The following is a 243,320-nucleotide window of genomic DNA, read 5'->3' as shown; positions in this document are numbered from 1 at the left end:
TAATTTTTTCATAGACTGATGAAATCTCCCACTTTCAATATTTTTTTAAAAATAAAATATTGGTTCGTGAGATTTGCATATAATTGTGTTCAGTCTTTATTTGCATTTTACTCAGCATCAATTGTATATTCTCATGTTTTTCCATTGCCTAAAGAAAACACAGATATCCAAAGCGAACATCTCTATAGTTGAACTACTTTGAACGTTGTTTTAAATGTATGATTCAATTCATTCTGTTGTTAGAGCCCTACCTGACAGAATAGTAATCAAGTAATTCACTATATACATCCAGATCATGTACAGACAAAAGGGAACATGTAAACTTCACAAAGAAAGGTTTGCGCTGACCAGCAAGTTTATACCTGAAGTCTCGTTGCTGTCAGCAGCATTGACAACCACTGCACTACCCTGCAGCCTTGAATCTCATTATCAAAGGAGGCGAATTTTGCTGCCTTTCTATATTAACCCTTGGATGCATGAACGACCGATACCTACACTCTTCCATGAGTGGGGTCAAAAATTACCCCAATTAGAATCAATGTGTTTTTGCAATGAATTTAAAAAATGTCTTTCATTTTGGTTAAAGGTGATTATATTTATTATATTTGAGTCAACAAAAAACTGATTTTACATTTAACAAGTTTATTTATAACTTTTTTTTTTACAAGAAATAACATAAAAAATCTTAAAAAATTATTAGAAATAAGCCAATGACATAACAAGAAATGAATAGAAATGAAACTGACATGATGGAATACCTGATGACAGCTTTACAGTCATCTTTGGTCAATTAATAACACAAATATGAGCTCTTGAAAGAGTTTTATGTAACATTGTTTGTGTATTTGTAGGTCATTTGATTTGATATTTCAATTGCATTTTATCATATTCACCTTTTTTCCACAGACTGTTTTCCCCTTCTACCAAACACGTTTTAGTACTGAATTATCAGTGTTTCCATCCAACAGTATTTTATATTCAAAGATAAATGACTGAAGAAAAAAAGAAAAGAAAAGAAAGTTCAGCCAATAAATGTTAATGAGCAGCGTGTGTAATTGTTTCGGAGGTATATTTCATTTCCTCTTTGACCTCTTCTAGGTTCCCAAAGCAAACCCTTGAGATTCTATAGGAAAGGCTTGGGGTCATTTTTGACCCCGCTTATGAAAAACTTGGGTAGTGACACAAAAACTGAAATTTCTTAAAATTTTTGACCCCACTTATGCATCTCAGGGTTAAAAAAAAAAGCTGAATAGTTTAGTTTTAGTTATGGATATTGAGTCACTTAAAGCACTGGATTTGTAGACACGAGTAGAGCTCTGGAAAAGTGTGTGGGATGTTACTTCTGTATGACTTTTTTAATTAATCAAAACAGCTCATATTTATTTAAACAAAGCAATTCTGTGCCAATAAAAGTAATTTCACTTCAAGCCTTTTTCTTTAAAGCGAAGTGATGGAAAGACCTCACATTCCATTATTTGCTCATCAGACTGATTCATTTAACAGGATTCTGGAGTTAAGTGCATTGAATCTGTCTTGGTATGCCTCTTGTACACCGTTTTTTTTTTTTAAGACTAATTGTTAAGTGGTTTTTTTTTGTAAAACTTTAAAAGAAATGTATACATCTATGATCAAAAGTACAGATAGCAATCAGTACAAAAGCCGGAATCCAGGACGATGGCCAAATGTATAATTCTCGCCACATGTTGAGGTCTTTTTTTTTTGCTTTGGCCATGAGTTAGTTCAGTGATTGTTTATAGAGTTAGACATACTTATAAGTGGCAACAGGACTTCTGTAACATAATAATGATGTTCCTTGGTGATATCAGTTTGTCAAGTTAAAGCTGGGATGTATAAAAACCTTTCTTTACAACATCTCCATTTTCTAAATTAGTAAATAGACAAATTCTGTTTTTGTTGTCAATACATTCATCGTCCAGTGCTCTGGTATTGTTGGGATGGGACAGAAGATTTCAATTAGACAATAAGCGTATTTTAATAGGAACTAAGAGACAAATATGAACTGAGAGAGGGCTGGAGGTGAACCAGTTTACCACTTTTCCTCAGTTAGCTTTTGAGAAACAAGTTATATTTTAAATGGCACAATCATGTAATTAACCTGCAGACTCTTAGACAGTTCTGATGAAGTAATTATTACACAGTAATGGAAACCTGTCAGTCAGAACTGGATTATTTTTAGCCACTGGCATGGCATGTTTTTTTACTTGTTTGACAGGAAACAACTAACCTTCTGCTGCTGGCTCAGTTGCAAAAGACACAGCACAAGGAGTATCATTTTTAGATATTTACGTGTGTAGCAGTGGAGACCACACAGAGGCTTTTGAAGAGGTGCAGAGCTATAAATTCCAGACTACAATCCTGTGTGCCAGAGCACAGAAGCACATGTTATTTTTCATTCAGCTCACTTCAAATCTTGTGCTCAGACTTCCTGGTGAACCACTGGGGATTACATTCCCCCTGCTTCATATAAAATAGTCTTAGAGCATATCCAGTTTTGATATTCTCACCTTTGCATGCCTCTGTCCTGCTGGTGGAACTGATGCAGGAGAAGTGGAACCATTTAACAACATAGCCATCTTGTCAGTGTTGTTTTGCCTTGGAGAACAGAATTAAGAGTAAGTGAGAAGTGTTTTCAGCATAGAGCTGTGAGGCTGTTTCCCCCAATCAATATTAATTTCCATGCAAATAACTGATTAAAGCTGATTAGACAGGCACAAGGCCCCATTGATGTTCTGGTCACAGATCAAACAAAGATAATTGGTTTAACTCTAAAGATTCACCCTGTGCATATATTATATCAGCTGTATGATAACATCAATCACCTTCAGATTTAACTGTGGGAGAAATTAACATGTTTCTGAGAGGTAAACATACTAAAGACTGGTCTGCTCTCTGAACCAACAGATACCCCCAGCAGATTGGCAAACAGTAGGGATTTCATTCAAATTTAAGGCCAGCATGAGGAGCCAAAAATGTATTTTATTTTATTTAGGACACAAGAACTTTATAAAGAGCATAGGGCCATAAACACCATCCATCCATCTATTTGCTATACACGCTTAATCCGTAGGTCGGATCGCGGGGAGCCTATCCCAGCAGTCATCAGGCAAGAGGCGAGGTACACCCTGGACAGGTTGCCAGTCCACCACAGGGCCACACGCACCTAGGGACAATTTAGAGACACCAATCAACCCAACATGCTTGTTTTTGGAAAACAAACTCCACACAGAAAGGCCCCAGCTGGGAGTTGAACCTGGAACCCTGACGCTGTGCGGCGATAGTGCTAACCACCACACAACACAATGACAGGAAATGTAATGTGAAGATTGAGCATTGAAGATAAATGTCATAAGAGTATTAGATGTACTGATAAAACATAGCAAGCAAACATTTGTCTAAATGTTAAGTAAAGTTGCTCAGCATTCTGCAAAGCAGGTTGTTCACAAATAGACGTTAGCAGTAACTGGTAACCTTAACTATCTTCTACTTTGTCTTTTGTTAAAACTAATCTAATAAATATGTGAAGATTTTTGTCACAAATACTGACACACACTGAAAATCAATATCTTAGATACTGTAAATATATATTATATATTTGATCTTTTCTAAAAAAAAAAAAAATTCCTTGAACAGAGTTTGGGTTTTTTTCTGTTTGAAAAAAAAATGTCACAACTGACATTGTGGGCCGCACTACAAAATTAAATGTGACTCAAGTTACTACTTAACGAGTCTGCTAGGACTGAAAAATAAGCAACCAAGTTCATCTCTAATTGATGCAATGAAATATACACGTGACCCTATACTTCATGCTGCAAGCTTTACAAAGCAACCCTTTTATCTACACTTTACTGAATCAGCCAATTGAAACAAGATGTGAATACAGAGAACCATTACAAATGGTAAACTTAATGTAAGTAAAACTGAATATGTTTTGTCCACTACTTTATATACTTTAGAAACTTTGTTTTAAGTTATCATGAATGATTATAAACACTTGTGGTTTTAGAAAGATTCCGGCTTCCTCCCACTGCTCAAAAACATGCATGTTAGGTTAATTGGTGTCTCTAAAATTGTCCTTAGGAGTGAGTGTGAGCGTGTGTGTGGTTGTTTGTCTCGTTTGTCTCTGTGTGGCCCTGTGATGGACTGGCGGCCTGTCCAGGGTGTACCCCACCTCTCACCCGATGACCGCTGGGATAGGCTCCAGCCCCCGGCGACTCGAGCGACGGATGAAGTGGGTATAGAAAATGGATGGATGAATGGGTTTGAGAAAGCCTTAGAAAAGCAGTTTAAAAACAATTCTTACAATGCATTTCAATGAAAAAACAGTTTTTTTCAGGCACTGAAATGCAAAATTATGTTGCATTTCTGAATGAATGCATTTCTATGAATCTATTAAATAATTGTTTATTCAACTTATATATATAAACAAACTTTATTGTTCATATGCAGCATTTGAATCAAACATGCAGAAACAAATGAAAAGTGGCTTGGGTCAGACCATGCATGCATTCAAGGAGACATCCACTGTAACTTTAGATTATGAGCAGGCAGAACATTATTCACACAGCCAAAATCAACCCCTGTGCAATAGATTATTTGATCAAATTACAGTAGAAATATATCCTGCTAAGACTTAAGTTATGGGGCCTGTCAAATGTCAAACCATTTTGGATGTATGTTTATGTTTCTGTAGGAATGGAAAAGGGGGATTTTGTATGACTGGGCTCCTCACGTCTGGTCTGGAGTTGAATTTCAGGTGAGTAAATCTGCCCTGAAGTAGCGGCTGAGTCAGAATGGCTGTGAGGCTGATGGTGCTGGAGATTAATTGAATGGCTGGTATCCAGGGTGCTGCTGTCTGCCTGGCAGAAACACTACCTGTCCAGGTTCCCAAACTGCAATCTGTCAGTCACAAATAGTGAGACAGCTGCTTCATCCAGGTGCCAACCTGTGTTCCTCTGCCAGTAGGGTGACTTCACATCCTACATTAACAGAGAGTCCTTTTCACTCACAACTCGTGGAATATTGGAGGATAGGAGAAGGTTTAGGAGGATCAGAGTAAACTAAGAGGCTAAGGAAATAGGGACTGGTAATTAATCAAATAGAACAGGTAATTCAAATACTGCACTCATTAGCAAAGTTGACAATACTGCTTAACACTATTCAATATTCTATGGAATTAAATAGTTTATGGCTGTAGCTAATGATTATTTTTGTCAATGAATCATCTGTAGACATTTTTGCCATTAAGAAAGTGAGGTAACTCTTTCTGTTTATATACTGAATATGACAAGAGGACAAGGTGGTTTCCTAGACCGAGCACAACCACACCAACAACTCTCCTGCTACTATGGCTAACATCACAAAAGCATATGCATATTCACATTGTATGTTTAATGCATATGGAGTTCTATTGAGGATTGAGAGGTTTTTTTCAGACCCTGGTTTTCTGACGTTTTTATTGCAGTGAGGAGGTATATTTACAGCCACCAAAAACGCCTTTAAATTCCATTGAAAGATGGAAAGGCCAGCCATAAAACGGACAGTCATAAACTGTAATAGTGCATTTACCGGATGCATATTGTGCCTTTGGACAATGCAGATTAAGGCAGGCTAAAAAACAAAAGTTTTGCAGATCTTTTTAACACATTTCCACACTCATTCAACACAATTTCTTTGTCTACATTTCTTATGCAGAGATCTATATTACAGATACAACAGCAAAGTGTTGCAAAACACACATTTTCTTTAAATCATTTTAAGATTTCTTTCAGTTGTGGGGTGTTAAGGTTTTTCCCCAAGATCATTGGTGGGTGAAATTTGGACTGCACAACAACACAAGCATTAGCATTTTATGCATCATAAATTGCATGAATAGGTAACGATAAATAGGCTATGTGCTGCAACCAAAAATCCAGAACATTGTAATGGAACCAGTTGTTAATATGGTTGACATGTCAGCATTTGATTGTGATCAAATAGTTGGTGAAATAATGTTCTCTGACTAGCTTTGGCCTTCTTTTAACAAGAAAACATTTTTTTGAAAGTTTTTTCAACCTCTTTTTCACAAAAAAAAGTGTCCTTTTGAAATGTAACAGTATGTTTTACATGTAACTATACACAAACTGCTTAAACTTTTTTCTTTTATACTGAGAAGCAAGCATGGATTAACACAATTTTTTGTTTGTTGATTAGACATGATGATTCAAACAATTTTACAACATAATAATCCATTATTCAAATGACATTGTTTGTAGTATACCTCAAATGTTCTGATGTGCAGTGTTTGTGTTGAATATTTATACATAATTGCATTTTTAAAGATATCTAAAAAAAAAAAAGTGATCTGAAACCACTCAGTACAAAGACAAAAAAAAAAAATCGTAGGCCATGTATATTTAGAGGGTTAGCCAAGGTATCAAGCTAACCGCTAGCCTACCCTCATATCTCCATGATCCTCATTTTGTTTCCTTATGACATTTTGGTGTCTGTAAGTATGCAGTTGTGATCAAAGATATGTTAGGCCAGTAGAGAAATCCAAGGCTCTAAAATTCCATTGCTTATAAAGATATCAGGTTGCGTTCTTTTCTCATATCAATGTCTATCAGAAACTGACGGCTATACTTTTATCTTAATGAAGACAACACGGAGATGAAGACAACTAGACACTTACTTTGATGAGAAATACATTTCATCACAGTGTTCTCATCATAGTTTGCAGCACTGTTGTATCTTTTTTTGTGCAGACAACCAGCTGCTGCATCTGTGGAGGAAAAGGAAAACACACAAGGTCTACGAACAGGACCAGAGTGAGCATTTGAATGAATTACTGGGCGTGTATGCATGTGAGTGTGTTTGTGTTTGTGTGTGTGCGTGCGTGCAAAATATATGGCAAAGGTTTTACATAAATTGTGGTTAATAGTGGGGGAAGGGGGCCGCAACCACCCTCACTCCAGAGATCAGGAGCAGACAGGAAGGGCCCCCAGACCTATTCAACCAGCAGCCCCTACAAAGAGAGAAACCAGGCAGCCCATCACAGGAAAGAGCCCCCAATGCCATGGAGCAAAGGAGCCAGGGACACACCTCACTGATTGACTAGAATAGTTTTGTGAGGACCAGCCTGAATCACTTCGATTGCAATTTATTGTAACCATATTTTCTTTTGTGCAGATTGTGCAGCTAATGGACCAAAAAGTGCACAGCAGATCAATCAGGATTAATGTTTGAGTAAAACAAATTCAGAGATTTGCATGTTTGCGTGTAAGAATTTATGGCTTAACTTTTAGGGCAGGTTTAAAATCAACAGTTCATGAGGTAGTTGGATTGTGTATATGGGCAAACAAAGGAACGTTATGCATACTATAATGCCTATGTGCCTTAGACTAGGACAAACAACGAGCTGTCTGAATGATGAGCTTTCATCACAGAAGTGTGTTTTCTGTCAGATTTGCAGAACCTAGACCATCTACCAAAACCGCAGAGAAATAATCAGAGCAATGAGTGAAGCTGAATTGTGGCATCACCACAGATGTAGCAACACGCCAGCTCGGAATCCAACTTCAGCATCATCCAACTCAGAGAATCAGATTCATGCTTGGTGGAGTGAGGGGCCTGTGATGGACTGGCGACCTGTTCATGGTGTACCGTGCCTCTCTGAAGAGCCAACACTGCCCTGTGGAGGTTTCAGCGATGTGCACCCACTCATACAGCCTGTTTGAGGTGTAACAACTGCCAGTGGATGTTCAGTGGATTCATTTTGATTAGAGCTACGTTGATGGAAAGTTCAGGATCAGCACCAACACCCACCTCTTTTTTCACCTGTTTTTTTTTACAAGCTTCGACCAGAGAGTGAACAAATACACGGATACACTGATACACTGCTGTGACTGCCAGACTGAGTCTCTGTCTGCCCCGGCTGACTGCTCACCAATATATATGTGCTGCATCCTTTGCAGCTACAGGATATACATGCCATGAAAATGTAAATACATTTCCAAACTGAACAATTTTGACAACTTAGTCCACAACTCAAAGATGACAAAAATATTTAATTCTAAGAGTCCATTTGAGATTTCACATTCAAGCAGTGTACCGTAGTTAAATTGAACTTTGCTCTGTTTGGCTGATACATTTCATTTGAAAGGATCCGACATCAGTTAATAAGGGAGTCTTCAGAGGACACACACCTCAGAGCAGTTAGCACTGCACATTTTCTCATGATTTTGAGAACTAATTTCATTTACTTGTTGATTGTTTAAGTCATTCGTGTTTGGCTGAATGACTATCACGTTTGTCTGTGATATAACAAACTCTACCTGCAGAGCCTACATTTATTTCTTTTCTCCTCGTACTTTAAGCAGATTATTTACGCTTACCCTTATTTCAGCGCTGTATATCAGAACCAGAATAATCAAAGCAAAGAAAAGGTTTCACTCTTGTACACCTTCTCATGGCTTAGGTCCAAGACATTGACCGCTCAGACAGATGTGACTCACCTGGGAATCTTAATTAAACCCAGCTCAAATTCAAAACCCGCCACAGGGGGTTATTTCTCATCGTCACAAATGATTTGCCTTGTTTCGTTATAAAGTGTCAGCTCACTTCGACTTAGAGTGCGTGCAATGATGAGATTTAATTCCCTTGTATTTGTGAATTGGCTGTAACCTTCAATGGTCCTATAGGCTCACTCTCACACACACACACACACACACTCTCCCTTGAGCATTATCGTGATGGCTTGCTGTTTCACACTCATTCAGGTGTTGCAGCAGCAGCCCTCCCAGCAGCAGCACACGATCTGCTGACTGAAACAGACATATGCACATGTTCAAGGTCATTATTCACCTCCAAGCTGCTGCTTCCAAAAAAAAGGGATCTAGCACACATCTTGTGTTGAACACTTTTCTGTTGTCGCTCCGCTTTAATAAAAGTGTATTGTGCTCATAGTAATGTTCAATATACAGTTAACTTTTGCAATGTTTTGTCAAAGTATATGCCAATTTTAATCAGAAAACATAGAATCAAGCATAAGAATAACACTTGCGGACAGTTACTGACAAAGATGAAGCTCAAATGTTCAAACTTGCGTCCTAATAATCCAAAAATACACTCAAACATCTTCACAGAAAAAGATTTCTTGGTAAGATTAACGTTTTCAGGTTGCAGTTGATTTGTTAAAGAGTTAGAGTTAGATTAAAACAGTTTTTCTCTTGCTTGTGAACGACAGTTTTATATTAACTGTGCTGACACATTCTTGCACCATTTGTTATGGTGTGACAAATATAGAATTCAAAGCAAGCAACACACATTTAGCTATGGATTTAGTGTACAAATGTCAAAGAGGAATTAATCTCTCAGAATAAAGAGTAGAGCAAAAGTTCTTCTAATATCTTTGGTAAACTTTTGTGTAGCATATAAATAAACCTTTCTACAGAAAAATATCTATTTACTCTCTTCTTTATGTTCTCCACCCACATTTCCATCCCTCTGTTATCTTTCAGACTCCTGCGGGCAAAGCCAATCAGAATCTTCAAGTCATTTTTTTTCCACAGCCCCAAGCGGGGAAAGTCCTTTCAGCAAATTAGCTCATACAGCAACATGAGCTGAGAGGGGGGCATGTTAAAAAGATTTGCAGCATTGAGAGCCAAATCCACCCTCATGTCTTATCTCGTCCCCTGGGGCTTTGGCCACCATACAGTAGAACCACAGGCTCTATTGCCAGATAATGGCCGGTCCGAGTTGCTTTTCACAGACAACCATTGGGATGATGTCTGCTGTTTCCTACAGATAGAAACTGGGGCATTAAGTTCAAAGTGGGCTCTGCTCTGTGTCCCTCAGTGTGTATACAGTGGACTCAAACAGCCCACAACTCACATTTTCCGTGCAAGAAATATTGTATGAATACAAATTAATGCTGTTTGTCAGCACTTCAGTGGCTTTCGGTGAGTTAGTTTCTTTCTTCCACCAATATTGCTTTAATTAAATCTGATGTACTGTGCTTTAAATTGACATCTGGTACTTATCCCACCTCTGTGCTTTTATCCTCTTTGTTTTCAGAGAGGGAGAGTGTGTGTTTAGATTTAATTTCCGCTGCTTTGCAGTTTATCTATCTAAGATCCTCATTCTGGCACACATAACAGCTGTTGTGCAATAATTCTATTTTGTTTACAAGAAGACAGGAGACACTGTTAATTAACCTGCAACCATAACTGCAGTCTCCAAACAAGCACAGAGAGTCGGTCACATTTGATAGACAACAGTGGTGATATGATATATTATAAGTTGGAAAATAGCAGCTTATAGTAAAGTCTGAATCATGCATATCCTTTGAAACCCAGAAAACTACATTGAAACTAACAAGTTTCCTATTTCAGATTACATTTATGAGTTAAGCTCAATTAGAATGTTATCTTGTTTGTTTTAACTTAAATGAGGGTGAAAAGACCATGTGACAAACGCAAATGCAGGTGGGCTTTTAAAACCTTTTAAAAACTTTTTGTCTTGTACATTTAGATACTGAGACTTAGGATTGAACACATTAACTGACACTAGTGCTGTACATCTCTTTTGTCTGGCTGCGACCACAATGAGACAGTATCAAAATATTTGTGAAAAATATAGGTTCAGGTGGTTGTTGGTCCTTTCGCTTTGCTGCAACAAGACAGAGATTATGTGGAGAAAGAGGTCAGTTGTTTTTTTTTCATAACTGTTCCTCAAATCTGTATTGTAGTCATTCTTAAAGATACAATGTAATACATTTTCCAGTAAGAACAGGAAAGCTTAACTGAACTCAAGGCTTCAACTGTTTATCATCCCAAAGATGAAAAATACATTTTCAGAAATAGCTTCCATAAGTTATCATTCGTCACATTAAGAAGAAACTATATTAAAAAAAAAACAACAATTTCTTAAAAGTTAAAAGACAGTAAGAGAGGTCTCTTTCATTTTTGTAATTGCATAGCCATTTGTGAAACTACAAGCACTGCACATAATATTTCGCATTACAATAGGCACACCCCTTCTCTTCCCTTTAACAGAGGACATCAGAGTCTGGGATCGGAGAGAGTTTTTAACTGGGCAGCGTGGTGTTTTAATTGAAATACATATTGGCCACTTGAGCACACAAACAAACCCGTGAGGGGCTCTGTTGCCTGTCATTGCAATTTTGACTTTGAGGAGATGTATTGCTGAATATTCTCTCTGATCATGTTTCTCTAATGTGGAAAGTATGAAAGCCACATTAGACTGGAAACTGCCTTCTGGTCAGTGCTGCTTTCAAGTTTTTGAGCAGTCGGTACGGAGCGTCTCACAACATCGACACAGAGTTTCCTCCTCATTTATCCAAGAAAAGGTCAGTGTTGTGTGTTGCAGCTGTGATGGCAGCTGCACCCTTAAGGACTCAAAAACACACAAAGTGGCTGGATGTGACAAGAGAAGCTGTATGAGGAGGAGACGAAGCTGCAGGATCAATGCACTTGCTTGTTTATGATTGAAATTAGCGTGATTGTCTCTTACTCTTCATTTTGCTGGTCAGAAACATGAACCCTTCTTCTTTTACTAACAATCGTAGTTAAACTGTGTGGCGACACGCTTAGACAAGACTGTCACACACCGGATGTCAGAGCAAGATTAGATGGAAGGTGATATTGATCTCTTTCTGCTGATAGGTTTTGTTGCTCACACATCTGCAACCATAAAAAAAAAAATTAAAAAAGCACTGAGGCTTACAAACATGTTTGTTAACTTGAGACAAATCCCTTCAACATTTATATGAAATAATCTGCAGTAAGAATCTGTCAGACTTCAAATTTAAGGAAAGATAAACTAATTACAGAGGATCTCTGTGAGGCCCCTGCAGGTATCTGCATAGAGCTGATTAAGAGCCAGATCATGTTACACTTCCAGCCCCTGCTTGTGCATATTCATGAATTATGGTGCAGCCCTAATTGTGGATAATCTCTTGTGTTTTGATATTCCACTTATAGCCAAATATCACTCATGGGATTGCAGATCTCTGGCCCTTTTTAAGCTATCATCCATCAGCCACAGATTGCTAACATGAAGTCTTTAATCACACCAATTTATCTGATTAATGATGCAGCCTAACTTAACTTGTAGTGTTTTAATACGCTTCCTGTTAAAACTCTCATTACAATTCAAGTTTTCCTTTTCCGTGGTTGAAGCTCTGAATCTCTGAGGTGAACCACACTCAAAGATGTTTATTTCTTAATTTTTTAACGATTGTCCTAATAATTATAACAATGATAATAAAAAAAGAGTCTTCTCTCTCTGATTGTGCAATGTTGAATGCAGCTTCATACTGCGGTGTGAGCCTTCCTTCCCCTTCCTTTTCTGAATTCCTCTTCTGTCGGCAGCATCACAAACCACCATGAGTTTCCTAGTTGCATGACACTTTGTTTTTATCATTACTTATTATAAAACATCACAGAGCACTAAATGCACATTCATTTGGATTCTTGGTACTTGTCACCTAAAAATGAACATCCAAATTTCTCTCTAAGAACAATAACTGTCAGCGGAGACTAACATGTACCTTTCTACAATGAAAAATGAATCTTTGGCTTTACTATTACTGAAAAAAAATGTTTTTCTTGTTTTATGTTGCAAACAGTCCTCATGCACTCATCTCTCTGCCAGCTGCACATAGAGAACAAAGAAACACATGTTGTCTACTTTACAACCGCTGAAAAGAGGCACTGTTTTTCTGTTGCATCTTTGCACTTTTGATTAATTGATCTGGGAATTTTGAATACGTGAACAGGTGCAGTGCACTTCATGCAAGGCAACTCTGCTACAGTGCAGTTATCTATCTATATGATCTATATCTAAACATCTTGGTGTGTTTATGTGCAGCTGTGGCAGTTCTGTCTCTGTTCCTGTGATATGAAGCAGCATCATGCAGCGCAAGCATTAAAAATGAACTGGAAAAAAAAATGACATATCTGACACTAATTGCCCTTCCACCTCACATGTCCACTCAAGATTAAAAACCCAGCTGAGTCTGATCATCGATCTTCTATTTTTAGGGCTTTATTTAAAGGATCCCCATCAACTGAACTAATCTCCTTTGGATCCTCACCTAATTTTTACATTACATAACACATTACACAATTAACAGAAATTGCATATATATATATGTATGTGTATATGCACATATATATATATATATATATATATATATATATATATATATATATAGATATATATATATATATATGCATATGTGCTTATGTGGCTTTTAGAGGAAATTGATGGAAACACCCATGAAACATTGCTTCACAGTTTATTTTTATTTTTTATATATTTTTTTGCATTGACAATTAGTGAAACATTTCGACATGTAACAGAGCAGTTTTATCTTTGCTGCTTTCATCTGGAACATTTTTCAGCACATTTTCTTTTTTGTTATTACTATTGTGAGGTGAACCGCTGTAAGCCTTCCTGTCTTTTTCATCCCCCACAGACTATAACTCTGCCTGCGGTTCAATTTGAGCCCCTCAGCCTTATTGGTTCAGGACTGACAAAACAAGCTCATATAAAGCCCTCCGACATAGCTGTACATCACTACCGGTCAGAGGCAGGCCCTATTACTGGAAGCAGATGTTTGGGGACCGCCAGCTCAGACGTGATTGTTTTTCAGCCTGGGAGGTTAGATCGAGGCATTAGGGCCTGAATCCTTTTGGAGAACACCTCTGAGCTTTCCTGCTGTTACCTTTTCTTTCAACCTTGGAAATTAAATTGATATTTTTCAAAACTAACCTAATGGCATATCTGTGGCTTTATAACACAAAGTAAAACTGGCACTGCTTCACCCACTACACATTTGAACCATTTGATTGAAATAGTGAAACTAAGAGACCATAACAAATTGCTTTCTAGGATACATTGCAGTGACATTAACAGATCTGAAAAGAGAGGCAGCACTGGTTTGCAAATTTTAGTGGAAATCCTTTAAGACATCATTTGTTCTCTCTTTGTAACATCTACCAAACAGAAACATGATTACCCCAGTAGCTCAATGAGGTCATTCACGAGGTAGCCAAAGCTCATCATAATTCAGGGCTTAAACAACGATGAAAGTTTTTTTTATTTATTATACACATCGGCACTCAACAGCTACTCATTTCATGCATTCATTGTAAAAAGATGCATATTGAGCATGACGGTTTGGGGGGGTCTTTTCAAAATGGATGTCAAAAAGATTCATTCACACATCGAAATGCCGTTATTTTGCTGCTCGGCATAAAGCTGCAAAAGAATACAACTAATCCGTTCTGGGTTTAGATGGTGCAGATTGTCTCATTTTGCATTCTCCTGTTTGCCTTCTTCTGCGGCAGTGGGGAATGTGAGAAGCCATATCAACCCTGTGCCAGTGAGGCTATCAACATCACAGAGGATCTAAAATGTCGGGGTTCTGGTCCAAAGTTTACATGGGGTCATCTATTTATTACAGGTCTACAGGTCTACAGGTCTACAGGTCTACAGGTCTCACGTTCAGCCACATGCAATTTGCAAACGGCAACAAAATCCATGTTCCATCCACTGTCATTAACCCTCTGAGGTCTATGATCATACCAGCGTGATCAGATCGCATGACGTCATTAATGGGCTCAGACCCCAGAGGGTTAACATCAATCAGTGTCCCGTACAGGCAGCTCTGGGTGGATTTTAGTTGTGACAACAGTCAACTATGGCAGCTCCAAACAAGGTTATTGTAGACACAACTGGCATCAGTTACATCAGAATTCCATGTATAAGCATGACCTTGCTTACTAAAGTCGCTGAAATTATTTGAACTCATCTATTAGACTGATCTAGTGTCTATCTATTATGCTACTGATCTATTATTAACTATTATAAAACTAGACTACTAGATATGAAGTCATATGAACATATTACCATTCTGCTTTCATCTTTCAGTTGATTCCACAACGCCGGCTTGATGTATGTAAGGACGTAGGGATGCAGGACTGAGTCACCTCTGTTTGGCATGTGTGAATTACGAGGAGGAACAGAGACTGATTAACGAGGACGCTTATTCTTTACCTATCAGGCGCAACTGATTTGTGAAAGAGACTAATGTCCTATCTACACACATGCTCACACACTGGAGAAGCAGGCAGGAATTCTGCCATGGAAACTATGCTGACAGCTACTCAGAACAAGGCCACTGGAAATGGAATTTTTCAGCATCTTAAAAAACTCAAACCTCAAAAATTCGAACAATATACCAAATTGTTGTTTACTTTGTCACTACTCGGAGAACATGGAACGTGGAGTTCACACGTGGTCTGTGACCTAGTCCATATTGCAATACTGTCATTCAACATGTAGTGCATTACGCAAACCCAGTCTGTGTAACCGTTATAAAGAATTTAAGGTTTGAATTGCTTCAAATAGTGAGAAAGTCACTCGTCTGTTGGCCCCTTTCTGAATAGTTGTTAGCTTGGGTCCCTCGTCAGAATTTCTCTCCACTTCGCCAACCTGTGAATGCTGTGACTTCTGTCTATTGTAGGTAAGACTATTGTAGGTAAGTCAATGACTGCATTTATATTTAATCACTTATTCTTACAATATCTTTATGTGTTTAAAGACTCCTTCTTTCCCTTTGTTATCACAGTGACCATGGAAGGGGTTATTTTCTATGTACGTATTCATGTTCACGATCTTTCCTGTGACACTCATGACAGTGCCTTCCATTATTTTCAGTTACTACAGAGATCACCCTGTCTGCTGTCGCTGGTACTGCCTCTTCTGACATGTGGGCTGTTGAGTATTCCAGGAGCACCAGCCCATATGCTACTCAACAATGTGCAAACATGCAAAGGCACATCAGGGTAATTGGTGCCTTTCCAGCACACTTTGCTGTGCATAATCACCATCTTGGTGCTTCACTGGAGGAGTTATTCAGGTCCAAAGACTGGAGGGGGGGAGGGGGGAGGGGGGGCGGCAATCAGGGCAATGGCTTTGCTGTCAACAGCAGATTGAACAAGAGCCCAGAACTCCAGAACTTGTTCCAGCTTGACAAATATTAGGTGCTGTCAGAAACGTCTAACACCATCACACTAAAGTGTCACCAACCTAGACTACCATAATACTCTTAGCCCAATGTGCTTTCAAAAACCTTTTTTGTTTAACTCTAGCCTCCAGCTTTCAATGTATTTGGACACATACATTTCCCCCCTCTTTGATACAAGTGAAAAAAATATTTTTGGTCTGAAATTTCATGGTATTGGTTGTAGTTTTGCAGTCTGCATGTGGTTCTAGCTGAGGGTCTAAACCTGTATGTTGCAGCCCTGGATCTGCTCTGAGGTTATTGCAAAGCTTTGACTGGGAGAAACTTTTTATTTAGGCGTGAATCGGTGAACTGAGGTGGATCGTTACGAAATTGCAAGCACATGAATCGATTGGTTACATTTTTCTGTCCACCAGTGGAAAAATCCAGCTGTCGAATATATCCATTATATCAACAAAGAAACTGCATAAACCAAACAAGCTCAGTGGAATTCAATCTAAATATAGTGTTGATTCGCACTTGTGTTTACAATAGTTGGAATGCCAGTTATTGGCTCATCTTGCAGTTTATCTGCTGATGCCACATGATTATGTCTGCTTCCAAAAATCTTCTCTTTCCTCCAATGTTCAAATAGCAGTTGCTGGCTGATCTGGGTTTTATCACTCGCACACTTGCACAGTGCCAGTTCCTTTGGATTTTGTTTGTGCAGTGTGCATTATGCTTCACTGGATGGATCACTGCATCACGGGCCATAAAAATATACCAAGAATCACTCTGGAAAGTGATGGAGATATGTGTCATTTCATTTTGTAAAGTTTCAAAAGAAGATTGATAGGGTTAGTTGTCAAACTTGTTGTACATCAGACAGTTAAAAATGCATCAGTTTTGTGGATTGTCAAAGGTGGAGCCCACGTGTGTTTTATGATATTAAAATTCTCTTTGAGCCTTTGACTGTGCAGGCTTTTTAAAGCCTCATGTAAAATGAAGAAAGATGGTTGACACTCACTGAAGCTGTCAGTCTTTGTTCTTGCATAATGGTGTGTGTTTGCGGGTGAATTTTAGGTCATATACTCTAGAGATTTAATGTTCCTCTCCATGTGTCTCTGAAAGTTTTGCATCAAGAGGTTTAACCTTTGATGGTGAAGCCTGCCAGCCATTGTTTCCCATAGCTCTTCTATAAAAATTTTTTTTTTTTTTGAAGCGCTACTGGTGGAGGTGTCCATCTGTCCACTAATTAAACAGAAAAATATTAATCTGTCAGTCTCCAAAAAAATAAATAATCAATTCAATTCTAAAAGACTTTTCAGTTTGGTTTAAGGTTGTCCTCACAGTTGCCTCAGATAAACATGTAAACAGTCACGACCATTTTCCAGGGCCCAGATTCATAGTACAACGAGACCGGTGTTAATGCAGTTTTGATATTCTTAAGTCTGATGGACCCCTGAGCAGCAGCATTATAGAAGTGTCTCCCCCATAACTATTTTAAGCACTTTCCAACAACCCATAAACACGACTAAATATAGGTATGTCTGTTTCTATGGACATGGCAGGAGCTATGAACAGTCAGAGCACTGTGCACCAAACCCTCAGGAATGTCTGATGTTGTAATATGAAAACCTGGGGCCTCTCATGGATGTAAACTCTGGTTTGGCTTGTCACCAAGGTGAAGGTGAGCTGAGTGGAACAGCAAACCTCTCAAAGATTTCACAGAGCTGCAGGAAAATTGCAGATAGAATCATAGCTCTTTCATGGAACTATACAATAAGAAGAGGGTTCCTAAAGGTCACAAATAAGCTATTTCCTCACGCAAATGCAATATCTAATGATCCTTTCCATTCAATATGGGCTTATATAACAGTAAGGTTTCCATTTAGGGAAATGCCATTTGTTTTTTTCCACTTAGTACTCCTTATCCTTGTTTAAAACATTGTGCCTGAAAGGTTGGATTTTAACTGATGTTATTTTGTGGGATGTTAATCTTAAAAAAGGGAGGCTTGCTCATCTTAGACTTATGACAGAAGAACAGACAAATATATATATATTTATATATATATATATATATATATATATATATATATATATATATATATATATATATATATATATATATATATATATATATATAGGAAATCTCCCACGACGAATTACCTCCTGTGGTTTCATATAATCTCATCTTTTATATTAAAAATCTTATTAAAAGAATAGATTTGCAGGGCCTTAGAGGAAAATTGTCCAATAACATCCACAGGACACTATGCTAATACGATGGCACAGTCGTATTATCCTGCATTATTCCATATTCAGAGTCAAATCTCCATCCACTGTCTAACTGCAGCCGTGAGCCTTCATTTATAGCAGAATACTTGCTGTGCAAAATGAGCTGCTCATAAAGTCTTCCGCTGCATTATCACCTACTGCTCAGAAGAGTTTTTCAGCACAGAGGAGACACGGTGCAAAAGCTTCCGCTAATATTTTATTCATACTTTAGATTATCAGGGCCTGATTGTGTGTCCTGCACTCTCTTTCCCTTCAGCACATTGTTTGTTTGAACAGAGAAAAAAAATATATATTTCAACGTTTGCCATCAAACACATACTGCAGAGCTGGCAGTGGTGCAGATGCTCATTAGGAAAGGCCTTCAACCCCGGTGGGCTATTTACAGTGAAAGCTCGTGTGGCACCTTAATGACCTAAAGTCAATACGAAAGGTTTGACCCAAATACCTTAATGCTGTCAGTGTGTTTGTTGCTTTGAAGTTGAGGAAATTAACTTGAATCTGTCATTACATCCCGAAGGTGATAGCACACAAATATTTTTCCATTTTATTTGCAGGCTGCAGTGACTTGATTATTCCAAGGATGCACCGTGAGGGCTCTGCTCATCTTCATGGAGTACCTCCCTCATTGTTGACACAGGAGGGTTGTTTTCCTACCTCACCGCCCATGATGACTCACGCTGAGCTGAAGTGTCCTCTATCCATCATTCCACTCCGACCATCCTCTCCAGTTCCACTCTTCATTTCTCCTGACCTACACGTTTCCTTTGTTTTTTACGCTGTGATCTAGAATATTGGATTAGAGATAAAACAGTGATCTCAACTGGCCAGCATTCTGATGCTTGCAGATTCAGTTGCATATTTCATATGGCTTATTTTAAGGGCCAATAGCAACATGTAAACAAAACTTTTTCACAGCACATTAGATATGTATTTATTGAGCATTCTACAGTAATTAAACTTAGCAGTGTTCTATTAAATGGCAATTCAGTTTCTAAATGATCTCTTTAGTGTTTCTGTGCAGCTATTTGTGTTTGCACTGATACACTGAATGCGAGTCTTCCTCCATCTCATTGCCCCAGGTAGACATAATTTTTCTTGAAGCCATAGTTATCGTGAGTTCCAGCTTAGGCAACAAAACAAGTGAGGTTTTCGGGTCTGGCTATCAGTCTGCCTTTTGAATGTTTCATTCTTTCGAAAACCTGAAAAGATCAGAAATGGTAAACAGGAATATTTTCTGTTTGCTTCGTCATTAAAGTTGTCAATGCTATAATTTTAAATCAAAAAGGGGCCAATAGAGCTGTGAATATGCTATGAATATCTATTCATACTGCAGTACAGTAGGCTTTAGTACGGTATAGTACTATACCATACTATTTAGGAGAAATACTATCATATTTACAACAAAAAGGTCGTGAAACAGACAGACAAAGCAAGAGCTAATTCCTTCCTGACCCTTTAGCCTGATGGGCAGATTTAATTCTGTCTTGATAAATCTGCAATTATTACTTGAAAAAGTAACATGAGTTAGTCTATCTCACAAATGAGAAATCCATACAGATCACAAATCAGCCAAATCATGTTACAATTCTAGATGATATCTTTACTGTATCTGTCCTCTAATCAATAGCATTTGACTCATGATCAATATACTGGTAGACATCAAAGATTCAAGATCCATTAAGTTTACTGTCACATACACAGTAAAAACACATGTTAAAACCATGCAATGAAATTGTTACTTTGCTTGATTCTCTTTACCTAAGCAAAGACGGTACTGGGATAGATAAATAGCTTTGAATTAAAAATAGATAAGGTGCAAAAATGTAAAATGTGATGACATTTGCAAGATGAAAAGCACAGTGCCCGATGACATACACAGGCAGTCAGTATGTGTGTAAGGCTTCACACTCCTGTAGCACCTCCCTGAAATATTTAAAAAGACAATCAAAACAAATATCAACCTTCAGTGATGGGTGTCTTACCAGACTTACCAAAAAAAAAACGTTTTTGGACTTTATGGTCATTTTTAAATGCACGTTTAAAAAAGGGGGCATTTTCATTGCACAGACTATGGCTGAGAGTTGCTGCCGTGATATTTATCCTTGTTTCTACAAATGTAAAGTATGAACACTTTCACCAGTTATTGTGCTCCTTCACTGCTTCTGCATTCTCTTCTTCTTCATCATCTCTCATCACATTACTCTTCTTTATTTTGTTCTAATTACTATCGTGGAACAATATTAGATTCCAGCTCAAGCTAGCATTTCCATATACTTTTTTTCTTAATCTAATTTTTTTTATATTTTTCTGGTAAAAAATAATATGCAATATATTTTATTATTATTATTATTCACCAAATTTCTGAAGCAAGTTTATGAATGTGAAACTTTATAATGTTGTACTATTTTCTTGCTTACGGAAACATTCTGAATTTACATATTAAAGGGGAACTCCGGGGCATTTGAAGCGCGTTTCCATTGCTAGAGGTTGTCAAATACTGATAGTAGGACACAGAGAGGTGCAAATCTGCGCTCCCTGTGTGGAGATCGCGCTGTTCGCACAGCGTGTCATGCGAGGCTAATACGTGGTGGCTAAGGGGCAACTGCTAACCCTTCCACGTAAAACAACAACTTGCACACAGCAGAAACGTCACATCACTTTATAAACCATCCGACAATAAAGTCACAAGCCTTACCATCAAAACCAAATGCATGGTTCTCACATTACTGGCATGGGGACGTTACAAAACAACTTTATAAACAGCATGTAACTCACCGGCTGGTTGTAGGCTCGCGCATGTGAAAGCCCAAAAGAGTCGATGGACGACAATCCCATATACAAAACAATTATATTCTCTAGAAAAACTGCGTTCAAGTATTTAAAACATTACAACAATATTACTGGGCATGTATTGTTGTAATGTTTTAAATACTTGAACGCATTTTTTCTAGAGAAAATAATTGTTTTGTAGATGGGATTATCGTCCATCGACTCTTTTGGGCTTTCACATGCGCGAGCCTACAACCAGCCGGTGAGTTACATGCTGTTTATAAAGTTGTTTTGTAACGTCCCCATGCCAGTAATGTGAGAACCATGCATTTGGTTTTGATGGTAAGGCTTGTGACTTTATTGTCGGATGGTTTATAAAGTGGTGTGACGTTTCTGCTGTGTGCAAGTTGTTGTTTTACGTGGAAGGGTTAGCAGTTGCCCCTTAGCCACCACGTATTAGCCTCGCATGACACGCTGTGCGAACAGCGCGATCTCCACACAGGGAGCGCAGATTTGCACCTCTCTGTGTCCTACTATCAGTATTTGACAACCTCTAGCAATGGAAACGCTCTTCAAATGCCCCGGAGTTCCCCTTTAATTCATCTAGAAAAAAAGATCAAATGGTTAAGCTTAAAAATAGTTTAAAAATAGTTTCACTTAAAGCAGTATAGGCTGACTACTGTACACTGTTCATCCAATATAAATAGTCAGACGAGAAAAAAAAAAGATGACCCTCAAAATCCAATATCCCACAGTTCAGAGCTAACACAGCAAAAAGAAGTGCGAATGTCCAAATACTTAGGGAATGCGTTTAAAGAGATTGTGAATAATTTAGCTGGAGCTGAGGCCAAGAGAACATTCTCCACGGTAATTTTAGGGGTGCAGCTGAAGGTGAGCACCTGAGATTTATACAGATTTACAGATATGAGTCTCACACACACACACAGAGACATTCCTGACTTCACCAACAACTGCAGGTGAGAATGAGGCACGTCATTGCCCTTGTCTCATCTCATCACTTGGCCAGACGCTGTCTCTTTGACAGCCTCATCAGCCACACAATGAAGATACAGAGATGGTGCAGGGGTGAATGATAAAGTGAGATCCTCGACACACTGCTAGGAGAGGAAATGGCACAGAAAGAAGGACATAATAAAGACGACGCACTTTGTTTAGCACCAGAGAAGGGGCATTTGCATTCATTGACGGGTTGTAGCTGATATAAAGATACCAATATGTTGACTGATTTGCTGCATCATTAATCCATAAAGAGCATTAAGTTTAAACACAAAGCAGGTTGTTGGATGCTTAGCTCAGGGTTCACTTCAGTGGTGATGATGATTGCCTTTATAAACAATCTCTGCATTTGGGGTCAAGCTAAATGCAATATTCATGTCCTGAGGCATGTGAAGGGCAACACAAATTCCCCTCGCATGGCAGAGAAAAAAAACAAAAATTGCACACGCTTGCTTTTTGAACAGCAGTCTTACATGACACAGTTGTAACGCTCGGCTCTCAGTAATCTCACTGTAAATGAGGGGTGCACTAATAAAGGACGTTAAACAATAAATGTTCTGTTTTGGTGCCCAATCTCTTGTTAATTTCTAGCTTTAGTCCCTTTCATGAAAACAAAATGTTTGCCTGGAGCTTTGTTCAGAGAGAGCTGAGCCACAACAAAGCAGATTCTCAAAGACAGCGACTTCATTCCCTGTTTAAATCTGCTTTTTCTTTGAGGCCATTTTTGCCAGTTTTCTCAAAAACATTTCATTTGAAATAACAGCCAATCAATTTGAGTACAGCAGTAAAAAAAAAAAATCAATATCCTGCAAATTGCAATGGGATTTGTTTAACACACTCAATCAAACATGCCTTGTTTTCAGACTGCAACACAGAGATTTAGAGCTCATTAGTCTCTGTGTGTTCATTATGCGCTTTGCTCTCTTCCCTCCACACCCTCAAACAGTAGAACTATATTGTTCAAACCCGCTAATACACACACATATACCTTTCTAAAATCCAACATCCAACAATTCCTCTTTTCGAGAAAGCCATCACATTTTATAGAGTGCTGAATATGAGGCTCAAGGGTTGCTCCCTAAAGTATCTTGAAGTAAAACGTAGCCGTAGCTCGGTCTCCTCTGCGGATGCCCTAGCTTTGTTCAATAAAAAATGCCCTCTCACTTTAAAGGCTGTTATATTCCACAGATTGCTGCTTCTACATTTATGTGAAGCATCTTATGCATGCTTTTTTTCATTAGCACTTCAAGTGCATCTGACAGCCCAGGCAACACAGCCTCATTTTATACGCTGTACATGCTGTTTCAGTGCCTCTCTCGCTCTTAGTCTCAGACGCTGTTGCTTTGTGTGGAGTAAATACATCCATTAAGTACACTGTGGCTCAGAGCTGTTTTAAAAGAATGGTGTGACTTCTTTGAAGTTGGATGGTACTGTTTGAGGTATTTATCCATACCTGCAGTAGATTGTATTGGAACACCTCCAATTTATAAAAGCAGATAGGGTTGCCAGCGCAGATGCTCAGCTATATTCTGATTCGGACAGCCAAACATATATCAGCCACTTCAGAAAAGGAGTACAAAAAAAATCAATATCATTTAAGTGTGTGATATTTTTCGAATATGTCACCACTTTACCTGCCAGTCAGCTGAAGCTGCTGAATTTGTTTACTTTAAATTCAGCAGACTTCTTTTAAGAAAAGCAGTTGTACCTTACAGAACAAAGGAATTGCTGGCCTAACATATTCACACGTCTCCAAGGGCTTGTCCAAAATCAACCCTGAAGACACGTCCATGCTAAATCCAAGTCATTTGTTACAACCTTTGTCAAGTGCGCAGTCAGATCCAAGAGGAGATTATTCTAAAATTCAGATCCACCTTCCAATTCTCACATATATCATATTTTTTACATTATTCGGTACGCTTTGGTGTCACACATCAACACAAAAGGATGCCTTAACATCAACTAGCGACATGCCAGGTAAAAGTTGTAAAATGACTCATTTTAAACCAAACCATGTACTGGGTTTGTCCTGAACTTCAACCAACAGCTAGTGTTGTCAAAGAAACTTTGAAAAGAATTTGGAGATGACTGTCCCAAACTGGTCTCAAATGTGGGTTCCCAACCTCCCCAGCAACCCACTTTTGTGGCCCTTGTCACTTGCTTTCATTTACCCAGACTGACATTTGCTGTTTTTGTAGTCTGAATCTAATATTTCAGCAACTGGTGTATGACCGCACCAACTCCAAAGAACATCTTGTGTGTATCTCCAAAAGTAACAGGCAATTACAAATATACAATATTTATACAGTACAAGATGTTCTCGGTATGAGATTGGGTTGGATCTGCAGCTCTTCTAATTTCAAAGATACACACAGTATTATTTATTTTTGTTTATGTTTATTTTAGTAGGAATGAGTAGTTCAATGTGAAATTAACCATATCCATTTGTAATGTTCAGCCCCAGATTGTGGATGAACAAAACACAGGCCTTTCACCCAAGAATTTGGGGTTCATGTCCTATACAGGACTGTTATTGTTAGCTTTATTGTCTTTTCTATTTTAGGGGTTAATTTTAGGTTACAAAACATTTTTGTTGGGTTCAAGAAAACAATAGAATATAAAATAAAAGCAATAGCTTTTCTTTCTTCTTTTTTTTGTTACTGTGGCATCAAGTGCTGCAATAGTCTACTGTTTCTACTTGAGTTGTTGACATTGAGTTGTTCATTTTGAGCTCACAAGCTGAAAAATACTCCAAGGATAAGCCATAAGGGGTTTGGATTTAGAGCAGGTTTAATCCATGAATCAAAAATACTAAATTTGAAATTCAACATATCACTACAGACTGAGCAGTTAAAGACGCAAGACACAAACTATATTACAATAAAAGCACAATAAAACAAACATTTAGAACAATATTGGCATTTACTGTGGGATGATTGGATTGTTTGCAGATGTCCTGAGTGGTTAGTGCAGGGCCCCGGTTTGGAACGGTGTGAAATGAAGAAGAGGTGCTAAGAGAAAAAAAACACAATGAAAGGTAAGTAAAGAGGATGGAAAGAAAATCTAGAAAAGAGAAAAATGAGGAAAGCTGGGAACGATCGTAGAGAAAGAAAGAACTCAACAAAAGAAAGGCATAATTGTGACAAAGTTTGGCACTCTTTTGGAACCAGTCGCAGCGTGGCTCCTGCTCTCAGCACACAGTAGCTGCATTGTCCATCTTTCAGATACCGACAAAGAGCCAGGGTCCTTCAGGGTCCACCCCTCTACCCCCTCTCCACTAGGGATGGATGTTGGACTAATGCTGCTCACACAAGCTTGGCAGAATTCTCTCTCCCTTCAAGGACCTTGACAAGTTCTTTGTCATTGCATTTCTTCTAATCGCATTCCGTTTTGGGTTAAAAAAGAAAGTGATAAGAATCAGTCCAAAAAGACTTTGTCATAGCTTGCACAATGAACATGCCAACATTTGCTCTGAGTGGTACAACTCTTGTTATTTATAAGGGTTTATACAAAAGATTTTGCTCACCTTTCTTCAGTGAGGGGTTTTTTGAAAAATATTGAATGGCAAGAACTCTTGCCATGGTTGTCTGTCCATTTCTATACTGGATCAGAGCAGACAGTGACATTCATTCAGCCATTGACCCCATCTATTCTCTGCCACTCAACCTCTCCTTCACTAGTGGAACAACAAAAATATGCAGTTTAGAGCTGAGGTGGAAAGCCACAGTAAATACATCCTATTTATGTTCTCTCGCCAAAAATCCTTATCTAACACGGTGAAAGCATGTTTTAGAAAGCCATTCGCCCTTCTCTGTCCCAGCTTTTACTGCTACTGTTAATCGATACAAAAGAGGAGAAAAACAGTGGAGTGTGTGTCTCTGAAGAAATGTAGCTTGAATTCCAGAGATTGCGTTTTAGTGGGAAAATGTCAAGGTGGATAGCATTACCTGCTATCTATCAAGGCTTCAGTCCCAAACTTGGCAACTCATGAATTCACTTTTAATGGATGGACAAGAACAAAGGTGAAAATAGGCCTTCCAGTGCAGGACCACTTTTGTGCTGTGTTTCCTTGAGCTCTTTGAATGCGTTCCAGTTCAGCGTACCAACGTGGAAGAAAGCTTCATGAGGAGCAATAGTTAGTTTGTCCCTTAACTTTTGTACATGCACCACAATATTAACAACCATAAACACAGTTAAGATGTTATGTAACTTTGTAAGCTTTGCAAAATACATTTTTGGCTTTTTCTATAAACTTCGTGTTCTTTTTTTTTACTACAGTAATTAGGATTTTTTTCATGTGAGGAAATCTGCAACTTTATGAGCTGGGGCGTCCACAGCTGCTAATGAAAAATGAGCTTTTATAAAAGGGATTTTGTGAGCATGATCTAAATCCTAATATGTAATATTTCAGCAGTATTCAGTCACGTTAATGATAGTAACATAAGCTATGTAATGTTTAATATCTTCCCACTGTCATGGATGTAAATGTGGCTGAAGTAACATTTATCAAGAGAAGCAAAATGGTCCTAAAATTGTGACATCCTCGGGTGTCTTATTTCTGAGAGCAGATTTAAGTGCAAATTCAGCCACAAAACATTTGGGACGAAGACTAGATTTTTTTGGTTACTGGTCCTCCTTTGGAAAGACTTTATAATTCAATCGTCAGGCACTAAATTACTGGAGTCAAGCTGGAAAAGGAATGTAACTGTTAAGTGTTTTGGTTTTTTTACTGTCAATGGAAGCACTTATATTAATTCGAATATTAAAGTAAATGTTGTTGTGTATGTTAAATTGTGTAGTCCCGAACTTACATTTTGAAGTGCATTCATGCTCAGAAAACTGGCTGCATGCAGCACTCCATGAGGGCACTTTGCCCTCTTTGCAATAGAGCACATAACAATTTGTAACCTATGAGCATGAGTTCTGCATTTGAAAAAAAGGAGATGCTGCACAGATGAGTATGCAAGTAGATGTATCTCTATAAGCATCTGAATGAACCATCAAAACCAAATAAAGTTATTGTAAATGTTACAAAAACATCAAAAACTGCTTTAAAGTAAAGCAGATAAGTTGAAACTGTGTAGTTGCTCTTCTGTATTAATGATGTACTCACTGTATGAGTGTAATTCTTTCAGTAGAGACATCCACTGTTTAAGAAGAAGACTGCAGCAAGTCCAGCTTGCCTCAAGTACTGTAATAAAGGTTATAGCATTGTGCTGACATCACTTCAATTGTGGAGTAACCAATACATTGAGCATTATCGTCCAATTAGTGGTCAGAGTTCTGACATGACATATATTTGTAAAATCTGGCAGCTGCTAAGGCCACAAGTGCAGCTAAATGTTGGAAGTGTTATTTATCATAAGAGCGAAAACAGGCAAAGCTACCCTGTTGAAATGAAAGTTCGACACAAATGAGCACATAGTCCACACAACATATTACATGTAAGCACAAGTAATAAATCATTCAAAATAGGACACAGAGATGGTTTGTAATGTAAGAATCAAAGGTGAAATGCACTTAACTGCATCAAATGGTACGATTATCAATTTTTTATTTAATTTTTTTTATTAATAAACAAGCTCAAATATCAACCATTAATTGAATATAGAGAGAATTTACTTATTCAAACAATAAAACATGACAACACAGGAGAAAAATCAATTCGGTCAAAGGTCAAATTTGTTAGTTATTAGGCTGACCAAGGTCTACTTAAACCATAAGACATGACTAATAACTTCTGTATGAATAAAGCTGTAATTGTGGTTCTAAACATCTTTTAAATTAACTGGAAGACCTGCTCTTCAGCTTCAATGGACACCTGTCACTTAATTGGAAATTCCTGAGTTGAATTGAATTCCTGAGTTAGAGTCTGCATTTGGAGGAAAGATTCAAACCGCGGATAAAGTTCAATCATAAGGTCACTTGTAAAAAAAAAAAAAAAAAACGATCAATGTCGAGCCATTTCCTGTTGAGTGAGATTGCCTGCCTGAGCCCGAGGTATGTCTTTGATTTCTGTTCCCTGTTGGTATCAAGATAAGTTAATGATTCCCTCCAAAAGAACTACAAACAGAAAGGAGATGTGTAGGTGATACAAAGCTGTGTCAGCAGTTGGCAGTCATCTTTATCACGGATTGCAGCATCTGTCATGGTGGGGGGTGGGGGGCTTTCCAGGTACAACAGCCTGAATGTCCAACCTGATTTTATCACAGCTTTCAGACTGCAGTGAGGCCGCACAGCAGCAGCTCTACCTGCTTTTACAGACTCACTAACAGAGGATTTGAAATTCTAACAGATTTTTTTAGTTGAAATCTCTGTCCATCTATGGTCAACATGAGGTCCAATTTTATGTTTGACTTCTTTCAAATCACATAATGTACCTACAAACTGTCTGGCTGAGTACTTCCCAGCTTAGACTGTTGTGCACTTTGTCTATCAGGTATCTCAAAAACAGTAAAAGCTACAAAGCCAATCTACATTTGCTGGAGACCAGTGTGGCACATTTCATTCCACCCTCTGTCAAATAAAATTCTCCATGTGACACCAGGGAGTGAGAGGGAGCGACAGGGAGAGAGGGAGCTTCAGCTATTGTCACTGAGCCACACCAGGGGCATACTAATATCTCCCAGTCCAGCGTCTCTGCACGCTTGGATGGGTAAGCTTGATTATGAAACATTACAGAGCCTCGCTGTCTGCCGACAAATGGCTGAACTGTGTGTCACAAAGGTGATTGGCCACAGTTCAGGAAGCAACTGGCCAGTAAGACACTGCGGGAGTCTCTATTTAGTGTTTGATTACTTATTACTCTGTGGACTAAAGTGCCCTTAGACGGAATTTATGCTTCTTTCATTTTATTATTTGAATGCCAGATTGTGCTTCATTTGCTTAGCTGTTGTGTGTAAAATGGATATATCTGTGTATGTCTGAAAAGTAAGATTGCTCTGAAGAATAGAATAGATTATTTTCCTTTTTTCCCTTTAGACTATCTCCTTGTATTGGTTCTCCCAATGCATTGATAAAGCTGAGCTAACAGGATAATAATATTTGTTTTTACTGAAATTGAAATCCTCAACAGATGGCTTCTGGCTTAATTTATGCAGCTTCTTGTATCATGTCTTCCCACTGACTTGGCCAGCAATTTTACTTGGCACATAATATGGTATAAACACTATAAATCAAGAAAATCGTCAGTATTTGTAAACGTGGTCCATATTTTCCTATCTTTTATGGCCTTGAAGATTGATTAGGGCAATAATGATTGGAATTGATCTCATATTGACACTAAGAGCTAACTGATGTAAGATTAAGATTAATTTCATGTTAAGATGCAATACTTTCAAACTAATGCCAGGTTAACAAACAACTTCTACTTGTGAAATAATTGTCCTCCTGTAACAAGACTTGAGCGAGAATTATATTACTAATACTATATTTATAAACTACAACAGGACACAAAACTCTCCAACACTCACACATATCTGGCTTAATTTTTCATTGAAAGAGGGTGTTAATCTTAAATAGAAATTTAAAAAAAAGACAACTCTACACTGATGCAGGTATTTATCAACTTTATCCCCTATTATCAGTGACGAGAAAAAGTTTTTGCCAATTGTTCTGCAACAAACACTGCAAAATTGATTATCAGTAATGCATACATTGCACATATATTGCTTGCTGTCAAATATTCAGCTTCACTTTTTCTTGATTCAGTCTTAACTTATTGACAGTCATGTGAAAAATATTTTTATTCCTATTTACCTATCAGGACATGTTAAAAGAATCTTTTTTTAAACATCTATATCTTACCAGGTCTCAGGTAAACAAATGTTTTTTTGACACCGTTGCTGATGTACATGTCCACACCCATACATCTTTCCCCCACCCACACGATAAATCTAAACCATGTTTGCAACAATCTAAACCTATCAGTGCAAAGAAATAACACATCTATTTCACTTTGACAAGGCCAGCTGCCATTTAGATTACACTGGAGCTGTTCACAATTGCTGGTTATGGCCACTTAGACCATAAAAGATGGAATAGTAGTGTTCACGTTCAGAAAATACAGTAATTGTTTTGTGATAACCATCAATTTTTCATCTCTGCTAGCAAAATAGCTAATTTGTCAGTACACTGCTCAGTGATTTAGTTCATTATGGTAGTTCCCAAAGGACTAAAACTTCTTGAATAAACCAATATTGCATTGGCCTGCTTTTTTAAAAGTAATAATCCCAGTACTATATCACCAAATCAGAAAATCTGATTAGTGTAGCTGAAGAGATCTTTGACTTAACGTGTGTACCTTCAATCAATTCTTGAAATAGAAACAATTGATTTGTGGTGTTTTAAGTGTTTGCACAAATTCTGAGAGTCATCTGGGAGGGCCAGTCTCCAAACATTCTGAGTGATTACCTCAGAGTGACACCACCCCTTGTACAGCTACAACCTGCCGTATGTTTTCATCTGGCCTCCAGACAAATCTGTCACAGCTCTCATTACGGACACCAGGTACGGCAAATGTATAAACAGGATTTACAGATTTCATAAAGTGGTGCGAAAATGTCACGGGTGTACTGTAGCCTTTCAGTGAGCAGTAGGACATTGTGAGCAGCCTGCTGAAAGACAGGGTCATTGCAGTGTCAACTCTTTTAGGAAGATGAATGTATTCTTTAAAAGTAGAGTGAAAGTGGGCCTAATCATCCCATTAAATTGCTGCCAACAAAAAGGTCAGTTATTTTAAGCTAGAAATGTCCTTATCAGTTCCAGTGGAGAAAGATTAAGAGAAGGAGAAAAGGTCATGTTGGTGCATGTTTAGAAACCCAGTGAGAGCTGTGAGATATGTTTGAAGTTTATCAAAACATTTTGTTTTAAAAAAACAATTTAAAGTATTTCAGATGTGATTAGGATCAGTTCAACTTTGACTAAATTGAGCTAATTGCTCATCAAAGGACATCTAAACTACAGAATACTCTCTTCAAATTCTACCTCAGAGAGACATTTTGATTAAAACATGGGGTCTTTTACTAAACTAGTAAAATCAAGATGCTCAAAATTGTCATTCCTCTCGCAAAAAAAAAGAAGGTTGCTGCATGCGGATTACATAGGTTAAACTGCAGGGCTACAAAAACGTTTGACCTGATAAAGATCCAACTTTGATTGAAACATTTTTGATTAATTTCTGAAACGAGGGGTAAGTATGCAGGCAATCCTCCTGCAAATGCAGGCGGACATTGTTTCCATTAAGTAGAATCACCAGGTCTAGTGCTGGGCTGTCAGAGCAGGGGTGCCGATAGCCCCAGGCACTGGACAGGGCTGTTTTCAAATTTCCTTGTGGGAGTCTACAGTAGTGTGTTGCTCACATATCATGAGTTCTTAATGTGCAGTCTCAGCAGGACTGTGGAGGCCACGAACGGATCAAAGCTCTGCAGTCTGTCTTTGAATTCTTGAGATGCATGAGCCAGAATGTAAAGTTAAAAGTGAGAGGATGCTGTAATGACACAATTTCAGCACTGCCTGTATGACTCTATTCATCAGCATTTCCCTGTGAGGGATTTGATTTACATAGAGAAAGGAAGAGAGAATAAGAAATTATGAGAACGTGCTCCAGTTGAACAATACCTGGCAACATCCTCTGTGCCTGCTGCATTCAGATGGAGTCCCACACATTCGCTCACATGTGTAAGGAATTTCACATACTTGCCTTGTTCCGGCAAACTGAGGGGGAGAATCTGCTGTCATGTCAACTACTTTTGTAATCATTCTCCAGTGTGTGCTTCTGTGAGCTCCCTCCTACCTTCCATGAGTCAAGAGGGAGTGCTTTTGAGAGAACAGCATCTAATTTTTAATTAAAACATCACCCTGTGGTTGTGCTTCTGTCAGGCACAGATATCACTGTCTTCTTCACATCCCACACAGCGAGAAAACCCTGACAAATGTAGTCGGTTGGTAGAAACAGTGTTACATCTAACATGGTTGATGAATGGTATCATCAGAAATGTCATTATGCTCGGTTATAGGAATACATGCACAAAATAGTTCACTGTTGTAATATTGTGATTGGAGCTACAGCACTGAAAAACATAGTAGAAGACTATGTATTGTAATAAAGACGCCAGAGTATACACTCGCAAACGTGTCTAAAGTGTTTTTCAAAAGTCACACTTATGTGATCACTGCTGTGGTAGACTTCCTCTTTTTCCCCTCAATCTCGCGTAAAGGTGCACCATTTAAAAAAAAAGCATAGAAACATCAAAAATTGAACAACAGCTATACACATAATTGATAGTTCATCATTCAAGATTAACAAAAATTTTCTCAAATAGCAGTAAAATTGGTTTTATGTTTTTATTAGAGTGTGAATGTTATGTGACGGTCTATTTGATGGCCTTTTGTTTTCCTGGCCACTTAGGCTGCGGCTACACGAAAACGTTTTTCACTGTAAACGATACTTTTCCTTATCGTTTCGCTGTCGCGGCCACACGGAGCCGGCGTTCCCACTACCCCAAAACGATAGTTTTTGAAAACGGGTTCCAGAGTGGGAAAGTTTGAAAACGGCCTCGTTTCGTTTCCATTGTTACAGCTAAAACGTTTTTGCGTCAGTCACACGTTGACGCTGTGAGCCAATTTTAACACTTCTCTATTGTCTCACAGCGTGGCGTGACACAGTGGCGTGTGTACTGCATCGTTTCATCGTTTTCGTCTGGACCAGCAGCGCGTTTCCGTGTGGTCGCAAGAATTTTCGTACCCGTTTTCAAAAAAAACCTCGTTTCGTTTTCGTGTAGCCGTAGCCTCAGTTTAGATCACAATTCTCTAAAAGGCCTGTGATGTAGAAATGATTGAGTAGCCTGCCTCAGTTTATGTACTGACCAAAACACAGTCATTAAATCCACTGCAGTTACTGTAGATGACTGGGTTTATAAAATGAAATCTGACATCCCTCATTAGTAGTTAATTAGCTGAGACAATGAACAGGAACAACATTGTTGATTAATTTCACCTCAGGCTGATAATGAGTGGAGAGTTCTTTCACCCTTAAACCAAGGGCAGCTTTTTATACGCAGCGTTGCAGCATGTTAGCTTTCATAACAGTTACACTGGGAATTATCACACCACTTTAATGCACCTTTGATGACTTCCATCATGAAAGACATTGACAGAAACTTCTAGAGTTAAAAGAGGACATTCTATATTTGCAGAGCTCAGCTGTTCATTGAGAAGTGGTACTACATCAGACACAGGGTGCCACGCTGATGCTTTAAGTCATGATGTATCCTTTATGACACTGAAAGCTTCAGTGGCAGCTTGCCCAACCCAGGCTTGCAATGCCCTTGTCACTGCTGGTCTCTGTGTGATACTTAAGGTTGCCAGTCTTTCTTGAAACAGTCTTCCTGCCTCTGCCACCCTACTCACCAACACATTTTTCTTTTAACTCTGAGCTAAACACGGCCCACTGCATCCCATCGCAGTGCCGAATAAAACAAGCACCAGATGCACGCAGCTAATTTATCCTTCACCTCTGCCCACCTCTTTTTTTTTTCCCCACAGTGTGTCTTCTTAATGAAAGTCTGCCTGAATCCTTTCATAGGTCATACACGGTGACCTTTCCATTTTTGTAAGCCCGAGATTTGAATTCCTGTGGGCACCATTACAGTCCCCATTTCCCCATGTCATTTTTTTTCCTACAACAGTGGAAGCTGAGACCTACATCACCCCACACTCCTCCTCCTCCTCCCCAGCCCTGCTTCCTGCTGTCTCCGCCTCTTCCCTCACCTCAGCTCCAAAACTCTGTAAACAGACTGAGGCTTTGTCTGCAGCTGTTGTGGTCGGTCTGCAGTCTTTCTGAAGCATCAGTTTGTGTATGGCCTCGACTGAGTCAGTTGACAGCTTCGGTTGATCTTACAAGACAAATGGATGGCAGGGATTGATACTGTCTGCGGCTTTTGTATCCTTCACATAATCACACTCATATTTTATAGACACAATTGAAGGCGTGTGCACATTTTAGTGTGGTATCGATGTCTTGGTTCTTGCTTGTGAACCATGAATAGTTGAGGCTACTTGTATTTAAGGGAAATCAGTGGGAGATCAGACGTGATCCTGCATCCCTTTTGAAGATTTTAGATGTTTGATAGGTGTTGCAACATTTGTGAAAAAGGACCTGATTCAGTTCTTGGTCTAATATATTCCAGAGCTGATAATGTTTTAATGTAATGTCAACCGTCTTCTCCATCATATAGCGCCACCATGCTAATATTAACTGTGTATTACAAAAAAAAACAACATTTTGATTCATCCTGGCTTTTCAAAAAATGTTATTCCAGTCAATCAAGCAGATGTTACAATATCTCTGTTTATACCATAGATGTAAATTTTAAAACCCAACCCCAAAGTTGAGAATCTCTGCTCTTCAGAACAGAAATGTCTGTAAAATCTAAATTCATTCACATAGCAGCAGCAAACTTACATCCTCCTTGAAACATAACCATGTGGCATTTCTTCATGCGTGCTGATACGACCAATAATTATTACTTTTTAAAAATATGCGACCCCAGGTGGCCATGATAGAAACTGCGTGTGAGAGATAAAAAAAAAAAAAAGTGTTCAATTTGGCATGATTGTGTTGTAAAAAGGATGCTTTTTAAACTCAAACATTGTAATTTTTCAAACCTAACCAAAGCCATTTTCATACATTAACATCAGAGGGGTCCAGAAAACATTCTGTGTGTCTGATATTTCTTCATATAGTCATCTGCTTCAGGGACAGTTGGACAGCTTTTAACTCTGGACTGGGTCTGCACGGTGGTGTGGTGATTAGTGTTGCCTCACAACAAGAGGGTTACAGGTTAAATACTCAGGGCCTTTCTGTGTGGAGATTGTTCTCCATGTGTATGTGTGGATTTTTTCTGGGTACTCCGGCTTCCTCCTTATTTTTTGTTCACTTTTCACTTACTGTATTTGTATTGTGACAATTACTGTATATCCCCATAATATTAAATAGTTTAACACAAAATAGCCATTGGTAAACATCTTGGAATTATGGGGACTGGGTAGCTCTCTAAAACTCAACTTACCTTCAGGGTCTTTTTCTCTGTTTGCATTTGCAAAGCTGATGGGACTGCTCAAAGCCAATCAGTGTATTGTCCGTTACATACATGCTAAATAAACTACTCAATATACTTCCCTGCTGATACTTTCTACTATGTTTTGCTTGATAACATGATGAAAGGCTGTCTCGACCTGCTTTACCTTTATTTGCAAGTCTTTTTGTTCACAAGTACAAAACGCTCCCTTCGTTCTCGGTGAGTTCTGGGTGATTGTCTGCTGTTCTTATGGAGTAGACACAAACACAAGAAGAATTTCCTACAATAGCTTCAAGGACTATGAAAAAGTGTGTATGTTCTTACTGATGGCTTACTGACGTAGCTGTTAGCATTTTGTTCCATTACTTTCTGCATAAATTCTTACGAAAGATAAATTCTAGTTTTGCTGGACTCATTTTGTATAGATTGTTGGTCATGTGACACTTTTTTGCTCTTATTTGATGTAGTGATTGAGAATTTTTTTTTAGAAAAGTCTGATATATTGTAAAACCTAGAGGGTGCATACATGTTTATGGTCCAGAAACAAATCAGGTGAAATTGTGACAACCAAAACGATTGCTCTGGCAGTCACACTTGCCAGCTTTACCTCAGGATTGCAGAGACTTGTGGTCTGGGAGAAAGATTTTTGGTGCATTTCTCTGCTTAGGGTCATGTGTCTTTTGCTATTTTATGCATATTTTAATAACGCACTCAGGTGTCATAAACTTAATGCAAAAGGCCCATCAATATGAGAACTGGCAGGCGAGCCCGACATTTTGCTGTGATTTATCTATGGTGGTACAGGGAAAAAAAATGAATAGCTTATCCTATTCCAGCACTGTATCAGTCATAATTCTAAAGCTGGCACCCTGCTCTCAACACATTTAATGTGATACACGGTGGCCTTAACTGCAACGTTACCTTAATTAAACTTGAGGCGCACAGAACAATGAACAAAGCTAAGTTCCACAATCTGATTTCTGCTCTTTTAAAAAGAAATGAGTACAAATGGGTTTGCTAAGTAGGAGGCAAGGGGACAAGAAGTCCCAGGGAGAAATATCCATCCATCCATTTTCTGTACTCGCCTAATCCAAATCAAGGTTGCAGGAGGGCTGCAGCCTATCACAGCTGCCATGGGGCAGCTGCGTACACCCTAGGCGGGTTGCCAGTCCATCCCATAGCCACACAGAGACTAACACACCACGCTCACACATACTCCTAAGGGTAGTTTAGAATCACCAATTAAACTGACACACATGTTTTTGGACAGTGAGAGGAAGCCAGAGTACCCAGGAATCAAACCAGGAACCGTCTTGCTGTGAGGCAACAGCGCTAACCACCACAGCAACAAGCAGCCCCAGGATGAAACAACAAATAAAAAAATCAATCAGATGGAGAAATAGAAAAAAAGACAAGCGATAAAGAGGTAACAAAGCAGAGCAAGAGCAGCCATTTAGTCTGGATGAGTCGCTTTTGATCCTCTTGGTTTGAGGAACTGTGATGCAACACACAGCGGGCTTTGACCCCAGACTTGCACCACATGTTCAAATGGACCGGGCTGACTGTTGGCTCTGAATGTGTCAAAGGGACAAGAAGCAAGAAGCTTTACAGGAGCATCTTTAGGTCTGGCTGAGGCATTCAAAGCCTTGCTGGAGCCTGGACCTCTGTGTTCCCAAATGCTCAAAGAGCCTGCGGCCTGTCACTCCCTTGCCAAAACTGGAGCTCATTTGTGGAATACTACTACTGTCTTCCTACAGTGGAGGAGTAGAACTCAGGTCTCAACAGAATGCAGGATCAAAGTCTGTTCATTTCTCAGTGTCACCTGGTGATAACCCTCATTTCTCTTGCCAAACTGGATTCCACTCATATTTCACAAGCAAACTCTGGACATTGCTCATTTCTCAGCCTTGCTTCATATGAAATAATGACCTGTCCTAGTTTGTTGTGCTAGGTTCACTTTTGCCCCGAGCTTCAGTCTAACAGCTGCTCTGTGAGTACGAATGATGAAAAACAAAACATTCGTCTTTTGGATGGAACCCTGAAAGTCAGAGAGCTTCCAACCAAAAGTGGAGGGTATCATTATTTGTTTAAATATTTGTTGGTTACCGGGCAAAATAAAGGTTGCTCAAAGCCACAACCTACAGATAAAGATAGATGTTGTTATGGATTTGAAACCCAGATAGGCAGGGTAACAGCTGACATGGTTGCCCAGCATTAAACAGGTGATGTAGTGTGAACTATGGACAGTTTCCAGTTACGAACATAAGGTGCAGATGCATGTCAAGCATTACGTCCCTGCAACAGATAATTCCAGCATTTCCCAGATTAATAATTGTTCCCAAAAATGCAATCGATACAAAGCATTTAAACAGCAGTCCTACATTAAATGTGAAAAGCTTTAAACTAATTAGAGCACATCTTATTGATCTGTGATGGCATCAATTATGCTTTCTCATACAGCACATTAAAAAAGCAAAGAACCTTTACCTTTATGCATTTTGCTATGTTGCAGCCTCAAAATTTGCAACTTGCAGCTTAAACAAAAAGGAAGTAAAACATCACATTCACCTATCAAGAGCCCCCGTTTTGACACATAAATTATTGTTCAGCTGCCTCCGACAGCTGACAATGCAAAAAAAGTAAGCAATGAGCTCTATGGAACTGCCTGCACGGCTAAGAGACAGGATCTTGTCAAGGCAAAGATGTCAGGAAGGCTTTTCTAATGCACTGAAGGTTTCCAAAAGGGGCCTTCATAGTTCCTGAATGGAAGAAATTTGGAGCAACCAGGACTCATCCTAAAACTGAGTAACTGGCAAACTTGAGATACTGAGTAAGAAGAGCTTAGGAGCTGAGAGAGCTCCACAGATTCTGTGTGGGTATGAACCATCACTTCAGCACTCCATTGATCAGGACTTCATAGTTGACTGGTCAGAAAAAAGGCCTTACTCAATGAAAAGCACACGAGAGTCCATTTGGAAGTCTCAAAATAGCATCCAAACCACTCTCTGACTGTGAGAAACCATTTGCCGTTTGCTTGCTGAGAACAAAATCTCCAGATTAAAGGCATTACCATTAATCACAAGCCCATTGCTATCCTAATGGTAAAGCGTAGGGGTGGTTGCATCATGCTTTGGCGTTGTTTCCAATAAGACTGGTCAAGGTTTACAGAGAGCTGAATGAGGTGAAGTACAGCGATATCCTTAAAGACAGTTTGCTCCTGAATACTTGGGACCTTGGACTTTTCTCAAGAACAACATATGTCTGCATACTGTGAACAGGGAACAGCTATAAAACAAAAATTGGCATCTGTTGCGGCTTTAAACAACTGTCTGCTTTCTAATAAGCAATAAGTTAAAAATGAGAGTTCATGGGAGCGATTGCTGTTGTACTTATTCATTCAGCAAGTGCTTGCCCTGAAGTTATTGATATAAATTTTTCAAGCGTTTATTTTTTTCATACCTTTTTCATCCCAGCTGCCAACACACAGGCAAAAAAATCTGAAATCAGTCTATTTCTTTTTCTTTTGACTCATAACTACATAAAATAAACAGGTGTTGTACGCACCAGCTAATATCAGTTTTCGTGATAAAATCTCCCACTGATATCGCATGTATTAATAATGTCGCTATTGCTGTTTATTGTGTAGAAAACTTTTAAATTGCAATCTTTACAGCAGAGTTTGTACCATGTGGAGGGAAGCACTCGGGGAGCAAAGTCTGACTCAGACAAACTTAGGGATGTTGGCACACGAATCCGCAATGGTTTGTCTTTTGAGTAAAACAAATATATCAGATCTCTCGCAGTCCCATAGTACAGCTAGCCTGTGGAGGTTTGTGAGACTGCCCTTCAGATGGATCACCCAGCTTGCAGCAAGTATGTCAGACTATAATATCCCACAATTCTCTCATCTGTACACTTTGCATGCTCCACCTTTTTCATACCCACGTATTTGTTCATTTCAGTGAGGACACAGCACCATCTAGTGTTTTATCTTCGAGGTCAAGTCAGTACAGTATAAAAACACTCATTTTCTATGGTCTTGCTAAGTGCAGATGTACCAAGTTGGTCCAAAGAGAGAGAAACCCTGAAAAATGTAGCTTTCTGAAAAAAATAAAAAATAAAAAAGTTGTTTAAATAATTCTAAAAATAATCAAATTAAAAAAAACAAAATCACATGCTGAATATGCTGATCCTGATCTCTGAGACTTTTGCTTACTTTAGTTTCTGGCTTAAATAAACAGACAGATAAGAGGTGGGGCTGGAATAATTTATTTGAGGGACAACGGTTTTTGTAACAACTCGAGGCTTCTTTGAAAGACAATCTTTACATACATAATATGCATATATACTTACAACCAGCCAGCCTAAGATAGCATCATTCATTAATCCTCACAAAGTAAGCACTTTTTCAAAATAAATATAGCAAATTAAACAGTTTACAGCCGAAAGGACTATTCAGCTTCATTTAAATGATAAGAATTCAGCTGTCTTTCAGAAACACATTCTTCTTGTAGAATTATGTAGCCTGGGTGCCAGTCGAACTTAGCCCCGCCCATAAAAGTTTTGGTCGGGAAGTTCGGTCTGGCTCTGCTCAGTTGGGAAATCATTATGCCCGACCAAGAATTGGTCGGACCAATCAGATTGCCAGGGCGGGCTTTATACGATGATGGACAGATGATCAACAGGGACATTATCGACTACGTCACTAAAGAGCTGAACACGGCTGCCGCTGGAGAGCTAGGGTGTGTAGATTCTGCCATCGAGTCTGTTCTACAGGATCTCCACATTGCATTCATTTTGAAAGACGAACAGAGGAACGTGATAAAGGCTTTTATCGATAGAAAAGATGTTTTTGCCGTCCTTCCTACAACAAGTGTGTGTTGCTTAATCTACGTCACATACTACGTTGCTCTGATTGGTTGTAGGTCTGTCCAATTGAGCGAAGAGGCATTTTTTCTCCTGGTTCGGTTGAAACACGCCCCATACCCAAATCTCTATTGAGCGGTATCAGACTCACATTCTGACTAGAATCGTGAGTATGACGTAGTCAGGCTAAGAATTATGGGAGATTTCATCAAATTTGTGTGACAATTTGGATTATAAGTCATAATAACTTGAACTCTTGAAATTTTTTTAGTGCAATCGTGTCATTTTTTAAAAAACAACTTAAGGACATGGCACAACTCAAACTCTAATGACTTAGAAAACCAGACTTTTCTGGCCTTTCGTGTAACAAGATTGGTTTCACAACATGTCAGCAGAAAGCAACAGTTCAGGTGACTAACTACGGCCAACTAGACGCGTCAATCATAAACCATATAATAGTAGTAACTTGTGGTAACTGGAAATAAGATCTTTTGTACAAAAGATGCTCTTCCTTCAGTCACATTGAGGATTTTTCCCTTCTTCTGTTAAAAGTTAAAAAAGGCAAAAGCGTTCCTGACTACACCGCTTCATTAGTAAAACGACCTTCCTTTTACTTAAAATCGAAGATTCCTTTAAAGACAACATTCTGATTATTTACATAAAACATTACTAGCAAAAAAAAATAAAAATAAGATGCATCACTCCAAAAATCTCTAACCATTGTAGTCTTTCCTCAGGCTGCCTATAAGCTCTCCTTCCTTGATGGGGACTTCCTGTCGGCGTCATCCTCAGAAGCACATTCCATACATATCTGTATTCTTACAATAACTCTCCTCACAAAACTGCCTTTCCGATACAAAAATAAAGAAAACAAATGCAACTAGAAAGGTTTAAAGTGACTGAGTCACAAATGTTGCTTTTGTTGGTGTCATTTCGTCATCATTTAGAAGGACATGATGGTTCTCTTGATGATATCGACGCATTCGTGCAGCTGATGTTCATTGATGACAAGAGGAGGGGCCAGTCGGATGATGTCACCGTGGGTGGGCTTGGCCAGCAGTCCACTGTCACGAAGGCGCAGACACACTTTCCATGCGTCATAGTCTGAGGAGGGATTGAGGTCAGTTAAGTGAGCTCCAAGTGAAATCTCACTGATCAAGCTTTTTTCTTCTTCTTTTTAAATTTTAAAGCAGACTGAATGGAGACATCTTACAAGACCATAATTACTCTCACTTTCAATTTCTTAATTAAACCGCACGTTCTCAATGCGATGAGAAAAATGCATGAATTTATGATTCTACTGGTTAAATTCTTCACGTCCTGATCGTCTACTTTCTTTGCACCAGCTGATTTAACTGTAAACTCATTACAGTATAATACATATGTAAAGCTATTATTCTTTTGAATTGTTGGATATAGATAGAATACTATTTGTGTGCTTGTTTCAGAAACAGTATGGTACTCTACCTTTGGTCTCTTTGATGACGATCGCATTGAGGAGGCCTTTCCCTCTGACTGTTGTTACGATATCTTTCGGCAGTTTTCTCAGCTCAGTCCGCAGCACCTCTCCCATCCTCTGAGCATTATCCGAGAGCTTCTCTTCCTCCATCACCTGCAAATAAGATTAAATAGATTATGTCTTTTTATCTTTTTCTTTGTAAATCCAAGAGATTAAAACTTGATAAGGAACAATGCTATCAGAACAAGAAGATATCACTTGTAGTGTTGGAGAGAAGCATAAATGTTGCATAGTTTAATTATAACTTTAGTATAACAGATATAAATCCTTTATGTGCAAAACATTATTATTATTATTTTTTTAATTATTATTATAATACAATCTTGACTATTAGCATTACCAGTTGAAGCCACATGGTCTAATGAAATTGTAACTAAAAGCAGGCTATGGCACCACTCTGGGAACTCAGTCTATGGGGCGCTTGCTGCTCAGACCAAAAGCCGGTGATATCCAACAATGATCCGTTTCTTTTTTTTTATAAATTCATAGCACTAGACAAAGACAGGAAGTGCCAATGTGTGATTGACCGATTTCACAGCTGTGGTCTCAACTTTAGCCATGAACACTTTTTCATACCTGAATGACTGCTACATGAATTTATGTAAAGTGATCTTTTTTTTTCGGAATGCTGCACGTAATTATTGTTTGGAAATGTGCAACAAATTGTTAGTTTTTTGTCCCCTGATCATTCCTCCCAACTGCTGTGATTATTTTCTAAAATACAAACATTAGTTTAGGTACTTGTCCAGTACCAATAGGAGCAAAGTTGTGAAAATGGAATTGCAAAGTTAGACTAATGTGAAAAGCAATTGCAAGGGGGGCACGCGGGGGAAATGCACGAATGAATCAATCAATAAATGACACTGCTAGCATAACATGGACAAGTTTTTGATGGAGCTCCCACGCATACGCAAAGCAGAGGATGAAGCATTGCCAAATGTGCTTCCAAAGCAATTTCCTTCCATGGCAAAGAAAAGAAGATATGACACATTTCTTAACTTTGGCTTCACCTGTACAACGGTGGGTAATGAGGAGAGACCGCAATGTGTTGTCCGTCTTAAAGCGCTAGCTTGTGACTGCTTGAAGCCGAACAAGCTTAGAGACAAAACATCCAGAGCACGAGTCAGTTTAGTTTTAGACAAAAACTCGTAAACTGCCGTGTTCAACAGTCATTTCTTTACTGAAGCTGCATCCGTGCCAGCAAATGCTCAACTCGCCTCATATAAAGTTGCCTACCAAGTGGCGCAGTGTAAAAAGCCGCACACAATAGCGGAGGAATCAATACTTCCCTGTGCTTTCAACTATGCTTGATGGATCTGCAGCAATCACTTTAAATAATTAATGATTAATGGCAGTTTACTTTATTTTTTTAAAAGTTTGAGGTTTTATTAATTACAATGTGTGAAATAAACTGAAATGGAGTCTGAAAACAAAATATGTGTATGTATGTCCTGTTTTTTTTTGTTTTGAAGGTGCAAAAATAAGAGTGAAGTGCAATTTAACACTGACTTCCAGTGCTGCAATAGCAACGCGACAGGCCACAGGGTTTCCTCCATATGTAGACCCGTGTTCCCCGGGCTTGATTGTCAGCATGATCTCGTCATCGCACAGCACCGCAGACACCTGGAGTAGAAAAAACAAAAACAAAACACAGATCAGCTCAAGCAAAGGAAGGCATGTTTCGCTATTATCCATAATGTCCAGGACAGCTCATCAACTTTGCCTCCGTCTGAACGACAGTGAAAATGCTCACCGGGTAGACTCCTCCAGACAGAGCTTTGCCCAGAATCACCATATCTGGACGAACCCCCTCGTGGTCCACAGCCAGCCGGCGGCCAGTACGTGCCAAGCCTGTCTGCACCTCATCAGCAATCCACAACACCTGCAGAAACAGACATATCATCAGTGTTGCTGAACTTATTTCTCCAATTCAGTTTTACTGGATAGTGCCAGTCATTTCAGGGCAGAGAGGCAGAGAGAGAGAGAGAGAGAGAGAGAGAGAGAGAGAGAGAGAGAGAGAGAGAGAGAGAGAGAGAGAGAGAGAGAGAGAGAGAGAGAGAGAGAGAGAGAGAGAGAGAGACAGAGAGACAGAGAGACAGAGAGACAGAGAGACAGAGAGAGAGAGAGAGAGAGAGAGAGACAACAATTCCCGGTGAGCATGCGCTTCGCAACAGCATGGTAACAACTTTAATAAAGTTTTCATGGTTTTTTTCATTGACTTAAAGAGTTCAAATTAAGTTTATACATCTGATATTCCTTTAATAATTCCCAAGCCATTGCTACTCATTTTGGCACACCCAGGGATTCTACCATGCTGTGGTGGGTAAAGCTGTTTGGATTCAAACTAGTGCTTTTCCCCACATACATTTTTTTCAACATCTGTGTGCTTGCACAACCACAGCTTTATTTCTTGACGCAATGAACAGTAAAAGCATCCTGCTCACGTTACGAGATGTCATTTTGTCAGTTTGGTTTTCATAAATGCTGTAGCACCTTTACAAAATATCCAGCTGTCAGACTTCTCACTAAGAACGCCAACATTTCAGAGTAGGAAAAGAACATTGTGCAACAAATGAAACTAAACTCGCTCGGCTCGAGGTACTGGCTGTGTTTGATCTTCCTGTGCAAGGTCGAGGTTTTATTGACTTTTTGCTGAAATGCCCAGCGACTGTTTGAGTACGTGATTTTTATCATCACATGTTTGTGATAACTTACAGTACTATGAGAAAGGTCTTGAGCCACTTCTCAGGAAAAGGGAAAATTGGTGCAGCGATTTATTGAAATATTTCTTGAGGACATCACTTTCAGATACTGTACATCTGCTGTTTTTCTTAAAAAATAGGCCTGGTGCTTGTTCTTTTGTTGTTCACTCATCCATCATTCCTCGAGGTTTTTGAGGACACAGAGAAAACCATGCAGAGACTCTTTGCGAATCACCGTACTGGCACAAAAAAAAAAATTCTATTTCATGCCTGTCAAACTGTTATCTTTGGCAATTTTTCCATCGCTGCAACTGAAGACACAGGCTACTGGTGACAAAGTGCCGAAAGGTGCAATTTAAAATTGGTTCTTTGCCAAGTTGTCAGTTGTGACTCATTCATGTATGCCTTCCTGTGCATTCTTCAAGACTTACATTGTGCTTTGTGCAGAGTTCTCTGACTTTAGTCAGGTAGCCCTGATCAGGCACCACCACACCAGCTTCCCCCTGGATGGGCTCCACCATGAAGGCTGCTACATTTGGGTCTTGAAGGGCTTTCTGCAGACAAGGAGAAAAAAAAAAAAAATGTATTAAAGAATGTCTATTTGCCTTTTCAAACAATTATACCGTTAATATTCAAACAAGAACGCCAAAAACACCATTCCACTGTACCAGCTTTCATCTATTGATAGAATAGAAAAATACTTTATTTATCCCCCATTGGGGGAAATTCAAATTAGTCAAGTAGCTCAAAAAAAAATTGGAAATATTTACAATGATTGTATATTAGCAAAAACAATAATAATAATACCAATTCTAATAAAAATACTACTTCTAATAATAATTTAAAAAAATGACAAAATAAAATAAAAAATAATAATAATAAAAAAAAATTTAAAATCCAATCAATCAATTTGAGAAGAATTCAGCAGTCACTCTTAAAAGCCTTATGGCTGTGGGAACAAAGGACCTCCTGAACCTCTCAGTCCTGCAGTGCAGAGAGATGAGCCTCTCACTGATATAGTACTGTCCCGGGGCAAAACTTCTACCTCTAGCGCAGGAATGTCGTTGAATGGGATGAGTTCGAAGCCGGGCATGAAGGGACCAAAACCCTCATAACTGCTGGGGTCAGTGGAGCTGGAGATGGCTGCCATGGTGCGGCCCCAGAAGTTCCCATCTAAACAAGAGACAGAAGAAGAAATGACCATCACGTAGTCTATTAATTCCTTACCAAGCGTATTAGTCACGGAGAGAAAGGAGCTTGCTTAGTCAGCATATCTGATATAACTTAGCTAATTTTATGCAAACGTTACAACTGCCTTTTTTGAAACATTATAGAAATGCGTCCCCCCTTTCCTAAATCAGCAGCTCGACTTTGTTATATTTCAACAAGTCGGTCAACAAGTGTGATGTAGTTTTGATGTTTGATGTAGTTCAACGAAACACTTACCCGCAAAGATGATTTTGGCCTTATTTTTGGGAACCCCCTTGACATTGTAGGCCCACTTTCGTGCGAGCTTGCAGGCAGTCTCACCGCCTTCAACCCCTAATTTTTTCAAATAAGAAAAAATTAAATTAAATAAAAAAAAAAAAAATCTCAACATATCTACCCATGATAACCTCTGAAGCCGTTTCCTACAGTCGTCATCAGGCGTTACCTGTATTCATGGGTAAAACTTTGTCATAGCCAAACATGCTGGTGATGAACTCCTCGTAGGCTCCCAGCACATCATTGTAGAAAGCTCTTGAAGTCAGGGTGAGTTTAGACGCCTGTGCATTGAGTGCAGCTAGGATCTTGGGGTGGCAGTGTCCCTGGTTTACTGCGCTGTAAGCACTGAGGAAGTCATAATAGCGGTTGCCCTCCACGTCCCACACATTGATGCCTGGAGTTAGCAGGAAAACCAAGTTCTTGTGAAAAACAGTTTAAGCAGTAATGCAATAATCGTATTAATATCAACATCTGGAAACTCACCCTCTCCTCGCTCTAAGGCCACAGGCAGGGGATGGTAGTTGTGAGCTCCATACTTGTCTTCGCGGGTGTAGATTTCCTCTGAGGTGAGAGGACGCTCCACGCTGAGCTTGGAGGCAGCTGTGGAGGCGGGACGCGTACCAGAATGGACGCTCCGATGGAGAACGGGTGCAGCACGGCTCAGGCTGCGGCTCAGTTGAACAATCATTCCCTTCATGTCGTACGTTGTACGCCTGATAAACCAAACAGAGGAAAAAAACAACAACACATTTATAACATGAAGAAGTCTGTTGTTTTCGATAGCAGAGGATTAATAAAATTGTTATGATGAAGGTTAAGAAGTCCAATTTTCAGTAAATTTAAGAACCGCAATGAAAGTGCCTATTCGAATTTAGAACTTATATAGTGTTTTAAACTCAAACATTTTAACTGTATGTCATCATACCAACGAACCCACCTCAAACCAAGCGTGAACATTTTTAATTTGAAACCACACGACAACCACATGTCGTAAAAAGTTAGGGCGAAAGCTTTAAAGGGATAGTTCGCCTCTTTTGACATGAAGCTGTATGACATCCCATATTAGCAATGTCGTTTATGAACATTGACTTACCCCCCGCTGCGTCCTGTGAGCCGAGTTCCAGCCGAGTTTTGGCGTTGACAAAGCTAGTCCGGCTAGTTGGCTGGGGCTTAAAAAATAAAGTGTCTTGCTTCTCAAAACAATATGCGTTCAAAAACGTAATACATTTGCATCACAAAATCGTTCATCCAGAAAAAGTCAGACCTCACAATCGCTTGGCGCCATTTCTCTCTACCCTTGTATCACTACGGGCTGAGTAAACTGTGCAGACCGAAGTGCAGACCGAGCAAACCCCTGCTTCCGAGCAGCAAACGCCATAACAGGTGCGGCTATCGGCAGGTGGCTGAACGCAGTGATATGAAGGGAGGCAAAAATAGCGCCAAGCGATTGTGAGGTCTGACTTTTTCTGGATGAATGATTTTGTGATGCAAATGTATTACGTTTTTGAACGCATATTGTTTTGAGAAGCAAGACGCTTTATTTTTTAAGCCCCAGCCAACTAGCCAACTAGCCGGACTAGCTTCGTCAACGCCAAAACGAGTCTGGAACTCGGCTCACAGGACGCAGCAGGGGGTAAGAAAATGTTCATAAATGATGTTGCTAATATGGGATGTCATACAGAAAAGTGTGTCTTATGACTATGTATGTAGAGGGGTGAAAAACAAGTCAATAGTAAATTAAAGCAATAATTAAGAAAATAGACACCCCAACATAATTTTTCATTTTGTATCTTTAACTTCTCATTGCAATAAGTTCTTTAGTGTCATTTTAGTTAGGCCTATGCAATTCCACACACAACCGCTAGAGGCGCTGTCGCATTGGTTGCATAGAGAAGATTGAGCACACAAGAAGAATAAATCTTCTGGTTGAATGTGAAAGAAGCTCAACGTGTGTGTCTCGTCTTTCTCATACCACAGGTCAGTGAAACGGTGTTTTATGCATACATATTAGTTTCTTGAAAGAGTTAAAAAGGTTCTTAAATCGAATCTCAACTAATGAGTCGCAAAGTTCGTTTTGTAATTGTATTGTGTACAAAAACGGGACTTGTTCATGAAGGCTAATCGGAGCTAATGCTAGCGGGCTTCTACACGTGTGAGCCAACTGAGGAACTAGCTGAAGGACATTGTTCTGGTCTTTATTTTATTTTATATGATGTTTTTCATGGGTTGTTGAAAAACCTGATATGCCATATCGTTATGTGAAGCTGTGTAAAGAGGCACAGTATTAAGGAAGCATTGCACCTTTTTCAGTTTATATTGAGAGAATAGTTGTTTATGTAAGATGTAAAATATTGTTTTCTTTTATGGAAAAATGGATATTGTTAAAAGCTAAGATGCTTAAATGTTAAAATATATGTTATATATTTTTATTTGATAGTTAAATACAAAAGGTCTCAGGAAATAGGACAAGGTATTGAGTTTAAAGCACTAACTACAAAATTAATATGGTTTAGAGAAGTAAAAGCTATTTTTGGAATTAATTTTGTATTTTGACAGAATTCATAATGCTAAATAGAGCATGTTTGGTTTAAAGGTATATTACAGTCAATTCTGATGTAATGAAGTTAATGGTTCTCTACTGAAGTATGTGATATCTGAAGTATGCTGCATATGAAGTGTGTTTATAACACAAGAAGAATAAATCTTCTGGTTGAATGTGAAAGAAGCTCAACGTGTGTGTCTCGTCTTTCTCATACCACAGTATCACACGTTGAGAGAAGATCATCTAACACATTACCCTCAGCCATCCAAGGTTGCCGGGTAACAAATTTGGGGGCTCGTCCGGGATAGCGCCTCCTGCTGGCTTGGTGCTATCCAACAAAGAACCGTGGGATCCTGACTTCCGTTCTATGAGCTGATGACCTAAGGGCAAGACTTCAGGTATCCAGAGATGACGACGCTACATGAGCTTCAGTGGGAGATCCAGCAGCTGCTTCACCAACTGATTAATGACGCTAGAGGAGACCTGCTTCACCAGCTAGCAGTATCATGCCAAGATGAGGTGGGAGAAGACGTGCCAGGGGAAGAGTCGTCCGAGGTGGAACTCTTTGACTTCATTGTTGACTTTTTAAGAAGTAAACAATTGAGGAGTCTGGAGGACCAAGGGATGTCGCGCCTGCTGATGTTTCGTGACCTCATCGATGAACTGCAGTCAACCCAAGAAGCAAAGAACCTGCATCATTCAGTGGATGAAGAGGAAGTTGCACCGGTGTACGAGACTGAGCAGACTGTAGCAGCTACAGTGAGGAGTAAGACAGTGTCAACACCAGTTGTTGCTGATCAGGTAACTGGGTTAGTAAAGCTGACAGATGTTGCGGCACTACTCCCACGAAGAGAATTTCGGATTCATGCTGGTCAGATCTCAGATTTTGACTCAGACGTGAGCTTTAACTGTTTGTGTAAGCAAATTGATGATGGACTGAGTGAAGGTTTTATTGAGGCTGAGATCATTAGAACAGTTCTCAGAATAATTAAACCGGGTACATTCAAAGAAATGCTTATGACAAAAGATAGTCTGACTGTAACTGAACTGAAGCGTTTTCTCAGAGCACATCTTAAAGATAAGAGCAGTACTGAGTTATTTCAGGAACTGAGCAACGCAAGACAACATGATAAAGAAGGTCCACAACAATTTATGTATAGACTGATGGGGTTAAAACAGCGTGTACTTTTTGCTTCCAAAGTAAGTACAGGTTTCCAGTATGACAAGAAGCTAGTTCAGGGAGTGTTCCTACATTCACTCTACCAGGGGATACATGAAAAATATTCATATGTCCGACGAGATCTTAAACCCCACCTTTCAGACGAGAACATTACTGATGACTTTATTCTAGAAGTGATAACAAAGGCAGTAGGTGAAGACACAGAGAGACAGAATCGACTAGGTCAGGCTCTGAAAGCAAAAGTAGTCGGTGTCAGTACAGTGCAGATGGATAAGAAAAGTCAGAATGCAGTTCAGATGCAGGCAGAAGTCCAAGCTAATCGCACTGCCATACAAGAGTTAACAGCACAGGTTTCATCACTGACCAAGAGTTTAGAGAAAGCTTTAACACCTATGCTTAGTTCTGGGACTGAAAACATTCACACACCTTCTCCCCACCAAAAACAGCCAGTAAAGTCAGAAGCTAGACGAAGATGTCAGCAATGTGCCTCCAAAGGAAATGAGAGCTGCAGCCACTGTTTCAAGTGCGGGAAAGAGGGACACAGAGCGGTTGGCTGTCTGATGAAGAACAACCAGTCGGGAAACTGGGGGAGGTCGCTGGGGTGGGACCACCAGTGATCAGAGAGAATGTAGAGTCCCACACCACTGCAAAGCTGCATCCTCAAGTGGGCACACCATCCTCCACCAGGCCCATCAAACAAAACAACTTCACTGAGAAGAAACCTGTTGCACAGCTGATTGGTGGTAGATGCACGGTGACATGTCAACTAAATGGTGTCGAATTGCCGATGCTACTGGACAGTGGGGCACAAGTGAGCATAGTGGAGAAGTCATGGGTGCAGAAAGCTCTACCAAATGTAACGATCCAAACACTTGGGAGTCTACTACCAGAATACCCTCTCAAAGTCATAGCAGCTAATGGAACAGAGGTACCATTTGATGGGTGGATAGAAGTCCTGCTCGAGATCAAAAGCATCAAATATGGTTCAGTTGCCCTCTATGTTCCGTTGCTTGTAAGTCAAGAGAGTGTGAGCAGCCCTTTGCTAGGCTTTAATGTGATACAAGAAATCATAATGGGAAACACTGACCAGACGAACAACATCAACTTAGTGGACTTATTGTCAGAGGCTTTGAGAATCCAAAAGAGTAGTGTTGAAACTCTAGTCTCTGTGGTTTGCACTATGCCATCTCAAAAAGAATCAAAGAGTTCTACAGTGAGAGTTGGAAAGAAGGGTTTTAATGTTCAAAGTGGCCAAATCTGTGAGGTGAAATGTCGCATTAGAACTTTTCCAGGAGGAGGAGAAATGCTGTTTGAACCAGACCTACAGAGCGTCGTGCCAGAGGGGTTGGAGTTATTTCCTGCTCTGGTTGACGTACCTGTTGGAGTTTCAAAAATGGTGGGAATTCCAGTCCAGAATTCAACCAATCACGACATTTTCTTACCTCCAAGAACGGTTTTAGGATTCATCGAGGAAATTGATGGAACCAAACCTGTAAACATCTCTTCATTATCTCACAAACGAGTCAATGGACAGGATGACCCACTCTTGTGCACCACCAAGGTGAACTCACTAAATGATGGAGACTGCGCCAAAATGAGAAACCATACACCTGTTCATTCACAAGAGAAATGGCATCCAAATATCAATCTGGATCATCTCTCTGAGCATGAACAGGATGTGGTACGCCAAATGTTGTATGAAGAGTCAGATGTATTTGCATCTGAAGAAGGAGACATTGGATGCATTCCTGGTTTACAGCTCCAGATTACCACAACAGATAACACCCCTGTCCAAAAAAATTATAACTCCATTCCTCGGCCATTGTATAAAGAGGTCAAGGATTATATTTCCAACCTTTTGGGTAGAGGGTGGATCAGAAAATCAGTTTCAGCCTACTCCTCACCTGTCGTCTGTGCACGAAAGAAAGACCAAAGTCTGCGTCTTTGTGTTGACTTCCGTGGACTCAACCGTAAAACCACTCCAGACCGCCATCCACTACCACGCATTCAGGATCTATTGGACAGTCTTGGAGGAAATTCATGGTTCTCCATTTTGGATCAAGGAAGTGCATATCATCAAGGGTTTGTGAGTGAGGAGTCAAGGCATCTGACAGCATTTAGCACGCCTTGGGGTCTTTACGAATGGGTAAGAATTCCATTCGGATTGACCAATGCGCCAGCTGCATTCCAGAGATGTATGGAAGGTGTATTAGAAGGCATCAGGGATGAGTGCTGCGTACCTTATTTAGATGATGTCCTCTGTTACTCAAAAACATTTGAGGAACACGTGGACCATCTGAGGCAAGTTTTCTGCAGAATGAGACAACATGGCATTAAACTTCGACCAGCCAAATGCGAGCTTTTCAAGAGACAAATTCGTTATCTGGGACGAATGGTTTCAGGAGAAGGCGTCCAGATTGACCCAAAAGATCTGGAAGCTGTAATAGCTCTGAAGGAGAAGAAACCTCACACAGTTGGAGAAGTTCGGACATTGCTAGGTTTCCTTAGTTATTACCGATCCTTCATCCAAGATTTCTCAAGACTGGCAAGACCTCTGTTCGAACTCCTTCAAAGCTCAGCCGACACAAGTAAGACCAACAAGCTCCAGACTTCTAAGGGTCGCGGTTGTAAAATGAAAGAAAACACAGGTCAGCTTCCCTCTCGCACGCCTGTGACATGGAGAACTGAACATCAGAATGTGCTATCCAAACTTGTGGAGATGCTGATAAATCCGCCCATTTTAGCCTATCCCGACTTTGATCGTCCGTTTGTTTTGCATACAGATGCGTCAAATGAAGGGCTCGGAGCGGTTTTGTATCAGTCCCAAAACAACAAACTGCGTGTTATTGGCTACGGATCTAGGACCTTAACAGCCGCAGAACGAAATTATCACCTTCATTCTAGTAAACTTGAGTTCCTCGCACTCAAGTGGGCCATTTGTGATAAGTTTCGAGACTATCTGTATTACGCACCAACTTTCACGGTCTATACAGATAACAATCCCCTGACTTATGTTTTGATTTCTGCCAGGTTAAATGCTGTGGGTCATAGGTGGGTTGGGGAATTGGCCGACTTTCACTTTGATATCAAGTATAGACCAGGAAAGAGTAATGCTGATGCAGATATGTTGTCCAGATACCCAGTAGGCTTTGAACAGTACATGAAAGATCACACTGAGACAGTGTCACCTGAAGTAGTGTCTGCAGTGTGGCAAGGCAACAAAGCAACACAAAGCAATGATGTTCCCTGGATTGCTGCATTGCAACTTGCTGATGAAAATGATGAGGCTAACCTACCTGATGGTCTCATGACCATTATGCCTGAAGACATCAGAGCAGCACAACAAGAAGATACAGCTATTAAAGAGATTGTGTCATTGAAACAACAAAACTGGAGTCCAAATGAAAAAGATAAAAGAACCATGTGTAAAGAAACAAGGAGACTGTTGTACGAGTGGAACAAGCTAGTCGTAGAAAACGGACTACTTTTCCGGAAAACAGAACTAAACAAACAGCTAGTTCTCCCAGAAAAACTCAAACCACTAGTGTTGAAGAGCTTGCATGACGACATGGGCCATGTCGGTCCTGACAAAGTGATCCATCTTGCTCGAGAACGCTTTTACTGGCCGAACATGCAACAAGACATTGAGGATTATGTGACGAAGAAATGTCCATGTATTAAACAAAAACGTCCCAATGTCCCACAGAGAGCTCCAATGGGATCCATCACAACTAGTGCGCCATTTGAGTTGGTCTCTATTGATTATTTGCATTTGGAGCCAAGCAAAGGAGGATATGAATATATCCTGGTTGTCGCTGACCATTTCACTCGCTTTGCACAAGCGTACCCAACGAGAAACAAATCCGGAAAGACAGCAGCTGAGAAGATATTCCAAGATTTTATTCCTCGCTTTGGGTACCCCGAGAAACTACATCATGATCAGGGACGTGAGTTCGAGAATAACTTATTCCAAAGATTACAACAACTCTCAGGGATTTCTCACTCACGTACCACTCCCTATCATCCTCAGTGCAATCCAGTGGAGCGACTGAACCGCACGCTTCTCCAGATGTTGCGCACCTTACAAGAGGAGAAAAAGAGTGACTGGAAAGATCATCTGTCACAAATCGTGCATGCATATAATTGCACAAGGCACGAAGCAACAGGATACTCGCCTTTCTTCCTATTGTATGGCAGGGCTCCACGTCTACCTGTCGATTTGCTCTTTGGCACCAGGAGAGAGACTGAAAACTGCAACCATCAAACCTTTGTTAAAAAGTGGGCTGAAAGGATGCGTGTGGCGTACCAAATAGCTGCCAACAACAGTCAAAAGTCTTCAGCTAAAGGCAAAAAGCAATATGATAGACGCGTCAGAGGTGTCGTTCTCGAGGCAGGTGATAGAGTCCTGGTTAAAAACCTCTCAGAAAGGGGAGGTCCAGGTAAACTCCGCTCATACTGGGAGCAGGCGGTGTACCGTGTGATTGAAAGAGTGGGGGATGGACCTGTCTACAAAGTACAGCCAGAGAGGGGTAACAAAACCATACGTGTGCTTCACAGAAACCTGCTGCTGCCTGTCAACGACTTACCTCTGGAGGACGAACTTCCTGTGAGAGAACAAACAACACAGAAAAGAAAGCGACAAACTGAAAGACGTGACAATGAACCTGAAATGCATGACTCTGAAGAAGAAGAAGAGTTTACTTACCACCATAACCTCCGGAGCAGAATCCCGTGTTATGGATTTGTAAACCCACAACAACTACGGCCTAACCAAACCCAAAATCCTGAACAAGAACATGTTGCGACAAGACAGAACCAAGAAAATCAAAATAATCTGCGTGCAACAGCTGAAGAGTTCTGTCCTTCTGCAAGAGAAGCCACTGTCAGTGAAAGACATACTGCGGAAACTGAAGACAGATCTGAAATGTGTGAAAGAGATCAGGATCAGATGGAGATGGAGATGGATGAAACCGTAGGAGAAAGCAATGTACGGAGATCAGAGAGAAGAGGGAGACCAACAGGAAGACTAACATATGAGACACTTGGTCAGCCATCATATAGCTGTTGGAGTGCAGGTGTTAGTCCGTTGCTATTCAACCAACCCTTCACAATGACACCTGGTCTACTGCCATTTCCTTATGTTCCATATCCACATCTGTATCAGCAGTACCCTCCCATACAGTGAGACTTACACAAGAAATTGGTAATGTCAGGAGACATTTTTTTTTAGGTGAGGGAGAGTGTAGAGGGGTGAAAAACAAGTCAATAGTAAATTAAAGCAATAATTAAGAAAATAGACACCCCAACATAATTTTTCATTTTGTATCTTTAACTTCTCATTGCAATAAGTTCTTTAGTGTCATTTTAGTTAGGCCTATGCAATTCCACACACAACCGCTAGAGGCGCTGTCGCATTGGTTGCATAGAGAAGATTGAGCACACAAGAAGAATAAATCTTCTGGTTGAATGTGAAAGAAGCTCAACGTGTGTGTCTCGTCTTTCTCATACCACAGGTCAGTGAAACGGTGTTTTATGCATACATATTAGTTTCTTGAAAGAGTTAAAAAGGTTCTTAAATCGAATCTCAACTAATGAGTCGCAAAGTTCGTTTTGTAATTGTATTGTGTACAAAAACGGGACTTGTTCATGAAGGCTAATCGGAGCTAATGCTAGCGGGCTTCTACACGTGTGAGCCAACTGAGGAACTAGCTGAAGGACATTGTTCTGGTCTTTATTTTATTTTATATGATGTTTTTCATGGGTTGTTGAAAAACCTGATATGCCATATCGTTATGTGAAGCTGTGTAAAGAGGCACAGTATTAAGGAAGCATTGCACCTTTTTCAGTTTATATTGAGAGAATAGTTGTTTATGTAAGATGTAAAATATTGTTTTCTTTTATGGAAAAATGGATATTGTTAAAAGCTAAGATGCTTAAATGTTAAAATATATGTTATATATTTTTATTTGATAGTTAAATACAAAAGGTCTCAGGAAATAGGACAAGGTATTGAGTTTAAAGCACTAACTACAAAATTAATATGGTTTAGAGAAGTAAAAGCTATTTTTGGAATTAATTTTGTATTTTGACAGAATTCATAATGCTAAATAGAGCATGTTTGGTTTAAAGGTATATTACAGTCAATTCTGATGTAATGAAGTTAATGGTTCTCTACTGAAGTATGTGATATCTGAAGTATGCTGCATATGAAGTGTGTTTATAACACAAGAAGAATAAATCTTCTGGTTGAATGTGAAAGAAGCTCAACGTGTGTGTCTCGTCTTTCTCATACCACAGTATCACACGTTGAGAGAAGATCATCTAACACATTACCCTCAGCCATCCAAGGTTGCCGGGTAACATGTACACACCGAAATTACCAAAGAAAGAGTAGACTCTCTTCTTTGATCAGGAAAAAAAAAGTTTGTTTCTACCATTTTCAGTCTTTTAGTAATAGACAGTAGAACATAGGTTGGTTTCACCAAAAACAGCTGTTTGACCCAAAAAAAAAAAAAGGAGAAAACGAGCTCTTTTTTTTTTTTGTGCAAAGTGGCACTGCTGCCACCTAGCGGGTAATTTTGCCAGTATATTCTCTGTTTAGTGTTTACATGCCTAAGATTTAGTGACGAACTCCGCTAGATTGTCCCCCAGCCCGCTCCGTTAAAAAACGCAATTGACGTCTATAGACGTCTTTGGCAGTGAACGTTTTTTTTTTTTTTTTTTAAATTGACGTCTATAGACGTCAATGGCACCGAAAGAGTTAAGTCTGCGAATCAAGTCTCCTCAAAGTGAATTGTTGAGTGAATGTAAACTGTCCTGAAATTGCCTTGCAAATGATGATTCCACCAATTTGATTCATGAAACTTCAAGTTCACACTTTCCACTTCAGAGTCCATCATATAGGCTAACGCTAGTCGTCCATTGTTCCGTCAACGCAAGCCGTATCCAACGCATTCAGTTCATTTTCAATGAAATCCGGCCGATCGTTGTCGCCGTGCTCGCAAAGCATGCTGGGATTCCGGCACGGCGAGCGGGGGACCTGCGGCACGTCAAAAAGTTGGGCTCGCTCTAAGTTTATGCAAATTTGCCACGGCAGCCGTAGTGCGTTACCCAATGACAGTAGATCATGTGTTCTCCTGTGTCGCAGCAGCAGCAACTCTCCTCGCTCGCAGATCCACATCCATGGTGCAATATGAAATAATGTTCCATTCCTGACGATTTATACACATTAATTTCCCTCCAAAACTCAAATTTTTAGAGGGAGAAACTTCGGTTGGTTAAAATCACAAGTTATTTACTTTCCCCCGGAGCCATTCTACCGTATGTTCTATCTACAACTTCGTATACTCGCCCCTCTGTACACGCCCACTGTGCAGGCAACACGGCAACACTAGGCATCCAATCCGGCGAAGTTTTCAGTCTTCTTCCTTTTGTAAAGAAATCTCTGAATGTTTTAATATACTACAATAAATGTTGAAATCCAAAGAATCTTTACAGATTTGCTTTGGAGAACTTTACTGACAGATGAATTGAACCATTTGCCATAAAGTCTGGTGGTGAGCTCCCCCCCCCCCCCCCCCACTTGAAAACTGATAGACCTGTCTGGGATGCCCTTTTTTTTTTCTTTTTTTTTTTTTAAATAAATAATGTCCGTTTACAATTTTTTGGAGACATGCAGCTGGAATCAAAATATAAATAATCATTCCTGTTTCGCAGATAAACAACACTGTACCATTTGATACCTTTTCTTTGCACCACGTTCAATTAATTATAGCGTTTAAATAATTTGCAAGGCTGCGCTCACACACACTCGGGTGTCGTGTTCAAATATGCTGATAAGAACAAGAATCGTTAAATGTCTGCAACTACTGCGGAGTCATTTGAAGTGGAAGTTAAGGCAGAGTATACCTTTTCGGAATGAAGTGGGATTCTGTGTGCTGTGTGAAAGGGAAACTGTATTGTTGGAGCCCAGTTAGGTACACAGTACCTGCAGGGAAGTGGCTCCGTCTCCGGTAAAGTTTGAAACAGGACTCGAGTTTTGCAGCTTTCGTTGGAAGCAAGTTGTAAGATTGTGAAAATGAGACTGCGATTACAACACATCAGTTAACAATGAATGAATAAAGCAATGCGGAAACTCTAAATGATGTGCCATACATCACAACATAGCTGAGTTGTAAAGACTTTTTTGTGCAGCACAAGAAACAAAATTCTTTGTCTCAGAGGTTGAACACTGGGGCAAATGTTAACCTTGTAACTCCACACAGCACATAGGCTTCAGAGGTATGCTGAACCGTGTTTCTCTTTCACACGGAACACAATGGAGGACCTGACCTTCACTGGATACGAGTTAACAAAAGATAATCCCACAGCAGTGCGGCAACTCAACTGTGATGTTCCAGACTTTTCCATTTGGACGCAACCCGAAATAAATGTAAACACTTCTCAAGACCTGTAACATCGACTATCCTTTTTGTTGCTGGCCATCAAATTCACTGTTACTAGTAAAAGTGGGGGTGAGACCCACTTTACTCTCTTTTAAAACGTTTTAAAGTGTTTTTTTTTTTTTGGAGTGGATCTGTCACTCGTCTGTTTGGCACTTGGATCATTTGAAAAGCTGTCCAAGATAACGCAGGTGAGATTCTTAGGACCGTCTGTCAATTGTTGCAGATCCTGATTATTACAGGAGTCATTTGATCTCATTGTGACATACTTTTTACTTCCTGGAAAAAACCCAGTGAGCTCACGAGATACCCCAAGTATGGTAATCAATAACGTGTGACAGTGAATGAACACATAAAGCAAACAGGCAACACCATAACAGGAGAATGAACCTGCTTCAGTGACTCGTCCCTCAGTTCTTGAGAGATGATAGGTTGCTGGGGATCAGCCTCCACAGTACACCCACCTAAATGACAGCCAGGAGCTAAATAAAGGCCTGCAGTCTGAGTTCCAGTTAGAGGATAGTGAGAACTCTGCTGCTTCCTCAGAACATCTGCTATTATGTCATAAGCATCTAACCAAGTAACTTGAAACTTGTCTAAAGTAAAAAAAAAACAAACACAGGAAGTGAATGGTCAAACATGAAACTCGGCAAGCCATAAATAAATGCACGATAATTATCACCCAAACACTTTAGGATGAATGCTAACCGCATTCATTCTAGAACGTCACATTCCTGTAATACAGGAATGCTAGCAAACATCGACTAGCTAACACCGTGTCGTCAGTTTTCCCATTAACCTGGTTAATTGATCAATTCACACATTTTCAAAGAGAAGACCAAACAAAAAAAAAATAAACATTTACCAGAAATATGTAGCGCAGAGGAGATTCAGTTGGTGATGCCGCTTAGGTCTGTGATGCGTGCTGTTCCGGTGTGGATTATATGACTGTCTGCGACGTTCGCCGGGACCTTTTCATGCGTGCTTGCGTCACAGGACACGCCTTCATGTTGCAACTTTTTCTAATGATTGCAGAGAAAAGAGTCATTTCAAAGCCTACATTTCTCTAAGGAGATAGCAAATAATATAATAAGTGAACCAAAACATGTGGAAATAGAGTACAGTACAAAGTACGAAAGGAAAAAGAAAATGTGAAGAGGTATATTTTAAAAATAAACAACCTGATTACGAAATAGAGGTACATTTTTTGAAAAACGCGTCCAGATATTTTTGTTGTTCCTAAAAATAAAAAAATAAATCCTTTTTTAAAATATATTTTATCATTTTAAAAGATGTTTTATTGATTCACTCATGCATTTATCCTTTATAATTCTGTTTTCCTTATTTTTTTCCATTAAACAGGAAATATTTAGTCATTTATTATTATTTAGTTAGTAGTAGTATTATTATTGTTGTTTTATTGTTGTTAATTCAATCATTGTAAATATTTAAAAAAAATGTTGAGCTACTTGACGAATTTGAATTTCCCCCATTGGGGGGTAAATAAAGTATTTTTCTATTCTTCTATTCTAATAGACACTGCAATCTGCTTTAGCACTGGGTTGTACACTGGGTTTTCTTACCTGAGGAATGTTATTAACTGACAAAAAATATTTAGAGGTAGGTTATCAAGCAGGAGACATTATTACAACTGTTCAAATGTTCTAAATGCTCAGGAAAGGTGTTTCAATGTTTCCCAACTCATTCCCTTTGAAACTGGATAAGATCCTTTACCAAAGAAAAAAAAATACTATGCTTGCCCACATTATCATGCTGGCAAGAACCCGTAGTCAGCTGGTTGCAAGGCTGGTTTCAGCCAGTTATGTCATGGTGACCTGGCTGTAATAATACTTGGCCAACTTGGGAAGGCGGGATAGCCCATAGTTAACAGTATGCTGTTAATGCTGGCAGTCCAAATTTAGATGCTGCTCATTTCATCGCTCAATTTTTTTAATTCGAAAAGCTAAAGTAGTTGGGAAAACACGTAAAGAAATGGGAGCAAGGGTAATGGGTGGGGGTGTTAAGTTCTACGAATGAAAATGCAGATCTAAATGATGGAATACATGTACAAATGTTTTTCTGTGCATGCGCTCCTGTGGCTCCACTCTTACAGGCGGCCTTGCAGTTTAACGCATGCGCACTAAGCACTTCGTCATGGCCGACACAAGCTGGCCAGGGTGTGCGAACAGTTTGAAAGGTGTCATTTTAGACTTGTGTGGAGTTCTGTATGACAGCGGTGAGGGCGACGGGGTTGCTATTCCGGGATCGATCGAAGCGGTGAAAAAGTGAGTGAATATCCGCGACGTTTAAGACATTTTATGATAATTCCATATTCAGTTTGCAGGACTCTTAAATCTGTAGCAATGCACAAGGATTCTGTACACATTCATTCATGAATAACAGCAGCCTGTATGCGCTCAGTAGTCTTTACTGTGTATGTGACCATTACAACAATCTTTTCACCTGTGTTTGTTGCCGGAGTGTGTGTGAGACTCACGTCAGTCTGACTTCCTAACTCACTGTCAGGCTCAAAGCATCTGACCTAAAGCTGCGCTTCTGCACCAATGAAACGCAGGCGACCAGAGAGAAGTTTGTAGGCAAACTCCAAAGACTGGGCTTTGACATTTCCGTAAACGAAGTCTTCCCTCCCGCTCCCGCAGCCATAGCGGTTCTCAGAGAGAGGGGTTTACGGCCCCACCTGCTGGTATATGACGGTAATGCGTTTATCTTGCGCCTTCCCACATCTGAGTTGGTTTCAAAGCTCTTGTTAGCAATGCAACCAAAGTATCTGCTCATTGTAAGTCAATTTGACTGTTCAAAAATATTTCTCTCCTGCAGGACTTCTCCCAGAGTTTGACGGTGTTGACCAGGCCAACCCAAACTGTGTGATCATTGGAGATGCAGCTGAAAGATTTTCCTATCAGAACTTAAATGAAGCGTTCAGCGTCCTCATAGGGCTAGAGAAGCCGGTGCTGTTATCTCTGGGCCAAGGGTAAAAAGATTGTTACTATACTTTTCATGCCAAGTAGGACATCAGAATTATTTTTTACAGAAATTAAAAAAGTTTTTCAATGTTGTCCTTTCTTCTCAGGAGGTACTATAAGGAAACGGATGGTTTGAAGTTAGATGTTGGTGTTTACATGAAGGCTCTTGAGGTATTTTAGGTGCATAATTTCCACTGATATATTTATTGAAAACCACAAACACTGGTTCTGTACAAACTTATGAAGATTGAATGATTGTTCCCTCTAGTATGCTTGTGATGTAAAGGCTGAAGTTATTGGAAAGCCATCCCCTACATTCTTCCAGAGTGTTCTCAATGACATGGGACTTCAACCACACGAGGTATGTGGCAAAAAATGTATCCAGAGCACAAGATAGGCCAGGCAGATTTAATATCTTGTTGTGTAACAGTAGCTTCTTCCTTTGGTGCAGGTTAAAATACATAATATGCATCTGTATTGTGTGCTTGAAGTGTGCACTGACCTTTGGCTGGCCTAGGAAGTAAAGAATGGAACTTACCAAACTCACTAGATCATTAAATGGTATTTCTGCTCTCCTCGTTTATAGCAGCCAGCTGTTAGTGGGTTTAGCCACCATAACCCAACTGTAAAGCCATCAGAATTGGCCTCGCAATTGAGTTTTCTTACACAGAGTAGTTTGGTGCTTTAGAGTGACAATAAACAGAATAAAAGAAAATAAAAACCGGAAGAACAAGAACTGCATTTACATAGATAAACGGCAAAAAACTGTTATTGGTATTTGTAAAAAGGTCTCATTTTGTGCAGGGATGTGCAAAATGTGAACCATGAGACATGCAGATGTTTTGTGAAATCAAGTTTAAGAATGTGTGCACTCAGAGAGGCTATGCTTTTTCTTCTTTCTTAACACCTTCAACATTCGACTGAGTGGAATAATAGATTTGAAAAAAACTCTTTAGGTGGATGCAGAAATATTTCTGTGCATCTAATCACTTGTGCTGTAGATCCAACCTTACATCTTGCACTACCCACCCATCAGATAGGTCTGGTACATTAGATACACACCTAAAAACAATACTCACACACATGTTGTTTATCACATCCAAACAACATGACGTGGGCGGTGGTTGGCCTGTTCATGGCCAATTATACTGGGTCGCATGTAAGTAATAAATAAAAATGTGAAGAAGATAAATATGAAATATTTCCGGGAATCGGGGCTCGGTCTGACCACTAATAAACAATAAAAAAAACTTTGTTTGCTTTAAGATCTCTCCGGTTTGTTCTTGGGCTTCCAATGGAAGAATCGGGCTAACAGATCATTTTTTATAGTGGTGCATCTTCGGGTCTATCGTACACCCTCGTAAGCAACTAATTCGTAATTTATTGCTTCATATCTTCGTGTAAGTGTAGTGTAAAAAGAGTGTGGATTATTATGAATTGTCTTTCACATTCTCCCTCGACTACATGAGTATATCCATCAAGGTCCAGGGAAAGTGTTTTGGAATATAATATATTCATTTGACTATATGGGACTACTGGGAGGAGGCCCCAGGGAAGACCCAAGACACGTTGGAGAGACTATGTTTCTCGGCTGGCCTGGGAACGCCTCGGGGTCCCCCCAGAAGAGCTGGAGGAAGTGGCCGGGGACAGGGACGTCTGGGTTTCTCTGCTCAGGCTGCTGCCCCCGCGACCCGACCCCCGGACAAGTGGAAGATAATGGATGGATGGATGGCATTTGACTGTTTGACTGTTTTTGTGATGTTTCTGAGGCATGGTGACATGGTCTGTGATGGGGAGGATAGTGGAAGTGATGAAGCCTTCCGGCATAGTGTACACTGCAGAGTATGGTCTGAGACATACCTGTTGCCGTTTCAGAAGTTGTCAGCTTCTTATTTGGAAGTAAGAGGCTTAAAATAGTCTACGTGCTGAAACCTATCGCGGAGGAAAGCTAAGACTTTGCCTGATTGGTTGGTCTGAACATGAGTTTGTCTCGGTCTATCCTAAATCTAGAAATAAGCACAAACCCTATAGTAACTCTAAGCCTGTCTATTTTTGAATGCAGCAGCTTGCAGCTTTCGAAGAAAGTCAATTTTATCTCAGTCTAAGCCTAACCCTGTTCTTTAGATTTCCTTTCTGTCACTGAGATATGACTAAATATGTTGCCCTCTCCAGAGCACTCAGTTACTCTCTTAGGTTTTGTTTTTTTTCTGAGTGCAAATTGCTAGTTTGTTGAATGACTCACTCAAAACTCTTTTCTGTACACTACTATTATTTGTTTCGCTTACTGTTCTTGCTACTGCTCACCTCCAGCTTGATCTCCCTGATTTATGTGCCTGCTGCATGGTTTTAAAAAAAAAAGAACAAAAAAACAACAACATTGAGATCCAGTTGTTCCTCCTCACAAAGCCCACAGAACAGATTTTAGCTCTGATGGTTAATAAGCCAATGTTGTCTTTCTTGTACATCAATTTTAGGCACTGATGATCGGTGATGATCTTGTAAATGATGTCGGAGGGGCCCAACACTGTGGAATGAAGGGTGTGCAAGTCAGGACGGGCAAATACAGGTCAGTGACTCCCTGAATCCACAACAAAAACACTCAAGCTCCTTACTAGGCATAAATGTTGGACACACTCGCTTTAAACTGTGTCAGCAGTTATTAGTCTTATTGTCTTGCTTTATTTGTGCTTCTAAGATTGCTTTACAGAAAAATAATAGAAAAATGACATAATTCATATATTTCTAAATTAAATCTTTCTTTTTTAGAAACTTTGGCTGTTTTAAAGATCAAAATGTAGCAGAAGAATTTGCTCACGCTGAGAAGCTGAGTCTTCTCTGTGAATTTGTTCATGTTTGCCAGAAGAGGGCGTCCTTACATCTCATATGAAGATCAAAGTTTCCTCTGTGAGCCATTCCTAATTCTTGTAGGTTTGTGTATTTGATTGGGAAATCTGCTAAAAAAAAAATAGCTTCAGCCGCTGCACATTAAGACCTAACAGTCATCAACATAGGATTTATGATGTCAAATTTGGAGATTACTGAGGCGCCCTTTTTTACGGTGTAATTACAGAAACATATGGTTGATTATTTTTGAAGATAAATGTGGTACTTTTGGTTTGAGGAAAGCAGAAATGTGACTGCGGTAAGGGGACATGCTGTTATGGAACTACAAATTATGTCATGCGCTGTACAATATGATATGTTTTCAAAATAATACATCAGCCTGTTTTGAATTTGTTTTTCCTGTATGTTATACTGCCTTTCCCTTAAACTGACGAAAGGGGATCCTAAACCTTTCCTTATTTTGTACTTGTGGTGCTGGTCAGGAAAACCTCATCATGGCACAGATGTCTGTGAAGCTGCAGGGGAACTTTATATTTAAATCTCCTACATTAGGAGGAACAATGTAATGACAATGTAAATGCAAGTCAATTCTAATCGAAAACATAGAATCCAAGTTCAAGGCTTTATCAATAAAATAGACTCGTGCAAAACAGCCCTTTACAAGGCCATGTAAATTACCCTTGTAGACTTATATGTAGCATTGTAAATGCTCTAGCTTACCCTAATCGTGTCAATTTCTACCAATCTAATACACACTGCCATAGTAACATTGATTTATTTACTGATTTTGTACCAGTATGTAAGATATTAATAACAGCTCTAGCAATCAAATACATGCAGTATATGCATAAAGAATCTAAGATTTTGTGGAACAGAAGTTTTTAAGGGGCATCTTACCTCTGCACAATGGTGGGGTAGAACCAAGGGGAGGATTTGGGATGGGGCCAAAACTACTCAGAGTGGAAATACTCCAAGAACCTGAAATTATATGTATTGTGAAGCAGTACAAACATTCTCTGTTGCTCTTTTTGTGGGCTCCAGGTTATACTGGTACCATTACCGGGGAAGCGAAATGGTTTGAGGCCAGAAGACGTAAGCCACTAGAATCTGACAAAGTACTTCGAGCCTAAGCTGACCTAAATCCACACACCTACAACCTAACCAAATCTGGCAACCGTTATCGGGCCAACAGTGGCTCACTTTAGGAGCTAGAACACAACTGAGTGGGCTTTTTTAGACTGTGGTCATGGCCACAGCTCTGCATGACCTGCTGCTGTTGCTACAAACTGTTGTGCCAGTTTTGGTCATGTGACCTCGACAACTCCGAGTAATCTGCTTGAGCATCAGTCATCTTTAATCCTGCACACAAAGTGCAGCTACTCAATACTAAACCTTTCCTATGTGTATGCAGTTATTCTTGTGTGTGACAGGAATATGTGGGTGTGTGTTTGCTCTTCCTTGTGCTTTTGTATACCTGGGTAACATGTATCTGCATGTGTGGGTAATCAATTTGTGCTTGTTCCAGTGTGTTTGTTAGTTTGAGAGCCAGTATTATGCAGTGCTTCAGCACAAGTGTAGCAGACTTTCTTTTTCTTACGCAAATTTTCAGTGGAGCTGGTTCAGTCCGTGAGCTGACGCTCTGTACAATGTCTGATATGCTCAAAGAAACCGAGGATAAAGCAGATTAAACGATGACTGCTCAACCATATTTTTTTATTTTTGAGGAGAGAGCAGCTGGTTAGAATAGAGCAGAGGAAGAACATCTGTGTAATCAGTGTTAAATTACATGGCATATTGATATAATTATCAAACCCTGTCCTTTTGAGTGCTGTGATCAAAGTGTTGAATGAGAGAAAAATGCTTGATAAAGCAACTGTTTGTGTTTTGGACTTACTTTTGCATCACCTCCTTTGTGTTGCTGATTCATCATGTTTGCGTGGGAGTGGTAACAGAAGACACTTGTTATATTTGCTTTTTTTTTTCCTTTCTTTTAAGTGTGTCGACAACACAACCGAGAACATGAAAACAAAGGCTTGCATCAGTTTAACCAAAATCAAATCAAGTGTTATTTATATAGCACATTTAAAACTACCACAGTTATGGTTGTGCTGTAATCTTCAATAGCAATAGAAAACTAAATCAAATAAGCAGGGACAGGTTAAAATAAAAAAGAGAAAATGCTTGATAAAAACCAAATAACAGTGGCTTTCTTAAAGAGTAAGAGATAAAACAATGTAAAAGCTGCTTAGAGCGCTAAATGCAGTTAAAGGCCAAGGAGAACAAAAATGCCTTGAGCTGTGATTTAGAAATAGAGAGGGCACATTTAATTCACTGTGGAAGGCTGTTCCACAGCATTGGAGTTGAGAATGAATTATGACATCTAAAGTGAACTGTCATTTATGTTATTAGATAGAACTAGCTCATGATATTCCAAATCCCTCACAAGACTATACTCAATGTCTGAGAATAAGAAAAGAAACTGTATCATTGATAGTGTTTCAGTGGGACCTTAAATTGCGAGGGGGAACACGTGAGATTTAACATTGTTTTGCTGAACAGGCCCAGTGAACCCAGGCCTGCTTTGAGCTGCTATAAACCCACAGTCAGAGCTGTGAAAACACAGCTGTTTCCAAGTCAACCAGATGCTACACAGGCCTCCATTTCCCATCAGGATTGTAAAAAGCTTTAAATACCTCCAACCCAGTGACAAGACAGGAAGGGAGAAGGATACAAATCACTGACAAATCAAATCATATCAGCTTTACACCTGATGAGCTGTTGCGTAGCAGAGGCTTTATAAAACCTGGACTGTCAGTATTATGAATCCTTGAATGCTCTCTGATGATATTCACAGTGAACACTTCTAAACACAGATGATTAAAGGGAAATCTTTACAGTGAATCCACAAGCATGTGTTCCATCTTTCTGTGGCTTGGTCTGGATAGGAGGAGTCAGAAATGAGTCTCAGATATGATTATAGGAGTGTTTATTATGTGCAGTGGTGCTTGAATGCGGACAAGATATTCATAAAAGCCTGTTGATAAACAGAGCCACATTTATAAAGGAAGAAAAGTAGCATTGTTGGTCATTCTTCAGTCATGTTTAAGGTGTTTTTATTCAAAATTTTTTAAACTCAAGAGCAGGTCAAGCAAAGTAATATTACAGGCGCTAGAAGTAACAGATGTTAAACTATAGGAAATGTATAGGGGTAATTGTAACAGAGCAGTTCTGCTAGCACTCAGCTTTCCCTTGTTCTTAAATAATGAGCCAAAGTTAGTGCAGTTCGGGGGAGCCAGAGAGCCCTTTATTCTTTAATGTAGAGCAGGTTTTCAATGTGGGCCCTACGAGTTAAAATTGGCTGGACATTAAGCTACTAATGTTAATCAGCTGCATGGGAACAACATGCCAACACAGCTCTGTTCTAACTCTGGTTAAACCTTGAAGTGCTGTAGTTGTGTGTTAAGGTGCTGTCAGGACATTAGAGCTGCATACAATTATATGCACTCTATAACTGTCATGTATAGACAATAACTAGGAAAAACTCATGGACTGCTGTTGGTCTTAACATTAAATATAACTGTCTTGTCACTGAATTATAGATACATTTTTTAAGAATAAAAGTTTTCACAGGGGACAGTGTCCAAAGTTTGGTATTAAGTTACATTTTTTTAACTGAACTAAAAGATCCTTTACTAACCCAAAAGGGGAAACGGCGGTGTTACCATATAAATTATTGAAGAGAAATAACTAAATATAAATCAATAAATGAATGAAGAAAGTAATGGAAGGAAATCAGAAACTGTTGGGAAAATGGAAGTGGCATGGTTTAATCCTCTAGAGATCTTCATGAGTGCATTGAGGAGTTATTTGTAAACCTGGCAACAACCGAGCTGATGATGTCATATGCATCGTTGGCTGGTAACACAGGTGAACTCTCTCAGTAAACAACATGGATGGAAACTCGCAGCTAACAGTTAAATAATCTAGTGCAAAGATGCTTCTTCACAATAACATGTCCAGTATTACACCTTGTGTTGTTAAGAAGCCATGCAAACATTCCCCCTTTACTTCTACCACTCTGTCTGCAGTCTCTGTCTGCCTCCATTGTGGTAAAGTTGGGGAGACGGGCATTGGAGTCCCTGGAGCCATCTCTCAGTGGAACCTATAACACTGCATTCCCAGTACTGCCGCTGCTTATTCATTTTAGTTGCCAGTTTTCTGGTATTAATTATGGCAATCAATGGAAGAAACACATTAAACATCCACCCCATTTCTCTCCATTTTGCTCCTTGCTCCATATCCAGTATTTCTCCTCTTCAGGGCATCTGAATTTGGGGTCTTATTCATGACTAAAACCACATGTCACTGACTTTCCCGTTAGCATGGTTACTAATCATAACAGATATTTGAAAGATGAATAAATAAAAGTCCCAGAATTACCAGAGGAATTCTTTCCAGCAGCACGGCACTCAAACCGGTGTAGAAAATGTTTTTTGTTTTTTTTAAAAATCAGTTTTGCCACAAAAAAAATTAATTCTTCATAAGTTTTGACTAAAATCTATAGAAGAACCTAGACCCAACCAACTGAGGCAACACCAGATCATCCACTTAGTTAAATTCAGGTGTTTTTGGCCAAGCAGCGTCTACATATCTGGGCTGCAAAATGTTCCACTCACCACCTTGTTGTTCTTATAGTTTGTCCTTCGGTCCTGTCAAGGTTGCAAACAATGATTTATCTGCTGTGAGTGCAACCAAGTTTTATACAAACAATGAGACCGAACCAAAACAATCACACTGCAGGCACGAAACTGAAGCAGTCAGTGAAAACTGGAAACACCACAGGAACTGCAGAGAGGACGTGCAAAGTTGGGAGATTGATGTTTGCGGGATTGTTGCTACAAATTACCCTTTTCATGTTACTCGTTTAATCCTTTGTTGATATGAACATGGATCTGCGCAGCTTTAAAATGGTGAATTAGTGTTTGGGGTTACTTTTCTTTGTTTTTTTATGGCAGCACGGAAAATCCCTGAAAAGGTTTCAACTTGGCAACATTATTGAACGGTGGAGAACGAGCCGAAAAGCCTTGTATGTTTCTGTCTTAGTGGTCAAACTGTTACCAGTGTGTTACACTGCCGGAGCACTCAGAGTTTTAGTATGCTGTCCTTGTTCTCTCTGTCCTGTGGCTTCATGTAAGCTGTCTGTTTTGAATAGGGGTCTCCCACTGTCTGTGACCTCAGTTGGCCCTGTGTTCTTTGTTTCTGTTGTCTTATCTTCAAGGAACTGCATCAGCACAGAGCTGAGTAGCTTTGAAGCTTAATAAAAGCAGCTTCACATCACGCTGCGTCTTGATGAACCGTTTGTTTTAGCAGTCTCATTGCTACTGCTGCTTCTCTGGGGGCTTTGTCTGTTGCAAACAAAGATGGCACATCTCAAATTTAGACATGCACGTTCAGTATCGGTGCAGAAAACCGTGTAGCGATGAGTCGGATCAGAAAAGAGGCTTGATAGGTATTTTGACTGAGGGCCTGTGAGTTAGAGGAGGGCCACGCTTGATTCCCCTTGGAATCTGGCAGGGAGTGCACCGCAAACATTTTCACACAGCAGCAACCGTCTTCAAAATGGTTTACACTGTAAACCTTTCCCTGTGGCTGATGCTTGACTGCTAATGTGAATGTTGGGAAACAAGCAGTCTTAGCCAGATTAAAGCTCTTGGGAGAAAGAGCAAGTCCCTGATGATAGGAACCATGAACTAGTTTACCGAAACCGCACCCTGGTTCGTGGCCTCGCTGTCGGCGGTCGTCACTGAGGGACACAACAGGAAACAAGCTCTGCTGTGGGGGTCAGTGGTCATGTGATTACAATGCAGATTAGTTTTCCTTCAGTAATTTTACTGTGCTGGAGCTGGGTTGCACATGCACTGCTGCTTCCAGCTTGTACTTTCCTGTGTTGATAAAAACAAACATGCTCATGTTGCTAAAAAAAAAAGGAATACATTAGTTTAATACCGTTAGCACCCTGCTTCAGGAAATTATCGTTTTTGTCAAAAATGTCTGGTGACTTTGACGAGAGCAAAATAACTGCCTCAGCTCTCATTGGGAAAGTTGTCCAACTGAAAAGTAAAGCCTTCAACACTTCCATGTCACACACACTGACCAAAACTAAGCACCTCACATAATCCTACTTCAGAAAAAACTGAACAAACTCTTCAGTGAGAACAATAACTATCGTATTATGTGTAACATACTAACAATACGCTGTCTTTTTTTCCATCTCATATATGAACTGTGTTGTGTAAAGTACAGAGGTCAACACACCTTATCAATGAAACTGTTATACCTATGCAAAAACACACATGTGCACAAACTGCAGTTTTGTGGAATGAATAACATCAGTTAGAACACACACTTCCCACCAGATGGTCGGTATGCAAATATTCAAAGCTATCACCGTAACTGCTTCTCCTATAATCTGTGTCATCAGAACCAGCATGTCTGAGACGGATGTGGAATGAGAGAGCTAAGGATGTGGCTCAATGCCACTGTGGATTCCTGTAACATGACCTATTCTGTATTTTTATAGCCATTGTGACGGAGAACATCAAAAGTTTTGAACAGCTTAAAACAAACTTGCAATAAACTTTTTGCGGGCCCCACCTGACTAGTTCTGCTCAAATGTGCAGTAAGTATATTTGCCAATATACATGCATGTGACAAATCCCTTCTTACAAGTCATTTTGAGTGGTCCGTAACCCAAAATAAGAAGAGGCATGCAGGGAAGATTTCCACTGGCTTTCATGCAAATTAAGCAAAGACTACTCATTAGGAAAGCAAATTGCATATAGTATGAAAAAGAGACTGTAGAGACAGCTCTCAGAATGGAAGGATATCTGCTGTCAGCTGATCAAAATGGATTTTTACAGCAGTTTATTTATGTTGCTACTTCAGTGGCAGACAGAATTGTCTAATCTTACCTGCATTTGAATGCCAAACTGACAAACATCTTTTTTATTTTTATATATATATATATATATATATATATATATACACATGACAGCAATATGTTTCACAGGATCCAAACTGTAAACATATTCTGTTACTGTCTTTTGTTGTGCTGTACATGTTTTGCAGTTTCTTATCCTGTAATTTGAAGTGTGTCATTTCTAGTTTATTTGCATGCATACAGACTGAATAGAAGACTTAGAGTTATGTGTGAGCACAGAAAGCTGATGCTCTTCCCTCCTGACATAAACAACCTATCAGGTCCCCATTCAAGTGAATCAAATAGACACTAGAGAGAACACAAGACAGTAGTGATTGTGGATGGGCTTTGTCCTTTGCAGATCTGTGACACTGAACCTCGACAGGGTGGCGATTGCCTCTGTGCAAGGCTGTGGTTGCAGCTTAATCTCCTTTACAAGCTTAGATCTGCCCCTGGGTTGGCTCTCAGGCACATACTGTATTTCACTCTAGCTTATCTTTCACTCCTCCTCTGGTGTCCTATAGCATCAATGGCTATGATAATGTACATGGTTTCAGGTATGTACCCATCAGTCGGGGAGTGAGCGCCTGCAAGACACAGTATGCTACCAGCAGTATTTCAACACCTTGTTTATATGTTTCACCTTGACAATTCTAAAATCTCTTTCCCATCACAGTGACCTTTCATTCTGTTGCATTTGCACAGGGCTGGACCTAATGTTCAATCATGTCTTAGCAGGTTAGCTCTGAGTCACTTTCCTGCACTTTTGATCAGTCTTGATCACTGTAAAGCCTTTTCCTCTGTAGGTAAGAGTGCAAGCATTTTACAGTGTCTAACATAACAGCACAGTCCCCCACCCTGTTCTCTTAACCATTGTTGACACATTAGTTTTGTCTGTGTAGGAAGGAAGTGAAGTTATCTCAGTGCATTCGTCTCCACTGAGTCTGTGAACTTGTCAGAAGCTTGTCAGCTCAACAACTATAGTGTTTCTAAATGTATAATTTAGGTCTGTTTGGCTCTGCACTGTAACAGTGACGCTAATCCAGGAATCCAGGGAATACTAAGCACACAATATGGCCTTTTGAACTGAAGCAGAACCCAGAGGGACCCTCTTTTGTGTTCTAAACCCAGTTGAAGATGAGAACTAAAGTCAAGAGCAGTCAGAAGTCATTCAATAATGGACTGTTGGTGTGCAGACAATATTACAATAACTTTCAATTAAAAAACGAATTATACATCATAATAAATGTGGATATATATATGAGCACAGTGGTGTTTGCTAGTCCCTAACAGTTCTCTGCATCTCGTTTGTCTGTCAGCTGCTGGGTCCAGGATATTTTCATGGTAAATAGAAAAAATGCATATTGCATAAGGTTTCAGTTTCCACTGCTGGATTTCCCTTTTTATTTTTTGAATAGATAACACTTGAAAGCCTGTTTTTGTTGTTTGGATTTCTTTCCTGGCTAAATGCTCCAACCATATCTTTTTGTTTCCAGAGAAGGGTTGGGTTTTGCGTTTCACACCCTTTTCATTGCCACAGGATTACACAAGTTGAAATGTTTGCAAATGAGTAAACCATCTAAGTGTAAAGGAGTTTTAAAAAAATTGAAATGACCGTTTTCCGAAATTTTCTTTGTTGGAAACCTATAGGCATCATCACATCAGCGTTGTGGTCAAGGGCAGCATTTACCACAATTACATTCAATCTCTCGAACTGAGTTTAATCCATGTTTTCATCCTATTCCTGCAGGTTGAAATTGACAGCTTTAAAGAGAATGTAAACACAATCAATTCTCGAAAGTTATTTTTGTGATCAAGCCAGAGCTCTCTTCCCTGCACATGACCCCCTCTTACACTCTTGCACTACTTTGCTATTTGCATTTACGGTACATTTTATGCTTATAGGTAAACATCTGTGTAAAACACGAGTTTTAACTCCTCCTTTCTTGCACACATAGGAAATAAGATGAAACTCATAGCTAAAAAGTCCAACTCTGTGCTCAGTATAACTGATGTATGCAAGCATTCCTGGCAGCAGTCAGCGTGACAGGCTGGCCTTTTGTGTTAAAATTTGGATCTCACCTTCTGTGATTTTTTTTATTTTTTTTTCATTTTTTATTTTTATTGCGTTAGCTGTCAATTTGGTGGTTTAAAACATACATCTATTTGGTTTGGGCTTGTACTTGCAACATAGGTCCTTGTTACAAGGCTATTGACAGGTGGAATATAAAAGACATAAAACATAAAAGCCTAATTTCTGAAATGCGATCAAAATCAATGTAAATGTATCTTCCAGTATGTTCTAAGCCATATTTATTTTACACTTCGTCTCAGCAATAGTCAACACTTGGGTTTATTGTTAAGTAAAAAAAAAAAAGAAAAGATAATGTTATTCTCTAGGCAAAGAAAGAATTTGTAAGATACCTACCACTGATGATGATGAAAGCATGTGTGATAAACTACCTCACCAAACACAGGTACGAACACATCTGTATTTATTCCTGCTGTTCTTCATTAGCTTGGTTAACTGTTAATCAACATAACATATTGTGAAATAAACATGTTTATTTATCTTTGTTTATTTAAATGCATGTATATTTGCACATATAAACATAGTTATTTATACAGTATATTTGACCACATATCAGCTATAACTGTATTTGAAGTGCCTAGCAAAATAATGCCTATAGATAGCCATGCAGCTTTATATTTCATGCCAAAATTTGTCTAAGCATATCCATATGTAGTCAGTTTTAGCCAAATATTTGCAATACAGGTCATTCAAGTGGTCACTATGATTTTGTATTGGACAAATGTGAGACTAAAACACAACATGTCACACACTGAATCCACACCATAGATGGTTGTGGCGTTAGCTGCTCAAGGAGATTAAAAAGCTTGGTGAGACGCTACTGGGTGCCCGTGCCTGGCCTTCCATCCCTCACCACCCCAGTTTCCCCTGCCTGCAGGATCCTCTAAAACCTGCTGTGTGTTAGAAGTCAATGGGATATTAATAATTAAGCTGAGTTTATTTCATGGTGAGACTAGACTCCCACGGCAAGACAAAGGAGCTGACTGGGCTTCAGCCGCTGCGCCTCTCAACAGTACTTTTCCACCCACAAGAAAGGAAATGAGTGAGAGTGGGAGAGAATCGGGGAGCTAAAGCCCGCAGATGGCAGACTGAAACATGGCACTGCCACTTAAATACATGAACACAGATTGTTAGCAGTTTCAGTGGGGAAGCAGTCACACTAGCAATTACCAGATGACAAGCTGGTTGGCTGGAGAGACTTGGGCTTTTGCCTGGTTTGTGCGAGAGCCATGTTTTCTCCTAAAAGCTTGTGTGCTCATGTTTGTGTGCGTGCGTGGTTGCACATATGAGTACGTTTTTATGTATCAGAAGCAGGTGACTCAGCAGGGCTGTACTGCTCTCATTGCACTCATACCCATGGAGACACGAATACACAAACTGAGGCTTAGCAAGTCAGCAGCAGTGTTGACATGATGATGAAAAAGACTGTGGTTAGATCTGGGTCACACGGAGCTCTGCATACTGAGCACAAAACTTAAAGCTGTGATGTTGTTGAACTTTTTCAAGAATCTCATTTAATAAATAAAAAGACTTTCTATGAAGTGTAAATCTCTGTTCCAGAGTTAAAAACATGCAACTCCCAGAGACTGAAAGTTAAGCTTGATTGTTCACGTCCTATTTGTTTTGCCTCGGATATGTTTGTGGTTGGGAAGAGCAAAAAGTTTCCAGTGGGTGGTTTCATCGGTGTCTCTTTCTCACACACAGACAAATACCAATTGCACTTACAAAAGGTTTGCACAAAGCTACAGGATGGGGGAAAAAGCAAATGGCTCTTCATTCTGCTACCAGGGAATCCCCTTTGTGTCCAGCTTGACTGAAAAGAACGGTTAATCTGTGTGAAGTGTGAAAACCATACTGCAGCTGTTTGCTGATTGAGTCAACATTACACAGCCTTTGCACTTTAAAGTGATAAAAGTTGCTGTGTGGCCACAAACTCAGCAGTGGATGTGAGGGTTCTAAGTTAATATCTGTCATTTCTGTTGCCATAACATGCACGTAACATGGTGGTTTTCCTATGTTCAGTTGGGTTGTTTTTTCTAAAAAGGCTGCAGCTGTGTTATTTCATGGTTCTTATCTGTGTCTTGTTAATATCGGGTAATAGTAAAGAGATGTGAAAAGTGAATTCCAAGTTGATTAGGATAAAACCACACTGTATCCCAGCTGGCAGGAGTTGTTACTCTCTTTGACTCTTTTTGGGGCTCTTGATGCACACTTCGTCACTCTTGGGACCTTTATATTTTTAATAGAGACAGTCAAACTGCGATCACATTCTCACCCTCAAGGCCAAGACTCCTGCAGCGTCACTGAGTGGAAGAAAACACATGCAGCTACACACCTCCCCCCCACAGGCCCAGGGTGAGGGCAGAAAGCTTTGTCTTGTGTTAGCATCCCATGTCACCCACAAGGCTTGGCTGAACATAAAGGCTATAGATATCATCAAGTTGTGTTCCCCTTCAGGTTATTGTTGTATAGCTTGCTTTTTTTAGGCGGTGTGTAGGGCTGATGGTGTATTGACTAGTCTTGTATGAAAAACTACACAAAGAACTGGATTGAGTGACTCTTCTCCTGTCAATGTTGTCGTAGCTCTCATACATGTGGTTCCTCGCTACGTTGCCAGGTGGCAGCTCAAATTACAAAATACTTATGATGTATTATTTGCTTATGTGGGGCAGAGGAAATAGCAGTGGTAATGATAACTCAAATGTCCATGTATTTGTCAGCGTCATGTCCGTGTTGGTAAACTTCTGCCATCTTAATCCCTGTTTCTCTATTTTGATCCAGTTTCCATTTGCTTTTGTGTATGCTGTGGCTGGTTGAAACATACTTTGCCCCTTAATGCGAGGTGCCCCTGCTTTAATTCAAGCACTTGCAATTTAGCCACAAATGAGCTGTCCTCTATAGAGTTTATTCCCCTTTGACTCACAACTTTTAGGTCAGAGATGATTCCCTGACCTCTTTCGTTGTTAGCCAATGTTAATTTTAGGTTGATAGGAACCATCTTTGTTGCTATGTAAAGTCATTTCAAGAAGAGTTTACAGTATTACGTCCACACTCAGTCTTTATAGAGGTATGTCTCATCAATCTGCAGCAATCTTGCAACCCTCAGGCAGGTATTTTGGGTATGTACCTTAAGACCAGGTGCTCATATAGATAAATAGTAATAGAGAATCATAACTGCAGTTTCAGTGGTAAAACAGTCATAAAAACTAAATTTATTGAATCACAACACAAATCTGCTGAAAACCATCAAAGTAGATTGATGACTTTGGCCTGAAATAGGGTTTGCTTAGTTTTGTGAGTCATTTTGTGCCATTACAACCTGTAGTTCACCTGTAATGACCTCCTCAAGTACTAGCCGCCATGTGGGGAAAAATTTCATGCAACAATTTAGATGGACTCATGACACAGGCAACCCTAGAAAATTTGGCTTTCTACCCTGCAGTTAACCTGCAGCGAAAGGGTGAAGTCTAACCTCTACGTGCAGCGCTTGTGTGTTTAAGACTGACACATGACAACTGGTTTTTGACTTCCGAATTACGTTCAATTAGACAGAACAATTTTGTCACTTCCTGGATAGGTTTAGACAATAAAATGATTAACTAAATGGGAATTACATCATTACTTGGTTAGTTTGAACTTGATAGTTAGTTCCTTTTCACTTGCAGTTGCTCTCATGACCACTAGAGCTCACATTGTCTTTCAACCTAATTATCAGTCATTTTGGTCTGCTTGAATAAATATGCTTATATTACACATGCCTACACAACTACTACTGTAGTAGTAGTACGGTTTTAGTTGAGTAGGTGCTTATTTCCATGTGTTGAATTGAAGCAGGAGGAAAAAAAAGACCATTTCCAGGCTGGCATTCCAAAGTTTACTCTGAAGGCATAATATCCTTCACACCAAAACACCACACTGAGTCATGCACTGTTGGCTCACTTTTGAACTTTTCATCTCCACCCTTATGCATGCCTTATCTGCTCCACTGGCACTCCGTCAAGCAAAAGGCTTACCCAGCAAAAAGGTGAAGAGGTTAAGGGAGAAGTATAAATCGAAACTGGATATACGATATGTGACACATTTGCTTCCCTCTGTGAGCACTAGTGTCTGTGTTTATGTTCCTCTGTGTTAAGCATTAACTGATGGGAAGGTGCGTATGCCTGTCACCCTGCAATCAGTTGCCTTGACAATATAAATGATCGAAGCAAAGAGGAAGCTGTTTTCACATTATATTAAACAACCTCATTTCCTTCTGTATCATCTGTTTGTGACCTTTTGCTGTCCGTTTGTCTCTGATGCACAGCTGACTTCCGCACTCAAGTGTGCTGCTGAGTCATCCAGATCTACTTTCGTTTCATGGGGGAACAGTGTGTACTCACAACGTTATGCCCATGTTTTATAGAGGCAAGTGCTGTGTTATATATCTGTGTATATGGCATCCTGAGTTATACTGTACTCTTAAATTGTTGTATCTGGAGTATCTGCTTGATACCCAACTTGTGTTCGGCTTGCAACTGTGTAATGCACTATCATGCAATAGATGCTGTAAGATTAGAGGTTAATACACCTGTTTTAAAGCAAGTTAAGTAATGATTCAGATTACTCATTGACACATTTTCTAAGTTGATTGTTGTTTGGCAAGAGTCAAACATTTGTTCGAAATACAGATTCATCACTCAGAACTTTGAAAATCCCGTCCGCTCAAAAATGTGTTTTCTTACATTTATGTATGGCCCCTAAATGCTATAAATAATTAAAGCATTGTCTCTTATAAAGGAAGAGAATTCGGTCCACTTCCTTTAAATCTAAGTTTCAGAAATACGCCGGACAAGCTGGATTCGGTATGTCACAATTTCAGATGCCAGTCGCTGTCTCATTTGTCAAATTTTGGCAAAAGAAAAGTGAAGCCATTGGTTCTGAGTGGCCTTAATGGTACAAAAAGCGAGAGTTTGTGTAAAGTTGGTCATACTCCTCTGCAATTTTGTCTGTCTGAGGCAGAAACATGTATTGCTGAATTTCTGCAATGTTTCCTCCTCAGAAGAATCATGGTGTCACTTTATAATCGCCAATCAACAAAGAACAGGCAGCCTAAAGTAGCTATATTTCTTTGGTATGTAGGTTTTTGTTTTTTTTAAGTGGCACCAGTTTTTTCGTTGTATCTGGGCACATAGAGGGGAGGAGCTGATGTAACATGAGTGCATGTGGGTCATTCAGCAATGACAGAGAGCGAAGGGCTGAGTAGATGCATGCAGCTCTACAGTAAAAGAAGATGCATGATAAATAATTACCCCAATGATTTGGGAGGATAATAAAGTTCAGTCTCGGTCTTGCCCCTGCTTTTATGCCAATCGTCGAGTTGATTCATTATCCTCCACCTTTCGTTGAGACTATTCCCCTGGCAGCTGGCAGCTCAAAAAATGTCATGCTCTAATAAATGGGTGCATATTTTGATGTGATGGCCAATACTGTAGACACATTGGCTGTTGTTGCAATTGTTTGTGCTGAGGGTGTTGCCTCCTATATATGGATCGACTGAAAATGTCTAATGCTTGTCACTGTGATCGGCATCAATTTATTTTCAATCTAACTTTGAGAGGATATTACTGCCCACCCCTACAATCTAAGCTACTGTAATGGCATCACAACATGACACACTTACTGAAAAGAGCCTATGACATCTTTCAACAATAACTGCCTGTTGTACATGGCTGTCCCTGTTTTTGAGTGATACTGAGCTCATGAAAACACCTGTATATCCCCCTAAATGCTACACACTGGAATTGTAAAGTGCCTTTCACGACTTCCCAGATGTTCTCAATAGTTTATAATTGATAGATAATAAGTTTTCAATGTGACAAAGTTCTCATGTTGGAGAATCTGCAACCAGTTGATGTTTGGCATCTTGTCTATTGATTACCTCAACGTTAATCTTTTTCTTTTTTAGTTATTGTTGATGATCTATATGTGTCTAACCAGCTACTGTTCTCATTCACCACTAGCCAAGTGCATCAAAAATTCCTACTGCAGCTTCAGTCCTTTGCCCACTGACAACCCAAACCTTGTATTTACTAGTTTTCTGGTGAAGTGTTTTTCTGACCTCATCCACTCATGAAGGCTGTGCAGCATCAGTCAGGCTTTGGGACCAAATCTATCTCTTCACGTGTATTGATATTGCATTGACCTGTCAGACACGCAGCAAGACCCAGATTACCTCACTGGTAACACTAGATGCATTGTGCTGAATTTTGCATGGTCACATTGACCTGGTTACTCCTTCATTATTTATGGCAATGGTAGGAAAGCAGCAAAATGAATTCACACACACACATGCATGCATGCATATCTAAAGGACGGAGGTAAAGGGAGATTTAAAAGAGCATCAGGTAAGAGACACATTGTGGTTGATGCTATTGGCTTAACTGCTTGAAACATAAGAGCCATGTGACTAACTTGCTTGTGTGTTCATGCCACCCTGTGCGTGTGTGAACTCAATCAGTCCTTGGGCAAGGAAGGGTGCGGGAGTAATTCAGCACAGGAGACATAACACCCCAACCATTAGTGGACCAGCTCACATAACCCAAGCGCTAGCAGCTGACAGACATGCATAAACACATGGCACTGCTTCCCCATATTCAACATGGCCTCAGTATTCAGCACCTCTCTCCTTGGTCACCCCCAGGCCTCTTCTTTCTGTCGCTACACTTTGGCGGCTCACAAATATTTGCCATGGTCCTCTTTAAGCTCTCAGAAGGCAGGATTAATGGTGGTGTGTGCTGCACACCCAGGGCAAGACAAAGGGTCCCCATCTGGAGCTTCAACCCGTGACTGGGGAACAGAGGCAGCACACAGAGCCTGGTCTAGGCAGCCTGGGGAGGGGGATATATGGGCTCCACTTCATAAATGAACAGGACTCCCAGGCAGTCCTGTGGATGAATGAATCGGGCGTCCATTTCTTTTGATGTGATTGGGAGGAAAAGGGTCCTGCATGCTGGCCTGGGCCTGATGCCACACCAAATGGATTACATATCCCCTACCAGCTGATTAAACAGCCATATCTGCATACCTTGGGCCCAGAGCCAAACAAAGGCAGCAGTCAGTGGGGAGATGGGCAAGGTTGGCCCTCACCTTGTACAGCTTTTCCACAATGTAGGAACCCATGTAGAACACGAATATGATTGTAGCCTTGTAACCACTAGATTTTATGGCTGGGGCTTTTTTTTTTCTTTTTTTTTTTTCTTACTATTATTCACTATTCACTTTTACCAAATACTTTATTCTTTATGAATTAACAGATATGTTTATTAATCATTTATATCATACACTGATATTAGATGGAATATCTTTATAAATACATGCATAAATAACCTAACAAACCACATAACCTCCTTTCTGTGAATAAAAACAACAATTCCAAAGTCTACATGTCAGTCCCCAAAGTCCTTGAAACACCCGTTTGACATTCCTTGTCATAAAACTGTAAGATGATCCTTTCAGGATGTGGTGCTGAAAATAAACTTTCTGATAGCAATTTATAAAGTTTGGTGCCAATTGTAGGGGAAAAAAGTCATGGAAGGCACCTGGGAGCTGGGAGTTAGTGGTCATTCACCCATCCGAAGGTTGTTGGTTTGATCCCGTACCCTCAGTGAGCTGACATAGAGATTGTATGACTGTGAAAAGAAGTTCAGTGGGAATGTTTGTGTTGATGGATGTAGAACCATGCCATGGCTAAAATGGTACCTTACCAATGTATGTAACGAAAGTGTAACAGGTAAGACCTGTCCTGGAGTACTCTGAGGTGTTGGTTAAAGCCTTTACACCATACCTTGCACTGAACCAAATGGTGTCAAGATAATTGTTTGCAAAAACGTATAGTTTCTCTAGGATAATGTTCTGTAGGTAAGGGATACCAAACTGCGTTTTAGCAACACAGTACTTGAAATTGGTTATAGGCAACAAATTGAAGCCCATAAGGAAAAGAGCACCCCCACCCCACCTCGAGTTAAACATAGTGATGGCTCTATGATCCAGTAAAACGTCTTTGCTACCTCTGGTAGAAGTATTTGTGCATCAATGGAATGACGAGTCTAGATTATCAGCATGTTCATCATCTGATAGCCTCCACTATTCTGAATTTTAATGGCAATTCTTCCTATAGTAGTTGATGTTAAGACTGATATAGAATCATCTTATTTCATGGCTAAAAAATCCCATTTGGACAAATCAGTCAGTAACAAATTGGTGGCAGAAATGTTGTTTTATTGTTTTTGTGTTTTATGTTACAACCTCCAGCTGGGTCCCAGTACCTTGTTAAAACTACTGCAAAATAATTGTATTGCTTTTATTTTTAGAATCGGGTATTTTTGGAATGAACTGTTCTCATGAGACTCCCCAGTTGGTCTGTTCTAGTTGCCTGCAGATATAATAGTGAAGCCTGGAACACAGTGTGACAGCTGGTGATGAAGATGGGAAACATGCACTACCCTGCATGGGCTTCTGGCAAGCAGCAGCACAGATACCTTTAATTGGCTAGATAGCAACTCAGCAAAAAATTTCCTGGAAAACCTGCAAATTTGTAATTGCCATTCATTCTGAGAGAATATCAACCCTATTTAATGCCAAAACCTTAACAAATGAGCCTGTATTGTAGCTCTGATCGGGTTCTGTTCAGGCTTTGCCCTTCTAGACTTTATTTTAGCCATCATATCCTGCTTCCCTCCCAGTTTATCCTGTCAGTCTTGTTTAATGTGGCTGATATCATCAAATTGCTTTTCTGTTTTGTATACTAACCCTTGTTTAGAAGCTGTCTATTCCTGTTTCTAATGCTTTTGCTTATTTTCCTGAAGGCCCAGCGATGAGAGGCACCCAACCGTGACAGCTGATGGCACTGTGGACAACCTAGCCCAGGCTGTGGATATGATCCTCAGCCAGAGGAGGCACTGAATACAAGACAGTAGACATCCCTGAGTACTCTCCACTCGCAGTGGCCGAGTGATGTAGGCTCTGTGTCACCCAGTACTACTAACATATAACTTATAAAAGTGTTGTTTCTGATGGGAAAGGTGCTCTGTGTTCAACAAAAATGTCATAACAGTCCAAGAATTAACAATACTATCCATATACTGTATATCCTGTGTAAACTATCACAACTCTGTGTGCTGTCAAACACAGGAAAGACTCAGCCATCTGCTGCTCTACTAACTCCACTAAAATTCAACAACTATTATTCGTCTCCCTAAGAGACAGTTGAGAATGCTTCAGAGCTGCACTGTGCATTAGTTGGTACATGATTGGCATAGATAAGATACCTCAAACTGACATGAATGCGCCTGTAACCAGCTGCCGATTGACAGTTAGAAGGGGAAAGTAATGCTGTGTGTGTTAAGACTCTCTGCTGGTGTTACACACGCAGATTCTTTGACAAGCTGCTGTACACGCAGTTTCAGGCTGCATGTGCACAGTTGTGCACAAAAGTAGTTGTGCTGTAGTTTAGCATATATTCATAAGGACTGTAAGTTAGCGGTTTTACGTGTATGAAATGCAAAGAAAGCACAACCTTTAAACAGTGGCACGAATTACTCATTCACACAGATACTGGACTTTTATTATAAATAAAGCTACTTTAATACTGTAGTCTGCGTGAAGATGTTTATTTTCCTGAATTTGTCTTAGTCATTGTCACAGAAGGGCTCAACATCTTAAAGCACTGGCGAAAGTTTAGCCAATGGGTCTGGTTTAAACTGGAATTCATATCGGAGCAGCTTTTGTTTTACAATAACAGATCTCTGGAAATGGGAAGTGAGCTGCTCTGAGAGACGATGAATGCAGAACTGTGCTGAAGGTGATGAATAATGCTGGCGCTTGAGCTCATGTTTCCTCCTCTGTAAACAAAAATGAAGGGAACTCTTCTATCATCAGAGTGAAGAATCACAAATCTACAACTGCTTATCTTTATTTACTTGACTTTAAGCCATCTCTACTGGGGATTGCCCATAGTTACATTGTGAAAGGCCACAGAAATTGGCCATCAAACTTGATCTGTATGGTGAGGTTGGATAAAATGATGAGGGAAGAAAATTGGTTATTGGGCTTCAGTGTGCCAGCTGGATCATCGAGGCCTTTGGAAGTGGGGCGTAAAACGAATGATTCTCAATTGCTGCCCCAAGGTTTCAGCGTACCAAATACATTCAACAAGAACAAAAGCCCACTGCCAAGTGATTCATTGAGGTCTTTCTGGTTCATTTCACCATGAGCTGACACACAAGTCTGACTGTTATTGGGCAATTAGAGGTAATGAAATGCTATAGTATTATGAAACACTGTCTTAGCTGGTTGTACCACTTCTATATCTGATTCGGAAATAAATATTAATGTACACAGCAAAGTACTAGCAGCTGGTTCTCAGTTTTCTAACAGCCTACACATTGTTTGACTTTGTGTTTTATCCATTATGTTACTGCCTGTTGGCCTAGTATGGAGCTATTAAACATGTATTTGACTGCTCTCAAATGAATTCACTTGGCTTTAACTGGGTTCTCCCCCCCAGTTTATGAAAGTGCAGTATCTGTGGGATCTAGGACACGGTTTTTAAACACCTCCTCTTGGCAAGCTTATCATCAATTGGCTTTAAATGCAAACAAACGCATGACCCAAAGCTTGTTGTTAACCACACCTCTCGGGCCTGCCTGAGGTCATGTCCTGATCTCACAAAAGTTACAAATTAGCAACATTTTACCAGTGCAGGCTGCCACTGGAGGTAGACGGTGTGTTCCTCCTTGAGTGAAGCACATTGATTCTTTCACTTTCACCCCAGGCTGTGGAGCAAGATTACCTTTCAGATAATTGATGACCTCATTTTCGCGAGACGTGTCTCGACATGTATGATCTCACTGCCACGGGACATATTGACAGACTGAAATCCTTGAGCAACTGAAGCTGTGGTTGAAGGTGATTTGTGCAAGTACATCAGCATGTCACCTTTGTACTTTTCTGGTCTAAGTTGTGTTCGCTCAGTTATGTTGCATGATTTGACTGGAGTTAACCTTATTCTTGTGCACTGCAGTGGAGTTTGCATGCTTGTTTTCAGGTTGTTGCTTCTCTCCAGTGAAGATACATGTAAACTGTAGCACACAAAAAACACAAAATATCTCAGCCGCAGGCTCTGCTTCAGTCACAGAGTACAACAAAGCTGGTTTGTGTACTTGTACTTACTTCTATTAGATTTTTTTTTTTTTTTTACACAAGAAGAAAAAAAAAAAACATCTGCAAAACTAACATTCACACACTGGCACATTGGGCTCTTGGATTGTCTCTGGCATTCACCTCCTTTTTCCAGATGTTTTAAAGGTGTAGAAATGCAGAAAAGTAAAGATGTGAACTCCCCATCATTTCACAAGCTTTTTCTGTTTGTTACTCGCAAATGTTCTACATAATATTTCCACTTGATTCACATACATAGTTTAGTTAGATGTGCATCTGCTTCTGTAGTCATTCTTAAGTATGATTATGACTGTCCACAAGAGTATCCCCACCCTACTTTCCCTCTTCTCCTTCTACAACCATTAAGCTGATGATGTCATCTGGTCTTAAGTCGATCAACACCTCAAGGAGGCAAAGCCTTAAAGTTTTAAGTCTGCTGGGACCAAAATAAAAAGTTGGCTCTGTTCTTAAAGCTCAGTCACCAGCGCTGAGTGGCTAACATTTCCCAGAGGAATCGTCAGCCCTAAGTTTGGATTTATAAGCAGTATTTATGAGAAAGTTCAGATTTGTTTTTATTAATTAAACTGACAACATTTTTAAGTTTAATTCATTTGAATGATTATGAAATTACATTTTTTTTTTCAATTTTCAGATTTTTCAGAAATGAGGCCTCTGAGATCATATCAGGGAAACATCTTTGCAGTGTTCTCTGCACTCACTGCTGCAGCACGTCTCTGGGCCAACATTCATACATGTTTGTATGTCATGTGTTTGGGTTAGGCTCTTCTTTCACAGCATGCACACTGCTGCTCTTGTAACACACCTGCATTTACCCACCTTAACAACTGCCAGCTGTGTGCAACCTTGAACTTTCATCTCCTCTCATTTGGGTCTTCCTGTTTGACAGGAAACGGCGGGTCAGCTGACCAGACAACGCCACACACCTGCAGCACTCAATGCACCATTATCCATGGAAACATGCACTTGTTTTTACAGCAGCCAGTTATTTGTCCCCTCCCTTCTGTGTGTGGGGCGCTGGTCCATACGAAGAGGCCTCTTGCTCGCCAAGCCACATGGTTTCCCCACATTTCATCACTTTCCTTCCCTCGTGGGCTCTCTGTGGTGTGGGACGGCTTTAAAACTTCAAAAGTCATTGGACTTGGAGCCAGAGCCCAAATTTCCTCCCTCTCCTTGCTTCTCCAAACTTCACCCCTTCCCCCTCCTGACAGTCTATAAGCAATCTGAGAAGTGTTTCAGTTCAAACACAGAGCAGTCTGTACTCTGCTAATGTGGCCACAGTCGTCATAGGCCCCTCCAGGGACACGACCCCTTCACAACTGCCCACTAAGGCCTCGCTGTGGCTTGGCCCTGCAGACACAAAGCATGTTCCCATGATGCCATTACAGAGAGTGTGCGTATGTATTATCTCGGCAAAATGGTGGTCGTATGTTACCATATAGTGTAAACTAAATGTCCTGGTGTTCAAAAGGTCTGAAGGCTTACAGCTGACTTCGATTTTATAACAGTCTGTCTGCTGGGGCTCCTTTTTGTGAGGGTGTCCAGTTGCTTTTTCTTATGTTGTTCAGATACAACATTGATTGAACCTGTGACAAACCAGACACAATCCATGGTCTTGAATGAATTGGAAAAAAAACAAAAACAAAACAAAAAAAAAAAAAAAACTTGACAAGTTCATATACACAAGAAAAAAACCATGTGGTTCAGAGGTTTGAGTTGTCAGACATAAGTTTGTGCTTCCTAATTACGTTGGAAAAGAAAATAAGTTTCACTTGCTCAACTGGTAATGTTTAGATGCTTGGTGGCACTGCTAAATTGCCTTTCACAGAGACCACATTCTGGCTGCCAAGCCGGGGTATGCACAGAACCCAAGAACTGCTGCCTACAGTTAAGATTTTCCAGCTCCTTAAATACGGATTTTTTTGTGCACATTTGGAGCAAAAACCATAATGGTAATCTCATCATCACAGGAAAGTAAACAGTGAGCACCAAATACACCTGTCACAGAATTGTGGGACATTTGTAGCCGAAAGGGCTTAAGCATGTGCTACGATGTGAATCATTGTTAGAGCAGACCGTGAAAAACCTCCGATGACACTTCAAAAGTGACCAGCACCCTGTTGTGTCAGTGCTTGTGGGGGTTGTGAGCGAGTGTAATGCTCAGCATTGGCATGGCGCACCCCTCCTGTTGTATGTCCATCTTCTTTCAGAACACAGGCTCCTTTCTCTTCTGTCACTTTGCTGATTAAAGGCCGGGGGCTCTCGGTGTGTCAGTCTGCTGCACGGCACATTTACCAAGGGCTTTGTTTACCCATTTCCTTCGTGACTCAGTGCACGCACAGGTCTTAACCAGCGAGCGGCTTGCACATACCACATGCAGGCGGCTGACGGCGTGAATATGACCTCACTGTGTGAACATAAAGATTCTCATGGGACAGCATGATAATCCATTACTGGAGTATGCTCTGGACTTGCAGGCGACTTAAGTCCCCACAGATCTGCTCTGTGTGGTATACGAGCCTGGAGAATAGCATGTCAAGCAATCTACAAATTTCTCAGCTGGTCTTTAGTGAGTGACTCTCAGTTGCACCTTACACTTTCAAAGAATGTCAAGCATCTCCTAGTGTGAACATGCAGAGAGGGAATGCAATCACAATGGAGCCATGAATCAAAGAAAGTTGACAACAGTATAAACTCTCGAGGTCTGCACAAGCACAGGAGCAGGGGACGGCAAGCAGACAAACGGAGCAGCACCAGCAGCAGCAGCAGCAGCAGCAGCAGCCCTGACACATGGCCCACATTCACAGCCGCCTCCCACGTCACCGTGCTCCTCAGAGAAAAAGCCCCTTTTGTTTCTGAAAGCGGGGAGGGAGGTCTCTGGGGTGAACCGTCGCTCAGCTCCACCACTCCACCACCCAGCATAGAAAAAAAAAAAACATAAAGAAAAGGGACCGGACTTCCCACCCCTGCCCAGCGTCCTCCCCTCGCTTCAGCACACAAACATAGGCCCATCAGTAGTACCACTACTACTGCTAGGATTAGCTTTTTCCGCATCCTAATTGGGTCAGCCCTCACTGTTGCATTAAAGACATCGCCGACAATGTCATTGCTGTTAATGATTGTGCTCTGTTAGTCTTTCATATTCGGTAAAAGTACATTCAATGCGAAAGTTTCATAGGCAATAAAATAAAATTGATCAAATCAATTTACGCCAAATTGTCGGACCGATTATAGATTGTTTTTTTTGTTTTTTTTTAGATAAAGTTGCATGAAATACAAATTCAAAACAGACACTTTAAAACTAAACCTGTAAGTCTCAGTATGCCAAATCACATTCAACCACAACTCTTCGCACCAAAATTCTTTCCCTATAAATTGTGTTCAAACAGCATTTCAAACCTTATGCTAGTCATGGGAATTTAGGCCAGCTGGAGAATTTATTCTCTCCCACTCGCATCTTTTATTAGTCTTACTAACCAATTCAGCTGCGTTCAAAATTTGCTCTGCTCTGCTTGAATGCACATGACATAGACCAGAGCTGACATCCGTGATTTTATCATTGAGGAGATTTAAATAATGTGATCACAAATGGCACCTTTAAAAACTGTTTATTTGTATAGAAATTATGCACGTTTTACATAACTTTGTTGTTACAAATAGTAAAAAGAAAGAATATTAACGCTATTAGCATTTCAAAGCTTCTTTCAGACATTCAGGAGCACTTATCTCCGAGTTAAGCCTGAATTACCGAGTGAAATGTTAAGCTCTTCAGTACACTTTATAGGTGTTGTGCGTGCAGCTTGTTGCTGTGTTAGAGTGAACAGGGACTTACTAACAGTAGCTTTTGAAGTGGTGTCCATTTCTCTCCATCATGTACCTATGTGCTAGTGAAGAACGTCAGAGAAAAAGACACTTTTTCTAGTGTAGAGAATTTATACAAACCTGCTGTGAATTCTCTCCAAACAAAGCACAATTAGGCTAATCAGGGTTAAAAAGAAATGTTAGAAAAGAAAAAAAAAACACAGCTCTGACTCAACAATAACATAGAATTTTTTTAAAACTTAAGCTGTATTTTCACTCCGATCTGTCTTCCCTGACTTCCTTTTTCTCCTGAGACACAGTTGAAAAACCAAACAGTGTGTTGGGGGGGGCGGGGGTTCACTTCTGACTACACAGAGTCCCCAAACATGGGCATTTAACACACAAAGCTTCTGTTCAGTCTCTCCTCCGGGAAAAAAAAACAAAAACACAAGTGCTGGGACGCTCGCTGCATTAGCGTTCCATTTTGTCCGTCCTTAAGACTATCGGTACTGTTTATTGTACCACCTGGTGATAAACTTCCAGTCCTCTGAATGAGCCTCCCCTCTCAGGAGGAGAGCACCTCAGATCAGTTTCTCTCTATTTGCTCAATGTCGAGCTCACCTCCAAGCTGATACACGTCCCTCCTCATGCTACACAGCCCCACCCACAGAGGCTCGCTGTCCTTCCCGTTGGTCATTCCTGGCGTCACGTCGCCACAGTCTGTGGAGTTCCAGTCCGCCTCCTCCGTGGTGGCGTTTGAAGACTCGTTCCTGGTGAGGTCGTCCTCTTTGGGCCGAGGCTGAACGTCCTCCAAACTGTGTTCGTTTGCAGACGAGTCGTCAGTGTCGAAGTAAGTGGTGCACCTGAGAGTGGTGAGGGCCTGGCTCGACACGCAGATGTCTTCGCCTGTGATTCCAGGGCAGCTGAGGCTGTGGAAATTCCGAAGTTTCTGTGAAGACAGCAGATCAGCGCTTTATTGTCTTTAAAAAAAAAAAGGTACAAAATTCATGCCGTTAAGAAAACACTTAAACGGCCACGTAAAAGCTTAAGTTCAGAGTCTCCATGGTGAGAGCATATTTGATAAAGAAATCAAAAATATTTCCTTCAGCTTTGACTGCTACCCAGACATAACTAAAGTCATACAGCCATCATAGGAAAACAATCCCTGTTCTGTACTCATACAGTAAGTGGGTGAGCGAAGTCAGTACTGGACACTGGGCATAATATTAGAAAAATGCAACAGACGTATAAATTAAGGATGCATTCATTCTGGAGGAGGAGGAGTGAGGCTGCAAGACTCTGATCTGAGGTCCAACGGGAACCCAGGCAGCAAGTGGCCACATACCCAGAGGGCACACATCACTCATGTTGGCCTTTTCACTCTGCTGGCCTTTCTCTGGCCCTCAACAATGCACACATACATCTGGGAAACCCAGAAACGTCTTTAGGCAAACACACATGTGCCAATGCTGCTGCAGGCAAGTCCTGTGACAGCTGTGCGAGCTGGAATGAGGAGCTTTACGACTGAGGCTTATCCAATCTGTGGAGCTAATGTAGAGAAGGCAGGACAGCTGCCTCATGCCTCACAGAGTTGGGCCGGAGGGACGCGAGAGAATAGGGCCTCTGTGAAACCTCCCGTCATTTGTGAGCTTATGCAATACTTAACAGGCATGGGACTGTTAGAGATGCAGCTCACAGCCAAGTTTAAGAACTGTGTCTGCAACTAATCAATAGATTAAAGTGGATTTTACAAGACTGTAGAAAATACGAACAACTTAAAGTACATCTCAGGTTTCAAGATCACAAGTGCCCAAAAGCACTTATGACCGGTTTATGACCAGTTTATAGTCATGAGGTACTGACAAGGTTAGGGAATCCTCACCTTGGAGAAGATGGAACCAACAGATGTTTGTCATTTCTGCACGACAGATTTATAACAACAATTAGTAGTTAGTCGCCATAAAAAATTTGGTCTATAGACAAATTAAATGTCAGCTCTGTTTAAAAGACCCCCCCCCCCCATGAATGATTCAAGGGTGAGCAGCAGCAACCAGGTGAGCAAGTTAGACAGGCAGTGGGGGGTGCACAGCAATAAATATCTGAAATGGGGAAAAGGTGTAGTTTGGCATTTAAGGCAATATCAATAAAGACTTTCTTAAGTAGAAAGAAAATGTTACATTTGTCATTTTGATGAGCAGAAGTTAGGATACCTACAAAATGTGTGCACATCTGTTTCAGTTCTGCAGGGATGTTTGGGTGCTTTTCCCTTTCGTGCATGATGTGCACTTAATACAACTGTTTTCAAGGCACAGGGTGTTAAGTCTTATTGGGCTAAATTTAGGTCTATGCTCGCTGTTCTTCCCCTAGAAAACAGCTGCGCATACCAAAATTGGTGTCTCCATGGCTGGCGCTCATGGCACTTTGGTGTAATTTCAGCCAGTCGTGCAACTCTGCGTTTGAAGAACTACATATACTACCAGGTCTGTCTCTGCAGGCATCTGCGCGACCCAAGAAAGTACAATTATTGGAAATATAACAAAAATGTCATAAACAGCTGAAAAGTGAGAGAGAGAGAAGTTGAAACTGTGTAGTTATGTCAGCGGCTCATTATTTCTTTTTAAAAGACGCTGAAGGAAAATAAGGGCAAAAGCAATTTACAATGAAAGTTAAAGGTTTAAGCTCCTCTTCAGACTCGGAATTGAGTTATTAAGAGAAATGTGACAATTCTGTCAAGTTTTTTCAGAAATCCCTGTGGTATTAGAAGAATGTGTTCAAACAACTTAGGGTCTTAACGGGCTGATAAATGCTGAGTCAGGGAGTGTAAAAATGTAAAGAAACAGCCCTTCAACACTGCTGAACTGCCAGCATGACTAAGAAGCTGCAGGAATTCAGCCTTCATCTACGAGACAGAGACTCTAAATCGGCGCTTTCGATTGATTCTTTGTTTGGTTCACTAAAGATTTTAACTACTATTCGAAGCTAAATTCATCGATCTATAGAAGAGCGACAACAGAGACCAAAGTGGTCAGAACTATGTCAATGGGTGGAGTAGAAGGAAGGTAAAACTAGGAAGTTACGATCCATGTCTCGCGGAACAGCGGTGGGAACAGTCTTTGCACTGGGTAGCTATAGATCAAAGGGAGCCCTACTGTTTTTCTTGGCTCTGGTCAAGCGGGGACATTTGTCAGCAGCAGGCAAGTGTCACAATGCTGCCTTCAGCATTAGCACTTCGGTCTCCGCAGTTAGACTTCTGCCCCCCCCCCCCCCGACCATGGGACCAAACTGATAAGGGCATTAGTGGTCTGGGCTATAGCAGAGCAGCGGCATCAGTATTAACTAAACAAAGTGCAGCTCTAACTCACAAGAGAGGAGTTGGTTGACAGAGAAAGACTTACGGGCTGAGAAAAGCCTCTTTGACAGCGTGTCTGACACAAATTACTGCCCAACATTACAATGATGGTCATAAATACAGTCGGTGCCGCCTGCCATGTCTGCGACCGAGCAGAAGGACTCCTCATCCATACTGACCTTGACACTCCATCTATAAAATCTGATCAATAGCTCACAAGGCCCGGTTGTGGCAGCAATCCACCCACTGAGCTGAATCTACAAAAATCAATATCTCTTTATCCAACACCCCCCACCTTCCCTCCTTTGCGACAATCTATAAGCTCTGCTACAACTGCTCCACTTCCTGACATTCACAGCACCACAGTGAGCCGTGCACGGGATAGCGGTTTCTCCGAGTAAATTACACCGATATGGCGCGCGGATGAGAGGACACTTCAGAGACCCACTCAGCACTGTAACCAATCTGTGAATAGTAAGGTGACTTTCAATCTTGAAAAAAGGGGGCAACTCAGTGGAAAGCAAGTTTACCCTATCATCTCAAGAGAACAGCTTTTATATCATAAAGCTAGCCATCTCATACTTCTGACAATTAGTCTCCCGGCCCCCCAAATTATTATCAATAATATATTTCGTTCAATGGTTTTATATTCATGTTCATAATTGACGTTATTATTAGGGAAGTCTGAAAAAAAAGGAAGAGAAGAAGAATTAAAACAGGCTTTATTCTTTCTACCTCTGCTGAAAGCCAATGTCCTTCCTAATAGAAAAACATTGAACAATACATGCACAGCAGGAAAGACCCACTGCTAACACACTCGGCACCCTGACACTGCGCTGTGAAAATATTGTTGGTTGCCTTGCCTAAGGCTGTTTTCTCCACCCTGACCTCGTCTCTGTTTGAAGCCTGTGTGGCGTCTGCTTGTCCTGTCACAGCAGCGCTGTTGTTAAGACACTGCTGAACTCTGAGTGACTTTCTCAGAGGGACCAAGTCCAGCTCTGTGTTTATGATCCAGGCAGCGCATGTGTGTCTGTGGGACTGTGGGGCAAAGTGGCAAACGCCTGCCAGGATGTGCAGATAAAAAACGATTGTCTGCCGAAACATGGTCAACTTCAGATCATTTATATCATGAATGCACTCTCATTTGAAACACTGACCACTTTCTGAGGTTCTGCTTTAATCAAACAATCTTTCCCAGGCAACGCATTTAAAAAGAACATACTTTTCTTCCTTCTCTCCGAGTGCAAACACACACCCACATAATGGAATGTGACCCTGAGCAGGCTTGCACGAATGAACGATTGCTTTTAATGACAATGCCTGCAGAAACCCTCTGAGGTGTGCTGAAGGGAGAATGGACACAATGACGTGACCTTTACTGGAAGTGTTTGTTTACCCAACATGAAAGGCGAAAATTGCCCCAACAACAGAGTGAAACAAGCAAATGTTACAGCGACTGATGGACCTAGCAGAGCCTCCAGCTGTAATGGCCATTTCCTGGACAGCAATCATGTGAAGCACAAAAGGCAGCTGTGGTGAGTTCAACCAAGAGATAAATGCCCCACATTATGTCACTGGAAAAAGCTTTTGATAAAAGAATACGAAGACTCAGGTGTATATTTAACCATACTGTATTAACAGACTGTATTTTGAACGTCAAACTATGTAAAATGGGAAATACTTTCTTACTTTGTGATCTGTTTTACAAAGTGACACATTAAACACCAACCTGGGTCATCTTTGCCAGATCCAGTGAAGGCCTCTGTTTGTGCGTGTCAGCTGGTCTCCTTCGCTTCACACCAATCTTCTTGTCATTAAGGACGCACGGCTGTGAGCGACAACGGGCGAGACCACCCTGTCCGCCACGGCGCTCCAGTTCTGGAGTGGAGTCTGGGGAGCTGGGTGGCGAGGGTGCTCGAGGCTCGGGGAGGCAAATTTGTTCGTGAGAGAGGTAGAGGGGCTGGGCTGAAGGCTTGGTGGACAAGGGCATCGAGGAGGAGGACGTCAGGCCGGTAAAGGCTGAGGGCCATGGCAGGCGCTGGGTGAAGCAGGGTGGCTCCAGGGTGTTGGAGCGGGCCGGTAGGCTGAAGCTGGAGCTGCGCTGCATGGCCGGGAAGCCGAGCTGTGTGTTTCCAACACTGCTGCGCTGGACGCTGCCTCCGCTGTGGCACCTCCTCTTCTCCACGGCTGTCCACACACGAGAGCCCTGAGGGCGCCAGGTGGAGCGGCAACTGCCGAGCTCGTCTGAGCAAGACAGAGACCGACACTGTCGCTTGCTGGGGGGAGCGGTGGAGTGTGAGGCAGCAGCTTCGGTCAGGCTGAGGTCCTGCAACAAGGTGGTGATTGTGTTCGAAGTGGAGCCGACATCCCAGTCCCAGTGGGCAGAACTTCTGTGCACCTCAGGCAGGACATCCCACAGGCTCTCCAGGCTGGTCCCAACTGGCCTCTGCTGCATGGCACAGCTGTGACCCACCTCGCGCCATCGGCTCGTCTCTGCATCAAAGAGGCCAGAATTGAAATAAAATAAGTTTGAAAGTTTGAAAATAAGATTTAAGATCCAAACCCAAAATATGGGACATCATAAACGGGGCTATTTATACAGTTCTGTAATTTATTAATGTGTCAAATTCTGCTGCCAACATCAGAGGGTAGATTTTGAAGTTCCAGCAGCTCCAGTTCTAGCTTGTTATGTTCTATGTCCAACCATGGCTGAACTTCACTCCATAAAGTCAAATTTACGATTTCGGATTTCCAACAAAATAAAAATGTATTACGCTGTTTTAGTGAGCAAATCCCCTCAGAGGAACAGTACACAACATGAGAATCATTTCTGGCATGAAGCTCTGAGCAGCAACTGGACACAACGAGAGCAACATTTGGCAATCACGAGTTTGGCTGCATCAACGGGGACATCCATGACACTGCTCCAGAGTGGGTCCATGCATTGCTCCCAGGATGTGTACTCTGTGCCGATGCTACTCATTGCTTTGTGTAAATGGCACTAAAAATAAATCCTGTCCTTCAGGCATTGCTTCAGTGTCTGTGTGCACAGCGTACTGGAAAAGGAAGGGAGCTCAATGTCCAACTGACTCAATTAGCTGGAGCAAACATCAATAACCGTCATAAACATTCTGACGAAAGCTAATCATAGTTTCTTATCGTTGGAGTTCTGCGTCTGACCAGCAGGTGCTTCTGGTTCCTGCATTCACTCATCAACTCCCCTCCGGTAGCTCAGCTACCTCATAAGTTACTGTCGTAACGAAAATCCTCAAGTTTAAGAACATGTTTGTCAACTGAACTGGCCAATCGACTCTGAGTCAGTAGCTAAACATTGAGGCAACTGCCCACTCCTGGTATGCAGAAGGTCTATTCTTCTCTCGAGATAAAATCCCCAAAATACCATCTACGATACACAGGCAGGACAAAGAACAAAAGGCCTGCTGGCACGGCTGTGCTCTCTGACTTTGCCTGCATTTTACACACCCAACGCCAACTTACTGCAAGGAAGTAACACATTTAATCTTATAATTATAATTTAAAATAATATTAAAAAGACTTTTACTGCGAGGAAAAACTTGGGGATACAGGCCCTGGTAATCATAACCGGACTGGTAATGTGGAGGCAGCATGTCCACAGCCTTTAGGTGTGGAGGAGTGCTATGAGATTCCTGCTGATGATAAGCCGCCAACGTACAGTCACTTGAATACGTTTATGGAGGCAAAACCACCTGTCAGACATGTTTCACGAAAGTAGCCAAACAAATGCAGGAGAGTCAGCTCAAAGCCATTCTGAAAATCATTCTGCTGTGATATTACATCACAATGGCCCCTTGAAAATCAGCCACAACATCTAACACTTCCTACAAGCTGCAGAGAATCATTCTTGGTATATAATTACAATTCATGTTGAGTTTGTGATGGGACGCCACGGCCATTGTGAGAAGAGGGAGGTAAAGGTTTTTATCCATATCCCAGTTAAATGTGTTTTGATAATGCAAGATGGCAAATGCTTACCCATGAGTCCACAAGAGAAAAGTGCCGCCCCCTGGCTCATGGTCTGTGCCTGGAACTGTGGTGATACAGAAGAAGGTCCACAGTAAGTTAATCAAAACGCCACAGAAATAAATGAAGTGCAAGTCTCTGGTGGTGGCAGTTCATAAATCCACAAGTAAAAGTAAAAAATAAAACAAGATATTGAAAAGGGAGACTTCGTGAATGTGTGATTGGTCCTAGTGCAACTCATCGAGGTAGCTCCACCAGAAAAAGCCTCTGACTGACTCTCAACTCCTGATTTTGATGACTTCATTTCACAAGACTGAGAGGGCAAACTCTGTTCACATCGGAGGGGGAATTTTCTCACATAGTGCTGGCAGAAAGAGAGTTCATACTACACGAATGCAGATTAGCATACGAGTCAGACTTGGTCAGCATAGTGAAACCGGAAAATGCTCCATTGTCATTCTGGGGGAAGTTAGAAAATAAATAAATAAATACGGGAATGTAAACCCTTGTGAATGTTGGAAGCTACTATGAAACAATTATAACAAGTAACATGCAAATAGCCTCCTTTCATGATCATAAACATCCGCATTTTTCCTCTGACCTTACTTGTCGCGGGTCAATAAAGCCCTACATATTCAGTTTGACAGAGTAAAAATAAGTTGACAAAATAAGAAAAAAAAAAAACTGATGAGTGGCCAGCAACGGTTTCCAAATTCAGAGCAGCACCTTGTCCTCTCCCTTGTCAAGCACAGTTGAAGCCTCTTGGCAAGGCTAAATAAACATGAAATTACACATTTCACACACAAAAAGTCTTACACAAGTGGGAAAAAACCTCTCACCGGGCTCAAGTCCGTACGTGTGGATGTTACATCGTCGGCACCCTTCTTTTCCAGTGTTTTCTTGTAAATGATCACCATGGCAACACACATCTGTGTCCCAAGCCGTTCCAATAATGGCAATTTAAGCTGCAGGCCATTTTGACAGACATGGTGTGAGCAGGCTAGTTTCTCATGTGCTTAAGATGGACTCTGTCAACTCCTCCAGGAATGTTCTTCACTCCTCGGCCCAATCCTGAGTGGACACACAAAGATGAGCGCAGGATTAGAATTCAGTGCATTTCTGACATTCTGTGGACCACATAAGCAGATGACAGAGGAGAACAGCTCCCTCGAATGGAAAAGAAAGGAATCCTTACCTGAAAACTGTTTGAGTATCTAATACCGACTCCCTGACGACTTAAAAAGTTATTCTAAGAAGCCTGTAGCTCATCTGGAGAATAGCCAATGATTTTGCAGTCTGCGGCCACATTAGCAGCAGTACATAGGCACTGCAAGGCTCTGAGCTAAATGCTAATTGCAGCATGCTAATAATAACAATTCCAATAGGTCTTCATTTAGTTCACATAACATTCACCACGTTTACTGTTACTGTTATGTACATTATATTATCACAAGTACCTTTCAACTGGCATCTAATCGCTTTGCTGAATGAATTGTGTTTTTATAACCTCAGAATGACACGTTTACATCTATTTGCACAGCGGGTCGTCCCACATGAGAAAACTATTAGCACGATAAAAGTCATGCAGGAGAACGGCAGTGGTCACGAAGGACAAGAAAGCAGAGAAATTAGTGGTTGTAGAATAATGTTTTGCAAGACGTTTCACGGTACAGAATTGAGAGTCATGCCTTCAACAAAACATTAAGAGGTAAAGTGTATTTTCTGGACAGCTGAAAAAAAAGATTGTGTGTAGCTGACCGGACTGAGCAACATTTTGCGCCAACATTTCCAGCTTGACTATTAGAGGTCAGTAACTTTTTTCTTAGGTACAAAATGGGATTAGAACTAAAATATCCCAATGTGAATACTTGTAAAATCAATTCTGAATGGAACAGTTGCAATAACTAGCCCCATGTGTCAGTACGTAAAGTACGACTCAGATTAGAATGTTATTAGTGCTGTAATACTTCGAACTGAACTACGACAAACTGAACACATTAATTCAAGAATGTTAAAAAAAATAATATGGACTGTGTTGAACATATAACCAGCACTGTATTCTATGTCTGCATCTGGCAAGAGTAGCAGAGACAAAACACCAATACACACCAAAAAAAAAGAAGGTACCAGCATCTCAATGTGCCAGTGGACCACAATGATAAGAGCAGGCACAGTAATTTGTACACAGACTGGAACCCCTTTGAATTAAGGCTTGCACAGACCTGATTATCTCTCACATTTCCAAACTACCATGGCAAATAAACATTCTGAAACTCATCAAAGCACCACCCATGATCCTGCTATGTTCAAACTCACTGGGTTGTTGAGGCTTACTGCTGCCATTACTATTGGCTCGATGGGCTGCAAATTCAAGCTGACCTTCCTTTATAAAGAATCTCCTAACCTTACAGAGCTTCCTCTCATGCATACGGATGAATATTTGATACCAAAAAAACAACTAAGCTCTCACACATGTACACCCAGACTCCGTTCCAAAGCCTCTGCACACGCATCCTGTTCAACATCTGCAGACCGGAAAGATGAGTAAAATTCAAGGGAGGCCAGTGGCTTGACCAAGTTCTTTTTTCAATTCAGCCGAGTGAGGAAACATTCCCAGCACTCACTCACATTGACATGGCGCCGTCATGTGCCGGTCTATAAGTTAACGTGACACAGTGTTTTCACTTTCACATGGCCTCTTTCAGCGAGTCAACAAAAGTGGAACTATATACCTTATTTTATTCTTGCCTGCTCATGTGGAAGGGAGCGTGAGTTTCCTCAAAAGTGTTCCACTCTGGAGCACATAGAGGAATAGAGCAAAGTCAAAGTTGTGTAATTGACTCCTCAGGGGCTGGCTGGGAATAGCTGACCTTGCGGTTATCAAAACAACCCTCTTCAAATTAATGCTGCACCACCATTACAGTAAAACTGCTGATTAGCCACAGATTTAAATCTATATAATCATCACAGAGGACTTTACTACCAATAGATCAGCTACACTCAAGGCCAGGCCAGGCAGAGGAATGGAACGAAGTGGACACAAGGTGGTCGTATGATGCCTGCAAGGTCAGAGGGGGCCTGTTTAAATGACACAACAACTGCAGGCAGAGAAGAAGGGACACAGAAAGAGACAGCGTAACAAAAGAGCGCTCTGTGCAGAAGATAAGACACAGTGGGAAACAAAAGACGCGAAATCAGAGGTTGCAAGTGGTGAGTGTGTGTGTGTGTGTGTGTGTGTGTGTGGTGAGGGGGGGGGGGCGGCATCACAAGACCCCGCGGGAGCTGACATGCTGGAGGTGGTGTTTGCATTCAGCATATGATTTCCATTACGAACACTTAACACATCAAAAAAACAACTAGAACACGAGGGTGTTTTTGGCAGAGTTCTTCAAAGGCATCAACACTGTGCATGGACGTCTGCAGCTTCCACTTGGACACTGTGCAAGCAGAAATTAACAGAGCTTGAGGCTGGACCAGGTTAAGCCAGATTATAATGTGCATGGCCATCAAGCAAAGAGATCTGTAAGATTCCTATGGATATGCTGCGGTAAAGGAAACCATTGTTTATTTATTACACTTAATGGCCTGGAGATGGATGCAAATGGCATTAGCACAGAAGGGAAAAAAAAACAAAAAACAACCTCCTTCTAACGTTAAGTTTACTCGCACAAAGAGGACACTAAATGATGCTTTCTTTCCCTAGAAAGATTGGAAAAGGCTAATTGTCATCTAACATTCTTGATTGTCAAACTGTAAACGACGGTCATTACACTGAGTCAAAGAAAATTGCAACAATTCAGTCATCCTTCACATGCTCTGGCTTTTTATCCCATAAATCTTAACTGAGCTCTTTAAACGGGTAAGGTTTATAACATAATTATAAACATTCCTCGGCTAAATGACACAACTTGAACACACAATAATATAAGCCCAACCTAGCCCCACAGCCTTGGAAAACCAATCAAACTTGCGTCAGTTTGTGAATAAAATTTTTTTTTTAAAAAAACATGGTGACTGCTGGTAAAGGGAAGCCTTCTTTTTCTTTTACAGACAAATCTGGAAAGCAAATGTAGAAGCCATAACAAGGCAGGATTTCTAAAGTTTAATGAATACACCCAACCCACTCACCTCCTATTGCAAGCACTGCTGTGCTCAAAGAAGCAGCTATAATTTGCCAAATGAGGTATGAGCTAGAATTTCAGCTCAAGGGGTGCCGCTCCCCTTCTGATGTCAAAACCCAAATCACCTTCATAACCACGCTGCCAGTATCTGGAATCAGAGGGGAGTCTATGCTTCTGCAGTCTGATAGCACTTTATCTGGGGTTAGACAGCAACCACCATGACAACTGAGAAGTCTAATCTCTGAGAAGGGAAAGAACATCGCAGGACATTTCTCTCAGACGTGACTTTCCATCACACGCAAAGCGGCTGCTGACTGACTGCTGCAACGTCTCCGGTGCCGGCAGCCCTTCGAAAAGACAACAATAATGCTGCCTTGGATGAGCTGATGACACAACACGCTTCCTTTGTGGTCATCTAAAGGCTTTCAAACATCACCACTGTGGGTTGTCACAAACATCAAGCTATTGCACAGCATAAATGAGATAGGACAAGTGAGGAAACCACAGAGCCTATTTGGTCAAGTTGAAGCGGGGGCTTGGTTTCATGTCAACTCAGCTTTCAAAAACCTGCACAGACCCAACTTTATTTTCTTTGCCAGATTAGGAACAGCAGCGCAATTTTATGAATCACATTTTAATAAACACGTCCAGTGAGAGGACAGACCATCAGTTCAGCCATGGCAATAGACGTCGAAACTGCCATCACAGCTCCAAGAGCGGTTTCCCCATTTTGAGCGGCTTTTCCATACGTTGCTCAGACTGTAATCCCACGGGTTAGGCCACCATTATATAAGGATTTGGCAGCTTTGTGTCTGACTGACAATTAGAGCTAATACTAATCCGTTTTATAGCACTTGGACAGCGGGTGGAAACAATACCGTTTGATATGATTGCTTTGTCATGCATATGCTACTAAATAAAGTCCAAATTAACTACTTATAAGGCAATTATCTTTTCTTTTCTTAAAGTCTCACACTGCTTTTTTTTTTCTTCTTAATCTTTGATAAAAAGCTTCAATCTGGGCAAACTAATGCAAAACTAAACATAAAACAGATCAGATGTTATGCTAAATTACCAAACATCCTCCTTTGAGAATCCTGAAAGGATGGCAGACGGCCCTGTGTCCTGCTCCGAACAATCCAAGGATTGTGGCAGTCTCGGTAATAAGAGCATCTGCTGAGCACCTGAGATGGCCAGACTTGGAAACTAGGATTTTTCTGGTCGTCTCAGGATTTGCACCACTCTTATTCCCCGCACTGCTTGTTATAGGAATGTTGGGTAAAAGCTTGCTTGTCCTCTTCTGAGAAAAGAATCCCTGGAAGGAAAAAATGCGTGTCCCTAAAAAGTTGCATACTGGTGCCACTGGTGCTCAGTTGCAAGCAAATTCCATATCTCAACTCACACTTGGGCAGTCTCTCTTCGTCGTGAGGTGGGTATATTCATAGAGCACGTCACGGGCCATCTTTTAAAAAGCAAACCAGTTCTGCTTTCACTGCAGCTCTTTGCAGTAAAAATTCCAGGTTTTGAAATCTAACACTTTCTTTGTTGGTGTTGTCATTACACAGGTCCCACAAAGGGCAGGTGGTACTAAGTACTGTCAAGGCTGACTGCTTGAAAAGAAATTTATGAAACTCATTGCAGGGTGCTGGCTAGCTCGCAGCTGTCCCCATGTTCACAGAAATTAGAGTAAGTCAAACAGGAGGCATCACTCTACATTTTAAGCCGTGAGTGAATAGTCAAAAATGAGCATGGCTGGAAGGCTTCAATAGTAGTTATCAGGCTCAGTTGAGGGCCTGGGGTACAGCCAAGGTCTCCCAGGCATGCAGCTGCCCACTTACCATAAACACAAAGGCTCAGCATGGCTATGCATGGCAGCCAGGGAGGCCTGCGTTTTAAAGCAAGCCTGCTGTTTAATTATCTCATACATAATCGCTTGCACTGTATACATTTGTCCAGAACAAGAGCTTTGTTGAGCTCTCTAATCAAGGCTTTCAACAAACCTGTCCAAGTTGGAGAGAAATGTTGTCCACTTGAATGCTAAATCTAACAGAGTCTCTTAATTACACCGGGCTGAAGACACAACAGCCGCAGAAGAATAGCACTGCATGCTAATGGTCAAAATAAGAGTAGGTCAGATCTAGTGGAAATGGCTCCATTTCAGTCAAAAACTTAAGAAAATTTAGACGAGAGAGAGCACCCGTGGGTTACACATGCACAAATCTGTCCATCCTTCACAGGTCATCACTCAGACTGCACACAAAAAGACGAGAAAGCAATTACCATTTTTTTCCAGGTAGAGTGAACAAAGTCGTAACAGGGGCATTACAATATACAAACTTTTTTTTTTCTCAGTGGTATGGAAAAGGGAACGAGGAATCATCTGCACGCCCTGATAGGCAGGCTCTCCTGTGCTTGAGCTAAAAAGAGTCAACAGTTTTTCATATGGGCTTGCCAGCCCTCCAGGTGGATGCCTCTCAGTTTCAGAAGAAAGGGGCCTGAAAACTGAGCTTGTCCAAGTAACCAGCACAAACAGTCCCTTAAACCCCTTTTCCAAAATCCCTCATGAAAGGGAAATGAGTTTGGCAACGGAGTTGGTGTGACGGGAGCTCACAGTATGTTACACACACAGACCACAGAGCAAACAGGATTTTGAACTTGACAGAGGAGGGCACAAACTGCCCATTATAAAATATCAATTCCACATTCAAAAAAAGCTAAAATGATAAATCTGCCCATTTAACACCAAGTCCATATGACAGTTCAAGCCACATCTAAACTTTAATGGACAAAATCACGGACACGGGACGCTTTGAGGAGCTCAGACTGAACAGGCCGCTGCGTTTATGATCCCAATTTGCACTTAAAACTGCTGAATCTGTAGGACTGTGTGTCAGCCAGCCCTGACTTCATACCAAAGGGGAAGGTTGGCTTGATAAAGATAAGACATCGACATTCCACTGCAACGAGAAAGGCATAAACATGGCATTGCCACAAAATATTGCAGATATTAAAACCTATTAAAATAGCTCACACATGTGCCACTAAACATCTTGCCATGCATGCCTCGAATGAGAGAGAAACCAGACTTGGATCAGAGTATGTGCCCTTCAGTGTCAGGCAATTCAAATAAAAATGCATTTGATCCAACACTTCTGATTTCATTTGCTGTTATTGTCAATTGCCAAACCAGCCAAGCACACTTTTATGGCTGGAAAAACTTTTTATATGAAGTAGTATTACAACTTCTGTACAATATTTGACTATATTGTGCCCCTTGACCATTTGAAGTACCTAAAACATAAGGGATAAAAATGAGGGAGAATCAGACAAAAATTAGTTCCAGAGGCATTAGTGTGACAATTAACCCAGACAAAACAAAAGGGGCACAGCTAAGGCACTTCACATGAGGAAAAGTTGCTAAGCTAACTGACTACAGCCTTCACCGAGATGACTCCTTCGCCACTGGCCACTTCTGGTCGTGTTTGTCATAATAAATGTCATCCCTGGTGTGTATCACACACTTTTAAAACAAAAGCAAAAGCCCTGACTATGCCTGAAGTGACAACAGATGCTACTACTGTAAGTTAGCTGAATAAGAAACTTGTGATTTTGAGCAAAAACTTCCACTCACAAACATCACGGTGAGCGCCACTGATCTTCGAGAACACCGGGCATCTGGTTAGTTTCGGCCGGCCATGCTGAGTTTTGTTTCAGTTGAAAGACAATACGAAGCAGGAAGCAAGGAGAGCTTCTCACTTCAAGTCCTCTTGCAAACTACAACATTGCCCCAGTGCACTACTGTCCGACAAGACTACACGCTAATGAGTCTGTGACAACATAAACGAGCCACACCACGTTTGACAGGGGACAGGGGTGCCCGATGTGTTATTCGTACCATTACAGCTCTCTTTTAACGACATATTCTAGACTTATTTGGCTTACTTAAACTATAAACCCAATTTAGCGGTGTAATAAGGTGGAAAAAAAGAGAATATTCATCTTTAATAGAGTTTTGTAAAACAGACCACCCCTATGCATATAACTATTGGTCTAATCCACCCTGAAGCAATGAAAAGTAATCACAGTTTTGAGCTGTGCATACGGACGAGGGACTTTCACAATATATAACGGTGTTTTATGACAACATACCAAATGCATGTTACATTCAGGCATACTGAGAGAGTAAAATAGGTATGTGTGTAAGGTAGACACAGTGAGTTCCCATCACAAGATTAACTCTCGTCTGACAAAAGCTGCTCTGACATGCATTCACTGCAGATGCTTTCCTAAGAACTGAAGTCTTTGTCATTATTTATATCGGCATACAATAAGCAAGTCTTCCACTTTACAGGTTTAGTGGTTCATAAATACACACACAACAAAAAATACTGTGTAGTCTTGCCTACACTAGTCTTGACTTTTGTCCCCGGTGAATCCAAACTTTCTTACCTTTTGACCTTCTCTTGTCTTTTTAAGCAATGTATACAGCAATAACTGTGTTTTCTTGGCTTTTTGTATGTTTAAGCACTGTGGGTATATTAAGGGCCTGCATGGAAAAGCTTATACCACAATTCTTGGACGTATTTTAATTAGAAAGCAACTGGGTTTTATTCAAGTTTTTATGGGAATGTGCAATACCAAAACTCCTTTTTCTGATAACATCATATACAGTTAGTTAATATATTTAGTGAGGACTGAAGTTGCCACTCTGGGCCTCACAAGGGTGGGGAGCTTGAGGCTCACCCCTGGCAGACACTATTGTTAATCAAGGAGTAACATCTGCTGTGTGCTTCTAATCTGCTCCAGACTGTCCTCCTCGGTTTTAGACTGTCTGCCTTTTGTGTTTAAGGGCACCCAGGATTTGTCTCTCCTACACTGTTCAGGCTACAGAGTCAGAGTAACAAGTTGTTTTTATTTTTTTTACCAAAATCCCTGTCAGCTGTAGAAAGTAAAAGATTTGTAAAGACATCAAAAAATTGTACACGATTAAATGGATCAAAATAGTTGGTACTGTAGTACAGTGGGTGGGAGTTTCACAGGCTCAACAAGTTCGGCAGTGTGTGTTGTGACTTTCAAAACCATAGGGGGCAGTATCCACCAATCATATTGTAGAGGTAACCAAAAATGCGATGGATTTTAGATGTTACAGACAGATAAATGTGCAAGAAATCATAAGCCTTGATTTGGATGTTTTCGGCCTTTGACTTTGTGCATGTAACTGAAGCTTGCATGTGGTTGACAGTAAATAGGAAGTGATCTTCCAGAGTCCCCATGCAGAATGCTGTGTGCCATCTGTGGTTCACACTGGCTGGAGACAGATGGCTGAAGGACTCCTGTTACAGGAGCCATCCCTTCTCGACTTTAATGAACAGTTAATCCTCTCTCTCACTAATGTGTCCTGTTATATTGCATGCAGAAGTTTGTTTCCATTCATGCAGTGGAAACGTCTATTTCTGGTCAAACTGCGATACAAATTAGCTCCAAAGCTGGACAAACAAAAGCAAGTTTAGCAGCTTATATATGCCATTTGAGTTTGTTAGTCAATCTATCTATGAGCACAAATTCCAAATACATATTCAGCTGGTTATAAATTCAGTATGGCCAAAGGGGTGACAGGAGGAAAAACAGGGAAGGAAAAACACTGACACCATTTGTCAAAATGCAGAAGTACATGAAACCACCGTTTCTGTGCTTGTTGCTGAAATTGTCCTCTGGTGTTACTCAGTGGGATACTGTAACTCCAGTCAGCACATAAAAAGAGCATATGGCTTTCATGGAACTCCCATCTAAATTTCATTGCCTCTCATCTATCCCACTAATCCTCGCTTATAATGTTTATGGCCAAGTTAATTGAACTGGCACAACTCTGTGGGTTTGAAGATCCCCTCTGAGAAGCTCTAAAGCCAAGTCTTTGCCAAAGCGTGCACATTGCTAAAACCTCCACAGCATCTGAAAGGGCAGCAGCTGTTCGGCCAGTAACGGTTCAAGGGTGACTTATCTGGAAAAGCAGGGCCTCCGAGCTCAGTGTCAATGTTTCTAATGATAACCCGATAAAGTCCAAGTAATCACTCATAATTTGAATTTACAAATTCAATGTTGCGGCAAGCTGTAGGGTCTGAGTAAAGAGATATATCCAATATAGACCTTTTCAAATACAACTGTAGGCATGAACAGCCTTTAAATATTTTTTTTAGAAGTGTTCTCATGTTTATTCTATTTGCTTGTTTTTCCTTTAATTGTTAAATCTTTTATACTGTACGCTGTTGCAACACAATAATTTCCCAAATTGGGATGAAGTATTTATCTATCTATCTATCAATATATTTAAATAGCTGTCAAAACATAAAAGAACTCTAATTTATAACCAATCACAGTTATGCAAAAACTATAATATTTCCATCAGCATATAGCCAAATATTGCGGTTTAACATGAAACTGAGACGACACTATAAACATGCAAGGTCTGTCCAAATGCATTTATTATTCATTTTCAACACTTGGGAAGTAGGAGAAATGTGTGTATGTCGAAACTTTCTATAAATTAGGACTATTCTGTATCATTTACCTTTGACTAAAGTAAAGTTTAATGAAAGTTTTTCAGAATTTCTCCTTTTTTATTTCCCAGAGTCACCCCTGTAGCATTTAGGAGCCCGCATGTGGAAGTCTGCCTTCCACAGCCGCGTCTAATCATCATCTTAAGAAACTTTATTGGTTACGTATAGTGACACAGTACAAATAGAACATATGGACAACGCTTGCTTTTAACAACCTGAGTGATTTGAATTTCATTCAAAAGTCTGGCTCACACACATTGTAAGAAACATTGAGTACTTGATTTATTGAGTAATTGGTCCTCATGGTCTGTTGTAAGAGATTTATTGAGCAACAGTTGCTCTGGAGTCGTTTGGTTTGCTTTGATACAGTGGGAACAAAGACCTGCTTTAACAGTTACAGCAAGAGTATTTTTGTTATAACATTTCAAGGATACTATGCAACATCTGTTTTTCAGTACTTTTAAGTTTTTCATCTGTCATGGTTCAGGAGAGATGTTAATACAACATATGATTGTGTGTTGGTAGTGCAACAAATAACTTCAGATATATTTGATATCTTTCTGGTAAATAAGAGCTATGAAGTTGATGTATAAAACACATCCAGAATAAATTACACTAAAAAAAGAAAAAAAAAAAGGGAGTGACTAGTACTGAGCAGTTTGCACAGTTTTTGGGGGTCCTTCTCCTTGAGAATCCCCTCTCTCATTCTCCATGTACGCCTGCACCGACCTCCACAGCGCCCGGATGTTCCCCTCACCAAAACCCGTCGCCCCTCTTCGCTCTATCAGCTCAAGGAAGAAGGTGTCTTCAGCAAATATGGGCTTGGTGAACACCTGGAGAAGGTATCTGCAAACATCACAGCAAGGACAGGAGGATAGTTGGTCTTTCATCATAAGCCATCTGGCTGCCAGTATCCGCTTCCCCAAGCATTCACACTTAAGAATAATTTGTCACATGTATCCAGGGGGGTTTCTTCACATAATGCAACATACATGGATCCTCTTTAGCAGTAAAAGAACATTTATTACGTCGAAGCCAATGTAAAACTGTTGCTTTCCACGTTCAAGCGCTTCAGAAAGACGAATGACAAAGCCCTCCGTCAGAAAACTGACTGTCCGGATGGGAAGCATTACCGCTCTTGTTTGTGTGTCACCTTCTGTTTTCGCTGGATACTCTCAGAGCTGAGAGATCCTGGTGCAGGTCTGTATCCAGGAGAATGCCATGCTGCGCCAGCATCTGGGGGTTGTGTCCTGCTTCCTCTATTTCCCGCTGTTTTCCCACCTGTCACAGCACACAAAGGCAGTAAAACAATTACTAAACATGATGGTTTGCAAATTTGTCCCCGGTCAGAGTCATTGACACCCCAGAATTGAAAGGAAAGAGTTAAGAGCATCTTCAGAAACAAATGCAAATTGGACAGTTTTGTATAGTCTGATCAAATATCCATGATTAGCAAATAGCAACAATGGAAGTCAAATCATTTACTCACATAATATACAAAGAAATCAATCAATAATTAACTTTTTGCATGCTTGTTAATTCAAGTAATTATTGCATCATGCTCTTTCTGCATAAAATGGTGCTTAAGTTATTTCCTTTTTCTTTGGGGTCTGCAAAGGTTGTTGCTGACTGTTGAAAAAACACAGCACACGATGGCTGAAGGGCATCAGGTTGACTTAGAGCAGTCTGGAGAGGTTGATTCAAACTTTACAATAAGCAGCACCCTGAACCAAAGAGGTCTTGGTGGGTGAGGACTAAGGAAGACACCGCTACTGAAAGAGAGTCATAAAAAGGAAAGCAAATTAAAAGATAACCTAGTCTTTCTAGGTTAGTATTCCATGGATAGAAGAAACTAAAGTAGAGCTTTTTGGAAGTGCAATGCCTCAGTTGGTTTAATAGGCAATGACATTAACACCTATAAGGCAAACAACACTATACCTACAGTAAAACCCAACTGAGTTCCCATCATGCTGTTGCTACTGGAGGCATTTAATATTTCAGCGGTGTGATGAAATCATAAGATTACAGAGGCATTTTGGAATGAAATGTGTCACCAGAGTCTGAAAATGGAGTTTAAAGGCAAAGGGCATGGATCTTTTGGCAAGACAACGCCCCAAAGCTTACAACCAATAGCACAAAAGAATGCTTGTCAGGGGAAAAAAATGGCCAGCAAAGAGACGTGACCGAAATCCCACTGAAAACCCTATGGAGAGAGCTGAGATTTACCAAAGCAAAGAGGGACTCCAGCCAACTTATTGGAGCTTGAACGTATAGCAGCAGATGAGTGACAGAAACTATCAGCCGGTCAGGCGCAAGAAGCTTGTAAGTCGATGGCTAAGAGTGAGGTTTCAAGGTTGTGACTGCTGCCACAGATTGTGCAAATATATCGTTGAAGGAGGCCAATTATGGTGTCTGGGGTAAAGTTTATGCCTGTGTTATTTCACAACGGGAATGGCTTTTCTGTTGTTGTTGCAAGGTTATTTTTAACATGATTGATTTTACATCATTTATTTTTATATATATATATATATATACACATATACAGTACATGTACTTTAAAAAGCCAGGGACTTATTTGGATAACAATTTTACCATGACCCAGTTTAGAAGTTGGGTCTTAATGGTACTATCAGCATGGGTCCAGTATATTTCATTGAGCCTTGGTGGTGGTATGTTTGCCTGGTGTTGTTACAGTTTGCTTCACTGTTTATCGGTACAAAGCAGGCCCTGTATTCCTTGTGCCTGGTGATGTCACAACCTCTAAAAGACTGATTGTGAACTGGGGTGTGAGCAGATGTACACCGAGAAACTAGAAATTCAAAATTCAGTCCAGCTCTGATTCTGTTTTCACGTGATTAAAATCTTTTGCATACGTTATCGTTTATGACTTGTTGGAAGACAAAAAGAAGCAAATGTGCAATTCTGAGTAAGTCAAACCTCTGTGTAGTAGGCAGGAGGAGGGGAGAAAAACTGCACACCGGCTTCAGCCATTACATGTGCAGTAGAGACTATGTTTTTGGTGTACAGGCCAATGTGCTGGATCCCCGGTGCTCTATGCTGCTCCAAGAAGGTGTCGACCTGGTTACGGCCTGAAATAAGAGAAAGAACGCAATGAGGCGCGCAAAGTTTGTAATATCATAAAATAAGAAGGAAATTAAATGGTCTGGAAGATGGGGCGGTTTTTATTACCTTGATGAGGTAGTGATTCTGCAATAACAAACTTGCAATCGGGCTCTTTCTCGTCAGCAAAGGGAAGAGCGATACCAGCTTTGCTGCATTTCCAGTACTGCATGGCAGTGAGTCGCAGTCCAACGCCCTCCTGGTTCACTACGAAGCCTTCATCCACATCTTCGTTACTACACAGAGGAACAAGAATTTGTTATTAATGACTACTTGTTGAAAACAAAACAAAAAGAGAGATTATTTACCATACTGTGAAAAAGTCTCGAGCCACCTCTCATTTCTTTGGTCAGGAAAAAGGGAAACAAGTGCTGCCGTTTATTACAGAATGAATTACAGAATAAGGGGAAAAGTTTGTACGATTCTAAGAAACTCAAAAGGTCATATTTGGTCTGAGCACCTTTATTCTTCAACAAAGCCTGAACCCTCTAAGACAAGCTTCCATGTAATTTATTCAAGTCGTCTTCAGGAATAGTTCTCCGGGCATCTTGAAGGACATTTAAAATCTCTTCTTTGGATGTTGGCTGCCTTTTTTTCCCCGTTTTCGGTCAAGATGATCCCACACTGCTTCAATGACGTGGAGGTCCAAGCTCTGGGGAGGATTCATGAAGGTTCAGATGCATCTCTAAGATCCTGAGTCAGTTGCTGGATTATCTCCTATTTCTTAAAAACATAGCTTTCAGAAACCGTTCGCCTCCGCTTGTCCAATTTCTTTAGACTTTTTAGGGACACACTGCACACCGTGCTGAGACATGCCAAGTTTTAGGCAAATATCTCTTTGGGAATCGCCTTGTTGGTGCAAAAACAGCATTTTATGCCTGTCAGTCTGATTTGTTTGTGGCATTTTGAGTAGAGGCAACTAAAGAAATGGAGGTGTCTCTGTGGCAGGCTGCTAGTTACATAGTAGACATAACAGTGGTTCATCCCTTGAGTTAGGTGCCTTTTCATGCTTTCATGATGTTAAGTTGATTAAAAAACAAACAAAAAAATGTTCTCCTTTGAAAATGATCAAGTACAAGGACTGGCCTGCAAACATGTAAAAAAAAAAAGGATCCAATGTCACAAGAAAGAAAAACTTTGAAAGACCTTCTGTAAGCTTGGAGAGCTAATGATTAAGACCACTTTAAAAGATTGCAAGAAAGTCTGTCTCCCTGGAAGAACAACAAAAAGACATGTGGTGTAGCTCAAGACTTTTACATAATGATGTATTTATGGAATATTAATAGTTTCTCACCTGTCAATGAAAAACCTCTGGAAACCAAACAGCTTCTCATACCACTTCATGACTTGGTGTGTTGATTTCCTGGGACAGGCATAGGTTATGTGATCCAAATGTGTAAGTGGGCACGACAAGTCTTCCTCTTCCAAGCTCCAGCCCTTTTCTGTGACATCAAACCCGGGTAAAAAGATCCCCCCGTATTTTGACCTGTCAATGAGTGTGTGGCACACGTTTCCAACAACCGATTTAACCACCGAGTAGGTGACCAGACCACTCTCGTCCTCGACAGTCGTGGGAGGCACCAGGAAATTGCAGCCCAGATGGCGGAGAACCTTGAACGACCTTTCCACATCCTCTACCTCGAAACACACGTTGCTGACTGAGTCCACGGGGTGATGTGGGCTGACATCGTAAAGACATGCTGAGGAATGATCCTGCTTGTATTTCTTAACGTCGAGTGGGTCAACAGAGTATTTGTGCGCTACACCAAGCAGCCCTTCATTCAATCCCACACTGCTCTGAGTTTGTCCCTCATTTACAACGAAAACTGCCGCCCCCTTCCTAAACGCCACCTGCCTGGACTTAGCAGTTAGCCTGGTAGCGAACAAATTAAATTTGTACTTGGAAACAAGGTCGTAAGCTAATTTCTGTCCGTTAGAAACGTGGAGCGAAACGTGGTGTAACCGGCGCAAGGTAACTGCCATGTTTTTTTTTTTTGTTTTTTTTTACGAGTGACGTTGAACAGGAGGTGTGTCCAAAAACCAAGCACTCCGTTACATCTGATTGCATTTTAAATGACCAGTGATGTAACCTGGAGGTCAATAAACCTGATTCGTAATGGGCAGTGTGTTTTGCTGTTTTAAAACAGCATGTTATAATGTTCCTATGTTAGAAAAATGCAGAAAATGTATTTATTTGCTGTCTACAGCACACCGACTATCTTATTTATGTAATATACTTTTTGCATGATTAGATATTTAGGAGTTTCAAGGTGTTTAGTGTTGAGTATAAAACTCGGATATGTCTAAAATATTCTTGAAATCTTCCGCATTTGAATGTTTTTTCTTTTTCACCTTGATGAATTTTAGAATTTTTTAATCGCAGCACATATTAGCCCACTTGGCTCAAACATAAGCAACTCAAGTGGTTGAGTAACACGGTTAAAACAATTTTGTTTATTATTATGAAATCTCCAGGAATATTCATAGATTTTAACAGTCTATAAGAATATTCCGGTAGTTCATGAAGGCACCACAGAACTTTCCCTTTATCCAATCGCATTGAGAGCTCAGCCAGATGATTGGTGACGAAGGCAGGCTAGCGTTTATTTTGGCTTTGCTTCTCATTTGTCTAGCTGTCGCCGCCATTAAACAAGACGGAGGCAGTGTAAACCATGGAGAGTCGCGGATTTATACCATGATTGGAGGAGTTCAGAGACCTTGTCAATGTGAGCTTTTGTCTGCAAGAGGTTAATGTGTCCATGAAGGTAAACATGTGAGAGACCGAAGGAGTCGTAACAATTCGGATTGGGAAAGGTTTGATTGAGCAGGAGGAAGGAGGTGGGGGGCGGGAGGGATCGGGGGACTGGACAAGAAAGGTTTGTTGTGGTTTCAGCAGCAGTTGAAAGACGAACGAAGTCACGAAACGGTAAGAGTTTACACATTCTTCTGCAAATATTCAGAATAAGTATATTTTCTGTGTTATTTCGTCGCATTAAATGGTTGTTGACAGTGTAATTTAATTTTAGCTAACGTTTTAAAATGCTACGAGGTTAGCTTGCCAGCTAGCGAGCTTAGGCTACAGACTGAAACATCACTACACAGCAACGCTGTGCTGCCAGTAGTCATGTGAATTAAATCGAGACTGTTATCTACGCTCACTACTGTTACTAATAATGACCTGCCGGTAGACAATTTAATTTGCATTCAAGTCTTATTTTGTCATTGAAGATGCCCGTTAAAATGCGAGATGGATGATAAACTATTGGAGTACACACTTTATCAGTGTATCAAAAACAAAGTATTTTTAAGAATTTGTCTGCTATAATTTTCACAAGTATTTTGTTTCTGTCTCACATCTAACTGTATTTCACACAACAGAACAAAGTGACCCACAATGACGGAACAGAGGGTAAAGTGGGCCTGTGACTACTGCACTTATGAGAACTGGGCCACTGCAATCAAGTGTACAATGTGCCGTGCACCGAGGCTGAGGGGTCCCATTATCACAGAGGAACCTTACAAAAACAGTCCTGATTTGGATCCCAGTCTGGAATGGGATCTTCCTAGAACTGAGAGTGGAAGCAGCCTCCTCATCTGCCCTGACTCCAGTGCTAGGCCCAGAGTCAGATCTTCCAGTATGGCTGAGCTTGCCAGTAAGTGGTCCTGCCAGATGTGCACCTATCTGAACTGGCCTCGAGCTATTCGTTGCACACAGTGTCTGTGTCAGCGCCCGAGGACCAGCAGCCCCACTGAGTCCCCCCAGACATCAGGCTCAAACGCAGGCTGCCGTCCTGCTGTCCACTCTCCAGTGGACACCTGTGAGGAGTATAATGACAGGAACAGACTCAACACCCACAAGCAGCATTGGACATGTACATCTTGCACTTACCAGAACTGGCCCAGAACCGCAAAGTGTGTGGTGTGTGACCTCCCTAAACCCAACAACCAGGAAGCCATAGATTTGCCTGAGTGTTCAGAACCCTCACCCTTGATAAATGAACAGGACATGGCGCGATGGAGGGGCAGTTGCAGCGGAAGCCAGGGCCAAAGGAGATCCCCTCCTATGGCAAAGAAGGACGACCATGTCAAAATGGATTTCCAGAGGATAGAGCTTGCAGCTGGAGCCATGAGTAGAGAGGAGCAGGAGATCGACTTTAAGAAGCTGAAGCAGATTAGAAACCGTATGAAGAAAACGGACTGGCTGTTTCTCAGTGCTTGTGCTGGTGAGTTTTTGCACTTTTTGCCATGTCCCTCCTGCTGGGGCTGAAACAATTACACGAGTTGATCCATAGAAAATTGTATCTACCACAGTTAAGGTTGAGACTTGTGGACATGTGATACAATCTTTCACATTTCAGAGGACCCACTAAATTTTTTTTTTGTCAGTGAATGACAATATTTTGCATTGCTTAAACTCCAAATATTAGAGTATTTAAGGAATTTAACAAAATATGGGCTTTACGAGCTCTGCAGGTTTTCTCTCCTAAGGTCCTAGTAACTGAAGAGCTATCAGCTGCAGGGAGGCTACACTTATCATCAACAAAGTGTAAATGACGTTAAATGGCAGCACAATAAAAGTCGTGCAAGTCAAAAAGCTAATAGGAATTTGATCCAACTCATCGCTCAGGCCCTGGCTGCCTCTTGATGTGCGATTGAGAGCATCTTTGTAAAACGAAGAGGTTGTAAGTGCTTCCCAGCTGGTAGGGATGAATGGGCCGTCTGGGCTGCGCAGTGAGAGTGGAGCCTGTGGACCGGGGTCTATCTTGGCCTGCAGTCAACACGCCCTGTAAACAGTGGCGCTTATGTGCTGAGCAGGAGCCTCCAGGAGGCAAAAATAGCCTTGACAAAACAGGAGAAGCTGTCAACAAAAAAAAAAAAAGTGAAAAAATAAAAAGCCTGAAAGCAGCATGTGATCAGCAGTACTCTCTTGACCTTTACACTGATTGCACTACCCAGGTTTCTGTTGAAAACATTACTCTTGGGTTATGGCAATATATTGCATTTATTTTCTTTCTTAAACCTGTCTGAATATTACCCATTGACGTCAGCATGCATTTTGATTACATTGCTCATAATGCTTTGCCATTTTATTCACAGCATGTCACCTGACTTGGCTGACTTGTTTGAGTTATCTAGCTTTTTCTCCTCATAGTGTTTGTCAGTGGAGGAAGTGCCTGAGTCAGGCAGCACAGTTTGACCAAGACGCCAAGCACTTCCTCAGGTCTCAGAACTCGGTCTCACTTCACTCTGTTGTTTCCCCACATTTTTGTTGTTGTAAAGCTCTGAACTAGCGCCAGAATCGTATAATCCCATTGATTCTCCTTGCCCTCAAAGGGCAGCGAACTCTGTTTTTGTAATATTGTTCTTTTGTTTCACAGTCGGGGTAGAGTTGCTAGCAAATCTAGCCATTGCAGCTTGTGTAAGCCATAAAGAGATATTACTTAAGTTCTTATCGTCGGGTGCTTATCACAATGATCTTTTGTTTTAGAGGTGAGGTGGGATGGGTGGACCTAATCCTGCAGTTTAGCTGAATTTTTCCACTGACCAGTCAAAAAGTGTCTTTCATGACAATAAAATTCTACCCAAAATTTTTCATCAGTTTGCAATTGTGGTTAAAGATACCCTTACTTTATTTTGGGCTGTAAGATTGTTTGTCACACTACATTAATAGTAAAGCAGAAGTCAACCGAGTCACATACGGAAGCTTGTTAGAGTCCTGCAGTGACTTGATTGGAAAGACTTGTCTGACTCTGTCCGATTAAATTTGTAAAGATTAAAGACTGACTTCAAAGAGTTCTGATTGAGCTGCCAGTCCAACAAATCAGGAGCACTAGATGCAAGTATTGCTATCGTGAGAATGTAAGTTAAAAAAAGGATAAGTTGTAAAATGGCTTCATATGCATTAAATCCAGGAAACCTCAACTTTGAGGAACTGGGAACCGTGTTTATTGTTTGCTTTTTTTTAAAGAGCAAAATTTCTCTTATTCATCCATTTCTAAAACACGTCACCTTATTGTGAGTGTTTTTTTTTTTTTTTTTTTTTTAACCAGGAACCTCTTGTATTGCTGCTGTTACAGAGTACCCCAACCAAAATAATTTGATACCTATTTACGAACCTGTGTTTGCAAAATGCGCCCCTGCCAGCGTAAAGTGAGATCTCAGTCCCACTTCTCTCAAGGTAAACATCCTATTCCCTGCTAGAAAGAACATCCTCACAAATGGATGTCTGTCTAAACATGCCAGTGCTTCAGTTCTCTTTGTGCCACCTAGCTGTTGCGCATTTCACACATAACAGATGTTGAGACTACAACGTCCAAAAAGAGGGGTGGAGGTGAGGGGGTGGGGGTGGGGTTTACGCTAATCTGCACAGTCTATCCTCTCTGACATATCTCTCTGATTGCACTGCATTATAAGTCACACTGCTCTGTCTGTTCAGCTTAGTAGTAGCCTGACAGTGTGGTAGCTGTTCTCACTCCGGGTTAGCTAGTGGCTACGTCTAGAGGTCATCAGGACTTTCAATTGACGTCAAGACCTAGAAATCTACATTCTCTTTGCGTTAAGCTCCGTCCTTCTGTTTCAAGTTGTCTTGAAAAGTTAGCCCAGATTTGAGAGTAGATCGTTTGAGACTACAAACAGCATGACGTACTGGCACAGTTTGATGGATATTACTTTACTGCTCTCATGGAACATGACAGGCTGTCTCTGTTACATCTTGCTTCTATTATAAGCAGGGACATGCAGTTGAAGCTGCTCCAAAAGCCAATCAGATTCCTTCTCTTTGTGTATCCCTCTTTAAATGAATTACTGTTGTTTTCCAAATGTATTTAATTTCTTTTTAGGGGTGATATTTTGAATTATAGATTCACATTGACCCAGTTTCAGTAGAAGCTAAAACTAATCCAGCATAAAACAACAATACTGCAATGAAAATCCTAATTGCATAAAACGTTTACAGAGGTTTCTTTAATTTTACAGTTAATTCTGAGGTTACGTTGCAGTCGTGCTGAATGTGTTATGTTACGCTGTTTGTTCCTGAACACAAGTAACCTGTTACCCGTTTCTTCCTGCCATTGCTGCAGGAGTTGTAGAGGGAGATCTGGCAGCGGTAGAAGCTTACAAGTCATCTGGCGGTGACATCGCCCGACAGCTCACCGCTGATGAGGTGCAGCTCCTTAACCGATCCTCAGCGTTTGACGTAGGATTCACCCTGGTACATCTGGCTATTCGCTTCCAGAGGCAAGACATGCTAGCCATCTTGCTGACGGAGGTAAGCGTGACTCGACTTTGGTTTCATCACACCACTGGAATTAAAGCTACCTTCTTCTTTAATAGTTTGTCTCTTGATTAAACACCATTTACACACATTTCAGCACTTGAATGCACCACAAATCTGAATGAATAAGTTAATAAGAGTGTACTGTCCTGTTAAAACCATTGTAAGAATAGTGCATTCTTACAGATACTCTTGTGATGTACTTTTGTGCAAATTAATTATTTCTACAAGATGAAGTCAAAAGTGTTGCACGTCACGCCATCGATTTGTTGACGATATATAGCAGATGCTCTGTAATTACAGAGGAAGTGCACTTTGAGGATTAGGTGGAGGATTAGCCTGGCTGCAGTCACTGGTTCCTAATGGACATGATAATGTAGAGCTGATGTGGTTTGCAAGGAGAGCAAGTAATGATTAGGGAAGTCAGAGTGAAACATGCTACTGTGTGCGTTTGATCCTCAGTATAACAAATGCATATACGTTGGTCACATTTATCGTCTGTGAATAAATGGAAACAGGTACCATAGGTTTGATGAGTTTCTCTTTTTGTAATATTTGAAATGGTTGAGTTTGATTTAAGTGAATTTCCAAAATCACAATGACCTCATTATGAATAAAAGCTCAAACTAAATGCGTGTTTATTTAACTTTAACATCCCGCTAATGTGTGTGTCCTGTTTGTCCGTCAGGTGAACCAACAGGCAGCCAAGTGTATTCCCTCCATGGTCTGCCCGGAGCTGACGGAGCAGATCCGCAGAGAGATTGCAGCTTCACTACATCAACGCAAAGGGGACTTCGCCTGTTACTTCCTCACTGACTTGGTCACCTTCACTCTGCCTGCAGGTGCTCATGAAATCCTGATGATTACATCATAGGCCCTTCTTTCATACGTGTAATCTGATTTACCAGCTCCACTCTTTATCCCCACGTAAATATACTTTATCGGTCTGTGCTGGGAGATTATTTTTTTGTCTTGTTAGAATAAACACTGCAGATGTGTCCACTGCCCTCTGCCAGCAAAGAATATGAAACTGATTCATTTTGAGATCACTGGGGATTGTACTCCCGTTCATATGTAGAATTTTCCATATTGGTGTTAGCTTAAATGAATTCCTTCACTGGAGAACTGGTTCCCTGCCTTTGTGGTGGCGCACTGCTAAGAGAAACAGCAGCTCGGTATGTCTCATCCCTGCGGCAGAATGTCATCAGTGAAATGACATGCACCCTGCTTTTAAGAACTACCAGTATTCTAATTCAGTCCTGCCAGTGCTGCTAGGATGAAAGATTATGCAGGCTTCAGTGATGGATTTGAATTTTTTTTTTTTTTTTTTTTTTTGTGAGTATGCAATGCCAAGTATTTTTCTGCAGACTGACTTTGGTCTGTGGCCAGCTGCAGGGCTTGCTCCCTCTCTCTCGCTCTCCGATAAAGCCAAAGCCATTCACTATTGAACCAGAGAATAGCCACCAGTGTTCTGGCTTTATGTCTGTCCAGTTCGATACACACAGAAACGCACTGCACAGAGCTCATGTTTCCAGTGTGCCATTGACAAAATGTCATGTCGTAAGTGGAATTGCAAAGAATATCTCCACTGTGGGTCATTACTTGAGCGTTTGAGTTTCCCTCCTCCGAGTGCACTATTAGTTATTACTAAGCATTAAAAACACATCTTCCCCGTGTGTCTTCCCAGATATTGAGGACTTGCCGCCTGCTGTCCAGGAGAAGCTGTTTGATGAGGTGCTGGATCGAGATGTGCAGAAAGGTACCCAAGAATTATTTACCTTCTTTTAAGTGTGATATCTGCACACATTTACAGGAAAATTCTTTCACACACAGTGGTTTCTAGATCCTTTAGTAAGGATCAGACCATAATGTGGCAGGGGGGGAGAACCCAAAAAAACAGTGTTTTCTCTCCATCTAGCTCACCACCTCCTGCTTCATCTTCCCTGTTTTCTCTAATTAGGTTAATTGAGCTCATTAACTTCCCTCCTAAACACTTAACCGGTGGCATACTCCCTCTGAAGCTGTGTGTGTGTGTGTGTGGATGCCGGCGAACATTTGTGTACGTTTTGTGTGTTACACTGAAGTTATCAAAGGAGTCTCATGGCCTAGTTAAGCCATCATAAACTGGGCTGCTGGGGAGATAAGTGTTATGTTTTTGCATAGAAATGAGTTGGAAGGAACAGAAAGCCATGTTTGTTAGCACAACAGCATGATGGGAAAAATGCAGAGGTGCAAAATATACAACTTGCAGTTTGTCCTCCGTAAATCAAATCAAATGTATTTGTATAGCACATTTCATGTACAAACAGTTCAAAGTGCTTTACATAAAATAAAAGCATTGCAGCAGGGAGTGCAAGAAGCATTAAAAATACATAAAAGAATATAAAGAGAAACAAATAAAATAATTTAAATGAATTCAAAAACAGGCAACAGTCTTGATAAGTTAAAAGATATTTCATGCATAGACACATGAGAAAAGAAATGTTTTTAACCTGGATTTAAAAATGTCTCCATTTGGTGAAAGTTTAATCTCCACTGGCAGTTTGTTCCACTTGTTGGCAGCATAACAGCTAAATGCTGCTTCTCCATGTTTTGTCTGGACTCTGGACTGGACCAGCTGACCTGAGTCCTTGGATCTAAGAGCTCTGCTTGGTTTACATTCTCTGAACATATCACAGATGTATTTTGGGCCTAAACCGTTCTGGGATTTGTAAACCATCAGCAGGCTTTTAAAATCTATTCTGTGACTGACTGGAAGCCAGTGTAAAGATTTTAAAACTGGTGTGATGTGTTCAGATCTCTTAGTCCGGGTTAAAACTCCAGCAGCAGCGTTCTGGATGAGCTGCAGATGTTTAATGCTCTTTTTGGGAAGTCCAGTTAAAAGAGAATTACAGTAATCGAGTCTACTGGAGATGAATGCATGGATGAGTTGCTCCTGGTCTTTTTGGGAGAGGAAACCTTTCATTCTGTTGATGTTTCTGAGGTGGTAAAAAGCTGCCTTGGTAATGACTAACTACAGCATTTGCATATCCAAAACACTCAACACATAATTTATGCAACTTTAGTTTAGAAGTGTCTTTCATCTGCACTAAGTTTTGCTTTTACCCCTGCCCTGAAGCTATAGCCTCAACAATCATCCTCCTGTCTGAGAGGTTCTCTTGTTTGCTTTAAAGTTCAGCACTATTTATGGCTTGATGGAGGCTATTGTCTTCCTCGTGCTTATACTCCAAACTCGCTCCTCGTGTCTGTACACAGAATTAGAGGAGGAATCTCCCGTTATCAACTGGTCCCTGGAGCTGGGCACACGCCTGGACAGTCGTCTTTACGCCTTGTGGAATCGCACAGCTGGAGACTGTCTGTTGGACTCCGTTCTACAGGCCACCTGGGGCATCTACGACAAGGACTCTGTCCTCCGCAAGACCCTCCACGACAGCCTGCATGACTGCTCCCACTGGTGAGGCGTCTGATCCTTTCAAGCGTTTCCATCTTTTTTGGAATGTTATCCACAATTTTATCCACATTCCATCCAATGCATTATTAATTGCACATTAACAGTACTTTATTCGCATGTTACCCTTCCTGTATTGACCCTAAATGGTCTGAATGTGCTGACTATCATAAATAATTTACTTGGGCTGTAAAGCTACTAGGGAAAATTTCCACCAAACGTCCTCTCTTCGTTTTGCATATTCAAAAAGAGCTTTGTGTCGTTCCAAGTAAAAGGAAAAGAAAACAAAGCAAGAGTCATTAAGGTCATTTTTATTACCATTGTGATAAAGTGTGAAATTTGAGCCAACTGTTGGCTTGTGCCTCTTTTGTTTTCCCTGCTGTCGGTGTCATACCTGCTGAAACTGCACTCTATTTTATACCTTTCATTCTTGTCTACTGTCCATTTTCTTACATTTTTATCCACTTGTGCTCTTTGTGTCAGTTTTCCATCAGTGATCTTGCTTTTGGCCCTTTTTTTTTTCTTTTTTTTTTGTGCTTTATCCTACCCATCTTTTCCTTGAAAGGGTTTGTTTTCATGCTGCTAACAGTATTTTAATTGAAGCCCTGCCGACAGTGTACTGTTTGCAGATTTGACTTGCTGAGTTGGTGTAAAGGCATTTCCTCCAGATAATTACATGCTTCCCTCACACGGTCGAATACAAAAGGTTTGATGTTTGAAAGGATTAAACAAATGTTGTCCTTTTTAAATGTGTATATAGCACAAGTTGTGTGGACAATCATGTTCTGGGTATTCCATTGGTTTGGGAATCTTTAGCCATGCACTTCTTCCTGCTAGTTGTGATATGTTCTAGAAGGATAATAAACGGAGCCTTGCTATATAAGCAGGACCGTGTTTATTCAGAAGAACAACAAATGTAGGCTAATGTGACCTTTTTCTTCTTTTTAAGGTTTTACACACGTTGGAAGGAGTGGGAGTCTTGGTACTCGCAGAGCTTTGGTTTACATTTCTCCCTCAGAGAGGAGCAGTGGCAGGAGGACTGGGCATTCATCCTGTCTTTAGCCAGCCAGGTAATTAAGATCTTCCTTCTTGTTTAGTCTCTTCTCTGCAGTTCATTATTCATCAAAAGTTAAGAAAGTGTGTGAGGTCTGGAAGGGAATGTGGGAGATTCTCGCAAATGTGTTATGAGAAGATAGAAGTTTGGGGAAAAAAAAGCCTAAAATGATCTGTGCTTAATGGCAAAATTAAGTTTGTGAAATTTCAAATTTCATGTCATAATATGAATTATATGAAGTTTATCTTTTTTTTTTTTTTTGGCACTGACCTGCACCTGGCACAGATTTAGAAATTTAAGAATTTCAAGTAATTTTATCTGTATCACTTTGTATTGCACATGGTCATATTTGCATGCTAGTAGGGTGGGAAATGCAAGGCAAGGACCCACTAAACAAACATCATAGTATGGCTGCAAATATTGGCCTGAAAGCCTCCATTAAGATTATTGTGAAAATGTTGACAGCCATTAAATAAACATATGGTATCATCAGTGTGTTATCAAGGAAAATGAACTGGGAACTGATCATGTACAAACTCCAATTGGTGGCAAAAAAAATATTACAAGTACAAACCTTATCCTTGAATTAATCCTCAAAGAAACATTTGAGCAGTTGAGTTGAGCATCATCATCCTGTTCGGGCATTCATTCCAAACTGATATTTACACTACACGGTCATGTTACGTGCACATTATATGCTCCACTGCCTAAACAGAACTCTGCAGCTATACAATGGAGCAGGCTGATGCCACAACTGCACTGAAGACCATTCATAGCACTTCCAGTGGTTAGAGACTTCACATCTTTAACATGACATCAGCTGTTGTTTGCTTTGGCTGGGATTTGGATTTCAGCGTTCCTCTGTCTTGTCCTTTCATTGCTGTTGGCAAGCATTCCCTTCTCTCAGCAGCACTATTAAAAACTTCATTAAAAAGGCAGTTCAGTCTCATAAAACTACAAATCTGCATTTATATTTGCCCTTAATATGGACACAGAAGTCTAATTGCATAGATGATCCTCACACTCATAAATGCAGAAAACGATGAAAGCAATTCAATCATTTGTTTTTGCACTGTTTAATTAAGCACACTGCCAGTAAAGTGAAGGGAATTATATGGAGCTGAATAGTTGGAGAGGTACTGCTGTGCAAGGTTAATAATCTGTGAATGACAGGCAGGACAGAAGCAATTATTGTAGACCCCCCCTCCACCCCCCCTTAAGACGGAGTTGTAGGTTGACAGACGGCTGATCTACTTGGCTGGCACGCCTGCTGAGGCAGCACTCCTTCCCAACATGTGACCCTGGGATTACAGGCATTTAGCTCAGAGCCACTTCACTGACAGAATAAACTCAAGGAAAAGCTATCATTTGATAACAGTGACTGACAGATGAGATTCAAAGGAGGACCCTTTGTATCCCACCTCATAAGCGAGGGTGACTTTGAAGCCCCCTTTCAACAGGAAGTGTTGAGGCTGTAGTATGTTTCAGAGAAGTTGTATAATCTGCTTTCTGCTTATTCAGTTGGTACAACTGCAAGCTGAGAAGGACAGAGAGCGGCATGTGGACACACTCAGAACTGCAGCGTTGCAGGTTGATGGCAGCACTTGGCAGTTGCAGCCCTCGTCACTATTTTTAGTTGCTATAATTTTTTATGTACACTTAGGGGTGATATATATAGTTACAACACCATATGATGTGCCTAAATACAAAGGCTGCAGGGCTATATTTCAGTGCCATGGTGACATTTGTCATACTGTTTGACAAGCCTCTAGTGGAACTCTGTGCAGTCACTATACCACTTGGCTCCTAAGAAGCCTAATATGACGCCAAACACCCATCATCATTTAGTGTAACTCCTAATCTACTGAGCTGGGATAATCTCATGGAATTCATAGGTGTTTGTCTTGTTTATGAGATTCTGCATGGCTTGGCTCCTCCCTTTGTTTTTTTTTTTTTGTTTTTTTTTTTTTCAAGCACGAGAACAAGTGACACTAGTTCTGTGTGAAGAGGAGGTGATTTTATAATCCCTATGTGAGAGGACTGCGTTTGGATGGTGATCTTTTTCACTGACAGCAGCCCACGCATGGTCTCCAAACTGCCAACACATATTAGACTGTGACATATAATGTTTATTTAGGAAATAAACATCCAAACCTTTTTTAAAGTATGTTCCTCCTTGAAGAAATGTTGCATCTGTCATTGTGTTAAATGGCTCCGTCCTTGTGAATTAAACCGGAAAGGTGAATATTATTTGTTCAAGCGAATGTTTTTCCTCCTCAGCCCGGGGCCAGCCTGGAGCAGACCCACATTTTTGTTCTCGCACATATTCTTCGAAGACCGATCATAGTCTACGGAGTGAAATACTACAAAAGTTTCCGTGGGGAAACGTTAGGATACACTCGTTTTCAAGGTGAGGCAGCTTTTGTGGAAACCTGAATGGTTTTAATAGCGATTTGTGTAACAGCGTTGCCAACTTGTAACTTTCCGAGTTATTCTTTAAAGTGTTCTGTAACCCAAAGCACATTAACTTTACAAAGTTGTGCATTTCTCTCCCTTTTTCATAATCTGATGCATACAAAACTCAATTGATTTCAGATTTCTTCTTCTGAACTGCTGGCATTTTGTCTTTTTTTTTTTTTTTTTTCCTTTTTTAATTTACTGGAGGTTGAAAGGAGCCTTTAAGAAATTTAAGCTTACTCAGTCTTTGCTTTTAAAAGCTATAGATTTTTATCATAGTTTGCTCCTGGGTTCCAACTCGAAACACCTGCAGCAGCTCGACATGAAATGGGGCCCTCGGAGTGGTTTCGCTTGTAACGTAATTATTTTCTGTGGGAACAAGCTTTTGTTTATGAAAAGTAAGGCGAGCACAGCTGGAATGCATAACAGCTAGAATATCTTAACCTTAGCTGCTCTGTTGTACTTCATGATTTAATGAATTAAAATGTGTTTTGACAACCTGCCCTTTTAATGGCACTGCACAGAGCTGTGGCCACTTTAGTGTGCAGCATTAAGTCGTCCTGACAGAAGCACTAGTGGAGAGGGTGAGTGTACTTCTGCAGATACCGGCTGCGCCGTGGAGCTGCTCACGATAATGGGCCGCTTGTTTCCAGTCAGCTGAAAAGCTTCTGATGTCAGATCTGAAATGTTGCTTGGCCCCAGCTGACATTCACACAGTGATATCTGAGTGTGTAGTTGCAGAGCCTGTTCCTTCCAGGTGCCTGTGGCGAACAGTAGCTCCCGGCTTGTCTGACTTGCTTTGTGTGTGTGTGTGTGTGTGTAGGTGTGTACCTGCCTCTGTTATGGGAGCAGAGTTTCTGCTGGAAGAGCCCCATCGCTCTGGGCTACACCCGGGGTCACTTCTCAGCGCTGGTGGCCATGGAGAATGACGGATACGACAATCGTGGTGCAGGCGCCAACCTAAATACTGACGATGACGTCACGGTCACTTTCTTGCCACTGGTGGACAGCGAGAGGAAGCTGCTGCACATTCACTTTCTGTCCGCTCAAGAGGTAGGCCGGAAGAGCGCCATGTACAGCTGCAGCCTGAAGTTGTGCCTCATGTTATCACTCCCCATAAACCTGTTGAAAGTAGGTTTATTTTAAAATGTACAACATAGGCCAGAAGTTTTTTTTTTTTTTTTTTTTTTTTTTTTTAAATGTAAAGCAATTCAAACTGTATCATCTTACAGAAAATGTTATTTCTAAGTTGACAAGTGGAGCATTTAATCTTCTAAACAATCAAAAAGAAATTCTTAAGAGGAGTTTCTCTCTAGAGTAAATATAAGCTTCGAAATAGAATTACAATGCAGCCAAAGTGAATAAGCCTGTGATCACAGTCAGAAAGTCTGATCATTGAAACTAGTCTAACTGTATGAGCGTGGTTAGAATATTACCAGTGGAAAGCAAATAGAAATATTTGGTCTCTTCATCATGGCTCCATGTAAAGAATTGGAGAAGAAACCAAAAAGATTTGGAGACTGTTGGGAAATGACTGAGGTTGCTCAGTGATCAACAAAAACAGCAGCGGCCAAAAGGAATAGAATTACTCCCAGCACCAGCGATCAGATCAACAGGGAAGGGAACTGAGGTGAACCAGGGTTTCCGGTGTTTTCTCCATCTGCTCCAACTGTGTGAAGGACACTGCATAATGTCAGTCTATTGACAGTGTCCCATGGAAAAAAACAAAACCTTGCTTTCTGTTAGGTCATGAAACAAAGCCTAATGAATATGGGGCACACATCGTTTAGTCCGATGAGGGCCAGCATGTTTGGGGTGAACCATACCAGAGGTGTGTACTATGAAGCAAGTTCAACCACGCCATTAATCCAGCTTCATGGTACTCCCTTAGTTTGTGTTGTCTGTTAAGGGAAAAACAACATTATTATTAACTGTTGAATATTATTTTTACTAAAACCAGGGAATAGGCACTACTTCCTGCCGTAACAATGGCATTTTGACATCTGTTTGTTTGCAAACCAGATGGGTAATGAGGAGCAGCAGGAGAAGCTGCTGAGGGAGTGGCTGGACTGCTGTGTGACAGACGGAGGCATGCTCGCTGCCATGCAGAAGAGCTCGCGCCGCCGTAACCACCCCTTGGTCACCCAGATGGTGGAGAAGTGGTTGGACAGATACCGCCAGATCCGCCCCTGTGCCTCTCTCTCTGATGGCGAGGAGGAGGACGATGAAGATGAGTGAGGAGAACGGACGAGTCGGAGCTTGAAATTGGACACTGTTGGCTCTTTGAGATAGCATCATCCTTTTTGTTGGTTTTTGTTTCCCTCCTTCCCCCCCCCCCCCCCCCCCAATGTAAATCCTTCACTTGTAATAATGCATGTGTTCTGTGAGTTCTGTGGTAGAGAAGTTACCAGCACTATCAAGCAGAATCCTGATTACTGTTCCCATGAAAGCACATCAAATCCACTTGGTTTGCCCCACGTATACTCCGATTTCTCCCCATTTGTTATTGAGTAATTGTCTCGACTTGAGAAAAATACTAAACAGATGGGAACATATATTCTACTTAAGGAAAACCCCGAAGCTGCGCTGAAAGAGGACTTTCATTTACAGACTTGCCTGACGGAAATTTAGCTTAAAACCGAGGATGCTCATCCACGTGCGTTCGTCGAAGGGTTGAATGCACCCGTTTTCCAGATTGCTGATCCCTCTGCAAGCCTCACTTGATGTTGGATTTATTTATTTATTTAGGAGCGTTGGCACACGGAGCCGCTACCCTTTGTTCTGCCCCGTTTTATCTGTGTTCCGTTTGATCCACTCAGTCTTGAAGTATTTTATTTTGCACAGATAATACCTACATCCTGTGAGGGGAAAGGGGGAATATGACATTCGAGTTTACTGACATTTTTACATGTGACTTGGTAGCTCTTGTTCATGTTAGAGTGGGTTTATGGTGACGCTGGTGGGGAAAAGAGAAAACCAAACACTCTGCCTCTTTCAATAGAGCGCATTAATATTAAATTTGACTCACTTGCATCTACCAAATTGCCGTTTGTTTTCTTATTTAGAAGACGGAACTGTTGTTCAACTTGGGAATGAATGAACGAATGGGCAGTTTTTCTTCCTGCCGTGGCTGGAATGACTCACTGGGACAATGATAGATGGAAATGCTTTATTTTATTTATTTTTTTTGTGGTAGCCAATAGTGCTCACATGCTCACTAAATATAGTCAGTCACTGTGGGATGGACCCCTCCCTCCTAGCTGTGAAGGCTTTTTAAAAGAAGCAATACACTGTAGTCTTGGGAGAGTTTGGCAAATCTGACACTTAAAATGTTTTGTTGAAAACCCAAATAGAAATCTTTAGAGCTCAGATTTGATGTCAATATGATCGATGCAGTAGATGAGGGGGAGGGCGGGGGGTTAAATGTCCAAGAGTGGATCTGTCCTCAGATGTTCTTGGAGTAAGAAACTCTTCTGGTTCTGGTGAAGTGAGACATAAATTACTTGTTGCATTTCACTTCTTTTTCCCCTATCATTGTTTATGCTTTAGCGCCCCCTTGTGACAAAGGTGAAAACAATTATGGAGCATAAAGTTTGAAATCTACAACAGCCTTTGACAATGCTTCTGGTCCTCATCATTTCTACCTGCGTTCTAGAGTATTCTAATTGGCTATAAATTGATAACGATGCAGCAGTTCTCAGTAACTAATCGATTTTCAAGTTATGTCCAAATTCACAGCTTAGTAAGGACCTCTAGTTAAACATTCTAGGGAGTTGCTGAGGGTTAAAGTAAAGCTATAAATCCACATCAAAGTATTTAGGTGTCATTGGTCACAGTGCAAACCATAAAAGAAGGAACACTGGAAGGGGAGGTGAGATGCTGATAATGTTCATGACTGCCGAAGCCATTCCAGTGAATGTGATCAATTCTGATGTCATCTCAAGAAAGCTGGCTCGTCTCCATGGACACCAACTAAGAGAGGACTCATTTTCCACAAGGCACGCCCATAAAAGCTCACCTGGACACTTGCCATCAATTCTGTGGTTAGATAAAACGGCTGAAATGAATCAGGCACGATGATGGGAATGTTATACTTGAGAGAGCTTATCTCTTTTTTTCTTCTTTTTAAGCCCGTGTATCAGATGGCATTTTCACAGTGAACATTACCTTAAACCTAAGATTCTGGAGGTAAAGCTCATTCTGCAGAGCAGCACTGGATCATCCAACAAGACAATGATGCAAAACATCAGGACGGAGAAATCAAACAAACTCTGACAGCAAACAGTATCAAAGGAACGAGTAAATGAGGACGTAGCGGGGTTCTCCCCCATTTATAATTCCAACACCGTCTTGCATCTTAGAAATGAAATTTTGTCGTTTAACACAGAATATAATTCCCCCTCAAATAAAACGGGGCAGATGAATATAGCTGATCCTCGAAATAAAGCAGTACAGACAACTGGTTCTCAGAATCATCTTTTTATTTGAACTGCACTGAATGCTAAATGTTCACCTTGTACAAGAAACAAATACAAATACTCACACTAAAAACAAAACATACTGCTGGCTGCCTCTTCTGCTATTGTTGGGACACTAAGTAGGAGTTTCAGCTATTGCTCTTACAGAGTACAGGATGCCCCCCAAAAAAGAACCTGGCCTTCAATAGAACAAAGAAATTATAAGTAGGAGTGAAGAGAGGGGGGCGGATCACATAGGACTAAGGTTATAGGAACATTTAACTAGGCAATACAAATCTAACAGGACTCCTCAAAACTCTTGAACACCAAAAAACATGGGATGCGCCTTGTATAGAAAAATACCACAATGGAGAAGTTGATGGAAGAGAGAAAATATATAGACTAACTAAATTAGTCTGAGCTTTTTTTTTTGTTTGTTTTTGTCAAAGACAAAATTCATGGGAAAAACAGTATCTGCAAAAAAGTGTTTTCCTGAGTCATTAAGAACTGAACTTTGCTTTAACCCTTTCCCGCCTTCACAGATGGGAGGAAGTCGCCGTTTCTGTGCCGCCGTTTGTCAGGAGAAGAATCGGACGTGGACGCTCCAACCTCCTCATTATACGAGTTTTCTCTTTTTCCTTCTTCCTTTACAGCTCGCCGTCACACGTCTGTGACTCAGTGATTTAGAAGGAAAAACAAAAGTTAGCTGGTAGCTCATTCTAATCTCTTATAACCTAAAACTTCCTCTACAGTCAACGCGTAGAAAATGAATGTTTCGCGTTAACCAGCAACAGCTTCAAAAACTGCACGAATCTCAGTAATCACAGGTACAGATGACATTTCTCACACTGTGTAGAAGCGACCTCTAGTGGTGGAAATCTGCTACGGCAGCTGTGATAGCTGTCAAATGCATGGCTGACAGGAAAGGGTTCAACCCCACTGTAGATTACTGTAACTGTTGAGCAATCTTTTCCTTTTATTTGATGAATGATAAATATATATATAAGTCGATAATCCGTTGTAATCATTCACACTGACAATAGAAAGAAAAGAAAAAAAAAAGAAAAAGAAAATTATTCTCTTCTGGGGCATTAAGGGGGCCTAAACAACGCACAATTGTTACATAAGGAGGTTTAGAGAAGTGGGGAAGATGGGGAGGGGATGGGAAGGGTAAAAAAAGGTCCAGTAGCACATGATACCAAAGGCTGTTTTTTTTTTTTCTCTTGTTCTTCCCTTGGTGTGTTGAGAGTGGGCCTACATTTCCCATGAGCTCTGATGTGTACAGGGGGGGGGGGGGGGGGGGGGGGGGGCTTGGACAGAGTCTCATCGGGTTATCCCGGAGCACTAAAAACACTGGACTCTGTATCCACAATCATAGGCATGTCCCGAAGAAGGAAAAAAGAAAAAAAAAAAAAGAAAAAAAGAAAAACATCATAGAGTAAAGTCGATACTGAACCCAAGGAGGCAGGGCAAAAACTAAAATGTTAAAAGTACAAATTCCCCGGAACACTTGTTTTGCTCCCGTTTGCGGGCTGATTTAACAGGCGGCCGCTTTGTGTTGTTTCACTGTCTCTTGGTCCCAGTTGGTCGGTTGGTTCTGAGCGTCATCGAGTCGGATGAGATGTTTGCCGTTTGTTATCCCTTCTGCTGCTATTGCTCAGTGAGGTGCTCTCTGGTCTCGCCGTGTTTGGAGGGCTGGTTGGGCGACGGAGCCTGGGAGGGGTGTGTACCGGAGGGCAGGGTGTGAGCGATGGGCACCCCACCGGGCACCATGCCCTCTAACGCTCCCGGGATGCCACCTGGAGCCACTCCAACCACACCCGGCGGGTATCTGGGAACGGCGAGGGTAAGAGGTTAGTGGGGCGTGCACGCAGACAGACTGACACACACTCCCATCACTGACACAGAGGATTCTCTGCTTAGATTCGAGATGCTGCTGCTTCTTTTCCACCTCAGGAGCTTTTTCAGGAATCTGACGATGACATAAAGATTATCGACTAAATTCATTTTAAAGCAGCGACGAAGGCGGCACCAGATTCTCAGTGGTGAATGTTTAACATTAACATTTCAGATCCACTACAAATACACAGCTTGCCTTTTCCGATTTGTTTTCTTCAACAAAATTAGGGCTGCAGCAACAGGTTATTCTTCATTTCTGAGCAATTATTTAGTATGTAAAAAGCTTGTTTGGGTCAGACCAACAGTTATTAAATTCAAAGCTATTTCGCTAACAGTGACTTTTTATGGAGCAAGAAGCTTTAATCCATCTTGTGATTGATTCAACTTTATAAAAAAGTTGGTACAATTTCAATCATCTTTATGGTTCATGAAACACATACAGACGACTGATTTTCAGTTCCTGAACTAGCTCCTGGGATCATTAGGATATACAACCATCTCGAAAAAAAAAATATAAAAATACATTAAAAAATATATATATATCACAATTAAAACCCATCAACCAGAGAGGGAAAAAAAAACAATACGGTTCAGAGACATTTAATCCGAAGAAAGCTTCCCAAAAACCCATAAGAAGGAAACCGCGAAGCATGACGCCATCCGTGAAACTGCATCCGAATGGCTTCACGTCATGCTTACTGGGACACTCAAAACCCACATTTACTACTATCCAGCTCTACCCCGAGTGCAGTCAAACAGGTGGACTCTGGGGGACTATAGAGGGGACACACATCAGGTGAGAGGGTCTGATCCAGGCTTTCGTATTTACCTGCTCCTGATCTAGGCATTAATTTTGTCTTGGGGGATGCCGGTTGTTACGGCCGGAAGAGTTTGGTTCACTTGGCTGCGTGAAGAAAGCACATGGAGGTGGACATGCTGAGATCAACAAGGGTTCAGAATGGGACATAGTGGACAGAGTGCGTGTGAGGGGAAGGGCACTATGGTTTATAGTAGAGTTTATTTATGTGCAACTGTGTTGAGGCAGATATCAAAAACGGCACCGATTCATGTGATGTGTTTCAACTATAAAGAGGAGAAAATCAAGGAAAACTGAAAATTATCTTCATCGTGTGCCTGATAACATTTCAATAAACTCTATTTTCTTGCGATATGAAGATACGAGGGCTTTCTTCATTTTCAGCTCTTACCTGTAGGCAGCGCCATTGAGCTCAGGGTGAACGCCCGGTTGATCCATAACTGCCCATGGTGCCGTGGTGACAAAGAACTCCTTATTGACGCAGTTCCGTAGGCTGTCAGGGATGCGGCCTGTCATAGAAGACACACGCACTCGGATTTAAAAGCAGCGAGGCGCACCGGTATAAATCACACCTATTAAAAGGCCACAACTTGTTACACGGGATGAGCAACCAGACGGTGCCAAAGTGTTAATGAGTTCAGACTGACAAACATATCAGGCTTGGATACACAAATGCAAATTCAGATCATTTAACAGTCTGGATGCTTTGTGAGCGGCCGGCCCCCGGGAAGCGCTCTATTCTGCGCTGCTCCGCGAAGCTAATGATGACATCTATTAAGAAGTCCAGATTTAATAAAGGCTGCCGAGGGCCTATTGAAGTGGAAATGTGACATCTGGGGAAGAAAGCTGCGCTACAGGTCACGTGGACGGGAGAATAAGAGGGATTTATGATGTCAGACAGCAAAGTTTAAATGTGCTCAGGCAACTGAGTACCGGTGATGGCTCTTCGGATCTCAGTGGCAGCCGCCTCCCTCATCTCCAGAGAGGCCTGCTCACTGTACCAGGCCGTGTGTGGCGTGCAGATAAGGTTCGGAGCATCTTTCAGCGGGCCTTGAGCAAAACTGCAACACACAATCACAGAAAGTAACACTGTGTGAGAATGAGACACTTTTCTCTTTAACATGAAAAAGAAAACAAACAAACTTAGAACTTAACAAAAATAAATGACTCCAGTTTAGCGTGGACCTTTTACTGCCATCTTTGTTACTTGCATGGTCAAAACCTGCTGTGTTTTCAGACTCAAATTAAAGCGCGTTCATGTGCATCAGCCCATTTCATATTGCAACTAATTCCTATTAGATTTCACAGCTAGACTCCAAATGTTTGAATATCATTTGCATGACAACAGTCTGGAAATATGGCCAAAGGGATAAAATGCCACATCCTGTTCCTCATAAACACCACCATCTTCCTCCAGCTGCTCCAAAACTTTCTCTCTCTTGGTTTCCTTCCTCTCTTGTGGCTCACAAAAAAAAAAGAAAAAAAGCAGAACAGCACCAGCTCTCCCTCCTCCCCTTCCTCTATCCTTGCAACACGTCCGCTGGCCCTGCGTATGCAACGCAGTGCACCGAATCCCTGACGCGTCACGTGGGACGGAGGGGTCGAAGATGACAAAACACTCTCATGTTGACGTATCAGGTTAACGGAGCGTGAGCTCCAGATTCATCGGATTCAGTTTTAGTCTTCCGCTGCAGCCAGTCAGCTGAGCAGCCAGCCAGAAATAAGCAGCCTCCCAAGTCCTCGACTGCCCCCGATGCGTGAACGACACATCAGCACCAGTTATCCTCCGAGATCAGAAACATGGCTCTTAAAACAGGTGAAATACTGGGAGGTGTAACAACCCGTTTGCCCCCTGGTGAGTACAGGAGTGTAGATGGAAACTGAGTTCATGGCTCAAACCAGAGCTGAAGAAAGGTCATGTTTCAACTCAACTAAAACAGAATTACTCCTACATTCAGGACTAAAATGCCAAAGCATGCGGCGCAGCTGTTTTAAAGTTCACACTAGTGTCACCAGGAAACGATTCGTAGCGAAGCTTCTCCATCGAGCCAAAAGCGGGTATGTTTTCAGCGCCGTTTTGTGAGCAACGTTACACAAAAAGCGCACAGCTGAATTTCACAAAACTTGCCAGAGATGTGAAGCAACAGCGAAGGAGGAGGCAATTCAATTCTGGCTCAGATCTGGATTGCTTTCTGTACACCTGCTAAACGTGGCACTGGGCTTGGTGGAGGATACGCTCTCACGAGCGCCCCGGTGGTGTCGGACAAGACGGGACAATTTTCTGAAATTAAAATGTGTTTTGAGATGATAAAAAAAAAATTAAAAATTAAAAAAGGAAGAAGTGAATTGTAACGTAGAAGAAAATCAAGGTACAGTCAATTCACTTAAAGACTAAGAGGAGATGCTCTTGGTTGCACTTTCAGCACTTAACCATCCAGCGGCATCTTTATCTCATTTCCTCTGACAGGAGTAAAGCCAGCTCTCCTTCTCCTCACCTCCATTACCTGCAGAGCCCTGATGGAGCCTTTTAGAAGAGCGCGGGGGTGTCTTTAACTCATCGATCAGGCGCTGCCTCTTCTTCAGACGGTTCTTCGGCTTCTTTCTCATTCCTACAGACATCTATTTCCCTATCTGCACCTGTCACTAGAATTCTCTGCGCAGCTTTGAGGGGAACGACTTTGTGTCACACGTGCACCTACGTGAAGGGCTCAGTTTCATGGACGTCCAAGGCAGCTCCACGTATCCTGCCCTCCTTCAGCGCCTGGGCCAGAGCTTTCTCATCTACCAGACCTCCCCGCGCGGTGTTGACGAGGAATGCGCCCTGACGCATCTGCGAGACACACAAACAACACGAGTCAACACAGATGAACAGAGATGCAGCCAGCCACAGCCAGGCAAGTCAGATTATGCGTTTGATCCAAAGCTGAAAGATCAATCTGGGCCGGATGTTATAAACATATTAGATGTGAGGCAAAAATTAAAAATTAAAATTAAAATTGTGACATCTTTGTCGCTTCTGCAACGCCACAGATCTAAGAGACAGAGTGCACCGGGTGGGAAAATGTCAAATTTGGGATAGAGAACAATCTTCCATTTGAAGCCGAGAGATGAAGTGATGGATGAGGTGAAATTTGAGGAGGCGTCACCATCCCTTTCTGCTTGTGGTATGAAAAAAAAAAAGAAAGGAAAAAAAGACCCAACAAAAAGTGTATGAGGGAGGAGGGAGAAAAAAAAAGAATCAAATGAAAGTAATCCCTTAATCTTGAGAAAAGCTGAAATCCAAGGGCATGAAAAGCCTTTACGCTGGCAGGCAGTCTTTTATTAGGCCTTGGTGGTTTTAACACAAGAAAAAAAAAAAAATACAGAAACATGCACACACACACACACGTTCCTACTTTAGAAGCTAAGACCCACTGCCAACATATTGGAGGGGAATAAGAGAAAAGCGTTCTTTCACTGTCGCATCTAAACAGGCAGCTGAGAATCATGAGCTTAGGAAAAGACACCGTTAACTAGGCTAGGCTGTCACCCCACACCCACTCTTTTTCATGTCCTCGCATACTCCAACTCAGAAAGATGTCAGAGAGAGCAAGGGTCAAGAAAGAGAGAAGCGGTGAGCATGAACGGGGATAATACCATCCTCAGCCCGTGCAGTTCCTCGGCTGCCCTGCAGGTGTCGCCCCGGGCAGTGACTCAGAGTGCAGTTATTGACTCAGAGAGCAGCACTTTCCCCTCACAGCGCTCTCAGCCCCCTGCTGTGCAGCCTAGTCGATATATTTGCTGTAGCCGTGGGCTGGCGCTAATTGCATTTGACAGAGCAAAGGAATGAATTTGTGTCCAGCTTTGGTGAAGCTTAAGATAAAGAGCTGGGAATGTGCAGGCAGGAACGCCGTTTTTAGTTTTTTTTTTCTCTCCCTCTCTCCCTGCTTTCTTCTTTAATGCTCCAAGCCGACACAGTAATAATACACCAGCAGCTCTACTTGTCTACCTGCTAAATAGCATCACATTAAGCTCGGGTCAGGCCACATCTGCGCGACGGGATGCTCAACTCTGTCTGGATGATGCCTTTTTACTCGCGCACCTGTTTGATGGTGAAGTCGTTGATGAGGTGGTGGTTGTGTTCGTTCAGGTTGCAGTGCAGGGAGACGCAGTCGCTCTGGTAGAGCAGGTCCTGCAGGGTGTAGACGCGCTGGACGCCCAGCGAGCGCTCCAGGCCGTCCTGCAGGTAGGGGTCGTAGAAGATGACGTTGAAGCCGAAGACCTTGGCCCGCACCGCAACCGCCTGGCCCGAACGACCTGAGCACACACAGGAGTAGATGCTTCTTTATGCGCACAAACATAAAGATTTCTATAATCAACCCCTAATGTACTTCTGATTTACGCTTGAATTATAGAGCTGCTCATAAGTTGTGTTTAACATAATTTACGTGATAAAGACCATGAAAAACAGCTATTTTTTTTTTTACATATCTTTGAGAGATTAAAGAATGCATGAAGGATAAGTGAGAGAGATATGAAGGAAAAATGATTTAAGGAGGAGAGCGATGTGCGATAACAGACATACAGAATCCGCCTGCCTCACTGCCATTTGTTGTGTAGGATGAGTCTCAATTATTATTGGCTCAAGGAACCGTTTCTGTTCTGCAGCTGCAGTTGGGGAAGAGAGTAATGGAGACTGGGATGTTGTTGCTTGTGAAAAAAGATCAATAAGTTCCTTTTTTACACTGTCAAGGTCCTCTCTTCGTGATGGAGCATTATGTCCAGTGTTTCAGCTCCACAGCCCGCCGCAGTCCCGCTTACTTTTCCTTTTTTCAAGTGTCAGCCTTTAAGTCAGCAGTATAAAAGCTGAGGTCTATTTAAGCATTCACTTAGACTATTTAAAAAAAAAGTTTATAACGTGTCCTTTACTTACTGATTAGAGTACATAAACAGCTTTTCGAAAGCGATTGCTGCTTCCTTTTCTCAACCAAAATTCTGGGATTCTGCCTCACTTAACTTTATCCTCCCATTCCCCCCCCCCCCAGACACCAGACAGAGCGAAGGAATGAACTTGTTGCATTACGAGCGCAGCTTGACAGAGCAATACAAGCAGAATCAGCAGGGGGATGAGTTTTTCCAGTCAGCTCGAAACACACCAGCTTGTCTCGAGGCTGCAGCACAATCTTATTTACCGAGGCTTCGGGGAAAGGGCGTCAAAAATGAGATCAACGCTCCTCTGATGTTTTTCTGCTGCAACAGTTGCTGGTAAATTAGTCCAAAGTAGTAGGTTTGAAGAAAATCTGCATCGAAGTATTTACCAGATGATTTATGAAACGTGCTCCTGGATGTTGTGAAAAAGCTTCTCTCATTTTGTGGCGCTGTGGTTGTCCCGGAAAATACAAGAAGGTGTTTTGGACTGACTTTTTGTTTAATGTAGAGATACCTGAGAATCAAAGCTTCTCTCTGCTCTGAATTTCTGAGCCTCCCCCCTTCACTTCCCACACTGATCAATGCCTCAAACAGAGAAAATACAGTGTGTGTGTGTGTGTGTGTGTGTGTCTGCCACCCACAGGACTGTTTCGATTTATGGCGCCTTGCTCTTGAACCTCTCCGGCAGACTTTTGCTTTGCTTCACTCATTTATCCACAGGGAACGAGTGATGGCGGCACAGATTTGTGAATTCAGCTTTATCCAACCGTGACAAGACTGGGGCGCATGGAGTCATAACTGGTCAAGGAGGCAACACGACAGAAAGCATACCACGGGCAGCCAGACTTGTGCGTCTGTAAGACGAGTCAGAATGTTTTTTATTGAGAACGCTGCCTGCTGCATCTGATAAGGTTTGGTTGAAGTGAAGAAAACTCCATCACTCCATAGAGCTGAGGGACCAGCTAAGTTTGGGTTATTTATTCATAGAGTTGCCACTCCTTTCACATATGCATTTGAGCTCTTGTTAATGTAAAAATATTGATTATAGATGGCTCCTTTAAGATGAACATATTCCCAGAATCCCAACTCAATTTGACCGCAACCTGACAAGAACGCCACGACTTTTGCATTTAAATAAGACCGCCTCCTGCTGATTGATGTGCGATACAAAAAGTGTTCCTGAGCCTCCCGTCACCAGTAGAACGCCAGGCCTTCACTCTCCCCAACCTCTCATCGACAATGGACATTGTTCGGAGAAGGCTTAGGCCAAGAAGACCAGCAGAAAAAGATTGAGGTGGGAGGTTTGGGTCGTCTGAGAGCAGGAGAAACATTCTCATTGCCAGCCCTGCTGCCTGGGCACATAGTCTAGGCAGCTGTCTGGGACCTGTAAGAGGGGAGGGGGGGGTGTGTGTGTTCTGTGTGTGTGGGGAGTGTATGTGGACACCGATAAGATGGCATTCTGGAAAGGCTTGAGAGAAGAATGAGCATCTGTCCGCCCAGCGATGTTGAGGCAGAGCAGAATGATGCACAAAAACACACAATCAGCAGTGAAACAGGTGGACCCAAGGAAACACACACACACACACACACACACACACAGGCAGAATCTAGCCCACCACAAGGCCTGATTGCAGCAGGACAAGATGTCGGGGGGAGCACAATAACAGAGATGAGGAGTCAAAAACAGAAGAAGAAAGAACAACACTGATATAATGGCGAGCATTAGAGCAGTGGGATGTGAGAACAGTGTGGCAGCAAAAGGAAGTCAGCCCGGAGGGAGGCCAAACAAACAACCTTGAGATAATCTGTGGAACGGGCAGAGAGGGAGAGAGAGAGAGAGAGAGAGAGAGAGAAAAAAAATAACCTTATCAGAGCAGGAAAACAGAAGGCACACTGAGTGGCAAGAGGATTTGAAAACACCGAAGGGAAGGCAATGAAGGAGAGAGAAGAAAAAACAGACACGGCAAAAGCGGGGGGAAAAAAGAAAAAGAAGGAAGGACAGAAGGTCAGCGATACAACAAAACAAAATACAGCAAACGCTAGAAACATAGAGGAACAAACAGCTGAATACTCACCAAAACCAATGAGGCCTAGGGTTTCGCCGCGGATCCGGGCAGCACCGGATGCCACCTCGCGGATCTGCTCCACGCTCTGAACCCGCGTGCCCTCCCGGAGAGCCTGGTAGAGCCAGGTGTTCCGCCGGTAAAGGTTGAGGATGTGGCAAATGGTGGAGTCTGCCGTCTCCTCCACAGCTGCAGAGGGAATGTTGCACACAGCGATGCCTAAAAGGAAGAGCACAGAGAGGTCAGGACAGCTGGAAACTCATCCCACTAATGGCAAAATCAATACAGCCATTCTTATTGTGGTGTCCTTTCTGTGAATGCTAAATTGCAGTACAAGCAGGGATCGAACACCTCTGCTTATTCCAAGTGATGAAAAGTCCGTTTAAAGGCATTAAGATACAGTAATACCCCACTGTATCACCACGCGATGAATTCCTTTTTGATGTTTGATTGCTCATGAGAAAAAAAAAAAAAAAAAAGGTTTGAAAAGTTGTTTTCATAACCTAAAACCCACTTGGGTTATTTTTCAGTTTAGTTTGCAACATGATATCATCAAGATATCTTCCATGAAGTGTCAAGATTGTACATTTAAGATGAACTTTCATGTCAAGATATCATCTGACAGAATTTTGTTGCCTTGGGGCCATTCAAACCCCCGACCTTGTGATATTACCCTGCCTTTCCTCCTGCAACACAGAGACATTTTTCTGCCTGCCCTCGCTCGCCACTGATGTCCTTATTCAACTCTGTATCTCAGACTAACAGCACAGTCATCTCTGGACGGCAAAAAATAGCCAGAGTCTGCTCAATCAATGGCCCTTCGTCTTCTCCATGAGAACAGCCATCGCGTCTGTGCCGCCTTCTCCAGGCACGATAGCTTTTTGACTCCTGTGTTGCAAAGGCTGAGCGCTTTCTGTGAGTGGGTGGCAGTTCGACACAGTATCTGGTATTGGCAGGGAAATGGCAGCTTTGTCAGCTGTAAGAGCCGTTTGAGCCACCAGCCTGCTGAAATGAGCCTGGATGGCGGTTCAGAGAAAAGAGCTGAACTCTTCTCTTCCTCCGTGTCCCTCGCTCTCAGACTCTTTGAACATCCTGGTTCACAGTGGGAGCCGCAGGGTTCATCCGACTATTAAATTCAGCTACATAAGACTGTTCCAAAAAGGCATACAAGGAAGCAGGGAAACAAGCTGCCTGAAGCGGGCCCCTTTAAAAGGAAAAAAACAACAACAACAAAAAAAAAAAAAAAAAAAACTCATCAGGGATTCATTTTGAAATGCGCTGCAGTTAGCGGCGCCTTCTTTGGACAATCAGAGCAATTTTTCAAATGCCATAATGCAACGATGTGATGAATCACCCCCTCAAGATTCACCTAAATCCTATCACCGGCGCCTGAGGTCGCATTTGTCATTGACAGACAAACAACAGACAACAAACAAGCACAAAAGGAGACACTACTCTGTACAAGGAAATCAATATGACCAGAGGTATGGTCCATTTCAAAGCAAGGCCATAAAGATCCCACATACTACAATAACTCCTGGTCGGACAAAAATTGCTCTACGAAAAGAATAAATGAATAATAATAATAATCCTAATTTCTCCTCTTTTCGTGCTGAATGCACTGTGATACAGACAGCACCGCAGTACATGTTTTTATTTCCTTTCTATTTTAGCTGGGAGAGTTTGTACCCAGCTCTCCGGCCGCCTTGATGTCGATGTTGTCGTATCCGCTGCCGATGCGGATGATGATGCGCAGAGCTTTGAACTTCTCCAGGTCCTCTCTGGTCAGGGTGATGGTGTGGTACATCATGGCTCCCACTGCCTCATTAAGCACCTGCAAACACACACACACACACACACACACACACACACACACACGTTCACACCGTCGACTGAGTGAAAGGCAAGATTATTTCTTTTCAAACAACTCCCGTTAATCCGTCTCTTCCTTTTGCTCATTCACTCATTAATTAGGGCTCATGCAACATAGGGCTGTTTGTCCAGTTTAGTTCTTATGAACCCATGACAATCATAAGATCGCATCCCTTAAGTGGAGCCGTGAAATCACATGTCTGGCATGACCCTTGGACACATTTAGGATTTCGCAGCGAGAACAGCAGACGTCACATGATCACCAGCAGCCATGACAAGCTGTCCGTTTACAGAGCTGCACTGGAAACAAGCCACTCTTATTGTCTTGAAGGGTCTGCGGATCTGAATGGTCATTAGAACTCCACTCGGACCCCGAGGGTGTTTACAGACCGAGTATTATCGGTATAATTAAGGCAAAATCAGATTCTGTACAGGAACAAAATAATGGCATGGCCTTTACATTAAGTGCTTTCCCTCTTTGTGTTAGCAGCCAGCAGATTTGTGCAGCTGGATGTTCTACAGATGGGGCCTACGGGAGGGCCTTTGCTCTGTCCAACCTCCCACCGACAAGAGACACGGTTCAGAGCCGATCTGAACCAAAATGACCAGAAGAGGAGGCAGCAGGTGGGAGGATTGCGCAAGAAGAGAAAGCCATGTACTGTTAAGAGCACAATTAGTCTGGGTGGTTGTCCGAGACCTGTGGGCACGGAAGAGTTAATGTGTTTTATGTATGTGTGTTTGTGTGCTGCATGTGGACACAGAGATAAGGTGGCACTCTGGAAGGGCTTGTGAGAGGAGAGAGAGCATCTGTCGGCCCTGTGATGTTGAGAAAGGGCAGAATGACGCACAAACAGCAGTGAAACAGGTGCAGGGGAAAGGCAGACACACAAACAGAATCTGTGCTTCTGCATGGCCATCACAACTGCAGTCAGACCCCGAGGGTGTTTATGGACAAAGGATCTGAGCAATTGAGTGGACAGAGAGGTCAAGGCAAGCACTGATGACAGTATAAACCTTCAGATATGACGGCATGTAGTCGGCCAGATCTGCTGTGGTATTTGATGACCTCTTAAGGCCATCGAGAATCATTAAAAACAGAAATTCACACTCCGTCACAAATCCTTCAGTCTTTTTGTAATGCGATTAGTATCATGAAGCGTCATCACTGCAAATAACCACTTTTGAGTTCTTGGTTGTAAACTGCAAATGAAATTAAATCAAATTAACATCTGACCCATTCCTGACGACTAAGTCAAATGTCATGTATGAGAAATGCCATTGACTCAAGTTTAATTTGGAAGCGTATCATTTCAAAGCCCCGAGGTCTGCTTTTTTACTCCTGCATCTTTGTTATTTACAAAAGTTCAGTTCATATTTAATGCCAGCCACAACCCACAAAAAAAAAAAGGTCTACTCTAACGTTTGTAAACCCATTTCTACAGTTTTTGGCTGCTGTATAAATTGTGTTTAACTTGTAGATGTATCTCTTACAAGTTGTCAAAATGGAAACTGCCTTTCAGAACCAAACATGCCATCATGGTGCCAAACAGATCTGTTTTAATCTGTCTATCCAGTCTGCTTTGGAAAATATTCCAAACGGACTAAATGGATTCTATCCATCTTAAAGCAGGCGATTGAAATAAACTTTAAGAATAATGAGCCAAAACAAACAGCGCTTTGTAAGGAACCACACGGAGGTGCTGTTGAATCTGACTCAGCTCTCCTCCCAGTTAAACTGAAATCATTTTTCTCTTGTTTGTTTGCTTTTTTTTTTTTAAGCGACTCTTCAAACTCATTCCAAAGTCTGAAAAAGGCCGTCTGCAGGGATCCGTCACCGTGAGACACCAGTGACTCCTCTGCCTCTTAACAACAAGGTGACCTGGCCTGTGATTCACTGTGATGAGGATCTAAACTATTCCCCCTCAGTATCAGCCGTGGCCCCTGTCAGCGCCTAAATAACAGCTCTACATTCACCTCCAGCCAAACTGAATTAGCTTTCCTGTGATTAGTAGATTAGCTCTGAATTTCCATACTACTTTTATTAGCGCTGTGTCCTGGACAGGCCTTCCAGATAGTAGTTCAAGGTTAAAACGCTCCTTACACACGTGCAGACAAAGCACGCGCACACAACTTTCCCCCCCTGTGCTGAAGCTTGAAGGTCTTGTGTTGGTTTTGAGTTGGAGATGTAGACTTTTGGGGGGGGCTCACCTAAAATGTAGAGTATTTTAATGGAAACTCTGACCATAAATACATCCCCTTTCTCCACTGTAACCAAAGCCTTAATGCTTTTTGCATCTATCATTCCTTAACATGCCTGCACTTCCTGACAAGGCAGCATAAGTGTTAGATAGTTTCCAAAGGAGTTTCGATTTGGTGAGCAGACCGTACTGTACGTGTGTGCTCGACTCTTGATGTGGTGAACTGAGGAGGGATTTTATGGTTATGAAGTCATCCCACTAGTGATCAGAGTGGATGCACTGAGGTTGAGGGCTGGTTGGAACGCCGAGAGCAGACTTTTCTTCCAACTGGCAGGGAGTTTGCAAAGGTTCAAATTGTTGCTTCTTAGAACTATGGCACATTTTTACCACTTCTTGCAGAGCGCCATCATAAAAACAAAAGAAAAGATAATCTCACACGGTAACGATGAGTATGTTACAAAGAAAAGGCTTCGACTCCTTCTGTGACTGCATCTCTTAAAGCCACTCTGGCAACAAACCAAAGATTCCACAAAAAGGAGACGACTGCTTAAATTTTTTTTTTTAAAAGGGTTTTTTGTGTTTGTTTTGTTAATGTCATGGTAAAGCGAAGCTTAGAGAATAAAAACACCTGAAGCATTCAGTGAATATAAACTTAAAAGAAAGATGTGATATTTCAGTTCAAAGTCTTTAGAAGCCTTTTCCATTTCTTGTCTATCTAGGATATTTATACTACTCTCAGTCCTGCTTTCTCCAAAATCCACCTTTCAATGACTAATAAGCTTTACAGTTAACAAACAGAAACTCCTTACTGTGACTCACAAAAATAAAAAATGCTTAACCGTTTTTACAGAGAATTGCGTGGCAGGCTTGTACATTTTCAATGGAATAGAGAAAAACTATTTGGTGTTGTTGAATGATGTTCCATTGCCGGCCCTTCACATCTGATTGCTTAACATCTGACTTCTTCTCACCTACCGTCTGTGCTAAGAATGTATACTTATACAGCCAAATTCAGAGTAAAGCTGCTCTCATTCACAAAAAAAACCAAAAAAAAACTGGTTTGTGCACTCTTGATGCACTTTAACAGGGTTGTGTTTGCCGTGTTCCATGCATGAGTCCATATGGACGCTCCTGTCTCCAATGGGAGACATGGAGGTTGGCCTTTTTGTTTACCGCCCAAACTATTTTTTTTTCTCCCCCAAGCCAGAAGTGAGCAATGCCTTGACTTTAGAGAGAGAGGGGGGGGGGGAAAATCAGCTTTATTGTCCATTTTATCCAAAAGCAACAATAATTTACAGTGTGAGCATCTTCCTCTGTCAATTCAATACAAAACCCTATTCGGTTGCATTAACTGTAACTAGCTGCATCGCATGGATCAACAGGTTTCCAGCGGTGATAAATCCGCATCGACTCTGTACCATGTGGGCCATCATCCAACTTTTACAAGCATACGAACGGCTATGACAAACACGAGGGATCGTTGACCTTGGACGACGACGGTGTTTTGAGCACAGGTGCAGCATGCAGGATGTGGTCTCACTGAAGTGGTATTGTGACTCGATCTCGGTCAGGATTTGCCTGCGTGTTTCCTTATTTCCCTATCACCTGGGAAATAAGGGATTATCTGCCAGCAGACCTGGCATAACCTAAGGCCACTTTCATATTCCATCCTTGGACAGTCTTTCCCATAACTTCCTACACTGTGTGTGTGTGTGTGTGTGTGTGTGTGTAGACGTGTCTGCCTAAACTACATTACTCCACAGTTATCAGCACTACATCTCTGCATACATGCCGCACAGAGAAGAGATTGGACATTTTCAATCTATACCACCCCTCTGGGTATCCAGACTGCGAGTTATTACGGTGAACTGCTGAATATGCCTGTGAAGTGAACATTACAATCATGTTTTCTATGATAAGGTAGTGTTAAAACAAACATAAAGCCTCCCGCCCCCCTCCACTCTCTTCGCCGCCAAAGGTCTTTGATTGAATTGATCTCTATGCAAATGCTTCTTTTTTAATATGTCCAATTTTCATAAAGACGGCAAAAGGAAAAGATGCAGCCGCTCTCACTCCGTCTTCAGATGGAGAGATAGCACCTGGGTGATACCCATCTCTGTAGACATATATTGTTTTCCAGCTGAAGCGCTGCATAAAAAGCAATAAAGAGCCTCTACAAGCCAATGTAATTACACTGCATCCTCGCCATACAAGACTCTCTATTAGAACAATGGCACTACATACAGGCATCACGCTTTGTGCCACAAAGTGACATTAAATTATAATGAAGCCACTATATTCTAACTGCCAAGTGCGCATGAGGTCAACATAACGAGCTTCACATATCAGCGCTGTGATGGAGGCGGACGTTGGCAAGAGGCATGTCCCACCTCTCCGTAAACGTCAGGCCGCTCTGATGTGGAGCGGTGCGTGTGTGTGTGTGTGTGTGCGCGCGCCGGTGTTTTTCTACCTTCTCGTGGATCTCCTGTGTGGACTGGGCGTCACAAAAGGCGACGGTCGCCAAGTCTTTCAGGATGGGCATCTCCACGGTGCAATCGCGCCCGTCCAGCAGCGCCACCAGCGGACGCGGGTGCATTGGCCCGTTCATTATTTGGGGCCGAATACCTGAAGGGACACATCAGACACTCGTTACTGAATTTGTCAATTCACTTTTAGATTATTGTTGTGTTCATGAAAAACAAACAACAAAAAAAAAAAAAAAAAAAAAAAAAAAAAAAAAGAATAAATGCACAATATTAACACAAATGGACAAATTACACAAAATTTAAAATGCACACTGGATAAAAACCAATCACTCTTGCCTTGAAAAAAAAAAAAGAGACTCGGAGGACAATGTGTGTCCATACGTGCAAATGAACTGATTAAAATGTAGTGGGAAGCAGGGCTAAACTGAGCTAACAAGCTCTGCTCAATAAATCAATGCACTGACTCAAGACTGGATTAGACTGACTGGAAAACTGTCAGACTTATGGCTCCCAACCACCTGCATCACCCACAAACACACACACGAATGCATGAATCCAAGCAGATATAACTATATTATATACTGCATGCACTTGATCATATTAGGAGGAAGATGTATTCCCTTGGGTGTCCATATAACAACTGCACGCGGACAGGGACATTTATTTCTCAGCGAGGCTCCGGCATTTGTTTCAACGCGAGTGGAAACAGCAGCTGCAGAGCAGGAGGGGGGGGGGGGGACACTGCGAACTACACCCTCTGAAATGAGTTTCGCTGCTGCTCTGCCTCTAAAGAGCAATGGATCATTGAAATGAAGAGTGTTAAAGAAAACGCTAGAAGCCCGAAACAAAACCGCAGCCAATTCACATCTTCACTACACCCCACTTGACAAAGTCGCATGTTGGGTTCCCGTCTCCGCTCGCCACTTTTCTCACTTGGAATAAAAGAGAGCCGAGTACGAGCTGAACTCACCGTTGGTTCGACCTTCTCGCACATGGCACCGAGAAGACAGACAATTACCAGGCCTGCTTTATCCAAAGATAACAAAGTTAGGAGCGTCAATATGCACGCTGCTTCTGAACAGCTCAGAAGTTGGACTGTGGATGGATGGGCCTGAGAAGGGAGAGTGACTGCTCCCTAAAGGAGTACCAGCACCATATCACTCAGCCACTCCTGATTATTACGCATAGTTGGCATGTTTTGTCAGCTTCAACAGATCCATAGTTGCTAAAAGTGTGTCAAGACAAGACCTACAAGATCTTTTTTTAATGACATCACCTCTCTTATCTCATGTTTTGCTGCCAGAGTCTGGATCTGGACTCTTATGATGTGAACTCACTCAGTCCATGTGCAGGCGTACGTGCATCTGTGTGCTCTTAAAGTTATCCCCAAGATTACAATGACGCAAGACTCCATGGTCCTGATAAGGAGCAGGGTGGAGAAAGGTAAAGCAGAGGGGATATGAGGAAGGCTCATTAGGTCCATGCTTGTTGGGATTACATCAGAGAAGGCAGATTAGGGCAGATAAAGGTGAGATTAGGAGGTTTGACACTGAGGGAGTTGTGTGCGCTTGTTGCAAAGCAGGAAAATAAACAGAATGAAAAAAGCAGGACGGAAAACAAAAACTCAAAAGTAAAAGAAGCATACTTTCAAACAGACTAAAGAGTGCCTGCTAGCCTTAAGAGCTCCCAGGAGACATGCAAAAGAAGAAGAAGAAGAAGAAGAAGTGGATGAAAGGGAAGAATGAGGACACACAGCAACAGGAGAGATACAGAGAAAGCCAAGCTGACAGAGAGCCAGCAGTCCAACAGCGCTGCCTCCTCGGGCAGGCTGGGTGGATAACGTAGCGGAGGTATTGTCTCCCTGCGCCTTCCGCCTGTTGTCATGGTGATCACTTAACAGGCTTTGGCCACCATATTTAATACACTTTATTTTTGGCATCGCTGGCATCTGCGGCGAGAGTCGAGGTCGGAGGCACGAACATCCGTAACCCTCTACTGCACCGCTGAGGGCGGCAGAGATGTTTTCTCCCCCGACACGCAGATAACCCCCCCCCCCAATCAATGGCTTCCTACCCGTTTATCACACTCCCCGTTCAAGACAGGTGACGCTGCGGCGGTTAAGGTGAGGCATGGCAACCAGGCCGTCTGTGCCACATCTGCAGGTGACAGCTTGCTGAATATCAGCGATGGTAAAGATCGGGCAGGAACAGCTGAGACCATTACCCCAAACAGTTCACGTCTGTTTAAGTTGATTGTTTAGAGAAAAAAAATCTGTATTGGCCAAACTAATTGCTTTAATAACTAGGTCAAGCACCACAGTGTAGCCTCCATCAACCTGATAGTGGATGATAAGATCTTACTTGGAAAAGAAACGCTGATCATATTCTTAGGATGTCCAATTTATTTATTTTTAGGATAAAAAAAGAAAAGAAAAAAGAATCTCCAAGCAAAAGTATGGGCACCTTGCATGGCCAGAACTTATTTACGCCTCCTTTGGCAAGTAACCCAACTTGCATGACTTTTTAAACAGCCAGCAAAGAGTCATTTTAGTTCTTGTTTTGTGGGGATTTTCACTAATTCTTCCCGCAAAAAAAAAAAGAAGCTTTAAGTTCCAAGACATTCCTGAGGTAGTAGAATGCGTGTTTCCTGTCGCCATATCATTGGAGTAATCATCTTCCATCATCTTGTATCAATGGCTGCCACATAGGCCCAAAGCATGAAAGCCTGAAATCTACTTTAATCAGTCAAACTGAATTTGGCAGTATTGAAGGTTTTGTTCTGACGACACTTCAATGAAGGTCATATCTGCGTAAGTGTGAAAAGTGCAACACCACTCTGGAGTCAAATCGCCCTGGAGGTATTTTGCATTACAAACTGTTACCTCTGTTTGTAATGCAAAAGCCAAAACACAAACAAAAATAATTCTTTTGGGTTTTTTTAAAAAAATTGTTGAAAGCCTTGTTTCATTTTTATTTGACATTTTGAGTAAAGGCTACCCAAACTTTTGCATTTCACAGTCTTTAAACTGGGCTCATTCACTCAGACTCACTTTGTAAATGTGCAGTAAAATCAAAAATAATGAGCTAAGCAGAAGGGTAGCAGAGCTCGTCAATTCAAGCGCTTCAAGCAAACCCATTCACATCACAATGATTTAATTCAAAAGTAATATAAAAAATATTGATTAAACCACTCTCTGACTTACGGGGGGGGGGGGGGGGGGCAAGCTGCTATGGATCAAAGGAGTGCATACTTGTATCTAATGGTTATAGACAGCAGTGTGTGTAGGTGAGAGAAGCTGTAGTTAAAGCAGTAGGGGAGAAGAGCTGTTGGCAGGCTGCATCAAACCCTCAGGCACAAGTTAGATTGGCTGAACTCCATGAATCATCCACTGGATTTCTGTGTCTCTCTGACCTCTCAGTCTCTTACTCTTTAAATCTCCCTCTTGCAGACTCTTCCTCCGTTACATTTTATGGCATCGTCTGCTGTGTTGTATTTTCGTGGATCTCTCCCTGTGTGATACAATCTTCTGACAGCTCCTCTTTTCTGCCCATGTCTGGCTCGGTTTGTCCGCCGCATATCAGAGTCCTTTATCTCCCCTTTCACGTAAATTTCCTCCCGACCTCGGCGATCATTCCTCAGCTGTCTTTTAGTAATCTCCGCCCCTCCTCTCTCTGTCATTCCTTCACCTCGACTGTCACTCCTTCTCCTCCTTTCCTATTATTTTCCCTCTTTTTCTGCCGCTCTGCCTTTCCACCAGCTCAAGCGTGCATTTGTGTGTGTGCGCGTCCTCCTGTGTGACAGACTGATTTTCCCTCTGCTGATTTTGATGGAGAGGAGATGATGTATTCAGGCAGGGGAAGCAGGGAGGTGACAGCCAACACTCCCCTCATGGTAAACTGACAGCATGTATATCAAACCAGTCTCAGCCAGAATCACAGGGCCTGTCAGCTTCACAACACCACCACACGCGTGTCTGATAAGTGATGCATTCATGACACCCTTATCAGCACCTGTCCTCTCCGCGCCAACTCTTGACAGCATGCCTGTGGTTTGTGCATTGAAAATAGTCTGTAATTATGCAGAATAGAATTCCGTGCGCTTATATGTGCTACATACAGCAATTTCACACACCACCTTATTAAAGTGGAAAGAGAAAAAAATTAATCATTGGGAGTGAGAGCTGTAAGACTCACGATTTACAGGTCGGAAATGTATGTGGATTTAGATCCAGCATTTAAAAACAGATCACAGTGAAGCAGGCGTTAACTAAGTGTCATTTAGCAACTCAAAGTTTTGTGTGAAAGAGGTTTAAAAAAATTACTACAGACATACAGACATAAGGGAGCTCAAGTGGCACATTAATGCCACGGGGTGGGTGACTAACCTCATCTGAATCTTGTAATGCAATACTCAGGAGCTGCAGTTTTCACTAACAACCAGCAGGTGGTGCATAAGAGCAGTCCACACAGAAATCGTCAACATGCCAACGAGAATCACGTCTCTTTTAAAATATTCTTACGAAAACACCTCTAAATCCATTAGAACAATCTGAGCCATCTGAAAGTAATATATATCGCCGTCACTTGCTCAGAGTAATTTTCAAAGAGGAGTCATTTGGGTCAAAGATGTTGCCACGAGTTATCCGATTGGGTGACCTAAGAGTTACAGCTACTTCAAACATTTTTTACCATATTTTTTGCTTTTAACCTTTTTTCCTCATCCTTCTCCACACAGCGACGGAAAAAGCATTTACAAAAAAATCTACTAAGTTCTCTGCAAAACTTTTGGTTTGTTGGACTCTGGCACGAACGAAAAAAAAGAAAAACCGTGGATAAATATGCACCAAAGCATATGTATTCATATATATGAACAATTGGGACCCTTTCTGTAATATCTAAAGATTACAACAGGCATAGCCTCAGCTAGGTACCTGAATTCTTATGGGTCACAGAATTTGGTGCTACACCTGTGATACATCTCTCAGTCATTAAGCTATTGCAAGCATCATTAACCATTCAATTCATCATTATTTTTCAAAAGACTTTAATACAGGTTTGAGATGGAAAAAGAACTGAAATCACGACCGATATGCACAGCCTTGTGCAAGTTTAACAGTTAAAACCTTGACCTAGTAGTTCTCTTGTTTCTTGGTTGAAAAACTATCTTTAACATGACCAATTATTATTAGATCTTTGTGGAACAGCTCAGAGTAAAATCTATATCTTGTCCTTTGTTACAACACTGTCAAACATTACAAGCATTTTGCCTCTCACTGCTGTGAATGTTTAAGGTTGAGTTAATTAACCTCTTTATACACTGTTTGGTAGTTTAATCTACCACAAGAAATCTCATTCTATCACAGCATCATATGAGTAAAGCATCTTAGCTCTCTGAGAACCACTCATCCCTGTGAACTATCCACCCTCTCTATGAACTAAAAGATCATTTTGTGCCATTAAGCAGTCAGCAGATTTCTCACGATTGGGATTTATTGTCGCCTTCAGATTTGTTGATCTTTAATCACAGTTTGGGATTAGAACTCTTTGGATGGTTACAAACCCAGTATGATCTGTGGGCTTTTACTTTCGCTGTTACAGCCTCCTTGTTTCAACACCTTGTCAGAATGTGCACGCGGAAATAAGACGGCAGTTTTCAGCAGGTCTGCCTTGCTCTTTGCAGGCGCCTGTGCTGCCGCTGGCCACCTCGTGACAAACGACCAGAAATTCAAACTGAACCATAAATGCAGGAGAAACGAGAGGAGGACTGCAGAGTTTTTAAGAGTCATGTCAGAGTGCTCTTACTTTCCCTTTTCCGATAATTAATCCCCCTCATTTCCCCACGTTCCTCCATCTTCTCGCTTCCTCTGCTTGTTGCTAAACTGTTGCCAGGCTGCTAACGTGTATGTATGCGTGTTTCTTTATGAGATGATTGTGTGCGAGTTAATTTTCACTAAGGGAGGCAGATGCAATTGTGGGTTTACCTGCCAAAGGAACATGTAACACACATTCACACATATACACAGCCCCTGCTGCGTCTGTGTAATGATATTCTCTGTCAGATCTGGAGCTGCAACTAATGATTCTCCTCACTGGTGATTAGTCTTCAAATGATCCCCCCCCCCCCAAAATTAATTAATTGCATGGGCTACATCGTGACAGAGACACATCAACACTCCAACAAAGTAAGCAGAGCTTGTAGTGATGTTTGCTTATTTAATATGACAAATAATATGAGATAAACTCTACTCTACACTCCATTACTAACTGAGTCATTAAATAATTGTTCTGAGCTTGTCCAAACCAGCCACATCACACTGATCGTTTTGTACACATCAGTCATTATTCATCTCCTAATAAGACGACTGCCTCTCCCTGTTTCACTGTATGGAATAATTCTGTGAGGATGACTTCAAATCACACTTTCATGGCAGATATGCTCTTACAATGGAAGAAAGGAACATAAGGACTTCCGGACCGCAGGAAGATTTATCATCTGGGTCTCCAGATGATAAAAATGGGTCTTGATATGATTTTTTTTTTTTTTTTAAATGACATCCGTAGTTAAAATCATTTCAAATCCCCGCATGAAAATGCGGTGACCTCAGTGAGCAGTGTGAAAATAGAACATTTTACTCAATTAGAGTGCACACCACTTATCAAAAATGAGAACTGGGTCACAATGAAAAGTATTTTGGAAAACTAGGCCTGCTGTGAGAGGGCTTAAGACCAATTTATCTAGGCAGCAAGAAATTGTGAGATCAGCCTTTTCCACCTTTATTTCACTCAATCTCACTGCTCAGTGCTTTAAATCTAATCATTCCTGTAGACAATTACTTCTGCCCAGGCTGGAGGCTGTGCTTCCTCAGCCAGCAAACACTTAGTCAGAGTCTGGCAGCAGGATACAGCAAAGCAGCACTGGGAGATGAGGCCAGAGTTTCCATTATGTGGTGGAGGGAGCTGGAAGCCTCTTCCTACCACTGGCCTCTGCTGCTGGTGTTAAGTTGCCTCCGACAAGGGGGGTGAGGGACCAGAAGGGAGGGGGTGAGAAATGTGATGTGGTCAGAAGTGGAGAAAAGAAAATGAGTGGAGGACAGGAGAGATGATAAGAGCAACAGAAACGTGGTAATGGGAGACAAGACGAGCCACTCCACCACACTATCATCATCTGCTGCCAACGGTTGCCTAGCAACCCCAAGATGCTGTTTGCAGGTGGCTCCGTCTTGATAATATGGTCTGCTGCTGCTGACCGCCACCAGTTACGGCCGTCCACTGCTTCACCCTGAGCGCCACCGTGCTCGAACATAACCCACATCCCCTACCCGCTTCCTACAGGCAGCCAGAGGGGGCTGCGTTTAGGTAATGGGCTAATGCGCAAGTCATTTCCATTTGGTATGTAAAGTTTGGATAGATCTCCGTGTTTGCAAAATAGCTGAAACATTACTCACTGATATAATAAGCAGCGATAATAAATCTAAACAAATGAAATATAGACTGCAAAAGAAGTGAACAAACATCACTTTGAGCTCTGGTTACTTGAGACTTGGATTTCACTTTTGATTCAGCAGCATATTGAAAATAGAAATCAATTATACGGTTTTCTTCGTAAAAACAAATCAATTCATCCCTGCGTGCCCCTTTTGGCATTTAGATGCAGCAAAAGTAACAAGTAGTAAATGTATACATTTTCTTTCTGAAAATCCTCATGTTACTTCCCCAAAGGCCAAACAGAAACTTGGCTGTTGCGTTCTTACTCGTATTTGTGTTCGACCAATGGGGAAAAAAGACCTTCTGACATCACCCTTCATTCACGGGTAAACTGCGATTTCGCTGGTCAGCAGAACCAACAAACTGGACTTTCTAATTGCATGCACCCAATAACAATAATTTCAGGCGAATAGCTACAAATCAAGACCGTTGCCAACCAAAGAGGAACATTTTTTTTTTCCACCATATAGCGATCGTGTCTCGCATAAATGTTCTTATGGTGACACAAGCTGCAAAGGCAAAGGAAGATCTGCATGAGAGCATGCACACAACAGGAACGCACGTGTATGGATGTGGCAACAAATGAATAGGAACCGACACAGAACCTTGGCAAAGTGCCAGAAGCTTAACTGTTGGGTAAAGCGGGAGCTTGGCATAATGCACTGATGTGCCATTAAGTCAAACAACACTTTGTTTTCCCTCGCTGGAGTTTCCTTCCATTTCACATTTCTCCGACGTTCCTGATCCTAACACCCACACACAAACCCTTCATCAGCCTGTGACAGTGCGAGGTCACTGTATGAGTTGTAGTGGCTGAAAAGGAGGGGGTGAAGCGGGAGAGGAGGACGGGTATAAGCACCCTTTGTTGGCAGCCTCCTCCCTGCCAGTCCCTCCCTTCACTTCCCCAAAAGTAGCATACAAAGGCCACTTGTCCTGGTTCTGCCAGTGCCCCACCCCTGACACCACCCGGCAGCCCGCCACACCAATCCATCCCCTGCCAAGTAAAGGAGCGCACACATGTTTTAAATGGTACCCTCTGTGAGTACTGGTGAGCCAGGGCCCGCATTCTAGCACGGGACAAAAGCAAGTGTCAACAGCCTCCATGGCACGACCACGGCCGGACCTCCAGTTCCCCTCCTTTCCTTTCCTGCCCGTATTCTTTGATGTTGCCCTGAACTACAGAGCACGCAAGACCACAGAGGGAGCAAAACCAAGCGAGCCAGGTGTTGCAGCGTGAGACAGGCAGACCTCAACAGGACAACTACCTCACTGGCCACAACTCGCACACACAAACTTCTCCCCTCCTCTTATCCGTGCCCCCCCCTCTCTCTCCCCATCTCCCCACATGCCAGACTTTATTACACATCCAGAAAAGAAAACAGGAAACATGCTGCTTGCCTGGAAAATGTTGCCTCCACATTCTTAAAGGCTTAAAGCCGGCACATCGCGGCAAAAACAGAAGATGACTGAGGCAAGTAGGGGGGTCAAAAAGAGCAACAAAAAAAAAAAAAAAAAAGGAAAGAGGAAGACCCTCTGCAAATAATCCAAGGAAGGTATCCCCCCCCCCCCCCCCACACCTCTTCTTCACTTCCTCTTCCTCCTCCTCCTCTGCTTTAACCCCCCCTCCCCCCTCCCCCGGAGTCTCTCCTCTCGATTTGTTGGTGAAGGGAAGGGGCTTTTGCGGTGCAAGCTCACACTAAGCCCCAGGCTGCATCATCTTTAGTCCATGCCTTCCAGGGCTCAGCACCATACACTTGCGGCGTCCTTATGCACACGCACACACATGCTAGGAGGATGGTGCCGGCGATCGGATGGTGGCGGGATGGAGAAGGAGGGGGGAGGAGGCTTTTGTCCCTTTTTTTTTTTTTTTTTTGGTTTTTAAATCTCCCAAGAAGAAAAAGCCTGCAGTCGGGGAACGCGATGGCTGGAAACTCTGCGCTGCTTCCTCTGTCAGCTGCGCAGCATCTATTCACTGAGCGCCCTCTCTCTTTTTTGCCCTTTTCTCCTGCCTTTGTCTTAACTGCTAATGAAACGGAGGAGGAAAAAAAATCTTGCCGAAGAAAAAAAAAACAAAAAAAACAAAAACAAAAAGAAAATCCTGTCTAATTCAAAAGTGCCAGCTTGAACATGCGGCGCTGTGCTCTCTGGGCTCACGCAATTTACTCCCCGGCTGCGATCACTTCATAAGATCCGCACACATAACACACTCGAGCACAATCCCTCCTCCCTTTTTCCCTCCTCCTCCTGCTTCTTCTCCCCTTTTCTATGTTTTATTTCTGATCTGGACTCCTCCGTGTTTTGAGAACGCCTTCCCCCACCGCCCCTCACTCTCCAACACAAACTCTCTTGTCTCACCTCCCTTTCCCTCCTAATTATTTGGTTTCCTCCACTCTTATTCCCCGCTTTCATGTACAACAGGACCCCTCTATCCCCAAACACACACACACACACACACACACACACACACACACACACACACACAGGAACCCACTCTGAAACTCACCCCACCCTGACAATTTTTGGGTTACTAGGAAGAGATTGGAGCTGGAGTGACATACACACTCGTACTATCCTCCCTCCCCCTAAAAATGTAACACACACATCCAAACTTAAACACATGCACACGCACACACTGTAAACCACAAGAACAATGCAACATTCAACCCGCTCCAGCAATAACATTACAGCTGTGGAGTTGGCTCTTTCTCGCACCATCGGGGAAGTCATCAGAGCCGAGTGTGTTAAGTTCACAGTTTGGTCCCCGGAGGGAAGAGGGAGGGAGGGGCGCCCACTGACAGATCGCTCTGCTGAATGACTGCGAGGACGAGCGGCTGAAAACACCCCGTTTAGAATAACAAAGCAACCAGAGCCTCCCTGCAACTCTGCTGCGAGTCCGGAGAGCACACACACACACACACACACACACACGCACACACACACACTTCGTCAGCTGCATGACAAGCGCGACCAATACACAAAGAGTTTGGCATGGTCACACGCCAGAAGTGATTATTGGAGACAGTAAAATGGAAAGGTGGAACAGCCCACGTGCACATTTTGCTCGCAGGATGAATGGAAGCGTCCAACCTGGTGTGAAGTCACTTGTGTTGAACAGTGATGTATAGTCACTTCCTGTGTGGTTTTAAACGCCTGTGTATTTAGGTGAGTATCGTGGCCGTTTTTCCTCAGCCGAGACACGGCGCGTCTTCCGAGCCACCGTCTGCAGCAATGACACATCTGAGGGAGTGTGACCATCAAAGGCAGCAGCAACCAACTTCCTGCCAGCCGGCCAGACACACGCACAGACTTTTGATGGAGCGTGGGGATACGGTTGCCCCTCTGATCTCTCTGTCTTCAATAACATTAGAGAAAGTGCAGGAGAGGGAGATGTGGGGAGATGACTGACCGAAATATGTTGAAATGAGCTGTGGCAGATCACAGCCTCCATTCTGTGTGGTTATTTTAAGAATAAAAGGAGAGGTAGGGGAGAATCAAAGAACATTGCAGATTTGTGTGAATGATGTTAGCTCACCAGGTCAAACTATACAAAGCTCCAAAATAAACAGATATCACCCCACATCACTGCTCTTTGCTTTGTTGTTCTTTATTTTATTTTTATTTTTTTAAATCGCATAGGCAATCTTTTAATTCAGCTATTACAAATTAAATCATGGGTAAATAACTGCATTTCATAACATAAATGAATTGTAGGTGTTGAACAAATGGCAAATCAGAAGCTGAATGCACTTCGTTGACCTCCGTTTTGCCGAATCTCTTTGCAGCAACATCAGTACAGCACAGCGCTGCCAGAAAGCTTAAATGTTGATTTGACAGGCACATTGATAAATGAAGAGAAATCTCCAAATCAATATGGAAAATCTGTAAGAAAATTGTCAGTTTTTTTGTTCCTGAAATCTTCCTAGGTTTGTGTTATGTGTTTGTAGTCCAAGTGCCATTGACCAATCACGTTTGAGCTGACTGATGGCAGGCAGAGGAGAGAAGATGATATTGATATTTGTGGAGCCTAAAGGTTTAACTTCTTCTTCCTTCAGATCTGCGTTTAAACATGTTTAAGACTCTTTAAATATTTAAGAAAACTGGTTTATTTGTCTTAATCATGAGGCTACATGTTATGGGGCTTTGAATTTTTGCTTTGTCCCTTTCAAAAGATCTGTAAAAATCTGAGCGTGAGTGGAGGAGCTGGCTTCACAGATGGGATGGGTAACATGCAGCCAGTGTAAACAAACAGCTACCCGCTCCCTAGTCCAGCAGTTGACGAACATGTCGTTACATGTTTGGAGAGGTCCACTAAACACTAATGAGAACAGATTGGCACAGCAGGCCACCTCACCACAAACACTTTTTTTTCAGATGAAGGGCAGCCAGACTTGGGTCTTAACCAGTACTGACTCTGCATCTGTTCATCCCTCAGACGCCGTTGCCAAATTGAACAACCCCAATTGCACCTCTTATGTGCACAATCAGTACAGCATTATCTTGTGTAGAAACCATTGTCATCATATGACCTGAAACAAAACAATCTAATTGCCTGAGCTTGCTAAAATTCTTTAAATTCATTCGTCAAAAATGGTAGAAAAATGTTGCATTGACTTTGAAAATATTCAGTTTCATAAAAGCTTGAAATTTAGGTTTGATAAATTCAATTTGAAGTCTTATTGAAATTCTTCATTGCAATTTCTTTTCTTTTCAGTAAACATCCTCTTCTCATCCATCCATCCATCAATCCATCATCTACCGCTTCTCCGGGGATCGGGTCGCGGGGGCAGCAGCTTGAGCAGAGAAACCCAGACGTCCCTGTCCCCGGCCACTTCCTCCCTCCTTCTGGGGGGACCCCGAGGCGTTCCCAGGCCAGCCGATAGACACAGTCTCTCCAACGTGTCTCCTGGGTCTTCCCCGGGGCCTCCTCCCAGTGGGACGTGCCTGGAACACCTCACCTGGGAGGCGTCCAGGAGGCATCCTAACCAGAGGCCCGAGCCACCTTATCTGACTCTCGACTCTCGATGCGGAGGAGCAGCGGTTCTACTCCAAGCCCCTCCCGGATGACCGAGCTTCTCACCCTATCTCTAAGGGAGGAAGCCCATTTCGGCGATCTCGTTCTTTCGGTCACTACCCAAAGCTCGTGACCATAGGTGAGGTTAGGAACGTAGATTGACCGGTAAATCGAGAGCTTCGCCTTTTGGCTCAGCTCCTTCTTCACCACGACGGGCCGGTGCAGAGCCCGCATCACTACGGACGCCGCACCGATCCGTCTGTCAATCTCCCGCTCCATTCGTCCCCCACTGGTGAACAAGACCCCGAGATACTTGAACTCCTCCACTTGGGAGCGTTTAAACCAGTGACCAACCCAATTCTCAGCTTAAAAACATTTGTGCATCATTCTTTACGAATTACCAGCATTTATAATGACCAGCCTTAATACGTCTGCAAATACAGCCAGGTGTATCGAACTTCTTTTCATTAAATATGATTTCCTTCTCCAAGCATATTAATGCATTTATTACTTCAAATTTGGAGTTCAGACTTCAGTCTCCCTCCAGCTACATGCCTTCTTTAAGTCCTGACCCTTGGCATAGTGAAACATCAAGAGCAGCGGTCACGCTCTGGAAGACCCAACAAATGGCCCGAGCCTCCTTACAGTCCCTGTGGATTTACCGCCAAGAGAAAGCCCTCTCCTTCAACCAGCCTAATTATACTGTATATGCCCTTTTCCTGTAAGTGCTGGAACTTGGCTGCTGAGAGGAAGCTGGATGTAGAGGCCTGTTAAATCCCCCTAAAGCACTAAAGGGATTTTAAGAAAGCAAGTGGTAGAATGAGCCAACCTGCAGTTTGGAGACGAGGCCTCAGCTCACCACATTATAACCGGAGGTTCAGGGGTTCATTTCAGATGCTGGACTTGGGTCAAAAAGTGTTCTGCACAGCAGCAGATATACACCAGAGAATACCCCAGCTTTTACAGTAGTTTTTTGTTGCTTTGATGACGCCCCACCCCCCCAACCCTCCCTTTTCTTATCAACATACTAAAAATGCTTAAGTATGTTTTGCTGTCTTACAATTTACCTGACTGCAGGTTAATCTGCTTTGCTGTTTATGACAAACTGTCTGAATTATTACCTGCGAGTGATCAGATCAGATGTGGGTGTTACATCAAAAACTATCTGCATGGGTTGCTGGGGTAATGATGCAACTACATAACTACACCTGTGATGTAGCTTTCTCCAGATTGCCAGCAGACAATTCATAAGCATCTTTCCACAGACTGCTGTTCTCTATTTTGCTCTTCAAAGCATCCTGCAATTGCCAACATTGCTCTCAGCAGTTTGGACTGGAGACAGGATTTAATGTTGTCGCCGCGTGTCACGAAAGACACTGAAATCCGATTTAATCGGGCAGAACGTCAGGACTGTGCTGCACCTGTAGGAATTTAATTGGAAAAGCAGTTCAACCTTCAAATAGGATTTTTCATCCAATATGCAATAAAATAGGATTTCATGAGGTTTTTTGAAAAACTAGAATTCCAAAAATCAATGGCAAAACATGCAAAAGAAGTACGCAGCCACAGTTTATCACGGTTCTAAAGCCCTAAGTTTGAAGTCTGTGAGCCACAAGTTACCATATTTAGATTGAAGGGGAGAGATGTAAGTCATGCTTGAAATTTGATTGGACGAAAATAGTTTTATATATATCTTATGGGGGAATTTCATTAACTAACAATTACTTCATAAGAGAGGCTGCTGCTCTCTTAATGGGGGAATGTTGATGTTAGATGTTTAGCAAAAATGCATAAACCAAACCCAAATAATGCCATTCTTACAGGTGCAGTAATAAAAAAAAAAAAAAAAAGAAGCTTGTACCAGTGTTGTTCGATTCAGAAAAAAATTGGACTCTTGAAAGATTTTACATATACGTTTGGGCAAGAACTGGACAGCAGTTGTACTTTTCAAAACAACACAAAAAGCTGCTTAGAGGAAGTGAGCACAACTAAGTTCTGTAGAGGTTCATTTAGGGCAGGAATGCGGTCCGACCTTAGTTTGACCCACATATAAGCCATACTCTGCAAGTCTGAGCTAAATAGCTCCCACAGAGCCAGGTACGCGTTGCTATGCCCTTCTGGGCAACTCAACCCATTTTACACCTCATGCATAGAAAATGAGTAATGCAGTATCATCTCAGCAAAAAAAAAACAAAAAAAACTCTGCATGCTCACTCAGCAACTTAAATAAATTAACTATAAGTCTGATAAAAAAAAAAAAAAAAAAAAAAATGAAGGCAGTCTCTCTAAAGATGCAGATCCAACCACTGTGCTACACTGACACCGTGGCAACACAGGGATCCTGGATGGACGGGGCAGCAAAATGAGCAGCAAACCAATAGCTTTTTGGTGATGCATGTGTAATTTTTGTAAGGTCAGATTCATCTACTGAGAAGCACCTGCAGTGGCAGTAGAAGCCTGGGTAAATACCACCTCACAGACATGTATACAGACACACACACACATGCAAACCCCCCTCAGCAGCGGTCCAGATAACAAACCTAAGTCAACACTGCCTCTCTGCTTTTGTTTTCTCTGACTCCCCTCTTCTCTTCTCCTCCCACGTCTCAGTCCCTGCGGAACTGCAAGGACCGGGGCTGAAAAGATGTAGGGATGAGGGATAGAGATAGTGAAAGGGAAAGGGAAAGAGAGAGAGAGAAAGAGAGGAGGGATAAATTACAGCATGGGAATGCAAATTAGTGTATTTTATTTGGGGGTAGCCAAAGAGGGGAGGCAAGCTTTATCTTCCAGGCAGGAACAGCCCCCCTGTGGCCTCTGGATCAGTTGTAGAAAAAGCGAAAGGAAAGAAAAGCGAACATTTTCACTCTGCCTTTTTACTGGGGGGAAAAAAAAGAAAGAAAAATAACAAACACAGGAGAGGCTGGCACAGTCATAAAATAAAATGATATTTAGCTATGCTTTAACACCGCCACCACTGCTGCCGCCACCTACTCTTCCCTCCTTTTCCCATCCGGCCCTCCTGCACCTCCTCCTCCAACCATAGCATAGGCACACTAAAGTTGCAGAAATATAGGCTCACAGCCTGGCTAAACACAGTCCTGCCACCACCACCTCCCCCATCTGGAAAAACAGTGAGAAAGTGAGCGAGATGAAGACGGAGGAAGCAGGGTGAGCCAGCTGCAGGTGGCCTCCAGATGTGGTGGCTCTGGGGACAGGCCACTCTGGTGCCGTTAAGGGCGACTCAGATCTCCCTCCTTCCCCTTTTCCTTCCATCGCTCCTCCTCCTGTTTCAGTGACAGGAGCCATCTGGCCTGGCAAAGCGCGTGGAGCATGAAGTCCCACCCTCCCTAGTGTGGCCTCTACGTGCCACAGAGTGCACCAGTAAGAAGAAGAGAAAAAAAACATACACAAATGTGCACTATGCCTCGTGTACGCCACCCCCCACCCCAATAAGCTGTCACATGGCTATTAACTCATGGAAGCTACAGCCCAGCTGTGCCCTATTACGCTAAAAACTCTGGGGTCGTGGGTTCTTGACAGCCATCGGATACTATGCGGTGTCCACTTACAGCCTTTTAAAGCTCACTTTGCTAAAGAGTTACAGCCATTTTCATCATCATAACCCCACACCACCCACCCTCCAGGAGTAAACTCCAACCCACCTGCTCATCCACCTCCCTCCACCATGGCAGATGATATTTCACACTTCCTCTCAGAGCACAGACCTCTTCCCCAGGACCAATAATACCCAGAAACCTACTAGTAAGTGGAGTTCACATTTTGGGCAAGTGATATGATACCTGAATACCTGACACACTCTATATGGCTCTACACTCTACACCATATACTACAACAGTCTGTGCGTTTGTGTTAAGCTTAAGAGCAATAACCCGGATGTAAAAGGATGTCCCCAAAACGCAGTGTCAAACATGTTTCCTGGACCACAAGCAAACTGACCTGTTTTATTCATGGAAAAATCTAATTGCTTTCTTCTCTCCAATTGTTAGTCATTATGTGTCTGTTAAGAGAAGTTTTGGAAAAGGTTAGACACTTCAAGCCCTGGTTCCTTCCTGCAGGAACGGTTGCTCTTTGTACAGCTTGGGAATACTCTTAAAAGGATTCCTGGGTAATTGTCTGTGCTAAAGTAGAAACTGGTATTGAAAGAAAATGGACTGTAATGACTGAGGAAACAGGGTAGTAGTAACATAATGGCTATTGAGAGCAAAGCAGGGTCAGTGCGGCACTGTTCTCCAAGATATTACTGAACAAATAAATGACTCCATGTCTTAGCATGAGCAACATGCTAAACAGGGAAAGAGGGGCTTACCTCTTCATTTTTTTGTGTTTATTTATTCATTATCTTAGCATCTGATCTTGCGAATAACGGAGAATCTTTTAAGTCCTTGCCTTTTAGGGAATCAGCATTCAATTCACTCAGGAAAAAAAAAAAGATACCAATGGCAAGTGGTGGACAGAGAGAGACTATAATGTGACCAAAATGTCCTAAAGGTAAAAAAAAGAGGTAAAAAAAAAAAAAAAAAAAAGAATAAATAAAACAGAGCACTGATGCTTCAAGGATTTTTCCTGCTAATCCCCACTGACTATGTTAAAGGTTCCCAGATGGGAAATGTTCTGAGTGCTGTGCTTGTTGGCAACTGAACTGAATGACTGGCAACTGGTAGGAATGATCAGCAGCACGACCAGCAGATCAAACCACAGGACAAAAGACAAGACAAGGAAACAATGGTGAAACACAGAGGGCCACATGGGAAATGGCTGACAACCGGTCGATGAGGACCACCACAACTGACCAAAAGTGCACTCATTCTAGAAGGAAACGACGCAACGAGAAAGGCTTGCATGTCAGCGGCACCCGCACACAATACGGTAAGTTCTTCCAGGAGAAAAATATCCCCAAGAACAGACTACTGTTCCACCACCTTTATTCCTATTCTACTGGTATCCTCTCTTCCACATTCCTTTTCTTTATTCTCCCCCTATCAGCCCCCACCTCACTGGCCAAAGACCATGAAAAAAGTAAATATGTGCACAAGGTAAAGCTATTGGTTAACCTTTGAAATAGCCTGGCTATGAGATCTGCGGCTCTTTACTCTTTTTAGCAAGAAAAAAATAGATATTGGAAGAAGAAGAAAAAAAAAAGCCCACAATGTTGGCCACCACTTCAGAGAGGATATTCAATATCCATGAGCTTTTTCATTTCGCACTGATGAATAATTCAGGGTGACCTGCCCACCACTGAGTGAGGGAGGAAGAGGGGAGGGGGCTGGGGAGGTGTGCAGAGGTAGTTGTCTGTTTAAGTGGATGCAGCTGTTGCTGTTCAACAAGCACAAAACCGGTCTCTTCCCCAGCTGCAGCAGAGAGAGGAATAATATACAGCAGAATTGACAACAGACAATTGGGGAGATTATATCAAAGCCCTGCCATTCTTGCAGCGTATGCAGTGCACACACACACACACACACACCGGTGCTACTCTGTAAACAAAACTGCTGTAGGATGGGGACACAAGTAGAATAAACATGACAATGCAATCTCCTGAAATAGTCAAATAATTCATCTCGCCAATCACAACAATTCAGTAATTGAGGACACGCTGAAACACAAAAACACGCAGTCACGTTCCCCGTCTCCCCGCGAACACTGCAAGGTTACCTTAAGGGCCCTTGACGACGCAAAACAGCTAATGCCCAATCAGTGGGCCTCCAGACATCAATATTAATCATTTCAAACTGATAAAAAAAAAAAAAAGAAAAAAAATGTGTCACTGACGTGGCTCATAAAAAGGCAAAACACACATCCACACAGGACAATGAATACCAGCCTAAATGAATCCCCCCCGCCACTCATTAATTGTCACACTCCTAAAGCATGGGTCGAGGAGGAGGACTGGTGGCAATTTTCCACTCAAGCTTATTAAACTTGAGCGTAGTTAGAACTTATCAAAAGCTTTACTCTCAGCTACGAACGCACTTAAATTTTCATTTTAAAGTTCTTCCAGACGGCGGAGGCGACAGAACCAAAGTCATCTGTAAACACTGCCAAGTTGAATTGTCTTCTCACCGTAGTAGTTCCAGTCTAAAATATCACTTAAAGGCAAAACACACAACTGATAGCAGCAAGTCATTCAAGGAAACAGACAGTGGAGCGAGGCTTCTACATAAAAACTACATAAAAATGCTGATGTTAAAAGTGTGTTTGCACTCCATTCATATGGCAGCACATTGAAAATAAAACTAAATGCAAAAAGCTATACACTACTTTTGAATTCATATTTGGATTTTGCGTACAAATGCGATTAAACGTGATTAATCAGGGAAATCATGTGATTAATTAGATTAAACATTTAAATTGTTGCCAAGCCCTAATTATAAAACACAAAAAAAAGATTGATTTATTGTTGTGCATCATCCACATGGCCCTTATGGCCTCAAACTCTTAGTTGTTCAGTGTTAAAATACAGTTAAATAAAACATTCCACAAATAGCAGTGACTTACAGCTGTGACAGCCTCAACACTGCATTTCCAGCCTCAAACGGCTTCTCTGAAAATGTAAATAAAAACACTCACAGCACATAAACCAAACATTTACATATTTTCCTCAAAACGCAGTTTTGTAACGCTTGAATTTGCACGATTAATCTGCAAAAAATTAAATCATGGTCTATATAAAAATGGTGTCACAAAAGGAAGCGCTTCAATTACTATTCACTTCAGTGCCATGTTCTGACAGAACTGAGAGCAGCTACCTTAATTCAACACCCACACGAGTGGATTTTCTTGCATATAGAATTGCAGCCTTTCTGCATATAATAGTCCACGGTGTTGCCCCTTCTGAACAAGAAGGCAGTCAATCATACAGTAGAAGGCTGGCTCCTTGGTATAATTGTCAAATGACTACTTTTATGTAGCTTACAAGAATGCTGGAAAGGAAATACTGTTCCACTAGAGATTGTCTGATGAGAAAACTAGAGCCATGCACAATTCACCATTAACAAAAGAGCACTGTAGCCACTTGTATTCTTTTATGTATCAGTATTAATGACTTCATGAGCTCTTTTCAATTAAAATCTTGGTAGAAAAGAAAAACAAAAAAACAAAAACAATTCCACCGATCCAATGACATAACATCCTGTACAGTGGTTTTGCACAGATCTATGAGACCAGATTTATATTTACACTAAATCTCTCCAATAGACCTCTCAGCACCAACCTCAACCATTTCTTGATCTAAACCATCAACATATCTTTAAACCCATTCCTAACTGCACTACTTTAGGACCCTTAATCAACACTTCCATTAAATTCCGTCAATCTGTCTCTATTAAAAGCCTAAGCACCACAGGCTTCTGAGGTTGCAGTGATTGAACCTCTACTTAAAAAGCCCACTACTTAAGTGCTATAAGATGGCACCTATGATTTGGGGCTATGTAAATTAAATTGAATTTAATAGAAAGCATACGCACAAGAAAAACTCGTGTTGTGAACTCATGACACTAACAGAATGAATTAACATTTAGGAGAGGCAAAAACCTAAACCTCATGGCCCACTTTTAGACCAGGAATAACACCTCTGACCCTGTGCAGAGGTGACATGTCACTTTCACATACAAACACACACACAAAAACACACAACCACTCAAGCTGTCACAAGCAGGGGGAGACCAGCTGTTCCTCATTCTCTCGAAGGCTACGTTCCCTACATGGGTTGGCTGGCGTTGCAGAAATCATTAATCCCTCTGCGAACGCAACCGATGGTTTGGAATGAGCAACTATGAGAAAGCAGCGACGGAGGGGTGAGGAGTGGCAGGGGGAGAGTGGACGGGACTTAACGACACTGTTCTTTCACTCGTTTTGATTTTGAGGCGAGAAAAAAAAAATAAAAAAGTAAAAAAAATTGATTTTCCTGCCCATATTTCCCCCAGGACACAAACAATACAGTGCTCGAGTGGAGATGGAGCAAGAGATAGCAGATAGTTCATGTAAGATTTAGCAGGAGAAGCATAAAAGAAAGTATGCACACAGAGATAAATGTAAGAATCTAGCGGTAGTTACCATTTAATAGCGCAGTCTTTGCAGTGTTTCTAATTTCTACTGATCATTCATTTTACTTGTTGAAGACCCCACCATCATTCCAACACCATTCCTTAGAAGGATGTCAGCATTACAACCGAGTTAGCACTTGAAGCTTGACATGTTTTTGTGCATGATTTTTATGTCTATACAGGAGATGTTTGCATAAATGTATCAATACATATATAATATATATGTATTTTACAGCGTTAAAAAAAAAAAAGGGCACTGGTAGCCTCTGACCAACGTCATTTGAGCCGAACGTCTCGTCCGTCTTCATTCATTCATATCAGAGGGATTAGTGTGAGTGACACACAAACACACTTGCACATGTCCATATCCAGCGCTTGACAGTATACGCAAACACACACAAGTGACTCGCAGGCATTCCCCACCCCAACGCTGTGCCTATTCCGAGACAGGAACCTTTATCCGAGGGCCCTCACAGTAAGAGCATCTAACCCATTACTGCATCACCAACATTTGCAAGAATGGGCTTGATATGCAGGGCATTCTTTAGCTGGGTTGTCTCTGTATTTTGGAATACTAGAAATTAAGTGAAACTGTGTGTGTACTTAGGTTTCAGTTCTGATGAAATGATCTTCAGTGATCTTTAAGAAAATTGCATGGTTATTCCGCCATTTGTAGTCACAGTTTGATAAGCTATGGCGTGGCAAAAACTTTGACAATCGTATCACCGGCCTAATATTTTCTGATGGCCCTACATGTGTGCAGTAAATCGTGCCAGTCAAAGCAAGAAGCAGACAGCTAAAGGAAATGTAAAGGCTTGTCCCCATGTCCTGCTGTCAGCTCTGTCACATCCAGTCCTTCACAGATGAGAATGAACCCTTCCCGCTGTTGAAAGAAGGGTCACCTGCAGCATGTGTATACATTGCTAAAGGAAAGCTGCCAGGCCCTGTCAGCTTTTCCACTTTTTATGTTCCAGACTCTTAGAATACATTCAATTTATTTTTTTTCCTCCCTCTGCCCTTTTCAGGACAGCGGGGGGGCGGCAGCAGCACATACCGTGCATCAGAAGTTGCAAATAGTTAGTGGCTATACACGTGTAAAAGTCTTGGCTCTCAGTCAAAGCACTTTGCCCTCGTAAAATCAAAAGCATGATGGCAGCAGAGGGAGACAGACGCTCCTCCGAAGCACCCGCACACAAAAGCTGGTGTGTCGAGAATCAAAGTCTAAGGCCACACTCACACTAAGGGAATGTTTCCTATCTGATTCGCTTGTGGAAAACAGGTGGAGTGCACACTAAAATCACGGTCGGACACCTGAATAATGCAGATGAGCCAAGGACAGCAGAGAACACATTAGGCATGCATCCCTGTGAATGTCCTTCCAAACACAGGCAGGGAAATTAAAATCTCATTCCGGCCCCATGGGATCCATGTGCTGAAAGGTTACATAACTGTCAGCTGCAACAGCTATGGCCTCCCCTCAACAAAGTGGTCTGCCGTGTTTTGACTAGCGTCCAAGGAAGCAATGGACACATTCTATGCTCACTGTCACCAAGAGTACAAATGAAGTGATACATCCCATCGGATGCAAAGGGCTGCTGCTGCAAAGTTCATATCTCACTGCTTCCTGTAATCTACAAGCCCTGCCCTTACACACACACACACACACACACGATCAGCAGCATCCTAATTCTCCAGCCCAGAAAAGCACAGCTGAAGATGTTCTGCGGATTATCTCTACAGGGGAACCACGTGCAAGTGTCCACCTTGACTTAATCTCCTTAGCACGCACACAATACAGGCTACAAGCCAATCACGTCTCTACAAAGCAGGGTGGCTACTCTGCTTCACGTGACACTGAAGCAAGGGTTTACCCACCTGTGCTGCTCTGTGGGATGCCACTGACAGACATCTCCATGGCCAATCTGAGTGCTGCAAGGCGCTCTCCCTACTTTAGGTGGAAGGGAACTGTTGCAATTAAGCTCGACTCAACCGTTTAAACCCATTATTAACACTACTTATGGCTTTAGCCAACCAACACAGCTCCCAGTGGAGAGGAGTGCACAGGCGTGGGCCCTCCCACCTAAAGCTTTCAAATAAATATTTCCAGGCGCTATCAATTTCACTTCTGGTCATATCTTTGTTTTCAAACCTCTGCTTTCGGAATACTTTTAAAATAGAACAAAAATGCCGATGCCACAGCAATATTGTAGAAATTTATGTGCACTTTGATGTAAAATGATAAAAAAAAGAAACTACCAATTTATTCACTGGATGCAAAAGGAATGATGTGTCAACTTTTCATCAATATGCATGATTGAACATGCAACACCCTAGGTGTAATAAGAGAACCTCTTCAGAGATGTACAAGAGCCTTTGAACAAAAATGAGAAGCAATTTCCTGAGACGTTCGCTGCTAAGAAATGAGGAGAAAAGGCGAGTAAACAAAATGTTTTCATAAAGTGTCCTGCAACATCTTATTATTTTCACTCAATTTTCTCCTGTTCTAAACTGCTAAAAATAAAAAAAAATTAAAAAAAAGGGTAACGTGCACAAAATGCGCAGCACCTCATGCAGATCTCCACTTTTTTTCCCTTTCCTTAAGTGCGAAGATTATCCATCTCTGATTAGCTCTGAAACCTAGGTTGCCTAGCAACACACAATTAAGAAATATGCTTTCCGATCAGTAGTTAAGGCTGCCCATTATCAGATGAAGTTACTGAAGCAACAAATGTCAGCTCCATGCAAATGACTTTGTTGTGCTGAGAGGGAGGGGAGGGAGCAGAACTGGCCCTCTGACCTTGGAAAAAAGCGGATATTACCACAACGCTAAAAAAAAAGGGGACCTCTCACCCCCTCCTCCCCCACAACTCCTTCTCCTGGATCTCGCACTCTGCTTCTCATTTCCTTGACAAGACATGAAGGGAGGGTACTTCACAAAAGTCATTACTCTACAACAAGTTCACAGCCCACAGACCCATTAGAGAGGCAGGCGAGATACAGGGTTACATAGCTGAAAACAAGGTTAAAAAATATAATTCTTCCCCAAGCTAATCAGCTCTGATCAGCAGAGAAATACATCATCTTGTTAGAAGAGGAAATCAAAGCATTTGCATATGAAAATAAGCTGACATAATGCCTCTCACAGTTAACTGAAAATAAAAAGCTGTCTCACTACTTGTATCAACCTTGCAAGAAACAAAAAGGTTCTTCATAATTCTACATACTTATGTGATTATATTCACATGAATATTGGGCTAAAAGAAATACAACTAATGGTGGAGCGCAAAGAAGAAAAAAAAGATTGGTCTTCCCATAAACATCTTTAAAAAAGCACACTTATGTGAGCATCCAAAATTAAGCATTACCATAGTAGGTATTTCTTTGTGGCTATGAAACCTTAGAAATCTAGTTGAATTTTCTGAAAAGAAAAAATAAATAAATACCACATAATACTTTTTGGAAAATTACAGTAAGTGAAAACGGCACAAAGCAAATGTATTAATATTCAGTTAGGTTTGAATGTATACATTATTATGGCAAAAAAAAGCCATCGGATAATAATCTTTTAGTAGCACTGCACTGAAACCAGAATTTAACTCGAAAAGAAAAACACAGATACCTATTATAGTCTACACAAATATCCATCCAATTAGTGTAATTGGATTTGAGGCAGTTAAGCCCCTGATTAGGAGAGAGTACAGCGCAAAATAGAATGACAGCAACCCCTTTTACTTACTAAAAAGAAGCTGGATGTTGGATTTTTGACATATAACTCACTCTGAGGAGTGAAAAGAAGTGTAATGGTTCATTAAAAATTAAGCTGGTAAACACTATCCGGTGTCTAAGTGTGTGTTATTGTGAGTGCTCACCAGTGTGTGTGCATATTGTCAAAATTTCACTACAGCCCTTCCAAGTACAAAAACCTTTGAAAAAGCCAAGCAGCACTGCAAACAACTCTAAAAGCACAAATGATTCTGACCAACTACTTAAGAGAACAACAAAAAAATTTTGACCTTAATAGGAGTGCTGCTCACATGAAATGTTTCAACTCGCTGATGAGACAAGATCCCCTCTGGCAAATGACACAACTCTGTTGCAATACATGTATAAATAGTTGCGTAATTAAAAAAAAAAAAAAGAAAAAAAAGACATTTCAGAGCAAAGCTGCTTAACTTGTCAGATTCATCTTACATGCTTCTCCTCCACTCAAAAACAATACCACTGGGATTTTGTTGCAGTTTGCCAAAATTTGATCGTATGCAGAGCTAAATTTCACCACGCATCTGATGAAAAGAATTAGAGGAGCAAAATTATCACCACTGCAAGTAATAATGATTAATCTACAACAAACACAGGAAGGAAACAAGAAAGAGGGTTTGAAGAAATTCATTAGAAAGGTAAGGTTTGACATTACTTGAGTCAGGTGTTGTGGCCATGGTTGAGACTATAACAGGTGGACCTGTGCGGCGTCCAACCATCTTGGTATTATTAAGGTTTTGCACTTGGAGAGTGGGAGAAGGGACGGGAACAATGCTACTCTCGGGAGCAGCATTGATCCCTTTCCGGAGAAGTTGTGGGCTGTGAAGAGGGCTTGCTCCTGCTATGGGCGATGCTGGGGGAAGGTTGGGAGCTCTCTTCATCAGCTCCATAGGGGAATAGGAGCCAGAGAAGGTTTTGGGAGCTGCTCCAGGGGTGCCTGGGGCTGGTGGAGGCTGCTGCTGTCCAAGAGCAGACATGGCAAGACCGGTGTGGGCATTGTACAGGGAGAGGGGTCTTCCCTGAGTCACTACACTGTTATATCCTCCAGGGCTGACTGGAAAAGCTCCTTGTACCAGTGGCCGTGCTCCAGGATAAGTGGTGGTCTCCAGGAGATGTTGGGAGGGTGCACTACTGGGCCTTCGTCCAAGAAATTCTCCCATTCTAGGGGACACGGTCTGGATGGTGGTGGGATGTTGTTGCATTAGGTTGGGGTCCATGGTCAAACCCTGGGGCTGCATGTAGAGGTCATTACGATGACTGAAGCTGTTGGATCGGGTACGTGGTGCCGCTCCGCCCGTCTTGTATCCAAGCACTACACGGGACAGAGCACGGGCTTGCGCCAAGTTGGGGGCCACAGACCGGATATCATGGTCCTCCATCATCCCCAGTGTGGCAGTGGAATCAAAACCATGTTGGAGCAAGAGAGTAATTGTGCTCTCAGCCAAGCCTTCAGCACGCAGGAAAGCCAGGAAAGTGGGGTCCACCATCCTCTTAGGATCTGCAGCACTGGGATGGACAGGCAGGTTGGGGTTCATTCCAGCTGTGGCAGCCATCATGGTGGGGTCATAGTTTGGGTCATAGGGCAGCCTTTGAGAGGCTAGGGCTCCATAAGCTCGGGGTAGAGCTCCGTCCATTCCCTGAGAAGCGTGGTCCACCACTGAACTGGTGGCAGCTGGCTGGCGGGGTTCCAGAGACAAGCTGTTGATGATGCTGTTATAAGCCTGACAAGCCGAGAGAGATGGTGGCTCAGCAGAGTAAATAGGAAGAGGGGGCTGAACCCCGTAGACAGCAGGAGCTGAGGAGCTGCCACCAATACGCTGGACGTCTGGGATCATCTTAGATCCCAGAGTTTCCCTGTACAAACGGCTCAGCTCATGAAGGGGAGGGGGAGGAGGCGGGGGAGGAGGAGGAGGAGCAGGTGTAGGCGTAGAAGCAGAGGCCAGTACAGAAGGTGTGGCTCTTGTGTGTCCTTGATCCCACGCAGGCCTTACCCCCCCTGTGCTGGGTCCATAATGCGAAGCCGATCTGGTGAGCAAGCGCTGGTTATCCCTGTAAAATCCAGACTCTTCAGGTAACTGACCAGATAACGTAGCCTCAGGCAGGTAGTAACCCTGAGGTGGTGCAGAGGCTCGGCCTGCCATCACTCGCCTGAGGTAGAGGTTACCACTCAGATCCGGCGCAGAGTTCTTTCTCAGTAGCTGCTGGCCATGCTGGATCTGCCGGTACAAGGAGGGTTGAAGGGCTGGATCTGGTTTATCAGAAAGATCTAGATTATGATGAAACCACACTCCACTATCTCCACCACCCAGTGGCAAAGGAATCCTACGCCCTGAGATGGTACCACAATAGTGACAGCGACTTGCAGCCCTGTCGTTCTGGCCCTCGCTCCACTCAGGACCTTGCTGGCCCAGAGAGCCATCAAAATGCGACTGCTCACTCGAGTTAGGCATCAGTGAAGAAAACAAAGTGGATAGCTATAAAAGCGGAAAATAGAGCCGAGTATTGAGTTTCAACTCTCCAGTTACACTCATCCCCAATCAAAAGGGAGGAATGAAGAGGAGAGAAGGACAGGTGAAGCTTGAGGTACCCTTTTACCTGGTCTGCAGCTGTGGGTCCCCCCTCCCCTCACACTTAAGTCTGTGCTATCATGTAGCTCCCTGCTGGCAGCCTATCTAAATAATTCAGCACTGGAAACGTTAGAAATCCATGAGGAGTGACACACAACATGATAAACACAATGAAAAAACACACACACATGCAAACAGAAAAGTAACACACCTTCAGTACAAGGCTCTACTCCACTCAGCAGGGACCATACTTGTGCTGGTTACATTCCAAACTAAGACTGATGGTAAGAAATTAGGGTAAAAACACATGCTGGACAAAGACAACAGACTGGAGGAGGGGACGAGACACACTAATCCAATGGGGGTTGATACAAGCTATTGACAGGGACATTCCTCTCGTCCACTGCGTTTGCCACGAGGGGATTAACGTCAAACTAAAACCCTGCTTAAATCCACTGCCCCTGTGACATCACTTGGACTAGATAGTGTACATAGCCACCACACTGCCGAGGACGCTGGATGCGTTTGTGGCGTGTAAAACTAGAGTGTTTATAGTGCTTACTGCTCACCTCTCTGCTGGCTTGCAGCCGATGTCCCTGTGGGTATGAATGGATCTCCCCTTGAGACAGAGGGGGTTGGGGCCTGAAATGTTGCATGTCCCTCGAGAGAAAGGGAGCGGATGGCTACAAAATCCAGTCTCACAGCTAACTCAGAGGTTCACACTTAATCTGGTGGTTGCAAAAAGAAAAACCGGACATGCCCCACTTGGTCCATTAAGAATGCACAGCCTCCTCTACTAGACAACTACGGATTTACATATAGATACGCACTCACTCATACCCATGCAGGAACATGCATCGAAGAATAAAGGGCTGGAAGTACATGCAATCATTATTAAATCACAATCGGTCATGTTTTTATCATAATACTGTTTAAGTGACTTAGAATTTTTACTTTAATTCTTATTTCCCATTATTCACACACAAGAAGTATATACAGAGGACATACCACATAAAAACTCAATAATTTAAATATTACTGTAAAATGTGATTATACAGAGCTTTAAAAATGTCTTGTTTCAGCCCAAAGCCCACAGTCATTAAAACAGAAAGGCAGAAAAAAGCAGTTTATAATAATAATTCAAATCAACATAATGAAAAGTGTCAAAATAAGAATACATGTTTGATTAAAAAGAGAAATTTTGATTCTCAAATTTAAAACAGCATGATTTGCACCTTTACATGACACAGAGCAGGAACTTTGCCGCTACAAACTGTACACAAGATGTGAAATGAAGCTTATCCAAGATGTTACCACTGAGAGATAGCTGCCTGTGTTTACTTGCTGTGACAAGAGTAATGGGAAAAGTGGCAGGAGAAGAAGAAGGGCGCTTTGATAAGTGTTTGATAAGGAGCACGGCTGCCAGTTGTGACTTCACCTCTATGACAGACAAAGATAGGACAAGGAAAGAGAGGATGGGGATGAGGGGAACAAACTAACTGGACTGTGACAACTAGATAGCTCGTCTGCTTTGCCTGTGTCTGCCAAAAAGGAATGTAGCTTTACTAGAGGCTTTACTTTTTTTTTTTTCCCCCAATCGTGTCTGCAGTGACATCATCGGGATGCTTCTAAAGTTAAGACGCTGAGACAGCGTGACTGAGATGGGCTAGATTTATTACCGCTTAGGATTGACAGAAGCCTGCTACTGTCTTTTAGTGTGATGTCTCACTGAGTCAAGTCACTGAGGGAAACGCTACGAGCAGCTTACTTTCATCTCAGCATTCAGTGATGCAATGAATAATATAAAAAACAATAAGTAGATTAAAAAAAAATAAAAAATAAATGAAGAATATCAGAAAGGGAGAACGTTAAGTTTGTCAAACAAAAAGAAACTGCTTCACAACGCTTGCCTTTTCCTTTCGGCTTTGTGCAGTCCAGAAGTGCCGGAAGCCGTCAACTGTACAACATACCATCAGTCACCGTGTTGCATCTCTCTACGGTGACCGCAGAAAAAAAAAAAAACTCCTTTTAATAAACACTTTCCAGGGCTGTGCATCACTTAGTTCCCCGATTCCTGACAAGGTATTAATAACAACAATAAACACCTCGAGTACAGCCGGGCAAGTGTTGCTAAAACTAAAATAGGGCATATCATATCCCCCATCATGCAAATTACAGTATTTCCTACAATTCATAAGCAGAAGGAGCCTCGTCTTGTCTACATTCTCTGACATGCCTCTCCTCAGGGCTGCTCCATAATTAAGTGAGCATGCCATTCAACACTCATCAAGCAACAGGGATCTTGTATTTGCTGTTATGAATAATATAACATAAGAATAATTTAAAAAGAATAAACTCACACTCTGGTTATTGATGCCAACACCTGGCATGCTCACACACAAACACTCACACAGCTCTGCGTAAGGCCTCTAGGTACAATGTGTTGAACAGACGTCCAGCAACAGTCATGCCTTTGGAGCAATCTGGCCATCTTTCTAGGGCACAGGACGCTAGCGGCAGGACTTGGCAGGCAGCACGGGCAGAGATAGCTGCAGAATGATTTAGATAGCGGCAAATCTACAACTGCTGATCCATTAAACTTTCATGGGGACTTCATAAATTAAAACCGTGACTGCGAAAACTTGAAAATTTGACTCAATCGCTTTGATTGTACAGTATATTAAAGTTTTAACGAGCCTGGGGGCCCCTTCGTCACTGGAACACAAGCAAAGGGAGGAAGGAGGGCTGACGAAGAAAGAAAAACACATGGTACCAATTCTGATCCGATGGCCTTCGGACAGTTTACATCTGCTGTGTTATCAAGACGGTCCTCCGCCCCCTCGCCACCCCACATCTCAGCAGCGTATTACACAGCATGTCACACATTTGCATTACTGGGAGGAGCGTGGGGAAGCGCGAGAGCTGCTACAGGGCAGGACCTCTTGTAGACTTGAAGAAGCAAGCGCATAGAGTTTTGTCTTCCGTTTTAACAGTCCATCTTTGCCTCGTGTGCAGCCCCGCGCTCTGCCTGCCTATCATTATCAAGCCAGTGGCCCATACTGCATCACAGATGGGACAGACAGAAGGGAGAGACGACAGCCCGCTTGCTTTTTGGAGAGATGAGGAGTGTGCAGCTGAGTGAGAGAAGAGGGAGGGAAGGAGAATACGAGGGAGAGGAGAAAGGACGGAGCAGAAAATGTAATTTGCCTCCACCTCAATGATGAAATGGAGTTTAAAGATCAGCTCGAGTGTGGTTATAAGTAGATATATAGTCAGGAATAACTGTTGCACGCGGAACTCTATGTTGTGTGGCATTTATGAACACCTCCTGTGGTTTTGTTGCTTCACAAAAGGTCAGCATTTCCTTTGGCACCTATTATTTCACGATAGATTTATTTCATACAACAATATAAACACTGATTAATGAGTTTTCTTAATGGTTCCCTAAGCCAAGCAGCTGTGCAACATCCTGATAAAACACCTACATAACAAAGGATCTGAAACAAGGAGCAATCCGATTTTCTGACTTAGAAATAAGATTAAATAATCAAAAAATTCAGAGCATGATTTCATGTATTTTTTCTGTCTCTGCATGACAGTTTCTCTTTGCAAGAGTTGCACTGAGGTCTGAACACAAACAAATTCAATGTTAGATAATCAGTTCCTTGAGTACTTGAGGACTACCCCCACTCGCCAGTTAGAGAATATAAATTAAAAGCTCATTTAAAACTAATGCTAATTTGTACACTCGACAACATATGAAAGCCTCGTCAAAAATCCTAGTAAAACACCAAGAAATCTCAATATGCACCAGACAATATGAAGCCAAATCCGTGATGCTAATTTTATTAAAATTCTGACAAACTACAGGAAGCTTTAAAAAAAAATTTTTTAGGGCCAAACTACACTGAGATTGTAGTGTTTAGACCGCTGTAATCTGTGCAAGTTTCTGTTTCGAGTTTACAGAAGAAACGTGTACTTACAAAACAGCTATCGGTAAATATACATCAATACGATCCCTTGTACTGCCAAAGCAACTCTGACTCAGCAGTACGCGAACCTCTGGTGATGTTGTAAGGCAGGACTGGGTAATGCCTTAAAATTTTCTAAGCAGCTGACATCAGTCCAACAATCTGCCCTTGCAGATTTATTCCAGGTGCGTGTCCCTGCAGTCTCAGGGGAGTTTCCGCATGCCCACACACCATTCTGAGCAAATGCAATTGTGAGAGTTTGTCGTGGGGGAAAAAAAACAAAACTATAAAATCACCTATTTTGGTTTATTGTGGTTTTAAGATTGACAAAGTTGCCAAGCTGCAGGAGCAAAATCAATCTTTGCGAAAAAGGTTTGACAGTGTCAGATGAGGGATGCCGCTGCCTGCAGCCTTTATGGCAGCCAGCTCCCTGCAGCAGCGAGTTAAACTCAGCACAGGTTAATCCTTTAGCAAGCTGGATTTCAAACCCAATTAACTAAATAAATAAACCAAAATTGTACAAAAAGGAAAGCGCAACCACCGATTGACCCACCCAACTACAACAGGAGAAACGGATATATCCATCCAGTCATCCAACCTGAACCTACTGTGTCTCATCACTAGGAAACTGGATCATTGCAGGGTGGGGCCCCCTTGGATCAAGCTGGTTGCAGCGTATCCTGTGGATGTGAGGCCACGCTGGGATTAGGGGCGTTCGGAGGCTGCATCTAAAAGTCTTTCTTTTGGTCTGCGAGCAGTTTCGAAGCAGTTCTTTGTTTCCACAGGTGTAAAAAAGATAAGCAATTCCGCCTCTGCATCAATGTTCAGGCAGTTGACGGGTGTCAGTTTTCCCAGCAGAGCACTGCATGGCAACAAGACGATCAATATTATTCACATCACCTGTCAGTGGCTTAAATGTTGCAGCTGATCAATTAATCACCAGCAGTAAGAGCATGTGCTTACCAAACTAACAGTGTTTTGTTTTGCCACTAATACAGATAATCATATTCCTTATTATAGCAGCATAGTGTCATTGTGTTGCACAGCATGACTAAATGCAGATGTTGATTAAAACATTATCTGACTAGATTAGAGTAACCCTAATCCAACCCGTAGGGAGGAGAGGATTGCAGTCTACAAGCAAAAAAAAAAAAAAAAAAACATGGATCAGGAGAAGTACTGCCCTCCCTTCCAGCCACTCGGCCCAGTGCTGCAGAATGATAAACATTGGTTTGGCTCAAATTAAGCTGGGAACATAAAAGGACCTGAGGCTGAGAGGAGTACAGGCCACAGCAGATCACTCCTCGGCTCTTCAGATGACAGAAATGAATCCCTCCACCCCTGAGAGAGAGAGAGAGACAGAAAGCCTCTCTCTTTTCCTGATAACGCTGAATTAAAACTGATGCTTCCCAGGCACTGCTTTGATTAAGCTAACTAACATCTTCTGATGAAAACATTCACAACCAGCCCCTGCCTCCTTATTTGCAGACAGGCCAGATTATGTTAAATACATATCAAGGACTTTAATGGCTTAATCAGCCTTGTCATCTAGCCTCCGCACATTCTGAAATAGTTCATTTGTGGTCCCGCTGCCATAAATGTTCATATTAAAACAGCCACAATGAATAAATTGGGCAATGGTATAACTCAGTTTACACCTTGCATGGTGCTGGAAACTATCTTGGATGACAAGAGCTGTATTTAATTGTTGGGAAAACAATAGGTACAAAGACAAAGTCTCTGTTGGACAGTGCAGCAGCATTGCGGTCTCTGCAGAGGGGTTTGAAAGAGAAAATTGCAGGTTTTCACTTGAAAAAGACTTACAAGCGACAGCACGAATCGCAGCTTCATGTGGTCTGCCAACTGCGAGCCTGGTTGAAGTGTGAACCTGGATTAAGATGAGTTGCTCGTGAGAGTAGCCAAATGGATCCTGTGAGGATTTTACCTGCATGTGAAACCAAAAGCAGGGGCTTGCTCAATGTGCGTTTTCCCTTTGCTCTGAAAGACAATCGCCATGGCAGCCTTATCACACCGCTACATGCAATCACAGGGCCAACTCTGCCTGGTCATAGGCTCAGGCATAAATCACAAAACACGAGCCGTTTTTCTTCCCCCTCCCACGTTCACGACGGTGGCCACATGACTGATTTACTGATCCTATATGATGGCCATATGGAGAACCCGAGTGTGCTGTTTCTAAACATGCAAATGCAAGCGAGGGAACGTTTCACGGTCCGTGCTGGAAATAGTATATGACCCTCTGAGCTGACAAACGCTCCAAAAACAACTGAGATTAAAGTCTGCCAGTTAACAAGATGGAGCTAGAACAAAAAAAATATTGAAAGAGGTAAGGTTTAATGAAGTCCAAATGATGCATTTCATCGTTTTTGCCAGTAAATTAACCTCTCGTGTCTTCAAAATAGCTTAAATATGAGTCTACGTCCTCTCTATTAAATGTCCTGAAATCTATGAACATGCTAATTTAGTCCCGCCCACATATTCACCCGCCAGCAGCTGACAATGGCGCCCCCTGTCTCTGCAATGAGAAATTATAATATTGATGCATTTCAGCCAAACATTTACAGATCCAGAGTGATATAACTGAATGCTCAATGAAGCCCAGTTAGAAAAAAAAAACAAAAAACAAAGTCAGAAATACATAATTGAGTGATTTACAAGAAAGCCAAACCAATTATTATTGGAGTATGATATTGATTATGAGAATGATAAGGGGAACACACTCCCTTTCTAGGCTTTCAACTATTCAGGTGCCGCTAGTTCCAAGATCCATGCTAACTCAGAGCTGCTAGGCAGTGCAGGGCAGGCAGAGCCGAGCTTCCGGCCGGCAGCGGCTTCTGGCTCAGTTCCTGCTGTGTCTCTAAGCTTCACCCGGATGCTTCTCATCCAGATAAATTCCAACGGCTTTTTTTTTTTTTTCTTTTTTAAGGTTGGCAGGTAAAGCAAATGTCTGAAGAATTCTACAGATCCCTTACTCTTTCCAGCCAGTGCTGTGAATCGGTGTGTTCAGTAAAGACACAATAAGTGAAAGTGCGTGCATGTTCTTAGTCAGTCTGACTGTTGGTCTGCAACTAAGACTCAGGTGAGGATAATGTGCTATGAAACATAACTGCTTCTACAGCTCGCTTTTAAGCCCAGATCATTTTTAAATGATGTTGCTAACTGGCTTTCAGTGATCTCCTGTCACCAAGATGTAATGGTGCTGTGCCGTTTTACACATTTCTGCAGTTCTACATTACTCAGCGATTTAAAAAACTGAAATTAAAGGCTTTTTTATTGAGATGATTGAATGCGCTATCATATCAGTACGTTAAGAGCAATGCTACTGCCAGCAGCAGGAGGAGGACTGCTACTCTGGCGTTCTCAGAATCTGATCACCAGCACCTCGATTGGGGTACAGTTCTACCGGAGGTTGTGTACCACACCATTTCATTGATGGGTCCAGTCACTATAGGAGCCTTGCAGGTTGCCTGGCAACTAGTCCTGGCCAATAAACAGCCCGGAGCTTCAGAGATTCTGGAATTTGTTCTGGTCAGAGCCAGTGTAGTTCTCTCTTTATCTTAAGGTAAGCAAACCAGCTGCTAGTGGCAGATTCATATTTACCGCACTGATTGTAGAGGCCAACCAATATGGGTTTTCGGTGGCTGGTGGCGATTATTTTGAATAATCGGACGGTCAGGTGCCCGCAATAAAATTGCCACATCTGAATAAATACAACAATTTTATTAGAAGACCGCACTGCAGATGTGTCGACACTATTTTATATTCTTCACGAAGCTCATGAATCAGCTGATGCCATCAAACTCCTGAAGAGGAGGTTTATTCCAGAACGTTTTTGCTCTGTTTTTTTTATGCAGGGTTGATCAAATTTCCAGGTGTAATTGAAAAGTTAACTGAGAACATGTGAGAAGAAAAAAAACGTGATGTTAAGCAAGCTACAAACATTTCTACAGCAATGGCAGGAGTCCATGAGCTTGTACAGGAAGTGTGGCATGTGCCCTTCACTCCAAGTGCAAAACACTGAGGTGCTGACATCACGCAACAAAACAAATATGCTGGCACTGGGGGTAATGGTGCGTCTAGCTTCATTTTCCAGCACTGCAGTCATGTCTGCCTCTCCCTGCAATGACTCCAGGAGGGCCCAGCAGCTTAACAAGCCTCTTGGGGACCCAGCAGCAGAGAGAGGATGATTCTACCTCAGGACACAGTCTGACAGACATGCACAAACACACATGCTGGGCAGACTCAAACAAGTGAGCTTCAAAATGTACATTCACATGGCTTCAAACACAGTTTAAAACACCCACACAAAGACTCATACTTCTTGCTGCCTGTTCTGACTTTGAAGCGATGTGCGCAGCAGGGGGTGTGGGGTCATATTCTGTGTTATGGCCCTAAGTACAACACCATCGCTCTCTAATCCACAACTCAAAGCCTTATAATCATTGCTGTTCATGATGGAGAAAAAAAACTTGCTTCTTCTTAACAGGCGTAAAAGGATGGAAACCATTCAGTGCCTGCAGTAATCTTTAGAGCTTCTCCAAAAAAAAACAGAAGAGAGTCATGTGAGAGTCTTCATACACAAACAAACCACAGCTTTAACAGAGAGGCCAGAGTGAAACAGTAATTTGATTTAAATCCATCGGATGACTGGTTGCTGCCTAGGTCAACATTTATACACTGCAGTATCTGACATGTGCTGCGTGCCAGCAGAAAATTTTAGCGATCAATGAGTATTGATCACCAACAGGTGTTACGGTAGTGCGAATAACCTCAATGGACGGTTGGCTAAGGGATGTATAGGTCTGAAGCAATGTCAGAATGAAAAAGAAGACGTGAGAAAAACGGGTTTCAGGATTTCTTTTGTAAAATAAGAGTCCCCTGGTCAAAATGTCTGCAACAGTAACGAAATACGTTCTCTACAAGGCTAAAAATGAAACATTCCTTGAAAAAACATGTAAGTAAGATTAGTAAAAAAAAAAAATAGATTAGGAAAAGAAGCAACAAGTATGATTTTTTTGCACACCGAGATGTTCGAGCCGTCGGGTAAATTTTACAAAGACATCATCAGACTATGGTTAGCTTGTTAGAGCTACTGCACAACTCGTTCACAGAGATTATTAGGAGTAGCCAAAGCTTTGCAAATACTCTGTTCAAACATCGTCCCCATCAATCAGCAGCCACAGGCTCCTCTAAGCAGCTGCCTAGCAATGTGAAAACTGCAATAATGTATGCCCACAAAGCATGAGAAGGCTTAAAGAAAAACAAGAACAAAAGAAGCATTTTCAGGTAGCAAAGTTTCAGAAAAAATATCTGAGAGATGACTACGAACGGTTTAGGTCCAGAAGACCAAGAAACCCTGCACAAATATGTCATGCCTGGAGGAGTCATATTAAGTAAATACTTACTGAATCCTAATCATAACATTTCATTCCCAGGTTAAATCAGAGCGCTGAGGCCAAAGTTGGCAAAGATATGTTTGAAGAAAAAGAGGCTGCAGAATATTTCCACTGGTACGGCACAGGTTGCACACCTGATGTGACCTTGTGTTGCAGCCGCTGACAAAGAGAACCCTTCACAGGTTAAGAGAAGAATATATTCAATTAAATATAAGGACATTTGGGAAGAGGGCTTCTACAACAGGACAATAAACGTCAGTACGAGGCACAAGCTGAAGGTTGCTGCATCACGGTTCTGAAAGCCCCTGACCTAAAAATCATCAAAAATGTGCACATCCCAAAAGAGCAGTTCCTTTTGCAGGAGGAATGAGCGAAAAAAATATCTTAAACAAGAGCTGAAAGACTCTCCGCCGGCTACAAAAAGGATTTACAAGCTGCAAAACTTGCCAAAGGATTGTTAAAAGTGACGATGCCCAAACTCTAGCCCCTGGCCTTCTCTCTTGGAATTATGGCTCAAATGGCAATCCAAACTATTCTAACTCAGACAAAGGTTCATTTATTGAGTTGCTTCTCAATCTACCAGGGCAGAAAAAGAAAGAATCAAAGAAACAAATCACAGATGATTGATAATAATCTTGAGGATACCAGTGAGGAAAATGGTTTAAAAGACTGCAGCTCCAAACACAAAGAATCAATATCACACCGAGTTCACAAATAATTAACCGTAAAATAGAAATTGTGATTGATAAAACATGTGTGATGTGTAAATGTTGGAAATGCACAGGAGTAGCTTTACCTTCGCAGATCCGGTCCAATCGCTGTCTCTTCACTTTGTGTTTGTCAGTCAGGGACATGGCGTCAAACACGGCACGTCACAGGACGGCAAGGGACGGCTCGGCACAGTGGGGAACCTCTCCTCCTCAGCCACAAATACTGACAAGGTTCAGACTCCTAGTGCACTGTCAGCACTGCTCCCCGGGGCATACCGCCTCGGCACATACACCTACAAAAAAGCCACAAAGATGCTCGGTTAAACAGACACGCACACGCATACTGTTAATGCACACAATGTTGTTGGAAAAGCACAACAAATCTCTGACTTGGAAAGCACTAAAGAGTCCCTGACAACAAAGTCTCTGTGCTTCTTGCCTCACAAAGAGCTGCAGGCAACAGATACACAGGAAATCACTGAATCGCGCACAGTCTCACACACATGCAGTCAGACACTCTTGGTGACAAAGTGCTCCATTTGCTCTAAGAAGTGACAAAACTTCTGTGCTCTAAAAGCCCCACTTTTCCACTCCCAAACAAGCCTGTTTTTTCCTTCTCTGACAAATCCATCTAAAGCTCCATCTTACTCGTCACTTATCAAATTCTTTCCTTTTTATTTCAGCCCTGAAAGCCAAAACAAAGCGAGTACTTATTAATGTGACAAAAGCTAATGTAAAGAAAGCTGGTAAGATTGAGGGGGGAGAATTCATCATCTGATAAAATCAAGCTCTACAAATGAAGCCGGATTGGTGTGTAATGACACAGTCAGGCCAATAGAGGGTAGTTCAAATCTATTCAGATGGGAGCACATAATCTTAAATCGATTTAAACTTCAATACAATATTATAAAGTCAAATCTTTGCATTCCCATTTCTAATACAAGGACTGGCTAGTGAAACCGCCCTGTTCTTGCTCACCCTCTTCACCTCTGAACTTTAAAATACTTTGGATTTGGACGGGCAGCTAAAGTCACACTTGCCATTTCAGAGTCAGAGCAGTCTGAAAATTTGTATTCGTCTGGAAATGTTATCCAACAAAGCCCTCAATTCAGCATGGCTGTCAGACACTCGTGCAGCTATTTGTACAATTGCATCTTTGTTAAAGAGAAAACAGAGGAGTATGCATTTCTTCACTGGTAGTACATAAAGAGCAAAGATCAGCATCTAAGTGAATTACAATAAAATTGCTGCTCTCGCCCAGGAAACTCGTACTCCACATTTTGCTCATCCAGAACCAGAGCCCGTAGCGCCTCTCCTCTCAGAAACTGCTGAGATAACAAAAGCATCTCTCTCTCTCTCTCTCTCTGTGTCAGAAAGAATCAAGGCAAAGTCATTACTTAAAAACTTCATCCGTCCTTTGTGATGAGAATTTCACACAAGATTTAAAAAGCGAAAGAATCAGAGGAGATCAACATCGCTCTCTGTTTCTGTCAGGGAGAAATCAAAGTGTTATGGATGAGAGGTGGCCAGTGCTTCAGTCTTCACTCAGAATTTACCTGTCAAGTCTGGAGCTCAAAGCTAGTGTGGGTGGTGGTGAGATTTGACATTATCAGGACACCTCAGCATATCTAGGACCACAGACGCCACTCAGGAAAAAGCCTCTCATTTCCCTTAAGGAGTATGTAGCCATCAACCTTATTTTAAATGTACAGATTTTGGTGATCACCCATAACAATAAAACCCAAGTAGCTTTAACCCATCAAGGCACGGACAAGTTTTGCATGGGTGCCTGGAACTTGTGCGTTGCATCAGGGGACTTCCCACTTTTGGCACATCAAACCAATGCTCCATCGGACTAGGTAGTAGGAATCTTTTTTTGTGCTCCTCCAGGCGTTTCTGTGCAGTTTTTGTTGGGTTGTGAGGTGAATTGTCCTGCAGGGGGAGGCTGCTGCCATCAGGAAGTACAGTTGCCATGGGGTTGTGTGCTTGGTATGCTGCAGGGCTCAGATGGGTGTTGTCAAAGAGTAACGTCCACATGAGCCCCAGGACAGACCGTTTACCAGAAAAGAACTGCAATGTGACCAAATGGTGAATGTTATTCACATCATCTGTCAGTGGTTTTTGTGTTGGGACTGATCAGTCAAGTCTTACAAACAGGAACTTTTTTTTAAGGGGCTTCATACAACTCCCCTTGAACATCTTGTGATGGGAAAAACAAATCAAAAGCACTTCTAAAAAGAAACCGATGAATGACTGCTGATCCAGGAGGGAGATATATAACGGGTTATGTTCTTGATTAATTACGTGATTAGGGATCTGCAGTGTTTTCTATACCAAAAGAAGAGTGATTTTGACAAAAGGAAGCCGAACATGAGGTTACTTCCAGGGTGTCTTTCCAACAATGCAGCATTCTGGCTCCAGGATGTTAACTGCTGCTGAACAACCTCACCCTGTTACTCGATTCATTTCAGTCGTCTCTCAGTTACTCCTCCTCCCTTTTCATCTGTCCATCTCTCTGTAGTGCAGCTCCCTCTGAGGTCTCTCACACAGAGTCATCAATCACCAGGCCCTCTTCCAGAGCCCTCCACTTATGTGTGTGTGTCTAAGTCTGTGTAACATGAAGAGTGAGAGTGTGTGAGAGTGTGGGAGGTGGAGAAAGAGAGTGCTCACCCACACAGAGGCCAAACCTTCCCCGAGTCTTATGCCTTTTTTCCTTCCCTCTTTTTCTGTTGGGCTTGGTACTTCAGTCAGCAACAAGCAAAGTGGTCCCAAAACTTAGGAAAAAAATCCCTTCATGACTTTCAACAATGCAACCCAGAATAATCCCAGTTGTCTTGCTACACACATGACAGAGGTTACAGTTTCATCAAAGCGTGAAAGGAAAACTTAAACAAAGCTGGTAGTGCAGCCAGCAGAGCTTGAAAGGGTATTTAAAGCAGGGATTTTGCACTCTCAATCCAAATACAAAGGTCACACACATGAATCTTAATATTTAAGAGGCATTACAAGTCAGATGATCGATAAAAGTCCCTGCCCACGTGGCCGCAGCTCACTGAAAGAGAAACATTTGTGCGCAAGAGGCCGAGACAATAAATGTAGGAATCCATATCTGTGACGGCCGGCTCTGTCTCCCAAGGATGGCTCTGCTGCGAGCACAATCCCACTCCACAAACTCTGCTCAATGTCAGCAACACAGAGATCACTGTCCGAGTATGGAGCGTAAAGGAGGGGGAAGGGCCGTCAGTAAGTGGGGGTTTTGAACGCAGCAGCACAGAGACACATACACACAAAAGCGGGAGCTACATTACTGCTGGAATGATTTGGGAAAGAAGATTGATCAGTGACAAATGGAGATATCTTTAAAAATGTATTCATCCCTCTTACCTCACGCACACTTGCAAAAATGTAGAAAATGTGTCTATGTGTTACTGATTGATGGGGAATTGCAATTATGCCCATTAAGAATGATATGAGCAATCGAAGAAAGTGTGCAAAAAGACAAGAGGTCTGAATAGTTTCAGAAAGAACTCAAAGATTTAATACAAAAAGAAAATATGGTTGTTTGTCTTCATACTGGGAGTTAAAGAGAATATCAATAAAAAAAATCTTATGTATGGTCAGTACGAAAGTAGACAGATTGGTCAGCCAATTTAACCAAAAAACCCTTCTTTACGTAGAGTGAAGAGACCTAACTATCAATGCACATATGAAGAGATGACCCTGATCTTCTCATATGTCTCATAGTAACTAAATAAGGATATTTCCCACATACACACACACTTTGGAAAAAAACAAAAAAAACAGGCCCTGGTGAGAAATAATCTTAATTACTTTCCTATTACAGACTTTCTATCCCTTGTGCAGCTAATTTGACCAAGTAAAAGCTGTGGCTGACTACTCAAACAGTCTGTTCAGTGAGTGGCAGAATGAGCAAGGAAAAGGACAGCTGGCAAGAAAGTGATTCTAAGTAAGTGAGAGGAGAGGGAAAAAAATGGCAGTTCAGTCTGTGGAACATTGCAAAGTACCAATGCCTGCACCCTGGTCAAGTATTTCCAACTCAGGCTTTAAACATTAAAGCACCACACTTCATCCTCTCCAACCAGGCATAAATGTCCCAGGCACTAAGAAAAAACAAGCACATGGCTAATTAGCATAACAGTAAACACATATTACTGATTACATTTTTACACCATTTCTAAATTTATATTTACACAGAAACTGTTTCAGAATCAGAATCAGTTTTATTGCCATTGTTAGTGAACAGTGTTCACTGACTAGGAATTTGCTGCAGCGTAAGGTGCAAACATGTAACAGAGGAATATAATGATAAAAAAATAAAAAATAAAAATATGAATATAAAATGTACAAGGTGTGTACAACAATACACAGTATACGCCAACTTTTATTAAATAAGTGAGTATAAAGATCTTCAAATAAACATAAAGCCGAGTAATAATACAAGCCTGTAGCTACAGTGATGAAGCAACCACTGTGTCTCATGGCATGAATGTTCCCATGACCTTACACCTTACACAAATTCTAACTCGGATATACCAGAGATTATTGATCATTTCATGATGTAAAGCTGATCACATAATCTCACAACTTCTTTCCTTCTGCTGTTGCCTAGCAACTAACGCAATTTTCCCTGTCCGTTCAGTTGCTTCTTTGAGCCATTTACCAATTATATAATTTTAACCTCTTAATTCTTCTTTCCATTTTTCTTTCATCTACATAACTTAAGAATCAATTAAGTGCGACTTAAACGTACCATTTTATTTATCAATTATCAGTATGATAAGGCTGTTGGTTACACTGTGGTATTTTTAGTGCAAATGACTTGTGGGGAATTCTGCTCTTCCAAAAGCTGTTATTTAACTGAGCTAACGATTGTTTATTTTTCTCAAATGTTGTATGGGGGGTGTACATATATATACACATACATACACATTTTGTTTTTTATATGGGAATGTGTAAAGTAGTAATGAGTAGTTAGTGTCTTACCTGCAGTAGACAGTGGTCAGCATGTTCTAAGTTTGGATAATCAGGGAGAATTTCTGAAATGTGAACCAAGCAATTGTTGCTGAGACACAGGACAAAAGAACTTCAATTTTTTTCAGTGTCCAGAACAACAATCCATGTTGCGAGATGTTCATGGGTTCAGAAAATGTAGTGACAAAGTAAATAACAAACCGATGCAAAAGTGACACACACCTTATATAGCCAATATAACTTTTGCTTGAATCACAGTGAAATGTTTGAGTTTGGAGTTGTTTCCATGGCAAAAATTCACTCTTAATTTTAGGTTAATTTTGCTCGGGCGTCAGAATTTTTTTCCCGATTCTCCAATCTGAGATTGCATTGGCCGTTGTTTACTGCAGGTTCCAAGCTGGATAACTTTGTTGCCCATAAATAGCCTGGCACACACCTTCTGCTTACAATATTTACAAGTAAGACTGTAGACCCGCTTCCCCAAAACGTAGCCATGTGGTGTTCGTCCATCCAGGCAGACATTGCCAATAATTAGATTCAAAGAATATGCAACCTCTAGTGATTGTGAGAGGGTTAAAAATGGTTTTATGGTGGTGCTGTCATATTGCTTTCTAACCCAACACAAGTAGTTCGGATTTCCAGCCCTAACCAAGTGGTGTTGTTTCTAAAGCCAACCAAAAAGTGACAATGTTTCATCACAACATGTTATGTTTACACCTAACCCAGCAAAATTGTATCCATAAGCGTTAAGGCTGCGTTGTACAAGGATACATTTTAAAGAATACATTTTTCTAAACATGATCTGCTCCCAACTCTAAACAAATAATGTTAATTCCTAAACCAAACCGTGAAGTCACAAAGGCTGAAAGCGCAGCACCCAACTACTCCATCCAGCCTTATGCCGCCTTTTTGGCTTCTTAAACAACAGACTTGAGAATGACATCTGCTCCGGTGTGAAAACATTCATTCAAGTCATAATTCCCTTCTGCCACTTGCAGGGGCGATACTTTTAAGGTCACCATTATGAGCTGTATTGAGGGAGGGGGGGTATGAACAAACCAGTCATATGACAGTTTCAGTTGGAGGAGAATAGCACACAGTGTAAGCTATATGTAAAGGAGCCTCTGTGGTCTGGAGGGTGCTTGCAAAATGGTTGGTCAACTGACTTATTAGTTCATCAATATAAACATCAATATACATCCAAGTCTTTAATTGGTAAAGGCTTCTCAATTATTTTTCCGTCATTTGTTTTTAAACCATTGAGACGAAGTAAGATCATTTCACTTTGTGAGCTTGTCACTGGCATTCCATCCCAACATCATGCTGATTAAATAATTAATTTTAAAAAAGCATGAGAAAAGGAATTTATACATTAATAAAAAAAATAATCATTGGCTGTTGCCTTGTTTCCATCTGCACCCATGATTATGAGAATGTGAATAAATTTGTGATAGCATCTTCATGTAATGCAAGAAAATTTAATGACACAGCTGCTGTCACAATCTATCTTCCAGAGCATTGTCTCTGTGATTAATTGACTTTGCTGAAATAAGAAAATAATCTGGTTTTGTCAACAGAGAGCGTATGAGCAAAGCCCCTGAGTGACTTTTACAAGGCAGCAGTAATTTCTCACTTTATCAGTCCCATTTTGAGATGGAGCAGGGGGCGTGTGGGGGATCCCGATCTCGAGCATTGAGCAAGCTTTTGCACTTACAGAATCGCTCTCGACACAGATACACGTGTGTGATTTGCAAAAAACGGAGCAGAGAAGCCAGTTCCTTTTGTTTAAGTGAGATGGAAATGTGTTTGGACAGGTGTTAAAAAGCCAAACAGGAGGCTTGGACTGTAAGAGATAGACTGTGGATGGGTTTGGGAGATTGAATAATTAAAAAGGTCAGGCTACCTGCCTGCTGTGTGTCGCTTCACATATGCAGGCGACCACACACACAGTTCTAAAAGAGGCACGATGCTCACTGGGGCAAAGACTGAAAAGAGACATCATTTGGGGGAATAATCATTTTCCCTAGAACACAGTGTAGTTTGTGAACTAATTGGGTGAATCCATAATTAATTTGCTGACATTAAGCCTTGGGGTCTGCTCCAGCAAGACTCGACTTTCCAAGGATGTGAAGTAGTGCTAGCAAAGCCAAGGGCTCACAGCTGAAAAGCAGGCTTTTGTTCTGACACTTTTTACATCGAACAGCATCGCATTTCCACATGTCAGTTATTTTCATAATACTATGGGGATTCATTTATTGAGGATTTCCCCAATGAAACATTTGAGTGACGCATAAATCCAGAAAATCCATACTCAACATGTTTTCAATCCCCATCAAAAACACAACAAAGCTAGGGTTTATTTCTCATCCGAGTGTTCTCTTATCCTCAGGGAAGACAAACATCAATGCCAAGAGATATAAAGAGAGAGCTTTCTAGCATTGATAAGACATTTACAGCTGATCTCAAGCTATGTACACACATTAGCGCTTGAACCAACTGGAAACGCTGCGGGCAAAACAACAATTTGTAATTTCTTGATAAAAAATAACCTAATTTTGTTTTGTGTTGACTTTTGTTTGGCAAGCCGGCGAGCCAGAGACCAGAAAAGTAGGAGACTAATTTCAATTTCAAACAGTGTTCACTAACCGTTGATGCTCCGACACAATTTTTAGCCACACATGTTGCACACAGGGTAAATGTGAAGTTAAAAGGCACAATTTCAAATATAGAACTCTTCTGCTTTGTAATAATTTCCTCAAACAAAAAGAGATTGTTTTTTTTGTCTAATTTGCCATCAGCCTACAGGGCAATATTTGTCAGAAATAGGGGCTGTGCTGCTGATCAAAGTCTTTAAAAGACTTTTGCCTTCAGAATTTAACGGATGAAGACGGTCAGCATGCCACTTTGCACTGAAATTCTTGTTTTGTCTTGCATTATAAATCCAGCGTTAAGCTTTGCTTTGCAAGTAATCTCTGTCAAAAGAGAAATCTATTACCATTTAGCTTTTCCCATATCTGTCTCTGTGCGTGTCGTTGCCCCAAGACAAGAAAGAAAAAAAGAAAAAAAACACTTTGGATGCTCAGTAGGTAGCCAGTCCAGCTCATGTCAGGGCGCAAGTGTAGCGTGTTGGAAATTGTGTGTCTGAAAATTCCACTGGCCAGCTGCAGGCTAACATACTTCTATTGGCATCTGAAAATGTTGGCGACAAGAGACAAGAGAAAAGCAAGCTGTGAATTAACTGCTAAGCTTGCATACTTGAATATATTGTGATAGGCAGGAGCATGCTTTGACCGTCTTGTAGAGAAGAAAAGTGCTGATTCATTAATCTATTGGCACCAGGGTAAAGAAACGTTCCACACATGCTCCAAACTTCCATCCTTTAGCTTCTTGTTGTGTTATTTTAATCCAGCCAATTTAAAAATGAAAAAAATTATTTTTCAGTTTCTTTTGTTAGACGGCTAAAACGTGTCTGAAATTCTACCTGAAAATCCGTCTATGAGGACTATGTGACAACTCACGGTGTCTTAAAGCCTTCCGAGATTGCCACTATTCTCTAATAAAATCCTGATTTTGTAACCGCAGCTTCACTGAACAGAATTACCATTCAGGTAACTTAAAGACAACACCTGTGCAGTGAATTCAGCTCAATTCACACAGACAACGATCTCCCACGGAGAAACGTCTTGGTCCCAAAGCTCCGCACCCATTGGACATCATTTTGGTTAATAACCTGATTTAGCATATATTCTGTTTGTATGTATACTGGGACATGGACGATGGCCAAGTCGAGCTATAACCTTGACACAACTGCGCATGTAACCGCTGTGACTGTTTTTACGTTCACCAAATGCGTGTCGTTTCCAATTCAGTGAGCAACTGTGGGAAATCCTTCATATCTCAATGCAATCATGGTTATGATTTTTGCCATCACTGAGCAGCTGTGGTGAGAAATCTCGCAGATCTGAGTGATAAATGGCACAGTTTTTATAGTAAGTTCAGCCGAGCAGTGATAAGTATCAGTTACTGGAAAAGAGAAAATCAATCAAAAGCAGATTACATGAAAAACTAAAACATTTAGATTCCTTGTATCTGTTATTGTTTTCTAAAGATTCTCTTGTTAAGATACAAGGCAGTTTTTTTTTTCCCTCTTGAGCATCTGCACTATCTATCTATTCTGTCGAATATCTAAATAAACTTGTGGAAAATTTCATTTAGTAGAAAGCTGCGGAGACTTGGCACACATTTGTGCTCTGAGCATATATAATCGAGTTAATTTGAATATTTGTTTAGTAATTATGATGAAAAACCTTCAATAGCCGCTGTGGGTTTTAATAGAACATCATAATTTGACTCGCAGCCCAGATCTCCAAAAATTACAATGATGTAGGATTAAATGGAGCATGTGGATTTTCTTGAAATTTATTATGCAGCTACAAATCCTTCTATTGACCAAAGTCACTTCCAGGCAATCTAACCACAAGTGGCAACAACACTGAAAGCATACTTTTTTAAATCAATGTCCATGTGGAATTATTAAAAATAATAATAATAAATCACTGGAGAACCTTGAATCTTTTCTGGAAAAACAGAGCCTTGACTTATTGTAGATGATGAACGAGTGTTCGAGTTCACACGCTGGCAGTCTGAAGCAATAAGCTGCATCTGTGGTGAATGGACAGTCAGAAAGATTCAGATGATCTACAGCAACTTTTCATTTGGTAAGTTGCTGAAAAATGTCTCCTTCATTGAAGATCTTTCAATGAGCTGTCAAATACACTGCAGGAGGATCTGGAGACTTTATTTATCTTAGTTTCTATCCCAGCTGATACGACAGCCACTTTGAATTTGGATGTAATGTCTCAATCTGACTTCTGAAGGATTCCTCTCCAAAGCTGTAAAAACATAAAACACTTGCTTTAAGAAATACTTGGATAACTTATGCAGCTCCTTCTCCTTATTTAATTTCCCGCTGGAGTTTGACAGGAAAATTGTGCGAAGAGACAACTGTTAAAAGTTATCTGACAGTGTGCAGCAGGGATCCGCCAAGCAATCTCCATCCCTCTTACCGCTGATCTCTATCAAACGCGGGAGCTCGGCAAGCCTCTTCAGAGACTCAGATATGAGAACCTCCTCAAAGGAAGCAAAACTTTACACTTTCGCCCAAAGAGGCACTCTTCACTGGGGAAAAAACATCTCTGTCCACTAAATTTCCTTAAGAAACAACAAAAACACTCTTCACAGTATTTATAAAGCAAACCAAATACTATCCCCTTGTTATTTTCATTTTTTTTTTTTTTTTTTTTTTTTTTTTAAAAGCCTCCGTTTTCTTTCCACTAGAGTCCTATCAGAACAATAGTGTCCATTTTTCCCTTCTTCGATGCTGGAGTTCCTCCAGAGGTAAATCTGTCAGCACTGGGCCAAAACAAAGACAGAGAAAACAGGAAGGTTTGGACACCCTGCAGCACCAACCCAGCTCTACTATTAATATCAGCTTACAAGCCTAGATCCTCAGCCCCACAGGCAGACATGAGTGTGATTTTCCTGAACTAAACACGGCCTGTGACAGTGTAGGCAGGTGACAGCTTGATACAATTAGAATTAGCTCGGAGAACATGCTAAACATAATGCCCTCAAAGTGCAGAACTGTTTTTGCTCTTGCTATCAGTAATGCAGATCTCATGTAAAAACAAGGGAGCACTTGACTGTGCAGTAGCCCACCTTGCGCTATTTACATCCAATCAATAAAATCTTGTTCCTCTAAGTTCCACAGGCTGAGGTTATCAGTACATGCCACTGCCAAAGCCAAAGCTGAAAACACCTCCCAGTGCATTAAAACGCCTGCAGCGTGCCAAACCTGGTGAGCAGAGGGAATTCATGGCCTGCCCGGTGAGGTAAGAACTGCACTCACCACCAGCTTGGAGTCAGCGAGGGGCCAGGCTCCAGCCAGCTCAGCCCGACTCCCTCTGGGTCCCTTCCAGGAAGAACCGGCATGATTCAGAGCTTCCTGGTCCGAGGAGAATGAGGTGCTCCCACTGCCCCAACATACCCCACCCACCCACCCACCCACCCCACACATCACTCAGCCCTCTCCCCGCGGACGGTGATTCAGCCAACTCCGTGCTGTACTTCAGCTTACTTTGGGAGGGGGCCAAGTCAAACAACGCATTGATAAAGTCCAGAGCAGAGTGTTGAGAAGAACAGAGAGAAAGAGCACAAGCGTCGTGCTTCAACAAACAAAACGTGGACCACGCAGCCAGGAACACTTACGGATAATTCCAGTTTGACTCGTTTTTATAGTCCTGGCGATCACTTTTATTGGAAATAATTGCAACAAGTTAATTGTTGACATATGGGAAACATGACAACATCAATAAAACGAAGCCCTGCAGGCAAAGAAATGGGAGCAGAAACACAGACATGTTTTAAACAGACCTGTAGGCAGGTCATACAGTTCTAATTCGGAGACAAATTGCTAAATAATCACCAAACCTGTAGACTGTAAACATTCACCAGAGTGCACAGACAGACCCCACAGCACTAACATTGGGCTACTCCATCAAATAAAAGGAGTTTCTTCCCAACTTGCTTCAACAGCTGAGTGTCGTGTTAAGTCACACTTTTGAACTCTCGATAAAGTCCAGTTTTATCGCATCTAATATAAACTAAAAAAAAATAATAATTCTGCCCTCCGGTAAATGAGATTTTTGTTCTTCCAAAGCAGCATCAGTTGTGAGGTTATTCTGCTCCCACAGCAGTTTTACAGGCTGCGGTTTAGAGAGCCAGAGCCAATAACCGACTGAACAGGACAGCTTTTTATCTGAGCCCCCTCCGATGGGCCCGCAACACAAGCCCGGTCTCCCTCCCTCGCTTTACCACGTCCTATCATCTCAGGCTCTACTAATGTGCCATGCTTCAAGGGACCAGGACTGAAACGCACATGCATGCGTACGCACATACACACACAGCTCACTCAATTAGTACTGGCCCAACCTTGCAGCTGAGAGATAAATGGTGTGGGGTCTCAGCAGGCTTTTGCGCGAAGCTGTGCTCCTTGTCCACCGTATGTAGAACAGCTCTCTCGAGGACGGCTGGCCCCAACAGCAAGGAAGAGATGTGGCAAGTGCCAGGCTGAGGAGGGCCTCCAAGTGCTCTGGCTGGTATTAAAATATGACCACACGGACCACCAAGTCTCTAATCAGAGCTGGACTGAAGAGCAAGAGGAGCAGAAAGAGGTGGAGAGGTTCACAGTTGGGGCGTAAAGCTGTGAGCAGAATTTCAGGTCATTCCACTTAAACCCCATTAACCATCCGTTCGTCGAGTAGATGTGTTACCCGTCTACTGCAGGAGATGTAATACGGTGCAGAAACAAGAAAATGTGGCCACTCCAAGAGCGCTGAAACTCAAAATGCTTATTTGTCATAGAGTAATTTAGATGTTGTCATTTTCACAACGTATAAAACGTCCAAACAACAAGGAAACAGCCATTTGGTTTCTTTTTCCCTTGTTGTGTGCGCAGGAAATTAATCCACGATTGGCAACATCTGTTGACAAGTGGTTCTGCTCCCGAGAGTTTTTCAACACGGTCAGGCTCAATAGTTTGTTGTTCTCACTCGCATGATTTCCCTTCCTCTGTGTTGAGACGACTCAATAAGTATAAAATAACGAGCAGTGCTCGGTAAGTGCTGGGGTAAAACGTGTGCGCTCCAGCACGGCATCAAAGAGACGGAGATTTTATGGCTTTTCCAAAACTCACCGTTAGCCATGGCTTCACAGGGTCCTGAGACATTTACTCTGTTAGGACTGTGACCATAATGACATCTTTAGTAACAATTGACGGCCATGAAAACAATTGTGATGCACATTATAGTGTTAGTTGAGTTATAGATTAGTCGAGTCATTGCCTTGACTTGACACTTTTTGTGGGAAATGCAACAAATCCCCTCGTTGTTACATGGCTTAAAACCACAACTAAAGTCCGAACATCAAAGGTTACTCATCGAAGTTCAGTTGGTCAAATCTTAGAGGATGAACGCCTTGAGATACATAGTTGGTGCTATTGAACAAATTACATATAAGGGGAGCACAAACAGTAGAAAACAGAATGGAAGGAGTGATTACAAACTAGTTTTTAGCCGTTTTAGACAGGTGAATTAATAATAGCTGTAATTATTATGCAAAGTGAACCCTTTCAGCTAGAATAAATGAGCGCTGTTGCTCAGGTAATAATTGTGGGTGGTCTTCACTTTGTCTGACCCACACATCTGCCATTGTCAGAATGTCCCCTTGAGACGTTTCTCAGCAATATAAAACATTAACTTGTGATGTTAATGTGACATTAGCGGCAAATCAGTCTGAAGCTTTCAACTTTGAAGTTTTTAAGCTTAAACTGTGCAAACCGAGAAGAAAGTTTCGAATGGACTTTACCGGAAAGGCCACACACAGCAGAACCTTCACGTCACAATTGCAACTACAATTACTACGTCAGCAACTGGGACTAAGTGGAACCCGTTGCCTCACCAAGTTCATATTTAAAATACTCTGCAACTGACTTCATTGTTTCAGGAACATCTTTCAGTTTCAACGCTGAAACCTGCAGAGCATTTGCAAAGAGATCCATTTCGGGAGCACATAGATAAAAAAAAAGTTTAAAAAAAATGCATTCGGAAGGCCAAAGCGGAGAAAAAAAGAAGAAAAAAAAAGGGTTTCAGATTCAACCATCATAATGTGGACATGGTCTCAGCTGGAGGCGGGCCAAGTAAAGGGCCTCACCCCCATTGGTGTAGTAAATCAAGGGGCTAAACTGCATTATCTGCAACAACATGACAATCCTTTTAACACCTGACACGCCACGGTAACAAGTCTTACCCCTCACCAGGGCCTGTTGACATGTTATATATGGCTCCCACCCCTCACTAACTTTTCACAAGATGTCCATCCTGTCAGCGCGCACACACACAAACACACAAGCTTTAAATCAGACTCCAATGCCAGTAGGAAGGGGGGCAGATGCAGGTGTCTATATGCTCACCGGAGCCCAACCACCAACAGCAAGATGTGTAAACACACACACACACACACACAAATACACAATCCCACACTGTAAGGTGAAAAATTACAGCAGGGGAGGTACGCGTGGCCTGGTGGATTAACTGCGGAATGAAAGTGCTGATGGGCAACAAAAGAGAAAAAACAGCTATTCATCACCCTGGCACAGGATCAAACTCACACACTTCTCAAATGCCCGCGTTGAGTTACTGTACAGTGCAGCTTCGGCGGCAGACCTGCAGATAATGCCGCCCTCCCCGAATTGATGAGAGCACGTAGCGTCCCATCTTTCAAAAGATGAAGCACAAGTCTGAGAGAGAAAACTTTTTCTTATGTATTTAACAACTCGGCTGAGACGGGCTTTTTCTTTTCTTTTTTTAAATAAAAAATAAACTCTATGAGAGTGTTTTTTGGAGATCATCAAGCATGCAGCTGTAGTGTGGCAATTTTCTCAAACAAATGCTGCGTTTCTGCTGTTCCTGCATTTCTCTGAACCGGGACAAACAAATTGAGGGCAACTGAGTGAGACTTTTTTATTAAATAATATTACCACTGGTGTTATTGCAAAAAAATACAAAAAGGCACACACACATTTTCTGCAACTGGAGTCGCACACTTCACACAGACGAGTTAGCACAGACATCTTCAGTTAACATTGCTGCATATATTCCTTAAATCTATATATATAAAAAAAAAAAAAAAAAAAAAAAATCAAAAATAGTCTTATGACTCTGCTCCAAAATCTCAGAGGTGATGAACATGTCATAACGTACTTAAAATCAACGTATTTTCATACTTTAAAACTTTCAATGGAGTTTTTTGCAGATGGAGCCTCTGTCCCCTAAAAGAGATGCGTTTTTATCGTTCTTTATGATCGTGACACATGCTACAAGTGTTTAATCGCATGTTGCAGCTTCACCTAAAAGAAAGCATCTGCATTTGTTTCTCTGTCCCATTACTTGATGAGGTTTTTTCCTTGTAATTTGTCACCCGTCTGTATAGCGGTTTTCACACATGCACTCCAACCCACAGACTTTATTTCTTACTCTCTCCCCAAAGAAGCTGTGTGTAAGAATGCAAATGTCCCTTTTTGTAGACAACGTTTGAGTGATCTCAGACTGAGTAATATAAGAATACAACATCTTACTGCCTGAACGACTAATTGTGACCAGTGTAAAACTGGAAGACAATGAGTCAATTTGCACTGTTGTTTGAAGAAGAGGGGATGCTAACATGAACATGCTAGCATTGGAGAGAGTAAGTCAATCCAGTTATGATAAACTGTGGCAGTAGAGTGTCTGTTAATCCCTGCCGTCTCTGGGAATTCCTACTCTGCTGCACCACAGAATCCATATTTAGGGAAAATCGTTTAACTGATCAACACTGCACTTAACTATTTCTCAGCTTATCAACATGTTGAAAGCAACATCTTCCCAACACGTTGAGACACTTTCCATAGCAAATCTCTGAATTAGCTTTCTTCAGACTTTAATGGCAACGTAGAGATAAATATCAAATGGCATTTATGCCAGTAGATCCCGGAAGTTTAATGCCAAAGCACGCAAAAAGAAGAGTTTATTTAGTTGAAGAAGAGTTTAAAAAAAAAAAGAGAGATTGTTATCAGCCCATGTTGTTTATGACCGAATTAAGTACCGGCTATGAGACTTATTCCTATTACCAACAAAATTTATGAATTATTATTGTCAGAAATACTTAGGAGTGGCCATCAAATTCCCAAATCCCAAACAGAAGATGTCTATGCAAAGCCAAGCAGAAAGCTGTCACATCAGAGGAGCCGAATACTTTTACTACTCGACTACTCTTTTAGGTTGTAACATGCCCAGAGGTAAAGTTTCTGCAATCTTTGCTTTACAAGCTGCCATGGGTTACAGTTTGGTATCTTTTGTTAAAAACCAATCAAGGCATTTTTGCTCCTTTTAATCAAGATTCAAAACCTCAAAGGAGCATAAGAACTCATTTCTATCCATTTAATGTCATCGGCTTTATCTACAAAGCGCAGTGAGAGCTGAACACCAGTGTAACACCAGGGCTCCACTAGACGGGCTGTTTAAATCCATTGTGTCAATCATAATGTATTGAAAGGGTACATTAGGATGTGTATATGACTTTGTATGTACAGACGGAGCTCAATGAGATCTTCTCCCGGGCCTTAACGGTACATAGCCCTACACAATGGGGAAGGAAATGCCATGAAAAAGGATGAATCATGGGATTGTATTCACATTAAAGACCCACTGACCGCCTCAGGGTGTAGGTCAGATGTGTTGCCTGAGCAGCAGTGACTGATATTCACGACATATTCACAGCACGGACAAACGCAGCTACTAGATTTTCCGAAAATCTGATATTAACCCTTGCTTTTTGATGCAACTAAACAGTTGCAATCACCCCCCCCCCCCCCCCCGACTCAATTAGGAATGAGAATCAGCAGTGGCCTCCATTTCAACTCACTAGGTCACTGGGGTCGTCACGCCTTTTTAAGGAGAGAAAAGCCCCTGTCACAGAGCTAGGTTTCTCCCCTGCCTGCCACAAAATGTCTCCTGACACAAAGCCCTCGCACTCCTATCAGTGCTCTCCCACAGCTCTGCCAACAAATGTGACCTCCTTTTTTCCTCCCACTGCAAAAAAACAAAAACAAAAAAAAGAAGAAGAAGAAAAAGAATCTTAACTCACCTCTACCCTGCCAACAGAAATAAAATAAATATATGAAAACAATGTGCTCTGCAATTCTGCCAGACCACGTAGAGAAGTTATTTTTTCGCTCTTTGCCAACTCCTGCTGGAGAGAGTTTCCATGTCAGAGTTAAGGTGACTGCTTCAACTTTGTACCAAGTTGTGTTCAAGGCCTGGGGGAAAATGTTTTTCACTGTTTATCTTTGGCTGGATGGTCTGAGCCAAGGCTTGTGAAACACTGCAGAAGCTCAAATCTACCACTGCTCAAACCTGCGGGAAATAAAGCAGATGGAAAGTGATGCCATGTCTCCGAATAGTCGGCTTCAAACGTGCACGGTTGCGATATGTTTTTGTTGTTTTAACCAAATTGAGGTTAATCACACTTTTCTGCTCGACTTACATTTATAATTCCAGATGATTTGATTGAATTGTTACTACAGTCCGTTAATTACGGTCGTTTCCTTTTGAATATGTTTCTAATCAAACTATGTTAGCGAGGCTCAGTTATTCAGTTCATTTTTTAAGTCATTTATAAAGAAAACATGCCAAATGCTTCCAGCTTCTCAAGTGCTATTTATGGAGTGATTGTTTTATGAACTGAATAATTAATCCAGAAAAAATGACAAATCAGTTCAATAATTTAAACTTGTTAATTGAAGCACCGCATTTTGAGTCACTTCTGTGTGAAGAAAAAGAGGTGAGGTGTGGTCCCATCCATCTGCTCTCACCAGCATGCAACAACATCAGAACACACGCACACACATACCACACACAAAGGTCTGCCCAGATTAAATAAGTGCATGGAGAGCAGAGCAGGGTGCCGTCACCCTGCAGAAGGCACTTCACTGGTTTGATTTCCAGCCAGCATTTCCCTCCCAATTATGAAAGCACAACAGCCATAGGGAAGAAGTGGGGTGGGGGGTGGGGGGTGGGGGCTTGTGTGGCTGACCTTTTTGAACTTGAAGATGGGGGTGAGGTCAAGACGTGACCGTGGAGCAGGGGCCAGGACACGAGTCCAGTTTAGGGGGTTGGGTGGAAGAATGAGTGTAGATTTGGCTGTTGTTGAGGTTGGAGTCGACAAAACGGAGCCTGCTTCATCTTTTTTTTTTCCCCCTCAAAAAAAAACAACAAAGACTAAAACTTACTCAGCAAGAAATTCTGTATTATTATACCTTCCAAAGTAATAAACAAGGAGGTAGCAGAGGTCATGGAGTGGGGTCAGTTTGTGGAGTAGTTGACAAGCAGGACAGAGTGTGTGTGTGTGTGTGTGTGTGTGTGTGTGTGTGTGTGTGTGTGTGTGTGTGTGTGTGTGTGTGTGTGTGTGTGTGTGTGTATGCGTGCGCAGGGGAGGAGGTTGCAATCTCTGCACAGAAAATTAACAATCCCACCCTGTGCTGTGCCTGCACGACATTGAATGCATGAATTATTGCACAGAGCAGGCGGAATTAACTCTATATATCAAGCCATGCTACATAGTTCAGGGGTGAGGGGCTGTGTGCCTAAGCTGATGAGGGGGAAGGGTGTGGGATGTGCAGGGAGTGCATGTTGTAGGGAGAAAGAGGAAAAAATAAAGTAACTCAACATTTCTATCTCCACCCATTAAAGTCAACCACTACTCTCTCCACAGTGCCATAAAGCTGTCAAACAGAGCTCTGATTTATTCTGCCCTTGCCCAGGCTTCTGTCCTAACTATCGCATGCTTCCAATTAATTTTTTTTTGTTGCGCTTCATCCCTTCCCTGTAAATGTAATGAGATTGCAGCACCGAAAACTGCTGACTGCCGTTAATGCACAATTCCTTAATAATACCGAGAGCAGGCCGCAAAAGTGGTGAGAAAATTCATGCTCAACCAATAATAGCATTTTAAAAGAGCAGTTTTGTCAGAGATGTAATTAGCATTATTCATTGCAACATTTTTCACATTTGCAGATTGCAGACAGACCAACACTCAAACCTGGCTTGAGCAAACACAGACAGTAATGTATGAAAGACCCTTTGTGTCAAATACAATACTTAGATAGCATCGGCAGTGCATCCATTTGTCCACCTACTCTTCACCCACACAGCTGCTTCTTTTATCAGAGACAGAAGCCGTTGTGATAAAGATGTGAGCTCCTGTCAAGAGAAAAGGAAGTCCACGGAAAATCCCTCTCAGTACGGACAAGAGTGAGCGCTCGCCAGTGGCTGAGGTAAGCGGATGAGATCAGATAAGAAGAAAATGGCAGTAATTGCATTTGGCCCAAGAAACAGCATCCTAACCTGCAAAACAAAGTCAACAATGCATGGCTAATTGAATGAAGATTTTAATTAAACCAATCATAACTTTCAGGGCCATCCAGCAGACAGAAAAACACAGTCTGGTGATTGGTGTGATAGAGCTCAGCACCAGCCGTTACGGGTGGGCTGAAGGTGCACAGCGGGAGGTATCAAATAGACCGTTTTTTGGTCAAAGCCGAGCGCAGCTGGCAGGTGTTGGGGTGGAGGGAGTTTATTATCCTATAAACTATCTGAGACAATTCACTCGCATTGTCTTCTGTGAGCAGCAAAAGCCCCGATTCAATTACCGCTGAACCTCACCACTGAGAGCCCTAAGAGGCCAGGAGGACTCGACTCATTGTTCCTCATGTCACCTTCTTAAGCAGAAAGCACAGGGGTGCATGTTCCAACTGGGCTGGAGCAAAACAAAAGGAAACATGTAAACAGCACCCACGGCAATCTCAAAACTGAGACGTTCTCTCAGGTGACTATTAATTCTGATCTGTATAAAGAGTGGATTCACGCAAGACGCAGTGATTGATTGACATGTTTAGGACAATTACAAGCTGAAGTGAGGAGTGCGTTTCCTGCGCTGTCCTTCGTTTGTGTAATTTGAGAGGATTCATTAGGCCTCTACATGGAGAATTTAAGGCCTGCGGAGAGCGAGGGACCCAACCCAGCTGAAGCATGTCAAATTGTTAGAGGGGAAAAAAATAAAAAATAGCAGCCATCGGGACTCATTAGAACCTCAACAAACAGCATTTTGTTGTGCATCTGCGTCTGTATGCATGTACTAACAAACAGAAGAGCAGGGTTGGGTTATGTGGTTCTCTCTTTGTTATTGTCATCAAAGTAGTTTATCTTATCAGAGACTCTTCCAACAACTTTAATGAAAGCACTCCACTGGATCCCCTCCAGTGGTCTCGTGGGAGCAGAGGTGCTAAGGAACAGACTCCAACAGAAAAACGGTCATGCTGCAAAATTAAAAAGTATCGGGTGACTTTGGCAAAGTACCCAAGGTTCCTGGCCAGCAAAAGCAAAAAGGACAGACATCGACAGTGATGCGAGGCAGGAGACTTTCAGCGAAAAACTATGCTGGATGAATAATAAATATTTCTAGATGCGTGGGGGGGAGGGAGTCAGTCCTTGTTTAAACAAGGTGGTTATTCTCATTTTAACACCAGTGTTGCCCTAAATGTGGCTGCTGGCTATTTTGTAAAGCTATGATTAGATCAATCTGAAACGTATGAAGTATTCCTCCGTAACAATCTGATATTATCAGAGAGATTTCTCTCTAGCACACAAACACACACTCTAAAGTCACAGTGAACATGAGCGACAGCAAAATGAAACAGTCATCATGACTGCGATGCGTAAGACATTTTTCTAATCTAATTGCACATTTGATAAAAAAAAAAAACATTTTAGTGAGAGCAGAGCTTACGGAGATGTTCAGGACTAAGTGTCCTCCACCTTCAGCTGCTTCGATGCTACGGTTAAATCAGGAGGCAGCTATGGAAGGAGATCTGAATAATAAGAAGAAATCATTTAGGTTTGAAAACTAGCTTTGCAAACACAGAATGAGTTTATATGCTGACAGATTTGTCAGTTAGCTAAAGCAACTAAACATGCAATATTCAAGCATGTTTAACCGTGCTGGGGTATTTTTTTTCTAGCAACTTTATAGTTGAAAATTAAGGACATACGATAACAACATGATCTTTATTTAAAAAACACATCAACAATGCCTGCTACACACTATGTCCTTTTCAAAACACTCGGCTCTGCAAAAGCTGATGTCGTTCGCGTCCACAAACGTTAACATGAGGGATGAAGAAAGAAAGGCATCACTACATTACAAGGAAAGTAATGAAAACAAAGAGCAGGCTGCCAGTCACACAAAAAATAATACTGGATATCGCACCGACAATGTCTGCTTTTGCTCACATCTGTGCCCTCTAACATTCATGGACATGAATGTCAAATTAGCAACACCATACATATATAGCTGTAAAAGAAATGATGGAAGACGATATAAGCGGTTGGGTCGAGCGTTGCTTTCGATGCCGGTGCTGCAAGCGGGCCTTTTCTTTCATAAAAGGATGGTCACGTGTATCATATGCAAAAGGGGGTAATAAAGGAAGCACTAAATCATCTTTACTTTGCATTTCAACCACCTTTTATCATTTATTAAATAGTTAGGGCTAGGTCTAGGTCATTTCACTCAGCCAAGAATCTACCATTACAAAAAGAAAAAAGCTACTCAACCCTCAACAAGAACCACAGGCTTTATCTAAACTAGAACCTGCAGTAGGTAGAGAATGCAGCTCAACGTGGCTCCAGAGCAGAACAACATGGTGAGGTTGGAGTCTTATCGGAGAGGAAGTTAAATATATATTTTAGTTATTCATTTACTCATCAATTAAACAGGGTATATTCTAAAAGTGACTATAAGAAAGCCCAGGTGGGTCTTGAAGTACCCTCACCGCCTTTCAGCTACCCTTCCAAACAGAGTTTAGTTCTGTAGGAACAACTGAATGTCTCAGTAAGGGCAGCCTTGAAACATGTATCTACAATGAGTCTGTACCCGGTTAAAGAGGTTCTAAATGACATAAATAAAATGTACTCAGAGTTTACAAATTTCCAGACTGCACGGGACAAAGCATATTGATTCAACAGAGCACATTCTATGCTGAGCAATATCCTTGCTGATAATGAACGCTTCATGCAATCTACCATCCATTTGAGTCGACTTAACAGGTTTGAAACTCACGACACAGGTGTAACTCTTTAGCTGCTGGAACATATCTGCCACAAGCATTTAACAAAACTCTGCTCCGTTTGCCCCGTTTGTTTCATTTGAGCTGATCTGAGATCTGTCAATCGGGGTGTGTTGCTGACACGCCCCCAGCATCTGAGAACATTTTGAGTGTTTTAATCATTCATGTTTTGCTGGGTGGTGAACAACCCATTTGTCCATGAGGTGACAAACTCAGAGGGTCAGTTTATTATTCTTTACTCAGACTTTATATATCCAAAGCAGAAAGTCAGAACGAGCCTTCTCGCCTCAATTAACTTCAGTGTTTACAGGGGCTGCCAAGCATGGCAGAGCAAGTAAGATATGGGATTTACATCCAGCAGTATTCCATCTTCGGTGCAGCGGGAGAGGGAAGCCCAATTTGCTTTTGAGTAGGGAAGAGACATCTGCTGCCCTATTGATCTCTGGGGACATGGGAAACAAATCCATCCCCAGGCATATCTGCGGCGAGGCCTTCAACCAGCTCACTTTACACAGCCGCTGCCACACAACATCTCCGTCAGACTCCAAAAGCTTTCCCTTGGAAACCTGCCGACACTCCTCAGTCTGCTTCGTCTCAGTCTCCTCTGGCTGCATGTCTACCTGGGATGTGTGGAGGCAGTTCCTTACCCTTGCCCCTCCCTCACATCCCTCTGTTTCACTCCTCAGATCATTTCAAACAGCCCTGGTGATCAAAGCCAGCCTGCCTTTCAAACTGGACAGGAATGGGGGATGTATTTAGTTAATCATTTATTTAAAAGAAAAAAAGGAAAACCCTACCTCTAATCCCCCCTTCAGTCTCTGTCTTACTACTCATCTTTTTCCCTTGCTATCTGCATCCTCCTGAGGCCCTGCCTTCCACCTCTCCAGGCAAATTTTAATATGCAGAGAAAATAAGCTGGCCATCCTCTTCAGGCGATGGATGAGTGGGAAAGGCCTAGGGAATACAGTTCGGCTACACAAGAACACTCGCTTCTGATGGATTAACCCCTCGTGCACCGAGATATGACAGAGTGTCTGAACATCATCAAACTGAGGCCGTGTGTGTCTGTGTGCGTGTAGCTTAAAATGACAGCCGCGTACCTCATTGGAAATGATTTAGGCTGTTTGGTGAGCTATACTTGCAAAGTATACTTACTGCTTTTTATTGCTTCTCAGCAGAGCAAATACTGAATTCATCTTTATGATTTGTACATAGTCTGTGAAAGACATTACAATGTGGAGCAGTGCAAATCATGTATGCAGAGAGATTACAATACATCTCGTGCTAAATCATGATTAGTGTCAAATACATTCTCAAAATGTGAGGTGAGCACTCTGTCTCTCTGATTTTCTTGTCTTTCCCTCTCACACAGCAAGACACACACACACACACACACACATCTCCCTCTCAAATGAAGGGCCTCCAGCAGGAGGGGTGACCCCGCGAAAGGGCTCCGTCACACTCTCTGGCCAGCAAATGGACTGAGGCCTGAGGCAGATAATGGCATAATGAACCCACTACAGCCTGGAGTGAGATTTTTTGGCCAGAGGAGCACGGAGGGATGGGGGCAATGCATGTACACACTCTCACACAAGAAGGAAGATGATGATGTGTCCATTTCCATCATTCTGACACCATCTCCTAGTTACCCAGTGATGTGTGTGAGCTGCCTGCCGACGCCACAGCCAAGCATCAAGTTCGGCCATCTCTCTTTATAATAAGAGTTTTGACTAAAATGTCAAAGGAAACTTTGTCTATAAACATGTTTGTGATAATCACATGCTATCTAATAACAAAGGCAAACCTCTCAAGTGCTAGTTTTGTCTTCTGGGAATAGTCTGACATTTTGAGAAAACAGGTTTCTTTGCTTTCCTGAGAGATGGATGAGAAGGTCATCGTCACAACTTTTACGTGTAGGATAAACATTAAGCCACAGGTGGGAGATGGGTCGCTCAGCCCGACATAAACACTAGAAACAGGTGTGCAATCGCCTACACAAAAAATCCTTCTATAACGAACGATGGCTTAGTCACGCACCAAATATTAAGCGACATCAGCAAACATGCGAGTTTGATTGTAGGCTGCAAGAAGAAGCAGGGCTGCACAGAGGGTCCAGTTGAAATGACCCAAAAGTGTTAAAGTAGCAGCCATGATGAAAGCTGGTCAAATTCCTGAAGTTTGCTTAAATGCTTTCTTTATCATCGCTTTAAGCACAGGGAAAACACCATCCTTTATGAACGAAGGCGACAATTACGTCCCGCAATTCCTTGAGGCAGCAATATTCAAAGGAACGCTCGTTACATTCATAAAGTCGTACTAACTGGGATTCGTGTGAATAAATGTGAGGACAGAAGGGTGAGGTTAAGCAGCCTGTGGAAACACTGTATTCTACATTTGTGGCTTTTCCGTTCCTTCTTTAAATGACTTACCTTGATGATGAAGTGATATTTTATCGGATCTTATTTTACCAATAGCATCAGTGAAATGTGAAAAGAACCTGTACGGCAAAGTCCCTAATGGGACTTTTGTTAAATATTTTTTAGCCTAATCCTGCAGAACCGCATCACAGATTAGTGCGAGTGTGGTCTGATTCTCTTTGCAGCAAGATGGTCCTCTCCGAAGTCCTGAAGGATTTCTCCTTCCACCTTTTCTTAACCCTCTTGATGATTTCCAACGAGGTCAAGGAAAAGTGCCTTGGAAAAGACAATAGGGAGGGATTGTTCCGACTATTCAACAGTACCCCAGAGACTCCAACTCTTTCTAAATGATGTTGATTGACAGGTGCTGAACGACTGAAAAGGGTGACTGCAACAATGGCCAAGAGTAAGTAACCCGAAAGAGAGTTTAGAGAGAAGGGGCCAGCAAGGTTTTCTTTTTTTTTTTCGTTTTTTATAAACTTTGTGCCACAAGTTGAGATGCGAAAATGCTAAATCTCTGCGATAAGAAATTCAAACAAAGCTAAATTAACAAACTAACAGGAGCAATCTCAGTACAAGCTTAGTTTACTACTTTTCTTTTTATTTAATCTAAAAGAACAGTTACATCGTAAGTTATCGTTTGTTTCGCAACTTGATTCCACTGCCCAAAGTGGCAGGGAAAAAAAAAACAAATAAAACAAAATCCTATTTACGGATGTAATTGGACCTTTTCTACTTCTGCACCGATAACATTTTTGGATCAAAACTGACAAAACGTTGAAATTAAATCCATAAACGTCTTTAGAATTCTCAATTTGTACTGTAAGGTTGGCCCAGAATTAGCTTCAGGCGGGCATCACCTGGATACTCACTTTACACTGATGTTGCGACAACGAGCGTGAAGCCAAAGTGCAGTGAGGAACAACAACTGAGGCTTTCACAATATCACCAGCTCGCTGCATCACCTGGGACTGTGTTTAAGTTATATATTAGTAAAGATACTATATCAAATACCACAAGTCTCAGAGCCCCTGCAGTCTATGAAAACGGTTAAAGATTTCCCCCCTTCTTCCCTTTCACCATCTGACCTAGATGCATCTGTGTGCATATGGAACTTTACTGGGTGGAGGTTTCTTGTTTCATCAGGCTGTGACTTTACAGTTCACCTGGGATGTTCTACATCTCCGCAGGTTTTTTTGTTGTCTGTTCTCACTATCGCAAAGAGACATGACGGCTGGACCCCACAGATGGAGGAGAGGGAAGGAGTGTCGGAGAGAGCAAATTAAACAAGAGAGGCAAGAGGGAACAGCCCAGATGAGCCGTAGAGTCTAGTCGGTCAGGCAGAAGTGGGCCAAGCTGGTGTTGCACTCAGGAGATGACACACATATAGAATACTCCGACTGACTGGAGACAAGCATTGCAGTCTCTTGTTTTCTCACACGCACTTACACACACACACACACACGTACACACATACAGAGTCCTCCTGGGTCCATGTTTCTCAGGGCCGCTTGCTGATGTTGTGAAAAATGCAGCTCAAACATTGCGCTGACTCAACAAGGAGGAGATGGCTTAATTTCAGAGGAATGAGGGGAGGAGGGACATGGGCGATGAAGAGTGGTGGCATGAAACTGTTGTGTGTCCTTACCTGAGAAAGCCGGCCAGACATCTGTTCCATAAGCTGAGCTGAACTGAGGCAACTAGGGCTACAAGGCTCAAATGCATATTCATGATGTAAATGTTTTCTGTGAAATGTTTCGTAAATTCATTTTAAAATGTGTTGAACAAGATCTCACACGAATATTTAATCATCATTGATTGAAACAAAAGCTACAAATCCATCTAAGGAGCCAAAGCCACACAATGAGCCTGATAAACACTAATTAACATCAACCAAACTACTAATCAAAACTTTTCCGGCATGCTGTAATCTAGCATTATGCGACGCCATATGTTTGAATTTATCTTAATGTGGTTTTCTTTCAACAGCAAGGCTCCCTGAACCAGCTACAAATATACACATGTTTATGGGATAATAAATGCAAAAAGAAAAAAACATGTTGTGATCGTTCTAGAGCAGACCCCCTGCATTTAAACACATTTCATTTACGTTATGTAGCATAACTATGCCTCAATTATCTTAGGCTACATGAATTGTGCACAATACGATTAATTCAATTAATTTGCTAGACTGTGTTATTGATGGCAAAGTTCATCTTCTCAACATGGCAACTCAGAGGGAGCTCGTGGATATCGATTGATTCTCCGGTAAAGCAGGAGAAGCTCATCTTATGTTCATTTATGTTTTCTCTGCAGCTCCATCACCAAGTGCCCATGAAATGCTTGATTTAACCGCAATATTTGGATGACAATCAGTCATTACGGCGAGTGAGTTAGCACGTCATAGTTTTTGGGGAGAACCAAGCCTAAATTAAACTGGAGACTACAAGATGAAAACAACGTTTTTTCATCATTTTTCAGGCCTGACCCGCCAGTTCCGATTTAGGCCCAGTTGATTTTCTTTGTAAGAACTATAATCAGCAAATAATAAATTATTTAATTTTAATTGAACATTTAAAAGTTAACACATTCACCATTTATAACTTCCATTTCTTCCAAAACTGCACCAGGCTACAGGGTCTCAGTCGCTGTACATGATGCATTTACTGACCAGGGGAAAAACAAAACAAGAGGGGAAATTCAATGAAAAATAAATAAATAAAATAAACACAAACCAATCAGTGCATCCTTGAAAAGATCCACCTTGCTTTGCTTTTACTCATTTTCCTATAGACCTTATACTAGCCACATCTAGTAGTTAATTACAGCTTTAAAGGGATACGCCACCCCCAGGCCAAATTAAGTGTATCCCCGCATTCCCGAGACATAAATAAGTGTGTAGGAGCGTTTTCCTGGCGACCCAGGCATTGTCCGAATCTCACAGCACTGACCGCTGCTTGGTTGCACGTAATACATACATGCTAGCGTCGCCAATCGAAATATTTCGCCCAGCGTGAATTGATTTACTTGATTTACCTTCTACTTACTGTGTGAGTGGTGTGGAAGGCTTGGTTTGCTCATGTCGGGTTGGGAACTAGTTTCCGGTGCGGAAAACACAGCCGAAGCACACTCCCCGCTACGTCATTGGGAATCCCCACCCCACCCCCCCCTGCTTCACGCTGGTTTGTTTGAGGAAGTCGGGGGTGGGGATTCCCAATGACGTAGCGGGGAGTGTGCTTCGGCTGTGTTTTCCGGACCGGAAACTAGTTCCCAAACCGACATGAGCAAACCAAGCCTTCCGTGTAGATTTACACAGTCATTTGCACTCGATGTGAAAGTACACCACTCACACAGTAATTAGAAGGTAAATCAAGTAAATCAATTCACGCTGGGCGAAATATTTCGATTGGCGACGCTAGCATGTATGTATTACGCGCAACCAAGCAGTGGTCAGTGCTGTGAGATTCGGACAATGCCTGGGTCGTCAGGAAAACGCTCCCACACACTTATTTATGTCTCGGGAATGCGGGGATACACTTAATTTGGCCTGGGGGTGGCGTATCCCTTTAAGGTTTTACTCCCGGAATGTCCAGTTTTCTCTGTATACCTTTAACACGCACAAACGGATATAAAGCAAAAATAGGGGAATAAACAAAGCCACAGAATGTCCTGTTTAAGAAGGGAAAAGGCCTTGTGTTATTTAAATTCATGTATAATTCATTATCATATCATGTGTGCTGAAAAAAAACATTTTAGAAAACACAAAATACAGGTGGGGATGGGTCTCAGCCATTATTGACCCTTCCCAGTCACGTGACTTTCGTAAAGCAACCGCCATTTTGGACGTATAGAAGACAACGATTTGCGAGTAACAATAGTAACAGCAGAGTAACGATACAGACAGACTGAAAATTGAATAAAAGAAGAAAGAACAAGATGCAGAAAAAAACTCCACTATCCAGCGAGGTCGGGCATTTAGTGGGCCAGCAGAGGGAGAGGTATTTGGAGAAGCTGAAAATTGGAGGTTTAGAAAACGACGTGTACTTGCTTCCACCGGGGCTGTTTACAGACGTCCGACAGCATGCCACCGCCTCGTCTTTACCCGACTTCGGCCCCCACGACCTTTATATTTATGTTGTAAAAAACCCATCGCCATACACGGGAAAGGATCTAAAGGCATACAAGAGTTTGGATGCCTACAAATATTTTGTGTCGGGCTATGTGACCTGCCTTTTACCAGTGGATCGTCCCTGGAGCCGGTGGGCGCCATCTTTTTACAGCTAAGGTTTGTTTACATTTTTCATTTAACGTTGTTCACCAGGATAAACGACATGTAAACCCGTTGACACGGTGTTATAATCTTGCCATTACGAGAATTGCAATGACCAAGTCGTAGTGCTTTACTAAAGGCGCTGTGTTATGTTTTATCTAGTAGAAAGGCAACCCTGAAATGGCACGGGGGAACACTTGTGTGCCGTGGAAAATCCCTCTCAGGCTTTATCTTTATTTTGCATGTATATGTATATGTTATATATCTTTATTCGACACTTACCTCCAACAAAGTGGCCACTACACAACCGCTGGTATACTGAAGGTTGCCAGCCTTTCCTATTGATCGCCGCGACTCATCTTCTCCGTCGCTCAAGATCAGTGGGGATCCGGTAAAAAGACAAATCTTTCCTCGTCTGCTGACTGTTGGTACACCCAGGCGCGCAACAATATGCCGGCATGATGTAAACCTTACTGATCGAATCGATATTTTCCTTTGAATGTTCCTCGCTCCTCCGTTGTTGGCTGTGGTAGACTACTTGTTTTCACGTCCAAAATGGCTGACGCTTTTGTTGTGACGTCACGTGGGATGGGTCAATAGCTCTCTGTGAGGGTAGAGAATATGTGAAGTATCGTGGTGTCTTTGCGCAGGTCGTACCAGTTACTTAGGTACCGGTTAATTAAGCCTTTCAGAGGACATCAGCTTTGCCTCCACAGGTTAATTACAAAGTGACATACAGGCAAGCGAAGTTATTTGCTTCCACTGGACGCAGCTGTAACTTCCAAACAGGTCACAGCCTCTCTGTATCTAAATCATAGCTGAAATTATACAATAAGTGGCAGATTTTTCTGTATTTTCGCGTCAACTACACCGATATCTCTACACATCACTCTGTGTCACTCCGATAAACAGAATGCAGATCTGGCCCAGGCCACACAAACTGCAACCTTTTAATTTGTCCTTCTCGTGACAGAACGTCACCAAGTTGACGTTTATCCATTTTTCCTGACCAAAGCAATGCCCACGAAGCAAACAATGACACACTGAGTTGTATAAATCTAAGACAGAAAGTTGGAGTGGAATAAATTGCAGCAAGGTGACATCAATCATTCACAAATCAGGCATGACAAATGGCAATAAGTCAAGTCACAAGCAAAACACACGCACACTTAAGACATTCTTCTCCGAAATGTCATCGTCATATCTACTACACTCATCTCAAAGACACGAGAATTGTAAAAGACAGCGTTTGAACTTGGATGGTATTTCTGGCTTGGGTAAGATAAACTCCCTCATCTTAAGCTCACTTTTTTTGATCACAACCTTTCAGAGCTGCTGCCAAAAGGATGCAACATGGTTCACACAATGGCTTTAAGTGAGCTTTATTTAACTAGAAAGGAACCAAAAAGGAAGTTTTACTGGATTTAAAAAGGTGCGATTGCATCTTGCCATGGGTGATTGCAATGTACTTCAACAGCAATCCACTGTTGTTCCCAACAAATTTGAATACCTCTACAGACGCTTCTTGAATCAGCCCTGCAGTATAATCCATTTCCCCTTCTTCTGTGGTATTTAGAGCAATGAAATCAATCATTTCATTGTTCATGCAAGTGAACCAACCTATTCAACCGTATATATAGATTTACTTTACGTACTTATCACAATTTGTTAATTATTTAACTTTGAAAAGGAAAAACATTGCAGCGTCAGTTTTTTTTTTTACAGTATTACAGAGCCCTAGTTCAAGAGAAACGTTTCGTCATGGCTCGGTTGTTGATACATCTTCTCTCTACAAAAAGGGGTCAGTTTGAACATAAGACGAATGAAAGAGCCCCGAGACGAGCAGAAATGTGAAATAAGCCAAATCTCTCCTACATTATTTATTTTTATTTTTTGGTGGGGCTTTTATGCCTTTAATGGATAGGACAGTTCAAGAGAGACAGGAAGCAGGGGGCAGAGAGAGGGGGAAAGACATGCAGCAAAGGGCCATCCGATGCGGGATTTGAGCCGGGGCCAGCTGCAGCGAGAACTGTAGCCTCTGTACATGGGGCGCCTGCTTAACCCACTACGCCACCGACCACCCCCTCTCCTACATTATTAGTGTAGGAGTAACTGTGTATTGCCCTGGCAAAGGCATAATCCATCACTATATAACACGTTTCATTTGTTCAGTGTAAAAAGTCAACTTGAGGAGTAATTGAACACGACAAACAAGCCTGTGATACCACAAAAACAAGGCAGCCTTACTATGAAGCATCAGATGCTCCTTGCTCCGATCGATGCCTTGAGTTCAAGTCCTGGGCGGCGCAGGATTGGGCCTTTTGGTCTCCAACTGCACCCAGTCCAGGCCCTAGTGGAGCCGTCTGATCACATTTCACAGCGCGGCCAGGGCAACGAGCAGAGCAGAATAAGGCAAAGCTAGTGGCGCAGAGGCCCACTAAAAACACCAAAGGATGCTGTGTTATATACAGCCTCCAGTAGCCTGCATAAACGCTTCTTTTAAAAAGATGTTTTAAATAGTAGCTAGCTTCACGTATTAGTTAAATGTTGTTGGGTTTTAAAACACAAATCTCTGTTACAGATACTCTCTATATAAACTCTGTCTCAAGCAACTTCTATTACTTCGTTGTGGTTGAATTCCACTTTTCCAGAATAGGAATATTTTTCTTTCTCATTTACAGCGTTGTTTTTCTTGTTGCTGATGGAAATAAAAGATGCAAAAAGAAGGGGAAAAAAAGACAACACGGACAAAGGAGTAAAGGCAATGTACTACAGGCAATGAAAACAATACGGTGCCATTTATTAGGCTACCTCTACACATTCATTGCTGTGCCTGTTGCACTTTCATGTATGAAGTGACGGCTTTCACTTTAGACTTGAGCTGCAACATGGTAAGACTGCTATTGTAGCACAAAAGTAGCTCCGGGATGAGAATGCATGTTTAATCAATGAAAACATATCTGAAAATGGGCTCCACAGTAACACACACACACACACACACACACACACACAAAGAAAACAAAAAAATAGCACGTATGGACTCCATCTCTTACTTCTGATATGAAGTACACAAACAAACAAAATCCACCGTAAAAACTTGCGCTTCCCTTTTTGCATCTCTGACCATGGTAATAAATGCTGCTGGTGCTACTACCTGAGAAAGAGTCACGCTTTTCCTCCATTTAAAAACTTTTATTGCCTTACGAGAAACTTAATGGGATTTTTTCTTTTCACTTAGCAATTGTTTCCCCATAAAATGTGCAGACAAAATGAGTTTACCAGCTTTAAGTGCTGAGGCGACTCTTCTTCCGCCAGATTGCAAACAGTACACCTACCCCCCCTCTTCCTTCCTCTCACAGTCACACTCTTACACTAAGGTGGTTCAAAGACAAATTTCTCACTGTGGCCAGAAGACCAAAAGGCCCAATCCTGCGCCGCCCAGGACTTCTTATTATTTAAACCTGTTTCCTATCAGGTAAGCAGACAAATGTGTTGTTCTTTGCCAGCTCTTCACCAGAAAATTGATTGACACATATTGACGTTATAATGAACCAGAGCCCAAAACAGCCAAGGTGGGCTGAGTCAGGGTTGTCGAATATCCCAGTTAAAAAGCTCCAGCGCATAACATCTACTATGAATATATGCACCGGGATGGAAACTAGAAGTCTCTGAGGAAACTCTTTTACATTTAACTAGGTATGTGTAAGTGGAGCATGAAGGCAGCATTTAGTCAACACAAACCCAATTAAAAACTTGTTTTTGCAGTTAACTCGTGTTCTCCAGGGATGCCACCTTAAAATTCAAGAATTCCCACAAGAGAAATCATATTTTGACCACATCTCTTCATCAATCAAGATTAATTTCGATGAGACTGTGCACCTCACGACCGGTGGTAATAAAGTGTGCAACTGCCACCCGGCTCAGCTCACACAGGGTGAGAAGAATGGCATATGACACCGACTACTCAGCAAAGAGAGAACAAGATCAGACTAGTGCTCGCTTTTTAACCTCCATTGTTTGTACTTGACAACGAGGCCATAAAACCAATGAGGACTGTAAACATTTGTGCACATCTGTGCTGACGTTATGAGATGCAAGTTCCATCCAAGGCTCAGTTGTCAAGAAAGCTGGTAACTGCCCTGAGACTTTACTGAGATTGTAATTGTTAACCATCATCATACCGACACGGTCATTGTGCGCATGTTAGCATTTAGCTCGCACCGTTTCTACGCCATGGAACTGCCAGGTAAGAGCCACTGGCATGGCTGTGTCATTTAAAGTCTTCCAAGGAAACAAATTAAACTCATTTACAAATTTCAAATCAAGACATGGTTTGAGTACTTTCTTTTACCATCATTCAAAGAAACCACACAAAACAGCAAAGCCCCCTCAGATTCAGATTTTATCTGCAAGTTTGTCATGATCCTCAGCTCAAATGACTCCACTCAGATGATTGCTCTAATAGTAACAGGCCTATGTGTACAGTATATATGCAGTTTGCTGGTTGTCGGTAATCAAGAACATTTATTTATTCTATTTTTCCCCGAACTGAAAACATCTGCTCATCAGTTTCAACCTGATTTTGACTTTTTGTTTTATTTTCCTCCCAAATGATTGGCATTCTGTTTACCTGACATAAGCCCCCTCTGCTCATCCGCAGCATGAGGAGCATTGTACCAAACAGATAAGTCTTAAAGAAAAGAAAAAACATATTATTGCTCTGCAGCTATGGCTTTGGCTGGGGAGATTATGACAACTCAAGTCGCCAACTGCCATGCTGTAAGCTGTCTCATTGCCTTCTCAATTGGATAATTAATGTTGCCATCAAAAACCACACACAGCAATAATTTAAATTTGTATGAACTTAAGTAAATCATAGCAGGAGACCTTTAAATTTACGACGTCGAGTCTTACTGGGAACAGTAAGAGGCTTCCTTTCTTTTTTACAGCAGGAAGCAATGACCCGTGATTGTGGAGCTGCCACTCACGGTAGGAAGTCGCACACAATTTTCCTCCTTCGCCTTACCTCCTAGTGATTAGAGGAACATCTGCAAACACAGACAGCCCTCTCCGCTTCTCTTTTCATATTTTACACAAGCAAACTCCAGGAATCATTACCCAACATGAGCTCATCATTAACACATTCATAATGCAGTGTAATGGATTATATAATTGCTCCATTAATCAAGGGAGCCACCGCGGCATACTTTCCTATAGATTAGTTTAATTATGGGAAATGCCTCCATTAAAATAGATGCTCTGTTTGCATTAGCAGAATTCAAAAGTCTCCATTTTGCACAGTGGGGATTTGCAGCTGGCTGAAGTTTGGAAACATCTTGGCAACATACAGCCCTAAGTTTGCTCGCTGAGAACTCTTCAATGAAAATGTGTCACTGGCAGGAGGACACAATGAAGAAGTAGGCAAAAGGGCAAATGCTTTTCAGACAACCAACTCTCAGACTCGAAAGTCACTAACGTCCCAAATATTTATCGGAATGTCACAGCCAGCACCTGTGTAATGAATATTCCAGCTTTATATATATATACAATATAGTATATGATGCTGGAATCATCTGAAACAGATTAAGAAATGTAGGCATGGATGTACTTCTCATCTGATTCCAGCAGCTGGCATGACTTTTGAAGCCTTAATCCAACAGTGTCATCGGTTATTTGTCAAGAAAGAAATAGACATTAATTAAAGATAGACCCTTTAGTTTGAGTGACATTTGACCATCAGCACCGAGGGACACTCAAGGTATTTTGGTTTTCTCATCCTTATCAAAAGGTCAGTGGCAGACAGAGACCCTTATGCATTGATGACAAGAAATAACAGCCTTCATTGGGGTGGGGGCTGTGTTACATAAAAAAAAATCGTTTTGGATATAAAGAGATTGCAGCACACTTATCACCTCTCGTCTGCTTCCTCCCCCAGACTGTAGTTAAAGCGACTGTCTTCTATTCTTTTGCCTTGTACTTGCAGTTGAAGGGTAGAGTGGGTGAGCCTGAACATTTCTATTTTTTTTTCTTAAAACGCCGGCATCCATAGAATAGTCCAAATAAGCCGCAAATCTAAACAGGAACCGAGTTGCTGGTCCCTTCGTCAATACCTTCACAGAAACAAACAACTAAATGGTTTGTGGTTAGTGTTAAGATGTTGGCAAAGCTTCACAAGGCTTAAAGCCTTCTGCCATAACACAGCCTGAGCCAAACAGAAAGACGGAGCGAGACACACAGAATAAAAGATGGCAAGCAATGTTTTTCCATTGTGAGACATGCCTATGTAATGCTTGAAAAAAAATAGGAAGAGCTTACGCATTCACCTTATTGAAGTGACATTTAAATACGCAGGAGCCATTTTCTTTCTCAGTTCCCTGAACCCCCCACCCACCCCCTCCACTCACCCACCTCCTCCTTTCTCTCGTTCCCTCTGTGCCACTGTAATTTGAAGCTGTCACAAACAAATCCTCCTTGTAGACCTTTCCAAATGTCAGGTTCCATCAAGCGGGGTGACAGCCTCAAAAAAAAAAAAAAAATCAGGCCCTTGGAAACTTTTGTCAGGAGTTCAAGCACACATGCATATTAATGGGCATTCACAAATTCACTCCTCGCACAGTAGCTGGTGTAGGAAAAAGGACTGGCTGAGCCACTGATCTGACAGTTACTTGACTCCACATGTGAAACTTTTTTTTTTTTAAATATCTCTGGCCGGAAAATGGCCGGGGATATTAGCCCAGTTTTGTCTGGGCAGGTAGTGATCGGTCAAGAACCTTTTCCTGTAATAGTACAAAAATAACTTCTTATCTAATTTCAATCAAGTAAGTTAAGCCAGCAGAGCGATATTTGGATACAACAGGTGGGATTGTTCAGTGGAAATGAAACAACACCCACTACCTTAACAACAGTTTAAATAATATGAATCGGTTTATTAAAGCAACAGATGTGGTGTCCAACTTCTCTTATTTTAAATTAGGTGGAAACACAGGTAAAGCTCATTCTCCTTTGGACAATTATAACTGAGCATATTCATTTTCACTTCTGAATACGAATGAAAGCTGCTTGCCTCGGGAAAAAACTGTGTCTAGCTTTGAAAACACTTAAAGTTAACATGCCATATAGGATGTTATACAATAGATAGTTAGATAAACAATCCTAACTATGATCAAATTATACATCTTGGAAAATAGAACCAGGCTCTTTTATACGTATAAGGTGGAAGTTAAACAGAATACCACGAATCCTATAGAAAACGTCATCTAAACCATAAAATGGATTCGTCGCCCATTCCTAATTGATAATAATACTATAGAACATTGAGGATTTTCATTCTTCCAAATTTGAACCTGTGTCGGCAGTTCAGTTGATATCGTCTGCTTCTATTTTACCAAGTTTACGCTCTGAATACAACTAATTCAAGTTGTGTTGTTGGACAGCACCCATGAGTCAGACATAGCGACTGAACTAACACCACGTTAGGACTGCACAGGGACTAGCGGTCACAGATTTTATGCTTGCAATGTCCTCTCAAAAATCCCCATTAGAAAAAATGTCTAAAAAAGGTCACAGCCCACAGCCAGACAGCAGCTCTGCCGACAAAGGTGACGGGGTGGGGAAAGCAAAGGGTTGCGTTCACAGGGCTGCTGTGCTAATGCCCTGCAGTGGAATTTAGACGCGTTTCGTCCAACACATTTGCTGCGTTAAACATTAGCTTCTTTTTCAAATAAAAAAATAGGCAGGCAAAGTCACCAAGTCGGCACCGAGGAAGAGGAGTTTTAACACAGAGTGAAAGGCGGGGTCGAGAATGCTTCGTGAGAAAGGAAAAATTCCCACCACGGCGTCGCTTTACGTTATATCAGTATAAACGGTACGATCTGATTTTCATACCAGGTTTGATGCAATACTACGACTGTACACCAGCCTCATTAGAAAAAAATAAAAATCTTTGCATTCACCAAAATAAAATGTCCACAGATAATTAAAAACACAGCAAGGCTGTATCAATTTTATCCATTCACCAATTCTGTGAAATCTAGATCCCACTGGGTAACTAAACTGGAAAATAATAAGCACCATTACTCACTTATTCAATGAGAGCAACTGGATGAGATGCTAACTGAAAAGGTTTATTGGACAATTGAAGCAAAGCCTTGAACTGATCGGGGTCAAAAACAAGTAAATAGCAAGGAGACTCATGACCTCTTGCACATGTAAAGTTACTAAACAAACTGTTAGCAGGATGAACAATCGCATGTGTAATTTTACTACGCTGAGTGTGAAGGAATGAGATGAAAGAAAGCAAGAGGAGCTAATCAACTCTAACTCTTCAGTGGCATCCCAAGAACTGTCTGCCACTAGTTCAGTATGCACAAAGAGCACATGGCATCAATAAGTCAACACGCTGGATCCAAACTCCTCAGCCATGAAAAGAGTGCAAAATTAAATTAATTTTGCAGATGATATGCTTGAAGGAATTAAAAGTAAATCGAGTTTAATAAGAGGCCGTGAAGAAATTCTAAACGTAAAGAGACAACCTGCGCCGGAGCACGGAAAAAGCAGCCACGTGATGTCACTGTGTAGGAGATGCTGAGATGGTGGAGGTCTTGGAGGTTAAAGGAGGAACAGGGAAGGGGAAAACAGGCTCTTTTTCTTCCTTTTCCGTTTCAAGCAGTTCGACTGCCATCTTCTAGGCTGTGCCATCGCAGCTGCACATCGTGTTGACATGTCCAGAAGGCCGGGCTGGTTTGGGGTGTTTCTCCCACCCCTTCACATTTTTCCTCTTCGTTGCCTTGCATCAGGCACAAGATCTGAGGCTTTAATATGGCTGCCAGTGAGGCAACAGCCATTTAATAACAATGCAATAGTTCCTCACAGCAGTGGTCCACTGTCACTCATACACCCTGCCGTGTGCAGATGGTACATTGTCTGTGATTTACGAAAACACTCTCCTTACCGAGATGTTTTCCTTTTCGTTCTCTACAACGCACGCACACACAAACGCACTGTTCTTTTTGTCAGCAATACTTAACTCTCATCTTGACAGAAACAACACACTTTTTGCTCCGCAGCCCATACAGTCATATTTTGTAACAGGTCAGCTGAGGTGGCCGGTCCCAGAGGTGATCCAAAAGCGTATGAGTGTTTGTGTGTGCGTGTTTGTGTGTGCGTGTTTGTGTGTGTGTGTGTGTGGTTAGCAGTAAGCATCTCGCATGTGCCTCATAGCCTCCCGCAGTGGGGGACATCTGGAGGAGGCGTTACCATGTACACAGAGAAAAGAAGAAGAGTTCAGGCCTGAAATATCAGCCTCCAAGGACACAACAGGCTTTCATTACCAAACAAAGGGGAAAACAGCGGTCAAGATTTATTCCTTAAACGGAGCTAATGTTACTATGAGATAGTCACCTTGCAAAGTTGCCCAAAAACTCATTCTTATAATCAGTCCCCCCCCCCACCCCAAATTAGGGCACATTCTGATGAAAATGACCCTTAATTCAGAGAAAGGAAAAAGCTTTGGAATACCCATTTCACAAGGTAGATGTTCATTATGAGCCAGCAGGGAAGAGCCTCCTCTTAATAGAGTGTCAGCCATAAACATACCTCATCATCAGCGAGCCTGCCATTTGATCTCACCTCTGGGAGTTCTGTGCTGGGCGTCTTCATTCGTTTCTTCTGCGTTTGGCTGCCTGTTTACTCAGTAATGGACTCTGCCCGGAGAGTTGTTAAGGGGAACAAAGTGAAAGCGCCCGACACTCTGCTGAGGCCGTGATTAACGAGTGAATTAGGAAACAACTCCAGGTCACCTTCTTTTACATTGTGATGGACGAGCTAATGTGGAAATCTGATAGCCTTTGTTATAGGTGAGCCACAACCTGGATCACAGGTGGAGCGAGGTGATGCTGCAGTTACAGTGTGTACAAGCCTTTCCAAGAATCTTCAATCAATGCACCGCTCATCTTTAATCAACAGTTCAAAAGGAATGCAGAGATAATCAAAGTGGGATGTTTTACTGTTTCGACAATAAACATCCCACTGAGAAGTGTGCATGCAACTGTGTCCACCACTGTCTGTAAAGCTTTAGCTAGCACTGCCCTAGTTCAGCTGCGTATATGCCATCTCTCCTGTCACAGGCAGTTTACAAGACGGGGAATGAGGACTGCCATCTGTCCCACCTCTATGGGGTGCACAGAGGGACGTTTTGCTCAGTTTTGGCATGCCTGACTTCCCCTAATGCTGCACAAATGTTTAGACACATTACATAAGCAATGAAACCTTCACTGGGGTAGAGGAGGGATAGAGATGGATACAGGCAGAAAAAGAGAAGAAAAAGCAAAGGAGGAAAGGAGATAAGAAGTGTTGGAGAGCAGCTTCTGGTCTTTTCATTCCTCTGACTAAGCGCACTCTCAGGCAGACGAGAGCACTACAGGGCTGCGTCGGTGTTGCTATAGGGAACGTGTCGAGTAAAGAACTGGAATAAGGAAGTCCAGTTTGAAAGCAAATGCCAAGACTTCACACTTTTCATTGTTAAGGGAGGATTGTAGCATCCTGGAAAGTTTTCACAGCTGCAGTAAATCTATCTTTAACATCTAAAATCCTGCCCCAGTAAACGCTTAGACCAATGTTGCAAAGTACATGGGAAGTGAGTTTGCAGGTAGTGCATTTGTTGTAAGATGTTGTTACTTTGCACTTACATAAACACAAAGATAAGAAACTATCTTTTTTAAAACCGCTCAAAGAAAAAGGAACATTTGAGGAAAGCGCAAAGCAGAAAAAGACAGATTGATTTTTCTAGTGCGAACCATGACCTCCTAAAGACTGCTTCATGAGATTTTCTCCACCATCCGTTTAACTTGTATAACATTTCATGGCAGCATGAATGTCCTCGTCTGCATCGCTCTCATCCCTCGTAAAGTGAAGGATGTTGGGTATGCATCCAACAAAAACAGCTCGTGTGCAATCCTCCAAAATCTAACAGCGCTTGGCCATGCAGTTAGTTTCACTCCACCAGAAAAGCAGATTCTTTGTCCACGAGGATTTCTTGTCTTTTCTGAGGCAGGGCAACGCTAAAAGGACCAACAACATTACCAGTGCAAGTAAGGGTAGTCTTAATCCCAGATTGTTCCACATATTTTTTAAGAGTGCCTGTGGCAGCGACGCGATATAAGCAGGACACCCGCTATTTGCAAAGCTGTGTGAGGTCAACGCAGAGCAGTTACAGAATCATACAGGAACCCTAAATGGTGCTTCCAAGAGTTAACTTGCAACTTTGTCCATCCACCTGTATACTTTTTTTCCTCCACTTTACCTAACTTCATCTGTTGTTGTTGCTGCGGGCATCGTACTCAAGTTACATTCAATTTTACACCTCACACTAGTTGCTCCTGATTTCTTTATCATACATTTTTCAACATTTGGGGGGGGGACGACAAGCAAACTCATAAACAGCACCCTCCAGCTCCCCAGGGTTCCAGCATGGACATACCAAAACACAAACGTGGCTGATGGATTTTAAATTTTAACAGTTACTCACAAAAGCACCCTTCTGTATTTCTGTACCATACTGGATAAAGTTTGGGGAAATCCTGAACATGTGCGGCAGACATATTGCAACTATACTGCATTCGAGAGATATGCCCCCCCCCCCCCATAAAAGGTCTCATCCCACCCACAGTACTTGCAGTGACTTTAATCACTGATTTTATCATTTCCTCAGTGCATACACAATGTGAGGTTGAAAGGTATCTTTACTGGTGCTACATGACATGCAAGCGATATATCTGTGGGGACATCTGCATTGCTAAGAATTTGACAGCAAGATGAGGCAACCCAACAGTTTCATTAGCTCCGCTGATATACAGATACACAGCGAAAAGCTGCAGATGCCATGTAATAGAGGCTTCTTAGGCCAACTAAGCAGCAACGGATCTGTTTCCATGGTGGTCCTTCTGCCTTCCTCGTAGTCTCCCCTGCAATTAATGATGCACAGTGATTTTCCTAGAACCACCTCCCATCCTGTGCTTGGGTTGCTTTATGCATTTATACAGTATATGTGACTCCGTTTGTGCATGCTTGCAGGAAAGAGCTAAATTTTCTCTGCACCAGAGGAGTAACATCTGAATTTGCATTCAGCAATGAGACAGATATCTGGCAATGATGTTGAATTTGTAAGCATGCACCTCGTCTTATAATGTCTTTTAGTAGCTTTGTAAACACTTATAAATGCAGAATATAGCAACAGCAACCCCCCCCCCCCACCCCTTTCAGCTCTCATCAGACTCGCACATCTCCAAAGAAACCAAGGGCAGGAGAGGAGGAGGAGATATTGCAAATCACATTATGGGACATGAAATTAATCCACCCTCCCAAAACATTTGGCCTTCACACAGTTTAACCTTGAAACTGCTTTTCATTCCCTTGCATGACTTCATAAAACCCCCTCTGTCACATCCAAAAGAGCAAGTCTGACATTACAACAATGGCTCTGCTAAGGTAATTATTCAATAGGATCCTTCACCGTGCGGATGATACGTTGTAATTTCATTTCACTTATGTCTGTTTCATAATGTAATACACAATTGGGAAGGGGCGCTTTACCTCCCAAAAGACCATTTCCTCCTTAAGATAATAAAATCCTTTTGTGCTTGCCTTTGAGAAATCCTTGGTGGATTATGCGAGTGCAAATTCAGAAGCACATCAATTAATATGCATTAAATGAAAGTGTATTAAGTTGTAAGAAAATAATTAATAACTCTAATTGCTGTGCCGCTGCTTTGCCAGGCGACATCGTACCTTAACACTAACTAGGCTGTCTCTGACACGGCCAACAGGGGAAAAGGTACAAGCGTTAGTTGACCTTTTACATCGCTGAGAGACGATGCACTTCCACTTTATTATAAAGCCACCTCACTCTCCCCCGATACTAGTGTAGAGCAGTGCAAGGTAAAAGCACAGAAAGACTGTTAGATCCAGTCCAATAATAGCAGAAAATCTGCAAGCCAGATAACCAGGAGGCTGAGCTCTTCTGGTTTCAGCCAGGATAAAATACATCTGTTTGTGTTAGAGAATACTGTAGATCTCTTATGCAAGCCCTATCATTGGATCTTTTCCTTTTGTATAGTACAGAGAACAGCACTGGCACAGGGTACCACTTTCTCCTTTACAATGAAAGAGACACCCATGGTTCTAATTATCCTTTGCTCTTGTGTAGCTGCGGAGAACACAAGTGCTGCTACTGTCGATGAAATTATAGCAATGCAGGAGTAAGCAATGACAGCAGAAAAATCTCCAAGTCCCCTCTCCCATCTCTTCTATGCATGTGCATAGTCTTGCTGAAAAATGAGGAGGCAGCATGCCGCAAGAGAAAAGGGAGGCAGAGAAGTGGGAATGACACGTAAACTGTTTCTTTGAGATATCTTTTCAGTAAGCCATCTGTAAAGATTAGTGGGGTTGTGGAACCATGAGGGAGAAGCTCCGGCAGAGTAATGGCTCCTTCAGCTGGTGAGAGTGCCGAAGATACTAAGTAGTTTTTCCACTGTTTTAAAACCGTCCACTTTGACCAAGAGCTATCAATGGCTAGGCCTGCTGTCTTGATCAGTTTACAGTTCCAACTCCATGTTTTTCCTTCCCCCCTCTTTTTTTTTTTTTTTGTCAAAATTACCCTGACTTTCAGCTAAATCAATCTTGCCTTTAGTTGGAGATAATGAGCACGTTCAGCTGGCTTCAAATGAACACCGCTGCTCCCGGGCTCCTCTGCTCAACACAGTCACATCACACAGACACTTTTGAGGAAGGCACAAAGGAGAAGAGAAGTCTCAGCCTTCTGAGACCAATTAAAAACACATATCAAATTGACCTAAAAGAAGCATAGTAATGCATTCATTTACACTGATGCCCCGTCCCAATAGCTTCTCCTGCTTTTAGATTCCTTTCGATTGTTTACACCTGACAAACAAACTACCTTAAGAGAAAAGGAAAGATGAGAAAAAGGCATTTCTCTCATATCTGCAGGATTGAAGACTACACTGAGAGGCAGTGACCAAATACAGGTATACAATTTCTCCCACAGCATACGTTCAAGCTCATTTAAAGGACATGGGGGCCAGATTTACCACCTTAGCAGTCCAGTATGTATACATTGGAATAGGTGATCCTTTTTTATTGAACTTTAGTAAAAACACTTGTGACATATGCGATTACTTGTTCCAAATAACATCAAATTGGCAATCAATAATCATATCTTTGAAAATTTTTCTTCCAAAGAGTCGTCCAAACCCAAAAACTAGACCCTTTTCAATCATATGAGGTATCAATTTCAGTTCAATTAAGCTCTAAAAGCTCTTTAAAAAAAAATAAATAAATGAAATGGAAAGGAGAATTTCAGGCAGCTCCTCAACTAGTGCAGCCCCAGTCAGAATTATTTCCAAGACATATTTAGTACCAAAGCCCAGCGGGTATGCAGCGACTCTGAAACATGTTCCGTCTCGCTTCCACAGCACTTTTAGGGAGGCCGCTCTCATAAATCCCCTCTAATGGTCGCTGGTGAGGGAACTTTTTAACACAGAACTTAGCAGCCACTGTTATTCACCCACAGAGCGAGAGTCTTGGGATGATGGATGGTAATAAATATTGCACGGGGCTAACAGAGGTCTCCTCAGAGACGTTCAATTGCCTTGAGTGATAGGGTGCTGCTCGGCAACACAGGAGAGGATGGCAGAGGGCAGGCTCTTCGCTGGGTCGACTGAGTGAGTCTGTTCAATATCCTCAGTGGAAACGTGACAGTCCCTGTTCTAAGTGATAACACTGAGTCATAATGTGCAAAGCGTAAAGAAAAGCAGGGGGGTTCAGAATAAATATGCTTCTGTCTTCTATTTCAACTTGTGCATGGCAGGTTTGTTGGTTATGAATGAGGAATTGATCTGCCAACAGGGAAAGAACAACCCACTGTGGATGTAATAATTGTGGATGTACCTGGCATGTGAGGGGAAAAGAATACTGCTCAGTGTTATGACCCCTTCCCTGCTGCTCTTGTGACTGGAGCTGTTAAATTGAGCTTTCTGACAAGGGAGCTCTGTGGAGCTCATCTGCCCACCATCTTAACTGCTTCCATGACAATGGCTCACAACAGAGCAGATGTCCAGGCTGCACACATCTGTAGTGGCCTTAGACTCCTTCGGGCACACCCTCCTCCCCTTCCTGATCTAATACATGCACATGGGTACTCATAAGTGAGACAAAGAGCTCCGCTACCGAGGTCGTCTCTAATTTAGCTTACAGACATCAGATAATTTGATTTGATTACCTCAAGATTAACCCCCTCCACCCAATCCAATACATGTCCTGTTATCGTCTTTTCAGAGTAAGCACTGAATTAATTGTTCCAATAAAATGTAAGAGCACTTAATAGGGACTGCATTTAAAAAAAAAAAAAAAAAAAAGTTAACACAAACCAATCAGCAGCATATTCATACACAGTCTGCAACTGGTAGTGGCCGTTAACTGGAGATGCACTCTCCATAGCAATTTCTTTTTAAGTTTACACTTGCAGCCAAGTTGCTGAATATTCACTGAAATGAATAGCTCAGCAACTTAAAGCTTAAAGTTCCAGTCCTCTCCAAAGTGCTGGATGGTCCTGGGGAGTCCTGGGGGGCATCCCATGAAACAAGGGGGCTCAGTTACACTGCACTTCCATTTACTTAACAACTTTCAGACTCCAACTGACTGTGCACTTTTCTCCCCCAACGTCTTACCCCATTTCGCTTTATCCTGCAAAACTCTACATCTCCCAACCCCACACAAATCCCTACCTGCGTGATTCCTCAGGGCATCACGAGCAGGTGTTTGATCCCTTCCATCGTTTGTGGGTTCCTGCCTGGGATGCAAAAAGTTTAGGAAGCCTATGATCCTCTGTGATGATGTGTTGCAGCCTCTTCAAAGCTCTTCCTGGGAGCTTTTCAAATTGAGCCGAGGCCACGTACGTGTGAAAGGTCTGTGACATTTGATGCAGCCTGGACTGAAGATGTGCTCGGTTGTGGTGACTCGTGAGTGTGTGTGTGTGTGCGCGCGCGCGCGCGTTTTTAAGACACACAGGCAAAGCAGTAAGCAGCACTTTAGATTACACTGTGTGACGTCTTCCACGGCACTATTTCCCCCCACAAAAACTCACTCATTCGGAACAAGTATGCGGTATTAGAGGATTTATGAGCAAGTAGTCTCGCTGGAAAGCTCAACTCCACAACCACTCAACACACTCTCTGGCCACTAATGCACTTCCTATTTTCTATTAGCCGACACACTCTCTCCGTACGGAGACTCGTTGCGTGCAAAAACAACATAGTGCCCGCGTCCCTCTTTCCACGCTAAAATTAACCACACAATTTCAGCGCTGGGGGTAAAACGCGGGCAATTCGTGTCCACGTTAGACGGGGCAGCTATAGCGTGGTCAGAAATCACGTCTCTGGGTGTTCAACCCACCCGTCCATTCCCCATCTTCATGGCGCAGTAAGGTGGACACACATGGTCAGAGCTGTATGCGGACCTGAAACCCGACGGCAGCCAGCACGAGACAACTCTCACACGCGAGCCCAAACTGAATTAAACGTGAAAAATGCCTCTTGCCGTGCTGTAGAGGAGCCTTACCTGGATGAATGATGTCTGGTCGCAAGTTGAGAAAGCAGACTTTTTCTTTTTTTTCTTCTTCTTTTCTTTTTTTTTTTTTTTTTTTTTCAAGCACACGTCGGCGGCAGCATCATCCGCTTCAGGACAAATGTTTCATGCGAAGATTTGATTTGGAGTCATTCTGATTCCACCTTGTTAATCCTCCGTGCAGCTTCTTTCCAGCAGACGGGAAGAGATGACAAGATAGCAGAGGAGTGATAACCTAACAGGGAACAGGCTGCAATGTGTCTAAAAAAAAACAAAAAAACGAGTCCTTGTTTATTAAAATACGGCGGAGCATAAACGCCGAGTAGGTGTCTAACTGTTTCACCGCTTTATTTTTTTCCTCCCCCTCTCGCTCCCTGTCTCTCTTTGGCTGTAGTCTGTCTAACTCTCCTTTTTTTTTATCAAGGCGGGGTCTTGGGTCGTTTAAACCAATGACATAAACCAAAGCGAAGACGACCCCCTTCCCTCCTCCTTCTCCTCCTTCCACCACCACCACATCACACGGATAGACACTCACCTTCTGCTCACATACTTAGCAAAAAAAAAAAATCATGAGGTCAAATGGGAAATTTTGCTTTCTTCCACTGGAACGACCCTATCTCTCCGTTAAAGTTTTTCAAATTGAGAATCATCTTAATGGGGTACAGTGAGAGAAAAAAATGCTCTAGGTGCCAAAGCTTTCATTTTCACTGCTTTAAGTTGGAAAGGTGAATTGATTATAATTTTTTTTTCAAATGGTGACACAATGAAAAAATAAAAGAATTTAATCACAACTGAACTTTTTTGATCTGTGAAAAGTGGACCTGAACACTAACCACGAGCGAATATAACAGAAGATGGAGAAAAATGTAGCTTTCTGATCTTCATTGATAAAATTCTATTCATTTAGAGCATGATGGAGACATGCGCTTCTCTTTCTGATAAGGCAGTAAACTCAGTGGCACACAGGCCTCCTTCTCCCTCCTTCTTTCTCAGCAGAACGGGAAAGTGGACCTCAACAGCGCCCATCACTCTGAATTTACCTATCTGAAACTGAGCAACATCAAAAGATGTCCAAATTAACCCTTATCTCTCCCATTGTCTCCATCAAAATCGTTCTTTCCACCAGTTTTGTTTTGCCATCGCCATGTTTCTGATAATGCTTAGATCTGATTAATAAAACTCAGAAAGTATGACTTAATTACTATTCTAAAAACAATCTTTTTTAAGTTGTAAATGACACAATATTAGTTTACACTTCTCAAATCAAGTCAAACTGACCTCAATTACGATTTCCATAATATAAACCAATAAAAGTAAGGATCTAGCCTGGATTAACCATGGACCAAAAGAGAAACAAGATTGAAGGTAGACAGCAAATACTATTCTATGGACAATAAATAGTCAGTTGACAAAGTTATGCAGCGTGGGTGCGTGGCGGTAAATGCGTTTTATAAATGAGGTCCCTGCACAAGCCTCCGACTCCTTATCCACAGAAGAAAGAAGTCATTTGCAAACCCATGTGCATGGTTTGTAAATCTGTGTGCACAGACTGCAAAACCGAAGGAGTTGAATTACTGAGCGAGCTTGGAGAAAATAGAGACAGTATTGATTTACATATGTCTTTTCTTCCTTTAGATAGATAGATAGATAGATAGATAGATAGATAGATAGATAGATAGATAGATAGATAGATAGATAGATAGATAGATAGATAGATAGATAGATAGATAGATAGATAGATAGATAGATAGATAGATAGATAGATAGATAGATGGATCGATTTAAAAATGCTTACAAAAAAACTGACAAAAGTGTTTCTGCTGACGTGCTGCAATCATAGTTTGATCACTTGACTGTGTTTTACTGTGAAGTTTGTTCTCACTGCCTGTCATCGGGAGTGTTTCGAAACACAGTAGACAAATGTTTTTGTTCTGATAAAGCTGCCAGGTAATACTTCTGTGCAGTTGCCCACAGAAGTAACTGTAAAATGTGCCATTTCCCAGACAGCGGTGACTTCCGGTCCAACTCTGGCTGTGATCCACCAGTGTCAGCTGAAAGCCAGCCAGATTATCTGTGTGTGGTCCCAAATTGGACCCTTTGTATTTGGGTGAACTGACCCTGACCTCAACCAATCCAGATTACAAAAACCTCAATGCTTCCAACAAGCAAAAAGTATCACAAAACAAAATCCCGCCTCCATTGTACTGGATGGTTACAGATTGCTCTTTCAGAAATGAATATCCGAAAGTCTAAGCAAATAAATCCAAACCTTTCTGCATTTTGCTTGTACAAAGGTGTAGAGGTGTACAATGTAGCCACACAGAATTATTTGTGTGCCTCTGGTGCTCTACTGTGCAGTGAATCTAAAGTTTGTGGTGTAGTTTAAATACACCGCATAGAAGTTATACAAGCCTATACAGGCCTATAATCTTTGTTTGACCACATTAAATTTGAAATTATGATGAATGTATTGCTCACTACAGGATGCTGATGTATGAGAGCTTGTAAAATACTGCAATGTAACACAAAATGGTTATAAGAGGAGATGTGAGGAGTGTAAACTTTTCATGTTTGGTTCATGCTCAGTGACCATTCTTCACAGAATAACAGCTGTACAAATCTGTACAGCCTAATATTGATTATTGTCACAGTTCCCTTGATTTCTCTATGGTGATTACACTACAAGTAGTCCTGTGGCATCTCTGAAGACACACAATCTAGTTTAGTAAATATAGTGTGACAGTGTCTATACTGGACACATGCTCAATTGATTTGACAAATCTGTACAGCAAAGCTCTTGACCTCAGTGCTTTGTGGACGCGTGGGGGTCACCAAAAATATCACATGATTCATTTTCACTCTCCTGTTTTGGAACTTGTTTCACACAGGACAAGCACTGATTCACATACTTATGTTAATCCACGAAGAGTTTTCCTCTAAGGAACATACTTGAAAGGGTGGCCCTGCTACGGACTGAAGCAAAAAGCAGTGGATTTCTGCATTTCATTTCAAGTCCAACAACTGCACTCGCTGTGGTCACTCCATAGTGTCAAGTAATGGCTGCAGATTATCTGCAGTCTTTCAGAGTAGGGTGTTAATTTATAAACGCATAATTTCCCACATTTATTCATTTATTTTTTTAATTTATGGTGCTCCTCATGGATCAATCCATCAAGCTATTGCCTGATAGCTGGCTAAAGGCATAAAAAAAGAAGTGATTTAACCTGTTTTTTACATAGCAGGACATTGAACCTTGAGAAGATAATGAAAGAGATTACCAGGTACTTGCTAGGTCTTAAAATAAGGTAAACACAGCCTTTGATGAACAAGGTCCATATTGCACGGTGTCATTATTTTTCTCTGAACAAAAAATAAGCCAAATAGCAGAAACAGTGGGTGAAAAACTATACCCTTCAATAGCTTGTAGAACCACCTTCAGTAGCAATAACTTTAAGTGACTGTTTTCTGTATGGTATTATTAATCTCTTCCTTTTTGGTATTTGGTTTGTGGGTATTTGTTTTTTTTTTGCTTTTCTTTTCTTTTTCAGCCACTCTGTTGTAGATTTACTGCTGTGATTGAAATAATTACCCTGTTGCGTGACACTATTTACACCAAGGTTAGCTTTCAGACAGATGGCCTCATATTTGATATCTTTAGAATACTTTGGTATACAGAGGAGTTCATGGTTAACTCAATGAATGCGAGGTCACCAGGCACAGTGGCTACAAAACAAACCCAAATCATCAGCCCTCCATGACTATGCTTTCCAGTTGGTAAGAGGTGTTATGCTGATATGCTGTGTTTGCTTTTCTTCAAAAGTGGTGCAAATGCATTATGACCAAACATTTCAAATTTCTTTCATTCTTGTGATTTGTTCAGATCCAACTTTGTTGTCATGCTTTTTTTTTTTTAGAAAGAAGAGGCTTTCTTCTGACAGTGTCCACATCCAATGTGCTAATTCAGGCCTTTAGAGTCTGAGATGTCGCTCCAGTGTTTTTCTTTTTTTTCTTGTGTGATAGCCCTCAACAGTCTCACTTTAGGGTGAATTTGTTGAAATGTCCACTCTCCAAGTAAATATCTTGAATTTTTTTCCATTTGTGAATAATCTCTCTCAATGTTGAATGATGGACGAAATGTTTTGAAAATGGACATACAACCCTTCCCAGACTGATGCTGCTGCATTCCCCAAAAATTCCTTTTGAAGCAGTAACAGTGAACTGAGTTTTTCACACAATGCTTCTGCATTTTTGCTTGTTTTTGGAAAATTGATGATGACATGGTTTAACATGTTATGTGTTGTTGTTAATCTAAGGTTGTATTGACCTAATTTTGAATTTTCAAACACTATTTAGTAAAACTAAGAAAGTTCTCAAAGTTTAAAGCGGTGGTACTTTTCAACAAACCCTAGATCTCCAGCTCCTTTTATTCACAGCAAATTGGCCCGCATGTTAAGGAACACAACGCTAATGTAATCTATGTGAAGAAAAAAGCAGAGACATCTCCCACTCCCTCTGCTCATATAGACTGATAATATTCTGTTTCCTTTTTCAGATCTGGAGTGAAATCAAGCCAGCAAAAGTACGTCATTACATTTTTATTTATTTATTTTTCAACATACATGTATCTTTAATCTTAACTAAAGAATCACCAATTTAGCCTGTTTTTCTTTAAATCAAATAAGATTAGTGAATTAGGGATTACTGATCTCCTTTTAGACAACCTGAGGATTCTGAAAAACACCCTCTTTTCATGTTAAACATGCACAGCTTTCAGTTTGCATTCAATCCACTGCTGCATTAACATAAAACACAGCAGTGGAGATTTAGGAATGGAAGGTTTTTATGCCATCGTATTGAAAGAGAATTCTGTGAGGTAACTGTAATGCCATATCAGGCAGTCTTATCTTGACCCCTGTCTTCGATCTTCATGCTCAGAAATTCACAGCCAAACCTCACAGTTAGTCTCGGTGTAGAGTTACGCTCATAACGTCCACACTGAGTTCTCTGGAGACACACATCTGTCAATTTCCACATGAGTTGTAGAAGCAAATTTGTCTTTGTCACTCTTTCCCACCCTGCAGACATTTAGCAGAATGATTATCCATCAAGCACAATTTCAGTTATAGAAGTGAAATGGTTCAGGATTTTGATCCAGCAACAAAATTCTACTGTACATCATTATAAAACAACAGAAACCAAAAAATGGGAAAAATGATCACCTCAGTTCCTTCCACTGTTGTAAAAGCACAAGTATTTTCAGTTGCAGAGGTCAGATTTCCACCGTGGCTTCATCTCATCCGCTCAAAGCCTGGAACATGTCCAGCATGAATGAAGAGTGCATAGATACTGCAAATGAGGAAGCAGGGCCTCATTGTGCGGCAATAAGAGCCCTAATGAGTCTACTTGAACTTGTGGAACAGGATTGACACCGTGTAGGAACAGCTGACTAAAGCCCCCCAGGAAGCAAAGCTGAATCAATTCTCCTAATGATGTTTGTAATTTAGGAGCCTTTAATGACACGCACAGTGAACTGGAAGATTGTGTAGGAGATGACTCTCAAGAGTGAAGTGTTGCAATAAATGGCTCATGGATTCAAAAACGAAACAGAAACAGAAAAAAACAAATCCTAGAAACATAACGGTGCGCATTTAGGATTTTTAACACAAAGTCCCACCAATTAAATTTTTGCTATGTAATGACGTAAAAAGATACATTTTTTAAAATCTCTCAAGTCTTTGAGTACAAGTCAAGTCATATGTCCTCGACGTCATCTTCCTTATCCTCACTCTCCAACCACCATCATCGCCATCACCTCCAAACAGCAAGAACTTTGCGACTCAGGATGCAAATCTGAATGTTTTTGCATGCTGACAGGAAAAAAGTCTTTTTAAGTTTTTTTTTCCCTATAGATGTGTCAATATCACATCATATTTACTCTATTTTAAATAAGCTCAATAACGCTTAGACTTTAGAATTCATTGCAGTTAGTATGCTAATGTAAAAAGCTGTTGTGTACACAGCTTGTGTTATATTTGGGCTGAAACTTTTTTTTTTAAGTTTAAGCATGTGACATATATATTTGAACATTCAAAACTTTCAATTTCAGCAACGCGTTTAAAAAAGTCTTCAGACCAAGGGTCATCTAGACACATGCACCCAACTGTTAGAAACAGATCCAGCTCTAGTATCATGTGGCAGGGTACACCTTGGATGTGTCGCCAGTCTATGACAAACAACCAGACACATATAGCCCTAGGGTCAATTTAGAATGATCAAAGAATAGCAAAGAATATATAAGGCCATTTGTCGCAAAAGCAGCTGCTCCACTGTACAACAACAAATCAGTGGACTCATCTGCTAGGTTGCCACCAAGTGAGGCGGCTGAGGAACCACAGTAAAGTGAGTAAACAATGGGTGTTCAACATCGTTGCCACTAAATGCGGGGGATGGCTTTAGAGATATGAGGAAACAGAAATTTAGAAGAGGACAAAAGGAGCTGCAACAATGTACAGTGTGGAATGAAACCATAAAAATGTGTAACTTCTTATAATAGGCCCACAAAATAAAACTATTAAACAGAAAATAAGCAGAATATGGGCTCTCTAAAATAACATTAAGATGTGGTGTTTAAATTTAATTATGATGGTCTCAAATTTGAGTCCTTGGCCCCTGTTTCGGAGATTCTTAAAGCTAATTCAAGCCATAAATCAACCCTCAAGCACTACTTTAGACTGAACAGAGGCAGTCTGGCTGAAATATGCTGATCTGTAGTTTTAAATGTGGGCTGGGAACCAAAAACACTGAGTCACTTTTTCACATCGAGCAACCAAGCTAAAACTTTCTCAGTCAAGAAGAAATTCACTGCGTGACACAATATTAAACTGACGTGCGAAACTGGTGTACTGATTGTTTGAATTGGACTCAACTTCAAATCTATTATCTCTTCAAAAAGTACTTTGAAATGAGCAGGTTGGGAAAGGAAGGCATTTGATATGCAGGTTATGAGGAGTAAATGCTGGAGGGTCCAACAGATGCTTTGTATCCTCTCTAGGTTTGGCCTAAAGTACAGTGAAGAGCAGCTAATTTTAGATTTACCCTTTGGGTGTACTGAAGCCTATATCCTGTGAGATGAGGATGTTTCTTTTTGTACAAAATGTATAGTGTTGTGTGTACGTGGGGCTTCTGGATGAGCAAGCATACATGTGCACACATGTGTCCCTGCATGAATACATGCATATCTGTCTTGTGCGTGGAAACAATGCTAAACATTTATGCAAGAGCAACCACATAAGAGGCATGGCAACAGCACACAGCTTGATATGCACACACAACACGTTGATATCATTACTCCACAGGCTGCTCCCTGTGTTTTAGGCTGGTCATTAACAACCTATTTGAAGACTTTGTCAGTAGGTGCCAAGACAACAAGAAGCAACATCACCCCCAGTACGCTCAACTCCCCCTCCATCCACTTGCCTTTCTTTTCTCTCATTAATATGGAAATGAGCCGCTTATTGTTGTTAAAGAAAGGGAAGAAAGCTGTCATGTCTTTGGTGACAGACTCAATGGATGTGTTTGGATTTCAGGGGTTCCTGTTTTCCGAAAGCATGTCTTATCATTGTTTAGGCAGCGAATCAAAAATGTAAACATCACCTCATTAGCATCTGTCATGAAGCTTAACGATATGATTTTTAATACAAGGCTCTGAATTGGCAAACAGGGTTTATTATTCTGTCTTTTCTTTTATCTCTCTTTGTGTACTAGTTCATTTATCAAAGGGAGTTACTCAGTCCTCTACATTTAGTTGTCAAAGTCATATACCTGCTCCCTGAGCTGGAAACTTGGCTGGTTCTCCAGCAGGTTGTTGATCACTTTTAGATTTCCAGTCACTTGCAGACTAAACCAAACTCAGGCTATTTTTTTAATCTATGTATTTATTCATTCAGATTGAGAGATTAAACAACTCCAAAAAAAATGTAATAAAAATAAATTGCTTTGGAAAAGTCAGAAAGTGAATAAAACATAAATTAGATGTACTATTCTTATCCTTTAGGAGAAACAAAGAGACAGAAGCATTGACGCTATCATCTTCCTATTTCATCCACTTCATCAAGGTTTTCTTTTTTTGCGCCTACCATTTACTTCAATTGTACCTGCACATTGTGGAGTGATATTATAATTACTGGGATAGAAGGGGCCAAGATTAGGTACATGCAGCTGTTATCACAATTAAGTACTTTGTTTATATCTAGATTTGCCTGTCTCAGAGGTACATGCGTAACTCAGCTCAGGCGAGTCATTTTTACTGATCTTTAAAAGGATTTGAAATTTTCATGGGCTCTGTAGGTGTCACCAGATTACTATTTTTCTCAGCTGTGATCTCCTACATTTCATAAGTGAGCCTGAACGGCTCTTAGATTGAGTCACATTGTGGGCAAAACATCAAAGTTTTGAGAGAAGCAGCGATAGAGACATCCGGATGGATACTGAGGCAATGCGATAGATTTAGGTGAGCAAATGTCAGCTGCTCCTCCGGACGCTATTTGGATGTGATTTGAGCTGTACTGTGTCAAAGCTTTGGGTCTGTCTGTAAGTTCATCTGGAGCAAAGAGACAGGACTAAGGCCAATTATTATATTCCTCTGGATGAATGATGCAAGCATCAACACAGCTGTTGCCAACTAAGCATGAACAGGGATTTCAACATTGACTTGAATTGTGTGACATGCAGTTTTTAATGGTGTAACCCTGGTTTCAGTCAGTTAAAATTAGGTTTCAACCTTGGGGCATCGCAAATCAAAAATTTGTTTAATAATATTACAGATGCCGGTTGAAAATTTGTACTTTACTTTACTTAACCAATATCAGCCACAGGCTATTTGATGTTCTTAACTGGACAAATGACTAATTGGCTGAGAAGAGCATTAGCATTAGATGTCAGCACAAGGACGATTTTGGGTTTGATTCCTAAGTTCTATTTGTCACTGCAAATATGGGCTAAATGTGAAGATTTATTAGAAGTTTTAAAACAGTTGCTGGGGAAACGTTCCCCTTTGAAAAGATTCTCACAGTATTTTCACCCATGAAAAAACTCATGGTTTCCTCCTTTTACAAAAAGATGCCAAAAGTGGGAACTGTGGAGCATGTTTGGAGTGTACAGAATTATCTGACTCCAGCTGAGCGTATAGTATGTGCAGAAGTGATTCAATCTCCAGTATCTCTTTTTGAAGCTTTTCAACTCTACAAGCTCAGTACTCCTGGATGTTGGGATCAACTGAAAACACTAAAGCTTTAAATGAAATGGTAAATAATGAAAATTTTTGCAGGCCATGGTCCCATCATGAAGGAAATAATCAGCGAGTAATTTATCATGTTCGGCGTGCACTTTTGCCATAAATCTACATGATAACATAAGCTATTTACTTGCGTGCGATCTTTGGCCACAAGTGTTTGGGTTGTGTATGCAGCCTGAGTTTGACGTTTCATGTAATTGAGTTGGTTTTGGTTTGCTCAGCTGTTATGCATTTTGTGGTATGGAATGTTGTTGTCATTCAGCGTGTTCGTACGGATTGTGTAATGGTGTGATTATTGGTCAGGAGGACTAGCGTTTCCCCCAAACAGAGGTTATTTCTTTATTTTGGTTATTACACTGCTTCACCTTAACTGAGATGATTAGAGGTGAATGTTGCTGTTAGACAATTATATGAAAGGACAGAAGCAAGATTTCCTGTTTTGTTTCCTTTTTTTCTTCAACAAAGAAAGAAGGGTAAGAAGGCCAAGGTCTGGTAGTTGTGGTTTCCTAATACTCATTGTTGAGAACAAACAATATTATGATCACTTACCACAGACAGAAAAGAACCCGTCTTGAAGTGGTCAACCATCTTGAAAGTTTGTTGTTTAATTGTTTGAGGTATGTCTGTGTACGGGTGAGTCAAATGCCAATTACATGACACATCCACCTTGTGTAAATCATTACATCACAAATTATTTGTATGGTTAGGGTGAGGTTAATTTTACAGTCAATTATCTACAGGCTATGCTTGTAGCTCACGCAGTCATCTGTCATTGTCATCTGTTGGTTTGAAGTCGAGAGTTTCAGCCTTTGGCATGGTAGCTTTTCTTGAGATAAACCATCATTTTATGAGCAGTATTGGAGGCACTTTTTATATATATATATATATATATATATATATATATATATATATATGTATATATATATATATATATATATATATATATATATATTTATATACACATAGACAAATAATATCCCCTGCCATGGTCAGGTTATAGGTCATTTTGAAATAGGGAACTTACACAATTGAAAAATACATATATATATATATATATATATATATATATAAATGTTGCCACAGTAATAGAAAATCAATGGTTATGTAGCTTTTTAAAAAAGAATCAACAACCAGTTCCGCATTGATCAGCTGAAGCTACCATGCTGTGAAAAGCATGCAGCTCAGAGGTAATTATGTACAAGAGCCCTCGCAGATAGATTCTTCTTCATTTTAAATCACAACTTTCGTTGCATTCCAAATTTTTCTATTCTGAAGTCGTTTCAATTGCTGAAGTGCCTTTATGCGATAAAGAGGCTGAAGGGATGCATTTGTGTGTGTGTGTGTGTGTGTGTCTGAGAGAGAAAGAGAGAGTATTTTTGCATTTGTATTCTTCTATCCATCTCCCATTTGTCAGAACAGTTTCATTTCCATGTCAGTGGTTTTTGTTGGGAGATAGAAGAGAGCCTGTTAATGAGATATTTCTTCTGCCCTCCTCATGTCAAAATAAAGATAAACAAATCCAAATGCTTGCAGAGGGAACAAATTAGGTCTTGTGGCAATACTGTAAAAAAACAAAACAAAAAAAACATTGAAATGTTATTGGGCTGATGTTTTTTCCAAACTGCCTTTTGTTTGTGTATGTTTTATCCATCTATCCCAAGGTAAACCCTGGACAGCTAGTCAGTCCATCATCAGACCTTCACTTATTTTCCCAAGGAGCCACCTTTTGTTTTGATGATGGCTTTGCACACTCTTGGCATTCTCTCAACCAGCTTTATGAGATAATCATCTGAAATACTTTTCCAACCGTTTTGAAAGAGTTCCCAGATTTGTTGAGCACTAATTGGATGCTTTTCTTTTATTCTACGGTTCAAGTCATCCCAAATAATCTCAATTTGATGCAGGTCAGGTGATTGAGCAGGCTAGGTCATCTGATGCAGCACTTCTTCACTCTCCTTCTCAGTTAAATACCCATCCACTGACCGGTTGTGTGTTTGGGGTGGTTTTCCTGTTGAAAAAGAAATGATACATGGAGATAAAATCCATTCCCCTTTCTTGCAATTAATAATATCTTTGGAGCAGCTGATATTTAGATGTTTTATCCACTTGAGCTCTCTGAAGTATTCATGTAGACTCTAATCTGAGGTGCTGTTAATTGGTATTGTTTTTTTCCAGATCACCTGACCTTTATATCTTAAAATCAAGCTGTTTGTCTTTGCTTAACTGAGCGGTTTTTGACATAATATGAAGTACTGAAGTTGTTCATTGGGCTTTTTTACTGCATACCAAAGCCACCTCGACACAGCACAACTCATAGCAACAATATTAAAAAGGCAATAAGTTAAACTAATTCACGTCTGACATGATATTTCTAACTGAAAAGAATGTCAGAGGATTAGCTCAGGTGGTTGTGAGAGTGCCAAAAGTATGCCAAGATATCATTAAAAGAAACTGTGGCTACCTTTAAGAAGCTAAACCACAAAACTGACTGTGGTTCAGCCATCTCTCTTTGGAGTTTTCTTTGAGGTAGAGTGAAGTGCCTCAGATGCTTGTGGGAGGCACTGACACAATCTGAAGTGGGTCGTCCACCAACCTCAGCCCCCTGGAGTACTGTGGGTCTGGGCCAGAGCGGAAGGGAGCGGTGTCCTGCTGAGACACAGAGTCTGGTCTGAAGGTAATAGGCAGAAGGGAAAAAGAGCCTTGCCTGTGGCATGGCACAAAATGAATTACAGCCATCTTTCTGCTCCCCTGCTTCACAGTGAGAGTAGAGTCTGGAGGGCCAGATAACAAGGACACAGAACCACAAACAGAAGCAAAATGGAGAACTGCCCAAGAATTTTCTTTTTTTTCTTTTTAAATTAAGCTGTCTGGCAGAGTTAATATGTCGTTTATGATGATTTGGCTGAACGCGTGATGAGGTCATTCTCATTTCAGTGTTAATGTCTGCCCAGACAGTGAAGAAGGGTGGTGGCAACAATCGTAATATTTTCTTTTATTTCTCGACTCCCACTCTTCTCATTTAGAGTGACGGAATTTGGAATCTGTCTTTACAAGTGTGATACTTCAGCAACGTAAGTGTCTAAAATCAATGTTCATTTACAAACATCTTCAAATGAAATAAGATTGTTGTTGAAATCATTTGTGAGTCATGACATGAATGTTCAAACAAACAAATATGATACAAACAGGTTCTGCCATTTTCTTACACCATTCACGGGAAGTGGACTTCAGCAACTTCATACGTCACCATGGCAACTACAAGGATATCCATCACTATTTAATGCCCGGTTGAAAAATTTCTGACGCTACGTCTTGTTACTTGCAGCTTGTTTCTATATTTACAGCTAATTTATTTGCACATCAAGTTTTACCTGTGCTGATGAGAACATTTTATCACAACTAATTTGTGTTTACTCTAACAGCAGAAATAATTTGATCAAGGAGTCGTGAACTGTGCTCTCAGGCCCACCTTGGAGAATAAATCAGAGATCATTACATCAACTTGTATCTTATGTGTGAGACTGAACATTCCATATGACTCCCTCCTGTGTGGAGTCTTCTAAGCCTTTTCCTATAATCATGATTTTAATTACCTGAGGGATCCATACCCCACCACTATGGCTTTCTGGTAGTCTTTTCTCACAGTCACAAGTATAGTCACCCTCCCTGTGCATTGGCATGTTGTGGTTGCCATTGTGAGGACGCAGATTTAAGATGATATTTCCAAACTTTTCAGCATTCTAAAAAAAAAAGAGAGAACAATTCACTAAAATAACAGATAAGAAAAAGTTGATCTGTCATCTCTTCAGCACATAACATTCCCTTTTTTGGAATAACACTGAATCTTCCTGTAAATTCAGTTTAAGTCAGCAAAGTACAGAGAACCAGTGAATCAGCAGAGACTTTTTCATCATAACCCAATCTGAAATGGATTTGGTTTTGGTTTTGATATGACTCGCTGATGTGTGTGTGTGTGTGTGTGTGTGTGTGTGTGTGTGTGGTGCTGGGGGGGGGGGGGGGGGGGGGGCTGAAAAGACAGGAAAATGGATGCATAATTAGGTCAAAGCATTAAGAAACTGTTGAGTTGCATTTTGATTCATCTCGCCTTGCCCCGTTTGAACGTGTCACCTGCATGCAAATGATTCTCTTTCTTGTCTGCCCAAGAGGGGGAAAAAAAATCTACTTGAATTCATTGATGCCATTGTCTGTTATGAGATACAATCAATCTGGTGAGTGGGTGGGGAAGCAGGATGAGGGGCCGGCGGAGATTAAACAGAAGCCTCACCATGGATGTTCCAAAAACAAAATAAATCCATTCATCCAATTAGGGACTGCGGAATATTCCAAAAAAACACAAGTTGGATGAGAGCTTCTGTATTGATTTACCCTCTGCTTAGATTTGAATATCCTAATAGGCTGGACAAGATTACAAGCCACATCAAAGTCAGCAGGACTTAAAAATAAATACGCCAGAGTGACTGGGTGGCACGGCATTTTTACAGCTAGTTGTAAATATGCAAAAAAATCAGCTGTGCTTGTATAATGGTGGGGTTTTTTTTACGTTGAACCACAACTAGCAAACCAGTCCCACAATTTTTGCTATAATTAAAATGTCGTATCTCATCATAAACTATTTTTTTTGCAAAACACTGTACATGTGGCCCCGCCTCTTCAGTTCTTCTCTCTCCATTTGGAATAAACTGAATTTTGTTTTTCAAATCTTGATTAACATCCATCCTTCGCCGCCCTGCAGAGCAACTTACTCTGTTTGATGAATCTGTCCCTGTTTGTTTCCCTGTTTCTCCTTTCCTATGATAAATGGCAGCACTCCTCCTCAAAATGTGGCTTTTTTCAGCAGAGGTGGGGGTGGTGGACAGCACTTTTCATACTTTCTTTTCACAGAGTACCTCAAAATCTTGTGAAAGAGAAAATAAAGCACAGGGATGCAAATTACTTTTTGCTGGCGTAGTGGCCATCCCATATCAGTGATGTATGTCGGGAAGTAAACTAGAAATGTGTACTGTGCCTCGGAGCTCAAGATAAACTTTTAACCCTGCAGGTGAATTGCATTTGGTGGCCGCACAGAATGCCACACAATTTTTGACTCTCCAGTCCGTCTTCTCAAGCTATTTGATTTCATTTCAGCCACGACTGGCATATCTGCAGCTTACCTATCCATCAAGATGGCAATGGCTTTGAGATAAACATTAGTTTGAAATCTTTGTCTCATTTACAATGCAATCATACTCATATGAGGCTTTAAAGTACAATGCAAAAGAAAATATCAAATCACTTTTTTAAAAAGGATAACTTATGTTTGCGAAGTGTGGACGTATTGAAAAGCATCAAAAATCACAGAGAATTAAAAATGATTTCAAGTCACATGTGATATAAATGTAAAAAAAAGTTAAATCAATGCAGTATTCGACAATGTGACTCTTGCATAGGATTTTCCAGGCCTTTCTACCTGGAGATCAGGCTGAGAGGGTAGTGTTGACCCCACCTGGTGTCATCCTGCTGGTAATTTGCTCTAAACAAGAAGGGAAATATAGGCACACTGCAGGACTGATTTCGCTGACACGTCTTATTCTCTCAGTTGCAACTCATAGTTGTTCCTTACATAGCAAAGAAAACAGACGTACTGTACATTTGAGCAACAGTCGCTAACTTCCCCCCCTGACACTTTGCTGCATATAAGCTGCACACAGAATGCAGAAGGCTGTGAAGCAATTAGAATAAGCTGTGCAGTGTGCCCCTGCTTCTCTTCCCAGCAAAGGAGCCAAAAAGAGCCAACATCCAGAAATCAATGAAGCGCTCATTATAAAGGGATTGTCAAATTCATGTCTGTGCAATTTCTATTTTGATAACCATGCAAGCTCCTGCACAGAATCAATATGAGGACCACTGGAAAAAAAAGGAAAGTAGTGATTCATACTCAGTTACAATAAAATTACACTTTAGATGTGCAAATATTTGACTGTTTTTTTTGTTTGTTCAGATCTGTTTTTCAGATCTGTCAAAACGTTTACTCATACTTGATATGGAGAAAAATGTGTTACCACAAGAAAAGAAAAGAGGAAATGGCTGTATGTAGTGTTGCAATAATGCCATCCACTCATGGCCTTTCTCAAACACCCACCCTACTGCTTTGTGAAACACATCAATCATAAAGCAGACTTGGCCTGTAATTGTGATTAAAAGTTGCAGAGCTGGCCCTCATGAAAGCTGCATGAGCAACAACTTTCCAGGCAGGTGGTCATCATCTAAATCTCCTGCTGAACGTCTTGGGTTTTGGATTCAACAATGACCCCTTGGCCTCTTGCATTTGTTTGCTAAAATGTTAGGTCATTTAAAAAAGTGTAGGGAATGAATATGTAATGAGCACATTGAGCTTGCTTTTACATTATTTATGCTTTAAAGCTTTATGCACATTTCATTTGCTTTGCTTCCTGTTTTTCTTATTTCCCTTTATTTGATTAAAAAAAAAAACCTGTGTAGTCATAGTCTTCCGTACACACACACACACATATATATATGTGCAATCAGATGAGTAATTCATCGGCTTGTAACACACTTTATTTTATTTTTTTTTACTAGAATGGCTATGTAAGTCTATCAACCCAAATAACTCAATTTGTTCCACCTCCCAAAAAAAATGTCTATGGAGAAATAGAAGGCAGCCCTCCCTTTCATGGAAAATCATTACACAATCTGAGAAAGAATAGAATATTCTGTGCCCAGGCTTGTCTCCTGTTATTGCACCATTAATAACTTTTCCTGCTGCCAAACAGACAACAGCAAGCTTGGTTGGAGAGGAGCCGACTAATGCAGTCAGTAAATTAAAATCACCAGCGCTCCTTTTCATAAGACAGACCCATCCCTGTTGTCAGAGGTTGGGCTTTTTTTATTTTATTATTTCTTTCTCTCATCCCTCCACTCAGCAGTACTATTTGTGTCATAGGTTTGAAAAGAATTACTGCATTTTTCATTTTCCCTCTGAGCAAACAAACACTTAGAGCCACACCACACATCAGGCTATCGTGTGCGAGCAGTCCAGGCTTCAACTTCACTCTGGAAATGGCAAGTTTTCAGCAGAGAAGTCGAGACTATAAGCAGAGAAAAAAGGACTGTCTCACCAAAATACACATGCGAAAATAAATCGACATCATGACAACAAACCTGTTCATATTTATGTAATGGAATGACAATGATATGGAAAACAATATTCTACAGAACACATGTTATTTTTTGTTACTTGTTTTATTGCTTTTCTTCTTTTAAAGATGGATAATAAAAAGCAAATGCAACTTAAGGCTTTTACCAAAGTGTCTACATGTTTATATGTGCAATGTTATAACATAGAATTTTCAGCTTCATTATGATGTATGGTTGTGATAGAAACAACGCTCACTGGAGAAAGGTTTTCAGAATGAAATAAGCCTGGCATACAGAAAATATGAACTAATATGACCTTCATAAAAATGTGCACACTGTTTGGTCAGGCAAAATATTAGATTAGAAAAAAAGAGTATAAGTACATATACATGATAGAGGATGAATAATAAGAGAATTTATAATATGTGTTTTTTTTCTAGTTATGTGTTTCTCTCTTGTGTTTTAATGCATAGAAATTAGATTTTTAAGAAAAACGTTAAGAGTATAACCAAGCTGAATTGTGCAGGGAGACCACAACTCCTAATCTGTGAAATTGGATGAATTTAAGTTGCCTACCAAATGGGATTAAATTGTATTGGCGGCAGTTTACTGTGAGGGGGGTGTCGGTGTGAAAGAAATGGATACGCATGTTTCAGTATTAAAGAGACACCCTTATATTTCACCCAGGAAACACAGTGAAGAGCATCCAGTGGGAGTCAATGGGCTCAGGGAGGCTGAAGTGCCAGCTCAAGAGAGAGGGTTTAACAAAGGCTGTGTGGGAGGGCTTCTGTACAGTGTGTGCTCGAAAAGTGGAGCATTGTCTCAAGTTTTCCCCCAGCTGCCGACCCACACGTGTAGTCTCAAACCTACCAACCAAGACACA

The 243,320-nt window shown here is 41.6% G+C and overlaps 6 protein-coding genes across 14 annotated transcripts; 2 read left to right on the top strand and 4 right to left on the bottom strand.

Moving 5' to 3' along the window:
* Positions 1 to 40,230: 40,230 nt before the first annotated feature.
* oat (ornithine aminotransferase) lies at positions 40,231 to 58,932 on the bottom strand. The gene is made up of 10 exons (XM_075457239.1): positions 58,794 to 58,932; positions 46,249 to 46,478; positions 45,935 to 46,159; positions 45,727 to 45,822; positions 45,326 to 45,453; positions 44,712 to 44,834; positions 43,332 to 43,460; positions 43,088 to 43,201; positions 41,527 to 41,671; positions 40,231 to 41,163 (listed from the first exon to the last, which is right to left on the bottom strand). Exons 2-10 carry the CDS (start codon positions 46,460 to 46,462, stop codon positions 41,003 to 41,005), a joined length of 1,335 nt encoding a protein of 444 aa, XP_075313354.1. The 5' UTR covers positions 46,463 to 46,478; positions 58,794 to 58,932; the 3' UTR covers positions 40,231 to 41,002.
* Positions 58,933 to 60,073: 1,141 nt separating this feature from the next.
* lhpp (phospholysine phosphohistidine inorganic pyrophosphate phosphatase) lies at positions 60,074 to 82,457 on the top strand. Its single transcript, XM_075457240.1, has 7 exons — positions 60,074 to 60,213; positions 60,455 to 60,642; positions 60,767 to 60,920; positions 61,020 to 61,083; positions 61,181 to 61,273; positions 63,387 to 63,478; positions 81,671 to 82,457. The coding sequence occupies exons 1-7, from the start codon at positions 60,083 to 60,085 to the stop codon at positions 81,765 to 81,767; spliced, it is 819 nt and encodes a 272-aa protein (XP_075313355.1). The 5' UTR covers positions 60,074 to 60,082; the 3' UTR covers positions 81,768 to 82,457.
* Positions 82,458 to 87,632: 5,175 nt separating this feature from the next.
* Positions 87,633 to 103,116, bottom strand: fam53b (family with sequence similarity 53 member B). The gene is made up of 5 exons (XM_075456752.1): positions 102,946 to 103,116; positions 96,033 to 96,264; positions 95,206 to 95,260; positions 92,921 to 93,684; positions 87,633 to 88,791 (listed from the first exon to the last, which is right to left on the bottom strand). The coding sequence occupies exons 2-5, from the start codon at positions 96,120 to 96,122 to the stop codon at positions 88,429 to 88,431; spliced, it is 1,272 nt and encodes a 423-aa protein (XP_075312867.1). The 5' UTR covers positions 96,123 to 96,264; positions 102,946 to 103,116; the 3' UTR covers positions 87,633 to 88,428.
* Positions 103,117 to 105,855: 2,739 nt separating this feature from the next.
* Positions 105,856 to 110,978, bottom strand: hpdl (4-hydroxyphenylpyruvate dioxygenase-like). Its single transcript, XM_075456751.1, has 5 exons — positions 110,283 to 110,978; positions 109,058 to 109,224; positions 108,806 to 108,957; positions 107,022 to 107,149; positions 105,856 to 106,714 (listed from the first exon to the last, which is right to left on the bottom strand). Exons 1-5 carry the CDS (start codon positions 110,969 to 110,971, stop codon positions 106,513 to 106,515), a joined length of 1,338 nt encoding a protein of 445 aa, XP_075312866.1. The 5' UTR covers positions 110,972 to 110,978; the 3' UTR covers positions 105,856 to 106,512.
* Positions 110,979 to 111,585: 607 nt separating this feature from the next.
* On the top strand, positions 111,586 to 125,552 carry zranb1a (zinc finger, RAN-binding domain containing 1a). Its single transcript, XM_075458052.1, has 10 exons — positions 111,586 to 111,914; positions 112,367 to 113,211; positions 116,068 to 116,255; positions 116,950 to 117,103; positions 117,949 to 118,020; positions 119,517 to 119,715; positions 120,659 to 120,779; positions 123,044 to 123,173; positions 124,044 to 124,273; positions 125,243 to 125,552. Exons 2-10 carry the CDS (start codon positions 112,383 to 112,385, stop codon positions 125,456 to 125,458), a joined length of 2,139 nt encoding a protein of 712 aa, XP_075314167.1. The 5' UTR covers positions 111,586 to 111,914; positions 112,367 to 112,382; the 3' UTR covers positions 125,459 to 125,552.
* A 3,531-nt stretch (positions 125,553 to 129,083) lies between these two features.
* ctbp2l (C-terminal binding protein 2, like) lies at positions 129,084 to 226,384 on the bottom strand. 9 transcript variants are annotated; one of them, XM_075458044.1, is made up of 11 exons: positions 225,985 to 226,384; positions 180,989 to 181,195; positions 158,956 to 159,051; positions 143,905 to 144,059; positions 139,054 to 139,198; positions 137,377 to 137,583; positions 134,475 to 134,689; positions 133,093 to 133,223; positions 131,327 to 131,454; positions 130,785 to 130,902; positions 129,084 to 129,508 (listed from the first exon to the last, which is right to left on the bottom strand). In XM_075458044.1, the coding sequence occupies exons 2-11, from the start codon at positions 181,044 to 181,046 to the stop codon at positions 129,328 to 129,330; spliced, it is 1,434 nt and encodes a 477-aa protein (XP_075314159.1). In that variant the 5' UTR covers positions 181,047 to 181,195; positions 225,985 to 226,384; the 3' UTR covers positions 129,084 to 129,327. The 9 variants fall into 9 exon arrangements, with proteins under 9 accessions (XP_075314159.1, XP_075314161.1, XP_075314160.1 ...); XM_075458046.1 differs by lacking the exon at positions 225,985 to 226,384 and adding an exon at positions 225,153 to 225,170; XM_075458045.1 differs by lacking the exon at positions 225,985 to 226,384 and adding an exon at positions 198,582 to 198,740.
* Positions 226,385 to 243,320: the final 16,936 nt, after the last annotated feature.

Source organism: Odontesthes bonariensis, chromosome 23 (assembly GCF_027942865.1).
Source record: "Odontesthes bonariensis isolate fOdoBon6 chromosome 23, fOdoBon6.hap1, whole genome shotgun sequence".
Lineage (NCBI taxonomy): Eukaryota > Metazoa > Chordata > Actinopteri > Atheriniformes > Atherinopsidae > Odontesthes > Odontesthes bonariensis.
Note: the sequence above shows the minus strand (reverse complement) of the source record. Positions and strands in the feature narration are given on the sequence as shown.

Excerpts from the sequence above, each read along its gene's own strand:
- ctbp2l (XM_075458043.1), bottom strand. The coding sequence starts at position 170,687 with ATGCCTAACTCGAGTGAGCAGTCGCATTTTGATGGCTCTCTGGGCCAG. Across the intron at positions 137,584-139,053 it reads CAAGGCGGCCGGAGAGCTGG|GCATCGCTGTGTGCAACATT; the intron begins GTACAAACTCTC and ends TCTTCCTTTTAG. Across the intron at positions 133,224-134,474 it reads ACGACTTCACCATCAAACAG|ATGCGTCAGGGCGCATTCCT; the intron begins GTGCGCGAGTAA and ends TGTGTCTCGCAG.
- hpdl (XM_075456751.1), bottom strand. The coding sequence starts at position 110,971 with ATGGCAGTTACCTTGCGCCGGTTACACCACGTTTCGCTCCACGTTTCT. Across the intron at positions 107,150-108,805 it reads CTCCTGCCTACTACACAGAG|GTGGGAAAACAGCGGGAAAT; the intron begins GTTTGACTTACT and ends GTGCTGTGACAG. Across the intron at positions 106,715-107,021 it reads GTATCCAGCGAAAACAGAAG|ATACCTTCTCCAGGTGTTCA; the intron begins GTGACACACAAA and ends TGATGTTTGCAG.
- oat (XM_075457239.1), bottom strand. The coding sequence starts at position 46,462 with ATGAAGGGAATGATTGTTCAACTGAGCCGCAGCCTGAGCCGTGCTGCA. Across the intron at positions 46,160-46,248 it reads GGCCTTAGAGCGAGGAGAGG|GCATCAATGTGTGGGACGTG; the intron begins GTGAGTTTCCAG and ends TGCTAACTCCAG. Across the intron at positions 45,823-45,934 it reads AGTTTTACCCATGAATACAG|GGGTTGAAGGCGGTGAGACT; the intron begins GTAACGCCTGAT and ends TGAAAAAATTAG.
- fam53b (XM_075456752.1), bottom strand. The coding sequence starts at position 96,122 with ATGTGTGTTGCCATGGTGATCATTTACAAGAAAACACTGGAAAAGAAG. Across the intron at positions 95,261-96,032 it reads CACGTACGGACTTGAGCCCG|TTCCAGGCACAGACCATGAG; the intron begins GTGAGAGGTTTT and ends GTATCACCACAG. Across the intron at positions 88,792-92,920 it reads ATCTGGCAAAGATGACCCAG|AAACTTCGGAATTTCCACAG; the intron begins GTTGGTGTTTAA and ends CTGTCTTCACAG.
- lhpp (XM_075457240.1), top strand. The coding sequence starts at position 60,083 with ATGGCCGACACAAGCTGGCCAGGGTGTGCGAACAGTTTGAAAGGTGTC. Across the intron at positions 60,643-60,766 it reads CCACCTGCTGGTATATGACG|GACTTCTCCCAGAGTTTGAC; the intron begins GTAATGCGTTTA and ends TCTCTCCTGCAG. Across the intron at positions 60,921-61,019 it reads CTGTTATCTCTGGGCCAAGG|GAGGTACTATAAGGAAACGG; the intron begins GTAAAAAGATTG and ends CTTTCTTCTCAG.
- zranb1a (XM_075458052.1), top strand. The coding sequence starts at position 112,383 with ATGACGGAACAGAGGGTAAAGTGGGCCTGTGACTACTGCACTTATGAG. Across the intron at positions 118,021-119,516 it reads GGATCGAGATGTGCAGAAAG|AATTAGAGGAGGAATCTCCC; the intron begins GTACCCAAGAAT and ends GTCTGTACACAG. Across the intron at positions 119,716-120,658 it reads CTGCATGACTGCTCCCACTG|GTTTTACACACGTTGGAAGG; the intron begins GTGAGGCGTCTG and ends CTTCTTTTTAAG.